The 288358-nt window shown below is 39.3% G+C and overlaps 3 protein-coding genes and 1 long non-coding RNA gene across 10 annotated transcripts in view; 3 read left to right on the top strand and 1 right to left on the bottom strand.

Moving 5' to 3' along the window:
• Nucleotides 1-50431, top strand: part of PDE4D (phosphodiesterase 4D) — a 582076-nt gene extending 531645 nt beyond the window's left edge. For 3 of the 7 annotated variants that reach the window (XR_007373936.1, XR_007373934.1, XR_007373935.1), the window contains exons 7-16: nucleotides 32926-33019; nucleotides 36451-36623; nucleotides 37579-37677; nucleotides 37767-37931; nucleotides 39551-39650; nucleotides 43277-43431; nucleotides 43885-44007; nucleotides 44491-44673; nucleotides 45331-46397; nucleotides 48141-50423. Coding sequence is in view for 1 of the 7 variants with exons in the window: in XM_048931459.1 (XP_048787416.1) it covers nucleotides 32926-33019; nucleotides 36451-36623; nucleotides 37579-37677; nucleotides 37767-37931; nucleotides 39551-39650; nucleotides 43277-43431; nucleotides 43885-44007; nucleotides 44491-44673; nucleotides 45331-45741 (1503 nt within the window). In the remaining 6 variants the exon portion in view is untranslated. Of the gene's footprint in view, nucleotides 1-25405; nucleotides 26385-32925; nucleotides 33020-36450; nucleotides 36624-37578; nucleotides 37678-37766; nucleotides 37932-39550; nucleotides 39651-43276; nucleotides 43432-43884; nucleotides 44008-44490; nucleotides 44674-45330 lie in introns of those variants that run through there. The other 4 variants (XR_007373937.1, XR_007373932.1, XR_007373933.1 and 1 more) reach the window with 4 other exon arrangements.
• Nucleotides 50432-90225: 39794 nt separating this feature from the next.
• On the bottom strand, nucleotides 90226-218529 carry RAB3C (RAB3C, member RAS oncogene family). Its single transcript, XM_048931471.1, has 5 exons — nucleotides 218374-218529; nucleotides 210158-210385; nucleotides 156827-156945; nucleotides 105070-105194; nucleotides 90226-91855 (listed from the first exon to the last, which is right to left on the bottom strand). Exons 1-5 carry the CDS (start codon nucleotides 218395-218397, stop codon nucleotides 91668-91670), a joined length of 684 nt encoding a protein of 227 aa, XP_048787428.1. The 5' UTR covers nucleotides 218398-218529; the 3' UTR covers nucleotides 90226-91667.
• An 11601-nt stretch (nucleotides 218530-230130) lies between these two features.
• LOC125686909 (uncharacterized) lies at nucleotides 230131-235959 on the top strand. The gene is made up of 3 exons (XR_007373938.1): nucleotides 230131-230196; nucleotides 235221-235364; nucleotides 235509-235959. It is a non-coding gene; the product is annotated as an uncharacterized LOC125686909 (long non-coding RNA).
• Nucleotides 235960-272004: 36045 nt separating this feature from the next.
• PLK2 (polo like kinase 2) lies at nucleotides 272005-280218 on the top strand. Its single transcript, XM_048931461.1, has 14 exons — nucleotides 272005-272291; nucleotides 272582-272689; nucleotides 272859-272975; nucleotides 273164-273293; nucleotides 273567-273654; nucleotides 274068-274163; nucleotides 274368-274566; nucleotides 274660-274807; nucleotides 275219-275316; nucleotides 275947-276070; nucleotides 276315-276555; nucleotides 276660-276789; nucleotides 276883-276993; nucleotides 277108-280218. Exons 1-14 carry the CDS (start codon nucleotides 272055-272057, stop codon nucleotides 277297-277299), a joined length of 2019 nt encoding a protein of 672 aa, XP_048787418.1. The 5' UTR covers nucleotides 272005-272054; the 3' UTR covers nucleotides 277300-280218.
• Nucleotides 280219-288358: the final 8140 nt, after the last annotated feature.

Raw genomic sequence — 288358 nt, 5'->3', positions numbered from 1 at the left:
TTTGTTGTGTCTTCTGCTTCTCCTGTCTTGAGACACACTTAGTAGCAATTAAATATCCGTTTTAAGAGTTGCCCTGTTCTGTTTTCAGATTTAATTGTCAGTTGAAAGATTCTGGGTATGTGCCGTAAATGTGTCAAGTGAGGAATCTTGGAATTGTTTCAGAACTTCATGAATCCAGTGATACAATTATCATTGCTCCAAAGGGAATTTGGCTACGGCTGGTCTTGGGACCTGTCCTGACTTACTGACAAGTTTGAACACCTGTTGGTGTCCTTTCTATGTCTGTATCACCACTATTTCACCAAGTCCTCACCTGTTTGTTACCTCCTTAAGGCAGACGTGTTGTATCTTATGAACAACAATGGCAAGGTAGTTTTGGAGTAAGATAAAACTGACTACAAGTCAATTCTAGAGTTCTCTCAGTTCTCCGATGAGCAAATACAAAGATGCTACATCTATTGCTGTTTTTCTTCTATTTCTTTGAACTAGTTAAAAGTGTTATTTGCCACAGATTACAGGACAAGCAGTCTTTGCACATGCTTATTCAAATGAAAAGGAAAATGTGATTTAGAAAAAGTTTATTGTCCTGTTTCAAAAATAGTATCGTGCAGATGAGGGATTGATACATGTTGAGCTTTGTTGTGGTTAATCTGAGAGTCAGTAAGACTGATGCTGAGCTTTGTAGCAAAACTGGGATTTTGTATTGCAGAAATGTATTGCCCCAGTCTGCTTGGTCTATCAAATATGGATGTACATGTCTAAAGCACTTTCCTACATACTATTTTGCACTGCAGCATGTAGGAAGAGGCTGGTATGTAATATAATTTACTGGCAAGGAATAGCCACCCTCTGGTTTTGGGGGCTAAAGTCAATTCTTAAGGTAATTTTTTTCTTTTCCTTTTTTCAGAAGATCTTTCTCCCCTGTATAAAAATCTCTTCAACATCTTTGAGTTGTTTTCTATCATGCTGGTATACTAACACATATTAACCATAATATGAATTTTTCTTTAATAAGTGAGCCTGTGTAACAGTATAAGAAAACTCAGTGCAGGAGGATTTGAATTTTTGATTGTCTAAAGAATAATTTCCTTCTTGATTATTAAAATAAATCCAGCTTTTATACATTACCTCCTATTTTAATATAACTGCAAACTGCAACATCACTGTAAAACACTTAGGTAGATGATATTATTTTAGTTTATGAACAAAGCCAAGTGAATAAAACTCAGTTCAGCAGGAATATCCAAGGTTACCCTACTCTCCATATGAAGAGTAAATTGTTAAAATTTATGCAAGAAAATCAGGAAAAAGGTGACTGTGTGTGGGTATATAAGTGTGGTTTCTCATGATGTTTGCCTTTCCATTTATCTGCGTTTCTTTAAGAAATATCTTGCAACATTTATTTACTTGTTTATTTATTTAGCATGTAATGACATTTTCATCATTGTTAACTCAGCATATTTACATGAACAGGAGTGGCAGAGGAGCTGAGCTCTGTGCTAGGTAAGAATTTTGCATGTTTTGTCCAACGTGCAAAGGCTACCACAGCACTGGGGAAAAAAAACCAAACAAAAATAAAACAACAACAAACAGAGAAGAAACTCCTGACTAACATCTGTGAACTGTGTCTCTATCATGGTTTTAGTTTTGTTTTTTTTTTTTCCTGTGATATTTGTTTGAACAGAAATAAATTAATTTGAGGAAACGTCTTGCTAATTGGGGTCACTAAACATAGGACCCCAAGGCATAATCAGATGCCTCTGTGTAACTAACCTGCAACAGTTTCTGTTAACAGTGACTGACATCTCTGAAAACTGTAGTTTTTATAGGGCTATTAGCTTGCTGATTGTGATTCCTATCTTAAGATACAGGCACCTTTCATTATGCTTGCACAAGCGCGTAATCTTTTTAAAATAGTAAGGTTGCAAGGTGATGCTTATTTTATATTTCTTTTTCACCACTACTTTGTTTTCTTCATGATTAATTTCCTTTCTCTGCTAAACAAGATAAAAGCAAAATATCACAGGTGAAAATTTCTCCTATTTCATGAGAGAAGCACTGGGGAGGAATGAGAGAACTGTCTTCTTCCAGCATATGGTTCTTCAAACCTGAGATGAAGTCCATGATTTTGGGTTTGGACTTGCAGCTGCTACTGTGGCAGACAACAAGTTAATGTGACAGCCAATACAAAGATGCAGCAACAACTTTCTGTAGGACAGCACCAATTGTAAATCAGTCAAACATGAAAGTAGTACTTAGAATGAAACTGATATGCAAAAATATATTTTAACTTCTGTAATCACAACTTTTACAAGCACCACTAGTGTGTTGCTCTACATTACCTGAGCTTAGACATGGAAAAGTTTCAGTTTGTGTAAAGTCTTCTACTGGAATTTTAAGTTTGTTGTAGTTAACTGCTTTTTTTGCAGGATTTACTGGCAACTGTTCATGAACAGGAGCGTAAAAAAGGTCCATGGAAGTTAATACAAGGATTGTCTCAGAGGTTTCTTTCCAACTATATAAGCATACATAAAGTTCTTTCTTGAGGAATCTTTGTAGGTATTAATGCTGAGAAGAGTGAGTTTTCAGTTAGTTTGACCATGATGACTATGAAAATAGTTTTTAAAACAGGAGCTGTTTTGCATTGCTCAGTGTGTGCACCAGGATGTGAAAATGTTCCTGGATTAAAGCAGAAGTCTACTTACAGACAGTTCCCGGTGCTAGCTACTAGTCCAAATCCTCCTGAGGTTTTTGAGTGAAGATGCCCAGAGCATCAATGTTACCTACCATCTACCTTCGAAGGATCACAGTAAGTGTAATACTGACTGCAGGTATTAGTGGGTATATGTATGTTTATGGTCCTATGCTTGCCACTTGTTACTTATGCTCAGACAGAAATTGTATGGTTTTTTATTTTTTTAAAAAAACAACCCAGTTTCCAAGATGTAAACATTTAGTGCAAATGAAAGATATTCATGAAGGAAACAGGCAACTTGAGATCTACAAAGTTCCTGTTTATTTTTTTTTTCACATTCTCTCCTGATGTCCCCTACCGAGTAGAACTGTTTTATAATCACATTTTCCTGCTGCTAAAAAGAATTTTTCCTTTCCTCCTCTACAGCGTTGAAAGGTTCACACAGGCAACAGGGAGCCAGCTAACGTAATATCCAGGGGAAGAGGGAAGCTAAACTAATTACTTACTTGAAATAATGGGCTTTGTATAAATTCCCTAACATGGTTCTAACAGAAGTTTTGTTTTACCACTGATGGGTGTCCCAGTGGCAGGAAAGAGCTCCTGCTGCCTGCATCCCTGCTTTATTTTTGTTTTATTTTGTGGAAAAGCTTGGATGACACGGTGGTCAGTAAGTAACTCTACAGGAGCCTGAATGGGCTGAGTGTAGAACAGATGAAAGTGGCTGATATAGCTTGATCGTTTATTAACAGGTTAGTTGTCAGTATTGTCTTTGTTTTGAATTGTCAGCACCATCTTTGGTGACAGATTTTCCTCCCATTTATAAGCTTGTTTTCAGAAATTTCATTCATAAGAGCATTATTGTCTTGTGATTTTTCCAAACGTTAAAGCTCAGCCAAAGAAAAATTGTATCCTCTTCTGTCCTAGCCACACATTAGAATGACCTGTTTCCAATTAAGGGAAAGGATAATGCTGTCATATCCATTTGAAAGGATTTAAACACCAGTCATTCTCTTGTGTTTCAGCTATGGATCATGAAAAGTGCATGCTGGAAATGAATAGAAAAGAACTTTATTGTTATCACAACCAAATTGTTGCAAAGTAGACAGGACCTCTGCTTTGCTTTTCAGATATAAAGAGCACGGATAACCAGGTGAAAACTTGATGGAGCTTATCCTGTGACAGTCCTGTTATATAACGTCTGGCAGTGCCATCGCACTTGGCTTGTTGACGTGCTAGTTTAATTGGCTCTTGACGTTCCCAGATCTTTCTAGGAAAATCCAAGGACTTGGTTAGCACTTTAACTGCTGCTTCTGATGAAGATTACAATTAAGCTGGGGGCAGCTGTTTGTGAGTAAAAGCTTGTTTCAATGCAGCATCAGGAAAAATGTCATTCATCAAGGATTTTCATTTGCACAGTGAGAAGTAAAGGGATCCTGATGAAGTGGTGAGATGGGGAGATGGAGTTTGAATTGATGCATATTTATGTGCAACTTTTCTTATACTTCATAGTGAGAAAAAAGGAAAAGAGGACTGTGGAGGTGAGGAAGGACTTCCTTCTCAGCTGCACTCCTCTGTTTTCATGGTCTGAAGCCAGAACTCATGAATTCAAAGACTGGGCTGGACTGTTGATCCTTGTGCGCAGCCTTAGTTGCTGCCAAGTCAGACTGCTCATGCTTTTGGAGAACAGAAAACTTGCCCTTGGGTAACCACAGTGACGTGTGAGGTATATATTTATGTACTTATATATTTATATAATAGGGAGACAGCACTTTGTACTGTGCAAGGTTGTGCCACAGGGAGATAATGGCTGAAGCTTGCTCTCCACCAGACGGGTCACACCTCCTTATCGCTTACCAGCATGTCCATCCTCTTGGAAACAAGGGGACAGGGTAGTGAGGTCAATTTGGCTGTGGTCAAATTTCATCTGTACCAGCATGTGGTGTCTGTCAGGATGGTGTCAAATGAGGAGAAACCAAATGAGGAAAGACCAGATCATATGAAGCCAGAAGCAGGGTTTTTGGGGCTGTAGGTCTCTTGGAGACACCTGCCTCATTGGAGTTGTAGATCTCTTTGTGAAAAGGACAGAAAGGAGTGTGGTGGGCCAGGCTAAACATCTGGGTTTGGAGCAGCCCCTTCTCTTTGTGCAGGATTTGCACATGCTCAGTGCTGAGAAGCAGGTGGCTGTGATTCGGAAACCTAGGAGCCAAGATTTGACCTGTAATATTAAATAAAACATAGTGGCATTTTAAGACATTAAAACAAATTAGAAACCCATCACACAGATTCAGTCTTTACTTTAAATTTTAGAAAAAAATGTAATTGATTTCTGCATATCATATTCCCAGTTATGTAAGATGAACAGTGCATGTTTGAGACTTGCTGTGATGTAATACTTTTAAGCTTTTTAGCTTCTTCCAGGATAACTGCATAGCTTTTCATTCACCAATAACTGAATAATTTTTTCCATAAATATAAGCAAATGGCCCAAACTATCTCACAAACAGCCTATTTTTGTAGCCCCTTTAATAATAGGAAATGTCACAGCATGAGAGACTCTTTCCTTGTAGTGTAATGGCACAGAATAATGTAGACAAAATCATATGAATAGCTGGGACTACATCCGAGGGGAAAAAAAAAAAAACAAAAAAAAACCAACTTTGATTTCAACCACCATAATAGAGAATTTGGAATCTATGAAGTATTTGCCAGCCATTTAATTATCTGAAGTTAAATCATAGACATTAATGTGTCTTTTTATTGCATTTACGCAAAATGCTATATGTTTCAAAGGTGTTAGTTGGAGAAAACAACACAAACATGAGTACTTTGTAACTCCTTGCTTAACAATGGAGTTGGTGGCTACTGGCAGGCATAAATATTTAGCTGCTTGTGGCTCATGACTTGTGTTTAGAGCCAAGAATTCCTATTTGTGGAATGTGTTGCTGTAATCAAGGTTAGATGGTGAGATATGAAGCACTTCAGAGAGATGTGGGCATTCATTTTCTTAAATTTTGTGTTTTCAGTCATAAGCAGCTTCTGCTGTTGTCTGAAGTTATGGTACAATGAATGTGGTGAATCATAAAGAAACTGCCCTAAGAAACCATTCTGTTTCTCAGTTACGTTAGCAAGGGGCTTGGTTTGCATCATCTACCAAAACTTTCCACATTTAGGAGACCTACCATAAAATAAAGCATGTTACGGATGAGTATGTCCTTCAGTATGGTGAGCATTCCTACAACAGAAGTTGATCTCAGTTCTAGATGCTTGCAGCAAGTCCTTTGCATAGCTAAAAAACCAAACACAAGCAAGGAAAGGCATTGTGGAAAGCGATGTTAGTCATCCTACCTTGAGAAGTACCGCAGGCAGCAGCTGTCTGCTGAGCTGTGCATCTCCTCTGAGCTGCCCAGCTGCTGCAGCTGCACAGCTGCTTCTGGCTGCTGGCAGAGCCCAGCTGTGATGGCACATCTGACTCTCTAGCCCTAACACTGCTGCACAAGTATTGCCTGTTGCTGGCTTTGCTTTGCAGGTGCTGAAGTGGAGCTACGTTGTCAGTAGTATCTGCCATAAATCACAAAACAGAGCAGTGAGACAAACTGGTGCGCAGCGCCTGTTTACAAGATTATCTACAAATAAAACTTAAACAGCCTGCTTCTTCTATTAATTAAGTCGTAAGCCACTCACAACATGATCAGCTAATGAAATTGAGTTGACTGAATGCTTCTATCGGATTCCTCAGCATAGGAAGAATTTAACTAAAATGTGCTCTCATAATTACCTAGGGAAAGGCTATTAGCTTATTGGTGCATTTTTGTTATTGGCTTCAGCTGGGGAGGAAAATCAAAAGGACAGAAGGAGGTTAAACTGGAAGCAGACCTTCTGGTTAAATTTGTTTGATTTGTGTCTTATTACATTACATTATATAGCTAAGAAATACCAAACTTGCAATTAATATACAAATGTAGATTTGCATAGCAATAGCCCATCTCTCCCAGTTCAAGATAGTTTCCAACTTGTACAGAAAGCGTGGAAGTAGCTTATATATATGCTTAAAAAAAAGCCCAGAATATATGATACTGGGTGATTAAGATGTGTTTGTGGTTGCCAAAGTCAGTGTCTGAAAACATCTTTCAGAGCTGCTTGCTCCCACTTTTACGAGCTCATGTGTGCTGTCCAGATAGTGTCCATATGGCACAGCTCAGCAGCAGGACTTCACCGAACACACATCCACATGCGAGTTTGTTTTCCAGCTAAAAAAGATCACTCGTTCATGGGCTTTCAGAACATCAGAATGCAATCCACACTCATCAACACTTGATGTTGGCAAAATGTTAATGAGGCAGTAATTATTTTAATGCGTACTAGTCTAGGCTGGTTTTTAAGCTCCTCCATCCTCCTCCTGCACTAATTTAGTCAGCGTTAATGGTAGCTTTTGCCTGCTTGCATTCATGAACACCATACATTAACCAGAAACACTACTTTTCTTTATCACAAATTTGTCGTTTTGAAGAAATTTACAAATTTTTCAAATTCATATAAAGGTACCAAAACAAAACTGGAGTTCACTTGCTCTGGAATAGGTAGATTACAGGAAATATGTAACTGCAACTTTGTAGCCATTATTATGTATCAGTAATATTCCTCTGATCCATTAGGCCAAGTCTGTTTTTTGATGGATATAGAGATATATATTTTTCAATTGCATTAGTTCATATGATTTAAAGTACCTGTTCAAGTAAGGATTAATGTATTTAAACTAGGCTGTCTGATGATGTTGCTTCCAAAGTTGACTGTTCAGCTTTTAATGGAATAATATTAACCAGAATCAGAGACAACCTCATGCTGCCAACTGAAGTAGTAATGTTGTTTTCCTAAACTGATTTTGGCAATTTAGTGTGAACAGTTGTACAAGAGATGTCTTTTCTAGTAGCCAAGAGCAAAATGACTAGCTATTGATATTTTAATTACCAGAAATCAAATTTAAAGAGGACCACTAGCCTTCTCTTGAAGTGATAAGGTGGGATTTTATCATGAAATGCCCTTATCTTGTTGTATACTGGTACTACTCAATAGATTAAGGAAGACAGTGCTGCACTAATTTGTTCTGAAAAAGTTATTTTAATGGCAAGAGACAGAAATTAAGGTGCCAAATATTCTATTTTTTTTTCTCAAGGTATTAGTGTATAGAATGCTCTATAAAATGTAAACTTAAAGGTAGCTCACCCTGAACAATTTCTTTTACGTAGAAACAGTAGTTTTCACAATCCATCAGTCACCCACTGGAGCTTCAAAGGGTGATCTCAATAAAGAGTAATTTGCTAAGTGAGGTATGATTCAGGTGTACTTGGTGACCCAAGGAAGTAGTTGTTAGCTTTCAGAGCTGATTTCAACAAAGAATGGGCAAACACCTAAGTTGACATTTGGCTGTGCTCTTCAGTGGTGTTTCTGCAAAGTCATCAGTGAGACTACAGAAAAGTAGTGGAACTCCAATAGCAAAGAATGGCAGAGGAAAGCATAGGAGGGTTTAGCAAAGATCTAAAAAACTAGCAAGATAGTGGTGTTTCATCAGAAGAGTAAGAAAGAGCTTTAAGAACAGAAGCAACTAGGAAGTAGACTGCCAAAGAAGCATCACATATCTTTAGGACTTACATAACTTTAGGAATGTTTTATTGAAAAATAAGCATGAAAGACTAAAAAAAATAGACTTTTTTTTCATGCATAGAATCATAGAATCCTTAGAGTTGGAAACGATCTTTAAATGTCATCTAGTCCAACTCCCCTGCAATGATCAGGGACACGCACAGAAGATCAGGTTGCCAGGGCCTGATTCAGCCTCATCTTGAAAGTCTCCAGGTATGGGGGGGCATCCACTGTATCTCTGGGCAACCTCTCCCAGTGCCTCACCACCCTCACTGTATAAGACTTTTTCCTTATATCTAACTTAAATCTATCCTCTTTGAGCTTGAAACCATTTCCCCTTCTTCTTTCACAGCAGTCCCTGCTAAAGAGTCCATCCCCTTCTCCCCTCTAGATACTGAAAGGTCTCTACCAGCTCACCTCTGAGTCTTCTCTCCTCCAAGGTGAAAACCCTCAGCTCTTTCAGTCTGTAGTGGCAGGAGAGGTGTTCCATCTTTTGGATCATTTTTCTGGCCCTCCTCTGGACATGCTGTAATAGGTGTGTATCTTTCTTGTACTGAGGACATCTGGACACAGTGCTTCAAGTGAGGCTTCACAAGCACAGAGCAGAGGAGCAGGATCACCTCTCTTCAGCAGCTGACCATACTTCTTTTGATGCAGCCCCGGATATGGTTGGCTTTCTGGGCTGTGAGGGGACATGGCTGGCTCATGTCCTGCTTCCCATCCATCAGCAGTCCCAGGTCTTTTTGACAAGGCTGCGATCAATCCTTTCCTATCTCAGCTTGTACTGGTAATGGATGTTGCTTTGACCCAGGTGCAAACCTTGCACTTGGATTTGTTGAACCTTACAAGGTTCACCTGGGCCCACTGTTCAAGCCTGTCTAGGTCCCTCTGGATGGCATCCTGTCCCTCTAGTGTGTAAACCACACTCCACAGCTTGGAGTCATCAGCAAATTTGCTCAGGGTGCGCTTGACCCCACTGTTGATATCATTGATGAAGATATTGAAGATTTTAAACCATGCTTCCTAGTGCTATGTCTAGTTTTCCAATTCCTCAAAGGATGGGGACTCCACAACTTTCATCACTTAACCACTGTGTCTGTGAAGAAATTCTTCCGAATGTTCAATCTAATCTGTCTCTGATGCAACTGGAGGTTGTTTCCTTGTGTTTTGCCACTTCTCTCCTGAGAAAAGAGAGCAGCCCCCATCCTGGTACAACCTCCTTTCTGGCAGTTGTGGAGAGCAATGAGGTCTCTTTCAGCTTCCTCCTCTTCCGATGGAACAGGCCCAGTTCTCTGCACTGTTGTAGCTGAAATGATTGACAACAAGCTATAAAATGCTAGGTTTACACTTGAAAGGTAACAAGGAACATATTTTTTGCTCTGGCCTTGTTATGGGAATTAAATTGCTTGTCTCTTTGACACTAGTGAGCAGCATCTGGGAACTGTGAGAGACAGGCACATGGTTGAGATCGTTCAGAATGCCTTATTTGTTTTGCTTTCTGAACATGTGTTTCCCTCGGATTCTCCCTTCTCAGCCTTAGCTGAGCCACATTCAGTCTTTGCCGCTGCTGGCAACTGGAGCCAAAGGGACTCCAGCCCAGCCCAGCTCGTTATGCTTCAGGCTGATTAACGTTCCTTGAGGCAGCCTGCATGGCAACGAGCATACTCGGATGCCTCAGCACCTCTGTCCCCTGCTGCATGCTGCTGGCAGCTGCCCTGGGCACCATAATAGGAAGCTCTTAGGCCTGTCATAAGCAAAAAGGGCTGGGGGGGAAAAAGAAATGCAAGTCTGATGCATGTTGTGGCCATGGCAACAGGCAGTGATGAGGCTGCCATTTTGGAGTGCATGCAGGCTGGTGTGGCTCAACAGAAAGTGTCTTGCTGGATTTACAGAGCTGTTCTGTGTGTGCATGTCAGAGATTTTATGAAACACTACTGGCAGAAACACAGCTTGCAAAAAAAAATCTGAAATTAAGTATGTAAGCATGTCTTTAAATTATTTTTCACTCTAACTGAAAACCTCAGCTGGAAATTTTTTGTGCATATTTACTTCTAAGAAATGACAATGCGATGAATTGTTTGACAAATCATAGTGTATCTTTGAGGATGCACAAACATTAAACCCCAGAGCTCATATTTCTCAGTAAAAATGACTATGTTTTTCTTGTGCTGTGAAGCATGACCAAAGTTTTGTATGTTTGAATGCTGGACACAGGTAAGACTGCACTTGATAATTTGGTAATTAATTCCTTTTTCTATCTTCCTAATGTTATTAAAGCAAATGTGTACATTTGCTAAATGGGGGTGATTTACTGCAGGGTTGGTGTTTTTTGCTTGTTTTTGTTTTTGTTTTTTTTCCCCTCTCTCTAGGCTTTAGAGGCTTTATTTTTTATTTTAGATGAGTTCTTAAAAAGAGCCTATTGCTATGAAGGTGATGAAGGTGGCTGATGCCTACATAGTGTTTAGGATTTCTTGGATAACCTTCAGTACATCCCTGTGTATAGAGCTTAATGCATGATTGTTTGTTTGTTTAATAGAATGGTTAAATTCTGCTGGTGGATAATGGCTAAGTTCTGCTAAAAGATAAAGCACACTGGAGAACTTCTGTAGCAACAAATCATCTGGATTTAAAAACTTAAGTGTTGCTTTTTCTTTTGTTGTCAGAAATGTACATCTGTAGTCTGATCTTTCTTTCACAGTTTTAGCCATGTGAAAAATAGGTTGGTTACAGCCATGTTAAAAAAATAAAACTGTGCTGTTAGGATAAAGTAGAACTGCAAAAAAGAAAAAATCATCCTGTCCCTGTGTTGTTGGGGTTCTTCTTTCCTTTCCAGATAGCTATTATTCCTGTACTGATGTATCTCTTAGATGGTTTAGAAGTGGCATAAATAAAACAAAGCTGATGTACATCGGGTTTTTGCTTTTGTTTTGTTCTTTCAATTATTATCAGAGCTTGAACAATTTCCTGGTGATAGGAAACTAAAGCTGGCTGACAGACGTAAGTAGGGGATCAGAGGATAAATTTGGGTCTTAAATCTTTCTTCCTCTCCGTCATTTAGTGAGTGTCTAAGAATGAAACTATACCTTAATTGCTGTTAGAAGGAGGGGTGATGGGGTTTTCTCTCTGTGCTCTTTTCTTGTTCCTTTCTCAGAGCCTTGACTGCTGTGCATTAACACTGTACAAACCTATCTGCTCCCCAGTCTGCCTTGCTGCCCGCATTCTGCTCAGTGATGTGCTCACCCTTGGAGATGCACATAGTGTGACTGGGAGCACTGCAGTGTGTCACGAAGTGCAGGCACTGGTGTAGTGGTGTGAGATCTATTGTGACCCATCCCTTCTTGTGAGTGGAGGACTTTGAGCTGTTTTGATGGCTCACAAAGCTGAGAGATGTGCATCCTTTTGTTCTTGGAAAACTTTCCAAGCAAGAATAGGCGTTTGTGTTTAGACTGTTACTTTACATGAGTGAAGATGAAGACAACAGTAAGCTGAACAGCAAGCAAGGCAAATATTTGTTTCTAGTCAGCAGAAGCATGTATTATGCTTATGGTAAACTGTACAATACTGGGAGTAAGCATTACCTAATGTGTGCTAAGAAAACAGTCATAAAAACCAGAAACATTTTTTGTTCTTTAAAGCTAAGAACATGTTTTTTACAGTTATTATATAGAGTTAAGCAGTAATTAATAGAAGAACTATGTCAATCTTGTGAAGTGAGTTTAAAAATTAATTTTTGTATCAGCTAAAGTTATCAAATGCTGCATCCTAACTCATTTTTGTAGAATTTCCATCAGATGAGAAACCAGCTCTCTAGTTGACTATGTAATTGTATAGAGAGGAACTTTCCTGGCTTTGCTTTCTGGTTTAGTGCCTGAGTGAAAGCATGGGGGGCTGGAAGGTGGCACCAGTGATGCCTTCAAGGCCCTGGGGCATCTGAACTAGTCATTTGGATTCAGCTAGAACTTGATCTAATGTCTGCTGGAGCTAGTGAGCGTCTCCACATCAGCTCTGCCAGGCTTTGGGTTCTGCCCATAGCCAGTTTTATTAAGCATTGTTATCTCTTTATCAAGAGCTGGTAGAATCAACTGTTGAGCAGGAGCTCTGAAGAACTGGAAACAATTTCATTTGTTTCATAGTTTTGTCATTTCTGTGCTTTATACTGCAAAACTGCGTGAGTGCACAAGTGTGAGCCTCTTCTCTAAACACATAAATCAGGTATCCCTAGTGTTTCATGCATACTAACTGAGGCTTCTCCAAACACTATACTTTAAAAAGCCACATTTTCACAGCTTATTCTTATTGAAAAAAATAAAAATTCAAGTAAAAAAATGAAGAAGATGCCAGATTTGTTTAAAGCATATTAGTTTTCTGTGATATTAACATGTTTTTTTTTCAAGCAAGGAGTTCACAAGTGACCTAAATTATAAAAGGAAAGCAAATTAAGTAATTAACAATATGATACCTGCTTTTATATATATATATATATATATATATATATATATATATAAAATGTTTATATATATATGTTTATAATATATATATATATGTTTAAGCCATGAATAAAAGCAGTGTTAACAGAAGATTATTACAGTTTGGCCACATAGTGTATACTGGAAATTGTTAGATAATAGCTGCCTTTGAGTGTTCTCAAAGGAAATATTGATTTAGCTATAAAATTATTTCCTTGTAAATACTGATTTATTGGCACTCTGTTGAGCCAGGACTGCTTGGGAACAACCTACTGTAATTTTACAGGGGGTTGAATACATTGATGAGGGTGAAGTAAACCTTGTTTTCTGTTTATATACTGCATACTACTTAGGTAGCTTTGAAAGTAATGCCTCCTATTTATTTCCACAGGAACTACAATATTTACAAAGAGCATAATAATACTATTAGATAGAGCAAATTCTCAGCTGCAGATAATTAGTTGTGCAACTACAGGAAAGCCAGAGAAGGAGTTTCTATAAGGGCATGTAGTGATAGGATAGGGGAGATGGCTTTAAACTGGAAGAGGGTAGATTTAGACTAGATATTAGGAAGAAATTCTTTGCTGTGATGGTGGTGAGATACTGAAACAGGTTGCCCAGCAAAGTTGTCCCCTCCCTGGATTTGTTCAAGGCCAGGCTGGAGGGGGCTTTGAGCAACGTGGTCTAGAGGGAGGTGTCCCTGCCTGTAGCAGGGGTTGGAATTACATGATCTTGATGGTCCATTCCAGACCAAACCATTCTATGATTCCATGATTTTTGACCCTGCCATGCGCTTAAAAATCTGTACTGGCAGAGGTCAGCCACTTTTGCCACTGTTGAAATGCACCACCCTCTGCCTCACTGTGCTACATGTAGCACTCACTGACATTCACTGATGCTTGCTGAACACTTACGGAGACCAAACAATGGATGTGAGCACAGCCAGGTGGCAGGTGGTGCATATCAGCAGTGGCAACAGTGACCTGAAAAACAAGCTACATTCCAGACAGCCGTGCAGATTTTTACAAGTGTGCTCTTTGTTGTAGTTTCAGAGGGAATAAGCAGGAGGCTTTACTTTTGGAGTAGCCTATTTATTTATCTCCTTATATACTACTTGACTCCATGGGGCAATTTTGATGTTTTTATTTCTTTGATCCATTTCATAATAAACATCAAAATTCTCTCAGATGAGAAAGCTTGTACTAAATTCTTTAAACAGGAGCACTACTTTGACTGGATTGTATTGAAGGGCATAAGGTGTGGGGATTGGTAATTACTTTTTTTTCTTTTTAATGGCTCCCTGTAGCCACCTTAACTGCACAAAAATAAGCACAAAAATTGGCCATGTATGGGGCAGCACCTGTTTGTACCTGTGGGCTGTGAGCTGGTGAGCTGACAGCTGGCTCTGGTCTGCAAGATACGTTGTCTAGGAAGCACCAGAGTGAGCCTGAGCTGCTCTACTGTACTATCTTGGGTGGCAGATAGTGTAGCATACAGTTGTAATGCCACTGAGATCGGCAAGCACAAAGCAATACATTTATGCCCCAAAACTGGATCCTGTGTGGAAGATGAGAGATAAATTATGGGCTTCAGTACAATTCCATGAATACACCGCAAGTTTCCTCATGCAAATACTGACACATTTTGTAAGAGAGATTTAAAACACAGAGGTAGCAGGTAAGCAATTTGGGAAATTGCTGAGCTGCCTTTGCCCTGGTTTTATCTTGTCTTCATCTCTCTTTCATGTAGACCGGGAAACCCAATCTCACATTGTACCTGACTGTGGAACTGGAAACCACTTTGTGTTTGCTTCATTTGTCCTGGGGATAGGTGCAGTGCTCAACTCTGACAAAAACAGACCTGCTGGATTTTTGTATGTTTCCATGTATGCATATGACAGAATTGTGGATGAAATTATTATCTGTGCTGTTCTGGACAGAAAGATCTTCATTTTTTTCAATCTAAATCTATTTACAGCTTGTAGTCTAAATACTTAATGAAACAAAAGAAAGATATAGAGGACACAATAGAATGAGTGTTTGTTGATTAATAACCCTCTCTGTTGTGTTTTTTTTTTTCCTTGAAAGAACAATTACACCATCAAATGCACTTTTGTTAGTGGTACATAAGTGATGCTTTAATGAGAACTGGAATCTGAACCAAAAAACTGCATGAAGCAACTTGTAGCCTCTTTCAGAATGTTGATATCTGCTGTGCATGATTTGTAGAAGCTTGCTAAGGCGCGTATCTATCAGAGCCATATTGAGCTTGTGTCAGTATGAGTAGTGTTACTTCTGTCCAGAGTTCTCTGCTTTTGTCTGCAGTGTCTTTGATTTTTTTATTTCATAGGATGGCTATTACCTTCTGTCAGATTTTATAAGCTAATCAGAAGCAATTCTAAGCATAGAAAATATATTTTTTTCATGCCTAGTTTTAATGTAAAACTAGAAAAAAAATGCCATATTTGTTTTAATTTTTGCTTTTTTCGCAAGAATAGCATGTGTGTTAAGTATGACTGCAGCTTTAAGAAGTTCTTAAAAGCCTCATTTGTTTTAGTATGAAATGGCTACCATTCAACAAGGTCTCTGATGAACTGTTAAAACATGTGCTTGGCCAGGTCTACAGCAGGAACACCTCATTAAAGTAAGAATGTTACGTTACGGGCAGAAGGGAGATGAATGCAGGCATACCATCGAGGCTGAATTTTGTTTCTACATAGCAACCCAGTTTCTGCATCAAATAGGCTGTATCTCTAAAGCTAATTTTTTGCTGGTGTAGTTGTATCAGTCTGAACAAACACACCATCACAGTTTTGAATTAGGAGTCATTGTTCCTTGCGGATTTGTCAGGCATACCTCTCTGCAAACATGCACAGTGTTGTCTACAAGCCTCTCTTGTAGCTATCACACAGTAGGTATCTGTGGGTAGCTACACTCATGTACACATACATGTATGTACACACAGATATACATACATACACAGACACACATACCCATAACATGTAAAGTGTGTATAATATGTTTAAGTTATTCAGATAATTTTGTATTTTATATTCATTTATTACAGAACTGTTTTATTAGCATGAATTGACACGATGGAAAAAAAAGCAAAAACAAGAAAGGACAAAATGGGAAAATGCAAAATCGCATGAAGACTGTGGCATGCTCAAGGAATATGTACCATGCTTTTGTTTACTGGTGGCAAGCTTTTGCTTTTTTTTTTCACCAAGCGTGTTTGTTAGATGAGGCTGCTAATTAGGCAAGTGTTAGCTAGATATGAGGTAGGAAGAGAAGAAAAACCTGGTCTGATACTGTTTAAAGCCAAATCCTTTCAATTCAGAAAGGAGCTGTTAGAATTTCCTAAAAATTTCTAGGAGGAAAAAAAAAGTTTATCTTTTCACAGTACTTAAATGACAGAATGCTTGTTTTCAGAGTGCTTTGGTATTAGAAAAACTGAGGTTACAAATTTTTTTAGTCTGAATGCCTTTATGGATTTAGCTCAAATTGTTTTAGGAAAGGCTTTTAACTACACTGTAAGGAAACTGTTCCTATCCCTTAACACAACTGTCCTTGTGCTGTGTTATATAGATGCAACTTGTAAACCTAACATATGCAGTAAGCTGTAATAGAAGGCTCCTGCCCTTACTGTAGTTTGGGCGACATGTTATAAGTTCTAGGAACTAGTGTGCTGCAGGACAGGCAGTTACCTGAGGCTAATATCTTGCACATGCACATCTCCATGGTACAGTAATTGTTGTTAACAGTAGCGTTCTTCCAGCAGCAGTACTGTTAGCTTTAGGGGTGTTATTGAAGCCTTATATCTTTACAGTACCTCTGATATTTTTACTCTTTGTTTTCATTATGTCTTTGGACAGATATTCTCTGCCCAGATGCACTGAAGTAATCATAGGCATTCAAAGGAGGCACATACGCTAGGTCACACCAGTCTCTTTACTTTTTTTGTTTTTTGGCTTTCCTTTTTGTGATGGTGGTACTGTAGCCTAGTACAAGCCCTCAGACTCCGCTTACAGCAAAATGTGCCATTTTTATCTACTTGTTGACCTGATGAAGTATCCTTGTCTGGGGCTGCACTTTGGTAATGAAGCAGTGCTTATTGATATGTTCGGAAAATGATGTGATTGAAAGCATGACAAAGAAAGGCAACCCAGTGAAATGCCCATGTTTCTCAAGGTGAGGCTGCATGAGGCCCTGGACAACCTGATCAAAATGTAGTGTCCCTCTTCTCTGCAGGTGAGTTGGACTAGATGGCCTTCAGAGGCTCTTTCCAACTCTAAGGATTCTATGATTCTATGAAAATGCAGTATAAGCTAAATCATGAGGCTTTATGCAAGGCTGATTTTTACCTGGTTCTGTTCCTACATTTTGTAAAGAGCCAGTGGAGAGGCAGGATTCTTCTCTAGCTGCAAATGAAAGGGGTGAGAGTGATAGCAGTGTTGTAGTTGTCTGTCCACTGTTGCTCCAAAGATATGAGTGGATGCATGCAATTAAAAGAATTGAGATGAAATGCCCCAAAAAGTAGTAGTATCACCTCCTCAAGGCAGCATCTAAGAAGAGGTGGACAAAAAGATGTAACTAAAAATGACCTGCTGTGCCATCCATAGATGCAATTTTAAGGAGCAAGGCTTATCTTTTGTCCTGTGTCTGACTTTTTTTTTTTTTTTTTTTTAACTTGTTTTTGTTTGTTATTTTTGAGGGGAATTGCATAGCTGTTACTGTTGTGTATTATGCATCATCCTGTGCAAGATACCGTATCTGCAGTGAATGTAATGCAAGTGCTAAGGAAAGAGGAGTAAATACTGTTTTTGTTCCATAAATGACAGTTCTTGAATCTGTCCAAGAAAGAGCACCTCCTTACAGGAGTGTATACTCTGTCCAAAATTTTAACTTTCACTTGAATAGTGTTCATGGTTTCCTATCCTGCTATGATTAGAGGGCCAAAGAGTGACTCTTCTATGAAGTGTGAAACTGTTTAGTACTGTAGCTGTAAATATACACTGTTTTTTTAAAGGTTTGTTTGAGATTGTTCACTGCAAAATTGGTTGTCATGGAGGTGAAAGAGATAGAGACAAACATCATTAAAATAATATACATTTCTACATGCCAGGTAGAGACTTTAAAAAAAAAAAAAAAAAAAAGTAGTCTACTCCAAGGTCCCTGAGCTCATGTCCACTTTAAGCTGATTTTTTGTTTGTGTGCCAGCATCTTTCATAAATATAAGAAGAACCTTTGAGCAAAACGTGCAGATATCTATTAAGAAACATGCAGATGTGCTGGATTAACTGTATTTCGACTAACAATGCAGTAATTTAATGTATGTATTTTTTTAATCTTGCTTTAACCTAGGGTATTTTTTGAAGCATATCCAGAGCTGAAGCATAGCTAACTGCCTGTTGGTTCACAGCTTTGCCTGTTATGATGCAGAAGTATTTTATATTTATAAAAATAAATTTGGATGCATGAAAGCATATAGTTTTATTCTGGTTATGATGTGATATGTACATGCAAGTAAACGTAAAGTATTTCATTTTAGCATTGTTTTTTAACAGCAAAACTTCAAAGGCTCTCTTTTCACATCAGATGCTGTTTGCAGTAGTAATTTTGTGGACAAAAATACTTCCTTGTGGTTACGCATTTGGTTCAGTCAATTGCAGAGTGGGATAGAGAGATAACTACCTGAGCTATTTGTCACTGCATCTGCCAGCGGCTGTGCAGTCATAACTGCAGCTGTAATCATGCCCCAATCCACTTTTCTGTGATCTAAATTAGCTTTTAACAGTTGCTTTTATCTAAGTTGCATTATTTTCATAGTGTTGTATTTGAGGGGAAAGGTAAGTATATCAGAGAATATTGTAAACTGGAACATATTAGTGGAAATTAAACTCCATTTTCTGGAGAATATTTGTTGCTGTTTTAGTTGTTATTTTTTAAATGTGTTTCTGTTTCCCTATCATTCTGTAGAGCAATCCCTGCAAGAAGGCTTTAGATGGATCTCATGTCTTAAAGATTGACATTGGTCCCCAAAGCATGAGTTGAAATAGGATGTAATTTTTGTTGTTTGTGCAATTATTTTGGAGTGCCTATTGAAAATAAGTTAATTGTAGAGAATATGTATGAAGATCCTGGTTCAGCACAGTTGGAAATGAGTGGGTTGCATTGTCAAATTTGTTATCAAATAAGATCGAATGCGTTCCTATATACCTGTAGCTAATGCATCCATCATCAGTAGAGGGCAGTAAATACAAACACTGAATTACGTATTCTACCGGAAAGAAAGCTGATTTTTAAAAATTAATTTTTATATTTAAATGAGTAAAAGAGCTCAACTCTTTATTAAACAATTCAGTTGCTGGATTTTACTACTTTTTCCTACTAAAATAATTCAGGCAAACATTGTCATCTCTCTTTTCAGCAACACAAAATAATCATAGTTGATGCATGAGAATTATGCATCGTTTCCCAAATAAAATGATCCATGAAACTTAAAATTCTCCATTGTGTTTAGTGAATGTAATTGTGACAAACAGAAGGCAGCCAAGAAAATTATGCTATTGAAAAGCTGCATAATTATGCTACAGTTCTGGTCCTTAAAGATGAGGCTCCTTCAGAAGAGTGACAGTTTTGTTTCAGTTACAGCTGTCAGTTCTTAGCCACTGGTGGAGTTCATCTCTTGATAGCAGCATGAAACCCAACTTCATCTCCACCCCTGCTTCTCTTGGTGCGTGGCAGCTGATTGCTGCAGCCAGAACATCTCCCCAAACTCCAAATTCCTTCTTTTTTTTTTTTTCTTTTTTTCTTTTTTCCTTTTAAATTACATTCTAGAGACACTCCTTCCAGTAAGGGAGTCTTAGGTGGAACTCAGAGAAGATTGGTGAAGCTGGTTGATGTGGTGTTTCCCTTTCTGCTCTGCTACTTCTAGTTCCAAACCAGTTCTGATTTTGGTTCACTTGAATCCATCCACACGCCCTTGCTTGTGGGATGAAATGACCACTTTTTGCTGCTAGTGGTTTCTTAGCTGTGAGTGGACTTCCAGCCTGTGGGAAGTCTTTTCTGCAAGGACACATGCCAGCCTGAATGTCAGATGAAGTTGGCTAGTCCTATGGAAAAAGTTGTTTTTATGATCAGTAAGACTCAGATATAACATGGGTAACTGCTTCCACTGTCTACTGTGTAGAGGTCAATCTATAAAATGTTTTTTATTATTTTTCAGGTGGCATTCTCATTTTGTTCATGAAAAATATTCAGATAGTCTGTTCCTGTTTTACAGACTTAAAAGCTAAAATCTGGGGTGCATTTAGCTAGCTGTCTTCCTCTTAGTTTTTCTTTTTGTCACATATGCACTACATCCAGAGTACTTGCACTCACAATTGATGCCTAGACATCTGTTGGGAGGCTCCTGATGCAGCTTTATAGATGATCTGGGGCATTGTGTTTGTGTTAAAAAGTACTGTTCTCAGTCTTCAAAGCTGAGCACATTTATATGAGATCTCTCATATGTCTGGTTACTGCCCTGCAGAAGGAAGACCAAGACTGTAAACCTCCCCTGGGACAGATGAAAAGTAGTGCTTTCTTTCTGTCCTTCTCCTGAAACCTAAAGCATTGCCTTCTTTCTTTTGTAGTTGACTGCACCTTCAGGAATCTTTATGTACAACCAAGGGAGGGGAAGTAATGTGGTTACTTTATTTTGGAAGATCAGACTTTCTGCCATGCTTCTGAAGATATAATTCTTTTTTTTTTTTTCCTTGTTATTTATGAATTTTTGTATATCAGAAGCCCTGCATCAGATCTCAAGGATAAGTGAGCATTCCTTGACAGTATTCTGTTCCACAGGATCTTTTGGTCCAGTCTGTGTACCCTAGAGTGAATCACACACAACTCTAGGTCCTTTTGGCAAATCATGACTGTTAATATGACAGATGGAAAAAAGAATGGAATTCCTCACAAGTACAGGTAAAATCCTGTATTTATAGAAAAAAGCAACACAATTAAACTTTTCATGTTCTTTTGGAAGGAAAATGGAATAAATAGTTTAAATAGTATGAGTGCTGACAACTCTAGAACTTTGAACTTTGTATAGAAGTAAAGATTATTGCTTAGATTGTAATATAAATGTTTATGGTAACTCGCTGCAAACTTTTACTTCATCACAAATGCACAACTTTTAAATTGTTAAAGTTGCTTTCTAGGAGGGCGCTTTTGTAGGAAATGTATAATCATCCTCCATGATACAAGCTATTTAGAAGGTAGCATTTCATCTGAAGAAGGTTAATTTTCTGGGCTCATTAGCCTTTCATTAACAGTCAGCCCGGGCTCATTAGCCTTTCATTAACAGTCAGCCCTTGAATGAATGTGGTTTAGCCCATTCTTAGCTTCTTTCTCCCTTCAGTCTATAAACTCTTCAGAGTTGTTGATTTCTTCAGTAGTACACCATGAACTATGTTGCCTTGTTGCCTTGAGTTTATTTGCAGGTAAATTCTGTGAATTGTAGTTTACATGAACAGTATAATATTAAATGAGTGTTTCCTGTATCTCTGTATCCTCACGGTTCACTGTATTTTTTTTTTCCTTTCAATTTTTCTGTTATGTGGAAGTTTCCATAGCAGTGACTTTAATTCCAGGACATGAATGAGAAAAAAGAATACTGCAAGATAGTTTCAGGTCTTGCAGAATGTGATTTAAAGTTGCTTGATTAGATGAAGACATCTTGTGGATGACTGTTTGAAATCCATCAACAGTGCTTCCTACCCCATTTATTGTGCTCTTTCTCAAGATCAAGGTTGCTATTGCAGAACAGTGTATAGCACTAAATCAAATGCCTTGCAACAATTCAAAAATATAACATGTTTAAAGGCTTAAAACAGTATTTACTGGCAGTAGTTACATTCCTTCTTCATAGTTCCTTACAAAGCAAATGCATATAATACACGTACTTCAGATTTTTCTTTGTTTTACCCAGGTCTTAAATTTTACAAAGGTGCCTGAAGTTACCCTGCCATACTGCTTACAAATTTTAATTGGCACAAAATTAACATTTTGCAGTCTTTCAAAATTCACTAAAGCTGAACATTACAGCTCCTGGGATCTCTGCCACCTCTTTCATGACTCTTGTGGAGAAAGTTACCCAGACTTGTTGATTAAATAATGGCCAACATTTCCTAAGGGTGTTAAGAGACTTTGTCACCTTTCTGCCTCTCAGGGTTCTGTACGTAGGTTGCTCTGATAGTAAAGCCTCCTATTTATTTCTATGGAAAGTATAACAGATACAAAGAGCATAACAATGCTTCTTGATAGAGCAGATGACAGTGTTATTGCTAGGAAAGCATTGCCTGCATAGTCCATCCTTCCTTGGCCCAAACAGTTATAAGTCAGAAGATGCCAAATTTAGACTATGTGGTGGATGTGTTAGGACAGTCCAGTCGAGATTAGCAGTGTGCCCCATGGTATTCAGACTGATATGGGGCTTGGTTTTATCGTGTTGCAAGAGAAAGGTTATCTTCTTCCCTGGCCCGACTCTGGAAGTTTGAGCCTTCAGCTCAGTTAACATTGTGATGTAGTTATCAGACTTGGTGGTTTGTCTGAGTTTCATGAAATACAGAAGGATCACCCTTTTCCTATCCTAAAAATAAGTGTGTATGACTTTACACACTGAAGGCTGCATCTTGAACTTTTCTATAATGGGGAATTCACATGTCGTCACTGCATGGACTGTTGCTTTGACTCCGACTCATAATGATGACACCATGTCTTGCCACCATTAATGACACAATCCAGGAAACTGTCATCTTCAGCACTGTATTAGTTCAGAACATCCTGACAAACTTCCCTGCAATTTTCTTCCTGTTCCTGCGTGATCATTTATGAAGCCCATCTGGCACAAACTTTGCATTATTCCAACATTTCCACCATTGTTCCCAGCACATTGAAGCTGACATTCAGTTTTGTACACAGTTCCCTGGTTGCAGTTTTCCAATATGCATGGATGAACTGATTGAAACATTCTTTATTTTGTGGTTGGCAGCTGTAATGGCTGTCCATAACATGGCACATCTTTCATGGCACATCACCACAGCAGAAACGTGCCACCCACCAGCTCACTGTGCTGACATCCACTGTTTGGGCCCCATAAACATTCAGCAAAGATTACTGAATGTCAATGGTTGCCATTAATTCCACATGGAGGAGTAATATGACACACGTTTGCTCCATGTGCACTTCCATGTCAGAAACATTTTGCCTGAGTGCCCCTCTGCTGCCATCTGTTACATGGCAACAACATGGAATGAGACATTGGTGGAAAGGTCAGTCTCTACTGCCGTATCACCAGCCTTTATCTGCCTTTGACATCATGGACCAACAGGCATTACTTCTAGAGCAGCCCTAGTGCAGCATTGCTTGTGGAAAACGTACTTGTTTTCTAAATTATTTTTTTACTCAGTTAATGTATTTTCAAATTACACTTTTCTCACTTCTGTATTCTCTGTTTGATTGAAACTAATATAGAAAAATGCCATTATTCCACATTATTCCTTCTCCCTGTTGTGTCTTCATAGGTATGTCATATTTCTCGATTTCCACCTATCTCTAACTTCTATTTTTCTTCTCTGTGTTAGTTACACAGCAGATATTTTAAATATTCCTCATCTGAAAGTGTTTTGTTCTTTCAAGGACAGAGAGAAATGACATGAGCTTTGTTTTCCAGTGTCCATTTTTACCCCCTGTTGCCTTCCTTCCGTAGTCCCTACTTGCTTATGAATCTTCAAGCAGCAATTTGTACCTTTTTAGCTGTATTCAGAGGCAGCTCTTGCAATCATCAGTGTTGTGATTTTTGAGATGAGGTGGAAGTCAATGATGCAGTCTATTTAATTAAAGAAATCAACAAAACTATTTTCAGCTCTCATTGTTAGTATTGGGTAAGAGCAGTGCTCTCTTGTGGGTGAATGGAAAACAATGCAATGCAGGCGTAGAAAAGGTTTATATTTAATGTTACAAAGCTGAGATGAAACGAAAAACAGGAGAAGTATTTTTCAGATATGCTTCTTAGGCTGTTTTAATTTCTTTCTGAGTCTCCATAATAATCCATCTGTTTTCAAAAATTAATTGCTTTGTATTCATCTGCTCTAGATCTAGGACAGGTGTATCTGTGCTTTTTATACACATTTTATATTACCTTTCCTTATGAAAACAGATACATGCTGGATGGTCCTTTGACTGTAGCCATTTGTCACACTGTTACGCATTTCTCTGCTGTAAGGAAGAAATTTGTTAATCCTGTGTTTTGCCATATTGATTTCTACAGGCTTAATTCTTCCAAATGCATTCACTGTTGCTGACATTGCTGGGTGGCATCATCCACAGATCTGGAAACCACTTCAGCCTAAAGGTCCCTTATGACTGTTGCCAATCAGCATCTCCCAGTGAATCAGCACTGTGGCTCAGGCTGGATGCTACACCTCATTCAGCCTGTCCTTAGGCATTTCTTCATTGTCATGTCAGGATGCTCTCCCATTTTCTGATACAGCAGAGTCTCGGAAATTTGCCGCATTAATGCATATGCCTTGCACAAAGTGGTGCACGATAATGTATTCCTCCATTTAAGTTTTAGTCACTGAATGGCAGATGGCGGGGTATTTTATTTAATACTGTGCGTCAGCTTACCGACATGTGCCGTTTTCAGTTAATCTTTTTTTTTTTTTTTTGGCTTTGGATATATAGCTTTAATTGATTGTATTAATCTGCCAAGGCAGAATGAGCAAAAGTTGAGTAAATAAATACAGTGAGAATATGAGAGTGCTAATATCTTTCTTTTGAATTCTCCATGGAAACTTAGTATTTTCTGGGAATTATAAGACACGTGACCACCTGACCAGCCTTATTTCAAGAATAGCGGTTTTTTTTCTATTAAAATAGGAGAAGAAAAAAACCCACATGCATATGCACATGAAAAGAAAAGAAAGGAAGAGAGAAGAGAAGAAGAAGAAGAAGAAAAAGAGAGGAGAGGAGAGGAGAGGAGAGGAGAGGAGAGGAGAGGAGAGGAGAGGAGAGGAGAGGAGAGGAGAGGAGAGGAGAGGAGAGGAGAGGAGAGGAGAGGAGAGGAGAGGAGAGGAGAGACAAAGAAAAGAAAAAAGGAAAGGAAAGGAAAGGAAAGGGAAAGGAAAGGAAAGGAAAGGAAAGGAAAGGAAAGGAAAGGAAAGGAAAGGAAAGGAAAGGAAAGGAAAGGAAAGGAAAGGAAAGGAAAGGAAAGGAAAGGAAAGGAAAGGAAAGGAAAGGAAAGGAAAGGAAAGGAAAGGAAAGGAAAGGAAAGGAAAGGAAAGGAAAGGAAAGGAAAGGAAAGAAAAGAAAAGAAAAGAAAAGAAAAGAAAAGAAAAGAAAAGAAAAGAAAAAAAAAGAAAAAAGAAAAGAAAGAAAAGAAAAAAAAAGAAAAGAAAAGAAAAGAAAAGAAAAAAAAAGAAAAGAAAAGAAAAGAAAAGAAGAAAAGAAAGGAAAAGAAAGGAAAGAAAAGAAAAGAAAAGAAAAGAAAAGAAAAGAAAAGAAAAGAAAAGAAAAGAAAAGAAAAGAAAAGAAAAGAAAAGAAAAGAAAAGAAAAGAAAAGAAAAAGAAACTGACTTTCAATGGGCTAAGAAAATCATTTTTTAATTTAGATTTCATAAAAATGAACCCCCTTTTCAGTGTTACAGTACGTAAAGATTGCTCAAGAATCCTTGTAACTCTGTGTTGTTTTTTTTTCTCCTTCATTAAGAAATCTCAAAGTATTTATTTCCCTTCCATATGAAAAATTGAAGAGGCTAAGAAGGACACACGACCATACAGAATACTCATTTTAACTGCTTGGATGACAAGTCCATTGAAATGAACTGGCAAATGCTGCCAAGGGTACAAGAACTCAAACTAACTATTTCTGAATGGAGTGTGAATGCTGCAGGGGGGGAAGCCATTATTAAATGGCATTTTCTGTTTCAAAAAAAGAAAGGAAAAATGAAAGAAATATCCCATTCCCAGGAGACTCCCTGGTGCTGGCCAATCAGAAATTATCCTACCTCATGTCACCAGCCCCTTGCATTTATATCTTTTAGGGTGACATACTATTGGTTGCTAGTTAGGCTCTATGGGAGGGATTAGTGGCACTCTTTGTGGCTTCCCCTTTAGGTCCTTATTTGGTAGCTGTTGATAGAGCAAGTCTTTCCAGCAGCTGAGCATCTTGACATACATTATTCATTAAGTCCTGGTGTTCAGGAAATATGCATATCCCTAGCTCTTCTGATATTTCTTCAACTCATTCAATATGTCTCTTCAACATTGCCTGTGAGTGCTTGGAATTTTACAAATGGCATTTTTACAATCAGAAGACTACACAGTTGGATTTCATTTCAGAGTGCCTCCTGTGCACACAGTTGCTGAGAACCTGAAGATCAGCAAAAAGAATTAGGAGAGAAGGCATCTTTCTTCTTGAAAGTCTTTTGCGGTATCAGATAGCAAAGAACTGAACAGCTTAGATTTGGTAGTATAGAAAAAAAAAAATCAAAAATGCCTGAGGCAAACTATTTACTCTCAGTTTCTTGGGGCTACATAAAGGTAGGATTTTGTTTTACCTTTTAAGAACATTGATTTGCGGTGTGTGATTGCATGATTACTGGATATCACGAGTATTTGCGGATAACAGGGCTATGGGTAATATGCATATAAAGTCAAAAATCAGAAAAGCACGCCTTTGTTCAGCAGTGAGGATGAACTGCACTGTATACAGTCTTTCTTATGTGCTGGAACCTGTAAAATAATGTTGCAGTAGTGGATAATTAGACAATACACAGTGCCATAGAAATTCAGAAGAGTTTTGTGTTCTTTTATGAAAGATTGCTACAAAAATGTATTTATAGATCTTAAAGGATTAAAAACAAAACAAAACAAAAAAAATCACTAAAAACTGAGGCAGCATACAATAGGTTACAGCGTGATTAAAGAGGCTGAGGATAATGGATGAATGCATGACTCACACTGATTTTAACAGCTGAAGAAATGTGAAATTATCAACAGTATGTTTCAGCAGCATTTTCTGTTAGCCTGTGCATGTGTGACAGTTTATTGACTAAAACACAGGGAGACTGAAAATTGTGTTCTTCTAATATTGATCTACATTATTATGTAGAGCAGCTTTGAACTAGCTTCAAGCTGCAGTTGTGCTAAAAAATAGTATTAAATCAGCTTTTATCTCTTTTATGGGAAAGTTTGCACCAATAAATTAAATCAGTGTGCCAGTCAATGAAATTCACTTAATACCAAGCTAGGCTTGGGCACTGTTTTATCTCTGTTTGTTTATTTGTGCTTAAAAACAAACAGTGATATTTCCATATGGTTAATGAAGCATCATCCTTTGATTGACATGCAGTAATTCTTCCAAATAATCCCGTTTCTCTTTTTTACTGAATTAAGTGATGCAAGTATTTAATTAAATCACTAAATATTACAAACAAAATACTCACTGATTGAATCTCTTGTGCTTTTTTGTATTACTACCTGCCTTTATAATTTATTTGTTTTGAAAGTGGAAGTGTAAAACCCTCTTTAGGTCATTGTGTCCGATCAGGTCATTGTGACCATTCTCTGCTACTGCAGAATTGTTACGGTGTATTCTCAGGGATTTTGTTCAGTCATCTGTGAAGAGACTGGGTTCTGTTATGCTGACTAGGTGGATTCCTTTCTCGTTTATAAAAAAATAAGATGCAATTATTTTCCATTCAGCTAATAGAAAAGTATTTATTGTAATTTGCTTGGAAATATTTTCTGGATTGCCAGACAGATACTGTGGTGTTCTTTCTTGCTCAATAACAAAAATTAAATCACCAAACTTAAAAAAAAAAAAAAGAAAAAAAAGAAATCACTGTTACTTACCTTTAAAATGGTTACAGTTATTAATTAAAGCTGAGTAGGCAGCTCAGCAGTGTAGCTGCAGCTGATTACACATGGAAAATATGTCCTCTATTGTATAGACAGTGTCCTATACTTTGTATAGGTAATGATTTCAATATAGAAGTAAAGTAGTACTTAAATACAGTTACAGCATAGTGCTTCCTAAGTTCACAGCATGCATATCTTAGGAAAAATGTGAAGATGTAGAGGAAGATCTACACTTACTGGCAAACAAAATTCAATAATTTAGAATATTTTTGAAATGACAAGAAAGACTGAGGTGTGTTAGGTCATGACATACATTTGCATTCCTTACTATTTATATATTTTACTTACTTGTCTGTGCTTCAGGCTATACTTTATTGTCTTCTTTTAAATTATATTGGAGAGAATGATGGCCTGATGGATGTAAGAGATTGGCTTTCACTGAGTATTGCTTCAATAAACATTAAAAACAGAAACCTGATGAATCTATAAGGCTGGCATATTTTCAGTTATGTATAATAGTTTAGTGTATATATATATATATATATAATTTACATATATATATACACATATATATGGTTAATATATATAGTATGTATAAATAGTACTGTTTGTTTTATTTTGAGTTATGAATGCCTTTCTAAAAAGTAGCTGTTTTGAGGAGCAGGTAGCCTGAGTGAGAGAGGTCCTCTTAGGGTATCTCCACCTAAGGCAGTTCTGCATGCTTCTCCCTATGCAAGTTAACTGCAGACTGTGCATTTATTGAAGCTTTTTGTTACTGAATCAAGGAATGACATTATGCAAAAGATGTAATCAGTAAACTGCATTTATATTAAGTGTGCAGATCAAACTTCATAGCCATGAACTGATTTTCTGGGTAGATCTTTGTGTCTTCGGAGTTGAACATGAAGTTTCCTCTGGCTTACAGATGCTAAGTCTCCCCAAATTATATCAATCTGGTCACCATTTGGGAATAGAGTTACTGTGAAAGACAGTCCAAATTTTTTTACATAACTTTGCTGACATCATCAGAAATCATATCTTTTCCTCCACAGAATTGTTTATTTATACCATCAGTTGGCTGTAATATATTTATACAGTGACATGGACACACAGAGCACAATTGTAGAAGGACTTTAACTACCCAGCTCATTCCTCAGTCTGTAATGTGTTCTTTGAAGATGACTGCTATTTAGAAACCTGTTCTTAAACACATTTATTCTTATGCATTACAGCTCTCTTGGTATTCTCAGATTTTGTTTCTTTTTTTTACTAAACTCTGCTTGTGTGACAGCAGTATTCAGCAGTGAAGAACTGCATAATTGACTTAATGGACATTTTATAGCCTGTTCATTTCCTGAGGGAATTTCCTAGGTGATAGTCAAGGGCAGTTATATTCTAGGGAGGTACAGAAATGTCATTTTTCTAATCTTACAGAGCCTAGCATGTAAAATGTGAAAACCTTTCTGAAGAAGGATGCAATATATGCATAACCTTTCCAAAAGCCTCCACTTTCTGCCTATATTGAGCTGACAGTATCGTAATTTAGTTGTATGATGTAAATGTAAATTTCTAACAGCAGGTTGGATCCATTGTGACTGATTCCCTTCAACTAGGAGTGTATGTGCTATTCAGTTTTTAAAAACTCTTAGTTAAAATGTGTTTTACATTTACTATTAATAGCAAGAATTTCTTCATGGTTAGTTTGACTTATTGTCAAAAAGTGCTAAATGTTACTTCTGAGATGACAAATGATGAGAGTATAGGTAGTCTAGCCAAGTTCCAAGCACTTACAAGAGATGTTTCCTGGATGACTGAAGCAGTGTTGACTCACGGATAAAACAGAAACTCCTCTGATTTGCAGTGAGATCTTGCGGGAGCCACATGAGACTTAGGCAGAGATTTATTCTCAAATAACAGTGCAGGGATACATAAATGTGTGGAAAGCTGGTGTTCCTTGAACAAGCAACTGCATAGGGTTTTGCTTAGGCCTGTATAAAGTTTCTGAAGACTTGGTAAAATTAGAGGCTTAGATTTGGTGTATTTTTTCTTCTCCAAAGGAGATTTTAAACATGAAAGGATTAAGTAACATGCAGATATACTGAAACCAGATCGTTTTTTGATTATTTTGCAATATCTCTGTCACTCTTCATTTCTTTTATTTCTCTCATACTTTATTGTTCTTCATCAGAAACAGCTGTCTGCTTACGGTATACAACTTCATATGATTCAGTGTGGATGACAGTCATAAGGTTTAGTCATGTATAATTAGGAAATCAAAGCAGTTTTCTGAACTCCATCTCAGTCCAGATGTTTTCAAATAGTTGTCAGTTAAAACCCATTCAGCAGCAGCACAACCTTTTCCAGGTTTTATGCTGATGGTCTAGCTTATGTGTTCAGGTGGCTTGTGGGTTGATTGGAGGAGGAGAGGCAGGTCTCTGCATCAGACAGAAATGTAGAAGTAGAAGGGACTAGTGTGCCCCATCAAGACTAGTCCTCTGTCGCTGTGAGCAATAAATATTTATTTCAAAATTCCTAGACAATGTACTACAAGCTCTTCAAGATGATGCCCAGTGCACAGTAAAAAACCCGAAAGCTCAAAAGCCAGAATTTTTCTCAGCACTGGAGAACAACAACACACAGGATATACTAACCTCTGTGTTTATATGATATTATTCTGTGTAATGTAGAAATAGTCCAAATGCTAAGCTCCAGCTGAGGGCAAAAAGGACTCCCAGTGTTTATTACACTGAACATGCTGGAAAACTTCTAGCTGCCAGTCATTATACAGAGTGTTTAGCACTGAGTGTGAGCATTACTTGAGAAATGTAATTCTGCAGCATTGCAAGGTACTCCATCCACTTGCTGTAAGTGGAACTAGCCTCCAGTGTTAGGAAGAAAGATATTTTTCTCCCTTTCTGCCCAAAATTAAATATAAGAATCAGAGAAAAAAAAAAATCACTTTTTTTTTTTTTTTTTTTTTTTAATCAGGTAGCTGCAGAGGAGGCTTTTATAGATGAGTTCCCAAGCCATACTTATGAGCAGTGGCTAGATGAACCTTTTTTAAAGAGCAGCAGTTGTTTTTCTCTGCAGCTGCAAAAACTGAACATCAGAGTCACCTATGCGGGCATATCAGGAATCAGCTAGATAGACACAGACTTGTGGAGAGGGATCCAGAGACATTAGCAGCATTAAAATTAAGAATGAGAGAAAATTGGGGCAGTAGTAAATATACTGATGACATATCTGGAAGTTAATGCCATTTTGTCAACTTCTGGCATTTGATTATTCCTATACATTTCATGTAAAGTTTCAGGTTCTGAATGTAGTGTGGAGAAAAGTAAGTCTGTGAGATTGTCATTGTGAATTATTTCTCACCTTGGATGTGTGAAAAAAGCTGTGGACTTAAAGGCATGTTAACAGATTAAAGAAGGGCTTTAAAATGTATTTTCAGGACTTTTAGCACTGTTATGTTATTTTTTTGCAAGGATTGACTCATTTTTAAATATTTATAACATTGGTCACAAACATGTAATGTCACTGTAGAGGACAGTGCTGGTTTCATGCAGAATATGTAGCCATAAAGCTCATAGCTTACAAAGTGTTTGCAGTATGGTTCAGATTTTCGTAAATCTGTTGAACTCTTTCTGGCACATGGGTGTGTTTAAGATAAAAATTGTGCCTTTGGTATGTGAGAGAAGTAGCATTTGTTGTAGGAGTCTTTGTAGGAGGAAATTCCTGGGCTGATGGCATGTCAAGGTGGCAGGAAAATGCAGTGGCTAATGGTTAGAGTGTTACACTAAAGGCAATTTTTATATGGTGCACTGTGAGCAATACAGTAATTCGTGACTTCCAAAGGCATTGTAAAGAAAATAATATCTTTAGCTGTGCAAAGCCCCTTTGAAGCAAAGGCTTTGATTTCAGTGGGATGAAATGGAAAAAAAATGGATAATGTTTTGTCTAGTGCTTTGTTTAATATATAAAAGAAGAATTTACCAATTTTCTACATAAAAAGAACTTCTACAGGGTTGTATACTAAGGACAGAGATTGCTTAATGTAACAAATTATCATGACTGGGTGAACAAAGTGGACGATGAGTCTGAAAATAACATAAATTGCTTGACTTTGTTAGGAGAAGACAGGAAACTAATAAAAAATGAGAAGATGGTGAAATAGTAGACTAAGTTCCATTATGACAGATATTGATTTAAACTGGAAGGATTTTTTTTTACTGGATTATGGGTATTGCTGAGTTCTATTTATTGGTAATATCAAGACAGGAGTCAGAGCACTGGCACAGGTGTCAGAGCACAGAGGTTGTGGAGTCCCCTTCAGAAATTGCCTGAGTGTGGGCTGGGGCACCCTGCTTTGGCAGCCAGATGAACCTGAGGGATCCCTGCCAACCCCAGCCCTTCTGAGATTCTGCAAGGATGTCTTTTAATCCTGTATTTCTGAATGAATTAAGAAAGAACTATAATGATGCAATTAGCTGTAAGTGATTGGAATGCTAATATCCTCTTGCATAAAACAGATTACCTGTGGGACTTGCTATCTCACAGGGAAAACAAGTTTTCATAGATAGCTGTTTTCTATATCATATGGGTACTGGAAATTTTCTGAGGCATCAGACAGGGCAAGTCATTGAATTGACAAAAATAATTTTAAGAAAAACATAAGCTTAGTTCTGTTTGTACTGGCGTGTAGGAACTCAGTAAGTTTGATACATTTAAGGAGTGCCATCAAATATATTGTGTAGATCAGTGATGAGGCATGCAACTTGAACAGTTGTAAAATGTATCACCAAAAATGCACAGTAAGTTAATTTATTAGTATGATAAGACATCCTAATAGACAAGGTCTTGTATAAACATGCTTGCATTTTATCTTCAAATTAAAATGAAAACCTGAACAAAAGATGCACTGTTTGTATTTTTATGCATATGCCTTATAGCTTTCACTTGAAAGTAAGATCCTGTGCCTAAGTAATTGAATCACTGTTCAGTATTTCTGGGAGTAAAGAATTATATTGTTCAAACCAGGAATAAGGTAGAAGGGAAGAACAAAATTATATGTCATTTTTCCTTTCACTGTTACCTTAATTTAGTATGTACTCTGACTGTTGTGTCCTTTGTCCTATTACAAGTCAACTGCATTTTCTCATCCTATCTGGAATATGTCTTGATCACTTATTTACAATTTATTGTTGTTGTTGTTCCTTTCCAGTTTAAACGTATGCTCAACCGGGAGCTTACTCACCTGTCTGAAATGAGCAGATCAGGCAACCAGGTCTCGGAATACATATCGAACACATTTTTAGGTAAGATAGTGATGGGAGCTTTTACCTTTTTGTTTGTTTGTTTTTAAGGCTTTTAAAATTGCGTTGCTTTCCATATTGCTTTCTGTCTTCAGAAGGTGTACATTCAGTATTTCATTGGCCAGTATTTGAGCAGAGTACGGTTGATCCATTCCATCACAGTTCATTTAGTTTGTGTGTGTAGTCCCCTGTAAATGTAGTGACAAATAAATATTCATCTACATATTGTCATGTAACGTTACAGTGATTGCTACCAAATTAAACAGTGAATATATAATGAGAAGTATGTGATATATTAAAAATAGTTCTTCCATTCTGTTTCCCTTATGGCCAGAAGGAAAGTTAGAGCCAAGCGGTTTCAGTGTGCAGAAAGCAGACAATCACAAGTAACCTCATTAAATCTCACAGTTCAGATGCTTTGGTATTCCCTGCCTACCCGTGAGAAGGCTGATGAATATGACTAAGTCAACATCTGAGCAGGCAGCTGCCAGGAGAGTTTGTGCAGCTAAAGAGCTTACTCTGTGGGATGCACGCATCAAAAAAGCCTTATTGCAGTATTACAAAGGCTGTGGTTTCTCCTCTATAGTTGCGCAGATCGCAGTGTGTGTATCTTGATAAAACTGGTGAAAAGGAATAAGACTTGGTTCCATACAGCTGATTTTGAACACAAAATAAAGTAAACAAATCTGCAGTGGTTCATTAAGACTGTGCATGTGAGGGGAGAGACAGCTAGTTATATCTAAATCAGGATAACAAATGTGTTAAGAAGTACTGATCACTCATAGGATCTTTTATTTCTGCCATAGTTGGGACATTTTTTGTGCTGCTTGTCACCATAATCTGAATGGATTGCTTAATGGGCTGGTTCAGATTATCCATGATTGCAGTAGCATGCCTGAGCACTGCACTGCAGCACAGCAGGATTTCTTACATGAAGGAAGTGATGAGCCTGTATTGTAGTGAATTGCTGTCCCTCAGCTTCAGGAGTCCTGGAAATGACAGTGTAATGTTGCCTGAGAAGATGACCTACTAAGGCTAACTGAAAAGACTGAGATACCAGTATCTGCATGTCTTTACTTGAAAACTTAAGGCTCATTTTGACAGGATAAGGAAATGTATTTGTCAGCCTTATAGGATACCTCAGTCTGGAGCAGAAAGAGTGCTGGAGAAGCCATCACTTACAAATTACTGAGCCATGGATATTGTTTTGCAGCTGCATGTAAATGAAAACCCATGCTTAAAAATGTAGATGAAGAGGAATACCATGGGGAAAATAACTCCACTAAATCTTATGCTTAAATAAGATGCTCAAATCTAATATTATCAAAATGCACAGCCTAAATGTGTAGATTCTGAGCAACAATTAAAAGAAGGAAAGCATTCTCTCCATGTATAATTCATATAATGTATTAAATTATCTACTAAGACAGTAACTTATCCCTGAACATCTACAGACTCACATTTGAGATTTAGGAAGGTGTAATGAGAGATTTTCACCAATCTTCAGAATGGATGAACTGCAAATAGAACTATATGACATGTATAAGATTATTTTAATGATAACAAATACATTCCTTTTTAAAGAATTAAAGCTCCTATCTTGAGACTGCTAATATCCAAGCTTTATATTTTTCAGTGTAACTAGCATGTTTTCCTGTGAATAGAAAGTGTAAGAGAACCTGTCAATGAGTATAATATAACCAGGGTCAAAATGGCAAGTTGACTTTTGTGGATATTGGTATGGTCCTGAGACACTTTATCTCATTGTTAGCAAAATACACAGGCAATCCTGTGGAATTCCTTAGCAGATCAAAAGTTGTTCAGACAGACCCTTCCTTTCACTTGAATTGTTCTGACAGCTCAGCTTATGAATCTCCCTTTGATGAGTCTAAGCATTGTGAATATGACCAAAACCATAAACATCAAAGCATGAACACGAGTCACTGTTCCTCATCTGTTGTCAGTTTGTACCTGTTGACAGCTCCAGTGCTTATCCTACCCCGTTTTTCCTGATTGTCCGCATGTGGAGAGCCAAGTGTGGTGGGGCAACCAGGGAACTTGGTGCCACAGGCTAAATCTTGGTGACATTTCTGCAGTCTCTTCTTTTGCTCTGATTTGTTTGGAATTTGAGGAGTCCAGTAAATGAAGGCTGGTAAAGGGTAATTAAAAAGAGAACTGAAAAGGGGAAAAGTAACAAGCTAGAAATTAAGAATGGGCCAGCTACTTTCATCTGGTTTCAAAACCTTTATTGTAGATGACCATTGCCAGAAGAATAAAACAGACATATATTTTTTAAGAGCCCTGACTTTTTTTTATTGTTTTTGTTTCTTCTAAGAAATGAAATCTCAGTTTTCCTTCTGGAGTCTCACATTAGAAGTATGTCCCTGATATTCCTGGTTTTGCTATGAGGTTTCTTAAGGGGTAGAAAACGTGCAGATATATTTTATCAGATAAGAGATGATTTAGAGGAAGTATTAAAGCACCACATTTAAACACAACATGAATGAAATGAACAAAAATTTGTGCAAAATACTAGCAGTTTTGGCAGGAAATCTCTCTGTTGCCCTAACTTGGGTTTCATTGGAGACGACAAAGTCTGCAGTGCTCTATACCCCCATGGTGTTTCTGCAATGATCATCTGGCAATGGCCTACAAATACTTTACTCTGCCTTTAATCTTTGACAGCATGGTAGAAAGTTCTACTGGCACATACGTTGATGAGGTATATGAAGTTATGCCACTGATTCTGCTGCTAAAGCAAAAACTCAGTAGAAAATGCTGTGGTTTTTTTTTAGCAGAATAGACTTTTTTGTCAGAAATACTGTATTTATAGGTGCTATAAATTGTAAGAGAAAAAAGCTGCACTGCTGATGTGAGCTGCTTTCCCATGCAAACCATTTGTTGATATGGTTCCACCAGCAAAAGCCTTTCTATGTTGTACAAGGTCTTAGCACAAACAGCTGTCAGGTCCTTGGAGTCCTAAGATGTTTTAGAAAAATTATAAAATATGGTCTTAATTTTTTGGTGCTTTTTTTTATTTTCCAGAAAAGAAGGAATTTTAAATTTTCTTGGCAAATGAAAATACAGTCTTCTGCTAATCTGTAGTAACCCGTTTTAAATTAAACAACTAACCCTGTTCTGTGGTAGTGCTGAGGATGCAGGGGAAGTGGAAATAAGACAGTCACAAGTCATATTTGAAGCCAGTTCAGAGATGATGCAGTTTATGATGCATAGTTCTGCTTTACTGATGTCCAGATCTATGTTTATCTTGTTTCTTGTTTTTACTGCTCTCAGTGTGAAGTATCTGCTGCAAAATCTACCGTGGCAATTATAAGTTCTGTTAAATTTAATGAATGTTTAATGAAACTTAACAGTGAAGTGGACAAGAATATTTTTAATTCATTTCAAAAATATTTTTCTTCATTCTTTTGAAGATAAACAACATGAAGTTGAAATCCCTTCTCCGACACAAAAAGAGAAAGAGAAAAAGAAGAGACCAATGTCTCAGATCAGCGGAGTCAAAAAACTGATGCACAGCTCCAGTTTAACCAATTCCAGTATTCCCAGGTTTGGAGTTAAAACAGACCAAGAAGATGTTCTTGCCAAGGTAGGGAATATTTAAATATTTGAATTTAAACCACTGAACTAAAAATAGAGAACTTATTCCATCCTCTGCTTACAACCGTGATTTCAAGCTATAGCAGTAAAGGATGATCTCACTTAAATATAAATCCAGTGAAGCGGAAAAGTAACAAGTGAAATCAGAATCAGGCCTTGAGGGTTGATTTCCACATGAACAGGATTTCAGCAGGAATACTAGCTGCCTGGAAATGGGATGTAAATTAGCAGTTGTGGATACAGTAATAGTGCTGCATATTCGTAAACAATAGCTGAGGAATGAAGAGTGAACTGGTATACAGTCAGAGGAATGAAAACATGTAGCAGCCATATGTTCTTCAAAAATGCGCAACTGTATGTAGCATTAGAGCTATTGCTGCAAGTCCTGTCATTTGCTCTGTCATTTCATGCACATCTGTTTTTAGGGACACTTCCTGTGATTTTTCATCGGTAACTATATGGCAATGATGTAAAACTAGTATAAAGTGATTATTCAATCAATTTTAGATGTTTGCTTTTGGAAATATGCCTCTCTGTATGTTCCCAGGAAGCCCCCCACTTCATATGAACCATCAATCCATTGCTGAGATGTGGGGAGATGGCAGCAATTCACCCCCTCCTTGAACCTACCAGGCGTGAGATGGAAAGTGTGTCAGTTTTTTCAAGATATTGTACCATTTCTCCTTCTGTAGCATTCCATTTAAAAGTGGCACTCCTTGCCTAGTAGGTTAGAATCAGGAAAGGTGGTAGCTGCAAATGCAACTATTTCAAGGTTACTAGCAACAACATTCCCCCTTGCAAAGTTTAGCATACAATATTTACAGGGCCTCTACAGCAGCCTTTGCATTATCATGGATCTGCTGTTTGTGAGTGTTTCAACTGAAAAATGCTGGAGTCCTGTATGTTAAGATTTCAGCATTGGTTCTTGCTCAATTCTGTTCTAGGAACTAGAAGATGTGAACAAATGGGGCCTTCAGGTTTTCAGGGTAGCAGAGCTATCTGGAAACAGACCTTTGACAGTCATCATGCACACCGTTTTTCAGGCAAGTAGGAGCAGTCTTGCAGTTTTGTGCTTATTTCAGAAATTTTGTTGGAGTTGGTAATCTGAATTGTTTCTCTTTTCCCTTTCTAGGAACGAGATCTGTTAAAAACATTTAAAATTCCAGTGGATACTTTAATAACTTACCTGATGACCCTAGAAGACCACTACCATGCAGATGTAGCATATCACAATAACATACATGCTGCAGATGTTGTTCAGTCAACCCATGTTCTGCTGTCAACCCCAGCATTGGAGGTAAATTATGCTTCAGTGGGAAAGAGACAAACGAGAGAAAAGGACATACTAATACTCTAATGAGCAACTAAATGAGAAAGACTTTAGCTTCTGCAATGTTTTTTCAAAAGAAATCTTGATGTTTCTTTCATGAATTACACTCTTTAAAAGATACTTTCTGAGGATCAAGATTTATTTACCAATGAATATTATGCAGAACGTGTCATATTTTTCTTAAAATCATGATCTAATACTTGCAGATTTGTGCTGCCATAACTTTATAACTTTTTCTACTGTCTCATTATTAACTGCCTCCTCTTCCATCATTATTTCACTTCTGGGACTCCCACTCACTACAGTGAAATTGCTTAGAAAAGATGAGGGTATAGTGGGCTTTACTCAGTAGAGCCATTTGCTTTTTGTTTTGAATTTGTGCATGCTTGTACTGGCTATGGAAGGCTGTTTAGCTATTTCTGTATTTATTGTCAAGCAGATTGGAGCACATGCTAAATTTTCTCTGGATTATCTAATTTTTTTCATAAAAAAATTGATAGGGGTGCAGCCCTCATTACATCAAGCACTGACATATCCCAGTGAGGTGCTGGAAAAAGGAATGTAAAGCAAGCAGGTGAACGAAGGCTTTGTCCTCATTTTCAAAGATGGGCTGCATTTTAATTCCTTTTCATTGCAACCAATCTTTCAAATTACTGAATTCCTCTGCTCTACTTTCCTCTTAATGGGAGAGCCATCATTGGATCTTAACACAGTTGGCAAAGATCCTTAAAGTCTCAGGAGTTCTCTTGAGAAAGATTTTAATCATCTCCAAAGGAACATGAGACTATGTTCTTAAATCACTCTGACTTTACTAAACAGCTGAGCTGATTGTAAGGTCCTTTTTTTTTCTTTCTGTTAATTAATCATCTGTTTCTTATGGCCTTGTTCTCTGAAGCTTTGTGAAGTAAAATCTGCCCAATGCCATTGCTGACCTATGTATTTCAGTGTTGTTGATCAGTTATGAAAGCCATTATATAACTTGAAAGCTTGTGACAGAAGGAGCATGGGCTCAGTAACATAATGGATCCCTTGCACTTCTTGCTTCCTACCTTTCTGATAATCTCATATGGAATAAAAATCAATAAATGTTAAGTAAGATATCTTAGTAGTTTATCACCATTTCTTCTCACATCACTGAGGAGATGTTCTTTCTTCAAGTGCAGGAGTATGTGTTGTTTGTGTAATGTAGGCTGGAATTTTTAGCTTGAGTTTCTACTATAAATCAGAAATCTAAATCTGTAATTAATGATCTAATAGAAATGGACTTATTTGCAGACTGAAACTGAAAAATACTTCAGTTATCGAATTTAGTGAAGCTGTCAATGTGAAATAAGGATAGTTTTACTTTGGGCAACCTTGAAAATTTTATGAAATTCTACATGACTGATGATTTACAAAAGGTTTTAGTAACCTATATGTAAAATATATTGAGGTTCCTGATGCATTTCAAATGTGTTTTGCTTGTTCAGTCAGATCTAGATTCAAAGTTGAGTTTTTTTGGTTTTTGTTTTGTTTTGTTTTGGTTTTTTACTGAAAACAGTTTTTCATTTATTAGTGATTGTCATTTCTGTTTCATGGTTTTCTAGGCTGTATTCACTGATTTGGAGATTCTTGCAGCAATTTTTGCCAGTGCAATACATGATGTAGATCATCCTGGGGTTTCAAACCAGTTTCTTATCAACACAAGTAAGTTTCATGTTCAGTGGTTTTCTCGAGAGTTTGCTGCAAAATCTGCACTTAGCACCTGAAAAATATGCAGTTAACTCCTTGTTTGTTTGCATCTGTACCTTCCTTCATTAAATAGGTAGATGTTTATATATAAAACTGAATACTATTTTATATTATCTGTTACTTCAGACATAAAATACGTGTAGTATCCACCAGCAGAATTAAGATATGAAGTATAATTCTGGCACTGTTTCAGTGTATTGGATATTGTCTCTTTCCTAGAAGTTAGTTTGTTTAAATTAATTAGATGAAGTTGTGGAAGATAAAGGAAGATTAGAAGAAAGAGCGGTTATGTTGGAATCATACATTATGACCAAGGATAGCCATACTTTTTGAAAAAAATATAGAAAATAAGTTTCTTTTTAGAAAACAGATCACCAAAACCATCTCTGCCTCTCCCCAGCTGTTGTGCTTATTTTCTCATCTTGACACAGTCATGCTTCTCAGACTGAATTTTCTCAGCCTACCCCTGCAAACTGTAGCAAATCTCTTTTTTGTCAGTCTAGATTGTGCTCTGTGTATGGAGGAAAATAAACTAACGAAGTGAGATCCTAATGCCATCTCCAGATTTGTTGTTTTTCTGCATTTTTCATGGCTGTTCTGTGCAGCATCGCATGGATTACTTCCTCTCTTTTATCTTCTGCTCAAAAAGCACTGCGAGTCTCATTGAGTACAGCAGTGGCATATTTACTGAATGGCTTCTTGCCACCTGTAATTTGCTTTGATTACAGTGTGGGTACCATGCTGCCAGTCAGTGCAAGTTCTATCTTAAAATATTATTTATTTTGACATCCTTTGTCTTCTCCTTTTACTAACCCAGAAGTACAGAATTGAAAATAATGCGAAATATCCAAGCACATAAGAAGAAAAAGCTACATAAATGAGAACACATGTAGGGCTTTGTGTTTGACCCATGCGGTTTGCACATTCATAGGCACTGTCATTTAGGCACATGCGTGAATCTGTTCCTCTGGTTCTAAAATAGTATGACCTCATATCAACAGGATAGTCTGAAGAAGGGAGATCCTGTTCTGACTCATTGCTGCTGTACATTCAGATAACACTTCCAGTCTAGCCTGCATCTAATTTTATTTGCCTGAATGGCCTGAGGGCTACCCTGTAGTGAAATTCAATTTGGTGACTAATCTACAAGGTAGAGGAGATCCCTGTGTTGGTAACAAGTGCAGTTCAGCAGCGTGGTGCAGAAATGTAGTAAACCAGGCATCGTGCATGAAACTGTGTGGTGTCCAAATTCTTTCATTTTTAATAGAAATTGGATATCAGGAGATATCTGTGGCTCTGAGGTGCTATGTGGAAAGTTTTTTTTTGAATGTTGTTTAAGTTAGCAGTAAGAATGGCTAGATGGGGGGACCAGAATTGCTATGTGAAACTCACCTTTAGGCAGATGGTTGAAATTCAGCTGAATTAGCAGTAATTTTGGTTTAGCAGCTTAGAAGAAATGTCCTGTCCCTCTCTGTTCAGCTTTAGATAGAGAAGGCTTTTTATGTAAATCAAGTAGTGTCACCAGCTGGAACTACTGTTGCCAAGCTCAAAGGAAATGGGATTTTTGTCGCTTGAGTTGTTACATGTATGAACCATACGAACAGAGACAGACAAAGACCATTTAATTTAGGTTTGTTTAGGTATCTACTAACTGACGTTTTCAATGAGAGCTTGAGAATCAGTGATGACATGGATTATACACATACAAAATTTCTCAAATCTGAGATTTTTCTAACCTCCACAAGACCATTTTCTTCCACTCAGGTTTAAGTTTTCCAATGAAACTTAGAAAGTATTAGCTAAGCACTTATTAGCACTAAGAATTGTGCAAATACTTAAGCTTAATTGATCTCCAGTTACCTTAATTATGTACTTATTTCCATATTTCACATTATTCTTTATAATTATTTATATGTGATATTTATAAGTATTGCTTCCCTTTTTCAAAGTTTAAGGTCTATTTACAAAGCTGTCCAAAAATGTGATCCCTCAGAAATACTATGAAAATATAAACAGATATGGATTGTATTAGTGACATGGTAGATAACTATTCAATCATTTTAAGCTTGCCCTTTCAGACAAATAGTCTTGAAGGTTACAGCGTGCTACAAAGTTTACCGACAAGATGAACTTTCTTCCATTTCCACCTCCATTACGTAGTTAAACACGTTTTAGCTCAGTCTGTAATTCCAGCCCTTCTGAAGCAGTTCAGCAATGATAAATGCTTTGCAGATGGAGTAGCTTTCAGGATGCTATTTGGAAGGAAGATAAACTGCTACCTGTCCTCTTTGTAAGAAAAATGATAAGTAGGCAAGCTCTATAGGTATTCTGTGAAAGAGATACAATTTGACAAATTTGCTTTCTTTTTCCTTTTACTATTACATTTTTGCTGCCATCAAGATAAGGGAAGGTAGAGGAAGATTTTCTCAGTTTACAAGATCAATAGGTTCAGGACAAGTGAGGAAGACAGCAGGAGAATACGTAATGAAACTAATGAAATCTGAAGAGCAGGGCTTTTATAGGCACCCCACTGAGCCAGAGGAATTTTGAAACAAAGCTGTGATAAAGGAAGATAAAGCAACAGGGTTTAGAACAGACTTGCATATGGTTAGATTTCAGATAGAACAACTCAGAAATAGAAATTAATGTCAGCACTTCACAAGCGTAATTGTATAAAAAGTATGTCTTTTTGATAATAGATTCATTTTCAAGCCAAGCTGGCTGTGTGGTGTCCCTGTGTGAAACCTAAATCTGTGTAGAAAATTGTCTTAACTGCCTTTATTTGTCAAAGCTGACTGTTCAAACTGTTTGTATATGCCTCAGTACAGGCATTGCTAAGAAGGGATATGAGTTCCACTTGCTGCTGCAACTACCTGAATGACTGACTGAAGAACACTTTTGTTAGAGATAGCAGCATTTTGGCATCAGGAGTTAAACATACTCAAATATGAGGCTGTAGACAAGGCCACTGCTTGCATTTTCAAACCACACAGAAATGTATTACTGTCATATGAGTCTTCTCTACAGACGTCCTGTTCTCATAGACTAATGACCCCTAGGCCTACTTATGTGATAACTGCAGAAGTACATTGGAAACCAAGATACATGCTCTTTGCTTGATCTGCAGCAAAGCTTCAGCTGTGTATTCCCAGATCTGAGTAGCTGATAGATACAACTTCACTTAAATAATTGAATTTTTGCACACATGGTGGCAACAAAGACAGGACTAGAAGAAAAAAACAGAATGTGTTTAAGTTTGTGCATTTTTGTATAATATTTTCCATATTGTTTCGTGTGTAGATGAAAAGGTATTCTGAAAAATATCTTCCTTGTGTTGTTTTCTAACTCACCATTCCAGCACACTGCACTGCAAGGCTGGCTTTTTTCCAGCATACTTTTCCTTGATTTCTTAAGATATTCAGTTAATTCTGTAAGTTTTGGTTCTGTGGGAACTACAGGAAGTCTGTTACTGAAAGCTCATCTGTAAATCTTGTTAGGAATGTAATGAGTTTGAAAAATCATAAGGGATTTAGTGGAAATAAAGATTTTAGTAACGTTCTACCCTATGACTATTATTGCAGATTCTGAACTTGCTTTGATGTACAATGACTCATCAGTACTGGAGAATCATCACTTAGCTGTGGGTTTCAAGCTGCTCCAGGAAGAAAATTGTGACATTTTCCAGAATTTGACCAAAAAACAGAGGCAGTCATTAAGGAAAATGGTCATTGACATTGTGAGTTCTGTTTTAGAGTCTTTTTTCCTCAGAGCCAGTGAAATAAATGGTAAAACACAGTCTCATTTTACATGATGTTAGATCTATAATCAATGGAATCAAAATTTGAAGTTTTATTCTGTGTTGTCCAAACATAAGTAGTGAGTTCTTTTCAATTTGAATTACTGACTCTACCTTTTCAGAAGGTACATAGTCCTGGTTCAAGCTGTTTCATAATTGATGTGTAAGTCTGCTGTTACACGACCATAGTTACAAATTTTCTACTGAATTGATGATGGACACTAGTGGCACGTGGGACTCAGACTTCTGTAGTATATTCAAATTCAGGCACAGAAGTTACATTTTTTCCCTGAGAATAGTTTGTTGCTGCATTCAAAGGCTTTTTTAAAGTCAGTAGAATAATTTACGTAATACTCATTTATCCATTCTTTCTCTTTTATTGTTTATTTCAAGGTCCTTGCTACAGACATGTCTAAGCATATGAATCTTTTGGCTGATTTAAAAACTATGGTTGAAACCAAAAAAGTGACAAGTTCTGGTGTCCTACTTCTTGATAACTATTCAGATAGGATTCAGGTAAGAAAACTCATCTTCAAAGAGTCATTTGTATTAATTTCTGTTAATAACTTTTGCCTACAAACCCCCAGTGTGGATTAGGTCAGCTGTCCATTTTCACACATTTTATGACTCGTTCTTTTCCCTCTTTCGACTTACATGTTTCTTACATGTGACGTATTCCAATACATACTGAGTGATACGGTGGAAAAGTACTTGTGGACTGGTTTTGGTTTTGCCCTATTGTTCAAATTACCAACATCTCATTGGTCTTTCTCTGAAATATTTTCTGTCTCTTACATAGGCAGAAGCAGCAGAAGTGAGGTAATTCATAGCTATTACTGCAAGTGTGAAAAACATCCAAATACTGAGTTTTGCTGTTCAGAATAGATCTTGCACTACATGTATTTTCATGATTCTGCTTCACAGCCACCAAATGTGTAAATGGAAAAGGAACTGTTTTTCTTTAGTGTAATAACACAGCAGGTGTTCAATCTATTTTAGGTTCTTCAGAATATGGTGCACTGTGCAGATCTCAGCAATCCAACTAAGCCACTCCATCTCTACCGCCAATGGACAGACAGAATAATGGAGGAATTCTTCCGCCAAGGAGATCGGGAAAGAGAGAGAGGAATGGAGATAAGTCCCATGTGTGATAAGCACAATGCATCTGTAGAAAAATCACAGGTAATTGATTTGGTATGCCTTTCTTGGGAAAAGAATGTCCAGAGCCATTCTTTATATTTCGGTATGTTTCTGAAAGTGGTATTTCTTCCCCTCTCTCCCCCTACTTCTCCCCACAGTTAATTAATTCAGCTCCTGTGTAGCAAGTGAGGGGAGCTGAGGTTCTTACTGTGGAAACAGTGCATAGCACTCTGCTTGTTGAAGGAATTCCATCGTTATCGTGATCTGCAATGAAGCACTGGCTTCAGTAAAGAATATTTTATAGCTGCTCATTTAGGATTTCTTCCAAAAGCAGAATTAAATATGAAACAGCTGTTTGGCTTGCTAGATGCAGTGGAATCATTTGCAAAGAACAATTACTGTGAAAACAAATCCTTTCCAAGTCTATATCCAGAATTCTGAATGAGGCATCTGAAATGCTAAAAGACCCTGTTCTCTGCATAGGACAGCAAGGGTTACTTTCAGACACCTTAAGAGCAGTGTGTCTAGTGTCTCTTACTAGAGTTATCTTTCTCAGACATTATGTTCTGTTTATTTTTGACTGCATAAATACCCAAAGCTTCTATGCAGTAAATAGATTAAATGACTGTGACTTATCTGCATGGTTTATTATTTCTTTGTGAATAAGATCTCACCCTGATTTTGTACTACTTGAAATAGGTGGGCTTTATTGACTACATTGTTCATCCTCTGTGGGAGACATGGGCAGATCTTGTTCACCCGGATGCCCAGGATATCTTAGATACACTGGAGGACAATCGAGAATGGTACCAGAGCACAATTCCTCAGAGTCCCTCTCCTGCACCTGAAGACCAGGAGGAGGGTAGGAGACAGGGCCAGACTGAAAAATTCCAGTTTGAACTAACACTGGAGGAAGATGGTGAGTCAGACACTGAAAAGGACAGTGGAAGTCAAGTAGAAGAAGACACCAGCTGCAGTGATTCAAAGACCCTTTGCACCCAGGATTCAGAATCTACTGAAATTCCTCTTGATGAGCAAGTAGGGGAAGAAGTAGAAGAGGAGGAGAATCAGACAGAAGCTTGTGTAGTAGACCATTCTTCTGACACGTAACGATGAGGACATAGCTTGTTTCTTTCTTGCCCTCTCCCTTTTTCTTTCTCTTTCTCTCTCTCTTTTTTGTGGTTTTTTGTTTGTTTGTTGTTGCTGTTGTTGTTGTTGTTATTGTTGGTGGTGGTGTTGTTGTTGTTGTTGTTGTTTTAATTAGGTAATGGTTTAAAGTGTATGTCGTATGCTATCACCATGATCACAACTCACTGTCATCAGCCAGGATGTTTGTTGATCAAAACTGACCTTGGTGACTCAGTTTGGCACTCAGGAATATTGTAACCAGAATCTTCACCTTCATTGCATCAGAAAGCAGGGGAGAGAACATTGATAAACTACGTTTTAATAAGCTCTCCATTTCGCAAATTTGATTAAATAAAGCAAATGTTTTCACAGGAGCGCCACCTGAATGCTGGTATACTTTGGTAGTTTTTGATTTTATTTTACTTCACAAGCTAAGCATTGGATAATGTTCATCATCAGAGGAAACAGAAAGAAAATAAACTGAGGTTCCTGCTGGAAAACGAATGCACACAAACGATGGGATACAACATGAATCTGTATAAGACGAATCTGTCACCAATAGGAAGATGAGCTGTGGAAATTACATGATTTTCTAACTTCAAGTCTTCCTGATGAGTGACTGAAAAAAGTGTGACACGGTGGGTTGCACTAAACTCTGCATTTTGTATAATATGTAAAAGTGATCTTTTGTAGAGCTAACTTTTATTATTAAATATACTGAGGTATTATGTTTAAACAAGAACATTTTCAGATTTCATCACATTTTTTTTCCAAAGAGTAACTTGCAAGTTTTCAGTACAAATCTGTGCTACACTGGATAATACTTCTAGGGTTTTTGTTTTTTTTTTTTCCTTATTATTTTGCACCTTAGAATTTCATGATAATATTAAGTTGTAAGAGTTTATTGTTTTATATATTAACGAGTTCCATGAATATCCTTTATGCTACCTAAAACTCATTCAGTATGATGGCATTTTTTTGTTGTTGTTTTCATCATAATGTTCCCAAACATATTAGAGGAAGTTTTGCTGTTGTTCTTATAGTGGCTTGATCCTGGCAATTCTGTCTTACTACCAAAATGGTCCTGTTGATACCAGCTGGACCACTAAGATTAACATTTGCAGGAGCAGAGCCAGTAAGAAAGATAATGAATTGTCTTTTTGATATGAAGACTGCTTTTTTGTCTCTCTGAAACACAATTTTCAGATATTGTTTTGCCTGGGAACTATAGACTGCTAAGTCAGCACAGGCTAATACAGTGTTTGGGATATTTATTTTGGCAAGGGAAGCATTACTGTAATGTTTCCAATTCTGACTCTTTATATTTTTTTTTTTTGTCTGTTAGCTATCTAGTCAGACCATTTGCTAATCTCTGACATACATACAACATAGAAATCATGATTAGCATTACTGTTTCTGCTGCCAGAAGAGCCAGATCCCTCTTTTGTGTTAATACTTCTAAGTAAATGAGCAATGCATTATGAGAAGAGGTGTAGTGTACTGTACATTATTATTATCTCAGATCTTTTCATTCTGTGTAGAGCTTGCGCTGAGGGAATCCTACTTTCAAGTCTGATTGGTACTGAAAGCTTTAGTTATTTGGAAAACTCAGTGAAGTTAGGAGCTCATATTTGTTATTTTCCTGACCTTTTGGGTCACGTGAAACAAAATAATGTCATCTGCACTGCTTTGCACTTCATTAAAATTTTATAAAATTTTACATAAAATTGTAGTTTTGACTAGGGAAAGAGTTGCCTGGAGAAGGAGTAGACTCCCACAGTATCAAGATAGAAGGCTTCAGAGAGACCTCATTTTGGCTTTCCAGGACTTGAAGGGAGTGTATAAACAGGAGGGGGTACAGTTATTTAAAAGGGTGGATAGTGATAGGACAAGGAAGAATGGTTTTGAACTGAGACAAGGGTGGTTTAGGTTAGATATTAGGAGGAAGTTTTTCACACAGAGGGTGGTGAAGCACTGGAACAGGTTGCCCAAGGAGGCTGTGGATGCCCCATCCCTGGAGGCATTCAAGGCCAGGCTGGATGTGGCTCTGGGCAGCCTGGTCTGCTGGTTGGTGACCCTGCCCACAGCAGGGGGGTTGAAACTAGATAATCATTGTGGTCCCTTTCAACCCAGGCCATTCTATGATTCTCTGATACTATGATTCAAGATTATTTCTTAACAAAAGAAAATATTATCAACAATCATATCCAATTTGGATTCATTTCTTAGGAAAATTGCAAGATATAAAAACAAGTGGTTTGTTTGTTTGTTTGTTTGTTTGTTTGCTTTTTAAGTGTCTGAGGTCTAGAATAAGAACTTGTTTAAAAAGTATTGGCTCACAGTTCAGCTTTTAAATGTATTTTGCCTTCTCCTTTATCCAGGTCAAAGTTTTCTCTACTTCAGCCCTCACAGGGCTTTAGCGCAGATGATGCTGAAGGAGGAAAGAGAAAGAAGAGAACTCATGTTTTTTCATGTTTTGATTTTTTTGTTCTTCATCATTTCTTCCCGATCCACCTAAAAATCTTCTCAATCCCCAAGAGTGCCTGGAACTTTAATAACGGAAAAGCAATATAAATTCCAAAATAACCAGTGAAACCTGAAAAAGTTTTATATCTGCACAAATTGAAAGTAAATGAAGAAAATAACACCATATTGTGAAATATATACCCATACATACGGACAATCACATAACAGAAAATGATATCATTTCTTAGAGATGGGGATATAATGCACTGTACAATCTTTTTTTTTTTCCTCTTTTGCCAAAGTGTGTTTTAGCATTGTGCACTGCTTTAAAACAGTACAACTTACAAGTGGCTTTATGTGTTCTGAGTATTTTTGCCATAAGAAAATGCAATGAGTTGGGTACTGAGTGCAGCAACGGGGAGGGGGGTAAGAAAATTCACACTGCTTATAACAGTACGCTTTAGCTTGCAAGTTACTGTACTCAATAATGCTGTGTTTGAATTTTTAACTGTTTTGTGTCATTGTTAAAAATTATAATGAGAGGATATAGATAGAACAAACAGCATTCAGAAGTTTAAAAAACTTGAATGAAATGGATTTTACAGAAAGCTTTGACAGTTCTTTTAAAATGCATTATTTATTTTATTTGTGCCATGCATTTTTCTCACCAAATGACCTTACCTGTAATACAGTCTTATTTGTCTCTGTTTACAACTGTGTATTTATTGTAATGTACATACTGTAATGTTAATTGTAAATTATCTGTTCTTATGATAACATCATCCTTGTCTGGGTGGTGTTGCTATATTTGGAAACTCTTGGTGAGAGAATGATTATTGTGTATACATATTCCTTGTACATTTTTTTCTCCTGTAATATATTCTGTGTCACCTTAGAGCTTGTTTATGGAAGATTCAAGAAAAGTATAAAATACATAAAGATATATCAATAAAATTAAAAAAAAAAAAAAGAAAAAAAAAAAAGCTGCAGGTCTTTGGTCCCAGGGCTGTGCCTTAACTTCAAACAATATTTTCTTCTGTTTTGCTGCATTTGAGGTAGCTTTGGGGATAGGGCTGGGCATATTTATAATATTTTCAGTTGCTAGCTGATGTGGTTACTTGTGCAAGCTAGTTTGCATGATACTACAGAGAGCTTTCATTCATAAACATGCTGGAAGTAGAAGCTTTTCCAGACTTCTGGCAATATAATTGTATTGCCTCTCTGATTATCTTTTTACAGGCTATCATCAGGGATTATTGCAGCCATTACTTGCTACTAAAAAAACATTGATGTTGTATTTCAGTACTGAATTGTGCTGAACAAGCTTTGGAAAGCATCTCTAATAAGCATTTGGTTTTAATGCATATTTGCAAATGAAACAAATGGAACTAAATGGGGATAGCTCATATACTTGTTTTTTAAAGATCATCTAATACTCTTTATTTAGTAGCACAAATTACCACTATATAAGCAGAATCAATAAAGTAGGACAAAAGACTGCTTCAATCTTGGAAATGCTTTCCAACACTAATATTAGTGTTATAAGCAGCCAAAGCTTTTATTTTGTATAGATGTATGTAAGGCTTTGTACAGGTGTGTATAGCATAATGCACTAGATCTATAGGAGAATGATAGGCCTCTAGATCTTTTAATAACACTAGTATTAGGTTTGCAGGTTGGACTCTGAGCATCTCTTGCTGTTTGAGTATCATGTTGCTCCAAACTGCGTAGGACTGATAGCAATGGATTTGCCAGAGTAAGGTAAATACCTCTCCTCATTCCAGTGATGCCCAGCCCCTGTAGCATGCGACCTTTTGTTAAAAGGAGTGATTCTTTTTCAAGAGAAAACAGAGCCTCCTTTTTGACACAAACTGTAGATTTTAGCAGCCCTGGCCCAAAGAAAATGGATTGCTTTTGTTTTAACAGTATAAAAGGGACACTATAACGACAAAAATCCTGAACAACTTTTTGTTATTAATTTGGGGATGTCTTGAGAGTGGCAACTTGTGTGAACATTGCACATGACAATTCTTTCACTGGTTTCTTAGCCTCTCTTACGGCCTGTGGGATAGTACTGTACATCAATACCTTCATATGAAAGTTTTATATGCAATGGAAATAAAGCATGTGTTGATTCTGCCTAGTTACCGTATTTGATTTCCTTTTGCAAGTTTTTTGGTTTTTTTCCACTTACGTATCATAGCTGTGACATCTCAAGTAAAAGCATTTGCCAGAATAATTATATTGCAGTATTTTTCTTCATCATACTATAGTATGGGTAGATAATAAAAAATAAATGTGGGGGTTTATCACATGAGATGAGTCACTCAAATGTGATAGTTCATGAAGTCTAGTCAAGAGAAGAGCTATGCAGTTGTCTAGAAAAGCATTCAATCTCAATTTTATGAAATTTTACTATTTACTTTAGTTGCAGAAGAAGCATATCCCAAGAAAATTAAGTAAGTGTCAGCTTTAAAGGAGCTAGGAAGGTAGGGATTGCCTAGAGAAGCAATACACTGAAATAGCAGTAAGGGGGCCAGAGAGAAAGGAGCGTATTGTAATTATATATTGACCAGACAATCTCTGCTCTACATGAATAAAAAGATTTTTAAATTAGCTTCTTAAATGGCAGCTCTTGTCCGGAAGAAGAAATTCTGCAGAACCATCATTCTTAATGCTCTTGAAGTGGTTTTCATAAGCCTTCCCTTGATCAGAGTGATTTTTGGGAGTGGAGATTCTTTGCATAATTGAAAATACAACGGCTGCTCTGAAAGTAATGCATATATTTTATGATGTTGGCCCATGATGTCAGAGGCAGATGTTGGTGGTGATGTACCTTTCAACCAGTATTCCATTAACATGTTGTTGCTGTGTGATAGAAGGTTGCAAAGGGACAGTCTGACAAAATGATGTCTGACGTGGAAGCGCATGGAGCAAATGTTTGCCATTTAATTCCACCATGTGGAATAAAGGCACCCACTGACATTCATTGATGCTTGCTGAATATTTGTGGGGCCCAAACAGTGGAGGCGAGCACAGTAAGGTGGGTAGGTGGTGCATTTCAGTGGTGACAACAGTTACAGAAGGTCACCTCTGCTGGTGCAGATTTTGATATGTTTGGCATGCAGGCTCACCTTCATGGCTGGTGAAAATGCATAGCTCAAGGTGGTGGCTGTGTTGGAAAATAGTGTTTTATAGCTGAGAAGTTTCCCTATCAAATAGTGTTACCGTACTCTTTATTGTAGTTTCCATGGAAATAATGAGACATTACTTTCAGAGCAACCTATGTACTTTTGAATTAATAATTTAAAAAACTCTTATCCCCATTCTTGAGACTCTTAGATCCTCCCTTGGATTTGGAGTTAGTCTGCAAGGAGTGCAGCTGTTAGAACTCCTTTTGAACCACACTTGTTTGGCAGAGGAGGCTGTTGGTCTGGACTGAGAAGAGGAAGGAACTTCATAGAGTGCGGCAGGGCAGATAAAGCAGGCTGTGCTCCTCACCCATGCCTTGCCTGTCCTCACACTTCCCAGCATCCCCTATAGGAAAATACATACAGCATGGCCAACATATGGAGGGGAAGAAAGAACCCCACATTCCTGCTATTGAAACCTCTTCAGTCAGGAACTTGGATAGCACACATTGTGCAGGTGATAGTCTGAAGCTGGCAGGGCAACACCACTGCTTCCCTCACCACACTGCCTCTGACCTTGTTTGTGACAATATTAATGCTTCAGATGGACAGTCAAGAGCATAATGAAAATGGATCCCTTGCTTCCTTGCAGTCAGCTGTGGCTATGGGAGCTGAATGTATTTTTGAACTTGTGACTTCTCTGTTTTCTAGGGAGAGAAACGGGCTGAATAACTGCAGCATTGTTTGCTCATTTTCTGCTGCACTGAAAGCAAAAGTCACAGATGTTATCAAATCTTCATTATAGTTTAGCCTACAAGGTGAAGAAAATGTCCATTCTGGTTGAGACACCTGCAAAAGTAATAAAGAATAGGATGTTCAAAGAGCAGAGATCAGAGTGACAAATTTGGAGAAAAACTTAGGAAGAGAGAAATATGTTTAAACTAAAATAATCTCATTCCATCAAAAGTGATCCTGAAGCTTGGACATGGACATGTTAGAACTGAATTTGACTTTGTTTTATCTCAGTTCTCCAGGCACAAAGCTGTTTTTTTTTTCTTCTTACAAAGGAAGTATGTTGAGGTCATTGGAGCTATTGTGGTAATAAGAACTATGTGAGTGTTTCACAGACATTCAGAAAGTCAAAAATTATTCTGATGCAATACAATTTAGCAGAGGTTTAAAGACTAAAAATGTGAAATTTTTAGTGCAAATGTACAGATGAGCTCTTAGCACTGAGAGGAGGAGAGTGACGACATAATTGGGTACACAGCCCACAGTGAGAGCAACAGATGCTAAGTGCAGCTCTGTCCTGCTCTAACAGCATAGTGCTGACAAGTTGTATGGATGGCAAATGAAGATCAGAAGGTTCCATATTGGAAGGTTGCCCCCAGGCATTAAAACTCTAGCCTCCACTGGTCTTACCTAGTGCCCTCCATTGGGGCTATGGAGTCAGATGACTATGATGGCAGCATCCCTACCTTGCAGCTGAGTTTATTTCTTATCTGAAGAAGCCTGGAAAAGAAAATGCAGGTTATGTAGCACATAGCGTATGTGCTATGTGGATAAGTGTTGTATATGCAGGGGACATGGCATGCAGCAAGTTCTTGTGGGCCATTGCTACATAAGTTAAGACAAAGACAGGTAAAGATGGTTTAAAAGCATCAGTACCTTTTGATAGTTGAAACTCTTCAGAAACAGTACACTAAATCTCTTACAGACTTATTTGGACTGACCAAACCAAGGGCTGTGTGTTACCGTGTTCTCAGACCAACTCAGTTGGTGCTTCATGCTTCATGCCAGGGGCAGACTCTTGAGCCATGGTGCTGGCTGAAGCCCTATCCTATAACTATATCCACTTTGATGCAAGGTACACTTGAATACAGAGACATTGGGTCATGCCCCTCCTCTGATGATGGAAAGTACCGCAGCAGCTGATGTAGAGCTGCACACACAGCTGGCTGTGCACCTACAGCCAGGCACTTCTCTTCCGGCACCTGTGTTACGAGAAGATCCTACACAAAGCAGTCCTTGGGCTTAGAAAGTTTGCCACTGAAGAGAAGGAATGAGAGGGACAAATTGTACAAGGTAGTGCTGGCTGACAGCAGCTGCAGAGCAGTGCCACTTGCAAAGCTGCATGCGAAATGTTTGAGAAGGAATGAATGGGAGGCTATTTGGTAGTGTTGAGGATGTTATTGGGATAAATGCATTTTGAAGAAAAAAAAAATGGCAAAGAAAAAGTAAGTTATTAAAAATCTGGAATCTTGCAAGATTCAAAGAACACAACATTTATTTTACCCAAGAGAAAGTTAGGATTTGGTTTAACCATGTGGGGGCAGAAACACGATGGCCGCTGATCTGTTCACCTGGTGGGCAGGGCAGCCATTGCAGCACATAGCTGCCCCACTGGGGAACAGGAGCTAGGCAATCTCAGCCTTACAGTAGAGCACTGCACTGCACATGCTGTACAATGCCACAGGACTTGCTTTTGTAAGTGTTTATAATGATAAATGCAATTCACTTTGTTTTAGGTTTGGCTGACAATGGGCTTGTTCTTTGTCCAAATAGTGGATGTAACAGGGAGGGGAGAAGGTGGAAGGGCTTCTTCTATTACAACACTTTTCAAATGATAAAGCAGCAGGGCCTTTTATTGCAAACTAGCAAAGCATTTTCTTCACAGACAAATAGCTTTCTCTTTCTGTTTCTAATAGCCTCCAATCTGAGCTGATTTTCTCATTTAATCTTCATTGTTCTGCTCCTTCCTGTGTGTTTGCAGGAGAGAAAGAGCACTGGATTTCACACTGGATTAAGCAGCACAGGCAGCCATAGCTCCTAGTGCCCATGTGGGTATTTCCCCTGCAGAAAGAGCTCACGTGGAGGGGGAGGACATCAGGCTGCAGCACTTGCACCATTGCCACGTGCTGTTGACTGCAGTGACTGTGTGTCACTCTGCATTAGCATCACAGCAGTGGCCCTTTTTTCCTCAGCTGGAATAAAAAGCAGGGCATGTGCATGTGTACTTGTAATGAGCAGAGCCCCAGGCAGCCAGGCTGCGGGTGCAGTGAGGGTTGGCAGTGTCCTGACCTGCTCACGAGGCTCCCCCAGATGAAATTCTTAGAGGAGCTCCCAGGTTTAGGGTCTGCCACCCACACCCTGCAGCATCCCATGCCTCAAGAGCATCCCCGGGAACAAGGAATTGGTAGGTGGGTTTCTATTCTTGTGCTTCTCTCTCCTGCCATGGGTTGGCTTTCCTCTTCCTCCCATCATCAGGTAATTGAGTTTAATGGGGTTGGTCAACACAGATGCATTCAGACAAGGGAAAAGCTGCCTCTGCCAGTAAAAAGGATGTGTGCAGCTCATGGAGGCAGGCTCCTGCTCTCTGCTCTTGCCATATGACTGTGCTGTGTGCACCAACATGTGCATGTCTTTTTCTTACATGTACATCAAATCACTGCAAGTGGATAGCCTCAGCAGCTCCCAGAGCCTGTGTTTCTTGTAATACTCTTCCTCCATCCCAAAGGAATGCTGTTAAATAATTTATGAATGAGCTGTGCAGTCTCTCACACTGAGGGCTCAGGCATTCCCTTCAGTCAATAACCCAAGGATGGCCTGGGCAGTTCCCTGGGTTTCTCATTCTCCTGGTGATACGGTGATGATAGCACTCTGGATAATCTCCTTGCTCAGCAGAAGGTGATAATTTTGCCTTTTGTCCTGAAATGGGTCACAGCATTAATCTGGGCTGTGTTATTGTTCACCCACATCCTGCATAGCATGCTTTCACAGGCTCTTTTTCATGAAGTGATCACTGATCTTAAAAAAAAAGCCACATATTACTTCCTCTCATAGATCCTACAGAGCCAGTTCTCTTGTGTCTTCTCTCCAGCTCACAGGCTCTGGTGGTTGTCCTGACATCACAAGCTCCTGGCTGAGCCTATACCAACATGGGTAGATAAACTGGTGGTTTTTATTCTACTTTTTTTTTTCCTTTTTTCCCCTCATGAAAATTAGGAAATAAGGACCTTACATATGGCAAAATTCAGAAATCCAGCTGATGTGTTCAGACATTAAGAACAGCCATAAAAACAGCCGGTGTTAGTGCCTCAGCTGTGTATCCTGGGAAAGGGGTGTGGGGATTCAATTGCTCACTGTTAGCAGCTGTCTCTGCACAGCAGAGAAAAGAATTACTTTACTACAGGCACCCTTCCCCTGGTGAACACTATCCCTTTAAAACTTGTAATGTTTCCTCGTGTCTCGCAGATGGATGAAGTCCCTAACTAAGCAGCCAGGGGCTAGCTGCCCACTGGTATGGGGACAGGCGTGGAGCAGGGGGTACCACCATCTGAACTGGTCGACCACAGCTCGCTTTTATTCAATTACACAAATGGGTGTCTGAGTGTAGAAGCATGCTTAGGATACAGCAGATGTCATCTGGGTTTATTTTATTCCATTTATTTCGTTTCATTTCATTTTTTGCTGGTGTGGCTTTTCAGAAGAGTATTTCTGTATCATCTCAAGTTTTGCTAAAGGCTAGGCATATAAACCCTCTTTATACGCAATCAACTGATAACAATTGATAAGATAACATTGAATCATATGGAAAATGGCCTGTTCAAGATTGCCTTGAAATTCAGTATGAAATACACAAACAAGGAAAGGAGAAGTGGAAATATTTCAAGGAGATTTAGACAAAAAACAAAGGGGAAAAAAAAAGGAGAAAGAAAACAAGTTAATTACAATCAACTCCAGGTTTCTGACACTTTGCAGAAGTGCAATGTCTTGATGAGCCCTCTGCTTTCTTCATAGAACTGTAGAATCTACATTTTTCTGTAGAAAATGTAGAAAGAGACATTCCAAGGTCACCTAGTTCAACTACCTTGAAATAAGCAGAAATGCCTACAGCTAGATCTGGTTACTCAGAGCTCCATCCAGCCTGACCTTGGATGTCCCCAGAGATGGAGATACCACTTGTCATAAAAATTTCTTCCTTATATCCAATCTGAATCACCTCTCCTGTTTGAAAGCGTTTCCTCTTGTCCTATCCCAACAGATGCTCCAACAGGTCCACGTCTCTCTTGTATTGAAGACTCCATATTGGGACACAGTAATCCAGGTGAAGTCCCATCAGTGCAAATAGAAGGGCAGGATGATCTCCCTCGAACTGCAGGCCACATTTCTTTTGATGCAGTCCAAGGTGTGGTTGGCCTTCTGGGCTGCGAGGGCACATAGCTGGCTCATGTCCAGCTTGCCATCCACCACTAACTCCAAGTTCTGTTTGGCAGGACTGTGCTTCACCTTTCTGCCCCCCAGCTTTACTTACAGTGGTGGCTGACATGACCCGAGTGCAAGACTTTGCATTTGGATTTATTGTACCTCATGTGGTTCACCCGAGCCTATTGCTTGAGTCTGTCGAGGTCCCTCTGGATGGCATAATGTCCCTCAGGTATATTGATCACACTCTACAGCTTGGTGTCATCTGCAAACTTGCCGAGGGCACATTTAATCCCACTATCAATGTCATTGATGAAGACGTTGAAGATCACTGGTCCCAGTACTAACACCTGAGGGACATCACTTGTCATCAATCTGCATCCAGACACTGATCCATTGACCATCACTCTCTAGGTGTGTTCTCACAACCAGTTCTTTGTCCATTGTAACAGCATTGCCATCAAATTTGTATCTTTCCAGTTTGGAGAGAAGGATGTTTTGTGGGCCTCACTGAAGTCCAGATGGATGACATAAGTGGCTCTGCTGACAAAGTTACATTATCAAAAAAAGTGACAAGTTTGGTCAGGCAGAGCCTACCCTTATTCCACATCACCTCCCTTTCTCTTCCATGTGCTTTAGCACAGCTTCCAGAATGATCTGCTCCATGATCTTCCCTGGCACAGAGGTGAGGCTGAGAAGTCTGACTTCCCTAGGTCATCCTTTCTAACCTCCTTAAAAATGAGCACTCCATTGCCTTTTTCATCTCATTGGAATCCACAGACTTAAGGATGTTCAGGTTCCTCAGGCAGTCGTGAATCTGATCTTCTCTTGCAGCAGGACAAGCATTGCTTTCCCAATTTCCACCTTCCAAACTGTCCACTCAAGTGCTAAGCATAGAACATTCGCTAATGAACAGAGGCAAAAATTTGTTGAATACCTCAGTCTTCTCCTTGTCTGTTGTTAAAAGCCTGCCTGTGTTGCTCACTAGGGAGTGCATATGCTCCTGGACTTCTCTTTTCCAGTTATGTATGTGTAGAAGCCTTTCTTATCCTTCTTTATGCCCCTTGCCAAGTCCAGTTCCTGTTGAGCCCTGACTTTCCTCACCCCATACTTCCACAGCCTTGCAGCACTCCTATGCCCCTCCCAGTATCCCTGTTCCTGCTTCCACTGCCTGTGCATTTTCTTCTTCCTCATCAGTTTGATCAGCAGGTCCTGGTTCAGCTATGTCTTTTTTTCTCGCTTTCCTTTCCTGACTTCCTACACCTTGGGATGGAGAGCTCTTGTGCGCTAGAGAAAGCTTCTTTAAAGATCTGCCAGCTCTGCTCTGCTCCCTTGTACCTGAGGGCAGTTTCCCAGGAGGTTTTGTTGACTGACTCCTTGAAGAGCTGTAATTTGGCTTTCCTAAAATTTAGCATCCTGATTTTACTCTTTGTCCCATATCCCTCAGGACTGTAAAACTCCACCATAGTCACTGCAGCCCAGGCAGCCTCCAATCCTGATGTCACCAGTCAGTTTACTCATACTGGTGAGCAGCGGGCCCAGTATTTCATCCCTTCTGTTGAGGTCATCTGTAACATGGCTCAGAAATTTATCCTCAGTACATTCCTGGAGCCTCTTGGATTACCTACAGCTTGCCTTCAACCCCTGGTGCTGTAGGCTTTGGGTGTTTTTGTGTGTAAAATCTGAAGAGACTGAGAGTCAGAGAGGGAGAATTGGGAAGACACTAAAAATTAAAGCTTCTCAACCCCAGTGCCTCAATCCCAAGACAAAGCTCAATGCCCAGAGGAGCCATCTGTGGGACATAAGAACAGTCTGCATTCCAGTGCTCTCCTCACAGTCAGTAATTAATATTAATGAACTCCATCAGTAATCAAACAAGTTATCCATCAGAATTTATAACCTGCAAAAGGAGCACAATTTGTAACTGACTAGTTCTGCTTTCCTATGTTTTCCCTTGCATCTGAGCTCTTGAACATTCCTCATCAGAAATATTTCATGCGATTGCCTTTTTTTCCCCCTCACCAAAATTATCAGATCTATAAATGTCTAAGGTGTGGGGGGCAGAATGGCGAGGCCGGACTCTTTTCAGTGGTGAGTGGAGACAGGACAAGGGGAAACGGCCGGAAACTGCAGCATAGGAAGTTCCGCACAAATGTGCGCAAGAACTTCTTTACAGTGAGGGTGACGGAGCACTGGAACAGGCTGCCCAGGGAGGTGGTGGAGTCTCCTTCTCTGGAGATGTTCAAGACCTGCCTGGATGCCTACCTGTGCTACCTGCTGTAGGGAACCTGCTTTGGCAGGGGGGTTGGACTCGATGATCTTTGGTGGTCCCTTCCAACCCCTACAATTCTGTGATTCTGTGATTCCTAGCCAGAAGGTCACACTGCATTTCAGGCATTGCTGCTGGGTGGCTGTCTACGGCCTGATGGAAGATCTTACAGACCACACTGGTGCTGATAAACTGAAATCTCCCCTGACAGGACAGCATTTTGTGCATGATTTAAACAAAGAAAAAATAGATGGGAAAGGATAGGGGACATAATTGGTGTCACTGGAAATCCAGTGAATGACTCTTAAGGCAGGAATGGCTTCACAAGAGTGCGTATGAATCACTCTTTTCTCCTCTGTGCTGCATCAGCTCAACTGCTCCAACATACAGCTTCATTAATAATTAATACAGCATGGAAGCGACCCAGCACCATCATCTCTTGTCACAGCGGAAGGGGACAGTGTGGGCTCTGATCTGCACTGCTGCTCCTGTGTTACAGCTCCAGGAAGGACAGCCGGTTTTGAGAAAACAACCAACAAGGTCTCTGTGTCTCACTAAGGGAATAGCAGTTGGCTGGGGAAGCTGAGTGTTCTGCCCAAGGTGAAATGAAGGCTCCCGATGAGGAGGGAACAAACACACAATAGAGAAGATAACCTTGACATTTGCAGCACAGCTCAAACAGCAAAATCACCAGGAGCTCGTTAGAGGAGAGAAAAGCATTCCCACTTTCTGTGTTGCCTCAGTGATAGTCTCTGAAGAATCTTTAATGAACCGCTAAAAAAAGCTTATGTCTGCTCAGGTCGTGGCTTATTGCAAGACAAAGCACTCCTCAGCCCTCAGTGCCCTGTGCCCTGCGAACTGGCCTAGCTGGGGCTCTCTGGGTGTGGGACAGTAGATGAGGGATGTGGGAAGACATGATTCTGCCTGAGGAATTTGTTCCCTGGCCACATTTCCAGCAGTCAATGAGAGGTGGGCTGCAGCTTTCTCACTGGGTGAGGCAGCAACATCCTGGGCATGGAGGCCAAGAGGGTCTTGGAACAAAATCCTATAGGACAGCTCATGTGGAGTAAATCAGGCCTCAGTGAACAGCTTAACCGTGGGCATGGCAGATGGAATCTATTTTGGATCAACTGCAACTTATTTTTGTCATCTGTTCTAACCAGAGATAAAGTAGCAACTTCCCCTGACACAGAGGGTTGTTAAAACCTACTTACTCCAATAAATTGTCTGTGTCAAGGTGGTGGGATGGTGTTTGACATAACCTACCAAGTTTTAATGCAGAGTTGTTATACATAGATATGAGTTAAGACTTTTAAAAGTGCTTTCATGATTTAAATATCACTACGTAGTGAACTTTATAGATTAATAATCTAGGGATATTTATATACGTATTTTCTTGTTGGGAAGGAGAAATTTTATGTGGATGTGTGTGATTGAGCCATTTCTCCTCTGCAATAGTTGCACTAAGCAGAAGATAACTGCCCTGCCCAGCTCATTAGTGCCAGAACCAATGATTCTACCTGGATTAATTCAAGCAGTTATTTCAAGACTGTCATTGTCAGACTGTCATTGAGAAAAGACCTTTCCCACAGCAGAGTCAATAAGAAGGAACATATAAACATTTTTTGATTTGCCAACTTTTACTGAAATCACTTGTGCCAGCAATGCTAGATGAGGTATGACATCAAGCACTGATGAGGCTGCTCTCTCCTACAGCTCTGCTGGGTTCATCACTGCAGCAGAGGGGTGATGAGCTGAGCAGTGGGACACTTCAAAATGGAGTGGAAAGGAAAGTCTCATGAATCAAGTGGGTCACATCATTTTAGTGACTAAACTGACTTTAACAGTGGATATGAATGAAGCAAGTTCACATCCTTGTTGCATGCTCCCTTGTTGCAGAAGTAGTGAGCAGACTAGAAAGTCACAGAATCTGTCCGTCTGGTATGAAGTGAGTAGTAAAATGCTGCCTTTGCTTTGATTTTTTTTTTTTAATTTCTTATTAAACTTTCAATTCAAATGAAGGAAAACGGAACTGAGCAGGCTATCTGATAAAAGCAGAACAAAACTGCAGAAGTCTCAGTTTTTGATTTTTTTGGTTTTGTTTTGCTTTATTGCAAATGCCAAAGCCATTGGCAATAAGTTTTGACAGGGCAATCTAAGTATATGAGTCAAAAGATCAAAGTTGGTTAATCCGTTGCTCATCTGCAGCAGCTGTTAACGTTCTTAGATGTCAGTGGGTGCACTGTGCAAGCCTGGTACTTGCTGCAGCAGATCTGATGGAAGAACAGCCACCTCCACTCACTGTCCCTCTCCTGGGACTTAGTGCCAGTGCATCATTGTCTGGAGTCTTGTTTACTCCAGACTCGTTCAGTTGAAATAATGAAGTTAGATGAAGCATATTTAAAAGCTAAGTGCTTTTTCAAATGGAAGCAGGTCAGACTGCCCCTCTGCCTGGGCAAGGTTGAAATGAGATTTATTCTGTGGCAAGGGAAAGGAATGGAGAGCCAATAACAATGTGAGGGAGGCGCAGATGCCTGCAGACTCTGCCTGTGCAAATATACGCTTCAAGCAGTGAGTTATCATGACATTTGTGGTTCATTATCTCTTGGAGAGTCCAATGTTTATGACTTATATCAGCAAGACTATCCTACAGGACACAGTGCAAAGGGCTTTTGTTTGGCTGTGTTAGCAGTAAATTCATTTTTCTATCTTCTGCAAACATGTACTTCCAGTTTTCACTCCTTTTTTTTTTGTCAGGACCTCAGAAAGGGTTTAATTTCTTCACTCAGCAGGTGATCTGTAACAACTCCCTTGTTACCAGGAGGAGAGAAGGATCTAGGAGAGGTGGCAGAGCTGGAGGAGGCTGCTACCTCAATCTGCACCTTCTCCAATTTTCTCACAGCACTGAAGAACTGAATCATTTATCAACTATATTTGAATGGCAGTTTGACATATTTATCACATCCATCACTTATTCCACTTTTACTCTGAGTAACTACCTGCAATCTTGTGTTACTTGCTGCATGCAGGGGTCCTTTTATTTAGGCTGGGGCGTTCCATTGCTTTCTTTATCCATGCTCCCATGAGGTTTCCTTCTTTGTACTAGATATATCATCAACTTGATACCCTTGCACCTTCCACTTCATTAGGCATGCTCTACAAAGGATGTATTTCTGTCCATAGAGCAGGGCAATTCATGTCTATCATGTTCTGTTACTTCAGAAGAATACTTATAAATAGTCATATAGGTAAATAACCGTCAAACTCATTTTCCTCTTGGCACTGAATGTTCCAGAAACATCCTGGCTCGCCTGTTCTTTCACAGTTAATATCATCCAGAAACAAGTGCTTGTCTCCATGGTCCTGCACAACCTAGTCTGAGCATTCCTGCTTTAGAAGGGTCCAAAACTGCTCTGGGAATCTGAATTTTCAGCCTTTATCAGTGGGTCAGGATCAACTATTTTTTATCATAAAAGTTAATTATTATGCTATGTTAGAAACAAATCCCTGCACTACATGAGAAGTATTTTGGACCCATTCTCTCCTCAGAGCATGAGTTGGCTCATTCCAGCTACCAGGAGGTGTAAGGTTCTCTTTGGTGTCTCTGGATGGGGAAGATCTGGAGCATCTGGGACTACTGACCTGCCTGCCATGCCACTGGGTGAAGCATCTCCTCCACAGTGCAGTCACCCACAAGGAACATTGCTCATGATTCAGTTGTGTCAAAGCAAAGCCCAATACCACAGATTACAATGCCACTGAAGATAGAATTGTGCAAAGACATGAGGATATGCACTGAAACAATACTTGACTGGGTACCTTTTCTCCTATCTTGACGGATGAAATGGGACAGACAACACCTCAAACTGCTGAAATATTGCTCATTAGAGAATATAAAACCCAGCCCACCATAAAAAGACATGTCATCACAGTGCCCAGTTTGGTGTCACTGTGTTCATATGGACATTATCCACATCTCTGTACAGCACAAAGTGCAATAGTTCATTACACAAACGCACAGGCTCTCTGCCACTCACTGACTCATTGTCCATCAGTACAGGGATGGCAACTTTCATTTATAGTTTCAGCACCCAGCAGCTTTCACTACTGCCTGCGGAAATGCAATCAGAACAGAAAAAGAAGGCAGAGAAAACCTGAGCTTGACATGTCAGATTGAGACATATCAGCACAAGAGAAAGTAAAAAAATCAAGAAAATACAACTCAGATCTAACTAGCAGAGTGGCTTGAAGTGGCCTGGCAGTGTCAAAACTTGTCAAGGCTGGTTCTAAGTGCGGAAAAAGATGGCGGTCCACTTAGAAAGATATGAAACCTGGGTTCAGACCCATATCATCAGATGGATTGGTGGATGTAAAAGCATACTCTCACTGAATTAGGTCAATTTGCATTTGGTTGGAAAAGGGATAGGGCATAACAGTGCCCATGCCAGGCAGATTTTACCACTAAGAGCAAGGACACTTGTTAAATCTAAGGTTATCTGATTTTTGATCATGGAAGAATCCCTGATGCTGATACCTTGCTTGATCCTACCACTCCTCGCATAGACTTTGAAGAGAAATTAACAATTCAGAATGTGTTTGAGTCAGAAACATTTGTACACTTTTTTTTCTGTAAAGGTGGCTGGTTCTTAAGGTCTGTACAATTAATTTCACATGAGCACAAATGTAAAATGGGATTACCTAAGTAATTGCAGTGATAACAGGAGCTTGCAACAAGAAGGAGGTGGCCTGGAATGCTAGCTGGCCTGTAAGATGGGCAGCAGGCTCTGGCAGGAGTCTGTTACCACTGCAAGAGAAAATGTCTAAAAGGCACTGGAGAAGTGAAAGAGGCAGAAGAGTGCTGATTCTCAAACTGTCTGCTTCCATCCCCTGGAAAGGCTGACAATTTTGCCTTATCTCATGGAGGGCTCTTCCCAACAAATGGGATTTCCTCTGTTCCCCTAGAGCATAGGAAACCATGTGCTACTATCCAAATTACAGCTGGGCACCTCAGTGCTAGTGCTGGACATCCTCCCAGAATTTAATTAGATGCAGTAATGAAAATAGCATGCTGTTCTCCACTGCTGAAGTGAGCAGGGAACTGCCAAGATGACAGAGCACGCTACCAGGTCTCAAGGACACTCATGATTCACACTGCAGGAAAACACCTGACACAAAGCAAGGCACTCCTTGGGAAATTCCATCTGTGTTTGAAAGAATTTCTTCTCCTGCACTGGAGGAAAAAGGAAGAGTGGGGAAAAAAAAAAAATGAGACCTACTTTCCTTTCAGAATGTAGAAAAGCAGTGAATGTAAGGCAGCTCACCCCATAGTCTTTCTGCCAGCTATATCCCTAATAAGCAAGCCTGCTGACCTAGATCAGAATCCATGTACTGAGATGCAAACTGTGCAACATGAACCATTGAACAGGCATTCTGAGTGCATGTGCAGTGAGCTGCAGATAGGCTGGCACAGGTGCCGTTCCAGGGGCAATGGATGCTGCGACATCTGTACGCCTTGCTGTATAAACTAGCAAGCAGGAAGCATGTCTTAGGGCCACACTTTTTCAAGAAACCATCCCATGCTCAGCGTCTGCTCTGTACCCAGCCCAAGCAGCAAGTGAACCTCTCTTTGGGTCAAAATGCCTTGAAGAATACATCTCAGTAAGTGAGGGAAGCAAACGGTAGGGATGCCAAACTGACAGTCAGCCTCCGGTAGATACAGCCTTGACAAATCCCCTCCCTCCCTTGTGTGACACATAACATTTGAAGAGTGAATATGCAACCTGCAGCGGGGAAGTGCAACAGCACAGGATGTCTGTGCGTCACATGCTATTCCTGCTACCTGAGTCCCCTAGTACATCAGGGACATGTGAAGAATCTGCTGTCACCTCCCACTTTCATTCCTTACATCTATCTTTTGAGCAGGTGCGTGTAACTTGACACACCAAGGGAGGCTTATGAAATGACGTTATTATAAGGATGAAAAATAAGTTTGTGTTCGCTTTTCTGCTTTCTGTCAGTGACGTATGATTATATAAATATCAGTACTAGTAGGTCAAGACAAGCACAGATAGCATCATTAGCTTGTCCCACAGTCTTGCGTGCTCTCAAGAGTGCATATGCAATGGCCACCAAAGCAGTGGGTGTTCTGCTTATGCAGAATTACAGTACCCTTGCCTCATTCCTCTCCAGTCTAAGATCATGAGTCTGACCTAAGCAGAGCTCATACCTGGGTCACTCATGTCCAGGCCACTTGGTACTCCTGAGCAGACCCTGCTTTCTTCTGCCATGAGGATAAGTTTATTCCCAAGGTTTTACCATTGGCCTTCTAGACCAGTGCCTGTTGCCCAAACTCAGAAACTCTTTTTCCACAATAACCTCTGACTTTATTCTTGTAAAAGTGTTGCACCTCAACCCTAGGATTTTCATTCTGTCACATGGAGAACATATGTGTATGAAAGCAAAAATGGAGCAAGTGACCATTTTATCTGCAACTTGAAATTCTGAGGAAGAGAAGAGGGAGAAGTGGAAAAAAAAATCAAAGCTAGTGCTTAGTCCTAGTTTCCATGCTTCTGCATGATTAAATGCAGTAAAATAATAAACAAGCAGGTCTTTTGGCTTGGCATGTTCATTTTACTCTATGTTCAGCAAAAGCTTGAGATCTCTGGCTTAGTCTGCATCCTGTAGAATGCCAGGAACAGATAAAGGAGCTGCAGCTGATGGCTTAACCACATTCCCCTAAGGCCGCAGTTACGATTGAATCAGTGCTATGTCAAGGACTCTGTAACGCACTATGTGCACTGTGTCTTTATTTCTGATTAATATAAAAAATGGCTGAGATTCTTCCCCTAAATCAATACAGACTACCAAGCTGTTCAAAGCACAGCTTAAGTGGGATGTAAGCAGAGTGCTGGTCTTCCTGGAGTCCCTATGCAGATTTAATCTATCTGTCTTATAACTCAAATCATAAAAGTGCCTTGGAAATTTGGTCTCCTAATGAAAACAGCAGGAACTGAAGAGTCAGTATTATAACGTATTTACTCTTTGCCTCTAATGAATCATCTCCAGCACAACCAGCATCACATTGTATTAAGGCATGGCAGTGCCACCTGATCCTAGCCTAATCTCATCAATTCAAAGCACAATCTGGCTATGCAAACTCAAGGGGTATGTGCGGAAAGAGCTAAAAAAGTGGGTGTGTTTTTTTGTTTTGTTTTTTTTTTTAATTACTCTTCCATTTGAAACTATGCAAGCCTCATTAAAAGCATGGAGAGTTTTAAATGCCTGCTGTGGAAAACTGATTAAAGCATGGGCTGTCATTAGCGTGTCAAACACAAAATAGATAAAGTGTGAATCCACTGGCAAAAGCCAGTCATATGATCCCATGGGAAAGAACCCTTCAGCCCTGATGACTGAAATGTTTTAGATACAAAAAGTGGAGCCAGGAATCCTTTCCTGTTACAAACTCAGTCATTCAGCTGTGAAGATCCCAAATCCCCATCTCCCTCCTCATTTACTTACATGCAGACTTTGAGGACTGCAGAATCATTAGATATGTAATATGACCTCTATTTCTTGGAACTGCATGCAGCTATTCAAAGCTCTGATTGACTAAAAAAAAAGAAAAACCCATCAGTATGATATCCGTGTAGATGAAAAACTTTTATTTTACCCTTTTATTTCAAAGTGCTTTATTTTTCTTGTAGAGATTTCTTTTTCCTAGAGATTAATTTTTGTAAACACCAACTGACAAGCCTCCCAGCTGCAATATGATTCATTCTCTTACCATTCATAGAGTTAAAAACTAAATTTTGCCTATAAACAGAAGTCCTGTCTGAGTTGGCAAGACAAGAAAACTTTGCCCAAAGGGAAGTCCCTGGTTGTCTAGCAGGAACACAAACATGCTAATGAGGAGCAGGAAATCCCACCTGAGTTTTCCAAATCACACAGGTACCCTTGTTTCCATGTGGACTGAAGAATGAGGCAGAACTGTCATGGTGCTGCCCAATGGTGTCTGATAAGACCAGCTTTATTTTTTCAGTGGATGTTTGAATGTGCTCAGCATCCTCACAACTGAGAGATCATGCAAACAAAACACTTCTGTTGGGAAAAAGAATAATCTTTGAGGACCCTGAAGTAAATTTCCTTTGAGCTCAAGAAGGACAGAGAGGTTTCTGCAAGTGGTCCAGGCAGAAAATTTATTCTATGTTGTATGACAGAGGCAAGTTGATACACCAAGATGACCACTGAGAAGAAATACTGATGTGGTTGCTTTTGGTTGATCAGAGATGCAATATCAGACCATCAATACCTTCCATTCTTTTATGTGGTTACAGCACCTTGTCTGAATAGCTGCAAACCTGATATCGAATATCACCATCAGGGTAGAAGTAGCGAAAGACTGAATAGATATAGGAGCAAGAACAACATGGATTCCTTCTTCACTTCCCCCTCTCAAACCTAGCTCAACTAACTTTGATCACTTAAAACCCATCTAGATTGATCTTCCTCTGTCCCCATCTGTTTTTTTTTACAGGCTCTGATGATGCTTCTTCCTCAGAACTGAGCTTTTAATCCTTTCTCTTCTCCTATATACACCTGTTTTCCTAAATTTTAAATAAAGATACAGCGGAGACACAACAGTGTTTACAATGCATGTAAATAAAAGGCAAGATCTTCAGCCTTTGAATGAAGAAGGATTTTTGGTTAACTCGTAAGCTACTACCATATTATGAGCAAGTAACACACGCACTGGCTTACATGCTTTAGTCTTCTTTCCGCACGCAACTACATTCTCTTTTTTGAAACAAAACACTGTGAACTGGTGGTGATTTGACCTTGGCTGGCCATCAGGTGCCCACCACAGTGCCCTCTCACACTCTATACTCAGCAAGACAGGGGAAGAAGAGACAAATGGAAAAACAATTGACAGTGCAACTCTCAGAAGCAATGAACAGATGCTGCAGTTAGCACGTCAATCTTTGCTCTGAGAAAATTCAGGGCCTTCTGTGGACATGGTCCAGGAGCACTGAGAGAATGCCTGGCAACCCTTATTGGAAATGTGAAGATGCCCACTGCTTTTAGGCAAGAACAGAATGCAGGGTACCACAGATACGTGGACATGGGGAAGCTCTAACATCTTATGTGTAATTATCTGCCCTTGTACATGGAGCCTTTGCTGTAGCAACCCATTGATTAGAGAGAGTCAAGCATTCCTTCAGATGCTGTCTGGGAAAGGCATTTAAGGGTCTGGTCTGGCACACAGATAATAACAGAAGCAGACAATAGATGCAGCAGTTTATGCAGAAGGGAGTGAGGAAAGGGTCAAAGAAGGGACGCCAGGATTGAGTTTGGCTCGTTTACCACAGTTATGGAAATGATAGTGACATTCCCTTATTCTTTTTGGTGTTCTTTTTACCAGACTTCTGTAAGGCTTTTGACACTGTGCCACGTAGTGTCCTCATAAACAAGATAATGAACTATGGGCTTGAGGGGTGCACAGTGACACGGGTTAAAAGCTGACTTAGCAGCCAAGCTCAGAGGGTAGTGGCTCAACACCATCACTGCAGCCCTTACATCCCAGACATCCACCAGCAGCAGGACTGCCAGAACACCTATGTTGCAGGAGGGCAGGAAGGCAGCCCCAGAGCCACCTCCAGACCCAGCCCCGTCTCTGTATTACTGACAAAGCAGTTGGGGTTGCTTTCCCTATTCATTCTGGTTTCTTCCTCTTCTGGCCCTGGCTGAGGCCACAGAATTATCACTATTATCATGTCAGAATTATCATCCCTGGAGACTTCAAGGCCAGGCTAGATGTGGCTCTAGGCAGCCTGGTCTACTGGTTGGTGACCCTGTGCATAGCAGGGGGGGGTTGAAACTCAATGATATTGTTGTTCTGTTTTAACCCAGGCCATTCTATGAATTGTACATTTATTTCCACAATCAGAAAACAGCTAGTCATGACAGTGCTAGTAAAACAAGCGTGGGTCCTAACAAGCTGAACTTTTAAAATCTCACTTCAAACAAAAGTTTCCCAGTTTCAATTATTTTGATGATTATTCTATGATTCCAGATTTTCATACATATATATATACAGATCACTATGAACACACTCTACAATTGTTACTTTGGAAGCACTGAGTAGTTCAGTATATTTTAATATGTGAAGACTTCCATAGTCTTTGGCAGGTTTGATAAAGAATCTCCTGTAGCTTAAAACACAAATTATTGGGCCTCGGTGTTCTCAGATCTAAGAAGGCTCTCCATGGGCTGTGCCTCCTCCAGGCTTCAGCCACTGCTGCACCATGGACTCCTCTGTGGCTGCATGGGAGATCTGCTCTGAGTGGTCCCAGAGGGCTGTAGGGGACAGCCTGCTCTTTCGTGGGCCTCTCCTGAGCTGCAAGGAGCCGCTGCTCTATATCCGGAGCAGCTCCTGTCCTGCACTACCTTGGGGCTTCTCTCACACTTCTCACTCCTCTTTCCCTGCTGCTATAGTGCAGCAGTTTTTCCCTGCCAGTGGTGCACCTATACTTTCTCATGGCTCAGCTTTCCCAGCAGGAGTTCCCTTTTGAAGCAGCTGGAGCTCACACTAGTCTGCTATCAGGCACTGCAGGGTTTGGCTTGCAGAGGCCACAACTGCAGCCTTCCTGATACCAAAACCCTGACATGTAAGCCCAATACATTGGTTACATCACTGTAAATAATTCTGCAATTTTATTGAGAAGTTCTTTTTTAACATGGACAGGAAAGGTGAATCAGACTTTACACATTTAATATATGATCATCAATGATCTGTGCTCATTGAAAATAACTGCTGTTGTCTTGTGTCGAACACCTCTTTTTATACACATCACTGTTTTTCTAGTGTATGTTCTGACCTTTTTGCAGTGGGAAGACAGCTTTTTTAGCACACAGTAATAGTAGAATTTAACTTCTATTTCTCTGTTGACTCAAGACCATTTAAGAAAAACACAGCTGAACAGAATCATCATGCAGCAATGCAATGCAATGCAATGCAATGCAAAGAAAAAAAAAAGTGTTCGGTATTTAACAAATGCTTCACTGAATTATATTAAAAGCCTTTTTTTTTGGGGGGGGATGAGGGGTGGGGGAACATTGTTTTCCATTCTGAGCATATGAAAAGCAATGAACCTGGTGGAGAGGAGTCTTGATCCCTTGAGAGGATCCCCTGTTCTTTTGCTTTGCTGAAAGATGAAAACATTGTATATTTTGAATTCTTTCCAGAGACAGTTATCGCTGTAAGTAGTAGAGAAAACCATTCTTTCCACTGCAGAGCTTATCCCATTTTAAATATAAAAATAATGGAATTTATTGATGATCACTAAGTGGTTACAATAAGGGTAAAACCCTGAGCACCAAAAACCATAAAATAATAACTAAAGAGTCTTTAGCCAGGTGCTGGAGAATTAAAAGGACTGCAAAACATTTGTGAGATTGTAAGCAGATACTTGAAATTATTTTTATTTGGAGAGTTATAGCATAGTTGTCATGAGAGAATCTTTATTGCAGCTCTGTGAAAAGCCTCTATCTACTGCACACGGTGCATTAGAGTGTAACCTATCCGGGCATCAGGAACTGGAAAACCTCAGCACAGCAACCAGAATTACCTCATGGCAATTTCTTGACCGTTTTTTTCATTTTTTTACACACTTCAGTGTGCGAACCAGATTTTAAAAAAGAACTTAGGAGATCTAGCAGACGTGCACCAAAGGTAGAGATTTTCCACTGAAATGATAGCAAATATCTCTTTCATCCCAGAAGGCCCTTCTCCATCAATGCACTCAGGGTTTTCCTGGAATTGACTGCTGTCTGCACACTTTACATGACTTTATCCAAGGCCTCCAGCCTTTAATGGAGGCATTCAGGCAGAAGCAGGCTAAGCTCCCGTTGCAGAGGCAGTTGCCATCTGCATCAGCCTTTCCTTGAGATGACCCCATCCTGCAGCAGAACTGTTTGCAAAGTCATTCCTGGACTGTTGCAGTTCATGGACACATATAACGGAGGCATTCACGTGGCCTTGGGGCAGGCAGCAGGGGAGCTGACAACTGGCCTTATGAGCATTGCTGTTATCCCTATCAAGTTAATCCACATGTTTGCAAGGACCCTCGTTAAATGCAAGTGCATGACATGGTGGTGGATTAGTGAAGGTTGCCCACTGTGCAGGCTCTGTCACCCTGCACCTCTCTAGTCTGTGAAGCTCCGCTTCCCTTTGAGGATAGGCAGCTTCTTCTCTCACTCAAGAAGCAGCAAGTACAGAGGTGCTGGTATGAAAAAGAAGATGCTTTCATAGTCTCAGGCAGCTCCCATATTCTCCATTTCATTTTTCCTTAGAGTTTCCACTTTTCCCTCAATATGTGCAAACTTCCACACCTGCTCTATACCTGAGACTTCCTAATTCTCACATGACACTTTCTTTGCTGAGATGCTTTGTAAATAGCTCTGTTCACTGCCACATCTTTCAAAAAGCCCTAAGTTTGCCAGGATTGCCAAACAGCCCCTTATGCCTGCAAGCATCTTTCCTCATCTGACACCTTGCACCTGCTCTGGTCCTGCTCTGAAGAAATGGGGGCTTTTCTGAGCCTCACTAGCACAGATGGGCCTTTCTTTTGGTCCTGGGGGACAAGTGTAGCTTGCATACCTGAAGTCAGTGGCAGTTTATGCATCAGTTTAGCACAATTCATAAACTCAGGGAGCATAAATTCATGTTGGTGCTGTTCCGCTCTGCCCAGCTCACAGTCAAATGTGTTGCACACATTTTAGGCAGGTGCACAGACTGAAGGCAGACAAGCACGGTTTGTCACTGGGTGAGCTGAATCCATCTTCCCTGCTGGCACTGACCCCAAACATTATTGCACAGAGATCTCCAAGTGCTAGCTGGAAATGCTGTGTGTGGCAGTCATTTGTATGGGACTGTACTCTCTACACATTCCATTAGAGATGTATTTCAGGCCAAGCAAGAGGCTTTCTGACCTATTTACTGGTCAAATCTTTCATACCCAAAGCCCTACAATGGCTTGGGTTTCTGCTGCCTGTGCCTGAGGAGGAGGATGGTCATAAGCATGGTCTGTGCTTCTCTGAGCTCAGGCTGAGATGAAAACCTTCCCTACAGCCTTGGACTCTGCTGCTTTCCTGCTGCAGCTGGGTGGGAGTGATGCTCCCTTTGCCAAAGGAGCTCCTCCAGCACACTGGTAGCTTGCTTGCTGCTATGTGTCTTTCTGTTGTCCAAAAACCCCATGTGGCCTCAGGCTGTGTGAAACATGTAATAGGAATATGAAACATTTTTCACTCGGTTATTTAATGGCCATGAAATCAATTATAAAATCAAATTTAAAAATAAAAGCCTAATGCAGTGTGCTGTGAGTTCACTTCGTGACCCTGTCTGTGACCTGGTGGGTTTCACAGCTGCTAGTCCAGCTGGGAACATACCCCTTCTTGCTACTGTCAGTCAATTCCAGTTTAAGCTCAGAAATTCAGAGCTAGTGGAGTCAGAAGAGGGGGCATCACCAGGATGGCACTGGAAGCAGAAGTGAAGTCCTCCATGTTGCCCTTGCCTCAGCAGCATTTGACAAGGGAAGTGAACAGTAATCAGGAGGTAGCTGGCTTTTTTTATTGAATAGGTCTTGACAAGTTATCTTTGTCTTCCATGGACATCCTTCAGAAAGAAAGCCTTGACTGGTACAGAAAAGAAGTGATGGCTTAAAGTTGGGGCATATAAAGTTGAAAACAGAGATGGTAAGGGATGCTTTACAATGGATAGCTGCAGCAGTCCTCCTGGGAAAAAGCTCGCTGTACTGGAGATTTGTGCCTGAAGTGAGATAAAAGCCTTGCAATCATTTCTATAGTTCATTTTTTTGTATTTTTAGTGCTGCCCATTCTTTCAGGCAATGATTGCTGCTGTGACTGTATAAATCAGAGCTGGATTACTTTTCCTAATTGTTTGCTGCGGGCAAATTTAGGCAGGTTGCTGAGATAAAGAGTCTCAGTCCTGGCAGAACTAGACATTGGCAGAGCTGTTGGGGACAGGTTGTGATAACTTAGATGCAGGGAGCATGATGAGAGAAGCTGTTTTCTCTACTATTCAGGGAAGATGTTTTAGGAGGAGGTCACCCAGACATTTGCAGCCCGTTCTGCGCTCTCCCCCAGTGTTTAAATTAATGTTAGTACAAAGGCTCCAGCCATGGGGTAGCTATGTAAGAGACGTTTGCAGACTTTGCCTGACTCAGCGGGGCCAATCTGTCCCTGACAGACAAGCAGACAGGCATATGCTGAACTGCCAATGGGGAGCGAGAACAGGTCCAGGGGTGAGCACATTTCTCTTAAGCAAGGAGATAAACAGAAATATATTTGGAGTTCCTGCTATTTCCCTAATGGGTCCTTCAAAGTCAGGTTTATAAGCTTTAACTATGCAGTAAATATTTTGGAAAATGTATTTTTTATTATTTTTTTTTTTAAGCATGATGATGAGTCATTCTTACGGTCAGGCTTTTAAGAGAATCCCTTTTTGCAGAATTTGCAGTGGGATGCAGCATTTTTGTAGACTGCGGCCTTATGCACCAAACACCTGCCATTTGATGCAAAATGGGAAAAGAAGGCAAAAGAAATGTAGCAAAGGATTCTTAGCAGCATGCTAGAGAGTGTTTCCTATGTTCTTTATTATGTTTCCTTGCTTTGACATCTTGCATAAACTCCTTCTTTTTACATTTCTCGATGATTTCTCCCCTGTCTGAGAGGAAAGAGAGTGAGAACAGAATGCACAGGTGAACGATGAAAGACAGGCCCTACAGTAAAAGATGATAAAAGGACTTCACAGGAACTGGGGATAGAGACTGAGATAGTTTACAGAAGCAAATATGTAGAGGTTGTTAGAAGAATGGGGATTGCAGACTCTTGGACTGAGACAATGAGGGGGACAGAAAACGTAAAGATAAGAGGTTGAGAACAGCAGGAGGACGTCTGGCAGGGAGGTGATAAGATGTCCTCAGGGCAGGCTAGGACTGGGTTGGGGGCTGCCCCTCCTGCAGGGTCAGAAGTTTACCGTGAGGAAGACTATGAGCCTTTGTGAGGAAGATGATGAGCCTTCATCCCACAACCACTAGGAGACCCCCACAACTCACTATGCACACACAAGGGGGAATGTCTGTATGCTAATGGGTTCTCAGAAGTCTAATGAGTATGTATCTGAGTTCCTGAAAACGATTGTGTACAGTTCAGCCTATGTCTGTAGCACATTTATTTCCTCATGATCTGCAAGTTGAGTGGATCTATCTCCCTTGCACCCAGTGTATGCACACTGCTGAAATAAATATATCTGCTCTATATCCTTAATATGGCTGTAGAGTTTGATTTCTGCATGTCACTGGATACAAGGAACGTGGGAAAGATGTTTCTCACTCACCTGCTGGAAGTCCTATATCCTTACTCCCATGGCCAAGAGGGACAAGGATTGGGGTGGGAGACCCACACTGATACCGCAGCACACCCTGCAGATCCCTGAAGTCACGTATTTTCCCTCCCATGGTGTCTCTGCCTGCCAGCCCCCAGCCTCCTGCTGTGCTGCAGCACTCCCTGCTTCTGGCCGGGTGACAAGACCAGGGCAAAACAAACTTTCTGCATGACTCTGTGAGCCCACCTGGAAGCACTGGTGGATGCATCAGCCCTGGTGTATGAATAAATGCAGAAATTCAAGTAAGCCCCCAGGCTTTTCAGTGCATAGTATCCTGTCTTAAAGCTAGTAGGTCTTTCAGCAATAAAGAGTAATTGCATCAGAGGCAAGTGGAACATTGTGATGCTGAGCTTGGACATGGAAACAGACAACGGAATCTGCAAGGAGCAGTGGGAGAGCATCACTGCCCAAGTCTCTTTACAAAGATGGGAGAACTGGCAGCACAAAGCATCTTTTTTCGCTTGCTCTTTCTGCCCTCACCTAAGCAGCATCTCTCAACACATCCCAGGCACACTTGGAGCACTGACAAAAAGCCCTATGCACCAGACAATAGAGCAGATGAAGCCAATATATTGTACGTCTTTTAGGCGCCTATCTCACAGCCTTCCTGGAGTCAGACCCATGGTTTGGGAAATTAGCGGAATGAGAATATTGAAAGCCATAATTAAAGACAGACTTAGAAAACGTCAGCAGCTGCCGTCAAATGTGCGTGCTGTGGGTGAAACAGAATGGGGCCCGCGTGGGATAAGGGGGAACAGGGCCTGAAGGGAACGTACATTTTTCCCACGCTTGGAGAGATGGAGGTAAAGGTAGAAGATCAGGAAATGTGCAAGTGGCTCAGCAGATGGCACAGAGCTTAAATTTTAAAAAGTCATGTTGCCACATGGTGGCCAAAAGAAAACAGCTCTTCAATTGGAAAATGAATAAGTAAATAATAATATATATAGAATTTTGGGGGAGGTAGGGGGTGAAAAAAAAAAAAAAAAAAAAAAAAAAAAGCGGGGTTGAGGTGGGACTGTGAGCGAACGTAAAAGCGACCTGAGGGGAAAGGTACACGGAAGGCGCACGCAGCACGGCAGGGCTCGGCACTCCGCTCCGTCCCTCCGGGGAGAGGCGCGTCCCGCCTCTGCCTCTGCCGCCCCCTGCTGCCGGACCGAGCATAGAGCAGCGAGGGTGGGAAAGGTGAGGTCAAAATGCACGTCTTTAGGATCCAATTGCTTTCAGAATGAGGGCTTCTCCTGAGATATAATAGCTCTCAGCTCTTCAAGGTGTTCTCCTTTTCTCACGCTGAATGTGGCCAAAATGACCGTATGCACTGCAGGCACTCTGAGCCCACGCTTCAGCTCTTATTCTGATCTGGAGAGCAGCTCTCAGGCATCCCCCCATCTTGATGGGGTGATGCTGGAAAGCAGCCTGGCTTTGTGCTCGTCTGCAGAGATCACAGTGGATGTGATCTCTGTGATGGATAAGTGGATTTTGCACAGTAGGACAGCTTGAACTATTGACCAGGCTGAACAGCAGCCTTCTGCTAAGCAAGGCCGTTACAAGTGGAAAATTCTTCCTGTGGAAGATGAAATGACAGAATGCTCCCAAGGCAAAATACTCAGAAAAAGAAAAAAAAAAAAAAAGAAGAAGAAATTGGGGGATTTCTTCACTGAACAGCAACAGCAAGAGCAAACAAATGAACAGATTATTTTCCAGAACTGGCTTTTGTGAAGAATTAAAGTATTTGACCTTGTTTTGTCCTCAGCAGCCGGGCAGTAAGACTTCACTCTTGCTTTCCATCAGCAGGGTGCTTTGCCAGTTCTCTGGATTCCTTTGTCCTCCTGATATTCCCCCAGATTACCTAATTTTGCCTCTTTGTATATCATAGAATGATAGAATGGCTTAGGTCGGAAGGAATCTCAAAGTTCATCTAGTTCCAAACCCCTGCTGTGGGCAGGGTTGCCTCCCACCAGCTCATCCTATCTAGGGCCCCATCCAACCTGGCTCTGACCAACCCCAGGGATGGGGCACCTACAGCTTCTCTGGGCTGCAGTGCCAGCACCTCATCACCCTCTCAGGAATTTTTTCCCCAGATATCTAACCTAATTTTCCCTTATTTTAGTTTAAAGACATTCCCTTTTGTCCTATCACTATCAAACTGCGTAGAGTACTGAAAGGCCACTATGAATCTCCCTGGAACCTTCCTTTCCCCACGAGAAATAAGCCTAGCTTTCTTAGTCTTTCTTTGCAGGAGAGGTGCTGCAGCCTTTTGATCATCTTTGTGGCCTCCTCTGGACCCAATCCAACACCTTCACATTTTTCTTGTGCAGACAGCCCCAGGCCTGAACACAGAACTGGGGCCTCATGAGGACAGAGTAGAAGGGTACAACCCCTTCCCTCTCCCTGCTGTCCACCACTTTGCTGATGTGGATACTTAAGGCCGCAGGCACACACTGCTGGCTCATGTCCAGCTCTTCATCCACCAGAACCCTCAAGTCATTCTCAGCAGGGCTGCTCTCAGTGTGTCTTCTCTCAGTCTGTACACATATCTGGAATTTCCCCAACTCAGGTGAAATACCTTACACATGATCTTGTTGAACCTCATTAGAGTCTCGTGAACTCACTTTTCAAATTTGTCCAGACCCCTCTGGATGGTGTTCCTTCCTTCTTGAGAGCAGCCCTGTGAAGAAGGACCTGAGGATCCTGAAGGATGAAAAACTGAATATGAGCCAGCAGTGTGCTCTTGCAGCTCTGAAGGCCAATGTATCCTGGGTTCCACCAGAAAAGGAGGGACGAGCAGGGACAAGGAGGTGATTGTCCCTCTCTACTCTGCCCTCTTAAGGCTCCACCTGGAGTACTGTGTCCAGGCCTTGGGCACCCAGTACAGGAAGGACGTGGAGCTGTTGGAGAAGATCCAGAGGAAGGCTACTAAGACGATCAGAGGGCTGGAGCACCTCTCCTAAGAAGACAGGCTGAGAGAGCTGGGCTTATTTAGCTCGGAAAGCAGAAGACTGTGAGGAGACCTTATTGCACTTCATGACCCTACTCCGCTGTGCTTTCTGTGTAGCCTAAAGCACCCTGGTGGTCCACCCTGCCTGTGCATGTCTCAGCCTCCCCTCTGATTTCTCATGGTGTGGGTCTGGCTGCTGCCAGAGCCTTCTCAAACATCTGTCTTTGCTGGCAGGCATAGCTGCTGACCGATCATCTTCTGAGCCAGCCCCTTTTTAGATGGCTTCCAATGCAGCAGGCAGCAATGTGGGAGGATGCTCTTGTGACCACAGCGTGCCTGTAACATACAAAAGCAATACGTAATGTTCAATCGTTTGAAGACCATATTTCCCCCTACGTCAGCAGGCACAGTCAGGAAAGTCTCTTCAGACTCCGAATGTTCTCAGGCAGTGTAAACCAAGAAGGCGGACTTGCCCCTCATGGACACCCTCGCAGTCGGCAGCACGGGCCGGGCCGGGCACGCGGCTGTGAGCGGTGCGTTTGCGGCACGCGCACGTTAGGAGGCCATCTAACGCAGTGCACTCCGCACGGACACCTCACCCGCAGCACCTGCGCGGAGCCGTGCCCTGCTGAGACCAGAAACCAAAATTCTGATGTTTTTATTTCCGTGCGAAGTACAGCGGCAGAAAGCCAGATTTTAGCCGAGCCCCTCATTGCTGGGCCGTGGGTTGTAGCGGCTGAAGTAACCTGCTCAGTGCTGTGTCCGTTCCCTTCGGCACCGCGAGGCGAAGCGCTCGCTGTGCTGGAGCAGCACCTTCCGTTCAGCAGCAGCAGTGCAGCCAGCGCGCTGCCTCGGGAGCGGGGTTTCCTCTGCCCGTACTTGGGAGCAGCTCTGCTGAGCTCCGTGTGGTCATCGAAACCGGCGGGCACAGCAGCCTTCCTCTGCCGCGGTTTGTCTCTCTTCCTTGCCCCTACATGTGGCTTGTTATCCAGATGCAGAATTTGTCCTTGCCTTTCCTGGCACAGCGAGTGGTTCTTCTGATTACTGAAGTGTTTTCAGGAAACAGGACTCACTTCCCAGAATTTCAGCACCAAAAGGTCACCGTTATCTTTGAAGTGTAAGCAGTGAACAGGGGGAAGGCATCTGTTTGCCTAGCACTTAAGCACCTGGCTCTGACAGACAATGGAAACATGCTCACAAGGTCGGGGCCACCAGTGAGCTCATTGCAGAGAGAAAGCCTGTTGTCGATGAGTCCCCAAAATGCAGTTCTGTGGTTTCTCTGCTTTGCTTTGGCAGCAGTTGCCAGGTGCATTCCACACCAAGTCAGGGATTTCATAGAATCATAGAATGGCTTCATTCGGAAGGGACCTTGAAGCTCACACTGTTCCAACCCCAAGCTGTGGACTGGCTGTCACCACCAGCTCTGGCTACCCAGGATCCCTGGATCCTGGCCTTGAGTACCTCCATGTATGGGGCACTCACAGCTTCTCTGGGCAGTGATCTCTGAGAAAATAATCTCCTCCTAACATCTAACCTTAATCTCCTCTCTTTTACTTTAAAGCCATCGCCCCTTGTCCTATTGCTATTAAGCTATGGAAAAAGTTGGTCTCCACCCTGCTTGTAAGATCCCTTCAAGTACTGGAAGGCTGCAGTACGGTTTCCCCCTGGAGTCTTCTCCAGGTTAAGCAAGCCCAGCTCCCTCAGCCTTTCTTCATAGGAGAGGTGTGCCTGCCTTCTGCTCATCTTTGTGACTCTCCTCTGCATCTGCTCCAGCAGCTCCACATCCTTCTTATGTTACAGGGCTGTGTGGAGCAGTTTACTGTCAGCCAGGACTGATAATGCAGTAGAGAAGTTTTATCAGGTTAATGAGCGGTCTTTCTGTCTTCCTCTGAAATGCAATAGGGAATACATTATCTGCTTATGCAGTAGGAAAACCTCTACTATTATATTTCAGGAAAGTAATTATTGGAAAGTCATGTGCTGAAAGGGAATTAAGTTGAAATTCTCATCCCAGGGTCCAGTGCCCCTGATACCAAGTTATGGGAATTACCCATGAAATAAAAGTGGGCAGCTGAACAAAAGCACAGGATTCATATAAGAAAGGAAAGGAGACATGCACTTGCCCTGTGAGAACTGTACTGCTCTTGCTCAGGCATGGCCACCACGCACCGGGTCCTGACAGAGAGTCCCGAAAGGCAGAGGGAGGATGTTATCCCCATCAACAATGTTAGAGAAGATGTTTTTACCCTGTGTAGATAACAATCTGTGCTCGTTGCATGTTGCTTTAGTGATACAGGAAAACCAGAGTGTTTTTCTGCTCCGCCAGGTGTTGTGTGGATAGACATGTGTCCTCACACAAAGAACGCGTCAGAAAATTCATCTTTCTATTGTTAATTACTGAAGAGAGAAAAGAAACTGCGGTTTGACATGGGCTTTATTTTATGTCTGATTTCTGATGTTGTTCCAAAATGGAAATAAAAGACAGGGCCTGAAGGCAAGTTCCAGCTGCAACACCCACCAGCTGCTACCTTGCTCTGTGGCAGGACTGGTGGACAGAGTGCAGAGCTGAACACGTGGCACACCTTGTGCTGCTGGCCCGTGGTAGTGCCTGCCATCCTATAGGCCAGGGCCAGACATCAGGTATTTTTTCTTCCTTGCAGAGCAGTAAAAATAGCATTAACAGTGAAGACGTGCTCTAGCCAACTTTGAATACATGTTCGTGAAACAGAAGTTGGGCAGGGCTGTAAAAAATAGCTGCTTTGATGCTATGTTCCTAAATTTTATTTTAATCTGAAAAGCTCAAGAGGCTGATGAGGGGCAGGCATCCTGGGTTGCACCCTAAGATGTTCTACAGCTATTCACAGACTTAGATTCTTACCACAAGCAATTGTTTGAAACAAGAGCATACACATTTCCTGGGTCCTTGGAAAGCCCAGCAGGCTTACCAGCAAGTCTGTCTGCTGTGTGCCTGAATGTGTGCACACCAAATAAGATTCTATAATTTTATTATGTCCATGTGGCTTTTTTTCTTCCAGTGATGTGGTGTTTGGGTGAGTATTTGCCCTTCCACACCTTTTTTCTTCTGTCGGAGTGGTCTCTGGTCTCATCTTCCTTCCCCTTCTCTGGGAAAGCAAGTCATGCATCAATTTGGGATGTCTCCTCCTGATGCTGCTCCTTCAGCACCTCGAGGCCTGACAGAGCCCAAGCACACTGGAATCAGGCCCTAGGCAGACTCTCTGTCTACCAAATCAGGGGGGACAGGTCCTCACACCATGTTCCCATTGCCTGTGCCTACCACTGACAACATGAGCTCGCCATGACCTAGCTTTTCTATACTATCCAGCTAAGTTTCAAATCCTCTGCCTTATGATTTAACTTGTCAGGATATTGCATGTGTGCAGACAGACACGTAGGTAAATTAAGGCACTTGATAAAATTTCTGAAGGGACCTTTGTTCTTCATTTCACAGCACAATATTTGCACAGTACATAATTTTGTTCAAATTTTGGCTCTTAATGGCCTCAGCTTTCTGATTAAGCCGTGGAGTCCATTTGGTTGGGTGTAAGCCTGCAGTTTGTCTTTCCCAGTTTTGATACATACTATTGCCAAATCATCCACCCTCACCTTCGCAGGGAAATTTTGCCCATTTCTTTGCCCTTAATCAAATTAGGCATATTTTCTGCATCACTTTGTATCTTCCCTTTACATCATCTTTTCTGAAGTTTTTTTCATTGGCAGTTGGGAACTTTCTATATCCTACTCTAGTTCTGCTTCTGACAGAATGATACAAATGGGTTTTCATGAGTAAGAAACACCTGTTGTTGAAACAGGTTTTATCCTTTTGGATCACCATTCTCATCTATCCGTCTGAGATTTACTCTCTGCATGATTAAAGTCCTAATCTTTTCCAAATAGAAATAATGAAAAAATACCCTGGTTCCAAGATGTCAGTCAGAAGTAGAATCATAGAATCATAGAATCACAAGGTTGGAAACAACCTATAGGATCATCCAGTCCAACCGTCTCCTCATCACCATTGCCACCACTAGCACTAAACCATATCATGCAGCACGTTGTTCAGACGCCTCTTGAACACTGCCAGGGACAGCGACTCCACCACCTCCCTGGGCAGCCATTCCAGTGCCTGACCACTCTCTGAGAGAAAAAGTTCTTTATGTCCAACCTAAACCTCCTCTGATACAATTTGTGGCCATTGCCACCTGTCCTGCTCTTTGCCAGAGAGAAGAGGCCAAATCCCTCTTCGCTACAACCTCCCTTCAGGAAGTTATAGAGAGCAATGAGGTCTCCCCTGAGCCTCCTCTTCTCCAGACTGAACAATCCCAGCTCTCTCAGCCGCTCCTCATAAGACTTGTGCTCCAGACCCCTCACCAGTTTTGTTGCCCTTCTCTGGACACGCTCCAGGACCTCAACATCTTTCCTGTAGTGAGGGGCCCAAAACTGAACACAGTACTCGAGGTGCGGCCTCACCAGCGCTGAGTACAGGGGGATGATCACCTCCCTGCTCCTGCTGGCCACACCATTTCTAATGCAGGCCAGGATGCTGTTGGCCCTCTTGGCCACCTGGGCACACTGTCGGCTCACGTTCAGCCAAGCACCAACCAGATCCCTCTCTTCTTCACAGTCATCCAGCCACTCATCCCCAAGCCTATAACGCTGCATCGGGTTGTTGTGCCCAAAATGCAGGATGCAGCACTTGGCCTTGTTGAACCTCATCCCATTCACCTCAGCCCAGTGATCCAGCTTGTCTAAATCCCTCTGAAGGGCTGCCCTATCCTCAGGCAGATCAACACCACCTCCCAACTTGGTGTCATCTGCAAACTTACTGAGGGTACACTCAATCCCCTCATCTAGGTCATCAATAAAAATATTAAACAAGATGGGTCCCAGTACCGACCCCTGGGGGACACCACTTGAAACAGGTCGCCAGCTGGACTTCACTCCATTCACCACGACCCAATGGGCACGGCCCTCCAGCCAGTTCCTTACCCAAAGAAGTGTATATCTGTCCAGGCCACGGGCAGCCAGTTTCCCCAGAAGAAGCCTTTGAGGGACCGTGTCAAAGGCTTTGCTGAAGTCTAGATAGACTACATCAACAGCCCTTCCCTCATCTATCAGACTGGTCACCCAGTCATAGAAAGAGATGAGGTTGGTCAAGCACGACCTGCCTTTCACGAACCTGTGCTGGCTGGGCCTGATCCTCTGGACACCACGCACATGCCGTGCAATCTCATCCAAGATGATTTGCTCCATAACCTTCCCTGGTACCGAGGTCAGGCTGACAGGCCTATAGTTCCCCAGATCCTCCTTATGGCCCTTCTTGAAGATGGGAGTCATATCAGCAAGCCTCCAATCTCCTGGGACCTCACCAGTTAACCAGGAGTGCTGATAGATGGCTGAGAGGGGCTCAGCAATCACCCCCACCAGCTCCCTCAGCACCCAAGGGTGCAGCCCATCTGGTCCCATGGATTTGTGACAATCCAGACAGAGGAGGAGCTCTCTGACTGTCTCCACTGGAATCACTGGGTGCATATTCTGTGCAGTGTCCCAGACTTCCAGATCAGGGCATAAAAAGCCCAGGGGACAACTGGCCTGGCTGTTGAAGGCAGATGTAAAGAAGGCATTGAGGATCTCTGCCCTCTCCTTGTCCTCAGTGACCACCTTCCCTGCTGCATCAAGTATAGGATGATAATTATCTTTGGTTCTTCTTTTGCTGTTGATATATTTATAAAAGGATTTTTTATTGTCTTTTACTGCAGAGGTCAACCTGAGCTCAAGTTGGGCTTTCGCCTTCCTAACTTCCTCCCTGCATACCTTAGCTACTTCTTTGTAATCTCCCCAAGCAGCCTGTCCCTTCTTCCAGAGGACGCAGACTCTCTTTTTCTCCCTGAATCTCAACATTAACGGCTCATCCACACCAGTTGTCTTCCCCTATGGCTCGCCTTACAGCACTCAGGGACAAATATGTCTGTGTCTTCTCCCTTATCCTTCACCTCTTACCCCTCATTCCCAATTGTTTTCCACTTGCCCCAATAGGCAGAGCAAGTACACTGGGGGCAATCTCAGAGATCAGTGGCAAGCCAAGGTTATGGGAAGTTACTACGTTTGCTGGTAGCTGGGATGACTTCCATTCTCAGAGGCCATTCAGTAACAAGAGCCATTGCCATAAAGACAAGCTCTGTGAATCAGGGCTTTGAGTTGCTCAGCAAAACCTCCTTAGAGATGAGGGATCCTCAGTAATATGCTGGGAAGCTCCTTGTGTTGGGTGAGAATTGGGAATTAATCTGACAATATTTGCTCTGCAGATGAGATGTTAACGTAATAGAAAAACTGGGAGACTTGACTGAAGCACAGTGCAACAATGACAAGGAACAGGAGCTACTGAATTGCAAGTGCACTCCAGTGAGCAGGTGCTTTAGCAATTTGTAGAATGATAAATGAAAACTAAAAAGCTTTACCTCATGCTTAAAGGCCAATATGTAGGATGCCACAACATTGTGCTTTTAGTAGGAAAATCTCTGATCTTTCTTCTACAAAGTCCTAAGGCAAAAGGTCCAGTGAACCATGGGATGGAGATGGATCTAAGACTCAGCAATGCTGCTGAGGGAATATTCAGTAATGAATTATTGCAGATGGCTATAATTATCAAAAAGGAAGTCATTTTTTTCACAGTTGTAGAAGGTAAAAAGAGAGGGAGAATGAGGGTAAGACTATGTCACCACAACTAGGATATTCATGAATATAGTCTCTTGAATATTTATTGTAATTGAAAAGAGAAAAAAAAAGTCTCTCAACAAAAAGAAAGCTTAACAAACAAAATCCACTTGGTATACAGAAGTCACATACGAACAGAATATTTAATGGAATACACACAGTCTCTACGTCCACATATATTTAAAACTCTGCACATGGACAAAACTTGTACTTCACGTTCAGACAGGAACTCCTGTGGATGAATGCAGAAGATTCACAACATTTGTCACCCAGCAGCATTTTAAACTAACATATTTTTCAGAACGACAGTCACTATATTGCAGAAGTAGCTGGTGGAGGAGGGACAGATTGAGTCTCATCCCCTCACAAATGTATCCTTAGCAAGAACTTGAACAACTTATCATCATGAACAATTCAGCAAGTTAGCTTGAAGGAGCCAGAACAGCTACATATCATAGGTGAATAAGGAATAATAAAAATAGTAGGTAAAATTATCTGCCAGCCCTTGAATACTCAGGTCACTTAGCAAAATAAAAAATTAGGTAATATATCCCCGTCCTGTAGCAGCCTGTATATATGCACTTAAATTGTACTTCCTATTAGGACTGTTATTTTATCTGCTGCTTAGCTATAAAGATGTCCAGAATTTTCTTCTTTTCCTAAGAAATCTCAAATTCTCTCAAAATTAATTTTCATTTTACCCCGAACTGTATAATTTTGAAAGCGGTTTCATAGCAGCAGGTATAAAAGCAGGAAGAATTTTAAGGGCTGCTCAGGTCATTGCAAGTGCTGTCCTGTGCTACTTAATGCAATTTGGCTATTTGCTTTCTCAGAGAAACTATGTGCAGACAGGAAAGCCAATGGTTTCCAGCAGGCCTCAAACTTCGATTCTTTTCTTTGTAAGTCTAAATTAAAACAAAACAAAACAAAACTCAAGCAACCAACCAACCATATGAGTTAACTTAGTATATTGTCTACAAAAATGTAAAACTAAAAATATACTTAGACACCTTTTAATGAAAATGGGTTTTCTGAAAAATTTCAGTACAAGCAGTTACTCTCCTTGTCCCAGTCTCAGTGGCCTAACTTTACTTAGCAGATTTCCAGGGATCATGACACACTCTCTTTGAAACCAGAGGTATAGCAAGAATTAACAGAATAAGCTTCTCCTTTGTGGAGTCCATAGGCACAACTGGGAACCACTGGTGGATAGGTGTTTCAGGATTAGAAGTCCCACAGGTGCCCTAAAGATTTGAGAGTTTTGCTGAATAGTGATGGCCTTGCTCATGTGCTTAGAGAATTATCAGAAATATGCAAGGGTAAGAGGAGAGGAAATATGAATGATTGGATCTCTCATTTTTATGTCTTGGTTAGATTCTAGACTGCACTTTTTCCAACTATACTAAGGACCATGTAGCTGTTGAGTGAGTGAAAAGTCTGGGTGAATATATTTAATGTTGTATTTATTTTCCTTCTTTAGGATATAGAAAAGTTAAGGAAATGAACTGACATACATAACTAATTAAAGTCACTGTCCACTGTGCTAGACTACTTTGACTATGACCTTCTGGCTGTTCCCAAAAAATGTTAAATCAGGGCACCTACTGAAGTTTGCAAAGTTATCTGCAAGAGTATTGGATACTCCTATTAAATTTTTCAGATATCACAAGTTAACTATATCATATTAAAACACACTTATATGATATTATGCAATATAGGCAAACAGATAACATAGCTGATAACGCTCTAGGAGGTTATTCTAATGTATCTAGGGAACATGCTTTAAAAATATATGCAGATAGTTCAGACAAGTTTACAAGCATCTTCTGACTAAATGTGTTGTCCCACTAGTGTCGATGTAATGTGACCATTTCCAAAGAGGACACACTCAGTTCTAAAAGTAAAATTGACATGCACTTGCAATAAACATACAGACATCTTTTACCATGTCATATTTGAATATATGAAAAATAGTTTAAATGACTTAAGAATAGAGTATTTTTACACTACACTGATAAAGCATTTACTATATAAATTTTACTACAAGACACACATAGCTACTGGAAATCTTAAGCCACACAGGCATCATCAACACCTTACCACACATACAGGACACTTTTCCCTTTCACACAGGTTTATATACACTGAGTAAGTCATTAAATATTGCACTTATTGGCCCATGATTCCTCAGTTTTGAGGTATTCAAAAAATAGAAAACATCTATTTTTATAACATATTTTCATGCAACATTTAAGACACTTCAGTTTTACAAACACAAGTATATAGGTTACACGTTCTGACAGTTCAACTGAGCCACGACACTTCTGACATTACTCACAAAATATTAAACAGGAGTTACACACAAACAGTTCATTTAACACTAGTTGCAGGTACATGTCAGAGTTACTCAAGTAAAGTTATCGCCAGAAGTGGTACGCAATCCCCAGCTTTCATTAATGCATGTTATGCGTGAGCCTGAAGTTACTGCTCTTCTGCTTCTCCTTCATTGAATCAAATACCAGGTACCTTATTCTATAAATGACTAGCCACCTGCATGTGCTGGAGCCATGGAAAATAAACATATGGTCTACAGATGTAATCCCATGGATTTCTGGTGTTAATGAGTTCTGGGTAAGTTTACTGTGGCATTTATGGAAAGCTGCACTTAATGAGATAAGTAGCAGTAGGAACTGAGTGAGTGTCAAAGACATACTGCTGCATATGCATACTAAATGTGTGTAGTTACAATTCTGACTCAGTGAATATCCATGGATAAACAAAGTAAAATAAAAGGAAGGAAAAATAAAACGAAAACAAAAAACAAATTTGTAAGGTGAACTGCATTCACCTCTTCTTAACAAAGAAACTGGTAAAAGTTGTTCAAATAATTGAACTGAGTTGCCTCTTTAAATGACACTAAACATATGATGAATCTTGGAGAATCTGAAGTCAGACTGTACTGAAAAGCCTATGTGTATGGATTAAACAGTGTAAATTAACAGAACTCACTTCTCTGTTGGCAGAAGTGAGATACTGCTTTACACTCCCTAAGTGCTGATCTATAAGTATTTACTACTCAGGGTCTCAAACTGCTATATCCGTCCTCCTAAGGCTCACCTACTCACTGTCTAAGAAACAGGCCAAGGAGGAAACTGTCTTAACAGTCGTTCAGCAGGACAGTAATTTAGTTGATGCCCTTAAAAATACATGTAATAAAACTTGCCTCTCCTAAAGAAATATAGAAAAGAGTAGTTTGTGGGAGAGATTATTTTTTTAGAATGCAAATGCAGCATCTTTCATCTGCTGTTACAGAACAGAGGAATCATCACCAGATGTAGAATTTGTACCACCTTTTTTTCCCCTAAAATTGAAAATTCAACTCAAAGCATTCTCAAATATTGGGATCAAATTCCAGCAGAATTTGTGTATCATGACATACTTTGTTCCTGAAATAAAGAAGGAGCATGTGGTACAGCTGAATGTACAAAGCTGAGCAGACTGGGAAGAAAGTTTAATCTTTCAGACTGACGCTCTGGAAAGGCCACAGACATGTAGTTGCTCAGGTAGTTTCTCTAAGCATTGCATTAAGTATAAGCACAGAGGAACAAACAGTTCCAGGTAACGGTCACGTACACAACTGTTCAGAGAGAATATTTTTTGACAGAAAATCCAGCTAGCTTATATGTATTTCAAACACCAAACAAACAGATCTAAATAAACAAACTACTGCAACAACAACAAAAATATACTAGTAAATTAGCTATGCTATAAAGACTAGAATGCTTGTGAACATGAACTCTTATCAAAATCAGAAAAGTGTCTGAAGGTTAACTCAGCAAGGCTTGCTAGCTCTCTAGCTGGTTGGTGCCAGGAGGCACTGCAGAAGCCAACTGTGTCTTGTGCTCCTATGTGATCCCAAGACATTTTCTGAGCACTAGTTTTTCATACAGCAATCAGTACAATATCAGAGTATGATAAGGCTTCTGTACTATCCATGCACAGAATTAGCTTGCTGCTAAAAGCATCAGTATAGATCATAACTTGGAAAATAGTTTGTGAAGTGACGGTTCAGCTGGCACTATGGAGCTCAGGAGTCTCTGACCAGAGGCATCTAAACTCTCAAAAATGTAATGTGCTCTCTATGACAACTGTTGTATCTCATCAATTGGCCTAAATTTTTGTGAAAGAGGCCATTTGTGACTGGAATCCATGACAGTCAATCTTATTTCTGTGCAGAGAGAGACAGCAAATTAGTGAAAAGTCTGTGAGTACTTCAACAACTGTGAGGCTGTAAATAATTTTGGATATCTTGTCCCTAGGTTTTCAATTTAATGAACCAGACTTCTTGTATCACTAATATATTACTGATCCTTTCTCTTAGCAGAACTGTGTCAAATACTGCTTCTCCTCCAGTGACTAACTCATAATCAGTGACTACTGGATAGGGATGAAGAATGATCCATTGGTTGTTTGAATTTTGATCCTTGATTAGGCTAGGATGGAATTTCCAAAATATTAAATAATAACATATCTCTTCTTGCATTTAAGAAAATTGCAGTTCTGTCTCAGAATCAGTTGTAATTGAATTACATTGACACATGCTTCAGTTGGAGACTCTGTGCTATGTAACAGTGCAAAGCATAATTTCAAGTAAAATGAAAATTCTACTCCTGTTGGCTTCCACGGAACTCAAGCTAAATTTTCATCATGCTTGAGGAAGGAATAGTAAGTTACTTCCAAGAAGCCCTTCTGTCTTTCATATTCCTCTGCAACAGCCAGGTTTCACCCTAAGAAGGTGAAGTATCGAGAGCTCATGATGCTTGTCATCTGAATCTGACCAAAATTTATAGCAGAAAACTCAATATTGCTGAAACATGGCTTCAAAAGCCAACCTATTCCACTGGTTGGAAAATCAAAACTTGTTTTTCCAACAGTAGGTAAACCTGACTGTTGAGAAAAATTCTCCTTGAACATCCAGAAATGTCAAATTTCAGAGGAAGGGATGGTAAGATAAATCTGGTTGGATGGGACATAAGCAGGTCCCAGCCCAGCCTCCTCAAAGCAGTGTCAGCTGAGAGGTCAAAGCAGATGGCTCAGGATTTTATCTAGTTTTGTCTTGAAAGCCTCCAAGGATTTGATGTGAACACATTAAAAGTTAATCTGAATAATTCTGAATTCTATGGCAACATCAATACAAAGAACCTAGGTGTTCTTACGTAGTCGTTAGGCCCTGCATTTCTGCTTCAGGTGAGCCCTTTCTCGTAACATGTGGCAGTCAGTCAGTGTTACTCTGGCAGCTGCTTCCCCCAACCTCCCCATCCCATACAGAAGATCAAGTATGTCAGAGGCTAGAGGTTTTACTTGTCACTGAGCAAAGGTGAATATTTGCACTTGTAGCAGTGCTGCATGATCCAGAACATGCCCAAGCTCTTTTGTGTTGATATTCTCCACTCACTTTACCTCGCCTGAGGATGTAATGTCTCAGGCATATAATACAACTTAAAGCTTTTCTAAATAAATGAGGGCTGCTGTTGATTGCTGTCTCAAGGATGTTCTGCTCACTTTTCTCCAGTATATATAAATGAACATAACAAGCACGAGGAAGGAAACTGGCCACCACCTCATGTAAAGCACCCTTGGTGTCCTATCACTTCTTTTATCTAAGCAGCCAGTACCCAGTGGGTGAAAAGGTGTCACTGAAAGTTCCCCAGCACAGTTGCCAACATGCTGCCTTAGACACGGGAGAGAAAAGTACTGCTCTGTAGGAGGCTGGTTTATGGTATGTGTAACACGTGCCTCTTCTGCCTGACTGCTCATCAGCTCCACAGAGGAAATGAAATTCAGCAAGTAAAAGTTCAGCCTCCATGTCTACTAGGAAAATAGGTGTTTAAAGAAGCTTGTTAAGAGGACGTAAGTTCTAAAATCCTAAAATGAAGACAGATCATTTAAGTTAGGCAGCCAATGTTGCCCCCTGGTGGCCATTCCGTTTTGCGTGTGTCTCTATATGCCTTGCTTGAAAGTCGTTTTCACCATGTAGAAGTTAATATCAGTTATTTAACCAGTTAAAAAAACAAAACAAAACAAAACAACAACAACAAAAAAAAAAACCACAACACAAAACAAACAAAAAGAAAGAGAAAAAACAACCAAGTGTCCATTTTCCTCAGTGTCTTTCAGGAGTTTATATGAATAACTTTTGAAAACAGGAGTGTGTACAGAGGGATTTCCAGTACCTTCTGTTACTTTCATTTTCTAATTTGTCTTCCTATTTTTTTATTTTTATTTTTATTTTTTTTATTGCAGACAGTTAGGGAAACGTCAGTCTTGTCTTAAAGCCCGTCTGCTAGGAACAATAAAACAGTTAATTCCACAATAATGCAGTTTAGCTTAAAAATGTCACTGTGACAGAAATAAAGGTGTTGCATGAAGCACTACGTACTGGACATAGATGTACCACCAATTACCATTTTAAAACTTTAGAATATGACTATTTTTATTAAATTGATTGAAACAGAATTTGTTTGTTGTACTTTATTATGCCTTTTTGTGTGTGTGTCTGTGTACTTCACAGCTTTTCCTGATTTTAGAGATACATTCATTTTAACTTAGGAAATGATAACTATTTCTTATTATTCCTAAAGTTATTTTCAAAATATTGCCAATCTGTGATAGTCCTGATGAAAAATATTTCCTCATCAAAGAAAAAATGAGGTCAAACTAAAGCTCATTGACATCAGCAACACATCTACATTAGGTCTGAGTGAAATTAGTAACCAGTATGGTGATGGCTGTCCCAGTGACTGAATGGGACATACAGCTCCTGAAAGCTTAAGCATGCAGGTTTGACAGCAATGGGACAAGACAGTTTTTGGCTATGAACAACTGATTGTGATGGATTTGGCTTTCTTAGGGATAATATCTGAACAGTGTTCAATATCTAACACCGGTGGAAAGAAAAAAGAGCTGGTCAGACCTCTTCTGCTAGGGCAGAAACTACCAGGGTATCTGCATGTTGGAATGAGAAAATGAGTAAAGTTTCAAAAGGAGCTTAACAAACAAAAATGTAAGCATAGTAGCTACTTAGCCAGGATGAAGTATCTAATATCTCTGAGAATCTGCACTGAACACCCATACCCATATCCAGTTGGAATCTCAAAGGAATGGCAGGTAGCTTGAGGTCCAGGAAGGCTGGAGGTCTGCTCCTTCTAACTTCTACAGTTTCCAAGCACATGATGTGTAACATACTGAGCCCAGACTTACTCAGGCAGTATGCTCAAGGAAGTGTTCCTTATAAATGATCTAGACAGAATGACTGATTGGCTCTTTAAAGTAATATTTCTAAATACATTTTTGGTCAGGAGAAAATATAAAATACCTTGGCTGCTGCCCTAAGTATTCAACTACAAAATTTGAAACCGATGATGCAAGTCACATGGCACTAGCTGAAGTAAGTATAATGAGAAACAGTAAAAAGAAAAGAGAAACTAATAGCCATCCTGCATGCAAGAGCCAGAAGCTAAAAAACAGATTACTCTTTCAAACTATTAATATCCCCATCTTCGTACGTATACTCAACTAGATGCTAATGTAGAATAAAAGATTTTTCTCCCAAATAAATTACTAAGACAGTATAAATAAAGGCATATAGACCATTCATAAATACTCTGTTGGCAACAGAATGCGCTGGAGCTGCCTTTGCTGGTAGCCGCATTAACAGCCACAGTTGGGTTGCTGTGGTGGAGGGCTGTCCTTTAGTCGTGTGTTCTGCTTGCCAGCAGTGATGTTGGGATCTGTCTCCAGACTTTCGGACATTTTGTCACAGATGATATCCACAAGTCGCTCAAATGTCTGCTTGACATTAATGTTGTCCTTGGCACTTGTTTCAAAAAATTCAAAACCTAAGAAAATAAACAACACGTGTATGTTTGATACATATTTGAGAATCTCCAAGCAGTGTACAGACTTCTCAGCACAGATGTGTGTGCGATAAACAGAAAGTAAATATGTGAGAGCACACACATAAATGAGTGATATTGCAAAAGCAGTTAAAATTATAACACAATCAGGGCAACTACATTAGTGTCATTTGCTTCATAACAAGTCAGATAAAATACAGACTAGACCAAATACATTCCCTTAAACAGATTATACTTTGAAACAGTTTCATATAAAAACTGACACCAATTTGAGAATCCTATTAAACTAGAAATGCCCTATATATTCAGCCATTGTGAAGGTATAATCTACTGCTGTATCTCTAGCTATTATGCTTCTCTGAGCATTATTCAGCTGGAAAAAGCCATTTGCATCATTTCATTAACCTCATGCCAAAATAGACAATTATATTTGGAAACAAGCAGGTAAAAAAGCAAACAAGGCAAGGAAAGCTTTCTGCAGTTTGTCTCCTTGTAGGTAAATCTGTGGGGAAAAATCTGTGTCCATGTCTGGAGCCCCCAGTACAAGAAAGATAGAGATATGTTGGAGAGGGTCCAGAGGAGAGCCACAAAGATGATCAGGGGATCAGGGGACTGGAACACCTACACTGCAAAGACAGGCTGAGGGAGCTGGGCTTGTTCAGCCTGGAGAAGAGAAGGCTGTGGGGTGACCTATTGCAGCCTTTCAGTACCTAAAGGCAGCCTATAAACAGGAGGGGAGTCAACTCTTTGAAAGGGTTGATAACTGCAGGACAAGGGGAAGTGGTTTTAAGTTGAGGGAGAGAAGATTTAGGTTGGATGTCAGGGGGAGGTTGCCTGCAGAGAGAGTGGTGAGGTGCTGGAACAGGCTGCCCAGAGATGATGTGGATGGCCTGTCCCTGGTGGTGTTTAAGGCCAGATTGGATGGGGCCCTGGACAGGCTGGTCTGGTATTAAATGGGGAGGCTGGTGGCCCTGCATGTGGCAAGGGGCTTGGAGATTCACGATCCTGGAGTTTCCTTCCAACCCTGGTCATTCTGTGATTCTGTGAAAAACTGGACCACCACATATAACCAATAAACAAACACTGTTTTTTCTTTTAATTCATTTATGGAGAAAGACTTTTTATCAGTCCATTCCCAATGATTACCTCGAAGGCAATGAGAACTACTGTTAATACAGGAGCCTATATGGAGCAGAACTAGCTTTCCTAAGCTCCCTTTTCTGCCCTGGTTTGTCCCATGTCTTATTTCCCATGTCTGTTCCCTGCCAGGTTTGCAATTTGCTGTTCTGCCTGCAATACAGGAAGTTTCTGATAGAAATGTCAGGTCTTCTCTATTCTTTCTCTCCAATTCCTTTTTTCTGTTTGTTTGTTTGCTTGCTTATTAGTTTACTATGCCTCTTTCTTCCCACTTGCGGACTATGTTACATATTTTTCTCATATTTGTCTCATTGCTGACTTGAGGGTTTCTTAGAAATTTAATAGTTTCTACTTCTGTCTTTCCATTGCTCAAGGTTTCAGTAATAAGAGAGTTTACAAAACATCTATTCCACTAGTAATCTTACAGAAGTTACTTCACTTTTGTACATCTATTTTGATTCTTTTTAATCAATGCTGAAAAGCAGTGTGCCCCTACTGCTTAATGTTTAATCAGGAAATATCAGTCACTTCAACTCCTGAGAGAAATGCAAGAAACAGATTTATTATTTTTGTTGTGTCAAGCTAATCTTCTATTTCCAAAGGCTATTTGAAACTAAAATTGAACTGCTCAGATAGTATCTGAACAGGATATAGTGCATATGTGCACAGTCCTATAACCGCTTGGCATGTAGTTTTCGCATACCTAGAGATAAAGCAGGTAGTTATATCCAGCTTGGCATGATAACCCAGTATGTGCAAATAGCCAATACAAAAAGTTAACTCTGTGTTCTGAGCATTCTTCATATTTTTAATTTATGTTAAGTGCCTTGTGCTAAGAAGTCAGAAAGTTAAATTACTTAGATGTATAGGAGCTAAATGCAGGCCAATGTTGGTGCTCATAGGTAGTTTAAATAACAAACTCTTGCACATACAAACATCATAAAAGGATTTAGTCATGTAATGGTAATATCAGCAAGAAATATAATCTCACAAACATGAGCTTTTTTCCAAGCACATTAGCTTGAAAAATTTTCTTTCCCACATTTCTCTTGAATGCAGGAAAATTGTGATAAAAGACCAGTTATGGAAATCATATACTGGGAGGTGATTTTAATCTAAGTCTCAAATCAATTGTTTGGTTGCTATAGATTAGCAACCTTCTTCTAATGTAGAAGAAAAATGTGGAAAGCCAGTGTAGCCTTATTTGCTGATGGCTTCAGTGCTTCTATGGCGTTCCATGCAGGAGAAAACTGTTCAGATTTATTGGGAGCTGCTTGGTGAAAAGGAGGTCTTCCACATTTCCACTGCTCTGTGTCAAAACATGGCTGTGGCTCTGTGATGGAACAGTGCAGTCAGATCTTCCCACAGCTGCTGCCATCTGCTGCACAGGAAGCAGGAGGAGAGTAGCTGTTCTTATGAGGTTTGATTTGATTTCAAAGATATATATGTGCTACAATCCCAGAGGATGACTGCAGGCCATTATTTCACTCAGACTGTGAGAGCAACCTGACCTGTCTTGGTCAGGGAAGGTGCTTGCTGTGCTTGTGCAAGCTGAATCTGGACCATGGGCATAACTTCAATAAAATGGCATGAAATCTGGGGTCTTGAACCTTGGCTTCTGGGACCATCACATTATATTTACAGTACAAATAAGCCACAGCTGTGACAGAATATCATTATTACTGCCAAGATAACAGCTCTCTCTCCTGATCATCAACCAGCTCCATCACATCCCATGGTCTCATGGGTAATGTGTCAGAATTTGTGCCCATTGCATGTTTCTCCTCTTTTCAAATAAATAGAAAGAGATGAAACTGAGTATGAAATGAAAAGAGGGGAAAAATGCCTTGTAATCTGTGTAACCCCCAGCAAGGGTGTTGCTTTGATATTTATTACATTCCCTGCCAGCTCCAACACCTTTCAAGCAGAAAAAAAACCTACACTTTACTGTATGAGTAACAGTGATCTGACGTGTGGAAAAGAGATAGCATAAGCAGTATGCCCTCACTATTTGATGCAATGTAAACTGAAAGAGGAGAGAGAAGTATACAGGCAGGACAATAGGGCAGAAAGGCTGACGGACAATTAGAGGATGCCTGAGAACTGCAACACCAAGGCCTCTGAAATGACAGAAAGAATGAATCTTTAAGCTGAGCGGTTTTTAAAGGTAGTAACACAGAATAGCTGGCACAAGAGATGATCATAAAATGGCAGGTGATGCAGCTAGACAAGTGATCTGGGCATTGGAAACAGAAATTGGAAGGAAAAGAGTCACAAAGATCACACAGGAGATTGATGTCAGAAAATACTGTAACAGAGAGATGATGAAGACAACAGGTCCACTACCACAGTGAGGGTGCTCTGCATTACACTGAAGAGTGGAAACCCTCTTTTTCAGAGTAATATAGGGACTTATGGCATGTTCAAGCACAAATATATTTAATATTTATTCAAAGAAAAACACATCAGCTGTGGAGAAATCTGTGGAATTGAGTTATGGTTTTGTTACAAGAAGAAAATTATAGTTACAGTAGCGGTACGGTTGGGTATGAGGCAATGCCTGTGTATACATAGCCTCTGTCTACTTTTTCATTTCCTTTGTGATTCAGAACCTTCCCAACTTGACCATGCAAAGATGAGATGATGCACAGACTTGAGACAATGTTCTGACTTATGAAAAGGTGACTGAATTCCCACCTGTATCCACAACAAAGTACTGAACTTATTCTGTATCTGATGTGTATGGATACAAATTTCAGTCACTCAGGAGCTGGTTCCTTCAAGCAACCCTGCATACAGACCAGTTGATAGCCACTATTTCTATGTTTATATATGTTGATAACTACTCTGAATGGTGAAAATGGACAATCCAGTAGGCCCCTCATAAATATTTCCTGCTGTAGAATGGATTCAGTCGCACACAGGTAAGGTAATTGTAGATGTTCTGTGAAAACTGTGCTTGCAGATGCAGAAAGGGTCACACAGAACAGTCTTTTGTAGTCAGTTAAAAGATGTTTAGTGTACATTTTAAAATAATCACTTTCAACTTATTGGCATGTATTGGAGAGCAGCCTTAGGACCAGCTGAATTACAAGAACTCATCAGAACAACAGTTCAGAGAGACTCATCTAACACCGCTGCAGAAATTCCTGTATGGCTCAGGACTGGGGCCAGTTTTCTTTAATATCTTTATCAGTGATCTGGATGAATCAGTCCCCACTCACTAAGTTTGCAGATAACACCAACTTAGGGAAGAACACTGATCTGCTTGAGGTTAGGAAGGATCTGCAGAGGAATCTGACTAGGCTGTATGGATGGGATGCATCCAGCTCTCTAAGCGAAAGCTAAATGCTGAGTGCAGCACTTGCATAGTGGTGGTGTAGGCTTAGGGAAGTTTGGCTGGAATGTTGCCCAGCAGAAAATGACCTGGTAGTGCTAGTTGACAGCTGGCTGAACAGGAGCCAGCTGTGCAGCCAGCTGCCCAAGAAGGCCAGTGGTCTCCTGACCTGTATCAGAAATCGTGTGGTCAGCAGGCCTTGAAAAGTGATTGTTCTTCTGTCCTCAGCCGTGTGATACAGAATGTATCTCAAGTAGTGTGTCCTGCTCTGGGCTTCACACTACAAGTAGTATGTAGAGGTGCAGGAACCCATTCAGAGAAGAGCAACAGAACTATCAAAGGGACTGGAAAGCAACTATGAGCGGCAGCTGAGGGAACTGTAGTTGTCTGGTCTGGTGAAAAGGAGGGGAGACCTCACCGCTCTCCACAGCTACCAGAAGGGAGGCTATAGCAAGGTGGGTGTTGGTCTTTCTCTCAAGTGAGAAGTGACAGAACATGAAATGGCCTCAAATAGATCTAAGGAAGATTTAGGTTGAATATCAAGAAGAATTTATTCACAAAAAGGCTTCTAAGACATTACAATAGTCTGCGCAGGGATGCAGTGGACTTGCCATCCATGGAGGCATTCAAGACCTCTGGAAGTGAAACTCTGGAAAATATTTTAGTGGTGGACTTGATAGTATTAGGAGGATGGTTGGACTAGCTGATCTAAAGGGTCTTTTCCAACCTACGTTATTCTAGGATTCTTGCAACAGTTTCCTGACCATACTGTGCAAGCAATTAAATTCCCCATGCGTGTATTACCTTATGCAAGAGACTTTATTTATTTCTTTTTAACAGAAGTTCTATCCATGAATGTCTGTGGAACAGTTTCAGCAAGATAGGGGGTATTTTTCTAGCAGAGAGTGTGAAAAAATACATCATGTAAGAACTCCTTACTTGCGATTGTTTTCCATTTTGTTCTGGAATAGTTTGCAGAGTTTTTTCCTGGTGATCTCTGCTCTCTTCCTGACTCATTTTGCAAATGCTTTACTGTTTCTAAGCAAATGCTTAGAGACTGTGAGTTCCTATAATGCTGGTGCATGATGCCCTCGGATCTATATGCCTTTTAGTACTGTCTTCAGGATTTTTTTTACTGCTTATTATTAACTGAGAAGAAAAGCTTTTTGTGTGATCGTGAAACTGAAGTGAGGCAACTCCATGGCAATGCTGAGGGCAGCAGAGCTCAAAGAACGCTGTGGTCCTACCACCCATGACGATCTGTACTGTAGAACTGGATGAGATCAGGCAAAGCATGTTACAGGGAAGATTGAAAAAGCCCAAGTCGTACATAGGTACGCTAGGCAGAATGGAAATGAAAATGAGAAAATACAAAATATCAAAGCACCTTCTGAGCATATGAACATTACGTGTGGAAGATGAATGAGGGTACATCTTTTAAATCCCTTTTCTGTTGTTTCACTCACTCTGCTGTCCTTCCACGACTCTGTCTCTTCCCTTTATACTCTTTACCCCCTAGCACTGACTCAGAGGCAGCTGGCATGCTGCAGAAATAGTGGCTGACCAGCACACTGGTATGCTGCTGTTGCAATCCTGGTGATCTGTAGTACACATAGAATAGTTTCATTAGCACGTCTGAAGCACATGAACAGTCTAATTTATTTTGTTCTCTCTTTGCCTTGTATGTGTACTGGCTCTGCAGAGGCTCCTTCATCATCTCTCATTAGCACTTGTTTATGCCTGCTTTCAAAAAATGAGGAAGAAAAAGAAGATCTTCATGCAAAAGAAAGAACATTGTGCATACTCTCATATTCCTGAAAAAATGTGACATCAAGAGGAGAGGCTAACTAGCAAACTTTAGCCACAACACAGATAAGAGTTATGGTAATGTTTTACCAGTTGATCAGAAAGACCTTCTGGTTTCAGAGTGTCTGTCCATAACGAAGACAGTTTTATTTATCCTCCCTGATGTTGTGCTATGTTTAACAGATATCTTCAAGGCTGCATTTCCCTTATAGCTATCCTTCCTTCTAAGCAAGGTTGAACTGTGCTCTTTAGTACTGCTCTTTCCAGTTCAACCTAGTACTCTGAGGAGCAGTGTGACAGTGCAATGTCTGAGCAAGAACTGCCTGCAGGAAGCTGCTTCCTTTGTAACACAGTGGTGTACAATTGGCAAAGCCCAGGAAACTGTGGGAATTAGTCATTTAATGAAGTCATAGTGCATAAAGTACAGGAGCCAATGCCTAGTTTTCCTGGATCTGCATCCTGTGGTCAGTTCTAAGGGGCACTGGCAGGCACATCTTCAATCCTGCTGAGAATAGTACCTAATAAGTTTTGCATTCATAGTGTAGGCTGTGAGTCAAGCCAACTGCTCAGCTGTCTGCTTGCTCAGAACCACACAGGTCTTAGAAACTTCTAGCCCTCTCTCAAATAGCAACACAAAGAGACAGGTGTATGTGGCATCATTGTAAATGTCATCTCTTCTGGGGAACCAAACTGAAAGAAAATGATCACCACTTTTCTTCAAAACATTGCCTGCAACTGCAAGTTATCTAAAAGACCTGCCTACATTGTGCTCTGCTTTGCAGGCCTAGTGGATGGGACCTGTGCTCTCCAAACAAGACTGTGGGCTAGACTATGTTAAGAAAAGTATTAAAACAGTATTAAGCCCCAAACTGGACTTTGTTATTTCCATTTCAGCAATTATCAGTGCTTTAGCATAATTCTGATTAGAACCACTATAAGCATTGTTAACAGAAATGCTGTGGCATTTGCTCATCCTTTAAGGTGGCCAAACAAAAAAATTAAATAAATAAATAAGCTAAAGGATGACTAAAGTAAATTTGTAGCAAATATTTTTTTTTGTTTGATTGTTGACTTGATTGACTTTTGGTGAGCAAACATAATATCTTGCTTCTCTTTGTCATTAACTCTCCTGAAATACATCATGGAGTCTCGTAAAGGAAAATGAGGTTGGCATTTTCTCTCTGTAGAAAAACATCCTGGGACAGGTGCTTTTGAGCTTTTAATTGCTCTGCTAGTGCTCCTTGTGTACTGTAACTTAACAGAAGACTGGAGGTTTTCAGTGCTGTCAGTCTGTCTCCTTCTGGCACTAACATTTGCCTTTTACAAAGAGCTAAAAAACAGTGAAGGGGGGAAATATGAAAGAGGCATATTCCTGCATAACCCAATTATTTTCATTTTTAATACAAAGTTGGGCAAGACCGTATGTCCACTGAGGTCCTTGAAGCTGTCAGTGACCCTGCCTTCTGTAACCAGCTTCCAGCCAGCCACAGAGGCAAAAGAGAACTTGTCAGTATACTAAGCCACGTGATGAGGTTTCAAGTCCTACTTGACTCCCAATTTACATTCCAAAATTATAGTCCTAAAAATGCCTTTTCAGTTGCATTTCCTTCATAGCTATCCTTCCTTCTGCCTAAATCACATCTGCCTAATAGTGCTGATACTCAGTGGTCACAGCAAGTAGAGGTCCACCCCAGTCCTAACACAAGACCCAGTGGCTTGTGCTCTTGCTGTGAGGATTCAAAATAGATCATGTCCCTGCCACCTCTCAGCAGTGGACTTGGTCTTGCAGGCTTGGTAGGATCACACAGAAAGGCTGGATGCTGAGTTACAGACCATGTAAGAATAAAGCACTGACAAGTGCTCTGCTTTTGTTTTTTCTGGGATTCTAAATGAATTTAAATAGAAGAAATCCAATTACATTCAAATCAGGTCTCTTGCACTCCTCATGCCCACGCCAAGATCAATATGAAAATAAAAAGAGGTAAGGTGGGCTGAGTTTGGCTTGAAATGAGAAATTCTCTGTTTTTTTTTTTTTTTTTTTTTTTTTTGTAGGGTTTATTTTTAAACTAGTGGGAATCAAGAAGAGCAAAGAAAGAAAAGGATGAAAATATGAAAATAAAGACAAGAAGGAATAAATAGGTCAGATGACATGACAGAAGAATGAATGAAAAAAGGAGGAAAAAAAATTTGCAAGACAGTGTGTTTAGAAGTCAACATTTTTGACTTTAGTTAAATCTAAGGGATTAAATTTTTGTAAGTGACAAGCACAGTCTGTGGAGGCACACTGAATTCAATGAGGAATGGCTTCAGCCTGCCCTTTCAGAAGGAAATGCAAGATCTCACCTAGAAAGGACCGATTTCATTTTGTTTTCTTACAATGTTTGGTGGCTTCTGGGGGAGACTGTGCCAGGATACATTTACAAAGCGGGCAAGTGCACTCCAGGGCATGGTCAGAAGTACTGGCTGCCCAAGCCATGAGGGCCCTGGGTGTCAGCAATAAAGAAACACGGAGGCACAAAAAAATTGCTTGAAATAATGCTTTCTCGAAAGCTGTTCAATAGAGCTCACAGCCTGAACTGTATTTTAGCAGGATATCACACCAGGTAATTAACAGGGGTCCCTTGTAGACAATGTTTCTAGCATACAATATTTTTATTTCCCAAATACTTAACCAGCCTAAACCAAAAAGCTGGGATAGGACCAAGAGGATCAAGATGGACAGACATTTGGGGCAGGCTGTGAAATATTTCCCTACTGTCTTGTGCTTCATGAGCACAACATGGCTTGGGCAGGTTGGTCTGCACTTCTGCATCAATCTTAGGAGCTGTGGCCTTGAGGATATAATGTGCATTCTAATGGCAGGACTTCTAATTAAAAGCTAATGAATGTTTAAAATGCTAATGAATGTTTAAATAATTTGTAACATACATATAGCAAGTATGAATTGTATAGAAGCAAACACATAACCACAGGCAAGAACACATACATACAAAATTATCTACCCACTCTGCAGGCATAGCAATGAGGCATAAGTAAATGGAGAAACTGTATGTTGAACTACATATGCAATCATTCATTTGTATGTGCAGCTACTCAGTGTCTATTCAAAGCTCTGCACACAACTCTGCTTGCTAAACCTTTGCCAGAATGTAGATCACAATATATCTTACTGATTACAAATAAAAAGAACCAAGAAAATCGTGCCACCTGTGAGTCATTCTTTTCATTTCTGTTCTCACAAGTGTCAATAAACTTTTATGAACCTTTTATGAAGGTATGAAGCTTTGAACTCAGCTGAGATGCATGAGATCAATTTTCAGAAAAGCTGTGTGAATACTGCAGCTGGTAAATGTGCGTACATTCACAAGGTTTTCAAGAAAATTTCAAACTTTTCTCACTAAAATACTTCAAGCACATAGGTGTTGACTGCTTGCCCTTTTATAAAAGCCCCTTCCCAGTGCACCTACGTCTGGCCATTACCATAGATGATGTTGTCAGCAGCTTGAAGCTATGACCTTTGGTGACAGAGTCCAGTATGTTGTCAGCAGCTTGAAGCTATGACCTTTGGTGACAGAGTCCAGTAATGACTATATTTCATTAACAAAAAGCAGTAAAATATGTAAATGAAAATAAGACAAATTTTTTTTGTCACCAACATTCTGTTCATTTTCCTTCAAGGGCAGATTTGATTAGAAAATTTATCTTCAATTCTTAGACAATTCTTAGAAATTCAGTTTTGTTAATTCCCTGTATCTCTTCTGAACTCCCATTACTGCAAGGGAGCTGTCTGGATAGAGATATGAGGCTAGTTTTGCCAGGCAGTAGCAGGTTACTGAGACCTAGCATCAGTTTGAGAGTTACACTTAAGAAATAAGCCAGTACTGACTGATAGTTAAAGAAATGATTGATTATACCTCTTTAATACAATTGAAGGTCACACTTTTCATGGAGCTCAGCAACCACAAAGAGGTCCAATTTTCTAACAGAAATTGAGGTCATTAACTGTGTTTTCCAGGGCATTAAACACCCACTTTTTCTTTTCTTGTGTTGACCTTCTAAAAACCTGGCCCAAAATGCACATGTCGATTCTTGAGGTGACTTCAATAAACCAGGGTTCAAAATAAAACCTCACTTGAGAACAGTTTCCTAGCCTGTTCTTTGTATAGGACTTACATATATTATGCTTGCTTGTAATTGTGGTTGTTGTTAATAGTATGGACCACGCCATACAAAGGGCTCAGAGTCTTAAAAAGTCTTGCTAGATAACAATATATATATATATATATATATATAGGTTTTTGTTTGTTTGTTTGTTTTTATTTTTTAAACTTGCCTTCAGGAATGGTTATCAGGTCACAGATAGAGGAAGAAAAGAAAGTCCCAAATATGTGGGACAACTCAGAGCCCTTCAGACTGGTGAGAATGCTTCTGTGTAATTCAGTGAAACTCATTCTGTTTTCCCTGACCTCATCTCCCTCAGTCATTGGGCAGATTTAAGAAGTGATAACAGCTGTACAGAAAAAATATAAACATTTTTGTGTGCAGTCTGAGTACAGAACGTGACATACTGGATCAAAGATACAGTTTATCAAGCATGCCCTTGAGATAGCCCCAGGACATGAATCCAAGAAAGGAAAACCCTAGAGTAGATAAAGGCGGGACTACAGTATAATCTGCTTCAATGAAGAGTGAATTCTAAATCTCAGGAGTCAGCATATCCTTTAAAACCTGAAACATGAGTTTTGATATCTATCTCTTTGTTCTTTTTCTCTTTTTTTTTTTTTTTTTTTTTTGTGTGTGTGTGTGTGTGTGTGTGTAATGTTTTCTCCATTGAAGACATTTACCTTGTTCCTACTGGAATGAACAAACATTATAAATGTTCACAAAGTGAAGAACAGGTTTATATATATATACAGTGCAATAGGGATTTCTGTAAAGAAAGGTATCACTGTTACGGTAGCATGCTATGGCAACCATTTTGTTTTTATTGCACACAGTATTAAAATCTCAGTTCTTCAAAAATGTTGACATTTTTTCTGGATATAACGTGTTGCTAAATTGTTTCTGTCACTTTTCAAGGACTATTTAATGCCTGGTAATTTTTTTTATTGACATCTATGAGGCGTACACACATGTAATGCTTAATGAATTAGAAATGATATGAAGACTAGCCATCCTGATGAAGTTATTTGGTGGGATAAACAATTCTAGGATTTATAGTACACAATAGTGAATAGGAGATCAGTTACATGCACTGCCCAGAAGAAGCCAGACTGTTCATTTCCCACAGTCAGATCTAAATATATTAACAATCTCATGCCTGGTACAGCGCAGAAATTAATCTCCAGTACTGGCAAGGTCTGATTTGCAAAACTGCTGTGCATGCTCTCCAGAGAGACTCAGACTGGGAGAAAAAGCAGGCTGGATAGTATGCTTTAGGGACCTTTCCGTCACAGTGTGGCCAGTCTCAGCCTCAAAACACTTGCCATTATGAAAAAGTGTCACTGCTGAGCAGGACCAGACAGAACAGAGATCACAGAATCACAGAATCACAGAATCACCCGGGTTGGAAGGGACCCCAAGGATCATGTAGTTCCAACCCCCCTGCCTAGCAGGGCCACCAAACATCCACATTCAGATCAGGTTGCCCAGGACCCCGTCCAACCTGGCCTTAAACACATCCAAGGACGGGGCATCCACAACCTCCCTGGGCAGCCCGTTCCAGGGCCTAACCACTCTCCTAGTAAAGAACTTCCCCCTAACATCCAACCTAAATCTTCCCTCCTTCAACTTGGATCCATTTCCCCTAGTCCTGCTATTGTCAGCCCTTTTGAAGAGTTTACTCCCCTCCTGGGTGTAGGTTCCCTTCAGGTATTGATAGGCTGCAATGAGGTCACCCCGCAGCCTTCTCTTCTCCAGGCTGAACAAGCCCAACTCCCTCAGCCTGTCCTCATAGGGGAGGTGCTCCAGCCCCCTGATCATCTTAGTCGCCCTCCTCTGGACCCTTTCCAAAATCTCTATGTCTTTCTTGTACTGAGGGCTCCACACCTGGACACAGTACTCCAGATGGGGCCTCACAAGAGCCGAGTAGAGAGGGACAATCACCTCCCTGTCCCTGCTGGCCACCCCTCTCCTGATGGAGCCCAGGATCCCATTTGCCTTTCGAGCTGCCAGAGCGCACTGCTGGCTCATGTTCAGTCTCTTGTCCATAATGTTCTGCAATGATGTTCTGCAATTTTTTGTGGGGACATCCTCCTAGAAAGAGACTTTGTGAAACAGAGGGTCATCTTATTTACCTGTATGAACTACCTGTTCTGCACTGGGAGTTGGTGATTAAAGTCTTTCTGTTTGGGACTATTGGCTGTGAAAACCACAATCCACATGTTTAGCTTCTCAGGAGGTCTATTTGATATTTAGAGTAAAATATTTCCATAGCCTATCCTCCCCATTTTTTTTTTTTTTACATCTCCCTTCACTAAAATATATCTGCCTATGGCTATAACTACCCGGACATATTATATTATATTATATAATACAGACACATACATAATTTTATCACAAAATTGATAATTTTAGTCCTATCTAAGGAGCAGCATAGTAATGTTTTATCAGATGTCTTAAATCTAAGTCAGCCTCTGAGCCAGCACTGATCTTATGGCTGCTTTTAGATGACACGTCACAGTTCTGCATAAGGTCATGCCCAGACACATATATTCTAATGTTATTAATGTTTTAGTGATATCACAGATAACCTAGACCTCAGCCTGCAGAAACAAAAAGGAGGTGCTGTATAGCAGTATTTCTGTACAGTGATTGTTTTGTAAACACTTCATTACAAGCACAATAGCAATTAATGAGATTACTCCAAACATTCTTACAAGCAGTCATAAAGCTTTTGTCATTTTTTTTTCCTTACCAAGTTGCTCTGCTAAATGTTTTCCTCTCTCAGTGAAGATTACCCGCTCATCCTCCATGTCACATTTGTTACCCACCAAAATAACCTGGGCATTATCCCAAGAGTATGTTTTGATTTGAGTGGACCTGAAAAGAAAGACAAGAGAGAAAAAGATAAGTCAAAGCAAAGCAAATTACCCTTAAATCAATTTCATAGAGAACTGTAACCAGGAAAACAAACAAAATACTGATTTTGACATGTAAGGTAACATGATTCTGTTTAATTCTGAATCTCAAATAAACGAAGGATTATCTTTCAGGAATTATAGCTTTGACTTTTGATGTTAAAACAAGTCAGTCTTTCAGTATTTTTTCCTGTCATCAACATTCTTCTTATATTTTTAGAAAGAAGCTGTGTCACTTCATCCCACGCAATTAAAAGAAGTATTTTCGCATTTTGATGCAAACCTTATCATCTAAAAGCAGAGCCTTGAAACAAAATCAGCAGCTTATTCATATCTTATCTTTCAGTTTTTAAAATTAAGATCTAAATTTATCAGCAAAACTTCAAGGACCTTATGTCTTCCTTCTGCTGTTTCTCTCCAGCATGTCCCACAGCAGCTCTTTGATTTTCCAGCAGGACAGCAGCATTTCTGTTGTACATTAATCCATAGTCAGGGGCTGAGATTGAAGTTTAACTTACCTTCCATTAAATTATCCAAGATCCAATCTTGACTACAGCTGAACAGAGGTATCCCAGGCATTGAAACCCTATGATGACCTTAAGTGCTGAACGTGAAACAGCACACCCTATGAAGCTCTCTTCTACAATATGAATGGGATGCAGCTAAAGGGCAGCATAGGAGCATGCTTGTAGCACGTCTCAGCTGCTCTGCTGATACTCAGACCTGCTCTGTAGGAAGGAAAGATTCATTCCAAGTCTCCAGGGTCAGTTGGGAGTGATGCTGCTGGCATCACATAATACTTGCCCCTGAACACAGCACAGGGAGCAATAAGATTGCTCTAAGTGCTTACACTTTGTCTTGGAGTTGGCTACACCTGGCTTTACATTCTGCCTCGAGTTCTTGGTGGGGTGTTAATATTCTTCTCCCCCTGTAGGATCAAAGGAGAAAGAAATGAAGAGCATCTCTATCTCCTTGGACAATACAATGTGATTAGGAAAACTGCATAAAAAATCTGCCATCTAAACATTTTGGAAGATGGAATTTGTACATGCTGGTTTGCTAGAGTCCCCTTCTCATAATGCAACTTTTTCCTCTGTAAAGTGAGACCCTGTCATGGCAGAATGATTCATACACAAGAAAGGACCACAATTTGGTCCAACACTCACTTACAGTTAAAGAGAGATATAGATCATATCTTCCCATCTGTCTGTGCTTATCACGAGTCAAAAGGCATGGACGTAGGCAAAAGTTGCCTCAGGCTGTCTTTGTACTGATGCCCAACATCGATGGCCTGCTGGCATGAATTGAAGCAGCCTGCTGCAACTGCCTCCAGCCATGTGCGATGGGCCTGTTGTGCAGGGAAGAGCAGCTTGAAATGGAAGGGTCACACTGACTTCAGTGTTGTTCTACTTCACCAGAATGACCAGAAAAGGATGAAGCAAACCCTGCTCCATTTCTTTTTGCTGCACATTGTTCCCTTGGGTCTGCCCAGAGCTTTCATTAAAAAAAATGCACAACATGATATTTTAACTCTGTTAAAAAATTGTAATAATTTGAGTAAGACATCTTAAGCTTCTGTGACAAAACAGAGGTCAGACTTCCATTTACACTTTTGCTATGGATAGAATTGCTCAGAAGAAAGGGCACCATGCACTCATTTTGATAAAAATGCACTTATGAAACCATGCTGAGCTCTTCAGAAATTTGTGGTTAAGGAAAAGAGGATTTTTATTATATTTTAACTAGAATTACATTTGTCACCATAGCAACTTTGCACGAAATTGAAGTTGTTTCAAAAGCAAAATATACTGTAAAAGTATTAAATTTCACAGTAAGAATCAATTGCATATTATGTAATATTTTCATATTTTCTCTCTCTCTTCTTCTGAGAAGGGAGAGTGAGAGAGCAGCTTAGTGGCCATCACAGAGAAAACCACCACATCTGCAAATGTGAAATATCATAAACTGATGAATGAAGAATTATGTCCTGGAGAATATTTTCACATGAATGCAAAGAGAATTCATTTAACCTTGTTTTGCAGACTTCCATTCTACTTAACCTTCTCCAGAATATAAAACACCTCATTTTACTAAAGCCAGCTGTGATTTTTCATTCTGTGAATTATGGACCTGTGCATTCAAATGCTTCTCATTACCAAGGCCATTTATTTTATTCTCAGACATATCTATCTGGTTTTCTAACATCTCATCTAGTTGCGGGGTTTTTTTTTAAGCAACAGGAAAAGAGATCTTGTCTTTGATAATGATTCCAAGGGCTCATGTTGTGCAAAGGACTCCGTAGTGCAAAGATACATCTGACTGCGAAAATTAGACAAATATATCCCCACTCAATCCCACATCAGCAGGAGCATGGATTCAAAGAGTATAATAGGCTTATCACTGTTACGTTTTCTTTTCGACATACATTCCCACTAATGGCTTCTGTGGATTTTTTTGCCCACAATTCTCCACAAAAGCCAACACAGAGGTCATTTACAAAAGAGGCTCTGCTGTTCCTTACGTATATATCCTTTCAAATGACTGAGGCTTCTGATTAATCCAAAACACAAAACATTGTCCTTGTAAAGAACTCTAGCCTCAGGAAGATTTAAGATATGAAAAGGCAAAGCTGATGTTTGCAGCTAGCTGAATACAAAAATTCTTGCTCAGTCTCACTGCCCTGGTGCATGTCAACAGTAATTTACCCTGTAAATCTTTCACATTCTAGTTGTATGGTATGCAGACAATCTGCAACATACCTGAATTTTTATAAAGTATAGACACCAGAGGGACAGATTAATGCAAGAATTCAATGATCCATTACTTTCAGTGATCAACATAAGACTTTTCCTCCTTGTACTATTCTGCCATAATGCTTATCAAAATAAGTACTTGCTGAATGCTAAGTAAAGCGAAGCTTTGTTTTCATCCTAAAACAGCACTGTATTTTGCTTTAATTGTTCAAAATAATGTAAAGTTACATCAATAAATCTCAAAAGGCATCTTGGACTACCATGACAGAAGATTACCAAAGATAAGATGGACGCTTTTTGCTTTGTTTGATGGACTGAAATCCTGTCTGAAGAAAATGCTCAAAAGACTGTTTTTCAATCACACTTTGTTTAAAACAAGGCCTGAAGAAAAGGAAGTGTTAAACAGTGCTCACTGCTTATATGAAAATCCTATTTCTGCTCCTAGGAAATGCCTTGTAATTCTCACTAGTTCAGAAAGAAAAAAAGATATTTTTCTTCCAGAAATATTCTCAATATTGCTTATTCGATGAATAGTGTTCAACAGGATTTTGTATTGCTGCCACTTCTGTCATTTACTGGAGAGAATAAAAGCAGTGTTGCCTAGGCAAAGCCATTTATCTACTGTTACCTCATTTTTAATGAGCATACAGGTTTCAAAGTGAGTATTACAATTCTTAAAATGGTGACACAATTATGAAGACTCAAGACACTATTGTCATGCACAACCTCCTCCGAGTCTGGCAAAAAAGCCCATCCTGACTGTCATTTATAGCTATTACCAAGCATAGTGAAACAGTCTGTAAAAGATCTAAATTGCAGCACGCTGTATGACAGGTATGAGCTCAAAGGCACATGCCTATTCTCAGGTTAGACTCTGCTTGAGCTCTGCAAAATAATCAGTTCAATGAAGAACTCGGTCCTAGTAGGGATACTGAAAACAACAACAAAAGAACTAACGTTTCAGAAAAATAAAGGAGGAGACTAACCTTTGGGAATATTGGACCTCTGAAAATGCAAGAACTTCAAATGATTGTCCGGGCACCTGTGGTGTGTGTGTGTGTGTGTGTGCAGGGAGCATGCTGAGTGTATTTGCACAGCGTGATGGAGTGTGGTTCACAAACACCCCAGTCAGATGTGTGGCTGCAGTGCTGCAAGGCAAGGTCACTAGCACAGAGCATCACCACTGTGAAGTTACTGTTGTACAGGCTCATTTGTTAGTGTTAAGTTATGTGATAAAAACTCATCTACATATTCACGAAGTAGCACAAGGAAGCAATGGAAGACTGAAGAGCCCAAAGAATATCCTGGCCCTGGCTACTCACAGGCCTATCCCAGGAGCCATTGGCCCGTCAGACATGTACCTACACAAGCACAGAGGAGCACAGACAGGCAGGAACCCAAACTAAGGACTCAGAAGAAGAGAAACTAGCTCCTGGCCTCTCTCAGAAGTACCTCAGCCCTACTATCCTGGTCTGAAACTAATCCCTATGGGCCGATGCTTTTGGACTCAGTAGGAATGCTGGACATGTGATAGGATGTGGAGGAAGAGGTGCAGAGAATGCACTGGTGAAGTTCGAGCAAGGCCAACTGGCAAATAGGTTAGGTAGTCTGGGAGCAAGGAGTATCTCTAAGGGGAATTTCACTGTGGATAGCCAGAAAAGTCCTGGCCATCTATGTGCCTGTCTCTGTAGAAATGGTTTGTACCTGCTAAAATGGGGCTGGGGCATCACAGGTTCCTCCAGGTGCCAGCAGCTGGGAAGAGCATGCCCAGGAGTAGCTGTCAGGCAGTTTGTGACTGTTCTGAGCTGACAGGGATCCACATCACGCACATGCATATATATATGTATACATTTACATATACATATACATATCTTTGCTAGTGAACCTCCATCCTGCTCTGCCATGGGAGTGCTCTGTGTGTTGTCTATGATCTGCGTTACCAGCCATGTATGAAGGCTGCTCTGAAATTTGATGAAGATGGCCCTTGACATCAGACACAGTTGGTGATACAGCAATAGCAGGTGAACCTTCCTGCTAATATTCCAGTACATTTTGTTGCTGTGTGACAGATGGCAGCAGATGGACAGTCTGATGGAACGGTGTTGAACATGGAGGTGTTCATGAAGCAAAGGTGTGTCACTGAATTCCTCCATGCAGAAAAAACAGCACCCACTGACATTTCAATGCTTGCTTAATGTTTCTGGAGACCAAACAGTGGATGTGAGCACAATGAGGTGGTGGGCGGTGCGTTTCAGCAGTGGTGACAGTGGGTCACCTCCATCAGTGCAGATTTTAATGAACGCAGCATGCAGGTTCTTGTTCACACTGGTAAAAAAATGTAGCTAACAGTGGTGACTATGTTGAAAAACTGTTTTGTGCTGAGAATTTGTTCTATTAAATAGTGTTATTGTTCTCACTGTATCTGTTGTGCTTTCCAAAGAAATAAGTAGGAAGCATTACTTTTGAAGCAACTTACACACATATACGTATGTATGTTTATGTAAATACAAAGTTATACATGTTATATATATGTTAAATATTTATTTTTATATGCTGTTATATGTATTAGGTTAGGAAAGCTAAAACCCAGATAGAATTTAGTCTAGCCAGAGACATAAAAAAGAACAAGAAGAAATTCTACAAGTAGATCATTGTTAAAAGGAAAGCCAGGGAAGGTATCAGCTCTTTCTGGAAAAAAACTAGAGACCTGCTCATGAGGGATACAGAAAAAACTGAGGTGCTCAACGACTTCTTTGCTTCAGTCTTCTCTGGCAAGGGCTCTAGCCACACTGTCCAAGTTGTAGAAAGAAAATGTAAGAACTGGGAGATGGAAAATGTACCTGGTATAAGTGAAGATAAGGTTTGAGACCATCTAAAGAACCTGAAGGTGAACAAGCCTACGGGACCCAATGAGATCTATCCATGGGTTCTGAGGGAACTGGCAAAGTTACCATGCTGCTATCCATCATATTTCATGAAGTTCAACAAGGCCAACTGCAAGGCCCTGCATTTGGGTTGGGACAATCCCAAGCACAGATACAGGCTGGGTGGAGAAGGGCTTGAGAACAGCCCTGAGAAGAAGAATTTGGAGGTTATGAAAGACTCAACATGAGTCAACAATGACTCAATGACTCAACAATGTGTGCTTGCAGTCCAGAAGGCCAACTGTACCCTGGGTTGCACCAAGAGAATCATGACAAGAATGCTGAGGGAGTCGATTCTGCGTATCTAGTATGCTCTCATGAGACCCCACATGGAGTACTGTATTCAGTTCTGAGGTCCCCAACACAAGAAGGACGTTGATCTGTTACAGTGGGTCCAGAGGAGGGCCATGAAGATGATCGGAGGGCTGGAGTACCAGCCTATGGGGAGAGGCTGAAACAGCTAGGGCTCTTCAGTCTGGAGAAGGCACTGGAGGAACCTTATAGCAGCCTTCCACTACTAGAAGGGGGCCTACAGGAAAGATGGGGAAGGACTTTTTATAAGGGCATGTAGCAACAGGACGAGGGAAAACAGCTTTAAACTGGGAGAGGGTAGATTTAAATTAGATACTAGGAAGAAATTCTTCACTGTGAGAGTGGTAAGACACTGGAACAGGTTCCCCATGTGAGGTTGTGAATGCCCTCTCCCTGGAGCTGTTCAAGGCCAGGCTGGATGGGGCTTTGAGCAACCTCGTCTATAGCAGGGGGGTTGGAATTGGATGACATTAAATGTCCCTTCCAACCCAAACCATTCTATGATTCTGCGATCCTATATGGGATGCACACGTGCTGTGTGAACATGTGCATGCTGGAAATGTTCCTTCAGCCTCACTAATGGTTGGAGCTGGAGCACAGAGAAGCAGCAGCTTCTCTTCCCTAGGGCTGTCACATCCAGCGTGATTCATGTTCCCCTAACAGACCAGACTCAGCTCAGCTGGGTAACACTTCACTGTACCATGCAGAAGCTGCTACAGAAATTAAACCTGCATCTTACTGCACATGATATATTTCAGGTTCTTTCCACTGATTGGCATACTGATTGACATCATATGATTCACTCTTATGTATCTCCAGATGATCACTTTTTATTAACTATCATATGAACAGAACAAACTTTAACTCAGAATAGTTTCTAATACATTCTTACCCACAGACAGCAAGGATGGCAAACAAACTAGTAGATAAAAGTATGTGCATATAGCAAATATTTCTCTCAGTAAAATGAATTTTTAAAGCCAACTTTAATATGCAGAATACTGTTTGAATCCAGAGCCCTCCAAGGACTCCTGCATTCTCTACATGAGCTAATTTCTATGGGCTTTTTAGATGAACTGTGTAGTAAGCCATGTGCAATGACAGCAGAGAATCACCCTAATGAAAAGGCTCCAGGAGGACCATGTATAATGTTTATTCCAGCAAGTTCAGGGAACATGTTGTACTCCTGATGTTATGGTTTCAGAAAGTGTGTACAATTAAATGAAGTGCATTATCCTGTTTAGGTGAAAAGAAAAGAAAAAAAAGGGGGGGGGGGGGGGGGGGGGGAATAAAAGAAAAAAGCCACCCTACATCCAAATAAACAAAACTCCTACCAAAACGCTTTTAATTTTTGAAGTGTCTGTTAGGTTGATTTAACTGGCTGATTCTAAGTTCTTTCATCCCAGTCTCCAGCGTGATGTTTCCAAAGTCCATTAGCAGAACTATCAGGGGCTGCAGGGTAGCGATGGGCCCTGGGGTGTAGTCCAGGCTGTCTGTTCTAAAACTTTCTCAGTTTCTTTCAGTGTTTGGAGAGGTGGAGTGTCAGAAAATCTGCTGTAAGTTTGGAGCTGTGTAGAAAAACACATAGCTTTATATAATGCCGCAAATAAAAGAGAGTTCCCTCTTTATTTGCAGGAAGTTAAGTTGAATGCCCGGCCATCTCTGAGCAGGAAAGCTGGCTCATCTGCATTTTCTGCTGTCACTGGGGCAATGCTGGCATCTTCCCTCTCTTCTCCCAGTCCCCTTTCTGTCCTGTGGGAAACACTGATGCTAACAGGAAGCTCTGCCACTCCCAGCTTTCCAGGGGATGGAGTCACCTCAGGAGCCCTGTCCTGCTCCTGCTGTCTGGCACTCTCTCAGTTCAGTCAGGCTTTCCTATGAGGTGGGTCTGAGGTCTTCTTCATGCTAGCAAGTGTCTATAATTCAGTAGGCATCATACGTTCTATGTTCTTGTATCATATGTTCTTACTTGCGCCTTCCTTTTTGTCTCCTAAACCCACTTAGAAAACTGGAAAGGTTATGTCCCTTAAAATACCCTTTTGTCATGAACCTGTCCCATCTGCTCTCTATTGCACTCACCTTTAGGATATGAAGGAGATGGGAATTGTATAGAATGATTCTGCACAGTGCATTAAAGGGCTGTGTGGTCCTGGTGGCCGTTTGGAAGCTGGCTCTGTACCAGCTGCTCTGCACTTGGCACTCAGACCCTGCTGCAGGGAAGGCAGAGAGAGAGGCAGCCTCAGGCCTTCCATCTGTTCCCCAGAATAACCCACTGTTAGCAGGAGATGAGCTATCCAAAATTTATAAAACTCCCAGCCAAAAACCCCAGCTCAATTTTCTGATTGCCATTTTGGAAAAAAAAAAAAGAAGACAGAAAAGTTTTGAAGTAGCCTCAGGCTTTGGAGTGCTTACTTGAATAACAGACTCAATGCGGTCATTATTGTAATATTAGTAATGTAATAATAAAAAAAACAAAACAAAAAGGAGATCCTAATGTCAGATCTTAGAATAACTATGAGTATCTGGGAGAACACACAGTCCCAGGAACCAGAACTACTTTGAGAAACAGCACGGGCTCTTTCCTCCTTCAGGTACTCACAGAGAAATTTTGGGTGTTTGCAGCTTTTAAACTACTGCTATTCATGTCATCATTCTGTCATAATACAGCTGAAGGCCATAAAAGCTCAATGATTATGAGTAATGAAAATTCTATTACCTCTTGCCTTTATGAACTGCTTAATAATTACTGAAGCAACTAATGAAAACAACAAAAAAAGCAATCAATAAAAGAAATAATTATCAATATAGACAACCGAGGTGAACCTGTGATTGTATAAAGCAATTGTGGAGAAGTATGCCCTTTGAACAGATGATTTAGAACTAGTAGGTTTCCTATCATCTCCACTTTTAATTAGAGTACATGACATGCATTCTCAATTTGAGATGTTTAATTTCATTGATAGTACCAGCACCTGCTAACTGCAAGTGCTTATTAACTTACAATAGTGGCAAAGATGTCTCAGCAACACAGAAGTATTAAACGTGGATGAAGGGACAAAAAAAGGGGGAAAAAAATGGGATAAAATCCTTCCATTCTCAGTGCAGCAAAGCAGAGAAGGGAAAAGATCTGAGGAGATGTGGATGTAATAACAAAAATGGAATATACCAACTCCTTTACTCTTGCCAAAGACCTAGGTATGTGAATATTTGCCAGTGCTGATTGTGTTTGGTGTGTTTGTTACTTTTTACATAATATTATATCTTTTTTCTGGATTGAAATGAATCAAAAAAATGCATGGTGATTCTGAAATAAGCTGACATTTAAAGAAATCAGAAGACTACCAGCAAGTCGTCACTTCCTTCTGAGCGGTTTTATCTTCCTTTTGCAGTGCACATCTTGCACAGAAAGGCTACACGTTTAACCTTCCCTTGGAGGAAGATAAATTGATGATGCAGAAGCTGTGTGACAGGTGTGACACTAACAAATATCTGGTTAATTTTCAGACAGCAGACTAATCAAAATGAGCAGAGCATCACAGGTCTGCAGTATTCCAGTAGGAACTAGGTCTGCTTTAAGCAAAATAAACTCAGCTTTCACAGTGAACAAAAGACGAAAGTTAACAGAAAACTCCACTACAGGTTTCTAAGGCCATAACGTCAATTAGAAAACTATGTACATATTTTCAGTTCTGAGAGGTTTTAATGAGAATCAAAATAAATCCAATTATTCTGGAGGGTAAAAGCAAGCTAATCTCTAACTTATTATTTTATATAATACAATGAAAGTAAGTGTGACAGAAGAGAATATCTAAAGATATAAAAGCTGATATTCTCAGTGTGTTTACTGTATTTTTTCTTATGCAGTTATCTTAGTGAGAGTCTACTACCACTCTGTGGAAGAAATGTATACTAACTCAATTACATTCACTCTTGGGAATGCCCTGGGTCTGTGTTTAACACAATGCAATACGAATTGACATGTTATTCATAACTATATGATTCTGTATGGTGCCTAAGATGGGAGATAGGTGTCACTCGGGCTCATCAATCAAAATTTTCTTTCTTTCTAATCAACCATTACTATCTGCGTACTATCTTTCCTATGGAAGTACCTTCCCATCCAGAATCCTTTGGTGAATACTTTATCAAATTACATTTCATTTTTATTGTAATATACAAAAAATACTCTTAACAATACATGAATTAGTTTGCTTGTGTTTGTATGTACAGCGCTGTTACAAATAACAGCACTTAGTGTCTGTGGTAAGAAAAAGATTCATTTCTGACACTAAAATGCAAATCCACAAGATAACAGTAAATGATATCAAGTGAATATATTAAGGGTAAAAGATGTTCAGGTTCAAATTGTAATTTTTTTGTATTTCCATTAAAAGGACTAGAAACCCTCAGGGAATACTTAATTTGTATGAACCAGGTTGCAGATGTCCTTTGTTTTTTGCATCCTTGGCACGATCTCTGCATCCTGCTTTGTTCTCAGCTGTCAAACACACCTTGAAAGTACTTTCCAACACCAGAAGCACAACAGTACTTATTACATTAAAAAAAAAAAAAGCAAAAAAAAAAAAGCTATATGTTAGTACTATTCTATATCCTTCATCCCCAGTAACTGATTGCCATTTCTTTAGAAGAAAAGCCCACCAGCTCAAATGTTTTCCTGTACATACAGTGCCAGTGTTAGATGGTGTATTTCACTGTATATATTACATCAGGCAGACACTGCAAACCCTGGAGACCTCTTTTTCTTGGAGACAGATGACAGACAGATGCCCAGCTGCTCCTGGGCAATATGGACTTTGTCTGAAGGTGTGCAGATTTAATAAAAATATTTAATTCTCTATGAAAGCCAAGTGTAATTTCTTCATTTTTTTGATGTGTAGTAGCACGCTGTTTGTTTTGAAAAGTTAAGCAGATGTTTACACAGAGTGGAGACTGTGTTAATGCATTAATGGCAGAGAAATCTTCCAACCCACTTCTTATGTTTTGTTTTATGTTTTTTATGTTTTGTTCTTATGTTTCTTATGTTTTGTTCTTATGTTTTATTTTATGACAAAATAATATAGATTTCAATATTTAGTTCTTATTTACAGGACTACAAAATCATCTCCTACAACAAAGCTTACTTATGAGTAGACTAACTAATATGACACATTTTTCTCAGTGGGACTCAGTAACGGTACATGTTAATGAAGAGTATTTATGTCGTGTATAATGCTGCAAGCTGTGTCATACTGTGGGAGGTGATTTAGTAACTCACCACAGACAAAAGGCTGTACTTTTTAATTTTCTCCCCACTGAGAAACCCACCGTTAAGCTGTCATCCTTCAAAGCTACTATTTCTCATGCACAGTGCACACGATCAAAGATTAGGGTTTGAAAGGGGATGGAACAAAGTATTTATAGGGAAAATAATATCCATGGAAACAATAAAAGGCAACACACAGTCTGCACTCACGTATCTGTCCCCATGGTTTCATGTTCCAGATGCTTCGAAGCAAGCGATCCTGTTAATCACCACTTTATGCTGATTGCACAAACTGCCGCTGGAACTCTGATTAATGACCCTAATCAATACATCTGATCCAAACTTTTATATTTGAAAAACATGGCTGTGAAAATATGGGAATACTGAAGGCATTACTAAACCAACTACACTGTCTGTTGGAGTACATTACACTACATATGTAAATGAGTGATTTGTTGTCACTCTAAAATATATTTATTTCTTTTGCCATTTTGTGTCCCTACATATATATGTAAAGAAGCAGATAGAAGCCCTGGTGTGTATGGGAACTGCTGAATGACAGCCTGAACCTCTGACTGATCACCTGAGGCAAGCCATGAGTCCGCCACGAGAGCAGAGCTGAAGGCAATTCACCTGTGCTGCTGGAAGGGGTGGAGCCTGGCTTCAGCTCTCCTAGACCCATTTAAGAGCTGGCTACCAGCTGGCTGCCAGTGGGGAAGGATCTCTTCTGGAGACCCCTCCTCTGTAGTTTTGCAGCAAGCCCAGGATATGGGTAAACTTTCTATCTATTCTCTCTTTCTCTCTATTCTCTTTTTATTATTATAATCTGTTTCGCTAAACTCTCTTGTATATTTCATAATTATAACATCTTTATATTCATTGACTATACCTGGTGCAATGCAATTAGCTCTAATACTTCTCTCCTCACTGCATCACCAACAGTCTGTACAACCTTGGGTAGCCCTAATCCAGCAGTACCTACAATCTCTTGCTCTTTTGGGCTTATCTGTTATCATTCTTCCACCAGTCCCACAAAACAGGACCATGGTGATGGTATTCTGGAGCTGGCAGATTTTTTTTTTTCAGGTACAGTGAAGTTCTTTTGGTTTGTACACCATTGACAATCCTGTAACTGTAATTTAGGGCCTTAGAAAGTGATTTATTTTTCCTTTGTACTTTTTATCTTTTAAATAGAAAATCTAGATTTATATTGTCAATATATGGGAAATATTTAACAAGACTCCCTATTTTAGGAAATTTCCCATTAATCAAGTCTTTGAAAACCTGGATTGACTCATGCTTTGTACTCTTCATGAAATTTGGTGCATATCTGTGGCCCTTAATCTCTTTCTGCCTATGTTGACAGGAATGCCTTCCAAGTTTCTTTCGCTTCTGAAGTTCATTCCTTTTGATTTTATTTCCTTTATTATTTTTGCTTTCTTTTTCTTAAGTTTATAGGAATTCTTCTATTTTTTCTCCTATATCTGATGTTATTAGATCTTTGGGTGCTATTTTTCTCATTCAGTGTTTGGCATAATCTTTTTCATAAGAACTAAGTCTTAATGTACATAAACAGTGTTCTGAAATTTCTTATCTTTTTTTTTTTTTTTTTTAATTAAAAGGATAAAAGAAAAACCAAGCTGGCCTAATTTTAATCACTGAAAAAGCTCAAAGGGTGACAGGAGTTGCTGTTGACAGATCATGGACTATCCTTAGCAAGGATTCATCCAGCATGCAAGCCATGTATCAGGGCTGTGTTAAATGTGCTAAATTCATTAGACTTCTTGGTGATGAAATAGGTGGGATTATTCTACCAAAATATAAGGAATACACAACTTTCAAAATGCTGCATTTTACACCAAAGTATAGTAGTATAAACTCTACATATATTTTATCTCTAAAGTTACTTATCTTGTTCTGAAGGTAGAGCGAAACTCTATCTTTGTGAGTGAACCCTGAAGGCGCAAAACTGAGATTCCTTGCACAATGTCTGGAAGCAGTTTCCCCTTGTTGCTCTATGCTTGCTAGCACAAAGGGTTGAGCTCTGAATTCTGAGTCAGACTAGGCATGGCCTTTCATACAGATACTTGAAATAGGATTGGCAAAATGGCAGCTGCCTTAATCCAGCTCCTACTTGATACAGGTTAATCGATATTTTTATTTTGAGGCTTTGTAGGTATGTTTTTAACTACTATGGCCATGCTTTGCTTTTGGTACACTGCTTTTCAATTTGTATGGATTCCGGGAGTAAAAGCAACCATTTGTCTGTATCTTGCCAGGCACAGGGTGGCAGGATTGTCCTGTTGACTCATCCTACCAGCAAGGTTTGTATGTCAGGTTTATTTCTGCTGACTCACACAGCCAGATGGGAAGCATTAGGCTTTAGTTTTTGTTTCTAATATAAGAAATAAAACAAACAAGAGGCTTGTGTATTCAATCAGAAGGTCAGTAGTGCTACTGCCTGTGTAGATGTATACGCTTGACTTTCAGTCCTTAGCTTTTGTATATTTGAATTTTTGTTATCAGTCACAGTCCTTATACAAAAGCATAGTGCTTGTGCCTAATCTCAGAAGCCAGATATAAAAGAAATCCTGAATATGGTGGAAGCTACTGGCAATATATTCAAGCACGAATACTTAGCCAAGCACTGGAGATAAAATCTAAAGCTTTTCAGAAGTTTTGAAAACTGAACACAGTGGGTATTTCAATACAATACAGTCTAAATTACCTAGGGATCCTAGGGATCATGTAGAATGGTCATAAATTAAAGCTTATCTCACACTGCCTCCACTTTGAAACACACTGCTTAAACCATTTCAGACATTTTTAAGGTTATATCTTCTCTCCAGTGACAAAAACTAACTGTTGAATATTGTCTTATGGACACATTGTCATTGACTTCCATGTGTAGAGACCACTTTCCAAGGACATCACTACGTGCAACAAACAGGTACTTTAGTAAGCAGAAATCTTAGGACAGAATGTTTAGAAAGGCTGGTGTGACAAAATGGGAAGCTCAGCAGTGAAACTGTTCTATATCCTCAGTGCAGTACAGGTCTACAAGAAGAAAGATTTCTGAAATAATGTACAAGAGAAAACAGAAGAATAAATTATTTCTTGTGCACTGTTCTGGAAGTGAAACTCTACTACTGAAAATCATTAAGGGTGAATGAACAAGTTGGACAGTAGGACATTACAAGGCATGGAGTACTGGCAATAACAGCAGCTGGACAGAAAGTATTTCCAGACTTAACTATGTCAACAAAACTGTATTTAATCTCAGGACTGTAACAAACTATCTTGCACTGCCAACTCTGGTCCGATAGGAAAACAAAATAAAGAAGTAAAACTTTTTCTCAATATAACTGCATCTCGATTACAGATTTCTCTTGGCAGAGCTAGACAGTTAGTCACAACTCTTCACAGCTCTGACAAAGATAGGCTGGCAGAGATCTTTTTGGGTGCAATTCATCTGGTCTATTCTAGACAACTATTTTAGAATGAGATGATTAATGAGCTAAAAGTGTCTGTTTCTTGCCATTGACTAAAAGGCACACATTTAATTTGGATATGGGTTTCTGCAATATATCAGCTAAATTTATTCCGAAGCTTTGGATGTTGTCAAGGTCTCCAAGGTTACAGAACTCACTAATAGACTGTAAGATTTGTCTATGGTATCAGGTGAAGGTTCCCCATAGACTTTTACTTCACAGATATAAACTAGCAAGCATCTCCAAATAGATTTATCTCATAACAGTGAAAGATTTCTGCAGAGCTGTAACACTCAGGAGACAGTTTTGTAAGCTTTATTGGTATGAAACATTTCTTAAGAAGCTGATTCTGAAAGGCATGTTTTCTACCTGAACCTCATGAAGAAAAAGCACAAGACCTGAATTGTGGCAGAGCATAGGAACTGCTGGATACATCTGTCGATGCATTGCAGAATAGCAAAAGGGTTACAGACAGGGGTAAAATAGCTCCAAATCCTGCTGTCCAGGATGTTTACTTCATTGTTTTTGGTTGTACCGAGTCAATGACCGAGACCACTTCTCAAGATAGAGGGACTCCATCCACTGTTTTGGAATCTTTAATGTGCTATGCAGAATCTCAGCATCTATTATTTCAGCATCCATTATTTTCTCAAAAAGATAAAACTTCAGCCACTTTGGCATTTAAAACTACTGAAAATACAAATCCAGAAGTTATTAACAGAAAAGAAGATATGTCAAGCAAGTGGTAGAGACTCATTGTGGTTACACATGCAAATAATGACACTCAGATAAGTGGGCCATAAGAAGGAACATATGTAATGCAAGGTAAAGTGATGTATAGATATGGAAGATTTCAGGGGGAAGAGCAGAAGAAATTACAGTGCATTTTTGTTTTTTTTTATGAGAGAGCCACAGAGCTCCGGGAGAGTGTGAAGAATGTTTCTAGAAAAGTGGGTCTTCCCATAGCAATCCCATGACTTCCAAGCATGCATTTATATCTTCAGTCTTCCACAGAGCTGCACTGAGGAAAATATGAACAAGATTTGAATCTATACTGCTTTTTCTGATTCTTCACAGCAGTGCTGAATGGATCGATCATTTGGTAAACTAACTTCTGTCCTCTGGACATTTGCCGGGGTAGGAACTTAGAATGGGAAAGAGGATGTGGCTGAGAAGGAAATAATGAATTATCTGAAACATGTCCAGTAAAGGAAAGTGGGGTATGCATGAACAGATGCTAAGTAATAATCAAATACATCTTCTGACATTTATGGCAGGTAATCTCAGAAGGTTCAAGTGCAACAATTTAACATAAGAAGGTAAATCAGATTAAAAAAAGAGAAACCATAGAAAACAACACAAAAGGTACCATTAATATGTTGTCAACTGCATGTTACCTATTTATATATAATGCAGGGGCAAGTGAGCAAGTCTGAGTAAAAAAAAAAACCAACAAACGTCTCTAACTTCACTAAAACATAGAACAAAAATGCTATGTTTTTGTTAGTGGTAGCTAAATTTGAAATTCTTTCCTCCCTCTATTCAGTTTCGCCTTGAAGGTTTTCCTAAATGTGTTTGAACAGCACTCACTGATTCTAAACAATGGCTGCCTAAAGAGAAATCTGATGAATACCCAATACCAAACAAAAAGAAGTATCTAAACGCGAAAGACACTTATCAGTGATATAAATCCTTAATGTAACCAAAACACAGTTTGTTGATTCACTGCCCACGTATGCAGAACAAAAACAAATGCTAAAAAGCAGAATAAATTAAGAACATGCTCTCAATCAGCGTGAAAAGAACTTTAATATAAACAACTCACCTGAGGAGAAGAGATATGAGAGGTAGGTAGCTGCTACATTACACATCAAAAAGCAGTTGGGCCTATAGCATACATAAGCAATATGCACAAAGCCATCTTTGGCTGCATTCAGAAGAAAGGCAGGAGTGTTGCAGGAAGATACCACAGAATCCTTATATGGAAAGAAGACAGCGTGGAGCAGCATGCAAAGCAGGATGAATTAAATGTGCTGATTAAATGAACAGCTTGCATTTTGTACTTCAGTGAAGTTCAAAGCTTTCTGGCCAACCACTTTAAGCGCACACTGCAATCAAACAAATGACTTATGCTGTAAAACCGCCATGCAGAGAAACAGTAGGTGATGCAAAATTGATACCTTTCTGTGCTTCTATCTCTCACCTTTGTTCAGCACTTTAAAAATAATACATAATACTTTCTAATGTGGGTGCAAATGCTGAAGGTTGGAGAAAGGAAGTGACTATATGTCTGAGAAAGAAGCTGAGGATATCCTCTCTATCCTGATACTTGTAAGGGGAGGCAGACAGGAGTCCCTGAAATTATAGCTGAGGCATGCTGCAATCTCAGTCCTCGTGTTCAAATCTTTATCTAAAGAACTGGTGGTAAAACAGTCAAGTGTTGCCTGCCCAGTTAAGTGTATGCTTCTAAGCAGCAGGACAACTGGGCTTTAATCCCAATTACAGGAGTATTTTATAGCTGACTGCAAATCCACAGAGGCAGCACAGGTGGCCCTGAGGACCCACTGTCAAGAGCAGGAGATATAACACCTTCAATTTCAAGGCAGAAAGGAAAAGCAAAGATTTTCAGAACTTGAATTTTAACTCCTCTGACTGAAGACTAGGGGAAGATACGCATTTTTACTTGTACTCTGAAGTACTGACAACAAATCACTGACAGATAAGTGCAGCATTCTATCGGGTTGTTGTTACGGCTTTTCCTTTTTCCTTTTTTCTTTTTTTTTTTTTTTTTTTTTTATTTAGCAGTATATTTTGTTCTGTAACACTTTAAATCTGTGAGAATAATTTTCAGGGAAATTACATTTAAAATTGGAAGTTATGCTGTCCTGAGAGTTGAATTCAAATGTTGAGTTCTCCTAACCAGGCTTTTTGTTCAAGTATGTCAACATGGATCTGTAAGCTTCTTTGCAGACTGCCATTTAAAAGAGTCACCAAATGGTTAGAGCAATGCTCTGCTGACAATTCGCAGATTAGCTGAATGATGTGAGCTCTATGCTGCTCTTCTTTCTGAGCTGTCCTAAAAGCAGTGAGAGAAAGCTTGAAAGACTCTCATTTTGAGTGCCTCCCAAACATATCTAGGATAGTGCATGGGATTTGGACATCAGATAGCCACACATTTGATCTTGAGCTGAACTGGATCATTCTTTGACTACCAAATAAAACAAATGGGAGAAAGTTGCTATTTGTTCTCTGAAGTCTCAGATTACTACTTCTGGTTAGAATGTTTCTGTACAAAGCACCTCATCTTTCCAGTATTTCATTGCGCAACCAAACTCCATATCTGCTGTACTGGTAGCTCCAATTGCATGGCCAACCTGTCACAATTTTTTCTACCAGCAACCTCCACACATTCTCCGAAGCTGATCTTTGAAAAAAGCTGCATGCTATTATCCTCCTTTGTATCTTTTCTGAAAAAGCAACCTGCGTTGTGATGTCTATTTAATGAGGAACTGGCTGGGTTGCTGTGAGTGAAGTTATTACACTAATTCTCACTGTCATACTGGTGCACTGTGTATTTTTGTTTGTTTGTATCTTTATTCTTTACACTTTTGTTCATGCTTACTTTTGCTTTCTTTTTATTTTTTATTTTTATATTCATGCACATTAACATGCACGATTAACATTACTGAGTGTTGCCTACTCCTCCAGACTCAACAATAAAGTTGCAAACACTAAAAGAAAACCCCCAAAACTAAAGCCAGAGTGCAGGTTAGAATGAAGCATGTGGATTTACTGTATCGCTCCAAAAAACAGAACTAGATGAAGGAGGAAGACATGAAAATTTTATGGACTGATACATATGAGGACTTCTGCTCCTGCTTGTTTTTACTGAGTTCGGGTTAACACTAAACATGCATTTGTACATTAGTCACATTGTATTATATCTGAACAATAGAATCAATTTTTCCATTACAGAGAAATAGCAGTGCTAAAGGCTGACAGTCAGCTAACTGCATGGGACAAGAGGATACCAAGAATGATATTAGAAGAGCAATGCATTTATATGTAAAGCTACTCGTAATTATTGGTCCAGTGACAGTATGATGCAGGATGGTTTATAGGCATTGTGGAAGAACACTTTTCTCCTCACCTCTCTTGCACACAGACTTCGTAGCATTCTGATGCTTTGGTAACAGAATAAAAATATAATCTCTTGATGTTTACTGTACTTCCAAGGATATTACATGTAATTCTACAAGGTCAAACAAAATAGCATTTATTTTGTCCAAGATATTAAGGACACATTTTACTCAGTTCAAGTGCTCTGAAGTTTTCCATAAAACTTAGAAGTTGTTCTACTCACAGTTGAGAACTGTTTTGTTTGCTGGCCTGTTAAGAAGCCCATACAGAAGAGAATTTTGTCACGTGAACTCCCAATGTCCTTTCTACTTTTACTGCCAGAATTTTAGTCCAGCAGATATTCACATCACCATAATCTGTACACTCATCTGCTGATGAACTGCTCCAAGCTGCGAGCTGGTTGATAGGCAGCTACATGTTTTGTTCTGCAGAGTTTTGTATAGGAGCAGTGAAATAGAGGAAAGCAGTCACAGATAGGCAAGGAAGGAAACTACCGCTTAAGGCTCCCAGCTATTTTTCTAGTAAGCACAAGCAGAAAACTATTGTTCAAGACAAGCATTATAATGTCATTTTAGAAAAGGATCTAGCTAAGGGACTCAAACGGGAAAAAATCAACATTTCATTCAATGGTAAAAGTAGCAATGCCCACAGTTTTTATGAAATGGTAGAAATAATAGCATTCTGAGAAACAAGGTAAAATAGCACAGAGCCATGCCGGGATAGTAAGAAGTAAAAGCATCTAAATGCTAAAATGAAAAGACAGTCATGACTGGTTAAGATTCATGCTGATAAATTTAAAATGTGCAAATTGGAAGGGATAATCTGAACTACTCACCTTCTCTAATGAAGTCTAAACCACAGTCGCTTAGGAAAAACCTCAAGTGTCAGTGCAAGCTACTTAATGAAAACTAGTGTTCTATGTGCCACACAGTTAAATAATCAAGCAAAATGTTGTCTGGTATAACATGATAGAGTACTAAAAATCTTCCTCCTGCCCAGTGTGGTTAGACAAAGTAAGGTTGTTCTAGACAGCGTTCTTCTTGTCCTTTTTCAATTTGTTTGTGTTTTTTTTGTTGGAGAAACACTCCTATCTTTGATGCTCCTAAAATCCCCAAAACACACTATAGGCTGAGGTCACAATGGAAATTAGTTAGGAGATAGTCATCTTTCTTATAGTTCCCAAACTTCATAAAACCAGCCTATTCCCCAAAGAAATCTTTGCAGAAAGAACTCCTTGCATCCTCTCTGAGAAACAGCTTTCACTATTTCTTCTCTTTTACCATTTGTCTTTAGGTACGTGGAATAGACTCCACAATATCTAACCTGAGATAGCTGCAGTATAAGTGCAATCTCTGATGACTTCAGAGAGCATTGTATTTCAGATGCCTGCTTTAGGATGAGGCAAATCATCAATAGAACTGCCCAGTACTTTCACTGCCTGTAAAGTAAGCCTAGAGTAACTAGCACAGGGCTGAAACTGGCATGAGATCAGAACACCAAACTTGCAGACTGTCAGCTGTCATGATCTCACCAGCTCTAACAGAACTTGCAGCGATTTTCTTTTTTTTTTTTTCTTCTTTTTCTTCTTTTTTATTTTCCCCATAACACTGTGAGAAACATGTATTTTGGGTAGAAATGATGAATTTCTCAACAAGCTTGTTCCTTAAGAGTTGTACTGTTTTTCCATTGTTCTTAAAGACATAATGCCATCAAATCTGTAGCAGACTCTCACCTGACCCTCACCACAACAAACATATAACTCCAACATATAAATTGTTTGCAGGAGCCTGCTTGGAAGAAAATACTGAGTTCTAATTACTTGCACACAGAAATTCATGATATAAATAGGACATGAGAAAAAACGTGCTTTATAATACAAAAACCAAAATTTTTGTTCTCTGAATATTCAGTGCCCTGTGAACCTAACACAAACAATGGATTCATTTACATTTATTTTCAGTTCAGATAAGTGAATTAATTAGTTTCAGTGACAGAAGCATGTCTAATTCATTCTGCAAAACTATTCAGTTATTTTTGAAATTTTCAAAAAAAAGTACTAAAAATTATTCAGTCCATGTCTGTGGACTGAATAAATAATACAGTATAGCAACCTAGCTCTTGGGTGAAAGCTCATCCTGGGATCTCAGGTGTCATAGATGAAAGCTAGAATTATGATGAGTCTGGGGTATATGAATGCAAGAAACTAGAATTCTTCATTCAGTTTATTGTTACTCATGGACAGAAATAATAAAAAACCTTTATTTAATATGTAGCAGATGGAAGCCAAAACATAATAACTTTATTCCAGAAAAGAATATAAGACAAATCAAAAGCTTCTGAAAAAAAAAAAAAAAAATCATAAGAAGAGTACTTAAAAATCTTTACAGGCCTCAGCCTATTACATAAAATTAACTCCATTCTTCATGCTCAACATCTAATTTTTTACCATTAAATCCAATAATGATTGCCATACACAAATGGGTGATGTCTGCTTGGATACGGAACTGAGTCAATCAGGGTCTGCTGGTAAGTGCAGTTAACAGGGATGCTTTTAACTGTCCCTTAGCCAAGACAGAAGTTATAAAATAAAACAGCAACCACAACAAGCAAACAAAAGCACTGAAGGAAAAAGTCTGCAAAGAATTGTGGGTTAGTTTCTAAAAAATCTTTGAATTCACATTTAGCACAGATATCTGATGATGTCAGAAGATGTTACAAAGAACTTGAACAGTTTTCTGTGTCAGAAAATCTAGAGAGATGTAGTTAGTCAGTGCCTCATGCAGATGACACACATGTTGGTATGATAGGGAGTTATGGGAGTCAGGAAGACAGAATAAATCAGCCTTGCAGAGACTTTTGAGGGTCAGCTTATTTTTATGAAATTTTTACTCAAGTAAGTGGCATAGTGGGAAACGGTTTTTCTGATGTATTGTCTGTGTAAATAGATGAAGTATGATTTTTCTTTTTCCAGTTTTCCTTCCTTTTATATTTGTAATGAAGTTGTAAATTTTAAATATACCCATACCCTATTTTACAGTATTCTGATTTGAAACTGATTCAAAGCAGTCCAAAGCCATCATAAAAATTAATATAGTGGTGTCTCTCTACTTTACAGCTACACTTGCACTATTCCATATGAATTTTGGAAAATTTCATTTGTGTTCTGTATATAAAAGCAGAGGATTTTACTCATTCCACCCTATTTTCCAGTTTTGACACAAGTGATTCACTGATTATATAAGGAACCAGGGAACAGACAAATGCATAAATAAAACAGATCTTCTGTGGGAAGACTGAGATATTTTGAAATCAGTATTTTGATGTAACATATGCAGTCTCTTTCCAAAATTATTTTGTTTAGGTTATAGCATTCCTACACTGAGAAACTGGAGGAGGTAGAATTGTGAAGCAGGATAAAGAGAGGTATGGCATCAACTTCAGATCTGTCATAATGGATATGTAAACAACTTCTGTCATACTGGCTGGCTTAAAACAGAAATGGATGAAAAGATAAGCAGAGCAACAGAGGACTCAGAAGCATGAGCAAAGCGGGAGCAAAGTGTGAGTGAAACAGACAAGACAAGGCATTGCTGTCCTATCCATCTCAAACGTATATTCTTGTGCCAAGAATCTGAGTTCAAAGCATGGCCATTGTGAGTAGTCTTATTCAAAAATCAGTATTGTTACAAGCTTTTAACCCATTCATATTTTTTACGTTGAGAATATCTAATAATATAAGTAACAATATCAGTAGATACGGTCATCTTATAATTAAAAAATGCATACTGATACACAAAATAGCAGAGGAGGTTACTCTCTGCTTACTGGTTCAAGTGATGACCTAGATAAAGAAATAGAATGCATCCTCAGAATGTATCCTGTTGATACAAAACAGGGAGGAGTGGCTAATACACCAAAGGGCTGTGCTGCAATTCAATTGAGAGGAACCTTGAGATGTTCAAAAGGGTAAGAGTAGAGTACTACACATGGAGAAGAATAACTATTTTGAAGTTCCATACAAAGCATGTTTACAAAAGCTAGTATTTTCCATCAGAAATACTACTGTGCCCTTGGGGAATAAATTCTATGATAAAGAACATTCAAAGTGGGAATTCCTTGCCAGGTGTATCAGAAAAGCATCTACAGAATATTAGTTGCACACAAGGCGACTACCCGAAGAGATTATATCTTTTACTGGGCCAAGCGATAAACCTGGGAGAATAAAAAAGCTTTCAGACACATGTATCTGTCTTAAAGTACTCAGAAAAAAAAGCAAAACAATCTTCCCTCTTTAGTCCATCTGTATTACATGTCATTAAGCGATAAACAGAAAGGTAATTTGCTTAATTTGAAACAAATTTGAAACAACGTAATTTGAAACAAAGCTCTGAGTACCAACCTGAATCCTGGTTTGGCATAAATTTTATTTTTGTAGTTATGACTCATATATCTCTCATAGTTATGGGAGATATACCGAAACTGCAGTACTTAAAAATTTGTATGTATGTTAGAAGGAACAGGGGAAATATAGACCTGCTGACTAGTGAAAAGAATCATGATGGCTTGAAAAAGCCCAAGTGTTCAATATCCTGTACTTGATTCCTTACTCAGTGTTTAGAATTTTCACTTGTAACAGAAGTTTAATAGCAGGAGAAAAGCGCATGCCAAAATAGAAAGAAAGATGTTAATGAATGTTCAGAAAATTTAGACATACTAAAAGTCAGCGTAGACTGATAAAATGTGCCATAAGTAACTCGGGAAATAATCACTAAGCTGTTAGTGACAGGTAGGTCCAAAGAAGCTAAAGACAAGAATTGTTTAAAAACAAAGTGACACAAATGAAACCAAACAAAAGGCATATCAAGCAGGGGCTAGGAAATTATAAAATAGTGACTGCAAATCTTTTAAACCAGGTCAGCTTCCTGGCTTCTAAAGTGTAACAAGTTCTTAAGACATAGACACAGTAGATGTCTCTCTGGCAAAGAAAAGAATGTAAAACCAATCTAGTTGACTTCACTAATAGGCCAACTATTCTGGTAGGTACATTTGAGAAAGTGAATGTAAGGATAAAATGCAAGAAAAATTTTCTATACAGCAGCAAAGGAAATATGTGGAAGAGAAAAAGAGCCAAATTAAAATCTGTACTGAGATAAGTTATGATCGATTGATTGATGAGCTAAGTTATGAATGATGACAATGAATACAGTCTGCCAGTGCATTTCTTTCTGATGCCATGTTAATGACTTGGATGACCGAATAAGGAAGACTCTGAGCAAATATGAAGACACCAACTGGAGGGAACGACTTGCAAGCACTCCACAGAGTAGCACCAGAATTCTAAATAATCTTGATAGACTAATAAAGCAATCTGGAATCTCTGCATGAGATTGAATTTAATATAGACAAGTGCAAACTGCTACCTTCTGGAAGAAGAGAGCAAATATACAAATATAAGCTTTGGAAAAATAGACTAGTTGAGTCTGAGGTATAATGATCCCTCAGTGGGGTAATGCACTGATAAGACAACTCTGACTTGTGCTAAGCATTAAAAAGAATTGGCATTATTCATTCTACTCAGCATTTGGGGGATTTATGCTTTGTTCTGTTCGAGAAATGGAAAGACAAATCAGGAATCAGAGAATCACAGAATTCTAAGCTGAAAGGGACCCATGGGGATCATCAAGTCCCACTCCTTTCTCTACACAGAACTACCCAAATTCCAACCCTATGTCTGAGTGTTGTCCAAGTGCTCCTTGAACTTTGGCAGCTTGGGGCCATGACCACTGCCCGGGGAGTCTGTTCCAGTGCCAACCATTCCCTGATAAAGAACCCTTTCCTAACACTCCTCTGACTTTCCCCTGACCCAGCTCCATGCCATTCCTTTGGGTCCCACTGCTGATAATCAGAGAGAAGATTTTAGGGAAAGAAATGACACTTATCCGAGGTTTAGGAAATATGATTTGTGAACAAATACCGAAGGATTAAAATTTTAATTCAGAAAGATGAATGGTGGCAGAAGAAAAAGCATGGTAACAGCACTCTGCTGCTTAAAAAACAAGGAGGAAGGAAAAAAAAAATGATTGTCCCCAACTAGAGACAGATCAGGAATGCCCTTTCTTGTAAATCTGCCTAATTTTCAATGAAGTAAGCTTTTTGCTAATAGTATAAACTTCCAAACTGAGAGATTTACAATAAATGAAATAACAATTCATGTAAATTATGGGACCTTTTCTCTAGTGATTTGTAGATTAAGATAAATAGGCTGTATTTTTTAAGGAGAAAGCTAGTGATTCCTTACCTCTAGTTTGAGACTACAGCAACAAATTAAGCACTGTAATTATGGCAAATTGTTCACTGCTGGCTTATGAAAATCAATTACTTCACTGTGCTCTAAAGTTGAGTGATAAAAGTTGCAGAGCCCGTGAGTAATTGTGAACATCTCATGGGGAATGTCGAAGGTTTCCCACAGGCCCCACTGCAAAGAGCTTTGATTTCATGCTCTTCTTAGTGTTGTGACTGAGGAGCTTGGCTTACTTACATTTATCAATAACAATTTTGATGTTAAGTCAGTTTTCCGCACTTCTTATTAGAGCCATCCAGGCATGCATCAGCTTATCTCATAAACTTCGCAGATGTGCACTCTGTTTCAGAGAAAATTCCTTTGCATGCACCATCAGGTTGCCTAGAGAAGCTGTGGGTGCCCCATCGATGAAGGTGTTCAAGACCAGGTTGGATGGGATCCTGAGCAGCATGAGCTAGTCAGTGGCAACCCTGCCCACAGTAGAAGATTGGGACTGGATGGTCTTTCCTACGCAAGCCATCAGATGTTACTTTGATCTTTGAAAATATAAAGAGTCTCAGAATCCCCAAAACAAAGTACCCCTGTAATGTAATTCTAACACAAGATGAAACCAAGATATTTGAGTTAAGGATCTGTGCTTCACGCATAGAATGATGCCATGAAGTAGATGAAACAGCCATGTGCCTTTAATCCACCACCACTGTCTTTATCTGTGAACAGTATACAAAGGAAAACATTTCCTAGCTGGTTAAACACTGTGTCTTGACATTTTGTTCCTGAATATCCACAACATTACTTCACAACTTCCTCATGAAAGTGTAAGCAATTGAAATTCCATAACAAAATACAACAAGGTTAAGATGTGGCAATTTTAACTGTCTAGTCAGTTGCTTTGACTCATTCTATAGTTAATACAAAGACCTAAGACCTTGCAGAAAGCAGTTCATTCCACTTTGCAATGACTGCAAAAATTTTGTAGATGAATATTCTCTTACAGGTTCCTATTTCTATTCTTTCATTATAAATAGACCCACGATGACTGACTTAGATTGATAGCTAATTTAAAGTTAGGATAAATTGATACTATTTTAACTAAGCATACTGTTTAACCATCTGTATTTACATAGATCTGAAGGGCAAGACAAAATTGATTAATATGCAATATATACAGAAAATAAACAGCCTTTTCTCAATATGAAGGTTCTAGATACAGAGAGAAAGAAGAGTAAGTTTGGACTGAAAATCACAGAATCACAGAATCACAGAATTGTAGGGGTTGGAAGGGACCTCCAGAGATCATCGAGTCCAACCCCCTGCCAAAGCAGGTTCCCTACAGCAGGTCACACAGGTAGGCATCCAGGCAGGTCTTGAACATCTCCAGAGAAGGAGACTCCACCACCTCCCTGGGCAGCCTGTTCCAGTGCTCCGTCACCTCACTGTAAAGAAGTTCTTGCGCACATTTGTGAGGAACTTCCCATGCTGCAGTTTCCAGCCGTTTCCCCTTGTCCTGTCTCCACTCACCACTGAAAAGAGTCCGGCCTCGCCATTCTGCCCCCCACACCTCAGGTATTCATAGACCTGGATCAGGTTCCCTCTCAGCCTTCTTTTCTCAAGGCTGAACAGACCCAGTTCACTCAGCCTTTCCTCATAGCAGAGATGCTCCAGGCCCTTCACCATCTTTGTGGCCCTCCGCTGGACTCTTTCCAAGAGATCCCTGTCTTTTTTGTCATTGGTCATTGATGAAGATGTTGAACAAGACCGGACCCAGCACTGACCCCTGAGGAACACCGCTGGTTACAGGCCTCCAACCAGACTCTGCACTGCCAACGACGACCCTCTGCGCTCTGCCAGTCAGCCAGTTCTCAACCCACCTCACTGTCCACTCATCTATCCCACACTTTCTCAGCTTTGCTATAAGGATGTCGTGGGGGGACAGTATCAAAAGCCTTGCTGAAATCAAGGTAGACTACATCCACTGCTCTCCCCCCATCCACCCAGCCAGAGACAACATCATAGAAGGCTACCAGATTGGTCAAGCACAACCTCCCCCTGGTGAACCCATGCTGACTACTCTTGATAACCTCCTTTTCTTCCAGTTGTCTGGAGATGACATCCAGCACCAGCTGTTCCATCACCTTTCCAGGGGCTTTCCAGGTGAGGCTGACTGGTCTATAATTGCCTGGATCTTCCTTCTTGCCCTTTTTGAAGACCGTAGTGACATTGGCTATCCTCCAGTCTTCAGGAACCTCCCCCGTCCTCCAAGACCTCTCAAAGATGACTGAAAGCAGTTCAGCAATCACCTCTGCCAGCTCCCTCAGCTCCTGTGGATGCATCCCATCGGGTCCCATGGATTTAAGAACATTGGTGTTGCCTAGGCGCTCCTGGACCACCTCTTCCCTGACTGAAGGGAGGTTTTCCATTCCCCAGATCCTCTCACTAACCTCCAGGGTCTCGGATTCCCGAGGGGGAGCTTTTTCACTGAAGACAGAAGCAAAGAAGGCATTCAGTATCTCTGCCTTCTCAGCATCCCTTGTTATCAGAACACCCCCGTCACTTAGCAGGGGAGCCACATTCTCCCTAGTCTTCCTTTTACTGTTAACGTACTTAAAAAAACCTTTTGTATTATCATTTGTCACCTTTGCCAGATTTAATTCCAGGCGGGCTTTAGCCATCCTCGTCGCATCCCTGCAGGCCCTGACAACATTCCTGTATTCCTCCCAAGTGGTCAGACCTTTTTTCCACATTTCATGGGCCTTCTTCTTTCCTTTGAGTTTGCACACAAGCTCCTTGCTCATCCACACAGGTCTCCTGCCACGCTTTCCTGATTTCTTCCTCACAGGGACGCACCGATCCTGAGCTTGGAAGAAGAGCTGCTTAAATGCCGACCAGCTCTCACAGGCCCCCTTCCCTTCTACCACCCTAGCCCACGGGATAGCTCTAAGTAGGTCCCAGAAGAGATCAAAGTTGGCTCTCTTAAAAGTCCAGGGTAGCAATCCCACTTTTTGCTTTACTTCTTCCACTCAGGATCTTGAACTCCACCATCTCGTGGTCACTACAACCCAAGCTGCCCCCGACCTTTACTTCCCTGACAAGCCCTTCTCTATTAGTGAGAATAAGGTCCAGCAGTACCCCTCTCCTCATCGATTCCTCAACCACCTGCATCAGGAAGTTGTCTTCAACACATTGCAGGAACCGTCTGGACCGCGCATGCCTGGCCACATTGCTTTTCCAGCAAATACCTGGATAATTGAAGTCCCCCATAAGCACCAGCACCTGGGATCGTGACGCTGCTTCCAATTGCTTGTGGAAGGCCTCATCAACCATCTCCTCCTGACTGGGGGGCCTGTAGCACACTCCCACAACAGTGTCAGCCATACCAGCCCGCCCCTTGATTCTTACCCACAAGCTCTCCACTGCTACACCACTCTCCCCCAGGTGGAGTTCAATACATTCAAGCTGCTCTCTTACATAAAGAGCAACTCCACCACCCCACCTTGCCGGCCGATCTTTCCTAAAAAGCACATAGCCCTCCATTACAACATTCCAGTCATGCGAGCAGTCCTGCCACGTCTCCGTGATTGCAATGAGATCGTAGCCGTGCGACCGCACGCAGATCTCCGACTCTTCCTGTTTATTTCCCATACTGTGCGCATTAGTGTATAGACACTAATAATAGAGATATAGACATATATCTCTAATAGAGATATAGATATATATATCATAATAGAGATATAGACATATATAGAGATATAGAATATAGACACTAAAAATAGAGATCAAAGGCAGAGAAATCCAGCAATGCACAGGGCAATTAACAAGATAAATGTTTACTGACAAGTTCCTGAAGTCCTCTACAGTAAGAATTTACTGAAATTGAAATAAATATTCAACAACTTCTCTATAATCTAGGTAAATAGAACTTTTAAAATAACTCAATTGATAGGGCTTTTTTTTTGAAAAGACCTAAACAGGATACTGTTGTATCAAATCCTTTAATTAAGAAACACTATAATACAAATGCTTCAAAACTAAATATAACCATGGGTAAAGAATGCCTTCAGATTTCCTGATATCTTCAATGGAAATGATCTCTGACATGTTTTATGCCTATTATTATATGACATTTTCCAGAAAAGATAGGAAGAAAAACTCTAACTCATGACTTTCATAAAAGAAACATGATTTCCTTTCACTGCTTCTCTGTGAGCTGTGCCAAGGCTCTGCAGATCTTCTGCTACAGATGGAAATGCTGCTGAAAGCTGCCATTGCTAGAGCTATCCAAAGCAATCATTACTTTTAGAGAGACCTACCTAAATCTAGAGCATTTTTACTGAAGTATCATATATTGTGTCCTATGTCACTATTAAGTCTTCTGCCAGGGTGACCTATACATTTGGTGTATCACCTATTGCAATAGATGCAGCAATTCCTTTATTTGGCTCTGAGAGCTATTAAGGAAATTCTAAATTATGTTTCTAGTCAATATTTGAATAAATAAAAGACTAAATTAGTTGGACATGCTGGTCTATAAAATATTGCCAACATTCAGAGTATTCTTAATGAGGCATCATATCCAAGCTTATTTCAGATAAAAGAATATATTTATTTCAAGGCTTTCTTCATTGCCTCTCTCCACTGTGTGATTTTCTGCGCTGTCCTGCCATACATTTTGTAATCAATCCTTCTAAAGACTCACTGTCTCTTTAGAAAAAATCTTTTCAAGAAAAAAAAAAGGTATTTTGAACAATTTGCAATAAATATTTTAATGTGTGTGGGTGTGTGGAACTCACAAAGATAACTTTTTAAAATATTTATTCTACCTTTACCTTCAGACTTGCAGAGCAACCATCTAACGTAACAGAGAAGATGGCAATTAAATAGTAGTATTGACTATCATTTCCCTCTACTCACACATCCTTATTACCTTCCATAAAACACAGTACCCTTCTCAGCCAGTGCAGAGAGCAGAGAACAAAGGAAACTATGGTGGCCTGAAGTCCAGATACCTAGGAATCCATCCAAAATTAATCTGTCTTTCCTGTAAGAGCAATTTGTTCAAGTGCTGCTCAGCACCACTTAGAATACTCCTAAAAAGGCACTACTGAGACACCTGCATTAACAGTTTAAATATTAACCACCTTTTATTTACTTTTTTTGTCTCCTTTGTTACAGGCGAGAGAAAGCAGCATGTGGTGTGTGTGTGTTTACATGTGTGTGTTAGAGTTCAAACTGTACCTCAGGAAATGAAAAAAGCATTCAGCTTCGCAAAACAGGTGGAAGCATGGCAGAGATTTATAAAGAATGGCACTGGTTACCCTGGAAACAGGTTTGAATGTTTTCTTCAAACAAGATGCTCACTGTTGACCTCTTTCTAACTGCTTTGTATGGATGTAAGGTGCAACTTTTTGCAAAGTTTATTTTAAAAGGTTTATGTACCACTTAAAGGCATTACTTTGTTTCCTCCTCACTTACAAGCTTATAAAGTGAGACAAATACTTGAGAACAATAATGCAGAAATACCAATCATCTGCAAATATTTGATTGAAAAAAACCTTAACAAGAATTTGTATTGAATGCATTTAAAGTACTTGTGAACACAAAAATATTTTGCCTACATGCTATTTTCTTCACAATAACTACTTTAAAAACATCAATAAGCTGCTGTTTATGGAAATAAGCCACCCCACGTCCTGTTACAGAATGTACAAACCTGAGATAAATTTCCACTAGATATGTAACATTATTTTCTCTTCCTCACGGCCAAAGATTTGCTTGTTTTTGTAAGAACTGACACTTTACATAACATTTTTGGATGAAGCCTATTACAATTGCCACTCAGTTCTGATAAGACCTTTAATGCAGTGTATTAGCAACAGAGAGAAAACTGTGTCTAAATCAATCTACCTTTCTCATCATGTACTATTAAACTTCAGGGTACAGGAAAATGAAAACAGAAAGAATTGTTATTGCAGGGATAATGCATGAAGCAGGTATAGAGCAACATGCATTGCTAATTTAGGGATAATCCCAGGCAATCTGGATGTCTAAGTGGTACAGTACATTCTAGTATCATACCCCAGAAGCAATCAGTGTTGCCTGGTTCAGTTGTCTAGCATTGTCTGATCTAACACATTCTGGGGACATTTGGTCTCTGTTCTTTGACATCACAGAAAGACAATGTTGGGGAATGGGCAAAAAGAAAGGAAAGCCAAAAAAAACATAATCTGAAACTCAACTGAATCTAGTGAAAGAAGAAAATAATTGAGGATTGTAAAAAACTATACTGTGCAAATAAAATTGGGTTATATTTGTAATGTACCAGTAGTTCACATCATCATGCCTAATTGGTAGCATGATTTTTAGACTCACTTTTAAGGTCACAATATAAAGCCTTCTTTCTGAAGCCTACCATTTTTTATTAATTTCTGGAGAGAGCAGATGGATTTGCTTGCACTAGGGAATCTTTCTTATGAGAAAATATATTAAAAGTTTCTATGTTCGCAGCACTCCAAGTGAAAAGATTTCACTTAAAATTTCTCATAAATATTCAGCATTTTCTTTGAAATATTATCTCTTGAGATTTCGATGTTACATTTGTTTTTTAAAAATAGAAAAGGAAGATTGTCCCTCATGGTCCTGGATCAAGGCCTGTAAACATTCCAAACATCAAAAGAGGTTTAATTAAATGAACTCAAGTTTCATATTTCTTAGAATCCTAGACCAAGTTCACATACCATTCCTTAAACTACATAATGCTCTTCAAAGGTTATTTTCTATTTTCCTGTTTTACATTACGTCAGGTAGCAATGCCTGACATATTTCATAGACTCCTGTCTTTATGGAGCCTTTTAAAACTGACAGCTTTAGCAAGACGGACCATCTTCAGCAGTGTAAATACTTCTGAGCATCAACTTACTAAAGATTATGTTGACTGTGACAAGAGACTTAACTTCACATTCAATACTTATTTGTGAAATGAACCTGACTTGTGAGACTGCTTAGGTTTTAGATTCTGGCTGGAAAACAACTTAGCTTTTCAGGGACTAGTGGTAAAAATTTGGAATGAGATTCCCTTCCCTCTCAGTAGGTAAATCTCCAGCACTACCACTATTCTGGAGTTAACAGACACTGAATGCACTTCAGAGAAAATGACTAACCACAGTCTTATTTGTGGCATTTAAAGTAATGTGGCAAATATCTTTGCATATCCTCCCTATGATGACAGGCAGTGTAAGTCAGACATGCCTAAAATAAGCCTGAAATATTTATTGGCATGGCAGGTTGCTTAACAACTTTCATTATAAATGCCTTTTTCCATTCTGAATTCATAACAACAAAGAAGACTCACAGAGACACCAGGGTACACGTTCCATTCATTCATTCTCCTAACACAAAATTATATATGGAATGCATCTTATTAAGAATCACATCAAATTTTCCAAAGAGTATGCAAATGTCCTGTGGAATATGCCTCAATATGACAGAACACACCACTGCGAAGCAGTGACATAGTAAGCTACACAGACTCAATGACTCTCAAGTAGAAAGGGGATGTAAAGCCAGCTGCTACATGTTGCATGGGCTCTACACACTACCCACTGTATATAAGAAAAAGGATCCCCACCACTGAAATCGTGAGTTTAGGAAGATTGCCTAATTCCTTCTCTCTATTTCCATTATGAAAGTGCAGTTAGTAACAAAACAATCTGAATTCTTTAGCAAGCCACACAGACTCTTTCACTAAAAAGTCAATTCAGCTCTTCTCTCACCAGTTTCAAGAAAAAACAAGGTATTTTTTTTACACCGATTTTTCTCCCCAACTCTTATTTGGGTAAAATTATTCTTTAAACAAAGAGACAACTCTTGGATTGATTGAAATATTTTTTTTCAGTTTGGCCACAGAAATAGGACTTGCCCATCCCAGTGATGTCACCGACTGCAGGTCAGATAGGATATAATGCCTAGTTACAGACAGGAACCTATTGCTTGTCTTTAAATGTTGGACATGGCAGATCAGATAAGGCTGAAAATGATTATTAGAGCATTTATTTCTAGATCCTTCTTCAGTGTATGCTGTGTTCAGACTAGATAATTATAGGTATTCTTACAATAAGGTGTACAATCCATCACAAAAATCATTCATATTGACCAACTGTCAACAATCAGGCTATTCTCTCCTTGCAGTTCATAATGCTCCTAGAATTTCATTGTCTGCTTTTCCTGTTAATATCTTATAATGGCATACAGGTATCAGTAATATAATTTACAGACATCATTCTCATATCTTTCCATTATTCCAATTAACTTTGTCTAGTTGAAGATTAACACCTTCCTTCTTAGGACACAGACAGCAATTTTACTTGCTATAAATGTTTTGTAAGTTAGCACATTTCATGCCTGTGACTGCATTCTTCCATAGCAGTTTTTTTCTTTTTAGTCGCAGCTCAGTAAAGATCAACAACAATAAAAGGTTGAAATGTATGCAGAAAAACATATATTGGACAGGCTGTTCATTCATTGTCACTGCAGTTTAAAAGCTGAAACTCTTTATTCATTTCTTGACTCTTTGAAAAACAGCATTCTACTTTGTATGTCTTTCAAAAACTGCTTTAACAGTCATTCACACTTGAAGAAAACAATAACACATTCTAATATATTGCTGTGTGAGGTGCAGGCAAAATACTTGCACATAGTTAATGCTGATCTAAAAATTACCTAGTTTTGAGTCTTAATGTATTCAAAGAACAAAGCAGTAATGGCCTTTCAATTACCAAGAAAAGCAACACATTCTCTGATTTTCTTTTTAGTTACTTTAATACAAAAACACTCTTTTTTAATGTACCTAAGGCAACATGTGCTGGACATGCTTTGCTTAACATTTTTCGATGGTTATGTTTCTGGTTTATACTGTATTTGCCACCTATTCACCAAGTTACAGATACACGATTCCATAAGACTGTGTTTTAAAAAAAAAACCACTACGAATTAGCAACTGCAATGAATTCAGAAAGCAATAAAAAAGCTCACATATTTTATTTTCATTTTTCATCTGCTCTGTTTTGTACATGTAAGAAGGCATACATTCTGACATATTTTTACTGTGAATAGGACACTTGAGCTTAGAATATGTCTAGATTTTTTTTTAAGCTTGATAAGGTTATATTCTTGAACCCTGTTCTGCAGAGATCTAAAGTTCTACTGACAACATCAAGGACACAGATGCTCCAGAAAGCCTGCTCAGACCTGGCTTGTGGTTGGCTGCACACAGGGGATCCTGTGGTTTATAAAGACAGTAGTTTGCTCTGGCTTTCAACTGGTCCTGGACTGGAGGCTGAGCAAACCTGCTTTTCTGAGTCATGGTGAGCTAGCACAAAATGTGCACTGTTTGTCAGCCATCAGCGCAGAGAATTTCTCCCAATGGAAAAAGGCTGAAATGGGTATATGGGCATACGTAATGGTTGCCCAATAAAATCTCTGTTCTCCTTCCTCAAAAAAAAAAAAAAAAAAAAAAAAAAAAAAAAAAAGGAAAAGAAATAATTCTTACCAGTCTTACCTATCCTCCTTGAGCATGAAATCTCATTATTCAGTCTTTTCTCTCATTTAATTTGGACCTTTGTTTACAGTTATATTATCTACCTCATTATATCTTCATCTCCCAAAAATTCAAAGCTCAAAGAAATAATCTATAACTCCAAATGTCCTGACTTAAATACCAAGAAAAATAGAACAAAATAGTTAGCTAACTGATTTAAGAAAAAAGATTCCACTTCATTTTCTTTCTTTTGCTTTTTTCCCCCATGTCAAAAAACTAAGCAAAACTGAAAGACATTCCCAGCTTCATTGGTATGGTTCAAAAGTAAACCACATACTCCACAAAATAAGGTACGTATATATTCTTTTCAGATGCTCTCTTCCTTCTCCCTTAGCTTCCTCAGTTTTTGTTGTTGCTTTTTAATGAATGGAGAATTAAAAATGCTAATCAAAAGGAATGCTGTACATGCTAATTAATTCCTGAATATTAAACAAGCAATATTTCAAGCATTTTTACTTCTCAGGTACCTAATCAGGAAAGACTTGGTGATTTCTTTATGATGGATCTTAGCTATATCTGCTAATGAGAAAGCAAAAAACATTTTAAACTTGATTTTTAATACCATGATTTTTAATACCATGTTCAGCTCTGTGGCAAGTTCTTGTACATGTAAAATGTTAGACATGGCTTAAAAATAGAGGAGAAAAACATCAAAAAGAAGAGCAACCGATGAAACAAAATGATAGTTTTCAATTAAATATACCTAAGAAAGTACCACAGTTTTTTCAGGATAAAAAAAAAAAAATACATTCAAAAAGCAATACAGTAAAAATGAAGTTAATAAAAACTGTTGTGAATGATTGCCTTAGAAATGCTTAAGAGGAAATCCAAACACTTGTAATTATGAGAATATTCCACTCCAAGAGTCTCATGTGAAATATATCATTGGTTTTCTTTTTGTTTGCTTGTTTCTTTCTTTTGTGTGTGTGTGTGTGTTTACAGATCTCAACATGTAAAAAAAGAAGTGCTATGTTTCCTTGAGTTACAATTAATCATATTAAAGATCTCTAATAAAAATGAAGATATTTAAATACTGGAATAGTTGCTTCACGATGCCATTCATTTCCTGATGCTTCTACTACCAGGAGAAGATCCTTTTTTTCAAGGTCTAAATGAAGATCTTGTTTTCAGGTCAGTTCAAGTCTAGGAGAATGCTGACTGCAGTACAAGACAATCCCTCTAATACAGTGAAAAAGCATAGAAAATACAGGAATTGGATGTGAACATACATCACAGAACTAATGATTCAAGTATTCTGCTAAATAAGAATAAGCCTATATCATAATTTCCCTCCACAGGTTTTGCAGTCTGAAAAATTTCATTTTTATTGTCATTGTTAATGTCAATGTCGATGTCTTTTTTAAAGAAAATGAAATCTGGAAAGCATTTTCCTTTTTTTCTTTTTTTCAACATTGTTTCATATCCTAGTTAGCACAGTTAAAGAGACATGGAAAGTGAAAAGTTGGTTTTCCTGAAGTCAGAAAAGTTTTCAACTTCGCTTTGCATTCAACACAAAATTTGCATGGGCTAGGATCAAGCTAATCTGCTTAAAAAATCTGCAATTTTTTAAAATCTGAAAATAAACATGGAATATACAACAGGAGACAATAAAGCAGAAAAGGACTGGGTGTCCTAAATGATCTCAACTATGCTGGCTATATTCCACTATGAAAACAGCAAGGCAAACAGCATCAAATTCAGAAGATTTATTAGAATTTTAGAATTTTAGAATACTAGATTTGCATTTAATAAGCTGTAACTAGCAGCAGTGCAATATTCAGAATTCTACAGTAATATTTAAATTCGACATGCACATGCAGTACAGCTTTACACTTCAAAATGCTCCCCTAGATCCTCCTCAGCCTGATTGTCTTGGTGTGGGCATAGGTAGCAAGGTCTGTCCACATCTGTGGAATAATATGGCTGCATGTGAGGCTGCTATAACCTAGAAGGTATAAAAGCAAACTCAAATGCTTTCTCTGTATATGAAAATAAGATGTAGAAGAATGGGAGAAAGTGTCTGGCTGCCTTCTATCATACACCTCATGGGAATATGAATTGTCTTAAGCTACCCAGTAATTTAACACAAAACTTTATTCTCATCACTTTTCTATAACTCATGGTATTAACTCTATTATTTGGACTTATTCCTTCAGGAAAGAACACAGGTTACCACCCAAATTCAGGTAGAAGGGATGCCTGTGTTTTTATGACAAGCAGGGATACCTGCACATTTCCAAGTCATTTCAGTGCTCTTTCCTGGGTAGCACAGTTTTTTGCTGTTGTAAGCCGACTGTGCTTCGAAAATGTACTCTTCCTTTAATGCTCAGGAAATGATTTTGTGGAGAAAGGGCTGTCATTAGCTTCAGTTTTATATTATGAATATGCCAGAACAATATTGAAACCTTCGTTTTGTCTTTTGTGTCTTTTGCTGTACAGTTCTCAAGATAACTTCTGCTGTCAGAAAAGTCAACTTCAGCAGCTGAGTATATAAAAACAGACTGAAATGGAAGATAAATGTATCATAGACTTTTGATCAATATGCGTCCAAGAGTGAATTCTCCTTTGTGAAAACAGAACCTCTCCAAGAATTGTTGAATTTTATTTTTCAAACATCCTTAAGCTTTATGTAGCATACTGAGACTACAGCAGCCTTTCTCTTCCCAGTGAAAGCCTTTGCTCCCTTCCAGTTTCATCACCTTCCTTGAAACCTTCCACCACATAACTGAAATTTTTGAAAGAGCAGTCTCAAGATGCTCAAGAAGACCACAGTGAAAATGGCATGGAATAGGGTATGGAAGATAGCTCAGCCACAGAGTAGTGAGAAATGATTTTAAAGAGCTTCACTAGAAACAAAGGAGATAAATCAGTATGAAGGGATGTATGAGTCAGGATCAATAGCAATAATAACAGATAAAGACAAGCTTCCAGCAGCAGTTTCCAGGTAGTTTTGGTCTGTCAGCCCTCCTGCTCTGTTCCACTTGCAGTCTAAGAACTGGTGCTCAGGCTGCAGATACTCACTCACCGCCTCCAGTGTGGGAATTTTCTGGCTTCTTCAGGTCCTTCTGATATCACCTACAGCCCTGCAAATCCCTCTGTGAGGACTTTGCCTCTCAGCAAGACCTGATGCCCTGCACCTACTGTAGATTCTAACCTAGGGAAAGCACCAAAGGACATCTGATCACCTTCCAGTCTTTTTCTCCTAGAAGCATATCTACTATCCAACGTAGCTATAACTCTTGAGAAATGCCTTTGCTTCTCCTTGGCTGAATTTAACTTGGAGGACACATTGTTTTATTTGTTCCCTCTTTTAAAAGCTTCCTTTCTGTCTATTCAGGATTTTGCCATCCTGTCCAGAAAGGAGATGGGATCTCACATCATTTGCTATGTACATATGCCCTCCCTGCTTGCTGTGTGGGACAGTTCTTTCAGTAAGTTTAAGAGAGCTTCATTATTGTAACCCTCTCACGGTTTCCTTCTGTCTCCTAGGACATTTCATATTCTGCTGTCAGGACATCTCTTCTTAGCACAGTCAGTTCTGACTGGGTTTTCCTAGTATGACTTTACTGAGAAAGAGAGAAATAGTTAAGTGTAGAACTGGAAGGAAAATAAATTAATGTTTAGCTCAAGGCTTGCAGTTTTGATGTACCTATATAGAGCCTGCAACACGAGTCCTCTCCTGTGGGATGGCAAAAAATGAAGACATCTAAAAACTATTCAGATTTGAAAACCTTTGTTTAAATGTAAAGAAAAGATTAGCTTTTGTTTTTTAAGAAATACTTGTATCTAAAAGACTGTTTCATTGTGATTGATAGTACAGAAAGCACTTGAAAGCCCCAGATAAATGCAGACTTCCCCTGAAACTGTAGTACCTATGTTTTTATTTATATATCTAAGCTTTAGTGCAGTAACTTACGCAGTGATGTCTCCATGGAGACTGAAAAGACATTTTAAATATCCATGATTTTTCCAGCATATAAATCTTTCTTAATAGCTGTCGTATGAATTTTTAGCTGGTGGCAACATTTGATGATCATTCTTGGTTGTTTGTGCGTTTTATGTAATCTATTCACATAAATACACATATTGATAACAAAACCTTGTGATGACTATAAGAAATGAAAAAGCACTTGTATTTAAGACCAGCTACCAATATTGATTTTATTTTTTTTTAATCTATGAAGGAATTGTCTTTAAATCTGCTCAGAAAAATAAATTCAATTGCTATGAGTTTTCCATTGAGCAAATGGAAAAAAAAGTACATTACAAAGACTGTAGTAAATAAGGAGAGACTCTAAGAGATGGCCAATTTCAATTTGTGCCTCTAAAAATACAACTCGAAAGAGGTATTTATTATTTCTCTCAACTTTCCCACAGCTTACACACATGCAATTTTAATTTATGCTTCATTTTGTTTTTTAATTGCAGGTGCAAGTTGTTTATTGGTAACTTTTCACTGGGGCTTAATGAAGTGTTTACTGGTTCTCAGCCAGCAGCCAAAAGCGAAAGGTCTGATACTAAATATTGCATCAAAGGAAGGTTTGCATCACCATCCTTTCAGACTGGCTTATATTTTGTTCTCTTCTTTTCTCCCAGAGGCCATAATGCTCAATTGTATTGTCTCACTGTTTTTAATAAAGGAGCTGTAATACGCAGTCTCCTCTCACTGACTGGCAATAGAAACTGCTAGGGAGTCCCATTCTTTCTTCAGACTAGATCTGGAATCAAATTTATTTGTTTCTTTTTTCTTTTTTTTCCTTTTTTTCCCCCTTTCTTTAGTTCGGTTTGCCTTTGCTAATATCTATCAATCAGAGTGCAAATTTCAGTTCAATTAATATGGGTTTCCTAAAGAGTTTTGCCTTCCAGGTACAAGAGGAAAAAAAAAAACCTCACAAGGCAGATACTGGTTGTACTATTTAGTACATCTGAAAGGCATAGTTTAAAATTTAGGTATGGAAAAACTGGTGATATCATGCAGATTTGTCTCTGTCAATAGGGTAGGCCTGAAAAAAGAAAAAAAATGGCTTTCCAAGGCAGACATTCCATATAAATTGTCTTTTAATTGATGGAACACCTTTTTGCTTGCTGTGAACAAAGCACTTTAAGTAGAGACTTATAGTGCATGTGACAGGAGATAATTCAAGATAAAATACACTGATTCATTCTTCCACTTGTAGTATCCTGCTCTTATGTGAACTCATGGCAGAGGATGGCTGCTGCAAGTAAAGGGGAGTGGAGGCTATGAAAGGCTTCCCTGCTGTGAACACCAGGCAGTTACTGCTCTTCTCTTGATTTTATGTGTGAACTAAGTCTTAGTTCCAACGGCAGCAAAAAAATAGGAAAGGATGGAGGGAGGTTCCTGTTCTTCCAAGTAGCTAGACCTGTCCTGACATACCTTTGTACATTTTCCTTGGTGCTCCCAGGATTTCTGTGCATGCCTTCTGATTGCCTCTCCAGAACTCCATAGGAACCATAGTTCATAGTCTCCTGCTAAGGCAGTAATGTGCAAATGAAATACCTTTCACATGGTGACCAAGCTGCTGACCCCTTCTGCCCAGAGCTTACAAGGAACACCCCTGAAGTGCTTAGGCAATGTTTGCTGGGCTTTGCCCCTCTATCCTAGGGAGAACTACAATTATTTTGCAGGAATAACTGTTGTTTAAAGTCTACACTGCATAAGCTAAGCACTGCACAACGATATCTTAGTTCAGCAGGAGAAAATTAGCAAAGAATTGGAAATGGTGATATTCAAGTCCTGATGGAGTGTCTCAGTCAGCTTGAAACTTTGTGCATCACTGCACTATAAAGCAAAGGCATCCACAACATATTCAGCCACTCAGATGGTCCTCCCTTCTTCATCAGCCAGCACAGAGGAGGATTTCTGTGCTTGTACGCTGACAGCAGCCTCTGCTTTCTCTCTGCTTTCTCTCTGCTGGTTCCCCTGGGGACTTCTCTAAGCAGGTTGTGACCTCCTAGGCTCACTGTTTTCACTGCTAGTTCTACATGGGTACTATACAATGCCTGGAGAAATTACATTCTGTAGAAGTATATTTTCCTGTAAAGCTTACTAAAACACAAAGCCTACTAAAGACACAGAACCTTTCTCCAGTACAAGATAGGCTTTTCTGTCTTGCTTATCCTCCAGAAAGAGAAATACTAACGTCTCTCACACTGTGAGAAAGAAGAGTGAGCATTGGGTAGAAGTAGAATTCATATTAAGACAATGTTTTCTTTCTTTCTTTTCCTTATTTTGCTATAAATTTGCATTCATAAACCTAGAAACATGCATATGAAAAAAAAAAAACACAGATTTTCTAATGGAAACTCTGCTTTGAGACTCTGGCTTTGAATTTATTTTATTTTACAATCATCAAACAGAGCTAGGTTGTGAAGCTTTTATAGGTCTACTAGATTTGCAACAGACATCCAGCCTATCCAGAATATATCTGTGTTCTAAGCTTCCATAGAAGTTGAAATATACAGTTCTTCAAGTATCCTGTAATTTGCTCTGGCTGCCAGCTGGAATCTATCACCATAATAGCTTTATGGCCTGTTTTAAGTCACCATTCATGTCTTCCTTGAAGCTGAAATTTCCAAAAGTTATATTTCATATTGTTCATGTTCTTTATATTCTCTGTGTGAACTTGGCAGCGGCTCAAACAAAGAACAAGACTGATGAAACTACACTTTTTTTTTTTTTTTTTTAAATTGAAAACATTTATTATTAAGCATTCATTATGAATGCCTTTGTTTAATTTGCAGAGTCTTGCAATATTCTGACGATGGATACTCTAAAGATTGTTTTCTTTGCAGACCAGACCTAAATAGCATGAAGTTATAATTAAAAAAAAAAACAAAAAAAACAAAAAAAACCCCTTGCTATTGGATTAGAACTGCTATTCCTTTGCAGTTTGAATCTTGACATAACAACACTGATGGCAATTCACTTTCTTTATTCATGGCCTGAACTCTAGTGAAACTTCTTATACCAGCATTTGGTGCTATTGCCATTATCCCAATCCATAGCAGCTAACTGCAAATCTGAAATCTGTAACAGGAGAGGCTTCTTCAGTGTATCACAAGGTTTGAGTTTGGTGCAGCGCCCCAATATTTCTCCAGTGCTACAAATAACCAATTTAGACTACTTGGGTACAGAGACAAGTAAATGTTCTGCAACTTGAGCTGAGAGTGGGAACAGTTTTAGGATATCACTGAGTCAGTGATACGACTCATACGTTGTTTGACAGCAAAGCTTTCATTTGGGAGTGCTGAGCAGCATTGTAACATTGTCAACCTGCTAGACTTGAGGAAGATAAAAAGAATGTATTAGTTACTGTTCAGCCAATAAAAGCTAACACTGCCACAAAATTATATGACATTTACTACTAGCAATATAAAATATTGAATGTTGATGATAACATACCAGTTTTTGTTTAATTTGCTGCTGGCTGTGACTCTCTGTAAATTAAAGAATATTCTGATCACTGGAATCAGCACTTCATACGCTCCCTTCAGCATATAGTTGTATTATCACACCAAAGTTTGTTTATTTTCCTAGAAAATTCTGGCAGTTCAATACTGGCATTTTCCACTTTTTGAAAAATTGAAGTGCATCATCTAGTCCAGGAAAACAACTGACCAAATGGTATTTTTCATTAAGAGTATTATAGCATGGTTTAAATAATGAATATTGGTTAAGCACCGCAGCATTTAGATGTTAATCTGATCTGATTTGCTTCCACCTACGCCAGTGTAACCCCTAGTGCCATATCTGAAGAGAAGAAGGATCTGGAACAGAAGACAATTCCTCTGTTTAATATCTGAATAGCTGAGCATCTGTATTATCTCATCAATCACACAGTGAAAGTCCACTGTGACATTTCTGGTCCAACAAAGCAAGTTTATTTTCAGACTGCCACATCTGCACTATTGTTATTAATTATTGATGCTCAGTTCACTTACCAACTGGGAAATAGCCAGCTACAAAGCAGGTATGTTCTGCTTCTTGCTGTGCATTCATAAAGAACAATGGGCAGGAACCCAAAAACTACAGGGTAATTCTGGCACATTCTATGTGCTTTTGAAAATGAAAACTGAAGTATGTTAAGGCAGACTCTCTTCTCACCAAATGTGGATAGTAACCATGCATGATCTGTCACGTTTTCTCAACTAAAAATTCTAGTGTTTCAAACTCATTGGGACTTCCATGGTCAAAGTCAAAGTCAAAGGTGACTTCATTCTGCTGGTGAATTCCTGAAGCGTACCAGTAAGATTAGCTCCAAAGAGGAGCTCTACTCAGCCATCAGTAAACTAGCAGGATTGGGGTGAATGACTGCTACCACACATTCATGAAGGAGAAGAAAGACATGGAGCAATCTGAGTAAATTCTGTCCAGACAATATTTGCTCCCTTTTCTGATTAGATGCCGTGCTTTCTGCATTAATACAGCTTGATACAGTTCAGCGGAGATAAGCACAAACACTGATTCTTGCTAGCAGATTTATAACAAGAAGATGGCACATACATACTGAAGTAGGTTCATGTGGGTGCAGGAACTTCTGCAGAAGCTCTTTGTCCCTTGGCAAAATGAGTGAAAGGAGAGGCCCATAGGACCGAGAAGCAAATATGGATAATATCAGTCCCATAAGTATTTTTTCTCTTTGGTTCAAGAACACAAAAATAGAAAATAATGAAAAATGTCATAAAACTTAATAGCAGTCTTTTCCGATTAATTGCTACAATGCATGAGACAACTTCTTTTTCTTTCTTTCTTTCTTTTTTTTTTTGACAGTACATCTATTGAAAACACTTTCTGATGAGGTTTGAACTTTCAAATCAAAGGTTTACTATTTTCAAAACGAAAACAGTTAGACACAGATTTTGCATACATTTCCATACATAATATGCATATTTTAGTTCAGGATTTAGCGGAAAGAAAATGAAAGAAAGTTATCTTCATCAAAGCAATGTCATCCAGGCTACCATAATGCTTAAGCCTACTATCATATATGTTATCAGAAAGAAGCACTTTTTCATCACCGAGAGCCGTTTTCCAGGCAAACCTAAAATCTTGCATTTGGAAATACCAAAGACAGGAGAGAATAACATATTCCTTTTTTCAACTTAACAGATAAAGATTTTTTATATTACACACTGTTTGTTGGCCCACTGTAAATGTTAAGGATGATTTGCTGAAAACTGTAGAAAACTGAAATTAAAAATGGGAAACAATCAATTTGCAACATTCTCATCATGGATTCCTTTCACTTTTGGAAGAAGCAGTCTCTGTATATGCTGTTACTCAAATCCTTTAATGCAGTGTAGCTCTTTTTTCTCATGTACTGGAAGATACATGACGGCAGACTTTGGAGTGGGTCTGACAAACTGGAAAGCGTGTAGGTGGTTTAAGCTATCACTAACTTAGCATATGTGATCCAAATTATGTTTAATGACAAGCTCTTGAAGAAAAAATGACATCTTTTCACAGAACTAAGTTTTCCATATGCAATGTATGACATCAGGAATTCAGTACCAAACAATGTATGGAAAACTGTTGAGCAAACTGACCTGGAATACAGAATATTGTTTAAACATTTTAATGTACATTTAATCCACCAGCAATTACATTTTTTTAATAAATTTTTAGATACTACTATTAGTGGGAAGAAGAGCCTATTTAAGTAGCTAATTTTCCACTCGTCTTAATTCTTCTTTCAGAAATAAAAAGTTAGGAGCAAAAAAAGTACGATATTTAGTTTATTAAGAACAAAGAATTTTAGTGTTGTCTTGTGCGTAATAGAGTCCACTCCCAAGAGTGATCATCAAAAGTCGAAATTCCATGTATTTCTGTTTCCTGTATTTACATATGTAAAGAATATGACTCTTCTTAATGCCCATTCATTGTGCAGAAAGAAGACAAGTGAAAAAATACACTAAATTGATTATTCTGAAATATTCATCCTTAAATTTCATCCTGTTCTTTTCACATGATATTATTTATGCAACATTAGTGTCTCATTCTTTTATTTTAAATGGGAGTGACTATGCATTTGGCTGAAGACAACTTCAAATAAGCAGGCAATCTACTAATATCTCTTCACCCAAACCCAAGTTAATATATGCGCTACCAGAGAGTAGTGCTCAGAATACTTCTCCAGCTGGCTCCTGTAAGGAGGAGGCTGGTAGCTGCACGGAAGACTCAGTGCTGCACACAGATCACTGTGGACATGCTGCAGCTCATGCTGGATGTAGCCCCGTGGGACAGAGCTCCAGGGACACACAAGGGAAGTGGCACATGCAGCTCATGTCAGTGCTCTGCACAACAGGACCACACAAATGGTGCTGTTGGGTAAGAGCTTTGGCAGACAAGGAAGGACTTTAACACTGCATGGAAGTACTTTCAAGGTTTCCTCCTCAGTACACAGAATAATGGATTTTTCTTAACTCATAGAACTAAATTCAATATTGAGAGGTAGAAGAAAAATAGCTTGCCTGTAGATCAAGCATGCCCTGCGCATGATTATTAGGCTGAAAGTTGAGAGGTGACAGCAAAAAGAACATATGCCCTTCAGAAGTGCACATAGCAGACATTAATTTAATGGGCCTAATTTGCTTTGAGGCTTTTTACATTTGTCCATTAACATGCTAATGTATTTTCCAATTTTATTTTTTCTCCTAAAGACAATTCAAAAAATGCCTTCATATCTCTTATTACAAGAGGGACATGTGATAGAACACAGAAAAAATAATAATTCTAGTGCACTGTAGCTATACCTGGTAGCTTGTAGTTCATTCAGGATGATGAAAGTAAAAGCACTATTTGAATGAACTGGGCTTTTTTTCCACAGTGCTGTCCAGAACAACCATTAGTGGCATATCCAGTACATTCAGTTGCCTAATGAGATGGTGAAATTGAATGTTCATATTTTTAAGCCATAATTCTGAATATCAGACTGTGTTGATAGCAGCACAGTTGTTCTTTAAAGCTCTGCTCTGAAGATATCTCAGATGGTACCATGAGCAATCAATCCTAAACCAGGTATCCTTCAGGAAAAAAAACATCACAATTTCTGGTAATGGCTTAACTCTAACATTTCACAGCTCAGGATCTACTCTGATCTTACCTAATTCTTCTATTCTTACCTAATTTCTATTCTATTGTCTTTGCCCAGACCCCACTCCCAATAACATCTTCATGTGTTATGGGCACAGATGAATAACACATGATTAGTATTTTATTCTGTTGGCTTTTACTTGAAATTCACTACATTTTCATGTTACTTCAGGCAAGTTGGTTAGCACTAAGTTCAGCTACAAGTTCCTATGGAAATATGTAATAAACACAGCAGAACAGAATTCTTAAATCTTAAAAATTCTTAGAAATTTCATGCTGTATGCTAAGCCTTTGTCTCCTTCATAAAGTAAGCACAATATACACAGTCTGCCAGCTGATACATTCCTGAAGATGCTGAACTTGAGCATACTGAAGACAGTAAGCTATTTAAGTTGCACCAGAGGGAGGTGGAAAAAAAAGCCAACAAAAAAAAAACACAAGAGAAAAAGAGGAAGGGGAATCATCTTTCATGGAAGACTCCCTGAACTTCTAGAGAGATGTAATTGTACATCTTTCCAAAGGAGACAAAAAAATCATCCATACAAAGCTTTTAGTCTCCTTCAGCCACGTGGGTCACCTAAGAATGCATTCCTTGATGTGAGACTTTAGCAGTGCAGTGTTCTCAAATTTTGAATTCACCCACAAGGGAGCCCTCTATGGCAATGCTTTCAGCAGTCACCAGACAATGGCAGATACTGACAGACAAACACTTTGAGTTGGGACAACCTTTTCATTGCCAGAGTAATGACCCAAAGTGAGTGTACTATGCAAAAACACCCCCATCTAGCCTTTGAACTTTGCAAAGTGTGAAGTCATTCAGCTAGGTTTCAAACTATGACATAAAGGCCTAGGTTTTTATATTCTGTTTCTAACCTAGCCAGAGACACTTCATTAGAAATATTCTGGGTATAAATAACACCTCAACCTCAAAACTGTCAGTAAGAGGATAGCAAGGTTGTATTTAAAAAGTGGTTTATCTCAGAAAGATTTATTTTTGTTGCACGTCTATGGAACTCAACATACTGAGTTGATGGCATTTTAAAAAGCATACATAGCCTTCACATTCTCCTTTCCACCGAAAGGAACCAGATTCATAAATCTATGTCGACTGAGTCACTAAGAGAAAAGGGAGCATAAAAGCCCCCACAGAAATGTAATGATGATAAAGGCTGAGAGCTGTAAATTCTGCAACTGGCAGTAGAAAAGAGTAACTGAAGCAAATACTGTGGCATTATAACCAACTACAAGACACATGACTTGAAGTGGCATAGACTCATTCTTAACACTCACTTTTTTCATATTAAGATTTAACAGGAAAAAGAAGGGAACATAAAAGAAAATGAGACTAATTACTTGAAATGTGGGTGCTATCTAAGAGATTTACCTAAAGAGCATGGTTTGGTTTTTCCCTGTTTCTGACATAGGCTCTAGACCAAGCAGAGAAATGATGCCCTCCAAGTGGTTCCTATTTGTTGGAAAAAGAAATATATATTCCCCAAATCTTTGAATCATTTTAGGGTGGCATCACTAACATGCACAAAAGCAAGTACACACCTTGATATTGCAGTGCCAGCTGCAAAAAGGCCTCCTCCTTAAAGGCAGATCCAAAATCTGGGCAGAGCTCCACAGGAGATCTGCTGAGTCAAAGCATGTTTGCTCTGCTGTTCCTGCTAGCAGACAGATTTTCAGCACAGATTCTCTCTCACTGATTAAACAGAAGCTGTCTGTCCTTGGGAACTCCTGAAAGTCTATATCTACAAAGGAGAATATTCAGGGCTGTGTCTACTACCAACAAATTCAGAGATTGACCTAGTATTGTTTCTTTACCACCAGTACTGGTTTGTTTGAACTCTCCTGTGAAAAGGTGCACAAAAAGGTTTATGTACTCAAGTTGTGCACCCAACTGCTACCAGGGGCACAAGTGGGAGAATCCAACTTCCTCTGAGTCATGCCAACACATCTAATAATGATCCTTCATGTCTGAGGAAGGCATATTCTCTATCCCCGTTTTACCTGGACCTACAATGTTAGTTTGGAATTTCAATATTATAGTTCAATATTGCTTTTCTCCATGATGCAAAAGTTTATGCAAGGACAAAGTATTCCTTTAGTCTTGATACATGAACCACTCCAAATATTTCACAAAAAAGAAAGTAGAAAAAAACTTTTTAGTAACAAAATTCAAATCCAAATTCCTTCTGAAGTCTAGAATAGAAAAGTACTTTTGCCTCTGTTATATTATTACTCCCATTTCGTTTTAGCTCTGTCTAAATATTTCAAAATTTAAAATTAAAAATATAGTCATTTTAGAGAAGAATGCACTGCAGAGATGAAAGCAGGCGACTGATTCTTTTTCAGGAGAACTAGCTGGAAGACTAGCAATACTCTCTAAAATAAATTATAGAAACATTTTAGTCCTTCACATGGATTAAACCTGAATTAGCTCTTGCCAGAGAAAAGGAAAAGGGTTATAAGCAATAAATCAATGGGTCCACATGCAGAAAACCTACTCAAGATTTCTCAAGCCAAATGTTTTTGTGTATATATTAAAAAATATTTATTTATGTTACAGTTTTTGTTGTTACTATTATTTGCAATCTTTAAGTTTTTAAATTTTACCTATGAATGTAGAATATGAATGTTTCCTGAAGTATCAAATGTTTGAAGTTTATCAGACTTTCAAATCCTTTAGCCAGGCTTTAAGACAGAATGATTTCTCAGTCCCACAGAATGGTAGACAAATGCTTGCCTGTGGTGCTGCTGTGTTGCATATCTTGGTGCTAATAGGTTTAGACAAAAATACAGACACTGACTTTTTTGTATGTAAAATGTTAATGGTCAAATTAGGTATAGCATATGTCACAGCTGGGCAAAGTCAAGCTGACCTAAGCATGGCATACTTGGAAATATGACAATCCATCCACTGTTATAAATGGGAGATGTCAGCCAGAAGTCAGACTTAAAAAAAATGCTTTTCAGTACATTACAACAGCTTTGCATGAAATGCTTTTAGAGAATGATCTCTGCACACATTTTAAACTGACATTCTTTATCCAGACGTAAAAGGTACTTTTAGATTTATTGTACTGATTGTAATGTAGTTTCTAGATGAAGCCTTGAAGCTGATGGTCCTTGAGCTTGAATTTGACCCATTGTGCACATACATGAAATGCCACCACTGCCATCAGAGGCAGTTCTATGATGGGGAAAAGCATTTTAAGTTCCAGAGGGGCTTAAAATCTGCTGCTATTTTTTTGCCTCTGTATCTTTCACAAATGCACAGACACACACACACACACATATCTGGTCTCCTGGAGCACTGGTAATTGTGACATTTTTTAAAATTCTTTCCTATTCAGAAGCAAGCTACAGTTTTAGAGCATGGGCTAATGAAAATCAATTATCAACCCTGAGATGTGGAGAAAAAACAAAGAGGAAGAGCAGCAAGGCAGCAACTGGGCTTATGAAATTAAAAACGAAAATAAAAGCAAATCTGTTTCTCATCCTGACAAATGAGGCAGGACTGCCTGTCTGTCATCCCATTCATCATGCAGATGACTGCTCAGCAGCTCTAGGCATGTAATCATGCAATCCCCTTCCCCAAATTTCTACAGTTGTTGCCAACTGTTTGTAAATATTCTAGATAGAAAGTGTGGGAAATTGAACTTTACAAACCTAAAAGATCCATAGCATTTAAAAATATATTTTTTTCTTGTTTCATTTTAACAGAGATTTTTTTGCTTTAACTGTTACGGAGCTGAGCTGTTTTTCACCAGGAGAGAGAAAATGGCAATGATATTAGATCTAGGAGGTTGGAAAACAAACAGGTGGTGAAAAATTAATAATAAGTACTCATCTTTACTGTTGCTAAAAAGAAATCTTTGTATCACAGGAGATTCAATAATACATGGCATGCCATCTGGTTTGCCCACAGACGGCGGCAATGAGATTTGCAGATTACAGCTGGCTCCTCACAGCCACTGTCACCCAGTTAACCCAGAACTTGAATGAAAGCAGCCTATGAACAAAGGGCAGCAGAGCCTTCCTTTCTGAAGGAAAATCTTCAGCTAGCTGCCCCAGCAAGCTAGCTGCCACAATTCTAGGCTCAGTGGTTGAGGGTGGTGTAATCCTTTATCTTGTTTTTGCTGAACTTTCAGAGCAGCACCTTCAAATAAAGCTTTCGGTTGCTTCTGAATAGGTAGGAAATTCTGTCCCAAGCTGTTGAACAGAGCAGTACTTGCAACTGTGAGCAGCAAGCCTTTAGCACGATACTACCAGCTGATACAAAAGACTCAGAACATCCCCTTGTCTTAACAAGTTGCAGTGTGAAAATCCATCTTCCAATTTGAGCATCATGTAAAGACTCCACTCAAATTAGCTCTCTTGTCCAAAAGCTCGTCATCTGGTCTGCACTAACCATGAGAGCTTATTCATTCTCTAGAAAATAGAGATGGATCTTTCATAAGAGCAGTTCAGTGTGGAGCTCAACAGCAGCAATAAGAGGGACACACTCTGGAGCTGTCCTTTTCTTTGGATGACTGAGTACATCACTGGTGTTCAGATTACTTGAGCAACACAAGATCTATTTCTTGTAGAGCAGAATCAAGCTAAGTCCTCTAGTTCTTATCTTCTGAGTGCTGAATGTCCAGACTCAGCATACATGGATCGAGAAAATCTCTATGTGTGGAGATGAAATGTGCTCCATGGGTTTAGTGGCTTTTTCTGCCACAACAGGTTAAAAAGCTTGACAGAGAGAAAAGAATTTATTAGGCAGCTTGTGGCTGGGTAGCAATACTCACTACAAACAGCCATCACAACATCACTGACTTTTACTTCAAGTGTAAAACATGTTTGTGACCTTGTCTGTGTGAAAAAAGTACACAGTAGTGCATATCTTAACCAAAGATGCTAAAAAGAAATGTACTGAACAAATCACACATTTTGTTCACACTCTGAACAAAAGCTTCAAACACAATTCTCCCACGAGGATAGAATGCAAGAGAGCACAGAGAGCACACAAGACAAATGCTAAATATATCATCCAGAATAATGCTAGAAGGCTCTTAGGTATGAAAATAAATCTTGAAAGATAAGATGACACAGCTGAGAGTAATTCTAGCTTTCCTTTTGGATCAGCTGTTCTTTAAAAACATTACATTTTTTTGGATCCTCATTTCTCCTTGTCTGGTTAAAATGACACATTTTTATGGAAACATCTTGATACTCACAAAATATATGGTAATATAACCATCCATTTTAAGTTCTATAACTCTGATGAAAGTTTTCTTCGTATTTTTTTACACTTGAGCCAGATGGATGAGAAATCTAACCCATTAAGGTTAAAAGCAACATAAAAATATTAAAAGACAACCCCACTCATAGCATCCCATTTCTTTCATTGAGCTACAGTAATGCTTTCAGGCAAGTTAGAAACTACTCATCAAATTGCTCATTTCTGTGGAATAATCCACATTCACTGACATCACAGAAAATACAATGGTTGCTATAATTCCTATGGAAAGCATTTTAAAGTATTCACTGTCTTTCCACAAAATCAAAAAATCCTGCCTTTGGGCATAGGCAATGTATCCGGAAATAAATTTTTCAAGATAATGTACGCTATCACAACAGTTTAGTGATATCAAACATTACCTCTGATAGCTAATATAAATCTCAATAGCAAATATGAATTTCGATTTACTTACCAATCCTGCACAGCATTGAAGGATTCTTCATTTGTGATGTCATACATTAAAATGAAACCCATTGCACCCCGATAGTAAGCTGTGGTAATTGTTCTGTATCTCTCCTGACCTGCTGTGTCCTGAAACAGTAACAAAAAAAACCTTTTACATACTGTAGATAAACAGACAATTTTTTTTTCCTTTCTTTTATAATTAGAAAGAGAACTAGCAAACTAGCAATGGTCACTGCAAAACTGTGCAATCCTATTCATAAAATTAATTGAAAGGTGAGAAAAATGAGAATAACAACAGAAAGGAGTATTCTGCTTTGGATCATAATAAGAGGAACATGTCCATTCTGCAACATAGTGAGTGGTAAAAAGCAGAAAGAATGTTTTATATCAGAAGCCATTCACTGCTTCATATTGTGCAATGTATTTTGGATGAGAACCTTGTTTCCTGCTCCTGTCTGAGAGCTTCCCATTTTGATAGAGGGGAAAGGTAAGGTCTTATGTTCTGAAGAAACAGTTGGGGCAAATCAGCATCCCTAAGACTTTTACCATAAGATCAGTATGGTTCTTGAAGTCTGTGGATGTACTGGCTAAAAATCAATGTTTAACTGCTCTGTTCGTATGATTTTAAACCACTGAAGTTCATGTCAACTTTAGCGAAAACAGAAAATTGTGCCAACAAAATATAGGGCTGAGATATTGTCCTTCTAAAATAAGAATGATCTCTGGCAAACAAAAGATGGCTACTACAGACCAGTTTTCTTCCTCATTCTCTGTATTTCTGTAAAGTAAGGAATGAAAGTTTTCTTTTTTCTTACTCCTTGCTTTACTTATTTCCATTTAAAAAAATCTTCCCATCAGGGAGCATTTTTTACTACATTTACATGCAGTGTCTACCATAACTACCTGTACCGAGTCTGTACTGAGACTATGAGATAAAAGCAATAGTGAAGTTACAGGAAGAGCGTAACTATATCCCATTCCAACAAACCTATTTAATATTTTTATCTGTGAACCTTGGAAGCTTTAGATGAACCATACATAACATTTCTGTGTAGTCCTCTAAATCTCTAATAGACAAGCTGTATATCTTTTTTTTTTTCAACAGACTTTGAGTCATAATTCCATTATTTCAGATATTTTGGGTAGATGAGAACCAGTTTATAATACGATCAAATTTATTTGTCTTCCTGCTGAAAAAGAGAAATAGTTTGAGGTAAACAATGTTTTATTTGGATTGTTTTCTGAAAGGGTTTCCTGTGTTAGTTGCACTGCCTTATGAAAAGGAGAAAAATAATCAGGCATTCTTTATGCATATGTCATGCATTCTATAATCCAACAAAGTAAAAAAAGGAGATTCTACATGTATCAGAAACTACTTATTGAATAACAAATATAATAAGACAGTTGCTGAGACCAAACAAGGATATGTCTAAAATACATGTATTCAGTACATCCTGGTTTATGGCTGCTATTGCCTTGATGTAGTTTCAGTGCTCCAAGGCTAAAAGAGAAGTTAGACACTAAGAGGCCATGTGGCTCTGCCTGTGTGAGGAACATCAGACAGGCTTAAACTTCTCCTGTTTGCATTCTGAGCTGGCTGACACTTTTCCACATGTAGTCCAGAGGCAGGATAGCTGTTCTAGCTGCTACAAATTTTCTGGGGGTACTCCTGAAATTAAGGTATTAAGACTCTTCCACTAAGCCTGTGTACATTCTAACACAAAGATGTCAGTTCTCTCTCAGTAGATTGTGCTCTGTAAATAAGAGGAAAATTACCATTGAAATTTCAAGGAAAAACATTATTAGCAGGAAAAATGCAACCTTTCATTGTAAAAAAAAAAACCACATGCCTTCGTATTTCTTGTACAGAGTAAGTTTCACTCTCATGTTTCATTGGCTTCATTTATTTGATTTGATACTTAGAAAAAGAGCTGGGAGGGATATGCTACAGTCTTACTGTACAGAACAGATGCAATTTCCAAACAAGTTTTGTCAGTGTCTGCTTGCGTGCTTGTCTGTCAGTGGCGTGTTTGGTTGGAAATATGACGCTGTGACAAGCAGAAGGCTACTGTTACTGAAGCAAGTCTTATTTTGCTGTGGGTAATATCTACTGAAACCTGTCTGCAGATAAGAGTGAACAGTCCTCACAATCGAACCAGAAGGCACTGAGGCTTCCTAGCTTAAGACACTAACCACTTTGCAGACAGTCTTAAAGGGAGTCAGTATGGACCTAGGCATTCTAATTACAGAGAATGAGTGTAAAATAAGACAAACAAAGATAAAAGTTCTTAAATACTTTACACAAATGGAAGGATCTGCAGATGAGGATCCAAACACAGACAGAGTGGACCAAGGCATTGGGTTTGACTTGGTCAAAGGAAGGAAGCAGATATTTGGGTTTTGTTCTCTATACAGCAAGCATATAATATATGCCTGCAGCTAATGTGACAACAACAAAAAAATTCGTAAATGGTCTGTCAGCATATGGCATAGATGGATGACCATTAACAAGGCGGAGTTTAATCGGTTCATATGTTGATAATCACATTCATGTTGGTGTTATTACCAGTGCACTTGCTATAAAAAACCACACTTTTCATTGCTCTAATGTACAGATTATGTGCAGGAGTGTTTATGGTTCTGTGAGAAATGAAATTAATACCAGAAATCAGTTTTGTCAATGTTTTTGTGTTTTATATGTTCATAGGCATTTCCTCTGTATTCTGACTACAATATATTAAAAAACACCCCAAAGATAGCTCCTTATATAGTATTGCCAATTAACAGCAATAGCATGTTGGAGGAAGTAGTACGCTGAAAATATGAAATTCTTTAATATTAAGCAACACATTTTATTATACTGGTTTAATGTATCTGCATTAGATAGTGCAATAGTGTAAGTGGATTTTTCTGTTTATTAACTTTTATTCTTACAGAAAAACTGAGCAGAAAAAAACTAATTTTCATATTTCACCATCTTTATATCTGTAAATCACTGTGATTTTTATCCTGGGGTATTAGTTTGTACTCAAAGAAAAGCTCCAATTTAGGTATGGCTGCTGACTGCTGTTATTTCACTTCAATCTTTTTAGCAAGACCATGGAATTGAACTGGTGACCATCTTTTTAGGTTTATATTCTGAAATATAATGTTGATATATTGCACTGATGTTTAGTTTAGCAAACTAAACAAAATAAGCCTGAGGAAGAATAAAATTTGACCTACTAATGAATGGCATTTTAACCAAGGCAGTTCATTTTCATCTTTGATGGGAAGAAAACAAGACACATGGATCATCCTGGGGGCTCTTTCATTCATGGGAATAAAGTATGATAAGGACAATTGACTGCTCATTAAAGAAGTAGAGTAGAAAAACCAAAGAGGATGAATGACAGTGAGGGAATGCTCTAGGACAGCAATGGTTGCAGAGGACTGGGAGAGCTATAATGTAATAGCCATCTGCGTAAGCAGAAATATGTAGAGACAGCAGTCCAGCTGGCATAGAAGAAATAACCTGTTCTGCACATAAAGATAAGCATTTATGGAGCTAGAAAGTATCAAAACACAAAACACAGAAACCCTGGTTTTTATAAATATTTTGAAAATAATGACATTTAGGCTTCCAATATAGAGTTAGCTGAACTCATTTAGCAGAAGTAAATCCCCTTTACCATCAAGGCCTGCTAAGGCAGATGTCATCCAGAATGTCTGCCACATTAGAACATATACTTCAATTATTCCAATGATTTTGAGCAATGCATTAAATCTGTGCCTTTCTGAAATAATTTGCTGTGTGTGCAGTCCCTATCCCTTGTCTACCACTTCACCACTGACATGAAGAATACTTTATGTAAATAACTTCTAAGTGGAGTAACTTCTTATTAATGCAGACAGTTTATAAGGTGAAAGCAAACAGCATTTGGCAGCAAAAACTTTTAATGAGTTTGTCATTATGGAATTCAGTCTGGAAAACACAAACTGATTTTACAGCACACTCGAGTGACTCTATGCCTCTGTATTTCTACACTGTATGCAAAACACACAAATGTCAGTTTACATTACTTTCCCCACATTTTAAGTTTTACATATATTGGGCAATCCCAGGTATTGGGGGGTCCTGGTGCTCAAGCAGCTGGACATGAGCCAGAGTGCGCGCTTGCAGCCCAGAAGCCAACTGTGTTCTGGGCTGCACTAAAAAAGGGGTGGCCAGCAGGGAGAGGGAGGTGATCGTCCCCCTCTACTCAGCTCTTGTGAGGCCCCATCTGCAGAACTGCATCCAGGCCTGGGGCAGTTCAGGAAGGATGTGGAGCTCTTGGAGTGGGTCCAGAGCAGGGCCACTAAGATGATCAGAGGGCTGGAGCACCTCTACTATGGAGAAAGCTTGAGGGAACTGGACCTGTTTAGCTTGGAGAAGAGAAGCCTCCGGGGAGGCCTTATTGTGGCCTTCCAGTACTTAAGGGACCATATAAACAGGAGGGAGTACGGCTGTTTGAAAGGGTGGACAGTGATAGGACAAGGGCGAATGGTTTTAAACCGAGACAGGGGAGGTTTAGGTTAGATATTAGGAGGAAGTTTTTCATGCAGAGGGTGGTGAAGCACTGGAACAGGTTGCCCAAGGAGGCTGTGGATGCCCCATCCTGGAGGCATTCAAGGCCAGGCTGGATGTGGCTCTGGGCAGCCTGGTCTGGCAGTTGGTGACCCTGCACATAGCAGGGGGGTTGAAACTAAATGATCTTTGTGATCCTTTTCAACCCAGACCATTCTATGATTCTACGATTGTGCCAGAAAATTGGCAATACTGGAAGATTTCTTTGACAGCATCTATATCTCTGGTGAACATCATTTGAAAAGAGGCAAACAGAAAGATAAAATTAGAAATGTGAATTGGGTGAATTCTCACTTTACAGGTCAATATTTTCTGTGAACTTAAACAAAATTGGCAGAGTGATCAAGAATGGCAGCTGCTTTATGAGTTTCATGTTTCTTTCCTGCTGTTGCTTCCCAATGGTTATTTATACATTCCATCAAAGAGACTGTATGTTTCCTTCTTTTCCTATGTTTTTACATGAAAGGACTTGAGGCAGTAAGTGAATGAAAATCTAAACTGGCTCTTTCCTGAGCAGCTTAAAAGACATATCTCTGATCTTTCCTCAGGGATCTCTGTGATCTCAATGAATAAAGTATAAAAAGGGAAATATGACAAACACAAAATCAGTATGTACACTTTTCAGAGAGGGAGAGCCTCTGCAAAAATCATCTTCCTCCGGGTATGGACAGATGCAAACCCATCCAAAACCTACTGCCAGCCACCCAGGAAGAGTAGCTGCAGGTCTACAGCAGAAGTAACTGAGCAGGGCACAAAAAATGAGAAAAGAGAGGAGAAGCATTGCAGCAAAATGAGAGACTGCTCTGGGTGTATCACTTCTCTGGAAGCAGCACTTCCAACAGAAATCACTGGGCCCAGAGAAGGAAACATATGAACACTTACTGATATGAATGGAAAACATTTCAAACCTGTTTCTTCAGCTAAGGTATGCAAAGAAAATACAGCACTGTGTACGGCCAATTCAGATCTTGATTGTGGACCTATCTCCTCCCAGCAGTTCCTTCAGAATTCTAATGGCTTTGGCTTCCCTGGAATTCTGTTCTTTTATATAAATACGTGTGTGTGTTTGTATCTACCTAAGTACATATATATTTAAAAAAAAAACAAAAAACGAAACACATTTGGAAGTTAAAAAGCCAGCTACTCGGCCTGCCTGTACATGTAATCTAGTGTATGCTAACTAGTATGTATGTTGTATGATGACTGTATGCTAGTCCCTATAACTCACCGTGAAATCAGAGTTGGTAGGTCATTCATCATATTAGAAGGCTGTAAGTATGGCAGGGCCAGCTGGAAATAGCTGGGTACAGAGCTGAGGAGAGAGGCAATATTCCAAATGTACACAGCAAAATGGCTCCAGGAGGTTTGTTTGGGTGGTGGAAGGTGGGGCAGAGCTTCTTCTAGAGGAACAGTTTAGTTCCCGGAAAACCCAAGCCACAGTTGTAAGAACTTTGTTAGATTTGCTTTCTCTCACCACATCCCTGCAGCTGGTAACTGTGCCTGAAGTTGCTATCTGTTCAGATTTCCTATTTTCCTTCTCTCCTGTTCTTTTTTCCTTTTTTTTTTTTTTTTTCCCTGTACTTTTTTCCTTTATTTTTAAGACCTACAGAAAACTTTCATTCTCTGCAGTCCAGATACCACCCCTCCTAAAATACACAGCTTACAAAAGTCATTGAACCACTGCCTCCTTCCTAGCTCAGCACAGCTGCTATTTGTTCTGGAGCCATGTTTTGAGCCTCCCTGCCGTATCAATATCATGTCTCCGTCTTTCCTTACCACGGTGAAATCAGTGAGTCCCGGCATTTTCTTCAAAAATAAAAGAGGTGAATTTGATTCAAGTACCACTTTGTTCTTTAAACAAGCTTCATGTTATGGCCTAGAAAGTATTTTTCTTTCTAGAAATGCCCAGGTTTTAATTTTAGAATATATTTTCTTCTATTCTAAGGAGAGAGTTGCAGCACCAAACTTTAAATTCAGCTCCAAAAACATGGTGGAAATCAAGAATTTACAAAATACTCTAATTTGCAATTCATGTAGTAATGCAAGTATTTTTTTCTGATTAAAATTAAAGGGCAATTAATATTATTAGTCTAGCCTGTAACTGTATCTAGGGAAAGATCGGCTGAATATTTTCATATTTCTAGCATTACATTTAATTACTTGTAAATCAGGCTGTAGATATTTCTTCATAGTTAAAAAAAAAAAAAGAAAACAGAGAATCATGCTGAAAAAATTGTTACATACAAACAAGATCAGCAAAGCTTTGATAAGAATCTTTGTTCTAATAGGCAGCTATTATCGCTATGGAAGGAAAACAATATGATATTCCTAGTCTTGTTGTATTTTCTTTTTAAAGCCCCTGCTCCTGGAATTCTGTGACTGTGCAAAACAACAGCTGAATTAACAAACCAATCCAGTAATACTAAAACCTAGCACTGATTTCTGGTGAAGCTTGAAGGGGTCAGAGCAATCTGCTTTTGAGTAAAAGGAACACACAAAAAATTGCTGTATCAACAATATTGTTTTAAGAAACAGTTATCTTAGAAATCTGATACTTGAGTACATTATTTGCAATTTCCAGACTTGCCAGTAAGTCTCCTTCCAGGACTGTACTCGGCAACTGTGAAGCTAAGCAGTGTCCATCGTACATACAGTACCACAAGGACAGACTTTGCAGCGGACTCAGTCCTAATAATATACGACTTATGCCTAATTGCTATCTGAGAAGCAGAGTTGTTTCATGCACTGATGAAGGAGACAATAAATAGTCCTAATCTCTGCTTTGGTGACTGCTATTTTGTATTTACAATTTGACTGTTTCAAAACCGGCTTTTCAAAAAAAAAACAACCCACAAAGCAATTAGTCTCCTAAAAATGGTTGTGTGCCTGCCCTGTGACAAATTTGTTGTTATTTCTTTATTTATTTTACAGTGGTGCCAAAGCTTTTACATCTTGCCTGATTTCTCATCATTTTTGAAAGGCATTTGCCTTTCATTTAGCAGTGAAGGTAAAAAGCAATGGGCTAAGTTATACATTCAGAAACTAAGCTGGCTGTTAAGACACAAACAGGCAGCATCACCTACATATATTGGAATGACACTACCTTCTGCCTCTTCCCACTTTTATACTTTGATTAGATACTTATACATCTTTGGATTAATTACTTCTCTCTAGAACTTGTTATTCACAAAATACGTGCATGAAGCTTTCAGATTACTCTCTCCTTTATCATTATGTCCTATTCTGCACCTTGAAGACAGTATTCTACTAATAGTACTAATACTAATACAAATAGAATCATAGAATCATAGAATCATAGAATCGCAAGGTTGGAAACGACCTTCAAGATCATCTAGTCCAACCACCCTCCCATTCCTATTAGTACCACAAGCTACTAAACCGTATCTTGCAGCTCCTCATCCAGGTGCCTCTTGAACACTGCCAGGGCCAGCGACTCCACCACCTCCCTGGGCAGCCATTCCAGTGCCTGACCACCCTCTGAGAGAAAAAGTTTCTCCTAATGTCCAACCTAAACCTCCTCTGGTACAACTTCTGGCCATTTCCTCAGGTCCTACTATTTGCCTGGGAGAAGAGGCCAGACCCTTTTACATAACAATCTCCCTTCAGGAAGTTGTAAAGTGTAATGAGGTCTCCCCTGGAAATACTACTATTAGTATTCATTACTCAGAGTTAATCAACTTGCCCTTCTTAATCGGGATGAGGGTGAACTCCACGGATACAGAGAAGTTTGGGCAGCCATTTTGATCATAGCTCTATGTCAGCAGCTCATTGCACTGCACAAATTTGCACAACACCATCATCATGTTACAAGATTATGCAAATCCTTGTCCACTGATTAGCTAATGGTGCATCAGCTCTTAAGAGCTATGAACATAATTCTATCCTTATGGCAACATGAAGCTTAGCAGATTTTTGTTCTGGCAGGTTATTTTAGGAGCAGAGTTTTGTAACTCTTTCAGATAAAAGTCTGAATTAGTAGTTCAAAGGACATTCTTAAGCCACAAACCACACTTGCCAGAAACTGTCTCTTCACTCTGCTTTTCCCTGTGAAAAACCCACATGTTTAAGTTGTGCAAGAATGTTCTTATTAAATATTAATGACCTTTTAAACTTTCCCAAGAGTAGAAGAATGATTTTCTGTGCAGAATATTAAGTTCACAAAATACATTGAAATGGTCAGCAGAATTACTATCAAGTCAAGCTTTTCACACAAATTTCAAAATATCAGTTCAATTTCAGTTAACTAAAAAAAATAAAAAGAATTGTTTTATCACAAAACAAGTCATATTCTACCCATTTCAGGCAAAAGACTGCAAATGTGCTATTTCTGGAGAAGTTTAGGCATGGTTAAAATTCAATCCCATTGAGATATTTTTTTGAAGTTTCTTTGTGTAGTGAACTCTCTAGGTGACTTCTATATCATCTCTTTCTATGGTGTATCAGGATACTGAGATATAAAAGGAACATCAGTGACTTTCAGAGAATCATTTTCTTTTAGGACAGACATCAAAGTTACCTGAAGAAATTCTGGTAAGTCTTCATATGTAATATACTAGGAAGATACTTTGAGATTTTAAGGCTTAGATAAAAAAAAGAGCTGTTTTTACAAGACAGCCTTCATCCAGCTCTCCTTTCTTCCCTTCAATGTTAACTGCTTTGCACTCCAAAAATCTGTAAGCACCGAACTTGCTTAATGTGGTTTGGGGTTAGATTGTTGAGTTTCCCACCAACAGAGCATTTCCTGCTTTAACTTTTTTTTTTTTTTTTTTTTTTTTTTTTTTTTCCTTCTTGGTTCAGATATTTTTGATTAGTAATTTACTTCTGCAGTGTTGAGTATTACACAGCATGGTCAGCTAGCCAGAATCATTAATGTGCCAGGTGAGTTCTTCTGGTGTCATTCAGCTGAGGGTGTACAAAGTAGTTCTATGTTAAAGGGAAGGACAGATAAAGGACAGGTGGCACAGGACAGAAGATGTCAGCCATCAGGAACTGAAAGGGTTTTTTATAGCGTGGGAGTCCACCACTCTGTCCAGACAGCTATTGAAACAAAGGTGATACATGGAAGACCAAGAAACTGTCCCTAAACCTATTATATACTCAGTATCTTCTTTAGCTCTTTCAAAGTGTATCTTCAATTATCAACTGGTACAGGACTCGAGGAAATCTGCTATTGCCTGCCTTGAAATTAATCACATTAGTTGTGAGAAAATTAACACAAAGATATCAATCACTAATATGCTGCTTGTACTATCAATCCCTAGGTAGGATTTGTCTTTTAATTTTAGGAATCTTTAAATTGTTTTGAAATCACAAAGAAAGATAAGTGTCATCAAAGCAGGATGTACTTCTTAGATAAACCAGAAGGACTGTGAGAATCTCTTCAAGGAAAAAAGAAGGTTAAAGATGCTAAATGGAAATAAGAATGTAATCCACAATGTGATTTGGTATGGTGGATTTTTGTTTGTCCTCGTATATGAGGAAAGAAATATAATTCAGAACAGCACAGGTCACTCTGACAAAGAAACGCTTATTTACCCTAAAAACATCTTAGGAGCTGACATAATGTAAAACACGTCAGCCAACCATGAACTTTATGTTGTTCCCATATAAAGCAGTAAATTACTAAAGAGAGAGCTGTAAGTAGATGTTAAAAATGTCATGGGGAGTTCTGACATAAAGTGGAATAATTACAGTAGATTTCAGCTAAATTGCCTTGTAATTTGGCCCCTAATCTCTTTTCTTTTTTAGCTCAAACCGGTTGAGAGTTATGTGTTTAGCATATGTATAATCATATTTAGCAATTCTAATGAACTCTGTAATTTTATGCTCAAACTTTTAAGAGGAACAGTCTCACCAGAAAGCATAATTACCACATTACCTGATGACCTATTAATATTTTGTATTTTTTCTAACTAGAAATTTAATCTTTTTACATACCACATCTATTTCAGAGTCCTGATGACAATAGACAAAGATACTATAGCTGTATCCATCTCAGCATTATGGCTATTGCAGTTTGTATAGAAAGGGAGTTCAGAACACTATATTTCTGTTTCTCTCTCAGACATGGTCAAAATCAGTCCCATTCTGAAACAATTAGGACATTTTCTACAGATTAGAAGTTGTTTCCCTGATCAGTGCAAAGCTATTTTTTGGGTTTGAACAGTTATTCTGCCTTTTTAAAATGTTTTTGAGTCCTATCACACTTATCAAAAAAGCTATGTAAGTTTTGTTAGTAAAGATTTGGCCCTGTGTGGAAACACCTCTGACAAAAGTCTCCTCTGACAAGAGTGGTCAACAAGATGGATTCCAATTTTACCAAAATATAAACATGTAAAGATACTAAAGACATTTATGGGGAGATATTCGATGCACCGTATTTTTAAATGCCTAAACAATTATTCTACTTGCCTTAAACATATGGGAATTTACTTTCTAAGTACTTGAAGACAACACAACTTGTCCCTTGAGAAATAAATTGCAGTAAATTTTTCTGTGCAAAGTCTAAAATTTATGAGAAAAAAAGAATTGACGTGTAAGTAGGTACGAGTGTGCAAATTCACATGCCTTAGCAAGCTAAAAGACAGGAAGTGCTTACAGTATATTTATGTGGAAATACACTTAACTGTTTTTTAGCCATTTCTCTAAGCATCTATTACTGGCAACCAGCCCAGAAAAACTGGTGGACTAGCTAAACCACTAGTCTGATGCTATACAGTCATCCTTACAATCTTGCAAAACATTCAAGATGGCTCAAAACTAGAATTTAGTATCAACTTTTGTCAAAATATTTCCAGAAAAATATTTCTAGAAAATCTGACATACTTTTTTTTTCAAAGTACAGTAAACAACGTTGGTATTAACAACACTTTAAAGAAAAAAAGGATATGTTCATTCAAAGTTTCTTAGAAAAGAAAAAAAAAAAAAAAAAAGCAATATATGAAGAAAAGAAACAGTTTCACAAGAAGGATATTACCTACCTCCCATGTATATATTCAAAAAAGGTCAGGCATGCAAAGCAGTAGCAACAACTCAACACGCAGAGAGAGTTCAAAGCTTTATGAGTACCTGCTTGTCAAGAGAGTTTACAAACAACTCTTCAATAAGCACAAAGCAAACATTATAAGTGCATGGGTAGGTCAGTGCACTTTGGGAAAAAAAAAGTCCTCATTCAGGAAAATAACTTCCAATGGAAATTCAGACTTTAAGGTACTTTGCTGGATGAGAACTGGAATGATGCCACATTCCAGAATAAATTCCAAGTGAACAACCTTTATTTCTTGGACTTCAAAGGAAATTTGAATTTTTTAGACTTATGCAGAGAAAGAGAGGTGAAGGTTAACATAATTTCTAAAACTAATACTTTGTGTTTATATGCTGGGAAAAAGCATGTGAAACTGTTGATGCTCTACCATTTCTAGGTGATGATCATTTTTAGCTGTCTTGCATGAAGTTTTCTGGCTACAGACATGTAGTAAACGGGGGAAAAAAAAAAAAAAAAAAAAAAAAAAGAAGTAAAATTTGTGTGTATTAAGAATAGTAATTGAATCAAACTCATCAAGGAACTTCTGGCCAAAACCATAAAACAATTGCCACTAGAAGCAGGTACTAAATCATAGGCTGTAGAAATGCACGGAGAAACAGAATCATAGAAACGTTGTGTAAAAGAGACTGGGACTTGGTGGACTTGACTCTGAGGCCATTTCAATTTCACATTTACAGAGTGTAACACACAGAGGCACAATAATTGCCATATCCCTTATATCCAAGAATTTATGTGACTATTTTTGAAGCTTTTCTTGATCCTTTCAGAACACAAACAGTTCCGAAGTTTTCTGAGGAACTCACAGCAATTCTAATTTTACAAGGTGATTTAATTTGGGCATATTTTTTTAAAATCAGCATGTGAACCAGTTGTTTAGGCATTCCAACCACATGAAATTTTCAAGCAGAATAATATAAGAAAAAAAGAGTTCTTCAGTCTGTAACTCTAGTTCACAGAACCACAGAATCACAGAATCACAAAATCATGAAGGTTGGAAAAGACCTTCAAGATCCACCTATCACCAACAGTACTCACTAAACCATGTCCTTCAACACAAAATTCAAGTTACTTTAAATCTATGCTGCTCTTTCTCTTAAATAATAAAATCCATATTAACTAAGGAGAAATCCTACTCATATAATTAGTAAATTAATTAACTTTCCAGAAAGATCCAAGCACATTTTTCTCGATCATAACATAGACAATTCTGTCAGTTCTGAAATCATTTACCAAACAAAAACATACGAAAAGATCTTGATGTGTTAAGGTAAAAAGCTTGATTTAAATTCTTATATTTATTGCCAGGTGAATTGACTGCTACTGGTTATTTGAAAAGACCTCAATGCAAATATTTTAATGAAATACAACATAAGTTATAAATAATTTCTAACAGTAAGATTTAGACCACATATGTTGTACGGTGCTTCAGCTGTGATTTTCAAACTACAGGTATTTTTCCAGTAATTAGAGTTATTCTTTTGTAATGCATCATAAAGAAGTAGGAAATTACAGTCTAACGGAAGCAGAAAAATAACCAGCTGTGAAAACTGTAGCAAGCATTACAATCAGAGCTAAATTAAAGCAGTAACTATTACAAAACCAGACACTGGGATTATAGGTAGTCCAAGAACAGTCTAATAATTTTCAAAGGGCATTCCTGCCTGCAGTGAACCACTGACACCATAGAAGATGGTTCTTTGATGACAAGAACTGTACTGTAGTTCACACATGGCTCTACTTCACCTTTAATTTTAAAAAGTCATTAAAACAAAGGTGCAGCTTCCTGGAAACCATGATATTCCACTACAGCTCTATTCCATTTTTTGCCTGTCTTCTATCACACAACAGTGGTTTTAAATCTGTAGAAGTTTTCATTAATTTTTAAGCAATATATTCACACAGCTGCATATTTCTATTTTTATACACAAAAGTACATATATAAATACATATGTACACAATATGACAATAATTATATATAATATTCATATTACAATGCAAAGATGTATTTGGTAAATCTTTTCAAAGTACTGTGTCTTTATATCAAGGATAATGATAGCAAAACTGTAACATTGTGAAATCTTGCCTATGCTTCCAGAATTCTGACTCCCCTCATAAGGTCATGATGAGAAGAAAATAAATCTAATCATAATTGCTCCCATACATATTTACATTTCACCAAGCACAAAGAGGAAAATCATTTTCAGAGGAGTTAAGCTGTGATTCATTCCATGGTTTTTAGGAGTAGGAATGAAAAAGCAAACATAATAGTCTATAGTTATTTCAGATTCATGTATTATCTCCTGAAAAAAAATTAATATAAAATTAAATGCAAAAGATATCCAATCAAAGGAATCTGTTCTAATAGCAAATTAGGCTTATCTAATGCCAAAATCCAACTTAGTGCCTCAAAAAGGAAACCAAGCAGTCTTAACATCATTAAGGTTCCCTAACCATGCCTCTCCAGGCCTCTCCAGCCCTCTTTCATAGAGAGGACATCAGTTGGGGTGGTTGAGTATTTTCTCTGCATGCAATCTCTGCCTTTGGCTGCTGGAACCTGAAAAGAAACCCCAGAAATCTTTTCACTGAATATAACACTGATCAGCATGTTAACTGGAAATTACATTATCAGACTCCCAATCAAGTATAGTCTGAATCTTAGATAAAAGATGATAATTATTTCTACCCTGATTTGATTAAGCTGTGGGACATGTTCTCTTTTTGTGCAAACATAATTGAATGATCATCCATCAGCTGACAGAATGCCTCTGAGACAGACATGAAAGTCTGATGGCAAAAGAGGCGACTTGAACAAAAAGAGATGAAAATGAGGATTTTGTCCCAGAAAGGACTTCTTTCCTGGCATATCCTCAAATGTACTGGGGAAAAAATAAGTCTGAATTCAGACGATTTAATATCATAGAATCACCAAGGTTGGAAAAGGCCTCCAAGATCATCCAGTCCAACCATTCACCTACCACCACCATTTTCCCACTAAACTATGTTTCTTAGTACAGTCTCCCTGGACAGCCTGTTCCAATTCCTGACTCTTTCAGAGTAGAATTTTTTCCTAATATCCAATCTGAACCTCCCCTTGTGCAACTTGAGGCCATTCCGTCTAGTCCTATTGCTAGTTTCATGGGAGAAGAGTCTGATTCTGACTTCGCCATAATGACCTCCTTTCAGGTCATTGTAGAGAGCAATAAATTCTCCGAGCCTCAGCTCCCCCATTCTTTCAGGCTAGTGCTCCAGTCCCCTCACCAGCTTCCTTGCCTTTCTCTGGACACACTCCAGTACCTCAATGTCTTTCCTGTATTGAGAGGCCCAAAACCAAGCGCAGTACTTGAGGAGTCAACAGTGCTAAGTACAGAAGGATGACCACTTCACTGCTCCTGCTGGCAACACTGTTGACAACACTGATACAAACCAGGATGCCCTTGGCCTTCTTGGCAGCCTGGGCACACTGCTGGTAAATGTTCAGCCAAGCGTCAACCAACTCCCTCAGGTCCCTTTCTTCCAGGCACTCTACCCCAAGCTTGTAGCGTTGCTTGGAGTTGCTGGCTTATATACAGGACCATGCACTTGTTATTGTTGAACTTCATCCCACTGGCCTCAGTCCAGCTATCCAGCCTGTCCAGAACCCTCTGTAGGGCCTTCCTACTCCTTGAAAGATTGACATTTTCTCCCAGCATGGCGTCCTCTGCAGATTTACTGAGATTACACCCAACCCCCTCATTCAGGTCAACAATAAAAACACTGAACAGGATTGGCTTCAATATCAACCCCTGCAGAACAGCAATTGTCAGCTGGATTTAACTCCATTCATTACCTCTCTCTGGGCCTGACTTTCCAGCCAGTTCTTTACCCAGCAAATAATGTACCTCTCCAGGCACACATGGCCTGACAGCTCCTCTAGGAGAATAATGTGAGAGACAGTATTAAAGGCCTTGATGAAGTCTAGGTAGGCTACACTGACAGCCTTTCCCTTATCCACCAGGCAGGTCACTTGATCATAGAAGGAGATCAGGCTGGTTGAGCAGGACTTGTCCTTCATGAACCTGTGCTGGCTGAGCCTGATCCACTGGTTGCCCTTGCATGCTGTGTGATCTCACTCAAGATTATCTGTTCCATAACCTTCCATGGCACCGAGGTTAAGCTGACAGGTCTGTAGTTCCCTGTATCCTCCACATGGCTCTTCTTGTGGATGGGAGTCACACTGGCAAGCCTCCAATCCTCTAGGACCTCTCCAGTTGACCAAGAACACTGATAGACGGTGGAAAGCAGATCATTAATCACCTCCATTATCTACCTCAGCACTCTCATGTGGAAACCATCTGGTTGCATGGACCTGTGACAATTCTGATAGACTAGTAGGTCTCTAACTGTTTCCACTTGAATCATATGTGGTTTATTTTGCTCTCCACTCCTACTTTCAGGTCAGGTAGTAGATAACTGGTTTGATAATAAAAGACAGATGCAAAGAAGGCATTGAGAACCTCAGCCTTATCCTCATATTCCGTGATGGAACATCCAGTAAAGGACGGAGGTTCTCCTTAGACCTCCTCTTAATGTTAATATATTTTAAAAAAAAAGTCTTTTGTTCCCTTTTACTACTGTGATCAGTTGAACTCAAGCTTGGCTTTTGCCTTTCAAATTTTCTCCTTGCATATCCAAACAACTTATTTCTACTCTTCCTGAGCTGCATGCCCCTTCTTCCACAGGAAGTAGACAGTTCTTCTGGAGCCTCAGAAGAAGTTCCCTGTTCATCCATCCACGCCAGTCTTTTTCTCGTCCAGCTAATCTTAAGACACATGGGGACATTCTGCTACTGTGCCTCTAATAAATTCTTAGGAGCATCCATCCTTTGGATCCATTTACCTTTCAGGACTGAATTCCAAACCACCCTCCTTACCAATATCCTGAATAGTTTAAAGTCCACCCTTCAGAAGTCCAAGGTAGCAATTTTGGTGACACCCCTCCTAAATCACTAAGAACTCAGAACTCAGTGTTTACAGAATCACAGAACTGCAGGATTGGAAGAGACCTCAAGAAATCATAGAGTCCCACCCTCCTTCTAAAGCACGTACCCTCTACCATTTCACGGTTGTTCTCCCAAGACAGCTCCCAACCTCTGCATCTCCCACCAGTCCTGTGAACAGCAGGTCTAGCAGGGCACCTCCCCCGTAGGATCTCTTACCAGCTGCATCAAGAATTTATCTTCCACTCACTCTAGAAACCTTCTAGACTGTTATTTCTGCACTGTATTTTATTTCCGGTATATATTAGGGAAGTTGAAGTCTACTTCTGACAGATGCTTATAAAACACCTTGTCTGTCTCTTCATTCCAGCTAGGCAGGCTACAAAAGAGCTTTGCTGGGATATCAGCCTAGTTTGCCTTTTCCCTGACCATTACCCATAGAGACAGCCTTCTAATTCCCAGCCCTGAGCTCAGCATTGGAACTCTAACACACAGAGCCATACTACTGACCCTCCTTCCTTGCTTGCCAATTCTGAAGAGTGTATAGTCATCCACTGCAGCATTCCAGGCATGGGAGCAATCCCACCATGTTTCAGTGATGACTAAGTCACAGTTTGCCTACTGCATGATAGCTTCCAGCTCCTCCTGTTTGTTGCCTGTGCTGCATGCAATGGTGTTGATGCTCTCACCCTCATACCAGTCAACATTTCACCAGACTCACCTTTAGCAAGCCTCATTTTAACCCTTTCCCTTTTCATACCTAGTTTAGAGACCTCTCAATTATCCCGGCTAGCTTCTGGTCTAGGATCCATTTTCCCCTTTGAGACTGGTGAGACCCACATGCAGCCATCAGGCCAGATGCCAAGTAAACCACAAACACGTAGGACTGCTCAAAGACTTCTGCTTCAGAAAAGTAGGAGGAGGATAATTTGCCAGAATTGATTATTAGTCAGCTCCAAATAAGCTCCAGCAGGTTCCTGATTCAGTCCACAGCACATAGCTCAAAGAGAAGTTGATTTGGCTAAATCTACCTGATGCTGACTTGGAGGGGAAATAGCCCTTTCCAAACATCTGTTATCAAAGAGAGCAATTTCACAAGATGACAGAGCTCAGCATTTAAACCTGGGTATTATACCCATTCTTAGAAACACTGAAATGTACTTCGGGTTTCAAAATGACTTTTATTTGAGAGATTACAAAATGAATGTGTGAAACACATGATTTTTCTTCCCACTTTTTTTCTTTCCCTTTTAATCTTCAGCATTATGAAAGTATGATTTGTAATGACACGCTATTTTAGTAAGAGGGCTGAAGTAAAATGGTTTGTTTTGTACATTTTCTTTTATGCCAGTAAAAGCATCTGTAACTCTGAAGGAAGTTACAGGTTCTTCAAATTTATGAAAATCAAGCTTCTTTCCTGTACCTGGAGTTCCAGGTACCCGATGTTGTAATGTAGTGTTACATTTATGTTTCTCTATGTTTTAAACATATTTATCTCATATTTCATTCCAAAGAAAACATGTACCTTTTTTAATTGGCTATTTCAGTTCTACGTTTTTCCCAAAGCTCACCTACCAGGAAGAAAAACAATTCAGATATTTATAGAAAGATTGCACAAACTCATCACCAGAAACTATAAAGTCCAAAAGTGGTTCCAGTGTAGACATTTCCTAATAAGCTATCACACATATTTGACAATGTAGTGTTGAGAAATAGTAGTCAATCAGTGATTAATTAATATTTTTATATCACAAATTTATGGTAACTAAAATACACCTAATTTAGTCACTCCACATACCTTAGCAATGTTTTAATCTTACAGCAGAATTTAATTGAACTTGAAGCACAATCACTTACCAAAAAAATGACTCTCTCCTCTCAAATGTTTTAATTGATATAGCATATGCTTATTTAAAACAGAAAGTCAGAATAACTTGGTATTTTCTAGAACATGCTGTGAATTAACAAGCTGTTGGAAAAATTCCTGTACCCATTACAATAACAATTAGCAGAAAAGTCTATGTAAACAAATCTATATTTTCAACATATTTTCATTTTTTTCAGAAGTCTAAAATAAATCCCTTCCTTAAAATGAAGGCATACGGATTCAAACATAAAATCATATCTTTATATATGACAATTTAGGCTAATCTCTCTCAGAAAAGTGTATAGTAGAGGAACATAATGTCTAATGGTATACTTTCAACTAGTAAGGCCTAAAAAATCATCTGCCTTCTCCTTCAGAGATGGCTCCAGAATCCCTGTACCATGATTAGTGTTAGTGAAGATTCAACTGGCTGAAACTTCGTGAGGCACTGGTGGTAAATGATTAAACATGTCCTGACTGGTGGCTTAGGATCATTAGTATGCTATAATCTTGGTGCAGCTAAACTCACTTAGAATGTTCAGTTATGTTTGTTTGCTTGGTTGTTAGTCTGTTTTTTTTTTGTTTCTTGGTGTTTTAATTGTGCAAATAAAATAGAAGTTACAATGATGAAGACTAGAGCAAATTTTTTTTCTTTTGTTCTTTATTTCTTTCTGTCTCCCTCTCTCTTTCTCAGTCCTCAGTACAACAGCTATGCTTTGCAGTTTAAACATGATGCATTGTCCTCTCTGTCTTCTTTCTGATTCTTAGAGGTCCTTTGAACATGTTAAATCCAATGCCTGTTTACCAGATCAGCTTCCCTTTTCCCTTGCTACTCTTTCTCTTCCTGAGAAGGCTGACTGACAGATTATTTTCTCCTAAAAAAGTAAAAATTTCTTCATATATGGTCATGACAGATCTTTCCTCCACTACAAAAAATGCAATTGTAACATAATAACTAATTGCACAACAATGATGTCTACCACTATTGTATTACCTACGAAATACTCTGAGATATGTAATGGATAATTCATGGGATTGTATAGCAGAATTTGATAGTGTTTATAAAAACTAATTAACATAAAGAAGGAAAATGTTAGTTAAAAATGCTTATTTATGCAAAACCATTGATAAGTTTTTTTCTAGTAAGTATCCTCCATTTCTGCATTTTAATTTTTACTAACTACATGGAATACTTTTAAGTTAGATCCACGTCACTGGGAAACAACAACACAGATAATATCCTCTGTTATTTATTGTTTAAATGCATAATCCAAATTTAACCTATACAAAACCAGACTAGATAGCTGTTTATTTTCAATGAATTTTTGAGAATAAATTATTCTGCCTTTATTTTTCTCGTGAAAGACGTCACATTGATTTGCATTTTTTTTCGAGTGCCAGCAGGAGTTAGATCTGCAGATTTTTGTGTGGATTCAGTACTATGAATTTAAATGAAAATCCAAAGGAACATTTACGCGAGTTGCTGAACATTGGAAAACTCAAAATGATAAACTTTACTTTCAGAATATAATTAGTAGCTGCAGTAAAGAAGAGGTGTTGCAGTGTGAATTCTACTGCTATCCTCAAGAGGAAGTTATACTTCTGGCTGCTGAGGCTTCCTTTTTTAGTTCCAGTGTATTATCCCAGACTCCCAGCTATGGAGGAACTTCTTCATTAAATTTCAGTTTCTGCTGTTGGTGCTGACAGCAATTGCTCATGTACGACAACTCAGAATTTCTCAGTTTGGGTAATGTCACTTGGATACTGTAGATCGGATTGTACACCAAATGTCACTGAACTAAGGAAGAAAAGCTATTCACCTCACAACACCAGACTGTGATCAGCTTGTTTACTATTATGACAGTTTGTCCATTTGTTCATCCACAGAATCACAGAATACAATCACAGAATATCCTGAGTTGGAAGGAACCCAGAAGAATAATCAAGACTAACTCCTGGCTCTACACAGGATCATCCAAAATCCAACCCCATGTTTGAGAGTAGTGTCAAAGTGCTCCTTGAACTCCAGCAGTTTGGTGCCATGACCATTGTCCTGTGAAGCCTGTTCCATGACCTGACCACCCTCTGGCGCAGAACCTGTCCCTAATCCCCACCTGCCCCTCCCCAAGCACGCCTCTATGCCATTCACCAGACAGCAGAGCCCAGCGCTGTCTTCTGCACCCTGTGAGAAGCAGAGGGGACAGCCCCTCCCCTCGCCCACTGGCAGTACTGGGTCTGGGGCACACCAGGGCTGCCAAGGCACACTGCTGGCTTGTATTCCATTTGATGTCACCAGAATCTCCAGACTCCTTTCCATAGGCCTGCTCTCTCTCCAGCCTCTGATCACTCATCTGTACATATATCTATGATTTTGCTGTCATAGGTGCAGAATAAACTTCATGTGGTTGGTGATTTTCCAGCCCTCTAATTCATCAAGATTTCTCTGCCTTCAAGGGAGATGAAATCTCCTCCCAATTTAGTATTGTGCTGGAATATTTTCAACAGATCCTCTCATGTCTTCTTCCACTACAAACAAGCCACAGGCTCAGACAGAATCACAGAATCACAGAATCATAGAACCACATAATCGTAGGGGCTTCAAGCAGACATAACAGGAGAAAACTTATCTCCAGCTTGTGGCTTGGAACTTCTCCATGAAGATAAGAGCATTGGCTCTGACTCTGGCAGCAGTGAGCAGTGAATTCTCCCATTTTGGTTAAATTCTTTAGCAACGATCACCTCAAAAATATACTGGTTTTTCTGCATAGATAGATAACACAAGAATACCCTAGTCCAGCAGATGATTTAATGTGGTGAATTTCAGGCCCATCTCCATTTCCCGTGTTTCCTATTGCTGTTTTACAAGTACCAGGCCTTCAGGCCAGGTATCATTTGGCTATTGTGAATTCTGGTCCCATGTGTTCAGCTCCCTGAATGTTGCCTAATACAGGTGTGGGATTTCCACTCTGGGAATTAAGCCTTTACAGTGGGTAGAGTGTATATATAGAGTATATATATAAAGGCAAGTATAACTGCCTTTATAGATTTGTACCTTAGTGAACAGGAAAAGGACAGGCAGTAGAATCCCTAATCCTAATAGACTGTCAATCTCTATTAAAAAATGTATATATATCAATAAAGAAAATGGAGTGCATAATGAATTCATATGAACACAAACAATAAACAAAGTAATAATAAGCCTCTCTGTTGTAAAATTCAACAGCATTTGATGCAACCTATACACTGGAGGACAGCCACTGAGCTGCAGACAGACTGTTCACAATAACTGTGTAAAATTGGCAATATTTTCCCCACATCTGAGATGCGCTTCTGCATCCTGGTTATTTAAATTTGGAATAAAAGCAAAATGAGCCAATCTGCAATTTAAATCTGTAATCAGGAAAAAAAAAAAAAAAAGACTAGATCTTGAATTTTTAACAGTGATGTGCTGACTTAGAGAGAAGCAAAACAGTATATAAAATAGACCAAGATTTTAACTGTTTGCTGGGACATGAATTACCGTGCCTGAAACTTCTCTTTTTTAAATGGACATTTGGGCCCAGTCCTGGACTAGCACTGAAATTCACAGTTCTGTAAGCAGACTAACTACATAAGGCTGGACCTCATTGCAAGTTAGGGAAATACAGATAGCTCATCAAATATCTATCTGATCTGCACTTCCAGTAGAAGCCTTTTTTCTCTCCTTTTCCAGAAGCTGCCCAAAAAATACATCTACTAGAGGACAGATATTGTTTCTGAGAAGCATAGCAAACACAAAGAAGCAGTGGAAAAAAACTGATCAATAATGACTGCAGCTGGTTCCAAGCATTCCTGCTGTTAAAACCTTGCCACAAGGAAGCAGTGACAAAAAACTAATCAATAATGACTGCAGCTGGTTCCAAGCATTCCTGCTGTTAAAATTTTGCCTGAAATTATGCAATCACTTGCTTAAAGAAAAAAAAAAAGAACAAAAAAGAAAAAGAAATAAAAGAAACAGAAAAAAGAAAATGCTTTTCACAAAAAAAAAAAAAAAAGCATTTAAAAAAGCACTTTAAAGAAACAAAGAAGAAAACGAAGGAGAGATTTAATGACAACACAGGTCAAAACACACAGATTATTTCCACATGAAAAGCATAGCCCCAGTTACATGAAATGCAGCTACTGTTACCATCTCTGGATTTGCAGAGAATTTCAATACCCATTAGAATCCCTCATTCCTTTTCAAATGCCTCTTGCCGATCTGCAAGTTACACTGCTCCTGCTGGTCAGGAGATCCTGGCACTCAGGGCGATTAGTTGCTAAATCATCCCTTCTAGCCTCATTTGAGCATTAGCTTTTGTATTACAGTGTGCAAACAAGTTAAATACCATGCTGGAGAAACAGCATTTCTCAGATTGAGGGATAGTCACAGAATATGCCTCTTTTGTTACTGGAAAATGAGCTAAGTCTACATTGCTAGCAGTTTCTTCTCCTAAGCATAATTCACCATCTTAACTGGATTTGTTGTCTAACCAACAGGAGCAACTGAATTCAGTTCAAAGACGGGGAGTTTGAACATGTAATTACTACTTAAAACCCTCAAAAATTTCCATCAGCAATTTGATTTTTAACTGAATTGCAGCTTTTAACAACAAAAATGGACTCCGAACTTAAATGACAAAGTTAAAAATACTTTTAAAAGTAAGTTAACAGACAGAACAGGCTTTATCTATACCAACCTGTGTTAAAATAAATATGGATCTGTTACATGAATGGTTTAACTCATATTTTTCAGTCTTTCTTCAGACCTTTCTATTCTGCATTGTACTTCTAGTTGATTTTGTAAACAGAGTGCCTTTCTCAATGTTGATAGCATACAAACAGTGCATATATGCACAATGAGGCAGTGGCTGGTGCATTTCAGCAGTGGTGACAGTGGGTTACCTCTGCTGGTGCAGACTTTAATGAACATGGCATGCAGGCTTTTGCTCATTACTAGCAAAAACACAGCTAACAGTGGTGACTGTTGAAAAATGGTATTTTGTAGTTGGGGATTTGCTCTATCAAATGGTGTTATTGTGCTCTATCAGTCGTAGTTTGTATGGAAGTGGGAGGCACTATGTTTGGAGCAACTAAAGTACTATAACTTGTTTGACTGAAAACTTCCATTCTACACTATTACGAACAGCTACTTTTCCAGATCATGCTTGAAGAAAAAAAACTATATGAAAAGCAAATATAATGGCTTATTTAATTCATCCTGTATGTACTCTTCTCTGAAAGTTTTTATAGGAAATAATTACATTTCAAACCCACAGAATGACTATTTCCAAACTGAAGTAAGCACCAAACTGACATCTTGCTTTTGTTTGCAACTCTCCAATTCAGTTTTCCATGTTTTAAATGTGAAGGCTTTAATCATTCACATTCAGGTATTTTATTATTGTTCTGCAGAATTATAAAAGAGGAAACTGCGTAAATAATCCTAATTTTAAAAGGCTGTTCCTAAACAACAGGTGCTCAAGTCAAATGATCCTGCTGCTGATGTAACGTTATTCTGACCTGAGCTCAATATAGCACAAAGCTATAAAAAAAAACCCACACCAACCCTCTGCAAAAATTTATCCAAGGGATTTATTTCCCATCTAGTCAAAAATAAAAATGTCATCAATTTAACCATACACCTAAATTTTCCTAAGAATGACTAACCAGGTCTGCTATGATTGGAAGCATTAAAAAAGAATACTTCTATTTTCAGAGTTTGCTTTTTTCTCTTTGTGGAGGCCTTAACCATTCTGAACTATTTATTTTTATTGTTTACATTTGGAAACATGGCATAGCTAATCTCTCTCAAAGCCCACGTCTCTCATTTAACATTTTGCCCTCTGTAAGTATTCTATTTTCTTGTTCGGATGAAATATTGCAAGGTTTTATATGCGGACTGTTTTTTTTAGCAAGACTTTCCTCTATTACACTAAAATAGATACGTACATTTGTAAGGGCTGTGGAATTGGGTTTATATGTTTATAGCACCTTCAAAATCATGTCCTTTGCATTATTTTATTTTATTTTTCTTTCAGCAGTTAGTCTTTTGTTTTCTCAGAGAAGAGATCATATGAATGAGAACTCTAGTATAAAGCACTAGTATTTTACTTGATTTACTTTCCTATTGGCAATTTTGAAGTGGAAGCTACATGGCAACAACTGCATTACTAAGGTTCAAATACCTATTTTAACTTGACAAGAACATCCTCTATTTACTGCATGTTGTGTAAATCATTATGAAAATCATCTCGACATCAGACACTTAAAGAAACAGCTTTCCGTGTCCTTTACACTAACTGTAATAGGCTAGTTATCACTTATCAAGATACGGTTATCTTGATAATTATATATGACAAGAAAAAAAGAAGAAAGCATCTTCATGGGAAGAGATTCACTTCTCTCTATTCTGAACTCATGCAGCAACAGTTCAATTTCTGTTGCGGGGTTTTCTTAATTTGAGGCACTTTATGTTCAAGGACTTTTTTTTTTAATTTATTTTTTAAAATAAAAGGAATTCCTGGGTTTGTTCCAGTATTTTTTTCAGGTTGAACAGGATTGATTTATTCATTTTGCAATACATCTATCCATCTAAAGCAAGCTTTGAAGTGGACAGGTGATGGCTGAGATCTCATTCAAATTAAAAGGTTCTCTTGTACAGGTCGTGCTGGGCCTGAAAAAAACTGTACGAAAAATAATAAGAATGCATATGGATTTGTTCCTGTGAATGCAGAAAACACCTAAAGAAGATCTGGAGAATACCCAGATAATTAATACATACATGCATATAAACAGTTCTTCACCACTCAAATTTGTTCAACTTCCTAACTTGTATTTACAGCAGAGAGGAGAAGCAGAAGTAAACTGTGGCCAGATCAGAAAAGGGGAAAAAAAAAGACAAAAAGTCAAGCAGGAGAGTGAAAGAAGTGATGAGAGGTCTGGCTAACGTGGAAAAGCATAGATATTCATGCAATCATGTACAGAAAGTTTGAAGGCAAGCAAAACCTTTTGTTTCAGGAACAGAAATGACAGAGAAATGCAGAGTCCACAGCTGGAGGCAGGTGTGACAAGAAAGCTATTAAGAAAGGGGAATCAGGATCAGCATGACTAAAACCAAGATCAAGAACAAAGGTGAAGATAAGAACTAAGCTAGTTTGTAGAATATGATGGAGCAGTTTATAATACTGATCAGGTCTAGAAAAGATAGGGGGCGAAGACAGGAGTAGTAAAATAAATGCTGAAGATAAGACATTTCAGGAACTGGGATTCCCTTATATAAAAGCAGGGAGGTCCTGTATAGGCCAGTCCTGAGCTTACTGGCGTTTGTGATGCTCACAGTTACCAAGGATGCTAACTGAAAGATGCTCAATTGACAGCTGATTTAGAGTCTGATGAAGACAGTCTTTAAATAGAGGAAAAAATATAGCATACAGCTTTCATGTTCCACAAAGTGTTGTAGAATTATTCTTCTGAGAGCATCTTTTTATTACTGTAATAAAACAAGGATGCTTTAAAAACAGAACGTCATATCCCATTATTAAAGTCACTTCAAAGAGCGATGCTGTTTCATCTTCAGCCCTGCATATTGGCTGCATTGTGGGAAATGAATGCCTTGCATTAACTAGTCATTCAAAAGCAGCAATGAAGTGCCATATGTGCAAGGTTAAAGGAGAGGAAGCTCCTGCTTCCTTGGAACAGCTGGCAGAAGAAATTCTGCAGAGAAATTCTGGTGCCTCTGAAATAAGGACAAAGTTTTAACTGACTTCAGAGGGTAAGCATATGCCTTTTTGACAAATTCAGCTATCTGAGAAGAGTTGTATGTGCCCTGATATTGTAAAATATGTGGAGAGAAAATGTTCACATAGTATTGGCTTCTACTCTTGGATAACTCTTGAGCTTGTTTGGGTTGGAAAAGTGAAGTGAGGAGAGCCTCACTGTGGCCTTCCAGTACTTAAGGGACCATATAAACAGGAGGGGGGAATGACTGTTTACGTGGGTTGATAGCGATAGAACAAGTGAGAATGATCTTAAACCGAGACAGGGAAGATTTAGGTTAGATATTAGGAGGAAGTTTTTCACACAGAGAGTGATGACACACTGGAACAGGTTGCCCAAGGAGGCTGTGGATGCCCCATCCCTGGAGGTATTCAAGGCCAGGCTGGATGTGGCTCTGGGCAGCCTGGTCTGGTGGTTGGAGACCCTGCACAGAGCAGAGGAGTTGAAACTACATGATCTTTCAGGTCTTTTTCAACCCAATCATTCCATGATTCTATGATAAAATAATTATTGCATGCATCTCTCTTTCTCATGTTACATATATAAAATTGGCTTGGCCCTAAACCATTGCAAGAACATGACTTATTTTTCTGTATATATTTGAAAACAAATAAGTATTAAACATAATTATGAGTATTTAACTATTTATCTTTGCTCCAGGGAGCTATGCTAGACCTTCCTGAAACTCCAGCAGTAGTAGAATGGGTGCACAAAGGACTAAAATACACGATAAACAGGCATTAGCAATTGCAAGCAATAATTTAGTCCATAAAGTGGAAAGTGACCAAGTTACTAAACAAAGGAAGGAAGAACTGCCAGGGCTAATAAGCAACTCCTCACAGTTAGAAGCTTGTTACCTTCACTCAAGCATCAGCTATTAAACAGAGCTGATTGTGAGAATTAAGCACTTGTGATTTATGGTCCTATTGTTTTGTGTGCTACTCAAGAGTTAGAACAATAAAATTATGAAATGATAGAAGAATAGGGATGGAAAACTTTTTGTAAGAGCTGTGTATTCTCATTGTTCCTGTTCTATAGGACTGTAAGAAGCTCAAAATTAGGGTGAATACAACTAAAGATTAGGTGTTGCAGCCATACCATCAGTGTAGTTTACAGTCTGTCTGTCCTATTGACTAGGTTTCCACAAGACCTATGGTATATTCTCATATACAATTTAAAAATAATTATTTGGAAAAAATGTGCTTACTAAACACGGTGAAGAAATAAGGCAGCAACTCCTACAAAAATGGATAGTGAATTCTAAATATATTTCCTCTAATTAATACCACATTGCTAAGATTTAATCTGTCCCTCTTTTCTTCTTTCTTCTTTCTTTTTTTCTTTTTTTTTTTTTTTAACTGGCTTAAGTCATACCCCTTTATGTGCTCTACAGAAAAGAAACTTAAAGTCAATGTTGACATAGGATAAAAGAATCTCTACTGGAGATTTCCTTTGTAAGACAAAGAATACAACTTCACATTCTTTGCAAAGCACAGCTTTCCTGTCACATGGCAAAGGAGAGTGGTATGCTGAGACTATTCATCAAGAAAGATCAGAATGACATGTCTACCAGGGTGCACACCTAGACAGTGTTAGGAAATCTAAACCTCAGCTCACATCAGTTTTGCAAGTTTGCAAACTAAAGTTAAGTAAAAAGTCAATTGACCTCTGAGACCTTCCTTCTCAGATATCAGAAACAGTTTCAGGATCTGCTGCTTCCCATTCATCTCAGCCGCTCACAGGACATGAATAATTAGTTTTATACCCCTCTCTGCCAGAAGAGGCAACTATTTCCTGTAAGCTCATTTTCCACAGAGACATTTAAATTCCAGTAGAGTTTTTCAGTGTTTTTCCACTGAAAGGAAATAATAGCAGTTCACAGTGGAGATGGCCATATGTACATGCAGAGGCAGCACTTAACTTCGCAATATACACATATATTAATTAAAAGATTAGGACCTTTCTTAGTTGTTAATTACTTAGAAGCAGATTTGGAACAATTGTGAGAACAATTAATCAAATTAAATTAGATCGGAATGCTATTGTTTCTTTCCTTCCACCGCATGATTCACTAATGTCCCCAAACTTCTTTTTCTTGGAAAAGAAACATGAAAATATTGCAGTGTCATATATGTACAGGTTAGGAAACTATACTCAAATATGAGCTATGACAGTGCTCACTCAGCTAGCTTTGTTTATTCAGGACTGCCTTCATAACAAAGTAACCATTTGGGAAAAGCAGCTCTTTACCACCACCTCAAAAGTAAATAAGTAAATAGATACGTAAATAAACAAAACGAAAGGAAACAGGATAACTTCAGAGAGAAGCTATATAGGTACAATTATTTTAGGCATGAGCCAGAATGACACAGAATCTTAAGAATTCAAATCCATTTTGCTGTTGTCGATCTACAACAGTTGATTTTTAAGCAGTGATGCCTCATGGGATGATGTTTGCCAGCCAGAGAGTAGAGGTCACTAAGAGTATACTTGGGGTATTTGAAAACAGACAGCATTGTTCAAGAAATGAGATTTAGTGTAGCCTACAGCGTGTTTCCGTTCTAAGTGAATTAAGAACATCAATTTCATTGTGGATTTAGGGTACTTCCCAATTATTTATGAATGGGGCTTGTGAAGAATCTATTTCTGGGTCAGAAAACCAGATGCAAGTATACTTTTAGAAAGATACGTTATTCTGAGTTGTACACAAAAACACGAGGATTGGTTTTCTGCACCCCAAATAACTTCTCTGCAATAATTATCAGCAAGATCAAGACAGTCATAGATGAACTAACATGAACAATGCTGGCTTTATTAAAGCTTAAGTTTCATAAATGTGAAAAATACTAGATACCCAACAGAAATATTGATAACTTAAAAAGAAAAAAAAATCTATTGGGGAAAAAAAAATAATAAACTGTGTATTTTTAATTCAAAGAGTCCCTTGTAACAGCAGATAAAAGTGAAGAGAAAATCCATTGTCAAATGTTTTTTATTTTACCAGGTAACATTAATACAAAATAGTGTATTAATGTTTATTTTTTTAAGAATTAAAATTCCCTTCATTTCTGGGGCACAAATGCAGTCAGCGATTTAGAGTATAATTTTATCTGATTGCACTGATAGCTGCTTGCTCTGTGTGAATACTGCCTCAGAACAGCTTTCTGACATACTGGGATTAGCTTGGCAAACATTTTAAATGCAAAAACATTTTTAGTTGTAAAGCTTAAACAATTACACTTTTATACAGTGTAATACAGTACAGCACATGACCTAAACGTACTCAGATGTATAAAAAATTGAAGTAAGTCACAAGTCTTCAGAAAATGCATGAAAATGAGGAAATTAAAAAGAAAAGGAAGCAGACTTACCAAAAAAGTAGGTTTTTAACAGACAGAGATATTAAGCAGACAGTTTAATCTTTCCTTGTTATTGCCTGCACACTCATAAAGAAATTCTGGAGTGTTTGGGTCTTATTTTCTTGCTTTCCCTTTTTTTTTTTCCCTTTATCTTTTAACACTCAACCAAAGTATGCATCTTAAACAGGGACTTGGTTTTAGTATAAAACTCACAGTTGTTCTGGCTGCACAAACTCTTTCCACAAAAAAAGAAAATGTTTCTGAAATGTGTGAAATTCATATAACAGGAATGTGCAAGGTTCCCATATAAATGAGGAGGAGAAGATAAAATTTATTCCAAGTCATATGCTCATGTCAGGTGATGCAAAGAACATCAGCGTCATGCCTGAAGGGGTAAGGGAGAAAGGGCAAAGGGTTACCATAGATTCTGTGTAACAGCCATTGCACAGACCACAGATTCTATGCAATAGCCAGTGCACAGTACAGCCATAATTCTACATCTGTCATATGTACGCAGTTGTACGTCCAGCATTAGTAAAATGTTTTCCCTCACATTCTGAAACTTAATTCAGGAAACAGTCTACGACTCATAAAACTTCTGTTTCAAATTTTGACCAGATGAACCAAAATATCCCCGTCTGAATTAAATATCAGGAGATAAAATATTTAATCCATCAAGAAAATCATAAGGTACCATCAATATTTCACTTTGTCTACAGAATGAACCCAAATTCAAATATGATAAAAATACAAAAAACGCACAAAAAAGCCCTTCTGCAGAACTCCTTTCCATACACACAGCTCCCCAAAGGGCTTACCTGTTGGCATACTGACACTTTCTTCAAAGGAATAGTTTTCAACACAGAACAGCTATATCTAGGATAGGAGCACTGCTGTGATATTGATGTTAGCTGAGAGTGTGGTAATAAATAATTACTTAAATTCTCAGCCAATAGAACTACATCATGAAAATTTTATAATACACAGTCAAGGAAAACAGAGTTAGTGAGGCACTGCACTTCCAGCTTTACACAAATTTGCCAAAAGTCTAAGCTTTGCAGGAATTTAAATCCAATTGCAGCAACTATTTAGCAGTAAATCACTTCTACAGACTGATGATTATGTGATAGTCCATTGTAGCAAATTCTACTGTAATAGAATATTTAAGATCAGAAGGATCTTTGGGAAGTCATCTAGCCTTGCCTCTAGTTCAAGGAAAAGTCAGCCATAAGATCAGAAGAGATTGCTCAGAGTCTATTCAATTGGATCTTGAAAACGTTAAAAATGAAATTATAAAAGCTCTCTGGCAACCTGTTTTGCTGTTTGACTGTCCTCATGGTGAAAAATACTTTTCTTTATGTTGAACCTAAACATCTCTTCACAAGTATGGAAAGAAAGCTCTGAGATCCTTCTGAAGTCTTTTCTACTTCAAGACTGAGCAAGCCTAGATGCCCCAGTCTCTCCTCACAAAGAGCTCCAACTCCCTGAGCATTCTAGTAACCTCTGCTAAACTTGTTCCAATTCTATTACTTACTCATTCTCATGTGTTGGGGGATATGGGGAGGGCAGGGGCAAGCTCAACACAGTATTTTAGATGCAGCTTAATGAGCTTAGTAGTTAGGATATATAACAACTTCAAGCAGTTAAGATGCATAATAACGTTAAGATATTAATTAACGAGCCCACTTTCAACTGAACCCTCTAGAACTTTCCTGATCATTAAAAACATACTGGCTGGGATTCAGCATGCTTGGCTACATTATTCCTCCTTGATTTTTCTTTCTTTACTCTGTGAGATAGATAGGAATAATCTCAGCAGTTCCTGTCTTTACATCAGTTTGATTTTAAGCACTTTTTTTTTTTTGGGGGGGGGGGGGGGGGGGGGGAGGGGGTATTTCAGTCAACAGCATGATATCACTGCCATTTTTTATGCACATTCCTGTTTATCATTTCACATTCTGAAATGTCTGAAATGAAAGCCGTGTAAAATCACAACTCCAGACTGGAGTAATGTTGGTAATGACTGATTTTGATCTTTTTGTTTTAGGTATAACCACAATGGAAGATGCATAAAGTGCAGTGATTATGGAATAGTGCTTAGTTTTTCCTTAATGGTGAATTCTGCCAGGAAAGCCAGGCTTCCTGTTGTTAAGATGAGCAACTTTGTGGCAAAATAGCACTGACTTGTCTTCTAGTACATTCATATTATTCAAAAGAATCTTAAAAAAAAAAAAAGATATTTTTGCTCCACTAATTGCATTTAAGAAAGATCCAAACCATACCAGTAATTCATGTTGATAAGCTCTAATTTTACAGTGCAATACATGAAAATGTATGCAAATAATATGTATGCTTTAAAAGTCTTACTGAAGCTCAGCAGATCCAGTCTTATTAACCAACACAGCCACCCACAAGTTAAAACAGGTAGATGAGACCAATTTGCAAGGCAAGTCAAATTGGCAGTTTGACTAACATTTTACTCCTTCGAACTATCAGCTAAATTTTACCAGGAAACTAGAAAATATGAGGGAAATTTACAATTTTTCTCCATCACAAACAATGAATTACTTAAAAAGATTTCTTAGCACATCTTAATAAAACCAAAAACCTTAAGAAAAATTTCTGGTGAAAACCTACCAAACAAAAAACACAAAACCAAACAATAACAGGAGAGAGGAAAAAGAACAGTTGCTTTTAATGCAACAATCTAAGCTATTTACAGAATGCTTTGGGATTTACTAATTCTTAATTATGGACAGCAATTTTATGCAGAAACTCAGAAGCCTTCAACAAAAGTATAATCAGAAAACTAGAACAAAGCAACACAGAATTCCTGCCACTTGCTCTTCTATGGATACTTCCTGTCTTGAATGTCATCTACTGTACAGCTCTTATGCCTGTTCATCCTCAGATTTTGACGAAGAAATTCATAAGATTTCAGAATCTAAGTGTGTTTCTAAGTAGAAGAGATAAAGAACAGGGATAGGTGTCACAATTACTAAAGTTGAAATGAAGTTCTCTTACTCTGTTGAGATCAGATATAGATTTAATGACAAATTGGGGAAGTATGTTGTTTTCCTCATTTAAAAGAAGGATTATATAATGTTTTCTTATGTGGTTATAAGAGAAAACAAGACACTGGGGAATAATGTCAAGAAATAAATGAAGAAAAACTAAAAAAAAAAGCTTTATTTGTGGAAATAGACAAGGAGTAAAACCTGAAACCTGAACATGCGGAAGAGCATCTTTATGGTAAGGGTGACAGAGCAGTGGAACAGCTTGCCCAGAGTGCCTGTGGAGTTCCCTTCTACAGAGACATTCTAGACTCGTCTGGACACCTACCTGTGTGACCTATTGAAGGGAACCTCTGTAGCAGGCGGTTGGATGCCATTATCTCTTGAGGTCCCTTCTAACTTTGGCAATTTTGTATCCGTGAATTCTTAGTGATTTGCTAATACTAAGGATGCTTGCCATTACTAAGAATTGCTTCACACAGCTACACCTCTCATTTTTTAAAGGAGTCATATCCCTCTATCAGTGAGCAAAACTGAAGACCAAATGTTTTCCAAAATGGAAACAAAATACACATACATACATATAAATCAGGCTCTACAAACAATTTCAGGACACGGACAAGACATACTATGCTTTTAGTGTTAATCTGTTCCTGAGGCAGAACCTGTGTTATAGTCCAAAATAACTTGTCCATGGAGGTACGTGCCAAATTGCCTCAATGATCACATCAGTGACCCTGCTTATGATCTGAATCTTAATGGTTTTTAGGTTGCAAGCACACACCAAATCTGACACTGCAGGGTTTTTCAGTTGCACTTAACCTATCCTGTGAAGGCAGAAAAAATGGCTCAGCTGCCCTACTGTGCAACGATTAAACGTTTGGAAGAAGAGAGATCTTGTAGTTTTATGTTAACATGATAAATCTACTCTGTCTTTATTAATTATCTTTATTATTTTGTTAACATAATTTGCACTGGTGAGAAATTTGTTCTTTTAATGACAATTGAATGCCTTCTTCTTAGATGTAACAATTATGTCTAAAATAAATTGCCTGTTTAGAAAGTTTGCTACCTGCATAAATAATACACACCGCTCCACTACATGAGAAGTATCAACTTTACCATCCATAGTTTTTGGACTAACACTAAGGAAGAAGGCAGAACTTGTTCAAGAATATTAGCTGATTTGTTAACTGTTATTGGATTAGAACTTATGATCATGTAGGTCAGTGTATTTCCATGGAAGCTGAAGGAAAAACAGATTTACCTCAACTGGTTATCTAGCATATTACTGTACAACTGTGTGCCGCATAAAATAACAAAGCAGTCCAAATCTGCCCCACATTTGGACAGCTGATGAAAGGATCTGAAAAAAACTGAGAAAAAGAAATTATATAATAAAGTCACCTCTAAAACGTTTTGAAAGAATTTAAAAAGAACAAGGCTGGAGAAATTTTATAATAATTGAATTGTAGCCCCAAACCACTTATAGCACTGTGTGGATAATGAATGGATAATGAATCCACTTGTCCAGGCTGATTTGTTTTGGCAGTAAGATAATTCTTTTTATAAGGAACTTATGAGCTTAAATTCTTTTGACAGAATAAGCATTGATACTCTTGCTGCACTGATGTCCTGAAAGTTGATAAGGGATCTGTGATCCCATAGGGAAGTCCATGTATGTCTCTTATCTACTCCATACAGAAGGGATATTTGTTTATGTCAGATGATAAAAATAATTATTTCCTGGCTGTCAGTTGCTTCACACTCATCTTTGCACATCACTGTCCGTCCCAAGCTCACGAGTTTTATAAAGATGTCCTCAGGCAGAACTGAAGTGTCTGCATGCTAGGCTTGTTCCAGTTGCTGACTCACAGAAAGCAATTCAGAAAATACCTGTAATTCACAGTTCACACAGACCATCACTCCATATCTCACTGACAGAAGCTTTAAAATAAAACCAAAGAAAGCTGTGTTTTAAAAGATGTGAATTTAGAATGAACAGTTGTGATCTTTTATCTTTAATAGGTTATCTATCTAAAATCTTATCACTGCAAGCACAGAGACCTGGTGAAGATCAGAACAACGACAGGAGGAGGAATCTAATAGGCTAATTAGTGCTAATAAGCACTAATAAGCAGACTGAATCGACTACTCCCAGAATCCATCCAAGAGGAATGATCAGTGCTGCTGTTTCCATTTAATTCCTACCACTGCAGAGTTCAACCCTTAAGAATAAAAATGAGAGGAAAAAAACATTATATTTAGATTATAATGAACAAAACAAACTAAACTAATTCACTCACTATTAAAGTCTTGGAAGGCATAAGGGAAAGAAATGTATGAAATGAAATCAGAACACCTACACACTGCATTTTTCTTTCCTTATGTAAAAGTAATGTTTTCCTGTTTCCTTATTGCCCTTTTTCATAAGTGTTGAAAGACATGGAAATTTATGATTTTTATTTTGTTTTAAATTTAGTGTGAAAATAGTGTACTTAGCATGAAAATTTATGTAACTTTCGTCACTCTATGGAAAATCTTTAGAAATTAAGAAATTCTAGAATTTTAGGACTCTAAAAATTCTTTACTGATCTTAAATTCTTCTGATATGAACCCACCATTTTAGGACTAAGACTGACATCTAACCCTGTACAAGGAGCACAAGATCTACAACAAATCACTGCTTTTTATATCAAAAGGATAGCTAGCATGTTCTCTACAGCAGCAGCCTGGGGAGAAATGCTGCTTTAAGTTAAAATTTAAAAACGTCTCTGCCAAACTTAGTATCACTTGCTCATTTAATTCTTTATTTTCAAATGCCATGAAGTTTTTTCTCAATGCGAAGTTATTAAGTTAAAAATTTCATAAAGTGTTTGTAGGTGATTAAAAGCTGAATGTAAAGTAAAGCAAAGTCACATCCAATCGTAATTTTGTGCTTCAGTGTTTAATAAGCTCATTAGGAATCACAGACGAAAGCTGTATGCAGATTACTGCACAGATGTTCTGAGAAATTAATCGAGATAGGAGGCAACAATGTCAAAGAGCAAAAGGAAAGTTCTGGAATGACAGTTCTGCTCTGTAACCCTGGGCTAATTCTGAAAAGTTGTATGTTTCAGTTATCTTGTCAAAATAGCAGGGTAGATACAACTGTTTATTACATCACTAAACTCCCAGCAACTATAAGGATATTTCTAGAGGTCCAGTGATACATGCTGTAAACGTAGAAGAGCCATTCTGACACAATTTTGTACATCTGCTTAGTGCTGAAAAGAAAATATCTCCTGATGCAATGTAATACGAAATACTTGTAGAAAGAAACAGAAAGAGGAAACACTTTAAAAAAAAAGCCATAGCTGCCTTCTGCTCCTGAATATGGCTTCTCTTTCAATTACTACACCCACTATCTACCATTCTGATTTTCTCTGCCTCTTTTTCTAGTGTTAATAATTCTCTAGAATGAAGGTCCCAACTTAATCCTCTTTATATGAACCAGTGATGAGACAGCAAACAATTTTAACATGTCATGGAGACATGATAGCCTGCTATGAAAAGCAGTAGGTTCCCCAGCTGCATCGGTTAACACTATTCTTCCTTTCTCCTTTCTCAAAAAGGGAACCCAAGAAGCATTAACATACCTCACAAAACACACAAAAATAGTATTTTTTTACGATGAATAACATAAATGAATACACACAGTCATTCAGTGTAAAATTTCGATTTTAGACATTCCACCAGTAGACAGGACTTACATATTAGATACTCAAGAAATAAAACCTCAATGCATTTTTTTCCCATTTCCCCAATGTGAGTTGAGAACAGGCACCTACAACCAGGAATTAATTGTTACTTGGTAGAAATACTGTGATTTAAAGGAGATAAGCTGATGGTCAGCTTTGAAGCTGAATGATTGTAGATTCAGACTTCTAAGAGGGATATAATATGGATGTGGTCTTCTAGTCTTTCTCTGCCTAAGCAGCGTCTTCATGTGATCAGAAATCACTCACATAAGGGCTGCAGAACTGAGATCTAAGAGTGAAAATAAGGATTTTCAACTACAAATGATTTCAGTTCTGGAAGTTCTTTACAACAGGAGGAAGAACAAAGACAAAGAGAATAATTTCATGGTAGAGGCAAATGTTATTTTCATGTAAGTGAGCAGCTTACTGGTATGGAGGCCAAATCACAAAAATGAGTTACAACTCTGCTTTTTGAAGAGCCCCAGAAATCACTTTGAAAAGACACATGAAAGTACAGATTTGTGCCAAGGCATATTACAAACCGAAAAAGAGAAATCCTAAATGATCAATATCACATGCGGCTCATTTACTTAAGACATATGCTACAAAATCCTGGCTTGCCTACAAAGAAATTGCCTGTCTTTAAAAAAAAAATAAAAAATAATAAAAAAAAATCAACCCTACTATTTAATATTTATAATGCCGAAGAATATAAGAGAGATTTGAATTACAGTTCAGGTAATTAACCGTAAAAATAATGGCAGCATTCATTATTCTCTGATAAATACACGGACAGAAAATGGATTGGTGAGTAAAAACAGACCAATGTAAAAATAATTTTTTTTATATACATACATATTTGTATGTATATATAAAGAGTATATAACAGAATTGCTGAAGAAACCTTACAACCTCCTCAGCAAGTTCTTTACAAAGCACTGTGGCATGGACTGTAATAAAATCAGTTTCTTCTTAGGAAAAATCATACCCAGAATTGCCTGATGAAAAAGCACATTTAAGGAAGCACAACCTCTTTCTCCATGGTAAGTATCCACCATAAAGAACTCCAGAGATGAGGAGAAGTACACAGAGGACCTTAAAACTATCAGACTGCAACAAGTGTTAAGATCTGCCCTTTCAGGACTGCAGAAAACATCACCCCAATTTTAAACAAACAATGTGAGTTCTGTTCTCAGTTCTCTTCCTCCTTGTAAAAATATGCCAACAGTAACATTTTCTAGACAAAAATATAGACTTTCTAGAGTATTCTGGATCCTGACACAAAGCCTAGATGCATAACTACAAGATTCTGACAAGCATTTTGTCTCCATAGAGACATCAGACAGAGGTAACTCTTTTGCATAAAGTATCTATACATGCAGAGAAAGATTTACTGTTGTGTTTTAGAGTACCATAAGCTTTCTCAACAAGTTAACAAATCTGGCACAGTAATGTCTTTGTCTTACTAACTTACAAGTATTAGTACTCATCTTCTATTTCCTTCTGCAAAATCATTTTCTTCACCAGAGAGTGAAATCCAGAATGAGAACATAGGCAACTGGTTCTAATAAATAAAAAATACTTCAGTTTTTTAACCACTGGCATCATTTCAGCAACGGTGTCCAAGATCAAAAAGCTGCTGCACGAATAATACTGATTCATTGGCTAGTCTGCTTTCTTAATATAATTTGTGCTATTCACATCTTGTTCAAGTTTTTTTGGGAAAAAAAAAAAAAAAGAAAAAAGAATGATATTGACTGTTCTTGCAGTCAAAGGTACCCCTTACTTCCTAGTTGCTACAGGTGTGATTTATACCACCTAAAATCACATAATCACATTCTGTAATCATTTAAGTTGGAAAAGGCCTCTAAGATCAGTCCATCACGACCACATCCACTGGAGCATGTCCGTAAGTGACACATCTAGCAAACACATCACTTGCAATTTGCAATTTAGGCCTATTACTGTCTCAGTTCAGTAAAGCTGTCGTTTCCAAAAGGGAAATTTTTAGTGGGATATTTTATTTTAGCAAGGTATTTTAGCACAGAATTAATCACCTTCTGGAAGATACCTGATTCTATGCTAGTTTATAGCAGATACCTAAATCTTAGCTAAGACCGCACATTTCTGATTCCACTTTTCTGTTACATCTCCCTCCCTCATTTTCCAATTTAAAACCTCATTCTCCAGTTTACCATGCTTGGTAACTCGACACTTTTCACTGCAGCAGAATATCATCAATTTAGATCAACTGAGAAACAGTTAAAATTCTAGATGGGAGAAAACAAGAGATTGCTGGTGTATACTTTGCTGAAGGTTTTCTTTTTTGAGCTACTCAGAAGCAAACATCAGCAAGCCTGCAATTTCTTTCCATAAACCTACTGGATTCAGAAATTAGAGAGGAAATCTCATCAAAAAGCTTCATAAAACCTTACTCCATTACATAGGAGAGAAGATAATATCTTCTGTTACAATACTCAAGAGCTTAACTTTCCTACAAAATAATGCTGCTGACAGTCACAGCACCAGGTGAAACTGAAATGTACTGAACTTATACATATATACTATTGACAATACATATTATATTTATACATAAATTATGTAATTATAAAATTATATAATAAATGATATTATATAATATTGTTCAGAAGACAAGTTTCATTGCTGTAACAAATCTCAAATCTTGTCTAGCTCCTTACTTAGTTTTAGTGAATCTGGCTATGTTTCTGTAAAAAAGATGAAAATAATAGTTCAATTGCAAACTTTCATTCACAGAGTGATCCAATTCTGGAATTCTATTCAGTTATTCTGCTGTCTGGTAACCCTGCCACAGCAGGGGATTGAAACTAGTTGATCTTTAAGGTCCCTTCTCAGGACCCAAGACATTCTGTAGTTCTCCAAAACTATTGCAACACTGGAATTAAAATTTGGGTTACCAAGAGAATGATTCACAGTAATTCAGCATTGTTTCTATCAAACTTGGAAGTGGTTTGCCATAGAGAAGAGTTTTTTTTCTATTATTAGAAGTGATTTATAAATCAGTCAGCAATATTAGAAACTCTTGTTTAGATAAAACTCACAAAATCCATACGCAATCAGATACAAGCAAGCAGAGAAACAACAGAAACCGCAAAACAACCAAATAGCAGCAAAACAAGCAACAAACAAACAAACAAACAAACCCACCTAAAACAGAACTGTGTTACTTTGGTGTGGAATTAAGTTTAAGCAGACAAATCAAAGAAAGTTATATATAAGGAAATTTTATGGAGGTCGCATTTATAAACACTAAACAAGATACATTTTGTCTGTAACTGCACCTGTGGATTTAACCACATGCTTCCAAGAGAAACTACCATGCTAAAAGATGGGTGCTAATCTTGAAAATTCAAGCTTCCAAAAGAGGCAGGTGCATATTTCGGTCTGCTGAGAATTTATATTTGGGTAAAACATTAACAGACTCCCTTCTGCATAATCAGAAAGAAGAAACTTTTGGAAGTTGAATCCTTTTGCTCTGGAGAATGATTCTACTCCCATTCGAAAGAACATCTGCTTAAAGAGGTAAAAAACATTTACCTTTGCATAAAACAGATTTTATTTGGAGTTTGTATGTAAATTACACAAGCCCACAGAGTACTTTTTATGTTCTTGTGGAATTAGGCTAAAAAAAGAAAAGAAAAAACCCCCCAAACTTTAAAAGGTTTAGAAAAACAGTGCCTGTTTCTACTGTGCCACTGTTCTGTGCTCCTGCCATTTCCCTGTGTCTGAAACCCCGGTTGCTGGAAATTCTGTTTTGCAGCATAACTGTATTGAGGCAAAAGCTGTATCAATACAAACTGGTATCCATCACTGTTAGTAGTCTCTAGCATATTTCCAGAAAATGTTCAAAATACAACCATCTCCTAATCCAGTATTAAACCAAGCTTCTTAGAAAATCATCTCATACTTTTATCAAGAAGTCATGGAATCATTTAATACCCAGAGTTGGAAGGCACTCACAAGGATCACTGATTTCAAATCCTGGCTCCACAAAGGAACCAGGGAAAATTCCTATTTCCCTGGATCCTGTTATTTTTAAGTATTCATACACACCTGTACATGACACAAGCCTAAAAGCAAATTACTAAAATGAGAGGGACAAATTTACTTGCAGATTTCTGGTCAGGAATACAAAATCATAAAATCATGGAATGGTCTGGGTTGAAAAGGATCACAATGATCATCCAGTTTCAACCCCCTGCTATGTGCAGGGTCACCAACTGCCAGACCAGGCTGCCCAGAGCCACATCCAGCCTGGCCTTGAATGCCTCCAGGATGGGGCATCCACAGACTCCTTGGTCAACCTGTTCCAGTGCTTCACCACCCTCTGCATGAAAAACTTCCTCCTAATATCTAACCTAAACCTCCCCTGTCTCGGTTTAAAACCATTCGCCCTTGTCCTATCATTATCCACCCTTTCAAACAGCTACTCCCTCCTGTTTATATGGTCCCTTAAGTACTGGAAGGCCACAATAAGTCCTCCCCGGAGGCTTCTCTTCTCCAAGCTAAACAGGTCCAGTTCCCTCAAGCTTTCTCCATAGTAGAGGTGCTCCAGCCCTCTGATCATCTTAGTGGCCCTTCCCTGGACCCACTCCAAGAGCTCCACATCCTTCTTGTACTGTGGGCCCCTGGCCTGGATGCAGTTCTGCAGATGGGGCCTCACAAGAGCTGAGTAGAGGGGGACGATCACCTCCCTCTCCCTGCTGGCCACCCCTTTTTTAGTGCAGCCCAGAACACAGTTGGCTTCTGGGCTGCAAGCGCGCACTCTGGCTCATGTCCAGCTGCTTGAGCACCAGGATCCCCAAGTCCTTCTCTGTAGGGCTGTTCTCAAGGAGAGCTTCCTCCAGTTTTTATAAATCATAGAGAATCATAGAGTCCTGAGAGTTGGAATGGACCTTTAAAGGCCATCTAGTCTAACTCCTGTGCAATTTAGACATCCACAGCTAGGTCAGCTTGCTCTGAGCCTGGTCCAGCCTGGCCTTTAAGGTCTTCAGGGTCAGGGCATCTAACATACCCCTGGGAAACCTGTTGCAGTGCCTCACCACCCTTCTACCATTGTAAAAGACTTTTTCCTTGTATCCAATCTAAATCTACCCTCTTTAAGTTTGAAAAGACTTCATAAAAGTAGCTAAGCTTTTCCTTGAAGAAAACACAGAACATATTTGACTTACAGGCAAATAATTATTCAAGACCATTTAATTCTGGGTGTGACCAAATTATTTACTTGCTATGCTCTGTGACAGTACTGATGAGAATATGCTAATAGAAAACTGTAGCAGCAAGATGAACATACATGATACTTCTTTTTAACTCCTACCAACTTCTACAAAAATCTATATCCAAGATTTTCTGAGCTAGATGTAGTTTCTATAAGTACTCAGTGAATATCCCTTCCATGAAGTTGCTTGACTTAGCAGTTGCAAACTTCCATCAGTGCAATGTCATTTAGCAAGGGCTTCTACTGCTTATCTATATGTATGGGACTGACGGAACGAATGAAGGGATTCCTGCTTTTCTTTTGTTCCTTTGAAGTCACAGGTTCAATCTTCCCTCCAGACCAGCCCTTAAAATGGCAAGTTTACAAAATGACGGTTCTGTAATTGGAATTAGTCTTTCAAACAAAGGAAGAAGTGCTATAATCTCAGCTCTAAATAAACACGGGTTTAATCCTCACCTACTGTCCAATTAAGGGTGTTACATACAATTTTTCATTTTCTATCTTTTTTTCATCCATTTAGCTTTTAGGATTCCTGTTCCTGTGTAATCGTAATGGCATTCATTATTTTCAGAACTGAAGCATTTCTTCTGGACTATCTGAATTTTCCATAAGGTCTTTTTATCCTAGGCTGCTAATTATTTTTTTGCTTAAAGTCTGGCATTCATTTCCACAGGAATTCTTATATATTCTCCAATAACATCACTTTTTTCTTTCTTTCCCATTAATTAGCACAATGCTGGCTTTCTTAAACTTTGCTCTTCATAAACAGAGCTACTCTAACACCCCTTGCCATTGTATGATCCTTTTAATATCTTTTTGCCTTGCTAGACAGTTTACTCCCAGCAAAACTACAAACAGGCATAATTACATTCAGAACTCACCTGTTGCCAGATTCATCATTGTCCAATGATTAAATTGATTTCCCATTGATTGCCCTTGACTCATGTTTCTCTTATGACTTCCACCTCCCAGCAGCACTATTTTATTGCAGGTAGCTAGCTAATGACACTTTTCTGATCCTTCATTTCATTAAACTGCCTGGAGTGCTGAGAATACAGTATTCCTAGCACTTGCATGAATGGAATTGCCAAAAGAAATTTAGTCTAAAAACAGAGAATAAAGCTTTCTTTACAAATCAAGGCACTGCTCTTTCCTTTGTTTCCTAGAGTAATAATGTCAGACTTTCTGTTTCCTTCTATTTCCTTTTGTTCCTATACTCACTACAATACTGTTTTTCTGCACGTGTTACTTATGAAGGACCTCCAGAGCAACTGGTAATGGCATGGTTCTGTTTCCTTCACCAGACATTCAAGCCCCAAATTAACTCCTTTTCATTGTATATAACAGGGATGGTTGGCAGGAATTCCTTCCCTTTCCAGTGTACCCAGATTGTGCTTTTCTTCACTGATTGCTAGCTGAATAGTTTTTAGTTTGTAAATTAATTTCTTATTGTTCCTAAGGTGAACAATCTGCCTCTACTAAAATAAATCACATTTCTACTACTCAAACTTGAAAATCATTACCTTAACTGTATATTTCATTCCTCTGTAGCACTTCCCAACTTCTTATCATTAACAAGTTTTATTATCATATATCTACTGAGTATTAAAATTACTAACTAAATCTATTACTAACTAAACCTAACACCTTTCCACAACATATGTCTAAATCTGATGACCTCTTCTTGCAACACAATTTGTTGTCTATTCCTTACTCATCTTTTTTTTTTTTTTTTTATTACTAAGCTCTCATCTTCAGGGTACTCCCTTGATTTCTTCTTTTTATACAGTTAAAAAGTCTTGAATTTTGCTATGCGGGAACTTTCACATTTCCCTCTCTGGCACTTCAAGTTCACAGCACAGGTGAAGCAGTCACACATGTGATCAAAACTACTAAAATCTAGGAAATGTCGTCTTATATCACAAGTCCATCTCACTAGTCATTGTGCATGGAAGACCAAAAGACTGTTCCAAATAAATTACATTTGAAGGAAATTGCACTTACTGTTGTTACAGTATCTCCTGTGATGGCTAGAATTAGAATCCTTTGGAAAAAAAACGCCAGAAATATAATGTTCCTGAAGAGATAAAATATGAGTCCTAATTATAGACAAGTATAAAATTATAACACATTGATCTTCTAGGCTTATTTTTTTTTTTTAGCTCAGCTCATCCTAGAAGGATTATTTATGCTGATTAAATATACACTTTGCTGTCACAGTGACAGACCCTTACAAGAGGTTACTTCATATTGGTTCCTGCAGAGTTGGCTTAATTTCTATATAAAAGTGAATGACATTCAATCTACATGGGCCAAGCATCTAACAAATGCCATACTCTCAGAAACAAAAAACTAACTTCATATGGCAGACTTTATTTTTTTTTTCTTCTCATTATAAGTACATCTAAATAACCTATTAGAAAGGAAAATAAGCACTATTTACATCTAGGCACCATCCAAATTTTAGAGAAATTGGCCTCATTAAGGTGCACTACTGACATCTTCCACCAGAATTGATGACTAAGGTAGTGCTGAGTTCTTTGTGCTTTTCAAACTGTACTTAATAAATAAAGTTGTAACAAATATAAATAGCGGATTTTTTTTTTTTTTTGGCAGGATGGGGGGGGGGAGGGCAAGGGAAGGAGAAAGGGGGCTGGATTAAACCAGAAAGTCATTATCTGATTATAGAAAACAATAAATTTATTCAGAAAAGATTGAAGGAGATTATCACTGTACTGCGCTGAATAGAAACAGAAGTAGAAAAAGCAGCTTCTCCTCCAAAAACAAATGAAAGCAATATCCTAACTGGTTTGGGGTTTTTTTGGCTCATCATTTCCCAAGTAGAATCGACATTGTTCCTACTAACATGTTAGTTACTACAAACATTATCCTGAAGTGGCACAGAGTCCTGTATGGCTCTGATTTCTTATCATGTGCACTTAAGGTTACTTCCAAAATATAATGCAAATTCGCAGTGTTAAAAATAAAAATAAATGAAAGAGTTGCTTTCATGTCACCTCAAACTCCCTCACTCACTTCTGCCCCTCTCAATCCAGAATAATTTCAGAAGGATTTCAATCTATTGTAACAGAGCACAGGGAAGCAGCTTGCACTGAGCAGCAGAATGCAAAAGTGAGCTTTAAATACTGTTTCTACACTCCCTTTTCCATAGCATTTACATTATGGCTCCCATCCAAGTCTCCAGTTCTCTGATTTCAAACAGACAATTGCATAGCAAGAATACAACACTCCTATAATCAACAACACAAATCTTATTAAAATGCAGTGAGGCACAAATATAGGCTTGCCTTTTCCTTTTAGATTCACCACAGCTCTTCAGATGTCTTAAATGTGCCATTAAAATGCCTCAGAGAAGCTGTCAGCGCAGCTGATTTCACTTTAAGAAATGCTGTCAACATTAATTCCATTTTAGAAACACTCTCTCTTGATTGGTAAAATGATAGTCTTAATAACTTTCATTTCACATTTTAAAATATACTGTCAGATTTCTCTGGATTTTACAGACCTTCAACACTTTAAATAGCTTCCCTTCCCCTCCCCCCATTAGTCTTGGATTATTTTTCTGGCTTCAGTTGCCTACTACAGTAAAATCTTCCCGTCATCCTATTCTGAATTCTCAATTTGAGGGAGTGACAAATCTTACTTTTCAGAGACACAGTAATTACTCCACTGATATGAAGTTGCTTGCATGGGAAAGCTGGGGACGCACATCACAATGTGGAAAGCAAAGACAGCTGAAAGAAATGTTATACCAGAACTGCTTGATCACAGGTTAGAAAGAGTTACAATTACACTAGGTCTGTCAGGATGATGATTTGTTGGTGTAAATGGATGCATTTCCCTATGAAAAAATTTGCCTAAGAGGCACTAGAGCAAAATGTTCTAGAAATTGTCTTAAACTACCTCAGTTTCTCCAAAAGGATCTCCATGGAAATTTCCATTTAAACAGTCAGATGAGCATTTTTTAAATTTTATGTATGTTAAACACCACTTTCTTTTTCCAATCAATCTTTGCCTTTAAACAGGGATGTATCATTTTAGTGATACTGTGCCTTTCTCATAAAATCTTTGAAGTCCACCTATGATGTGCATATATATATATATATATATATATATACATAGTATAGATAGATACTATAGATATCTAGATATATAGATATCTAGATATATAGATAGATAGATATCTATAGATAGATAGATAGATAGATAGATAGATAGATAGATATAGATACATAGTACTGAGCTGTTGCAGGGACCTGATCTCTGCTACAAGCAGAGCTATAAGTCATGTTTGTTGAAGCAGGCAATAAGGGTTTTTTCCTATAGCAAAGACCTCTGTAGAAAAGTAAGTTATTTTCACTAATGTTATAGACAGTACTTCCAAAACCACTGGAATATTGAGAAAAATACTGAAAATTAATGCTGTTTGCAAGACTGTTTTTTTCCCATTTCCTCTCCAAAAACACCTGTGGCCATGAATTTACAATCACTTTGGAATGTTGGAGTATAGAAGCAAGCTAGCTAGATCAGGCCACAGGGCTCTCTAGCTTAGTATCCTGCAAGTGGCCAAAAGCAGCTGGTTAGGAAATAACACAGAGCAAACCCACATGATTTTTCTCTAAGAATTTGTGGTATATTTTGACATATGTAGCATTAAATGTAAGGCTAACAAGCAACTTTGAATCCAAAAGAACTAGGGGGATAAAGCATGTTAAGAATGTACAAAAATATTCATAATAGCAAAATTTCAGTTAGTTTTAGTAGTTAAGAGAAGCAAAGTGGACATAAATTAATTAGAAACTAATCTAAGACCAGTGAACACTTCTCATACAGATCAATGAAACATCCGTCCTACTAAAACAGCTGTTGATCAGTTTTGATGTTGATCTAAATCAAAGGCCTGGGGCTGAAGGGCTCTGTACATGGTTAGCATTGCCTGAACCACACAATGTAGAGGCATAACTTTATTTGGAAATAAGAAAAACAGATGGCCTGACTCAAAGACAATCAGAAGTTCCAGTATGCATTCAACTGAGTAGTGGGATTTACAGACTAGAAGAAAAAGAAGAGAGGGAAGGAGCTGAAAATAAATGAAAAATAACCACATTGTTTCTAGCTAAGCAGTAATAAAATCATTATGACTTATTGTACAGTTTAAGCAACTGAGGAGCTTTACAGGCACTGACATGACATACGTTATTGAATTTCTTTTGAAAAAGATAACAGCATGTCTTTCAATCCATCAGTAGAAACTGCTGTTGCAACAACAAAAATATTTAATAGATTTTTAAATCCCTGTAAAGTAACAGTTTCAGCAGTGAACGGCAGGGATATTGGAGTGCTAGGATAACCTTCTTTTCTAATCTGGGTTTAGAGTTTGAAACTCTCACAATGTGATTTTTATAGAAATAAAGAGAAGTAAATGTAATGTAAAAAATGGCATCTGAACAGTCAGTGTGATACTTTCCAAGTGAAAACACATCATTTTAAAAAATCTGCCATCTAGTATGCAGTCTCACATACTGCAGTCCTTCACTAAAGTCCTAAGTATGCCTTGATCTGTACCTAGGTCTTTGGAACCTAGGACCAAGTCCTGGCTCTATACAATAGATACTTCAAGTAGTGGTAAAAGAAGCAGATATTTTATAAGGGATACATCCATACTTCACATCCAGAGTAGGCTCCAGGACAGCATTTCTTGCACAGTTTCACAGAGTTTTGTCCTGACTTTTCCAGTAAAGGATTGCAATGTCACATCTGTTTCTGCTTTTGCAGAATCATTTGCAAAGAACAAATAAAAGAAATCACCTTTAGTATCTTTAACTGTTTCTGAACTTTTACCACACTTATGGTGCCCTCTACAATGGGCTCTTGGCCCCATTCTCGCTGAAATTCTTTGATTTCTCTCCCATCATATCTTATTGTATGAGCACTGTATGTAGTCAAACTCCAAATAGTCATACCATCTTTTCAATCTCTTACTATACTTTCTTTTGCTGTGAAGATCTTATAATTATGTATTATGTAGATTATATAAACTACTAGCATCTGCTAATATTTAGAGATAAGTCTAGCTGTCTTGCTGCAGGCAAGCAGCTTTCTTTTTCTGTCAAATATCTCCACTAGAAAATCTTTCCCATGTGCTCATTCTTACTCTACTGCCTATCTCCAAACACTTTGTCATTTTTTTTCTTGGCTTTTTATCTAAAACAGTGAGAATCTAAGCTGACTCAGATCCTTCGGTACAACTTTAATATAAGGAGAACAGGTGCAATAAGAATACAGAATAAATATTAATAACACTGAGCATCCTTGAATAAATGAAAACTTAGAAGTTCTGGAAGTAACTGAGGTGCTCAAGCTGTATAAGGATGAACTCCTGGAAGTTATCTGACTGAGATCTGAACACAGTAGTTGTCTGTACAGCTACGATCTTATAATGGGCTTTCCTTGGCTGTGTGAATCCTTAAACACCAGGTGTTTAAAAATTACTGCAACAACGAAAGAAAAATAATGATTAATGAATTGCAATTTTTCTGAGAAATAAAGTATACCAAATATGACTTGCAGAGAAATTGAAAGGTTCTTGATAAAATTGTAGTAAGCACTGCATGAAAAAATACAGCAGCACGAAAAAGGATCCTCTTGTGAAACTTTTAGAAAAACACTTTTTATGTGTTTTCAAAAATATGCACAGTGTAGGAAAGAGAGAAATAAACAAAGGAGAGGAAGGGGAATATTTCAGCATATCATTCACCTGTTGGACTCCAGCTTAAACCATGACAAAAGTTGTACAACATTCCAGCTTGTTTCAGTTAACAGGGGAGGTTCAGAAAGTGTTTTCCTTCCAGCCATCACAATCATGCTCCTAACAAACTACTTTTGCCTAGGAATGGCTCCCTGTGAGCCTCCTTACAGACAAGCATTTGTGAATGATTTGCATTACTTACCATAACTGCTGGCCAGCCTAACCCAATGTTAGCCAGAGCTTCTGCCCTTTTCAGGTATGCCTTGAGCAGTAAATTGATTTGTGCCAGGGAGCATTTCTAGGCCATGGAATTGGTCTATACTATGAAACGGTCAGCATGCTTTATGGCATGGCTTTAGCCCAACCTTGCTAGCACTCTGTCAAACAGATCCTGGGCAAGGTTCAGAAGTTAGCAGAGGCCAGAGACCATACCATACAAAGTCTGGATGTAGCCATTCTCTTTCAGAAACTAAAAGAAGTACAACATGTGGACAAAAACTGTTCCATGCCAGCTAAACTCAGTGCCAAAAGGTAATCTCTGTATGTTTAATTTACTGCTACACACAGATCCTGAGAAATCGCAAAGCCCAGCAATACTCAGCTTTCCATATTGATTTATTCAAATCATTTACTGCTTGACTAGATACACATTCGATTTTCATTCTGAAAGGGCAAAATCTTATTTTCAACATTACATTTCCTATTCTCATTTAAAAGAGCTGTATTCTAAGCAGCAGAAATGCTGTCACCAGCACCAAAGAAAGGAGCTAGGAAGTCATAGAATCATAAAATGGCTTGGGTTGGAAAGGACCTCAGGGATCATCAAGTTCCTATCCCCATTCCATAGGCAGGATTGCCAACTGCTAAATCAAGTACTAGGTCAGATTGCCCAGGGTCCCATCCAATCTGGCCTTAAACACCTACAGGAACAGTATGTAAAATAAACTTTGATATAAAATAAACTTTGATACATTTTTCAAATAAACTTTGATGGGGGCTATCATATGAAGTCAAATGTGTCAAAATCAGGCTGAAATTCCTGTGATGAAACACTTGCTATATTCACTCTTATCTATCTCTACACTCTAGTCTCAATTCTGAAACATTTTCGTAGGTTCATTTTTCACCACGTTTCTTCTAAACCAATCTATCCAGTGACTACTGAATTGGCACTATAGCCTGTGTCACTTTTATTTCTGGAATAGTGAACTGCATCCACACTTCCAAGGTACTGTAGTAGTCTCCTTTAGGACTCTAACATCAAGGTAACTTTCATTCATGGTCCTATTTCCAGAGATTACCTTGACACAAAAAAGAAATTATTCTCTTTTTAACTGAACATCTTTTTATTGCTAGAGAACTGTTAGGGAGCTTTTCAAGCAAAAAAAATTACGTGCCTAATGTTTATTGACTTTTTTGCAAGTACTATTAATTAACTACTGAATGATGTTTTGCTTTCCTCATTCATCTTATAGTGCTCGCTTAGTCCTTATGCCCTATGACTGCAGAATTGTGTGACAGTTGAAGACAGCAAGATTTTGGTTATCAAATGAAACATCACACAAAATTCTAGAAAGGGTATGCTGACACAAGCAGCTCTCACACCATTTTCTCTGAGAGGGTATCTTTTATTTGTGTATGATCACTGCATATAGTCCATAAACTCTAACTTGTCCCAGGTGAAAGACATCTAATCAGCAAAAGAAAATGTAGGGTTCTTGTTTGATGTTTTCACTGAGATGCTGCAACTTGAGCAAAACTGTGCAAATATTGCTGTAAGAATGTAGTTAGAAAAATTTCATAATATGCAGATCTGAGAGGGGAAGCTTGATACCAGATTCCTCAAACAAAATTGGTACTGAAATCAGTTTGAAATTAATTATTTCTGCCTAAATACATTTTAAAAAGTAGTTAAAGTTGTGGTATAGACATCACGGAATCACACAATCACACAGTCAAGAGACCATTGAGTCTAAACCCCCTGCTAAAGCAGGTACCCTACTGTAGGTCATGCAGGTAGGCATCCAGCCGAGTCTTGAATATCTTCATATAAGGATACTCTACTCCACAACCTTTCTGGGCAACCTGTTCCAATGATCTGTCACCCTTACCATAAAGAAGTTCTTGGACATGTTAGTATGTAACTTCCTCTGATCAAGTTTTAGGCCACTACTGCTTATCCTATTGCAGCACACCACTGAGAAGAGCCTGGTCTTACCTGTTTGCCTCCCAGATCTATTTAAATATTTATGAACGTTTATTAGATCCACTCTGATCTGATCAGTTTTGATCTCATCATTTCCAGTTTCTTCTATGTAAATCTGTGAGATTTTTCAGAATGGTCTATTTCATACTTAAAATTGTTAATCGCGTGATGTTCCCAAATACATTGTCACTGATTTTGAAAGAAGTATGACAAATTCATGCATGTTTCTATCCAGAATTAAATCACATTCACATTACTTTATCGGTTTTATATGTTATGTAATATAAATGGTCTTTCATAATTGCAGTTTGAAATGCAATAGATATTGCAGAACTACTCATTTTGGAAATGCATTTGCATAAACAAAAAGTAATAAATATTAAAATAGAAAGGTGTTACTCATGCAAATACTGCATGTAAATAATAATGCAACTGTTGATACAGCTTAAGAGATGGGGTGATACTGCTCTATTTCACATTTTGTGTACTGCAACAGCTTTCTGAGATACTTAGTTGATTTTGTCAAAGGTTTACACTGGCAAGCCTAACTGCAACACAATATTCTAATACTTCATCTAAAAAGTTCAAACAGTAATAGGGTGCTGCTACAGTTTCAGTTCATTTGGCAACAATGGTTTTTAAGAACCAGCGTTAAAATCTTAATGGGAAACAAACAAACAAACAAACAAACAAGCAAGCAAATAAAACTCATGAGGCAGGGCTGGCTGGGGAAACAAAGCTTTTGCTTTAAAGCATGATACAGAGTCTTGTTCCTAGCCCTGCATCCTGATAAGCGCCTTCAGGAAGGTCCTTTTCATTATCTCTGTCTCTGCTCCCTCTTCTCTGTGGGATACAAAAAACTTGTGTTCACTCAGACATTTCACTTGCAAGTGTTTTTAGACAAGGATTCTCCTGTACTGTTTTGTCACTGCAGAACAAAGGGGGTCATTCTCAAAGCAGTCCTTGTGGCGTTGCTGCCATACAAAGACCAACAAAATGTTCATTTGGCTAGAACTGGAAGTTTATTCCAGCTGGCAAAAATACAGCTGCTATATCCTTTCTATGCCATGGATGGCCCTGAATACATTTAATTAATAGACTGCTTTGAGCCAAGCACGTAATTGGAATCTGGCATGGAGAGACATTATGAGAAATGTACTGATGTCAAACTAATCATATTAATACAAAATTATAAACGGATGTTGCTGATTTAGCTAGGAGATACATGAACAATAAAATCAATCGTAAAGGCTACTTGGTGATTAAAACAAGGGCTGTGTAAAGACAATAATGTAAACACAATTTTATTGCTCTCTTATCAAAAAATAAGGTAATGACAGTGAGAATTACCTAGTGATCATCAACACTGAAGTTGAAGGAAAGAACACACGATGCATAGTAACCTAGTGTGCTGCAAAATCTCTTTTGTTCTTGATAACAGTAAGTATTAAGCTTAGAAAGATAGAGAAGTTGAGAAGAAAAGAGCCTGTGTTCCTGTAACCAGAGGGCATAGACCAACAAATGATTTGAGATTAGAATGGCTGTAGCCTTGTTAAGGTGACATGAATGAGATGAAGCCTAGGAAAGGAGCAAATTCACCTTTGGCTTTACCTTGATGATCATAGTCTTCACATAAAAAAAGAAAACGCTGGGGAACTATTACACATTAAAAACAAACTCACCTTGTCTGTCATTTAAAACATGTTAGATGGCACAGTCATGTTTGATCCAAACCTTCCCCAGATTAATGACTTTTACCATTAAATATATTTTTAAATTACTTGTATTCATGCACAGAAAAAGGATATTTTGGTTAATCAGGATATTACAAATATCTTACAAAGAAAATGCTGAAAATCCTCAGGCACCCAAGGAAGATGGCACAAACCTGAAGCTTTAACTGCAGCTCCCACATTGTTAAAAGTTCTGCTAACATCTCTCTAGTTGAGTATCACCTTGCCACTCAAAAATTAGGATATATAAGCATCACTAGCTGCTGCATTAGTAAATTTTTTTTCTCTTTTCCTGTTCAAGAGAATAGTTTGCAGAAAAAAAACGCCTATTATAAAAATTGAGAATTTTTATAGCATCTTTGAAATGTAGGAAAAAGACAAGGGGTTTCCTTCATCAGTAGAAGATGGAAAAGGGTTCAGCTGATTTAATTGACAAGCTTAGCTGACATAGCAAAAAATTATACTTTCTGTTATGCATCTACTACCGTTTCTCCTATATTATTATTATCATTATTTATAATAATAATTATAAATTATTATTTATATAATAAAAATATAAACTTTATATAAATATATAGGGGAGCAAGAAAACAAGAAAGGTATCTAAGTGGCACTTTGAAATTCTCTGTAATAATATATGTAACTTTCAATGGACTACATATTGCTCCCGGCTGCACAGATTATAAGTATATGTCAGCCTGTGCTATTTCTTAAAAGAATTTAATTCAGAATATATACTATGCTGAATTTTAATGCCTTAAAAATATTGGTTATGTTCTAGGGTTGAAGACAGCAAAATGATGTAGGAAAGCATTTCTTTTTCATTACTCTGCCATATATACAGATAATATATAGATTATAACGGTCAGTGGAAACCCACAGTAGTTTAAATGCTATCTATCAAACTTCTACAACTTGCTTAGTTAACAGAATTATTATCTTGGCTTACCCAGATCTGTAGCTTAATTCTTTTTTCATTTTTGAAAACTGTTTTTACTTTGAAATCGATCCCAACTGTGCTCACAAATGCAGAAGTGAAGGAATCATCAGCATATCGGAATAGAAAGGAGGTTTTCCCAACACTGCTGTTGCCAATGATGAGCAGTTTGAACATGTAATCAAAGTTCTGGTCAGATGTATCTTTCTGGCCATATCTGGAATCTTGAGCAGACGCCATCTGTAATTCAAAATAAAAAGAAATAACTTATTGTCTTTTGAGTCATATGAAACAAGAAAATTCTAGATTTTATTGGAATTTTTAGAAACAGGCATAGAGAGCTAAGAAGGTCACAGAAGTTCAAGACACTTCTATAACTCTTGTATTCATTATAATAGTTGAAAAAGAGGACTTATCAAAGCTAAACATCACTATAATGAAAAAAAAAGATCCTTCTAGAAGTCCAGCTCTTGAATAATGGTTAAGACCTACTTTCAGAAAATGTAAGGAATGAAATAAATTGTGAAAATACAGACAAAGATGCTTCTCTTCACATTCACAAGGAATAAATAAGAGATGATGGGTAACTTATTGCAGAGGAGGTACAATTCCAAACGAAAACTTAGAATCATTCATATGTGATATAATTCTTGAATAATTTATCTTACTATAAATATTCTACCATCATTTCTAATGCCTACCACCTTTTTAATACATTTGCCATTAGTAGCTTTCCATGAAAAAGTGAGTTCAGTATATACCTCTCAAATAAGGTCTTGATATTTTTCAGTTCTCATATCTTGTACAGTTTTGGAATGGGAATAAATGACAGTTGATAATGTCTTCATATTTGCATCCTTAAAATTAGACTTCTAACTCATCTAAAACACGAGATTACAAAAACTGAATAAACTGAATACTACTGAATATCAAATTCATTTTGCTTAGAGGCTTCAAAGATAATAGGTTTCATTATACATTTTATGCTTTACTTTCAGAAGGGTCACAGAGGTTAACTTGAAAACTCAGCCGCAATCTTACCTGTAAGATTAAAACGCAGTTGGCAAAAACAATAACTTAAAACTGTTTTTCACTCATGCTAAGAAAAGTCTCAAGAATTTTTGGAACCTGGCAGTATTTTTAATTCTTGCATTTGGGCAATAAGGGTAATACATTTGCAGACCAATTTCAGACAGCAAGAGCAACAGCCTATTCTAACATAAAGGTACTCAAAAAGCAGCCTGTGTCAAAGCTTTCTAAATTAGACATCTCAGACTGCATTCAGGCAGTCTAAGAGGACAGCTGGAACTGAGACATTGCAGAAGGATGAAGGATGTACACTAACTCAGTGAAATTCTCTCAGAATTTCAATTACTGCATAAATCTTCTGAGATAATTTTTTGTCTTCTAATACAAGTAACATTATGCTAGCTTCTCTGGGCATATGGGGAGTCATATAGAAGTGGGGACAAAATGTTATGAAGGAGACAATGGAAGTATCAAGCTTTCAATGGAAAATGCAGTGTAAGATTTATATTTCATAAATAATGCATTAGTGACTGATTTCAGACTTATCCTTTTTATTTGGTAATGATTAAATTTCTTGACTAAATCTGGTCTCAGTTACCACATCTTTGCATCCTGAGTGTTTGCATTAGCTTTAATATTTATTCACTTCTTTCTGAAATGTGCAACATTTTAGAATGAAAAAGTACAAATGAATATCACTAATATTTCACCTTTCATATTTCTACAGTGAAGTACAGAAGCAAATCTTCTCCACCCTCACCACTCTCCCCTATTCTAAAACTATGTGGGGTATTTTGCTTGGAACATGTGCAAAAGAAAATTATATTGTGTTTATGCTAGTCTAATCTTAGCAGGCTATCACATACTAAAGTGCTAATGTATTGCACAACTTACAACAAGAGGAAGTCAGTAAAATCCTCCAAACCAAAGGCTGTGCAGTGGCTGGGCATGTCTGTGAGCAGCCCTTATGCTTTTGCAAACAGCCTGTTCTGCTGTTCTTCGGTCTCTCTTCCATAATCTAGCAGCTGACACCATAAATTACCACTTCTAGAAAGAAGAAGCATTTTCTTTCTTGATTTTTTCTCTTAAGAAGACTTTCATGTAGCTTCTTCAGCTTGCCTCTTGACAAAGCCTGCTGGTCCCCGCCAGCCTTATATTCAGCTGGCTGGATCCCACGTGCACTACATTTAATCCTTAAGAATTTCAGTGCCTCACACTTCTTTAGAAAGTTATGATTCAGTGAGCAGAGTAATCTAGAGGCCTAGTTTCTAATAATAGTGCTTATAATAGTTTCACTAAAGCTTGCACTTCATGTTGCTTTCTTAGGTAAGAACATTTCCTATTGACACTTTTAAACAATGCTCCTCTAAATTAATATTTATGTGGATTACCCATGCAGCAGTTTTTTTAAATGTTCTCAACAATAATTAAAAAATAAAGCTCAGCAACTTCACTATGCCTTGAACTTATGGATTCATTACTTGCAGTGCTGTATGCAGAACTAAGGGCAAGTTGAACAAAGAACCTCAGCAAACTTTTATTTCAGTATTTCTGCCTATTATGTGTAGCAGAAAGTATAAGAGGAAGGCAAGGAAAAGGACTTATTTCTCCACTTTCCATCTAGGGAATCATGAGGAGGTTAGTGAGTTACTGATAATAGTTCAGATTGTTTGGAGAGATTAACTTCAGCAAAGAGAAATAGTCTTCTGAGAGTATCACAAGTGAATGATCCCTTCCTATTTCCAAAACTCAGATGAGTTTTAGAATAGTACTGTTGCCTGCACCAGCCTGAAGAAACATCAAACTCAGCACTGCTGTCATTACTTCCCAAAGCTCATTCATTTCATAATAAGCTTCAAAGTGTGCATCAGGCTCCCACTCTAAATGATACTGTGGAGGAGTCTCTATTTTTCTGCTAACTGGAAGAGAAACCTAGATGCTTGATCTTGCAGGGATTTTTGCGTGCTCTTGCAGTGTTCTTGTCTCTTAAGTGCAGACTGCTTGTTTCAAGCATGGACTGCACTGCTGTAGAGAAAATAATACCGCACTTCACTTTTAACACGATTTGTCTCAACAATGGAGGCATTTAACAGAGAAATGTGAAAAATCTGATGCGGATTCCTCCTTTGGAAAAAATGCTGGAAATAAGTAGGAGAACAGCCATACTCAAGCAAATTAATTAAATACTACACATATTGACAGGAACCAGATAAACATGCCAAATTTGCTAGCTCTGTAATCTTCTGCTTCCAAGAAAACCAAAACTTTACCTTTATTTTGACAAAGCTCTCTTCTCAAATGATTGAATGGCTACATTAAACATGCAGCACATTCATCAAAACACGCCGAATTTTCTCTCCAATTAAAATTTGTCTGTATTTAGTAACATTAAAAAGAAGATGCACAAAGCTGTTTCCATTAGCTCATTTCGTGCACCATTTTTTAACAGCATGAGTGCCTCTTTAGATCCTCACAGTCACCAGGATTTCAGCAAAAAAAAGCAGCCTTGGGCTACCTCCTGAAGGACTCAAGACAGATCTGAGAGCCCAGACCTGGCCCACAGGGCCAAGAAAATAAATCTGAAAAGGTCTTAATGATAACACTAAAACACTTTTCTGTGTTTCTCTCTATGGCCTTAGAGGACCTTTTTCTTTGATAGAATTAACTTGAACAGCTTTCTCACTTAAGCAGGGCAACGTGCTTCCTGGCCTGTATATCACTTCAGTTTGAGCATATACATCAACCATACTCTGGATGTCTATGCAGATTGAATTGCTCTTGGAAGAGAGAATGCAAAAAGAAAAGCTGTGATTGAAAATACTAAGGTTCACTCTTTTGTGTATGCCAGAACTACTTTCTATACTATTAAAAATAATATCAACAGGTATATTTTAAAGGAAAAGATTAAGCCTGGAGAAAATATTCTCTCTCTATCTACACTAAGAATAGATGGACACTGATTGAATAAATTATAGTTATTTCAAAGAGTAGGATTTATTTCTATATATTGTGTAGAAATACATACATTTATATTGCTTTCAAAAAAGACTAGCTATTTTAGCAAAAAGACAACTCTCTGCACTGGCAGCTTTTTGTGAGATGGATCCCCCTTTCTGTCAAATATTACTAATCAAGATACCCACGTGAAATGGAAACAATGAAATACGAGTGGAAAATTCAGTATTTGTAACTTCTGGGACGGAATGTAGGATGCACCACAAGTGAGCATCTTGAATCTGCAAATCAAAGGTCATCATCAGTGCAGTTAGGATATTATCAAGATCCCTATATGGAAGAACATTTCATTTATTCTATGACTGTATGACCTACTCATGAAGAAAAGAATGGTTTCATACATAAACTGCCAGATGAATAATCTGGGGATTGAGTTTTGTTTCAGACTTTTTCACCACTTCTGACTCTCATTTTCCTTTTTTTCCTCATGTCTTCAGCAAGATGCTTAACCTCTCTTACTTTAATGCTCTCTAAATAGTTCCATGACTATCCACAGATGCAGGCCACAGCCAATCCTCAAAAAGCTTTGCAGATCATTCTTGTGATCTCATTTTTAACAGAGCTAAGTGGACAATCATTTATTTGGAATTATGGATCACTGGCCATCTGCAGCATACAGCTTGTCTAAGTTAATTTGCAGCATCAGGAGAAGCATATCTACTTCAAGGTATTATGAAGTTGTATTTATGAATATTTGCAAGCATATCATTCAATCTGAAAAGTATTGTTAGAGATGTTTTATTATAGTAATAATAATGAAATGTTGGGGAATTTGAGGAGATACAGAGAGGAGAGAATCTAAAACAAGCTCAATTTTGTATCAGCAGAAGTAGCATGAATATGTCCACAGTGCTGGCTACTATCCAGGACAGCAGCATGAAAGGCACAATAAAGAACAGTTCTGGAAAAGCTTTAGCACATGATTTCTGATGATCTGCTTATGGTGAACTAAGCGTGACTTCTCAGCCATTTTTCATTAACCTAATTTTCTCCTGTGAGTGAAATCTAAGAGTAAAACATGCACAGATAGTAACCTTGAGTAATCATTAGGGAATGAAAACTACTCAGGCAGACATACAGTGGAACAGTCATTGGGAATTGAGAAGAATTGAGCGTACCAGTAGACCTGTGTACCTTTGAGCTGCCTTAGAAAATATGGAACCGACAAATAAGTGACTTCCAAATAGAAGTTGTGACAGAAAATGATTCCAAATGATTAACAAAAAGGTAATATGACTTGTTCTGTGGACTGAGAGGTTTGGCAGGCTCTTCTCCAGTGCTTCTAATCTTAACCAAGAATGACACATCTAATACTTTTACTCATCAACAGAAGATGTGTTGCCATACCAAATTCTGTGTCTAAAAGATCTGATTTGGCTTTTTTTTTTTTTTAATCATAATTGTACAACTCTTAAATATCTGCAAAGATTCTTTTTACTTGCTCTTGCAGTTTTACATTGTGTTTGCACGTGTCTGTTATAAACCATTATGTCTGAGCACAACCACTGTCAGTGACAACAGGATGTGAAGTGCTCTGAAAAAAAAAGTTCTCATTTTTTCTTTGACAAAGCGTCAGAAATGCTTAAATTGTCTTTATAGATTGTTTCCCTTTCCATACTTATATCTCACCTCTATGGCATTAGTGATCTTTGAATTATTTGCCCATGAGAGTGACAAAAGTAGCCACAAACTGATCCAGATCCAACTATCTGTTGGATGGCAGATGACAATAGCTAATTTTTATGTTGGTTAACTCTTTCTCTGGAAGGACTGTTTGAGCTAACTTTCTGGTAAGTTTTGGCTCTTCTTGTCTAAAGAGAAATGTCATAAGCTTGAGTTTCAAACAAGGAATTCATAAATATAGAAAAGACAGTCTTAATGCACAGGCCCTTTCTCTTATCCTCCTACAACATTTTAACTTCTTAGTTATCTTTTTAATTAATGTTTGATGGAAATGGAAAAAAAAAAACCAAAAAAAAAAACACCAACAAAACCAGTGCTTACACATTCCTCTAACTTCTTTTTATCCTGATCAAAAGACATGTACTTAATCACTTTTTCTGTTGCACTATGGTTCATAGAGAAGTTAGCTCTAGAACGGACTGTTCCACAAAGCTATTGTGTACAAAGAAGCAACAGTATTTGTTTCATGGAAATCAGGCAATTAGTCCAGCTAGTTCTAAGCCACATTTGAACAAGAAAGCTGGAAAAATAAAAGATTATTAGGGTGTTGTCAGCAACTGCAAGACCCCCCCACGGGGGTCCTGGCCTGGTTTTAGGTCAGTACCGTAGAAGGCAATGCAACATTAGGGAGAAAAGTCCACAATAGAATATTGTTTTACTTGAATCTTTAATAAGAATAGTAGGTAACTACACATGGAATGGTGTAAGTAGAAGAAAAAAATGTACAGAAACTACAAGGCAAAATCAAACTTTATCTGCCAGACTACATATTCACACAATTATCATTTTGGAATATATCTGTTTAAAAACAGACATTGTTTGACCATCTCTCTAGCTTTGAAAAACTGGAACTTAAAGTGGTTTGTGGTTTTTTTTTTTTTTAAATATCTGTTCACTGTCTCTGTTTATGCTGAGACTATGCTATCTGTTAAACAATAATTCAATTTATACTGATTACTAGATATAAAAAATAAGCAGCAGTTCTCTGATATATGACAGTTAAATATGTATTCAAATATGGAGTTTATTTTCCTCAAATTTTATTTAAAATTGAACAACAATTTTGTTTTTTCAAATATTTATCAGTGCCAGTGACCCATCAAATGCCAAATGCAAGAATGACCAATCTGTTTTTTTCATCAGAAAAATCTGCTTTTAATGAAATGCTCTTCAAAGTCAATACATACTAAATATGACTTTGATATTTCAAAAGACACATGTAAATAGATCTCAAATTCCACATAAATATTCCTAAAGCATGCACATAGCATGCAGAACTAAGCAGTTTAAACAGCAGAATAATTGTTGCTGTTCTCCAATCAGAAAACCAAAAAACATTCTAAATGAAGACTGGTTTATTTGTAGTGCACCTATTTGACTGAAATGTTTCAGCATATGACATCCAAGCAATTGCTCTGCAAAATGTTTATGAAATTATCGTCCTCTGTCGAAAGTCAAAGAAACCCAATGCCACTTCAGCATAACTTAAGACTTCAGATTGCTTTTTGAGCATGCATATTAAAGCAAGTGCAGTTCAAGCTGGCACTACAGACAGCAGATATACAGTGTGAAAAATATTTGCTAACAGAGCTGCAGTTCATAACTTAAATCACCACTGACTGCAGAAGTGTTCTTTGCATTGTACAGAATCAGCAAGATTGATTGCTACCAGTTCACCAGAAATGTGACCAATCTTCTATTAGAAAGCAGTCATGTGTTTGAGTATACAGTCTAGGGGCCCACAGCTCCCACAAGAGATCATAAAAGGGGCTGTGAGAAATAATTAATATACAGCTAACTGCACAGCACAAACTGTTTTTAAGCAACTACCAAGAAACTGCTTTAAACTGTGCAGCGTTACTTGTGTCTGCATGCACATCATTTGTTTCTGACATACTAAGGGGTGCGATATCCTTTCATATGTGAAATGGTTGAAAAGAGGCCACCTCCTCACTGCTCCCAGCTCTAATGAGCTGACTATCCCCGCTGGAGATGGACGGCAGCTCCTGGTGCAAACAAACAGGTGGAGACAACTCGTCAACTTCCTGCACGCCCAGACATCAATTCCTCACACCATCCCCTGAAAACTTACCCTCGCGTACTCCCAGGGGCCTGCGATCAGAGCTCAAAGGGCATTAACGGTACCTGCAGGGCACCGCTTTGTTCACCCTAGATCCGAACCCCACAAGTGGGATCGCAGCCTGGGGCACCGAGCTGTGCACAAGACGGGGCACACCGAGCCCCACATCCGGGGCTGCCCACCTGCCGGGCAGAGTCCCGACATGCCCGGGACCCTCGTCCATCGGGCCCCGCACTCGCCACGCCCGCCGAATCAGTGAGCCGCCGCCGCTTCTGCCGAGCGCCGTGCCGGGCAGCCGACTGCGAGCCCAGCCCGGCGTCTCCACAGTTCCTCGTTAGGTCTCCTCCCGCCCCGTCCTGCCACCTCCCGCCTCCCAGCCTCGCCGCACCCGCCGCTTCCTCGCCCCCGGCCCGGCACCGACCTGCATGGGCGCTTCGTGCCTCATTGTCGGACGCGGCCGCCGCTCGTCCCGCTGTCGCTCGCCGCCCGCTGCCCACCCGGACTCTGCCGGCAAACCCGCCCCGCGATCAGCACCGGAGCTGTCCGCGCTCCGCCCACGGCACCGCCCCTCTCTCCCGTGCGCCCTAGGGACATGTAGTCCCCGCCGCCCGCCGCTCCTCTCCCTGGTGACGGCTGGGGACTACAGCTCCCGGCATGCTCCGCGCCCGACGTCCTGCCGCGGAGGCCGGCGAGAGGGGTGGCGGTGCAACCCGCGCGGTTCTTTGCGAATTAATAGCGGTGGGGGAGACCCCTCGGGCTGGGCCGGGAGCCCGAGGGGAGCCGGGCCCAGAGGAGAGGGCGAAGGGCGCCGGGCCGGGAGGCGGCGGCGTCCTGCAGGGGTCGCCCCACTTCCGTGCAGCGGGGGGCTTCCCGCCGCCGCCCCGGCCCCTCCGTCTGCCGGGGCCCCGCTGCCCGCCCGGCCCGGCCGCGGTGCTCCAGCAGCGCGGGGTCCTGACCCGCCGATCACGCCGCGGCGCCGCGCTGTGGCCGCTCGCTCGCAGTGGTGCTGCACTGCTTTCCTGGCGGCGCGGTGCTGTGTGTACAGCAGCCCCTGGGCTCCCTCCCTGTAGCTCTCGGTCACATTCTGCTCTCCGTGTCCCTTCTCTGTGTCCTTGCTTTGCTCTTTGCTGGGCTTTGGAAAATGGTGGTGCTGCTGCACGGTAGAAGCAGCCCGGCTCTGAAATGGCGGCCCAGCGTTGGGTGGTGGCTTGTGCTACTGGCAGCAGTAATGGGGCTGTCAGATAGGAGTACCACGCCTTCAGATATAAAGCAGCCGTCAAATATAAAGCAGCTCACCTTCCACACGTGTTCTTAGGCTTTGTTTTCCAAGAAATTGCTTTAAGCATATTTGTCAGCAATTTTCCCATAACTGCTTCTACTGAGTCATTAGTTATGATGGGCCCAGATTATACAGCTTCCAAGCAGGTAGAAAAATGTGTGATTGGTTTTGGAACCAGATTTAAGATTTGACATCTTCCTTACTAAAGCGCAGAAAACAAAGCATTGCTGTGTTCAGAAAAAAAATGAGCAGCTCTGGGGATGTTTGCCAGAGCTTGCACATTACCAGGAAGAGCAGAAGGGAAGTGGTTTGTGGAAAAGAGTCTGTGCTCTGGAGTACCCCTTTCTGTATACATGGTTCATGTTCCATAAACCACAACACCTATTGGAGCTATGACCTAGGCAAACTGTATGAAAGAGACATGAATATGTATTTAAGTGTCTACCAGAAGTAATTTCAAATTTGCTGTTTTTTACTGTCACTGAAAGGTATTTAAAACTATATCAGTGTAACATGAAAACTGGTGTTGATTTTTATTCGAAAACATGATGTGTGCTTTCAGCTGTTTCTTCTTTCCTGAACAAAACTATCTTTGACATTACTCTTTCTGACATTATGGTCACACAGGCATCATGAATTTGCTCAATACTTACATTTAAAATCTTATCTCTGTGTTGTATGGTTGAATTTTTATGCCTGATATTCATTGTCCTTATCTAGTTGAAAAAGAAATAACTGAGTAACATTTCTCTCTGAAAACAGAACACACTATATACATTTGCAATTAGGGAAAAGGAGAAACATTCCCTAAAATGTGTTGGTCTAGAGTTTTGTTTTTAAAAATTACAATACACAATCTTGAATATAATAAACTTTACCTTTACATAAAACAGTTCTCATTTTGGAATGTTACTTTAAATATTAGCTGGATAGATTTTTGAAGCACTAGATTCAAGTACTCAGTGAAGCTTCAGACTATAAAATTTGGAAAACATACCCTGAATTTACTATTCTATTTTTATTATTCTGTATTTATTTATCTTCTACTTTGAAAGTAGAAAAATACTGCAGATATGTATTAGAAATTATAAGACTTAAATGGTACTGGGTTCCCAAATTTATCTCAAAACAATGATCTTCAAAATCTATTATTATATTGGCATTTATGTTAGCATTGAACTCCCTAAGGAATCTCACATCTATAATTTCCATGCAGGGAACTATCAATAGAACATAAAGCAGGATTCTCTTTCTGATTGTTGTATGTCTTTCTTTAAACTATTAAGTTACTATTTTTTGATGAAAACTAATAACACTAAGGCAAACAGCATCTCTGCATAAAACATACTCTTCTTATTCCGTGTTTAATTTTTAAAGGCATAAAAATTTAAATAATGCTGAAATATTCCTTCAGGTGTTTGCAGGGATGTTACTGCCCTTCCCCCCGAGCCCCCATCCCCTCCTCCAATCCCCCCTGCTATATTCTAGCAGCACCTGTGTGCTTTTCATTTTGTCTTCTTTTTCAGAGACTTTTGAAGATGGCAAAAATGGGAAAGAAATGGACCAGAATTATATAATTTCATGCTAGACACAACTCACATTTCTCCTCTATCCCAGTCCAATTACGTTCTCTGACAGTACTTCACAAAACACTGTTTTTATGGGTCTAGAGTTTCTGCTGATTACGAAGCACAGAATTGTAGAATATCCCCAGTTGGAAGGGACCCACAGGTACCCCTGGGCCCAAATCCAGGCTCCACACAGCTCTAGCCAAAATCCAAACGCCACGTACGAGAGCGCCGTCCAAATGCTCCTTGAACTCCGGCAGCTCAGGGTCCGACCACCCTCTGGTGCAGACCCTGTCCCCACCCCCCAGCTGCCCTCCCCTGGCACAGCTCCATGCCGTGCCCTGGGCCCTGTCGCTGTCACACACAGCAGAGCTCAGCGCTGCCCTCCGCTCCCTCTCAGGAGCTGCAGCTGCCATCAGGCCTCCTCGCAGCTCCTCTGCTCTGGGCTGAACAAACCCAGGCGACTCAGCCACTCCTCACACGCCTTGTCCTCTAGATCCTTCACCAGCTTTGTAGCTCTCCTTTGGACACTCTGTCACTGCTTTATGTACTCCTTATATTGTGGCACCCAAACCTGCCTGCTGGGCCTGGGGCACCCCAGGGTACGGTTGGCCCTTTGGGCTGCCATGGCACACTGCTGCCTCGTGTTCAATTTGCCACCAACCAGTGCCCCTAGATCCCTTTCTATCAGGCTGCTCTCCAGCCTCTCATTCCCAAGAACACACAGGTATCTAGAGTTACTCTGTCAACACTGTAGAATTCAGCACTTGCTCTTGTTCAGTCACAACATGTGAATTAAGTTTGGAACAGTTAAAGCTTAAAGCTCTGCTTTGTACATAATTACTATAAAGCAGCTGTTTTCACAAAATGCCAACATATGACAGGCTCATTTTAGGTAAATATCTAATTATTTTAACCAGGAGTAGTACTAATCTAAGAAAATACTATAGTAACAGCCATGAACATCAATCAGGTAAGGTTTTCAATTACCACTTTGATTGTGCTACCTCTTTTTCATTTGCTAACACAAGCATGAATGTTGTGGCTTTTTTTCCATACCAAATACTATGTTGCAAAATATACAGAAAAAGCTATTATTTAGTGATTTGGAATACAGGAAATAGGAGAAAAATTCATATTCTTTTAGTGATGGCAAACAGCTGTACAAGTAACATAACTCACTGCCAAAGCTAACCCAGAATTTGCCTTCTGTCTATGAGTTAGCTAATAAAATGTCTGTCCTGTCTTGATGTAGAAGAGTGTGGCTTCAGTATATGTTTTTGTAGCACAAATTTTATTTTGCCTAAACCATAAATTTTATAGCATATAAAAAATAATCAGTAAATTTCAGGACTGCATAAATACCAGACATCTTGAGTTAGCAATGGCATCAAGAGACATCTGGTTTGTATCCAACTGAGTGATTCTGGATGAGTGAATTTTGGAATGACAGACATGTTGTTAAAAAAGCTGTTTCCATTTTTTGCTAGAGGTGTATGTAATTAGAAGAAAATACAAATGCAATTCAACTTTTACATCACAAGTTCAATGCATGTATTGGGAGCAAATATCTTCTGTGATTTGAAACTTGAAGTGTAGACTATGCCATAAAATTAATAAGTATGATTCAAATGTTGAGGAAATCTGTGCTAAGCAAGAAAGAAATAAGGCATGAAAAGTTCATTAGTGATTGTTGTTCCTTTCTGATAATTTTTAGATTGAAATACAAATTCTTTAATTTGTAATTAAATTAAACAGATATTCCTGCTAGGTCTTAGGTACAAGATGTTAGGTACCAGATGCCAGAAATTTTCAAATATCTATAGATTTTGACAATGTTTTTCTCTATTCTCTTCCTTAATGTCAAATATCTTTCTTTTTTTCTCTGACCTTTTAGAGCACAGTATTTCTTCTACTCCTGCATGCCGTTTGGCTTATTCTGGGACTGGAATTTGGATGCAGAGAAAAGAAATATAAAAAGAGAGACATGGGTCTTTCACAAAGCAATAAATGTCATTCACTCTGGCTCTGTCTGTCAGGTTTGCAGATTTGGCTTACACTTGCAAAATGTAAATGTTAAGGCATGCCTTCCTTTGAATTTTTTTTTCTTTTTTTTTCTTTTTTTGATGTATGGGATCTTTATATACATTTGACTTAGTTAACAAGAAAATGGTAGCTAAATATCTCAGGAATCTTCTTTCGAATTACAGTTTCTGACACTATTTAATCAAGAAGACAAGTGCAAATTAACAAAATAGGGCTCTGAAATGAAAACAGAAATTCTAATGAGAGCAGGCATGGCAGTGAAACAACAAAATCTGCCGGAAGTGTAGCTCTCAGATTGAAAATCTCTGTAGGGACATCTACTCAGAATACAAGGCAGATAAACTAAACAGAATCTTGTCAGGCAGTAAAGGATGGAGCTTGTTATATTTGCAGCAGATGAAGAAGTTTCACCACTGCATCGATGCTTGATTTTGTAATCTCGCCAGATTCTGGAAGTCTCTGTAATCCCAGCAGGCAAGACTCTCATGTCAGGCCACATGACATTACACTGCTGATGCATGAACTAGAGTGCCTCAGTGGGGAATGAAAAAGCAGTGGCTAAAAGAGCAAGTCTGGTACTCAGCGCGTGAGACTTGACAAGTCCACATTACTATGAAAGACAAATGGTTCCTGTCACTGAAATGTTTTTCTTCTGTTTCTCACTGTAGAATGTACAGTCACAGTCTCTTCCCAGCAAAACTTTGCAGCCACTAAAACTGTAATGCAGAACTGAAATGCAGCTTTTCATTCTTTGGCTAAGGGACCAGCATAAGTAAGTGCACTTCTGCTGTTGATGGAATTGAGCACCAGGATAATCTGTTTTTGCACTGTAGTTGCCATGGCTACTGGGTCACAGAAGCATATACACTGTCACATTGCCTGCTCCATTGGATAGAAAAGGTAACACTGATTTTCAATTGCATAGCAACTTCTTTGTGTCCAGTAAGTTCATCTGGTACACAGAGATCAAATGATTGTTTCATAAAAGTTAAAGTATCTGCCTTTGATAAGTACTCTGGGGCTGCCTCTTAGCCCTTGACTCCAGTCACCCCCAAATCTGAGCACACTCAGAGCTATGCATCTGCAAACCTAGTGATACCAGTAGGAACAAGATGCCACCAGGAGGTGAGGGTGGAAGCACTTTAAGTCTTTCTGCAGAGTCACTGGTTCAGAGTGTAACTTCAAAAATCTTAAAAGCATCTGCTCAGCTGTTTCTCAGACAAGGACTTTATGCTTAAGTTTTTACACCATTCAAGAAGAAAACCAGTGTATACAGTCATCATGATAGGTAGGCTTTAAAGGTTATAAAATTTCTTGAACTAAGAGCTGTGCTTGGAATTGTGTGTATGATTGTAGTGATTTCTGGTAGCAGCACATGCATCATTAAATTAAACAATGCACTTAAATACAGGGATGCCGTCTGGACTTGCAGACGTGGGATCAGGAAAGCCAGGGCGCAGGCAGAACTGAACTTGGCGAGGGATGTGAAAAACAATAGGAATACTTTCTACAGGTACATTGTCCAGAAGAGACTTGCCAATACAAATGTACCTCCTTTGGTAAATGTAAAAGGAGAACTGACTTCAACGGACGAAGAGAAGGCTGAGGTACTGAATGAGTTCCTTGCCTCGGTCTTCACTGGAGGCCAGGATTCCAGTACTTCTCACATCCCTGAGCCCTGCATCCCTAAACCTCTAGGTGGGAACCAGGTCAGTAAATTCCCTCCCCCCCCACTGTGAGGACAGAGCAGGTCCAAGACTGAATGTGTACAAGTCTATGGGGCGGGGTGGCGTGTATCCCGGGGTTCTGAAGGAGCTGGCTGAGGTGGTTGCTGAGCTGCTCTCTATCATATTTGAAAAGTCGTGGCTGTCAGGTGAGGCCCTGATGACTGGAGGAAGGATCATGTCATTCACATTTACAAGTAAGGGAGCAAGGAGGACCCTGGGAACTACATGCTGGTGAGTCTCACCTCTGTGCCTGGGAAGATCATGGAAGAGATCATCCTGGATAACATGCTTGATTACATGAGGAATGAGCGTGTGATCTGAAACAGCCAGCACAGCTTCACCAGGGAAAGGTCATGCTTGACCAATCTGGTGGCCTTCTATGATGGAGTGACAGCATTGGTGAACAAAAGGAAAGGCGACCATTGTCATTTCCCTGGACCTGAGCAAGGCCTTTGACATGATCCCCCACCACATCCTTATCTCCAAATTGGAGGGATGTGGATTTGATGGGTGGACCACTCGATAGACAAGAAACTGGTTAAAAAGCTGCACACAGAAGGTAGTGATTAATGGTTCTATGTTCAGGTGGAGGCCAGTAATGAGCGGTGTCCCCCAGGAGTCTGTCTTGGGACCACTGGTCTTTAACATCTTTATCAATGACATCAATGATGGAATCCAGTGCATCCTCAGCAAGTTTGCTGATGACCAAGCTGAGTGGTGCGGTTGACATGGTGGAAGGAAGGGATGCCGTTCAGAGGGACGTCGAGAGGCTTGAAACGTGGGCCCAGGTGAACCTAATGAGGTTCAACACAGCAAGGCGCAAGGTTTTACACTTGGGCCAGAGGAATCCCAGGCATCCATACAGACTGGAAGGAGCAGTACTTGAGATCAGCCCTGCGGAGACAGACCTGGGGGTCTTGATGGATGAAAAACTTTGCATGAGCCAGCAGTGTGCTCTTGCGGCTCAGAATGTAAATGGTATCCTGGGCTCCATCAGAAGAGGGGTGGCCAGCAGGGACAGGGCGGTGATTGTCCCTCTCTCCTCTGCTCTTGTGAGGCCCCATCTGGAGTACTGTGTCCAAGTATGGAGCACCCAGTACAAAAAAGACAGGGAGCTGCTGGAAAGGGTCCAGAGAAGATCCACAAAGATGATCAGGGGACTGGAGCACCTCCCCTATGAAGACAGGCTGAGGGAGCTGGGCTTGTTCAGCCTGGAGAAAAGAAGGCTGCGGGGTGTTCTATTGCAGCCTTTCAGTATCTAAAGGGAGCCTACAAAGAGGAGGGGAATCAACTCTTTGAAAGGGTTGATAACAGCAGGACAAGGGGAAATGGTTTTAAGTTGAAGGAGGGAAGATTTAGGTTGGATGTCAGGGGAAAGTTCTTTACAGAGAGAGTGGTGAGGTGCTGGAACAGGCTGCCCAGAGAGGTTGTGGATGCCCCGTCCCTGGAGGTGTTCAAGGCCAGATTGGATGGGGCCTTGGGCAGCCTGGTCTAGTATTAAATGTGGAGGTTGGTGGCCCTGCATGTGGCAGGGGGTTGGAGATTCATGATCCTTGAGATCCCTTCCATCCCTAGCCACTCTGTGATTCTGTGATTCTGTGATACAGTTTAAATATATTGTATTTGTAATGCTTTTGCAACAAGCTTTCTATCTGTGGCAAAATATCATTTAAAGCTTTCTGTATTTTCAGAGGAAAGGCTCTATCTTGCATTCTCACAGTATTCATCACAAGATGAGTCCTAGATGAGATGAAGCACTTATGAAAGAACGTGCATTAGTGCATTGTCAGGCATGGAAATTCTTAAACATAGCAAGCAAAATACAGTTTTGTAAGATCAATAATATATCACGTCAGAATTCTGGATAGTCATTAGATGACATTGATGATTCACTAATCAGATGACCTAGAGAGAGAGGTTCTGAGGCTACTGCTCTGGTGTGAAATTTTATGCAGTTCCTGCTGCCAAATTATGTGTGCGCTGCCAAAAAAGTTGTTAAAACAGCACAGCATAGACAGCACCATGTAATAAATTCAGCTATATTAAGTTCTGCAGGACAGCCAAGGGAAGCAGCAGCTGCAGACAGTGGGTTGTAGGCTGTTAGACCAAATGGGCTCTCTGCTCTTGGTGAAAGGTCAGTTGAACTAATGTTAGCAATTTTATCAGATATGCACACGATCAGTGAAGCTTCTATGGATGTTGTGTTCATTCATTAATTTTGCCTCTGACTTGTCTGCTATTCTTCAGTATGATGTTAGCACAAAGGTTCCAGTAATCAATGGAAATGACAGTGAGTGATTTTGATGAGTTGCCTAGTCTCTGTGCAACACTAGATTTTCTTTTGAAAATTTCTGATACAGTAACTGTAAAAAAACTGAAAAAAAAAAGGGGGGGAGAGGGAAAGAGAAGAAATATCTAGTTAAAAGAAGTGCAACTGGTCAGATTGTACATTTTTCAGTCTAAAATGTAAAAATGCATAAGAAAGTAAATATATCCACATCTAGCTCTAATATGATTTAGTTTTGCTTGTTTTTCTCATCTAATAAACATTTCAAGATAAGAACAGAGTTGTTACTAATGATGTCACGGTGACTTTTTCAAGTACTTCCCGCGAATGCTGTGCAGCTGTGTTAGAAGAGGCTATTGTGGCAGGAAACAACCTAATAGCTATTTTGGGGTCCCTTAGCTATGAATGACTCAGGAAGAAAAGAATCATTACTTGATTTGCTATTCTGTCTGAGTGCTTACAATTCTAATCATCAGACCTACTCAAACATCAGTCCTGTTTCATCAGGCAGATGAATAATAAGCTCTGGAGCTCAAATATAGATCTCATTATGTTTCAGTTAGAGGCATCCATCTTCTTTCAGGTCTGAGATCTTAGGTTGAAATTCATACCTAAAGAAGGAGCCCCAGTTTGTCCGTAAGTATCATGTTAACTTCATAAGCATAATTTGGAATCTCTGAAAGAATTTTTCCACTGGAGTAGAGCTGTTGAATAGTTGGCTGTTTCCTGAAACAGGCTGCTCAGTGATATGGTTGATGCCCCATCTGTGGAGAATTTCAAGTTGAGGCTGGATAAACCCCTGGGCAACATGATCTTGTTGTGGTGTCCCTGTTCATTGCAGTGGAGTTGGATTAGATGGCCTTCAGAAATCCCTTCCAACTCTAAGGATTCTATGATTCTATGATTCTATGATTAATGACATATTGTCTGCCTCCATTTTACTCCATATTCACTAACTTCAATGTCTTTTTCATTGTATACATAGTATACTGTCATGCCTGAGAGCTGGGAGATGACTCCTAGCTTTAGATCCTCATTATTGTTAATAAAGGAGAGCTTTCTACCTCTTTCAGAGAAATCTACCCCGTGTTTTGCTGCAGTTTAATTTGTTTGAAGATTAAATTTGTTTGAAAAAGCATTTGGGGGTTGTGTGCCCTGTGAGTGTGTCACAGAATCACAGAATCACAGAATCACAGAATTGTAGGGGTTGGAAGGGACCTCCTGAGATCATCGAGTCCAACCCCCCTGACAAAGCAGGTTCCCTACAGCAGGTCACACAGGTAGGCATCCAGGCAGGTCTTGAACATCTCCAGAGAAGGAGACTCCACCACCTCCCTGGGCAGCCTGTTCCAGTGCTCCGTCACCTCACTGTAAAGAAGTTCTTGCGCACATTTGTGCAGAACTTCCTATGCTGCAGTTTCTGGCCATTTCCCCTTGTCCTGTCTCCACTCACCACTGAAAAGAGTCCGGCCTCGCCATTCTGCCCCCCACACCTTAGATATTTATAGACCTGGATCAGGTCCCCTCTCAGTCTCCTTTTCCCAAGGCTGAACAGACCCAGTTCACTCAGCCTTTCTTCATAGCAGAGATGCTCCAGGCCCTTCACCATCTTTGTGGCCCTCCGCTGGACTCTTTCCAAGAGATCCCTGTCTTTTTTGTACTGGGGAGCCCAGAACTGGACGCAGTACTCCAGATGAGGTCTTAGCAGGGCAGAGGGGGAGGATCACCTCCTTTGACCTGCTGGCCATACTCTTTTTAATGCACCCCAGGATGCCATTGGCCTTTTTGGCCACAAGGGCACACTGCTGGCTCATGGCCAACCTGTCGTCCACCAGGACACCCAGGTCCCTTTCCGCAGAGCTCCCCTCCAGCAGGTCATCCCCCAACCTGTACTGGTGCATGGAAAATACATGGAAAATAAGTGTCCATACTTTGAATGTTTCTTTCCATTGCCAGTGCTCATTGTGAAATAGTACACCATGCTAAATTAACAACTGAACATGAACATCTCAACCTAAGGATAGGTTCAGCCACAGTAGCATGATTTAGTGCATTTTGCCAGGGCATCCCAGGTGTGCATCATTTGACACACAGAAATGAAGGTGCAGAGGAGTTGGTCAGGAAGTGAGTCAGGCTATTTGTGTATCTGCCCCAAGCTCACAAGAACCTAGAAAATTTGTAGAATATGAGACCATAAAGCAGAAAGATAAATATGGGATACAGAAGATGACCGTCTTGCAAGAGAAGCCATTACTACCACTGTGAGTTCTGCATGTGGTCCCAAACAAAAGATTGGCAGCTGGCCAGTGTCCATAGTTAGTTCATAGCCCATTTACTAAAGGAACAATTGCCTAATTTTAACATTCTGTAGAGTTGGCCAGTTTCTGATCGAAGCTGGCAATGTGCACTCATGCACGTTGTTCCATTGTCTCACCCAGCAGCTAAAACCTCCATCAGGGAGGAATAACAGGAAGTTCATAGGGAAGGACCTCATACACTGCTTCAGCCATTTCTGCAGTTAAGCTCACAGCACAGAAAACATATGTGTTCCTAATTTTTAGGGTACCTAAATAGTGTTTTACTGCCATATATGTCTAGTTCTCACAAGCACAATCAAAATGCCAAGTTGTATGTTCTGGAAAAGAAGACTGAGAAGGGATACGAATAATGTTAATAAACATATAAAGGGGGGGGAAGCAAATGGATAAGGCCAGGCTCTTCTTGATAGTGTGTATGGATAGGACAAAGAGTAATGGCCTAAAACTGGAACACAGGAAGTTCCATATTAACACATGGAAAAACTTCTTTACTGTAAGGGTAAAAGAGCACTGGAACAAGTTGTCCAGAGAGGCTGTGGAGTCTCCTTCTATGGAGATATTCAAGAGCCGTATGAATGCCTACATGTGTAATCCATTGTGGGGAATCTGCTTTACCAAGGGGTTTGGACTCGATGAACTGTTGGGGGCCCTTCCGAGGCCTGCAATTCTGAGATTGTGTGATTCTGTGAAATATGGTCTGGAAATATGTTTGAAAGTAGGTTTTAGTTCTGTTTGTACTACAGATTCATTAGGTGGTTTCAAGGAAGTCTATTTGTCTCCATTTCCTTATCTGTTATATGGGAACTGCTGAATCATGGCCTGAACCTCTGATTGATCACCTGAGGCGAGCCATGAGTCTGGCACAAGAGCAGAGCTGAAGGCAATTCACCTGCGCTGCCAGAAGGGGTGGAGCCTGGCTCCAGCTCTCCTAGACCCATTTAAGAGCTGGCTACCACCAGGGAAGGATCTCTTCTGGAGATTCGCTCTGCTGGAGTTTCATAAGCAAGCCTAGGATATGGGTAAGCATCCTCTCCTCTTTTTGTTATTATAACCTGCTTTGCCTAGCTCTCTTGTTTATTTCATAATTATAACATCTTAATATTCATTGCTTATACATCTGTAAAATGCAATAATATTTTAATCTCATATCGTAAGTGATAGCAGTTTGGGAAATATTAGGGAGGAAAAAAAAGACCAAAACAGTTGGGAGGAGGAAAAAAAAAATGAGCAAAAGAGATTTTGTTTGAAAATGGTGATTAATGTGTTCCCACAAAAGAGATACTCTTAAAAGATATAAAGTCAAAAATAAAAACCAGTCAATTGATTCCTGAAGCAGTATCTATCTATGTCTTTTCCAAACCAAGAGAAATTAATTCCACAATTGTAATTCTATACTATCAAGAGCTTGTTTCTGTATTTCTAGTTACTCTATTAAAATGCCTTTAAATGAGAATTTTATTGCACTGGCAACAAACTGCAATCTTCTTTTGTATTTGCTAATATTCTCTGCAGTCTTTTTGCAGGTGATATGCACAGACAGTATTCTTTCTGTCAGTTCACATAACTTCAGTCAAAATATTCTTTCAGGAAGATGCAGCAGTCTAGAAAATGTTCTATGTTGTTGTGGTTTAACCCCCATGCACCTAACTATCACACACTTTAAATTACTTTTCCTCCCTTCAGTAGGATGGAAGAGAGAATTAAAAAAAAAAAAAAAAAAAAAAAAAAAAAAAAGTAGACTTCTGTATGGGAACTGTTGATCATGGCCTGAACCTCTGATTAACTACTTGAGGCAAGCAATGAGTCAGCCGCAGGAGCACAGTGAAGTAATTCACTTGTGCTTCCAGGAGGGATGGAGCCTGGCTGCACCTCTCCTAATTCCCACTTAAATGCTGACTGCCACTGAGGAAGGATCTCTTTCTGGAGATCACTCCTCGTGGAGTTTATTGTGAGCCTACAGCATTGGTGAGCATTCTTTGTTTTGTTATCTTTCCACTGCAATAATCCTACTTAGCTTAACCTCTGTACACTTACTGATTGTACACCTCTGTATACCTCTTGATTGTATAAACTCATAGGTTGAGATTGAAACTTTTTAGTAAGACAGGAAATGAAGAGAGAAATAGCAGTAATAATAGTCATAGAATCATTAAGATCAGAAAAGACCTCTAATATCATCTAATCCAACTGTCATCGCCATCACCACCATGCCCACTAAACTATGTCCATAACTGCCACATCTATACATTTCTTGAACACTTCCAGGAAAGTGACTCCACCACCTTCCTGATCAGTCTGTCCCAGGGTGCTAATATTCTTCCTGAAATTATTCAAAATATCCAGCTTCCCCTAGTGTAACTTAAGGCCATTTCCTCTCATTCCATTACTAGTTACCTGCAGGAAGATGCCAACCCACCTTGCTACAACTTCATTTCAGATAGTTGTTGAGGGCAATAAGGACTCCTCTGAGCCTCCTCTTTTTCAGTCAAAACAATTCCAGTTTCCTCACCCATTCTTCATACGACTTGTGATCCAATCCCCTTACCAGGTTCATTGCTATTCTCTGAATGTGCTCCAGGACCTCTATGTCTTTCTTGTAGTAAGGGCCCCAAAACTGAATGCAGTGCTAAAAGCACTAAGGCTTTTTCAGCTGAGGTGGAGTAGCAGATCTACAACTGTTTTCTCCTGAAATGTAGGGGGTTTACTCTGATCTTCGTACTTGACTTTGAGCACAGGAGGCTGATTACGCTGACAATACTGGTCTGGCCATTAAAGACAGAGGGCACTGAGAACTTCAGCCTTTTCCTCATCCTTGGTGGGAATATTCCCCACCACATCCAATAAAGGATGGAGATTCTCCTTGGTCCTCCTCTTGCTGTAGGTGTATTTGTGAAAACATTTTTTATTATCTCTTGCACTGGTGGCCAGATTAAAGTCTTGCTGGGCTTTTGCCATTTTTTTTCTCTGCATATCCTAGCAACATCCTTGTACTCCTCCCGAGAGAGAGAGAGAGGCATATATATGTATGTATATATACATGTATACATTTACAGAACAATTAATGCTCACCACCTGCTGACTAATGCTAGGCAGTTCACAAGCAGTGACTGTCCCCCTGTCCCTACAGGCAACTCCCCTTGCTTTTATAGTTTTTTTTCCACATTATTTCATATGGTATGGAATGTCTCTTTAGCCAGTTTAGGTCAACTGCCCAGCAACTTGTCCACTTCCAGCACCGTTGCTGGCAGAATGGTACAAAAAGCTGAAAAAATAGAAATGTCCTTAGCTTTGTACAGCACTGCGCAGCAGCAACTTGGATATTGGTGTGTTATCAACACAGTTTTTCTCTTGAAACTAAAACATAGCATAATACCAGATACTATGAAGAATGTCAACACTGTCTCAGATGAAACCAGGACAGTTAAGTTCTTTGATATTTCACAATGTTTCTCTACCAGTCTTGCACAACAGAAGTAAAATAAAAATCTCCTTGGCTTATGATATTCCAATTTGATTCAGCAGGGCCTGATGGTTTGTGTTTAAATTTTTTTCTAGTTTATGAATCATTCTTTATGTTCTTGGAATAAGCGCTCTCATTAAAAAAAAGGTTTATTTTATTTATTTTTCCTTCTTCAGAGCAGTACATTATTCTCATCCAGTTAGAAATCCAGTGGAACTGAATACTTCAGTTAAGAACATGCAGGTATAGGGTTATGTCAAGAACTCTACCATTTAGACTTATTTAACATTTTTAAAATCATATTTAACATATATTATTTCTTTTAAGATTAACAAGAGTAATAACTGAATTCTGCACCTGGGACAGGACAATCTGGATTATATGTACAGATTGTGGGATGAGAGGCTGGAGAGCAGCCTGATAGAAAGGGATCTAGGGGCACTGGTTGGTGGCAAATTGAACATGAGGCAGCAGTGTGCCATGGCAGCCCAAAGGGCCAACCGTACCCTGGGGTGCCCCAGGCCCAGCAGGCAGGTTTGGGTGCCACAATATAAGGAGTACATAAAGCAGTGACCAAAGAGTGTCCAAAGGAGAGCTACAAAGCTGGTGAAGGATCTAGAGGACAAGGCGTGTGAGGAGTGGCTGAGTCTCCTGGGTTTGTTCAGCGCAGAGCAGAGGAGCTGCGAGGAGGCCTGATGGCAGCTGCAGCTCCTGAGAGGGAGCGGAGGGCAGCGCTGAGCTCTGCTGTGTGTGACAGCGACAGGGCCCAGGGCACGGCATGGAGCTGTGCCAGGGGAGGGCAGCTGGGGGGTGGGGACAGGGTCTGCACCAGAGGGTGGTCGGACCCTGAGCTGCCGGAGTTCAAGGAGCATTTGGACGGCGCTCTCGTACGTGGCGTTTGGATTTTGGCTGGAGATGTGTGGAGCCTGGATTTGGGCCCAGGGGTACCTGTGGGTCCCTTCCAACTGTTTTGCAGCATGTCCCTCTTGGATTTCACAGCGCAAACAGCCAACTTTAGAGATAGCAAACACAATGTTGGTTTCTAGCACCAATGTATCAGGAAACAAAGATGAAAGTCAGCAGGAGCCTTAATTATACATAGGAAAAGCAGATATATTGATCCACATACTGTGCCTATGCAGCAGCTCTTCAGTCAACCCACTCCAATGGCATTCAGGAGGCTGACTTCTCTGGGTTCAGAATCAAAGCATATCAAAAAGATGTCACCTGCACCTCTTCTATAATAGAAACTTGTTGCATATTCTATTTTACTTGTAAGAACATTATTTACCCTTATTACGACATTGTTGTCACAGAGAAGAATTTCAAACCTACCATAGTTGCTTCCACAGTTGAGACAAACATATTAGTGCTACGCTGAGGCTCAAATGCTGACATTAATGCCATCTCCTTCAGAACAGTAGAAGGAATCTGGTTACTAACTATGCACTTTTTGTTGTTGTTGTTCCTGAAGTTTTTAGCTGTGTGAAGTCTGGTTTTTACGAACTATTGGCTCTATTCAGAAGTTAGAATATTTTTCTGTAGCAATATTACAGGCACGGATTATTGTAGATAAACTTGTTCTGCGTATCTAGTAAGAAAGAACATTTCCTAAAGCAGCATAGTAGGCAAAGGGAAGGAGAAATGACTGCTGTCCTTAATACTACAATAGTAGCTTTACTTTAGATGGTGTTTAATTCCAGCCATTGTCTCTTAAGTTTTCCTCATGAAAACTCCTAGGTCTTCTTTCTCTAGGTCTTCTTTTCATAACCACCTTCAGCTGTCAATAAAAGCTCTGAGAGCAGCTGAAAATATTTTCTTTTCTCTGTGAGAACCAGAATTGCATGTAGATCACACATACTTTTTTTTTTTTAAAACAGATTAATTGGAGGTTTTCATTTACATCTATGTTGTATTTAAGATGTCAGTTTAAATAATAGATCAAAGTTAGCAGCAATCTGTAATAAAATATTAGTAGCTGTGCTGTATCATCAGTCCTGAAATTGGAAGTAGAGGCAATTTGTAATATTTAACTACTCACAGCTACTTTTCATAGTAATAATAATGCTTGAAAAGAAGATTACATTATGTAGAGTAATAGAAACCATACTGCACACAGAAGGGAAGCTCTATGTTTGACACTAGTTTAACAAAACACCAATAAATTTTAGCATCAAGTTCTCAATATCTTTCAAAATAAATAAGTAGGTGTCATAAGATATATCCTATTCATTTGTTGACATTTTGGATAAATTGAACAAAGACATTATCATTAAATATGTATAATTTAAACTGATTTGACTTTAAGGCAATCGGATGTTTAATTACAACATGAGTGAATAAACTATGTATTTCCTTTCCAGAATTATTTTTGATAAGATTATAATTATAGATGTTTAATTAAAAGGGCATTTTTAGGGCAACTTCTAGGCAAGATCATGACTGTATTCACTAATAATTCAGAAGTGAGCAATCAGAATTGACTTCTTACATGTAATTGCACCCAGGGTATATATTTAAGTTACCTGTAATGTGCCTTCTGTGGCTGCAATTCCACCTCACATGCTGTATCTCTTTCTGCAGACCCTCTACTAACTGATGGAAGGAGGTTGGTTGGAACAATGACAAAGAAAAGAATAAGCAGCTGAACTAAACTGGACCTTTAAAAATAATTTCCACTTTCCTCACAGCATTTGTTTGCTCTTTGGCCAGAGGAGGTTTGTTCAGGTAAGCAGACTAGAAACAGTATGGCCTTAAATTTGTTAGAATGTTAATCATAAATGTCTGTGGTTGTGAAACATGTTTGCTATAATTGGTGCCTTGGTTTTTTTCATATGCTTCAGTTCTCTTGCTGTGCTTTTTCAATTACAGAGACCTGGCCCTTAAAAAGGTGAATTCAAATCTGTTTGGAATTCTGCAATATTCAAGCTACTGCTTTTGAACTAGTGAGAGAACAGCTTCAGATATGAATCCTGAGTGTTGGAGACCTGCAGTGAACTTCAGATCCATGAAAGTCTTTTTTTTTTTTTTTCCCCCACCAATTTCCATGAGATCAGCATTTCTTTGCTATTCAAGAGCATCTTTAGAAATGTGCTTAGGACTTGTTTTCTTTTACTTCTGAACAGCACTGCAAAGGGGTTTTGTAGGGTTAACCACACTCTGCTTCTATGTTGTTTACCCCTCTGAAGCTACAGGGATCTGTTTCTCAAGGGATTTGCTCTCACATCAACACCTTTTGTGGCTTCACAAGAATTGATTACTGTATACAAATCCCTGAATGCATAGAAAGGAGAATAAACTCTCCCCATAGCCTCAGATTATATTTGGCTCGATCTCATTATCCAGCTTGTTTACATTGTTTTAAATTAAGCATTTGGTAAGTCAAAGTCCAGTGTCTCCAAAACACTTTCAATGTATTTGCTACCACTGCAGTTTTATCTACTCCACAAATGTATCTTCTCATCAAAGTATATCACTGAATTCTAGTGACAGTTGGGTGAGATCATCAACAATTTTGTACCATTTTCTTGTCATGTATTACCTCTGAATGTTCATGTTACTTTCTGTTTCCAGTCTTTCCCTAATATTTACTTCAGTTTGTTTCCTAATATTTTGATTCATCATAGGGTAATAAAAGTTTATCATTAGCACTGTAGCATCGCATCATATTTTGAATATATATCGTGGCAACCTTTTACCTTACAGCAGCTGTTAACAAATTCAGTGATAAAAAGACCTAACCAGAAAGTCTCCCCTCCATCTCAGGCTGTAGATCCAGGTAAAAATCAGAGGTAAAGTTCATATTCATATTCACAGATGTTTCACATAGTTATTTTTCAATGGATCATTATATTCAGCCCTCAGAGCTTGTGTAATTTTAAAACTTCAGAGTTCTTAGCTTTCTGTGCATTTCCATCTTCTGTGGCCAAATTAGCATCATGTATCAGCTATAGCTAAAAGATACCAAGAAGAAAGGAATCCCAACAGGGAAATTTCATTTACATGGGGGGGGGGAAAAAAAATTAGAACAGAAACTGGGTGAATATTTTGGCACAATAGCTGAAGCTTTCTGACTGGGTTATCCTTTTCCTTAATTTGTTTTTAACCACTAAATTTTGCAGCAATGTGATTCCTAAGTAGCTTTCTGCTCTCTCTCCTCTTGCAGAATGTCTGCTGCCTAATTTCTGCAGTGTGAGTAATCTCTGATCTACTGGATCCTGAACTAGGAGATTGATTTTCACAAATCTATTAGCCAGTTGTTTTTTTTTTTGTGTGTGTGGGTTTATTTAATTCTCACAGGAAGCTGAATGTGCAGAGGGAGTATTGCCAGTGCATTACTTGCAAAGAACTTACTCCATCTTCTGGATCAATCGTTAATAAAGAACTGAACTTTGGTTTGGCATGACACAGCTTTTCACACACACACACACACACACCCTCAGTTCTGCTATCATGGTCAACTGTTTACAAATACGCAGATAGTTCTTCATTTATCACTGCTCTTTTCTGAGGTGTTTTAAATTACATCTTATTTAATTCAGTACCTTCTTAACATAACTATTCAAGTACAAATTGCACTGACCACAGTCACTCCTTGCTTTTCTCAGGGTTGACTACTTTCATCCAGTATCTCTTCTTCATACAATGGTAATTTTTTGTTTCTGTCTTACTTCTATGACAGGCCTAATTTTCTTGACATCCTGGGAACCTGACTTTCAGGAGAGATAATGGATTACTTTAGAATGAAACTTAAATGCAGGTTTTATTGAACTTTTCTTGCTTTTATCTTAGTTTCATCCTTACAGTACATATAATAACTTTGAAAATGCTTATCCTATCTTGTTTATCCCATGCTATTTTCGTCTTTCTTCAGACCTTATCTCTTATTTTCTTAATTAAAACAGATTCTTGTCTTTAGAGTATCTCTTCCTACATCATTAATCTCTTTACTTACTGCTTGCATCAACTCACCTCTGACAGTAGACCCTGACATAAATTTACTTCTCCCCTTCCTGAGCTTTCTTTTTGAAGGCTTTTTGTTCTGCCATCCTTGTACATTTTGTAGCCCTCTAGGACTGTGGCTGGATTAGCCTCAGCAACCAGAGAAATGAGACATAGAAGAAAAAGCTCTGCATAATTTCTGACAGAAAGAAAATCCAAGAAATCTGATAAAGGAAGAGGCAAAATGGATCAACATGTTTGTACAAATTTTTCATTCAGATCAAAGAGTTGTGTACACATATGGATGGGTCAGATACCCAGCATGTCCCACATTAGGTGTTGAATCTTCTGAAGAAAGATTTTCGTACAGGTCACCATACTGCTTGGAAATGCTATTCTTTCCCTTTTTCTTGAGCCATTTATTTACCTGATAACACACTTTCTTACTTGAAAGCAGACTTTCCCTGCAGACAACTCATTTGTGGGCTGCATTTGGATTTCGAAGCTTGCAATACATAGAAAAAGTGGCAGTCAGGACATACCTGCCTGTCATTAAAGCCCTCTTACTAACCCTTAGTCTCCCAGTTTTCTAAACTAGATAAGCAAGAAGTCCAAGCCAAGACACAAAAATACAAAACTGCTCTTACGCTTTATCATGAACACATTCAGTCTCGCAGTATTCAAGTTTTGAAAAGTATTTCTAGGCAACCCAAAGCCATGAATGTTCATCTTGATGATCACCAAGTACTTTTTTTTTGATGCAATCTCATTCAGTAGTAAAGGTAATGAACAGTTTGTACACATTTGCACCCACACTTACATGTGTAACCCACTACAGGTAGCTTTGCACAAGTGCACAAATTGTGCAGATGGTGAAGGAACAGAGAATCAGATTCAGCAACTTTGGCTGCCACTCCAAATGTCTCCCTTAATTTCTCTAATTGGGCTTGATTATATCAAGTTTATAAAGTAAATTAATTTTCTCAGAAGCACTTAGCAAAAATAGTTCAATACAACCAGCATTTGACAGTACATCTTGATATAGCTCAAAATTCACTTAGGAAAACATGTCTTCCATTTCAGCCTGAAGAGTGTCTGAGTTAATTCATGTATAAAAGAGTACCTTTAGAAAAGTAGCAGGGTCACGTCTTATTAAGATCTAGTTAAATGTGAGCCAGTCTGTCCATACTCTGAACAATACTGAGGTGGACAGCAAACAAAAAAATTGTCAGGTAAAGGTATGCATAATTCTGTCTTTCCCTACGCTCATCAGGAATTTTTTCTTTTAAGACCAGGGATTTACTCACAAAATGAAAACACAAATACTCCAGGATCCATATATTTAGATAGTCAAAAGACTTAGACATTTCACATATAGGCTTAACAAGACTCTGAAATTCCTCTCAGCTAAAAGAATTTTAAACCAACTACTTCCATGCAATTTTTCAAAGTACTGACAGAGTTGTTGTCATTGTTTGCTGTTGTTATTATTTACTAGCTTGCATCATGGCTACAACAAGCATTATTTCATTTAGTTAACAAGTGTTGTTGAACAGGAACTTGGTCCTACATTTTTCTTTATTGTTCATTAAATAAATTTCTTAAAAGACTGCTTGATTCAAATGGTAGTTTTATTGACTAAGATTAAACATAATTTTATTGTTACTGAATGCAAGAATACAGTTTTGTGCCAAGCCATTCTCAATAATTGTGCACATTTCAGACTGGGGAAAAGCTTATTAAAGTAATGAAAAGTATTCTTAAAACAAATGTCTTAAGACCAGATGTCCCCAGCTGAGAGGATGACATAAGTTACCCAAGTTTGATTTTAGCAGGTGTAGCAGTTTCAAGAAATAAAGCCTGAAATCTTGCATATAAAAGCCCTTCCGTTTATTCATTCCAGAATATCCCTGGAATTCACAAAAGGCATCAAGTCTGAAGCCTATGTTACAGAGAAAGGATCTGACAAGACTATGATAAAAGGCAAATCAGTTTTTTATCAGACTCTTGACATTATCCTCTCTCTCTCCACCTTTTTTTATCTTCAATGGGCAAAAAGTAATAAAAAAAATTGAAAGGACAGCGAGAGAAGAGAAGATGCTATGCTCACTCTGCTTCACTGGAAGTCCTTCATTTTTAATAAATGGGACCGGTAGCTTATCTTAGTACTGCTAGACATTGTACAACAGCTGTCAGAAGGTTCTAGGTTTTGTGGAAATGTCCTAAAGTTTTCTGTTTCTTGAGGCAGAAAAGAATTCAAAATAAGGTTGCACTTTTCTGTTGAAAATTGAATTAAAATGGAATTTAAAAATATGGTGTTCACTAGTGACATGAATGAAGGATCTGCTGAGTGTTAGCACTGAATCTGGAGGAAGCAGTCTCTGTTACAGAACTGGACTCTGAATAGTGCTACTTGTCTTTAACTTGTATCTGAGAGTCCTAAGACTGGGCATACAATATCAACAGGAAAAGTGAAGAAAGTGAATATTCTCTTATTTAAATCCTAAATATAAAATGGAAATGACTAAATTATATCAGTAGCTCTTTCTCTCCTTTTTTTTTTTTTTTTTTTAAGGAAAAAATAATGAGGAACACAAAATGTACTGATAAGAAATATTGAAAAACATGGAGAAAATTGATACTATTTTATTAACAATTGATACTAACAAACTGAGAACTGCATGTGGTATGCATTAAATGTAATTTCATTGACTGAGTCCTGCATATCCTATGCAAAGACAGTAGGAAAACCACAGTTAATCTAAAATAAAGCATCCACACAAGCTTGAATTCAGCTGCATAGGCAGCCTTAAATTTTGAATTTTAGGGTACTTGACAAATATTAAATACTGACAAATATTAAATAATAATTTCTGACAAAGTATTTTAATTTTTTTTACTAACTGATCTGGAAGAATCAAAAGGTCTATGAACACATCGGCTATCTACATTGTGGGAATAGATGAAAGACTGTTCAGAGCCGAAGCTGTGGAGCAAGATAAAAGGCATGAGAAAGGAATACTGAGAACCAACGACAACAAAAGCCAAGTGAGCTGCAGGATTGTAGAATCACAGAATAACAGAATGGCCAGGGTTGGAAGGGATCTCAAGGATCATGAATCTCCAACCCCCTGCCACATGCAGGGCCACCAACCTCCACATTTAATACTAGGTTGCTCAGGCCCCATCTAACCTGGCCTTGAACTCCTCCAAGGATGGGGCAACCACAACCTCTCTGGGCAGCCTGTTCCAGCACCTCACCACTCTCTCTGTAAAGAACTTTCCCCTGACATCCAACCTAAATCTTCCCTCCTTCAACTTAAAACCATTTCCCCTTGTCCTGCTGTTATCAACCCTTTCAAAGAGTTGATTCCCCTCCTCTTTGTAGGCTCCCTTTAGATACTGAAAGGCTGCAATAGAACACCCCGCAGCCTTCTTTTCTCCAGGCTGAACAAGCCCAGCTCCCTCAGCCTGTCTTCATAGGGGAGGTGCTCCAGTCCCCTGATCATCTTTGTGGATCTTCTCTGGACCCTTTCCAGCAGCTCCCTGTCTTTTTTGTACTGGGTGCTCCATACTTGGACACAGTACTCCAGATGGGGCCTCACAAGAGCAGAGGAGAGAGGGACAATCACCGCCCTGTCTCTGATGGCCACCCCTCTTCTGATGGAGCTCAGGATACCAATTGCTTTTCGAGCTGCAGGAGCACAGTGCTGGCTCATGTTAAGCTTTTCATCCATCAGGACTCCCAGGTCTGTCTCCGCAGGGCTGATCTCAAGTACTGCTCCTTCCAGTCTGTATGGATGCCTGGGATTCCTCCGGCCCAAGTGTAAAACCTTGTGCCTTGCTGTGTTGAACCTCATTAGGTTCACCTGGGCCCACGTTTCAAGCCTCTCGACGTCCCTCTGAACGGCATCCCTTCCTTCCACCATGTCAACCGCACCACTCAGCTTGGTTATCACAACCTTGCTGAGGATGCACTCGATTCCATCATTGATGTCATTGATAAAGATGTTAAAGACCAGTGGTCCCAAGACAGACTCCTGGGGGACACCGCTCATTACTGGCCTCCACCTGAACATAGAACCATTAATCACTACCTTCTGTGTGCAGCTTTTTAACCAGTTTCTTGTCTATCGAGTGGTCCACCCATCAAATCCACATCCCTCCAATTTGGAGATAAGGATGTGGTGGGGGATCATGTCAAAGGCCTTGCTCAGGTCCAGGGAAATGACATTGGTCGCCTTTCCTTTTGTTCACCAATGCTGTCACTCCATCATAGAAGGCCACCAGGTTGGTTAGGCATGAGCTTCCCTTGGTGAAGCTGTGCTGGCTGTTTCAGATCACACGCTCATTCCTCATGTGATCAAGCATGTTATCCAGGATGATCTGTACCATGATTATCACAGGATAACAACCCTTCTTGAGGAAGAGCATGTGGCTAGGAACTACTCATGACCCTGACTGAAGGAGCGCCTCCATGCGAGGTTAAGGAGTGTTTGTTGACATGTAAAGAAATGTGGGCAAGTTACAAGAGGAAACTTGGAAATGTATAAACTATTTGGATTGTTCACAGTTGAGTCCGTGCCTCAGATGCTGCACCACATGGGTTTATCTTTCCAGAAAATGAATTTTATCCCTCTCTTCTCATTCATAACAATAGCTCAACTAATTTGAGCTTAAATGTTGCCTGAGATACTGGTTACCTCTATTCTAGGAGATCTCATCAGAGGAAGATATGCAGTTTTACCGGTTATCCTGCCCAGAACTGCACTGCTTCTTTGGTGTTGGTTGTGGAAGATCAGATGATATTTCTGAGTCTGTTCCACCTGAACTATGGCTGGTTTTTACTCATCGTGGAAAAGGAGAGTCCAAAGGAAACTGAAGTTTGATCAAGACCTCAAGCTGCAATCATTCTTTCCTTTCCAGTATAGGGCCATAAAGATCTGTTATGGGAAAGACCTAGAACTTCTCCATCATGAGCTCAGGTTGATATCTGCTGTTTTAAACATGTAAAGAAGGAATGTAGACTACACTAAAATGGAACTGAGCACGTTGCAATCACAGAACTATCTGTTTGTTATGAACATCTAAAGCTACTTGTCTCTACCAAGCTCTCCATGTTAATAACGCTGCTTACAGCCACAATCCATTTATTTCAAACATGACTGTCCTTGTAAAGTTTTTTAGCGTTACTGAGAAATGTGTTTATTTTCCTGTTGAAGTTTGAAGTCCTTCCTTCACAGATCTGCTTTCTGTTGTGGACATCATCCTTGATGTGTTATGATATTCCCAATGATATAAAACTGTTTCACTTACTACGGTTGGTTTAATTTGCTCAAGGACTCTTTCCCGAATTTTAATCGTCTGTCAAAGATTTGTCAAACATTTCAAAGGGTAATCTTGATCCCGTGCAGGGCAGGAGTCATTTGAAAGAACTTATTTTTCATTTAACTAAAATCTTGAAAAGTCATTCAGTCTCCAGTTTGGATCCTATCTTAATTGCTGTGTTATTATAATAACAACACTAAAGACCACAAAGGTAGTAAATAATTTTCATAGAGACAATAACAGAAAAAAAAAAGGTGACAAATGAGAAATGCTGGTTTTCCCCATCATAATGTGTGTGTGTGTTCTGGAACAGAGCATGGGCTGTATATGCATAGATGGTCAGGCCTCATTTGCTATTCAGGAAGATTTGCAGAATATACTCACTTTTTTTACAAGGCAAAGGGATCATTTTTCTTCTAGCAACCACTGTTCTCCATGTACCAGTAAATTCGAGGCCCTGCCCTCTGGAGTTGAGAGGTGAGGCAGCATCGTACTCTAATTACATGTTATTATCTGAAAAACATCCAGTGCAACAAAATCCTAATTCATATTAAAACTCCTGCTTAGCAGTAACATAAATAATTGTAATTCAGTTTGAATTTCCTTTTCCCAAGAGAATATTAGCCTACTTTCTACTCTGGTAAATCATCAAATTACCCTTGAGCTATTCAATATTTGCAGGTCTGAGTGCCAGTTTTGTGGCATATCCAATTTCATGTACTTCAGCTGTATTTATGGGCTGCATTAAAAAAGGGGTGGCCAGCAGGGAGAGTGCACCTGGATCACCTTCTGCTTTCCAAATGAGATGTCTTGGGCACTAACATTAGGACAGTATAAAAGATCAGTGTCCTTGCTTTTGCTTCAACAGCTGAGGAAATCAGATGAAAAATCTGAGAAGGGGAGAAGGAAGAGTAAAAAATGTGTGTGAGAGAAGAGGCTGTACCCTTGTAGAAGGGTAGTTTTTGAGTGTTGTGGCAGCATGGCAGCTGAGAAGAGCTCAAATTCTGTCAGCTGTGCCTAACAGGCTCTCTGAATGTTGCTTCTCAGCACTGGTTATTCATTCTAATATTTCCTTTTTTATGCACTAAATCAAACCAGAGGGATGGATATTCTGCAGCTCAGCCAGTCTCCTAGACTTGGAGGGCCTCTAGTGGCTGATGGTTTCATTATATTAAAAGTAACTCCTAAATCCTCAGGCTTTCCAAGTATTATTATCAGGCCTTTTAAGGCCTGTCAGTTTCTCTCTGCATATTGTGCTCTGTATGGTCTTGAATAAAAAAGAAGAAGCCCTTGGCAGAAGTATGGTATTCTATGTATGTTATTCTATGGATGGTAGTGTGAAATAGAAGAGTCACACCATTTCAGATCCCTGAAATATGTTATACCTCTTTTATACAGTCTTTCTTTAACCTCAGCAAGCCTAATCTGTACTGGAATTAAAAGATGTTACTTTTATAAACCCTAAAAAATAAGGTTTCTTTTTGTTTTTATTTTTGTTTTTTAACAACTGACAGATACCTAATTGACATACCTTCTGAGAGAGTGTAAGACATTGAATTTCACCCTGAAGACATTGCTATCAGAGAGCTGATGATAGCATATTGTTTCAGTTTAGCAGAGATAGGCAAGATATAAGAATTTGGAAGCTAGTCAGCAAAGATAAAACTGGACATAATGCCGGATTAACAGAAAGAACAAATAAGCATTGAAAGAAATAACTGATCAAAAAAAAAAATCCAAGACAAGTGTCATAACCCGTCGACTCTAAAATAACCTTAATCCAGCGGCTCAAGCAAAAGGTAGTTAGGAGTAAAACAAATATCACTGGGCAAAATTCTCTGATGTCTGTCTTTTAGGTCAGGAGAGTAAACGATATTTTCTTTTGGAGGGAAAAAAATAAGTTTATTATCTGAGATCTGAAGGAGGGTTTGTCATAAAGAGGGAGGAAGAAAACACACAAAAAAAACTATAACAGACACAAACTACAAACTATTGGGGAACTAGCAAAATACAAGCAGGTAAACCATAGGTTTATGTATCCGAAGAAAAAAAATCACCAGGCAAATTATCATTGCTAGATAGTGTTAAATAAGGAACAACAACATTCACTTATCTTCTGGACAGTCAATAGGACACATCATCCCAGGCTATATATGTCAGTGTCAGATGTAAATGGGGTGTGAGTTAAAGAACAGAATTAAAGCTCATCTCTAGCCTTTATTATTGACATTACAGAACACAAACATGGACTTTCACATAGGATGATCCTTAACTAGCAGCTGCTATGAGGCAGTATTTGGACAAAAGACCCAAAAAGAGCACCCAGAGAAACCATAACCAGCAAGAAACCAGCAACCACTCTGAACCACTAGACTGTTTCAGGCTAACCTTGTTTTAAATGTTCACCAGCTGCAAAAAGTTTTTTGGTTAAAATGTCAAGCTATTTTAAACATTTCCTGTTTCTGATCAAATGCTTTGGTCAGGCCGGTTCTGTTGTTTTAATGAGAAAAAGATTGCTGTTGAATACAATAATTGTTAATAAAGCATACACTTTACAGATGAATAAGGTACTCTGATAGCCAAAATGTGAAGATTTCAGCACAATTGTCAAGAACAAATATTTTCCAAACACTGCAGTCTAAATATTTCTAAGTGTATTTGCTGAGGCTAAATGAATGAGTCCAGATATCTAGGGCTCATATTTCTACCTATGTTCACAGAATTCAGAGTACCAACGTAAAGGACATATATATGTATATAAATGTTGTTTTTTCTGTTATGGAAGCCCTGTCCATCCCAACACTCTTGTAATTTCAGCTCTTCTTTTCTGTGTCTGTTGAATGATCAGTGTTTGGAAATTAAGTAACAATCATGGATCTTACTGATCTTACTGGGAGTGACAGAGGATAGGCAATACAATAATCCTCTACCTATTTCTGGGATTTTAAATGGCTGATGGCTGCTAAGTGCACTGTTGCATCAAGTCACTGCTAGCTATTTTAATTACCTGCAAATGCAAGGAAAAGCATGTCTTGCGATCATCTGCTGTCATGGGAATTGACACCGAAGCTTTAAGTTGATTAAAGAACAATGCAGTGAGCAACCTGGTGCTATCACATTGTCACTGTCAGCCCAGATCAGCAGAGAGAAAGCTGACTGTATACGACAGCATAAAATAAATCTACCTATCAGAAGTTGTGGAGGAAGACTTAGTCATATCCTTCCAAAACCAGGATTCAGGTTACATCTGTTCAGCTTCTTAGTCATGATTAGCTTAGCCTGGAGTTTGAGCAGAATCCTGTAGCTCTTGATAAGATATCATCAGGTAAAGTAATGAACACCAGAGGGATCTGCGTATTACATTGTCTTGACTCAACAGGGCTTGTTCATGGGTTGGAGCATAGGAATGTTGTCCAAGCATCCCAAGTTCATAAGATTTGCATACATCTGTATATACTCTAAAAGCCTCTCCCCCCCCCCCCCCCCCCCCCCCTTTCCCTCCAGAATAAACAAACAAGCTAACTAATTGAACTGAATCTACTGGAAAAATATTCTAGAATGAGTGAAGGGAAAGTTGCAAATTCTATACATGGGAATAATAGCAATCAAGAGCATGTATGTTTGAAATCCAACTACTGATTGTGCTGCATTTCTGTGAAAGAGCATCCAGAGCATAAACATTGTGCGATTAGCATCACAGTATAAAAAGATCAATACTTTGAAAAACTGACTTTCACCAAGAGAAGAATGAGAGACAACATGATATTCTTCAAATATCTGAAAAGAAGGAAAGCAAGATATTCCATAATCATCACAGTCAGGAACAGTGGCTAGTACTGCATCAAAGAAAGTTAGCTTGAACCATGAGGAGAACTTGCCAACAGACAGGCTACTTTAGAATTAGCAGTATCTGAGGCCAAGGGTCTGTTAATAGGTTGGAGATTGGAATCTGAGGAACAGTTCCAGTACTGATTCAGTTAATATTGCATGGGGCTCCAGCTGAACATTATAAACAACTCTACCATAAAGCACAAATCTGAAATGGGTCCCTCAGGCAGTACCGTGCATGTGTATGCAGTAAGCATAGCACTTTTTGTTTTCTTTGACCTTAGTCTGAGCTTCAGAAACCATTCAAGTAGGCTGGTGCCTCACTGGAAAGGAAGAATAGCTAAGGCAAAATGGCAAATCATGATTTCTCTTGTCAGAGGAGAAGATGAGAAGTAATTGGCTTTTCTTTCAGTTCCTCATCTTCAGGCTAAAATGCTCATTTCAGTAATTTTCATGCTACATGTCTTTGCTGAAAACTGAAAATGAAGTTACAGATCTTTATTTGACTGGTGTTATGTTGGAATAAGAGGAGGAAAGAATATATTTTAGAGCTTGCTTTCAGTAGTCAGCCACTTTTGTTTTAAATGTCCCCTCTCTTTTCCTCTCTTCCTTTATTATTCAGCCCTATTATCTCTTGCTGGAAGAAAACCTTTTCTTCAGTATGGTTTACTTGAGGTATTACAGCTGAGCAGTTGGAAAACTCCATTTATAAAAGTGATGGTATTATCACTGTTAAGGTCTTTGAAGCTTGAAAAAGCTTACTTCCATTTTGCCTTACCCTGAAGGAATACAAACAAAAAAAAGGGGGCAACTGGATCAGCACAGTCAAAACGTGTTCCAAAATAAAGCAGTGTCAAATTATATATCACAATTGCTATAGAATACAAACAGATCTGTCCATGTCATACTTTATTTCAAATCAGAACAATGCTGTTACTTTATTAAAAACTGAGTAAAACAAAACATAACCAGCTCAGTCTTTATGTTCTCTATTTAAATTTCTGTCCAGGAAAAGCTAATAACACCCTTTTGTCCAGTATTTCTTTGCATCCGTACGAAAGGTGAGGAGATAACCTTATTTATGTATATCAGCAACACAACAAACATGCCATCTGTAGATGTAAATGTAGACAGCCTAGGGAATATGCAAACTTCAATTCAGGATGAATAATTTGGAAGCTCATTTTAATGTCACTGTCTCTTGTCTGTATACTGAGCAAAACAAACATCTTAACTGGCATGCTTTTCTTGCCCACAGAATGTTTTAGGTTGTAAAGGACCTCTGGAAGCCATGTGGTCCATTCTCGTTTCTCAGGGATCCAGAAGTTTCCAGAGCAGAACCAGAGACTACTATGCAAACTGCTGTCTGTCAGCTGCTCTGTTAGCTACACTCTGAAGGTGAAAGAGCAGAACAGATTTAAATAAAAAAGGTCAGAGACAAGAAAGTCATGGAAAACAATGTCAGATGGGAAAAAAAGAAGGTCATAGAAGATAAAACCAGAGAGGATAAAACTAATGAAGGATGAAGAAGAGAAATGATCAGAGAGGAGAAGTCAGAAAAATGCAGTTCCAAGAGCAATAAAAATATAAATTAGAGACAAGATGGAGGAAAAGAAGAGAAGGTCATAGAATGTCAGAGTGGTTCAGAAAAGTTCAGAATATCAGAGAAGGACAAGAAAGTTTGTTAAGTATTGCTCTGACAGCTCAGGGCTGGAAGGGGAGGGGAGGGGAGGTGAGGGGAGGGGAGGGGAGGGAAAGGGAAAGGGAAAGGGAAAGGGAAAGGGAAAGGGAAAGGGAAAGGGAAAGGGAAAGGGAAAGGGAAAGGGAAAGGGAAAGGGAAAGGGAAAGGGAAAGGGAAAGGGAAAGGGAAAGGGAAAGGGAAAGGGAAAGGGAAAGGGAAAGGGAAAGGGAAAGGGAAAGGGAAAGGGAAAGGGAAAGGGAAAGGGAAAGGGAACCCTTTGGACTGTTTATGCCCTTCTGTGAAATTGTTATTCCAGCTCCGAGGAAACAGAAGCAGTCCTAAATCTGATGAGGAATCTGGGTCATTGCTCAGCCCAGTAAAAAGAAATCCCCAAGGAAATAAAGAAACTGAACATTTCATATTCTCTAATTACATTTCATCATAGTTGCTAATAACTTCAAAGCAATCTGAGACTTAGAAGCTGCTTCTGAATAAACAGCTGAGCCACTACAAGTGACAGAGCTCTGCATCAGGAGTCCAGAAAACCCACCAATTCCTCCAGGCCCCAAGTTTTCCCTAGTTTGTCTTTGCAAATAAAGTTGGGACATGCATCCTTAAACAGTTAGCAGTGTTCTTTAAGAAAAAAAAAAGAAAAAAAAGAGAGAGAGAGAAAAGGGAAGGGAAGGGAAGGGAAGGGAAGGGAAGGGAAGGGAAGGGAAGGGAAGGGAAGGGAAGGGAAGGGAAGGGAAGGGAAGGGAAGGGAAGGGAAGGGAAGGGAAGGGAAGGGAAGGGAAGGGAAGGGAAGGGAAGGGAAGGGAAGGGAAGGGAAGGGAAGGGAAGGGAAGGGAAGGGAAGGGAAGGGAAGGGAAGGGAAGGGAAGGGAAGGGAAGGGAAGGGGGAAAGATGCTTTCTTCAAGCAATTAACTGTAGATCATCCCTTTAACTGTAAATCATCCCTTTAAGGCAGTGTAGTCAGGGGTTTGCCGGGTGCTTTAGCAAGAAGATTAGGAACCAATAAAGAACCAATTCCCAATATGAGAAAAGGGATGACTAGGGGAGACAGTCCTCATGATATAACTGGATGTGGGCAAGTAAGTGAATCACCAAACATTGCAAAAGAAGATTTAGCTTTTTATATAAGCTGATTGGCACTTGTGCAAGCTGATTGGTACTTGAAAAATGCCCACAAAAGGATGGTGTCTAAGCATTCGTAAATGTTAGAAGCAGAAGTGGGAAAGGGACCGGGCACAGGTAGAGTTACAAGCTCTCGAAAATCCTGTTGCTAGGCAAGGGCCTCAAAAGTGTCAAGTGTTGTCAGTCCAAAGCACGATGGAAAATCAGAGCATTTCAAGTGTTGCAGATTTTGTATTCTCCCCTTCAGTTTTCCAGTTAACCTGTTTTCAAAACCAACCAAAATCTTTTCCTAATGATTTTTTGTTACTTAGTACACAAAGTTTAAGTAGAGAGCACATACTAATTCTGCCAAATTAAACAGGAGTGACGAAAGTACACTGTTTTGAGGAGATAATTAATGAAGCTTTCATTACCTAGCCACAGTAAAAATTAAGACCACTCAGATAGGTCTTACTCATTCAGAGATCTTTCTATTTTGGGATGCCAGAGGTCGTTAAGAACATGACACTTTGATCTCTTGGTCTGGGATCTAAATCAGTGTACGGCAGAAGTCTGGCATAAAACTGAGCTACGTCTGACGGAACAGCATCATAGTTAAAACAGTTTCCCTTTTTTTGTTGTTGGTTCCTCCTCCTCTCCCCCATTTCTTTTATTGTATTCAGACATAACATTTTGCAATGTACCAATTTTGGTAAGAAAGCCCCTTTTTCTTCCCATCAAACTTAGTCTGCCCAGTTTTTTAAGTAAATGTTGGTTTGCCTGAGCCCATCTGACCCTAAAATCATGAAGTTATGTTCAAATAAAATTTAAAAGTTTATGCTTGAGCGTATTTCAACTGTACAGAGAGGGCCAAAACACCACCAAGTTCTGACATATGCATGAGTCTGATCTAAAGTTGAGGAATGTTTGTACCTGGAATATGAACTAGAAAATATCAGACAAATGCTGCTAGTCATGCAAGCTGCTACTCAAACCACTGCCACCCTGAAGAGAAAGTTACTATATGAAATAGCACTAAGACCTTCAGACCTGCAGGAAAACTGTAAAATGCAGATGTAGGAAGATGGCTTAGGCAGCAGCACCCAGCCTGACATGGCAGAGCACCAACTAAGCACTAGTGTGTGAGGACTGCTCTTTGCACCAACTCCTGTTACTGTGTCCTTGGATGGTCTTTGCATATGTCCAGTCTCTCCTGTTGGGGACACATCCATTAGAAATCTACAAAGTTCTGTCTCTCCTCTGTTGTCCTATCAAAGCAGACATGAGTGATAAAAGTGATGAAAACAGCAAAAATTAACACACATTGCTCCCCTGTAACACCAGTAAAAAGGAGGACACCTGTCCTCCTTTTGGACTCCTATATGGGGCATCAAATTTTCATGAGTTAAAATCCTACTTGGAGCAAGCATAACACCTGGTAAACCAGACTTCCACAAGACTGCTTTAAAGTAGTGCCTTTCTAGTTAGACAGTGGTATTTTTGTTTTTTTCCTTCCAACCTACCTACAGCTTCAAAATCATTTTCTTGTACTCTCCTGCTTACTTCTACCTCACATTTTTGCTACTTTCTGCAACTGAAGAGTCTGAAAGTTGAGTGTGCTTCTGTCTCTTCCATCTAGCAGCCTGTATACTAAAACCAGCATCCTTTTCCCACTCTCCAAAAGCAGTTACTGCTTCGTGCCCCTGCGCCGCACAGAACACAAATCTGCTAGCTGCACTCTGAAAGTGAAAGAGAAGAACAGATCAGAAAAAAGGAGTAGGCACTGTACCCTACCTGAATAGGGGATGTGGCCTAGCTCTGTAAAGAACTGGGCCAGTTCTGCAAGGGATTTCTGGCTAATGAGGATGCTGGAAGTCTGCATAGAATTGTTGCTATCCCAGTTTGTGATCAAAATGCTCAATGATCAAAATCACTTTAGGATTATTGAAGAAGAAAAATATAGCAATAGGTTATCTGTTGCTTTCTTAACTCTTATAAATACAGTACAAGCATCATAATATTAGGTAACAGCAGTGACTGTGAAATTTAACATTCCAGATAAGCTTGAATGCTATGTATTGTATGATATGACATACTAGTTGAAGTCATAGCTTGATTTGGTGACTGGTCTTAATTTTTATAATAACAGACAATTCCTGAAGTAGTCTTTTTATTAGAAAAGAAGAAAAAAATTGAACATTTCCTCTTCTCTCTTATGTAGCCTGAACTACACTGTGAATGAATGGAATAAATTATTCTGTTGAATTAGCAACTCAAAGTAAAAGATGGCTGATGCAGAGAAAGAGCAATATGAAGACAGAACATTACCCTGTTGCTTGGGAGATAAATATGAATGTGTTTGATTTGCTATACCCTTCCTTCCTACTGTTAGACAATTCACAAGCAGTATTGACTCTGCAGATGAAAAGAAAAAATAAACTTCACCATCTTTGGTGGGCTTTTTTGTTTGGTTGGTTTATTAATATAAAATACTCTACAGTGCCTCAATTCCTTAGGTCATAACTTCGTATGCAGTTTGAAACATTAATTGTGTTTGCAATCCATTAGTATCAACATTCATGCTTTAATTGATTCTCCATGCAAGTGAAGTATGACCTCCCTCTGAATCACTATGTGATGACAGCACTGCAAAATCACACCATAGCTAACATTTTAAAAATGTTTTTCTTAGCCAAATCCTCATCTGTTTCTGCACAGGGGATAGAGAGGTACATGTTCTTAAGCACTTGATGCTGTAATACCAGGAGACATGCTACCAGCCTACTATATTTGTATTTTTGGACAACTGCACTGAGGCTTGAACAGACAGTATTGAAAGGCATTTGGACATTGTAATAGAGGGTTATCAGCTTCCTAGTGTAAAATTCAAGTTTTTTCCTGGCTCCTAAACACATTCATCTTCCCTTGTGTACTTTCCCACTCAATTTCTGTTAGAACACTCAGTGGGTGTAAACATCTGGTTGCCAGCAAAGAAATATAAAATTAAGCAGTCTATATATCTGTCTGTCTCGTAGCGCAGATAAAATAAGCCAATATGAACCATTTCATTTATCCTCTACTGACTATCAAAAAGCTCAAAGCCTCAAGTCTTCACATTAAAAATCAAATCTTAATTCTGTAGTCATTCTATGTAGCACTGTTTCTTAGGAAGATTCCTTAATCTGAATCACCATATGCAGATAAGATAGGATATATACTTTAGTATAACATTATGTAGTTTTACAGTGAAGATCTTGAGGCTGAGATTTAGGTATTAAGGGGGAGAAAAGTCATTTTGAAGAAGTTTTGTGTGATCTCGTGTATTCAACTCTGATTTTTAGCTGAGTTGGATCAGATGTTTTTAATCCTAGCTGTTTGGAAGAGGAAGTCCAGACAAATGGATGCAAATCTCAGACTGGGAATCAATCTTCCCTTGTGAGCTTCTGTGAGGCATTACAGAAATAAGGTCTGCCCTGATCAATTATTTTAAATTCTATTTAGAATTGTAAAATACCTTTGTTTTCTGCTCTTTAAATTCTGATCTCATGATAATTAAAAAATCGTTAAAGAAACAAACTGGGACACCTGAATATTTACATCATTTGGCAGAATTTCCCCATGATCCCACCAGAGTTGCTTCCAAAAGCAAATGGTCTGTGGCAAGCAACTGCATTTTGAGAGTTTTTAACTTTAATTCTTAACACAAAATATTCCTATATACATCGAAAATTGCTTTAAGTTGTGGCATTTAAGGGGTTGTCCTCTGTATAAAAAAAACGAGGATTAGCTATACTGTACATACTGTAATTCTGTTCCTTCACCTAAACAACATTTTCCTGCTGTAAGTTGCATCCAAAGTGAGTTTTTTGTCCTTTGTTAACAATCCACCCTATAATATTAGTGATAGGGCACTGAGTCTGGTTTAGCTGGTTTTATTCCTTGTTTCTGTGAAGTAGGCAGCTGCTGAATGTCACAAGGAACCATGTAACGCGGAGCAACAGGAGAGTGGCTGTTTGCTGCAAAGTGTTCTTTGGGCTACTGGGCTTTTACCACTTCCAATTGTAGTTTATAACAGAGAAAATAGGGAAGGAAAGAGCTGAGTAAACAAGCTGGAAACTGTTTTTTTTTTTTTTTTTTTTTTTTAATGCAGCTATTAAACAATGTGAAGCCTGGTAAGAACCATCTTTACCATTCATATTGCTGTATATATTGCAAGAACAAGTTCTTATGTCAGTGTCCAAATGATTGCCAGTTAAAAATAATCTCTCTTCTGTCTGAGCGTTCTGTCAGTATATGGATGTTTCCTTTACTTTTCCTCTTCCATCACTGATGCAGCAGAAAGTATTTTACTCACAAGTGTGGAACTGAGAAGGGTCTTGTACCAACCACATTAAGGGACCATCTGTTAATATTTTTCCACATTCTGTGGGACACAGCTGGAAATACCTCTTGGAATTGCTGCCTCTTTCAGTTTCACTTGGAGAGAAAGGAAATGGACTCCCTAAATTCAGTGCCCACATCCAGATTAATTTCCAGAAGGCTGCTTTTGCAGTTTTCCCCACTTTTTCTAGCCCATGGAGAGCCCCAACTAACACACTTGGCCCCTCTACTGAGCAGGGGCTGTATAGCTGCGAATGAACTTTATTTTCTCCTCTTGCTTAAAATCACCTATGTTTTTCATGGCACTACCCTCCTACTAGTCTGGTTTAGTACTGCTGAGCGTTCCCAAGAAATTTAAACCTTATGCTGCTGCAGCCCAGTGGATTTCAGGGATGTCTGAAGACAGTGGACAAATCTTAGTGCTCTACTTAGAGTTGTAGGTGACGAAAGAGAACAGGTATATGATAACAGCAGGCAGGCTGTCTTTCTACGTCAGTGGATAGAAATGTTGCTTCCTGCTTGTGTAGCAAAAGAAAGTGATGACAATGCCTTCTAGTAGGATACAAACAATACAGAGCAGTAGCTGGTAAGAAGAAGGAAAACTGGCTCACCCCTTCCAGTGACAGCCCAAGAGGGACACAGTCTCTGCTATAGAAGTGCTACTCCCTCAGCTGCCATCTCTTAAATGTAGGTGAGCAGGGATGGATCCAGTCTCCACCCTTTCTGGTCACTCAGGTGCATTGCTGTGTTGGCCTTGCCTTTTCACCTGCTGCTCAGCCTTTGGTTCAGGCTGTAACCTGGCAATTCTGCTGCGCTGCTCTTAATGAGTATATTTTTTTTTGTTAAAAATAATGCACCTTAAAAAGATGTAGATAGTATCATTATGATTTGGAAATACTTAGAAGAGGAAAATAATTTTTTTCATATTTGAAGAAGTTTCATACTTTTAAAGCCAATGCATGCTTAAAACTATACAGTCCATTGCTTAATAGGGTTGTTTAACTTTCTGTCTCACTTCTGGAATCTAAGTATATGGCTAGAGTGTAAATATTTATTTTTTACTAAATTCCTCTTTCATACATATGAGAAACTCAGACACTTTTTCCACAAACAATGGTGGAATGTAAGATTAACAGAGGTGTTACTATGAAAAATAAGCTTGCACTGATACATAGTGATTTAATGGTTTCTTATCCGAGTGGAAAGGAATAATCAATTAGTTGACATTAAATTGCTATTCTTATTTTCTTTGTCTTTAGAAGATACTAAGATGATATAATAATGCTTTATCAAAAATCAATTTTATTGGTAGTAATATTTAACTTATTAAAACTCATGCAAGACACACTGTTACTTGTAGCTATAAAATACTTTCTGAGTGATGTATATGAATGTGTGGAAGACCATGCACTAAGAAGATGAGGACAGTAGGAAGAAAAACACTTTTCGAATTCTCATAGTAGTTGCTTTTCTTTGTATTTTCTTCCAAATATGAGAAAGGTTTGAGCTTGGGGGAGGAGAGGGTGAGGACTGACTTTTCTTGGAGGCTGCTGCCAAAAATGTCTTCACTTTCGAAAATTGCATCCATTAAAGAGATCACTACAAAGGAAGCTAAGAACTGCTTGGGAATTACTTCATCTTCAAGGAATCATCTAAACCAACCATCCACCTACCAGCAGTATTTCCGCACTTAACTGCGTCCCTCAGTACAACATCTAAACGTTTCTTGAACATCTCCAGGGGTGGTGATTCAACCACCTCCATGGGCAGCCTGTTCCAGTGCCTGACCACTCTTTTGAAGAAGAATTTTTCCCTAATATCCAACTTGAAGGCTTTCTCATTTAAAGATTCTCTGTAATAGATCATTTCTAAATTAATCTGAGTGCCCTTAAAACCTCCTGTACCTCCAAAATATGTCTTTTTGTAAGAACTGGAAGTGCCCTTTGTACCAGAACTGGTTAACTGCAGCAGTAGCCTTAATTCATTTCTAAGGCTGCCTGTAAATGGTCATCAACCTTGGGCTGTACACTCTGACACAAAATCATTATTCCTAATGTGGCATTATTGCTGAGATGTCCCTCATCAAATATGGGCTTATTTTGGATTTTGTGTGCTATTTCCAGTGCTAACCTAGTGAATTTAACAGTGGGTGAATCCTTCGCCTTTGGCCATTCTTGTTAAACACTGCCTGAGTATGTCACAGTATTAATGAGTTTTTCCACAAGTAGGTGGAAAGGATAGCCTGCAGATGGTTTAAAACTGAGCTGCAGGTTGCTTTGTGTATAATAAATTATGAGCACTTCTTGTCATTCAAACTTACAGCTTCATTTTCCAGTTAATTTTTCATAAACACTATACATGAACTAAATCCTTTAATAAAAGTAGTTCATAACCTCCCATAAAGATTACTCTCTAATGTATGTGCAAGACGAAAGGCGGAAGCATTATTTGTATGTTTCATTGCCTTGTTTTCAGCACTTTTTCTATCTTCTTTTCCCCTTCATGAGCTCCATATACTTCCATCTGTCTTCCTGCTGCCAGTATAGTACTAAATGCAAATATTGTATCAGGTCTGCTAAATCTTGAATGTTTTGTATCCTGATTTTCAAACATATTTCATATTTCAAACAATTTGAGATCTTTGAGCAGCCAATGTGTTCAGCCAGACAGATTTTCAAAACAAAGGAAGGGCTTAGTGCTGCAACTAACTTCTTTGTGTACTGGAAAGTGTTCTGGTACGGAAAATTAAAGCTAAACTAAAGCTAAAGCTGCACCTGTGACACCAACCCACAATTCTTAATTGCTAATTGCAAAATTTACCTTTAACCTTTCATCAGGATCCCCATAAACATTACTGAATGAAAAAAAGAGTGCAGATCATTACACTGCTTGGATTTATGTCAATCACAGTTCACATAAGTAACGTTAAGAGATGAATAACAGCAGCTGAGCTGTTTGGAGATACTGAAGTTAAAAGACTATCTGACCTGTGTGCACTGGGACTATTATGAGTATGGACCATGTGTTGAGGGCAGAAGAATGTCCCCTTCTCATAGACTTCCAGCCAAGCAGCAGGACAAACACCATGCTCTGCTTACCCTTATGCAGCACTACACATATGCAGAGAGGCACAGTCAAAAAAAAGTCAAGAGTCAATGCATTAATTCATGTCCTGTAGTGGATTTGAATTCAGGTGGCTGAAGATGGTTAATTTACTGTTGGGGCCAGAAGTTCCTCATTTCAGGAAGCCTGAAGGCCTTGCTCTGCTCCTGGATTGATGAATTCACTTGTGATTCACAAAAGTATTAGGTCCAATTTCAGAAACAGAAGCTGGAAATACATAGCCTTGTCTTATGCTTCCTTCCTTCTTCATCATATGCAGCTACTGAAAAGTAGAATGGGTTCTTTGGCTTTGTTTCTTTTTCTCTTCCTTATCTTGCCAGGCACAGTCGAGGTGACGAATGGCCATAAGGTGCTAAGCTGCTGCTGGGTTAAACCGTATTGGGCCAATGCACATATGCTCATCCTCTGTTTGAAATAACATAAGGTGAGGAAACTCATAGAAGAACTACTACTGATTCTGTCCTGTTCTGCTTGTCAAAGAAATATACTCTTCCCTTAGGTGATCTTGAGCAGAACTGTTTGTAGTATGTTTGTGGTTATGGTATTCAAGAAAAGATGTCAACTTTCAGAACTGAGCAAAACTGAATTTCTTGTGTCTGGGCATATTTATACAAATGTGGGATGGGGAGGGAAGGGGAAGGTTGTTCCAATGTCTGTAATGATCTCTGGTTGGCTGCTGAGAGTTGGTAAAGGGAATGTTAATAGTTAATCTTGAAATAGTAGCTCGATGCATTTATTGGGCTTGTTCAGAAGCAGTATTGCTCAGCATGCCATAGCTAGAGATGAGCTATCGTGTTCTTTTCTAGAAGTGCTAAAGTAGTGCTGAAGTTCAGCTCCATTTCAAGCCATTTTTTCTTCCAGAGGGGATTGCTATCATAAAATCTGTAGACAAATCAGGGGGAATTGGTCTAATTTTCATACTAAAAAGGTGGAGGTGGAAGGTGTAAATTTCACTTATTTGTCTTTAAAAATCTGCTTTAATCTATTCTTCTTTGCTTTCCCTCCTGCATTATGGTGTTTCTTTTTATAAAGTATTTTCAGTATGCTCTTGTAAGCTGCTGAATGCAGCATAGGGGTCAGGAACCAACCAAACAGCAGTGATGCCTGATGGCTTGGACCAGTAGGCATGCATGCAACAATATAGATACAACTATAGATGAACACCTTATAACTTTAATTCCAAAATGTGTGCCTTATTTTCACTCCCAGAGGAAGAATTTCTCATATTTTCTCTGTAGATGACAAAGTAGGTGTTTGATTTTATTATCCTCTCTCCCCTGTAACTAATTTGAATATTAATGAATCAGACCTGTTGAGAGAATGTGTTGGTTGATATTTATCTTCATAATTATTGTTTGGAGTGTATCTCACCTCCCCTCATAGGCACTGTTTTGTTTCCTTGATGACATGGCTGTTTCATAAAGTGCAGGATGATGCTCTTATAATGAGCAACTGTATAATTAATGTTCATGAAACAAGGTGTTCATCAGCTCCTGAGCCTTTGCTGTTCACAGAGGTATGATCTCTATCTCTGTAATGCTCTTCTTTCTAACCTCCTATTAATTCATTTAATGCTGCTTGATACAGGATCTCAAGAGGACTGCTGAAAACATTTTTTCTTCCTTCTCAGGCAGCAGTATGCAAGAAAACACCTACCAGTTTACTTCAGGAAAGATTACTCACCTCTGTGAAGTATTTGGCCCCAAGCATTGCTAACCTAAAAATACATCTAGCTTAGTGTATGGGCATCGACTTCTTTTGAAACATCATCTTCTAAAACTGTCTATCCTCTGGACTTGCTACATTCTTCTGTTATTTCCTTTGGTCATATAATTTATTTATTTTCCTTTTCTTCACCATATTTTTCCCTAAGATTACAGCCATGACTTTCCTTGGAGAATCCTCTAATCCTCTCCTCTGCTTTGTACTAGGGCAAAGCAGGATGAATTAAGAAAGGTGAGAAGGAAGGTCCATGGAAGGGTCTGGGCTGTTCAGAAGGCTTTGAGAGCTGCCCCAGAAATGATTGTGAAGTGCTGCTCCTTTGCTTTGTGGAAGTCCACCTTAGCTTCAGGCATGAGTGAATCTGAGGCTGTTACCAAGCTAAAAATCATAAAAAGGACAGAGTGACTCAGAGAACACAAGGAGGTCTTGGGGGGGGGGGGGGGGGGGGAGAGAGAGAGAATGAAAACAAAACAAAAAAACTCAAGAACTCAAGTGGAGGGAGCAGGAGAAGATTAGAGGAATACATTTATTAGGGATATAATGATCAGGGGATAGTTATTATCACTAGTGAAAGTGGTGAGGTGCTGGAATAGATATATGGATGCCCCATTCCTGGTTCTGTTTAAGGCCAGGTTGGATGGGGCCCTGGGCAATCTTGTTCGCTACTCACTGTAGTGACTGGCAATCATGTCAGGGTAGGGAGATTGGAACTTAGTGATCCTTGAGGTCCTTTCCAACCCAAGCCAGTCTATGATTATTCCCAAAAATTTCTATTGTCTTTTCTAGTGAAGTAGTCCTAATATCCAAGTTGTTTCTTGACCAAAAATGTACTTATGTCATTCTAATGCAAATCCAGATGCTCTTTCCACAGTTTATTCAGAAAGGAGTATAGCACAGTCTATTTTGTTCTTCCTTTTGGTCAGTTCTTTGTTCTCATCTATGATGAGGGTGTATCACTGAGAAGTCTGTTATCAAAGGAACATTTTATTGGGAATGGAGATATAAGAAAACAATTTATTGGTCTAAATTAGATGTGTGCTTGTGAATGTGAAGCAAGTCCTCTGATATGTTCAGTAAATACTGCTGGGCATAGAATCATAGAAACATAGAATTGCTCAGGTTGGAAAAGACCATAAAGGTCACTGAGTCCAACCATGACCTAACCATACTACCCTAACTCTAACAACCCTCCACTAAATCATGTCCCTGAGCACCACATCCAAACAGTTTTTAAACATATCCAGAGATGGTGACTCAGCCACCTGTCTGGGGAGCCTATGCCACTGCTTAACAACCTTTCTGTACGGAAGTGTTTCCTGATATCCAATCCAAACCTCCCCTGGTGCAACTTGAGGCCATTTCCCCTCGTCCTGTCACCAGTGAGAAGAGACCAACTCCACACTCTCTGCAATCACCTTTCAGATACTGGAAGAGAGCAATAAGATCTCCCTCGACCTCTTTTTCCCCAGACTAAACAGTTCCTTCAGCCTCTCCATGTAGGCCATGCTCTCCAAGCCTTTCACAAGCCTTGTCACCCTTCTTTGGACCTGCTCCAGCACCTCAGTGTCCTTTCTGTACTGAGGTGCCCAAAACTGAACACAGTACTTGAGGTGAGGCCTCACCAGTGCTGAGTACAGGGGCAGGATTACTTCCCTAGTCCTGCTCACCTCACCATTCCTGATACAAGCCAGGATGCCATGGGCAGTCACACTCTGGCTCATATTCAGCCATCTGTCCATCAATACACCAAGGTCTCTTTCCATCAGGCAGCTTTCCAACCACTCCTCCCCAAGTCTGTAGGGTTACCTGGGGTTGTTGTGACCAAATGAAGGACCCAACACTCAGCCCTATTGAAATTCATGCAGTTAACCTTAGCCCATCGATCCAGTCTATCCAGGTCCCTCTGTAGTGCCTTTTTCCCTCAGGCAAATCAACACTCCCTTCCAAGTTGGTGCATGGTCAAGCCTATGCAGCATAAGGAATTCTTAGCAGACTCATGACAAATATTTCCATTCATCGAATGATTGGGGAAAAAATTATGTTGAAATCAAGCAAAGTCCACAGAATTCTGTAGCTCTTTAATGCTTACAGACTGAGCAACTGCACCTCTTGGGCAGAGCTGTTGTTATAGTTCATGTAGTTTCTTCCTGCAAAGGCACACTTGGGGACCCGTCTGACTGAACCCAGGACAGCTCTAAGTGAGTTTTTGATACAGTTCTCTGCAGGGGACTAAAGTGTGTTTGAAAATGTTTGTTTCATTTTCAATGGCTATGTATATTTAATGTCTTGATACATCTTTTTAAAGCACTCTAAGGTAGCTACAAAACAACTCACCACATTGTTTTCCACTTAGCTGACCTTTCCCTGCTTTTAGCAAAGCGCACAGAAGTGTAAACAGTCATTCTGAGTGCTGAAAGGGCAGGAAACCACTAGACTTCGTAAAGTTGTCCATTCTTTCCGCTCATTTCAGCCATTATTGCTCTTCTAGGAGCAGATGTATTTATATGTACTTATATGCTTATATGACAGGAAACCAAAAATATATTTTTTGAAATAGGCTTGCTTGTGAAAGTATTAGAGGATTTCCTCAGAATCACTGAATCATCGAGTTTGGAAAAGACCTCCAAGATCATTCACTCTAACTGTCCACCTATCACCAATAATTCTCAGTAAACCAAGTCACTCATGTCACAACCTCTAAGCGTTTATTGGGCACCTCCAACTTGAAGAAACTTGAACACCTCAGTTATGTTCCATTTCTCAGGTGGCTATTGAAATCATGAGATCATGAGATTCTGTCACCATTTAACAGATGACAGTAAGATATCCATGCCTCCATGGATATCTTATATATCCATATATTTCGTATATATGGATATGCATCCATATATACGAAAGTTTGACTCCACTTCTTTTCAGAACTGTCACTTAAGGCTCACAGTGATGAGCCGCTTAAAAACAAAACGAAACAAAACAAAAACAAACACAAAACCTCAGCAAGCTTGTGGTGGCAGCATTGATGCTGTGAGAATCTAAAAATATAAACCAGTGAAGGTTTCCAGTGATAGGTAATATTTTTGATTCACTCGAAGTGATGTGTCTAAAAAAAGGAACAGATATTTCAGCACACCAGCCCTCCTGGAAGACTAAAATAGAAGAAGGAACTTGTAAAGCTATATGCAGACATCGATAGGAGAAACATTACTGTTGACTGTGAAGGTCACTGCTGCTCTTTCACTGGAAGAAATGTTCTGCTCTGCTTGAAACAAGGACTAAAATTAGTCCAGACCCCTCTCAAAAGTCCAGTAATCCATGTTGTATATCGCAGTATCACATCCTGGTAATAAACTTGTGTTGGTGATACTTTCCGAGAGCTTGGTCTTTGCCAGATATCACAGCTTCTCTTGGCTTTGCAGAGCCACAGTAACTATTTTGTTCATGTTTTTATGTTTCTTTAAGTGACACAGCTTCTCTTGGCTTTGCAGAGCCACAGTAACTATTTTGTTCATGTTTTTATGTTTCTTTAAGTTCAGTTGAGCTTATACCTCTGTGTTATCTTGCACTTGTGGGCTAATACTATGTAGGAGCTTAGATGTAAATGTGATATACTTGTTAAGCAATATTTTTGCTGTGGTTTGAGCCAACAGTAACAGCACTCAAAGCTTAGAACTACTTGACCTTAAGAAACACAGGACATTAAAAGCACACTGAACACTCACAGCCCAAACATGCTAAAAGTTGCGCTGAATATAGAACCAAAGGTTATATAGAACTAAAGCTTGTCAAAACATTATCTGTGCTAGACAAAATGTCTTAGTATGCGTGTAGCTGTGGAACTTGACTTTCATTTTCACTTTGGTACTCCTGACTTTCTCTTCTTAATGCAGGTATGCATAAAAGCATCTGTTATAATGATGGGAAGCATGTGCACTGCTTCATTCCTGGTGTATGGCCAGTCTGAGAGGTCATTAACTATTGTCAGATAAATAGTTGGAAGGCAGTATTTACTTTTCTGATTAGATTTAGTCGTTTTGCCAGCAAGTTTTTCATCACAGCTCTGGCTTTATAGCTTGCCTTGGCATTTTCTTCATGCCGGGGAGGAGCTTTTCTTTGTGCAAGGTACCAGCTTACCTAGTTAGACAAGCAGATATCCTATTACTCCTGAAGCCTGTGGCCATTGGTGGAACGTTCAGGAGGAGGAAAATACCATACTGGCTTACCTTACTTCACTGGGTGGTTGATGCCAATAACAGCTTCAATCAGAAAAGGGGGCTAGAATGAATAGATCAAAATGAGTTACTGGAAAAGCACAGGATTTTCACTTTTACACCTAGCAATTTAGAGCATGCTTTTTATTATTTTTCTTTTATCCATCCTGTCTTAACCACTACCTACTGTTGTTGCTGTTCTTAAAGAGGCTGGAAGACTTACTTCTGTGTTTCTGTTTCCTAGGTACTATGGCTTTCATTACAGACCTGTTAATTTTATTTTTTTTTTTTCTGTGACTTCTTATACAGAGTTCTCTAATGACATGATTTAATACTTAGGATTAGTAGTCACAGCATGTTACTCCAGTGAGCTAAATGTAGTGCCAGTTGCATAAATATGTCCGTAAATATTATATATAAAAAAAAAAAAAAAAATCAGACCTGGGAAAGCTGTAGTGAAACATTAGCTGGGTTTAATCTCAGTGGAGAAAGGAGCACAGGATATTGTCTCTCACAGGTGACATAGTTGCTTTATTTGGCTCTAACAGCAGCTGCTTTTAGACCACTTTTCCCTTCTGAGCGTCTTTTTATTTGCTCTGCTCAGGATAGCTTCTGCTGTGTCTCACTTGTGGAGCAAAGTGCCTCTGGAGTACCTTTAGTGCAGAAAGAGTTGGCTTGTATAGTAACCCAATTTTCTGTAGGCCCTTGACCTCTTTTACATTCAACTGTAGCTTTCTGAAGTTGGTCTGGTTTTATGCATGCGTGACACAGACATCACTGGCTTGCTGAATTTGAACATTACGGTTCAAATGTAACAGTTATGGAGACAGTTAAGGATTGTAAGTAGTGATCTGTATTCCTGTTTGCCAGAGCATTTAGTTATATGTTGCTGTATTGTTTCATTAGCATACTTCAGTGTAGAAAACAAGAAACAAATCCCTTCAGTCTCCTATATACTTGATTTCCTTTTTTGAGCATCATGCTTATAGTATATAGGAAATAGTCTGTGTACAAGTCTGGTTACTGGTAATATGTACATGGAAAAACAGACACAGTTGATCTGGAATATTGTGAAGACAGATAACTGGGAGCTTATAAGCAGGAGGAGGACTAACTTTTTACGTGGTCTGACAGTGATAGGTTGGTAAGGCACTGGCACAGGCTGCCTGGAGAAGCTGTGGATGCTTTGTCCCTGGAGGTGTTCAAGGCCAGGTTGGGTGGAGCCCTAGGCAGCTGGTGGGGGGCAGCCCTGCCTTAGGAGTGGAGTTTGAAACTATAAGATCTTCAAGGTACCATTCAATGTAATCTGTGCTACAATAACCTGGCCATATATATATATATATGTATATATATGTGGGCTCTTTGCCCCATTTATCTCATAGCTCTGGTTTTGTGTTGTCTGTGCAACCTGAGCATCAGTAACACTGACTTCTTTTCTGTGGATTCAGGAAATACTTTCCTACCCATAAAAAGAAAATAAACATCAAGATTAATTGCTAAGAAACATTCCTATCCTGTGTCCCGCAGCCACTGAAGACGGATAATTGGAAAGGAGAACAGGAAGGGAAATTAACTGACTGAAGTACTGAAATCTTTGTTCTGTTTAGAGGATTTTGACTACTCTTTGGCATTATTTTCTTTAACAAGGAGGCTTTATGCTTAAGGTATTTGGGCTTTGAGAAGGGCTACAAAAAGCAAAAGAATCTAGACTGTTCCTTTAAGGCACAAAACCCTACTGTGATTGTTCCCCAGGTTTGAAGCCAAGTAAGCTTCAAGTAAGTAAGTAAGTAAGCCAAGAAAAAGAGAAAAAGAGAGTCTACATCCTCTGGAAGAAGGGACAGGCTGCTCAGGGAGATTACAAAGAAGTAGCTAAGGTATGCAGGGAGGAAGTTAGGAAGGCGAAAGCCCAACTTGAGCTCAGGTTGGCCTCTGCAGTAAAAGACAATAAAAAATCCTTTTATAAATATATCAATGGGAAAAGAAGAATCAAAGATAATTCTCATCCTATACTTGACGCAGCAGGGAAGGTGGTCACTGAGGACAAGGAGAGGGCTGAAATCCTCAATGCCTTCTTTACATCTGCCTTCAACATCCAGATCAGTTATCCTCTGGGCTTTTTATGCCCTGATCTGGAAGTCTGGGACACTGCACAGAATATGCCCCCAGCAATTCCAGTGGAGACAGTCAGAGAGCTCCTCCTCCATCTGGACTGTCACAAGTCCATGGGACCGGATGGGCTGCACCCTCAGGTGCTGAGGGAGCTGGTGGGGGTGATTGCTGAGCCCCTCTCAGCCATCTATCAACACTACTGGTTAAATGGTGAGGTCCCAGAGGATTGGAGGCTTGCTGATGTGACTCCCATCTTCAAGAAAGGCCGTAAGGAGGATCTGGGGAACTATAGGCCTGTCAGCCTGACTTCAGTACCAGGGAAGGTTATGGAGCAAATTATCTTGGATGAGATTGCACAGCATGTATGCAGTGTCCAGGGGATCAGGCCCAACCAGGATGGGTTCGTGAAAGGCAGGTCGTGCTTGATCAACCTCATCTCTTTCTATGACTGGGTGACCAGTCTGATAGATGAGGGAAGGGCTGCTGATGCAGTCTTCCTAGACTTCAGCAAAGCCTTTGACACGGTCCCTCAAAGGCTTCTTCTGAGGAAACTGGCTGCCCGTGGTCTGAACAGATATACACTTCTTTGGGTAAGGAACTGGCTGGAGCGCCGTGCCCATTGGGTCGTGGTGAATGGAGTGAAGTCCAGCTGGTGACCCGTTTCAAGTGGTGTCCCCCAGGGGTCGGTACTGGGGCCCATCTTGTTTAATATCTTTATTGATGACCTAGATGAGGGGATTGAGTGCACCCTCAGCAAGTTTGCAGATGACACCAAGCTGGGAGGTGGTGTGGACCTGCCTGAGGGTAGGGAGGCCCTTCAGAGGGATTTAGACAAGCTGGATCACTGGGCTGAGGTGAATGGGATGAGGTTCAACAAGGCCCAGTGCCGGGTCCTGCACTTTGGCCACAACAACCCCATGCAGCGTTATAGGCTTGGGGATGAGTGGCTGGATGACTGTGAAGAAGACAGGGGTCTGGGGGTGTCGGCTGAACATGAGCCCACAGTGTGCCCAGGTGGCCAAGAGGGCCAACAGCATCCTGGCCTGCATTAGAAATGGTGTGGCCAGCAGGAGCAGGGAGGTGATCATCCCCCTGTGCTCAGCATTGATGAGGCTGCACCTCGAGTACTGTGTTCAGTTTTGGGCCCCTCACTACAGGAAAGATGTTGAGGTCCTGGAGCGTGTTCAGAGAAGGGCAACAAAACTGGTGAGGGGTCTGGAGCACAAGTCTTATGAGGAGCGGCTGAGGGAGCTGGGATTGTTCAGTCTGGAGAAGAGGAGGCTCAGGGGAGAACTCATTGCACTCCACAACTTCCTGAAGGGAGGTTGTGGTGAAGAGGGATTTGGCCTCTTCTCCCAGGCAATGAGCAGGACACAGGGCAATGGCTGCAAGTTGTATCAGAGGAGGTTTAGGTTGGACATAAGGAAGAACTATTTCTCTCAGAGAGTGGTCAGGCACTGCAATGGCTGCCCAGGGAGGTGGTGGAGTCGCCGTCCCTGGCAGTGTTCAAGAGGCGTCTGGATGACATGCTGCATGATATGGTTTAGTGCTAGTGGTGGCAATGGTGATGAGGAGACGGTTGGACTGGATGATCCTATAGGTTGTTTCCAACCTTGTGACTCTATGATTCTGTGATTCTATCTCTAATACTGGGCATGATGCTTTACCATCACACAGATCTTTGTTCCTTCTGCTGAAGCAATGCAGTTGTATAACGGATCTAGCAGTCTTTTATATTGGAGACGGTCAAATTCTGGGTATAACCACTATATTGTTAACATGCAGAATCTTAAATCTTGGTTGCATGAAGTCCCTAACACCTTCTCTAGCATGCTGAAAATCACCAGTGTCAGCAAAAGCCATAGCTGAAATAAACTGCTGCAAGCAGAAGTGGTGACTATGGTGTCAGAGTATCTCACTAAATGGCTTGTGATCTTTTCTGGTATTTTTTGGCCAAGTGTGTACATAGGAGCCCTCATATTGTAGGTAGAGGGGGCATAATTCTACAGGACACTGCATGAATATTCTGAAGTATTTGTGTCATAAGATTAAACTGTTTTTTATGGATGGGGTAATACAGTCGGCACCCTTGAATATCTACGTTGCAATGCATGGGGAAGACTGGAGGTTGTACTTCAGTGAATGAAACTGTATCTGGCAGTATTGTTTTTGCAAACATATCCTCAGATATTAACTTTGAAAAGCTTAAAAAAAAAATACATTGATTAACTTGTAGGGGTAGAAGCAAAGGCCTTCAACTTTCAGTCCTAATAGCTTTGAGGTTAGTGTAATCTACTCTTTATTATTACGTACAAGAAAAACAAGTCAAACTCAAAAAGCAAAATGAGAAAAATACCACAATGTGCAAACATGTGGTCTGACCTCACTCATAAAAGTAGGGCATATGAAGGCATTACTGCACTTTTCTGAGGGTCTGGTCTAATGCTTGAAATCAAGCTGTGAGATGTTACTCACCCCAAGTAGCACGGGGAAGAGTGTGAGAGTGGTGAGGAGTTAGAGAAAGCAAGGTCTTTCCCCCAGCACATTCTGACACTTGACTGGACTCTACATTGCTGCCACTTATCTGCCTGTACTCAATCTCTGCACCTTTCAGAAACAGCAATTTATCCTGAGCGCATACAGCCAAAAAAGCCCTGTCTTTGGGGACCTAATTGAGAAGCTTATCAATACCTCAGCTACAGCTCTGTTTTCCTGCTGGCCCTGGGAACCCATGCAGAACTGGCACAGTCAGAACAGAGTTAGACACCTCTCCAAATACTAGCACAGTCTGTGACCTACTGGGCTAAGTACTCACTTTTTTGGAGATTTTCTGGGAAAACTTATGACTGTCTTAAGCTTTTGGTGGCCTGCCTGCTTTTTAATTGGTTGATCACTTCAAAAGGAACTGTAAAAGAATTCAGGTCTTTGGAAGCTTTGCCAAGCTTCTAACAAAGAAGATGAAAATACATGAATTACAGCTGAAGTAAGTTCTTTGCTCTACCTCTGTGGTAAGTTAGGGAGGACAAATGAGTCATATCTGTGTGGAAGGATGATCTGTGACACTGAAACTCTGCAAGGGTTTCAAGGGACTGAGAAACCACATGGCAGTGTCAGATCAAAGGTTTTGTTCCATACTGTGCTCAACTCCCAAGCTTTCTACAGGCTGTGAGTACCTTATTATAAGCACAACAGATGGTGCCCTGGAGAAGGAGAGAGGAGTGGAACAAATAAGCAGAATACAAAGCCCTCTCTGGAGTGGGGTGGAGGAAAACTGGTGTGGAGCTGCTGGGGTAGATGAGGTTGAACTAGAGAATGAAATGAAGGGGATGGGGAAGAGGAGAAGGCAGGAGAGGTGAGACTCAGCAGGATTCACACATTGAGATTTGCAACAGTTGCTTCAGACATAACTACTGCCTCTTCTGGCAAGTCACAGAGGACCCTGGGGCCTGTAAAAGCCACCGTTTAAATCAATATTTCCACAGGCTGATTTTCTAAAAATAAGGTATGCTTTATCGTTCATATGATATATATTCAAGTGAACAATCTGTCTGTGGGCCTCACTACTTTTGCATCTCTAAGCAGAGCGCCTTTTTGAACAGACTGTCATATCTCGGCTTGCCCAGAGGAGGGCACTCCATGACCGGCTGCCGATCGGCCCGGCGGGGTGACAGAAGCGGCGCGGGCGGCTGTGCGGGGCCGGGCTGCTGGCGGGTGCGATGGCGCGGCTGTGGAAACACGAACAGCCCGATCCTAAGTCCCAACAAGAAAACAAACTCGAGAAAACTTTTTGAAAGCTTAGATGGAAATTTTATTTTTCACCTTTTATTTTCAAAGGCATTCATTTTCCTTAGCTCCGTTTTGGCACTCAAACCCAGCAGTGATTTACTTGCCTATGGGCTGTGACATCTGAAGGAGAAGCCTATTTGGCAGTGGAGGAAGGAAGTTCAGGTTTTAGACAACGTGGAGGCCGGGTGGCTGATGCAGATACTGACTTCAAATAAGAACTTTGCTATCTCATCACATTCATGGTACTGAACACAGCTGCCGTGGTTCTGTAATATGCAGGAATTTGACGTGCTGCTTTATGGAAGTAGAAGCCCTGAAACATCTATTTTCCAAAAATCTAGGTAAAAACAAATGGTTCCTGCCAGGACCTTCCCAGAGCAGCTATAGCAGCTAGCTACAAGCCTGTAATTAGGCCAGCTGCAACTCAGTTAAATTCCCATTCCTCACCTGACCCAGAGATTTATGTCTGCCCAGGCTTCCAAGTCCTGTGATTATCAGGCTTTATGGAAAGGCTGTGCATGTCTGTGAGAGTGAAGCTGTTGGTATGAGGGATTATTTTTTTTTTCTGGAACTAGAGACAGAATGCTAAGCCTGGGTTTGGTTGTTATGTTGCCTTGTTTCTTGGCAGAGAAAATGCAGTTTGCGTACTGATAGGGTTGGAAAGCTTCTGCCGATCCTGCAGATGAGCTTCTCGTGTGTGCAGGTTGCAGGTATGCTTGAGGACAATGTTGATGTAACTTGGAGAAAAATAAATCACAAAATTCTAGCAAAGATGGATTCCTCTTGTAAAATTCACAGGTTATTTTGAAGTCCCTGTGTTAGCACTGTCTATTTTATCCAAACAGTTTTAAAAGGAAAGGTGAAACATATTGCTTTCAAAATACTCTGTAGCTCTTCACAGAAGCTAGAAATATAATTGTAAGTGCTTTTAGAGATGTAGATGTAGAGTTGTATGGGCTTTTAGAGATCTCCTCAGTACTTAAGTACTGAGCTTAGTGAGTACAGCTCCCTGAGGAGCTATGAAGGCAGGGCAGAACTTGAGAGGCAGTGGGAAGACTGGACAGAAGGAAAGATGAAGTAGGAGGCTCAGAGGCAGGAAGGGCAGAAACACAATTAATCTGTGGGTTTAAGAACGCTCTCAAAAATCCTAATTTTTGCAACATCTTTATATTTATGAAAACTCACAATGATTAGTATAGTAACTGGACACCTTGAGGGAAATGTTAGAGGAAACAGTGTTTAAAGACTTTGCTTCAGCAAAGTATAAGGGAGCAAATAGTCCTAACCTGGTTCAGCAGAACACTCTTTGTGTTCAGCTCTAAGCACACGTTCGTGTCCTCTTAAAACCTATCTTTAACAATCTCTCCTTTTCCCGACAAAGTCAGTTTTCCTTAAACTTGCTTTTATTTTATTTTATTTTATTTTATTTTATTTTATTCTATTTTATTTTATTCTATTTTATTTTATTCTATTTTAATTTAATTTAATTTTTGCTATATGTAGTACCACTCCTTTCCAGTGGAGGGAAAACGTGCACTTCTATTCTGGCTTGCTTCCTCTTCCCCCGTATGCCTCTCAGTACAGCAGATCAAAGCAACTTGGTGACAGAAAACAAAGCACCGTGAAATTATTTTTACATTAAGCAACTTATTTTTCAATTACTTAGACTAATCTGGAAAAATGTAAGTTGTGTGATGGCAAAACTGTTGGCCTGGGAAGCCATCTGGTGAGAGGCTAAGGGAAGAGTTGGCACAGGACTGAGGAGTGAAACCTGGATATCTCAAATTTTTCATTCTTCCTCTTTCTGTCCCCCATCCCTTTGTCTACATTCTAACATTACTGTCATGACTTGGAAGAGAGAGGGAGGAAGAAAGAGACTTCTGTGCAGGATGTGCACACGGCTGGAGCTTAATTGCAGATGGGTAGACTGTGTGGAGTCCACACCATCAAGTGTATGTGCACTCAAGCGCAATATCTTCATAAAGCAGTACTTACCTAGAAAAACTTAAATTTATCTTTTCATTTTTTTTTTTTTCTTTCTGGGGTTTCTAATAAAACATACATGCTGCTGTTGACACTGTAAAATGAGCGTATATTACTGTTATTTTAAGGTCTGAAAGAAGAAATGCCCAAGGAAGGATATCACACTGTTTTATATGGTCATGTGCTCAGATATTAATTTGTACCGATTTTTCTGGACTTCTGTTTTTTGTAAATGAGCAGAAGTACTCCCAGTGTGTACAAACAAGCAAACGCATTTTCAGAAATGAACAGCAACTTTCACACTTTAAAACTTTCCTCTCTTGCGCAACCTTCACTATTTAAGGACCGTTTCTTCTCAAGCATCTGTATCAAATATCAGTTTCTGATCAGCAGGGAGAAGTTTTAATGTCAGCTGCAAAGCAGTATCCTGGAAGGGGGGAGAGTGCAGTGCTGCAGGAGCGGCTGCCCTCCTGCCCTCCATCTGCAGCCTTTCCATGCCATGCACTGCAGCAACGCAAGCAACTGCTGGTGAGGAAAGCTCCGGGTTGCTGGGAGGAGGTGTCTGGAGGAAGGAGAGAATGGGATGTGAGGTATCTTTGGAAAAACAAACAAACAAAAAAACCCACAAACAAACAAAAAACTGTAAACGGGATGAGACCCTCTGGCCAGGGCAGCCTGAACGTTCAGTACAAAATGAATGCAGCCGTTCTGCAATCTGACTAACAGACGAGGCCTGCCTTATACAGCAAAAGTACCTTAGAGGTATTTGGGATGTCTGAAGAAACGTCTTTGTCCGTGAAAACAAAACGTCAGTTCTGCCCGCCCCTGTCCTGCTGTCAGACAGCTCCTAGAGCCCAGGCTTGTGGCTGGGGAGGGAAGACTCCTCGTGTGAGCAAAGGCCAGGGTAGCAAGGCGCGCCCAGCGCCGACCTTCCTCTCGCCGCGTTCCAGCCGGGGGTGGCTGCAGGCTGCAGGCTGCAGTCGCGATGCTCTGAGCGCTGCCCCCGCGGCTGCACAGGGGTTTTACCCAGAGCCGGACCGGACCGTTCTGAGCAGCAGGAGGCGGGGCCGGGCCGCAAGGCGGGGTCGGCCCACTCGGCGGGGCGGGGCTTTCCGCGAGATATAAGGGCGAGCCGGGCACCGCTCTGTGTTGGGAGTACGTCGGGAGCGGGGACTGGAGCGTCTGGTGGGAGACGGGCGGGACGGCGGCGTGGAGATGGAGCTGCTACGAACCATCGCCTACCCGCCGGGCGGCGGTGGCGGAGCCTCCAGCGCTAACGCCGCTGCCAGGGGCTGCGAAGCTGCCGTGGGGAGGGCCGGCAGTGCCGAGCCGCGTAGAAAAAAAGCGGAGGAGCAGCCCCACCAGCACGCGCACCCTGCCGCCGAGGTGTCCCGGATTATAACCGACCCTACGACGGGGAAGCGCTACTGCCGCGGAAAGGTGCTCGGAAAGGTAATGGCCGGGCCCGCGCCTGCAGCCCTGCTCGGGGTCTCCCTGCGTCTGTCGCGGCCCCTCCCTCTCGCCCGTACGGCGAAGTCGTGCCTCCTGCGCCGGTGGGGACCGTGCGGCGTGTGCGGGGCTCAGCCCTTCGGGAGGGGAGCTCCGCACATCTCCGTGTCTTAGCCGGCTGACCTGGCCGAAGGAAGTTACGCTCGTTGACTAACGTGCGAGCTGGTGAATGACTCAGTGCGGGGCTTCTTTCCTACCTTCTCTAATCGCCTTTTTTTCCTGTGTTTCTTCAGGGTGGATTCGCCAAATGCTATGAGATGACAGATTTGACAACAAATAAAGTTTATGCTGCAAAAATCATTCCTCACAGCAGAGTAGCGAAACCTCATCAAAGGGAAAAGGTGTGTGTGTGCATTAATGACTTTTTTTTTGTCCCTCAAACTCTCTTTGTGTGCAGGGTTGCCCAACCCTTTTCCTGGAACAACTCCAGCAGAGCTGTCTGCTCTGCGCTTCCCAGGCTTGTGGTCACACGGCTAACAATGCTTTTTTCCTCCTCTCTTATCTCTCCAGATTGATAAAGAGATTGAGTTGCACAGAATGCTTAATCATAGGCATGTTGTGCAGTTCTACCACTACTTTGAAGACAGAGAAAATATTTACATTCTTCTGGAGTACTGCAGTAGAAGGGTGAGCATCAACTGGGAGAAATCTAGCGCTTACTTGGCTGTGATCTCTAATTAATTTAACACTGTAGTGTGTAAAAAGTATTTTTAATGGCTTCTTTAGCTCATACACGCATTAATTTTCATTTACTTAATGTGAATTGTGTGTGTGAATACTCAGTGACACGTCTGCCTTTGTTTTTTTCTCTGCAGTCAATGGCTCATATCTTGAAAGCACGGAAGGTATTGACAGAACCAGAAGTACGATACTACCTCAGGCAGATTGTGTCAGGGCTGAAGTATCTTCATGAACAGGAAATCTTGCATAGGGATCTTAAACTAGGTAAGTTCTGTTCCTCGATGACTTCTAAAAATACATACTTTTTCAGCCCTGTCAGCCTTGTATCACTTTAAACTCGTGTGCTGCTAGCTTAATTAATAGAATGAGCTTAGTCTATGTAGTGGGAAACTAGAGTGAGGAATGGTATTAAGTATCGATACTTAAAAAAAAAAAAAGTCCTGGCTGGCTTCTGGCTTTGAATAAAGTATGACTCAGCACCTGTGGCAAATGCATTCCTGCTTTGCAAGAAGACTAACCAGAATTTCTTTCTGCTAGGTAACTTCTTCATTAATGAGAACATGGAACTGAAACTGGGAGACTTTGGCTTGGCAGCTAGGCTGGAACCACTGGAACACAGGAGGAGGTAGGAGCATTTAAAAAAAAAAAAAAAAAAAGCCTTGTAGTGTATGAAACCAAATTCACATAGAAATGAGGGAGAGAGATTCTGTTGCAAAGGAAGAGATAATTGTGTTGAGATTTTCCCCTTCTAGAAAAGCTTGCTGTGTTTTGACGTTTGCATTCCTCCTTTGAGCATTTGAATAATACCAAATGCCTGAGGCAGGATACCTGACTAATGGTGCAGATATGAGTCTGCTTTTCCTGTATCATGAAGACACTGTGAAACACGTCTACACTATTAGCATTCATGAAAGTTCTCTTCAGAGTCTCTGAGCTCTTGCCTGAACTTGAGAGTAAAACCTACCTTATGAAAAATAGCTTCTTTCCTCTTTCTGAGCTCCTAACCTAACCTGCCTCTGTGGCCTCTTTGATTTACAGAACAATATGTGGCACACCAAATTACCTCTCTCCAGAAGTCCTCAATAAACAAGGGCATGGCTGTGAATCTGACATCTGGGCCTTAGGCTGTGTAATGTAAGTACTTTGCTGCCTTTGAAATAGAATATATCTGTCATTGGCTTAGGCTTTTAAAAGTTCAAAGGAAATGGATGCAGTACTATGTTGGTTTGCAACCCTTTTTAGATGCTTAACCTAAGTGCAGATAAAATGTTTGCAGTAGTTGCTGGCTTGTGTTGTGGGGGCACAAAATGAAGTTGGCTTTCTTTTATTTTAAAATAGGTACACAATGCTGTTGGGAAGACCCCCATTTGAGACCACAAATCTTAAAGAAACATACAGATGTATAAGGGAAGCAAGATACAGTCTGCCTTCATCTCTCTTGGCACCTGCAAAACACTTAATAGCTAGCATGCTGTCGAAGAATCCTGAAGACCGGCCCAGTTTAGATGAAATAATTCGACATGATTTTTTCGTACAGGTTTGTCTTATCTAGTGTTCTGGCTTAAACCTTATCTACCCTTACAAATGCACCGTGTGGTTTGAAAATTGCTTTTTCATCTCGTTTCCACAGGGCTTTACACCTGACAGACTTTCTGCTAGCTGTTGTCACACTGTTCCTGACTTTCATTTGTCAAGTCCTGCTAAAAATTTCTTCAAAAAAGCAGCTGCTGCTCTTTTTGGTGGTAAAAAGGATAAAGCCAGATACTTTGAAAATCATAGTAAGTGAACTATATTTTTGCTTGGAACTTATCTCTAGGCCATCAGTGCTATGCTAGTAACATACAGCTATGAGATAGCAATGAAGCACCTGTATCTATATCTTTGGTTCTTCAGATTAGGTTTGACCTCTTTATCAATAAGCGTAGATGGCAGGCTGCAACCTACACCAACATACATAAGTAAATGCTTCTTCTGGCGTACTGACAATCTATATGGGCCATCTGTTAGCCAGTTTACTCTCACAGATCTGTGTATAATGGCACTGCTGTTGTCGGAGACTGTGGCTGGCTTAAAAGTACGTCTGGAAGGAGACAAACTGCAACTAACATGTTAGGGTCTGTAATGCAGGATATTGAGCAGCAATTCTAGATACATCATCATGACTTTTGTTTTATTTTCCTGTGCTGCAGATAGACTAGCTAAAGAAGATGAAGAAATTTACAAGCTCAGGCATGACTTGAAGAAGGCATCGATAACCCAGCAGCCCCACAAACACAGAACAGAGGAGGTAAATACAAACGAAGTTCAAATCAAATCCAGTAATAGTTGGGTGGAATAGCTATAATTAAGTTATATTTGACTTGGATTTCAAAGCTGAGGCTGTACACAGCATAATCAAGCTTAAATGATTAGCAGAGTTGCTTTAAGAGAGCTTAACCAAGCTTCAATAAAGTATGGTAACCTTTGTAGAGCGACTATCTATTTTGTCTTTTGAGTAATTACAGTATCTGCCTAGCATCCATTGTCCTTGTGTGGAAACTAGTCTGCCAGGTACTCTTTCCCAATATTCCAAATGCAAGGCTTCAGTTCATGATTAAGTAGGCCTTCTTAAAGAATAAGCTGCTGAGTTCTAATTCCTGCAATGTGGTGTTCATGCGGCTGTTCAGTCTTCTGCTTTACTGCCCTGGCAAAATATTAACAGTGTTCAAGGTGTGAACTGAACATTAGAACAATGGAAAGACCTGACATGATTCTTTGAGCTCAGTCTAGTAGGAGTTCTTTGTACTCTGCAGGAAGATTAACACCAGTTTTCTTGGAACTTACTTCTTGTTGATAGATAGGAGAACTATGCAAAACCTTGAGTATAAGACTTGGCTAATGTGAACAACAAATGTAACATGTTTGACATCTCTTCTAGGAGATCCAGCCGCTAATCACAACAGTAGCCAAGCCAGGAGCAGTACCAGAAACAAAGCAGATTGGAGACTCTATTCGGATGATTGTCAGAGGAACTTTAGGAAGCTGTAGCAGTAGCAGTGAATGTAAGTGCAGCAAAATGCTGTCTCTAATTCTAAATCACACACCTACTTTCTTCATATCTCAGGTGTGGAAGCCTGAGAAAACAGCTATTTCCCTCCCCGCCCCATTACCAACATACTGGCAGTAAAATGTGAATGAAAAGCCAGAAAGGCTAACTGTATTAAAATTACAATCTAGGTAAATTAGGATTTAGAATTAAAGCCTGCTCTGTGTGGTCATGTCAGTCTAATAATCCCTCTCTTTCAGGCCTGGAAGACAGTACAATGGGAAGTGTTGCAGATACAGTTGCACGGGTATTGCGTGGATGTCTGGAGAACATGCCAGAAGCAGACAGTATTCCCAAAGAGCAGCTGACAACGTCTTTCCAATGGGTTACAAAATGGGTGGACTACTCTAACAAGTATGGCTTTGGGTACCAGTTGTCAGATCATACTGTTGGTGTCCTTTTCAACAATGGAGCACATATGAGCCTTCTGCCAGATAAAAAGTAAGAATGATTACGAAATAGATGACTAACTTGATAAAACAATTTTAAGTTTGAATTGCCCCATCTCTGACCTCCCTATTTTTTTTTTTTTCCTGCTCTTACAGGACAGTCCACTACTATGCTGAGCTAGGCCAGTGCTCTGTCTTCACAGCTGCAGAGGCTCCTGAACAGTTCATTAGTCAAGTGACTATACTCAAGTATTTCTCTCATTACATGGAAGAGAACCTCATGGATGTAAGTTCAGCATGTTCTCAATTTTGAGCTGCAGAAGTGAACCTTAAGCTAAGTGAACTGAGCGCTTAATATGGTGTATATTTCTTTTCCTAGGGGGGAGACTTGCCTAGCCTAACAGATGTACGCAGGCCCAGGCTTTACCTCCTACAGTGGCTTAAATCTGATAAAGCACTGATGATGCTCTTTAATGATGGCACATTTCAAGTAAGTTTGGTAGCATCACTTGACAAAATGCTTCTACAGTATTTTATTGCAAAACTAAGCAGCAGACACTGAGATGAGAAAGTATACAAGCAAGAGCTCTCTTCTCTTTTGCAGGTGAACTTCTATCATGATCACACAAAAATCATCATTTGCAATCAGAGCGAGGAGTATCTCCTTACTTACATCAATGAAGACAGGATATCGACAACTTTTCGTCTGACAACTCTTCTGGTTTCAGGATGCTCACTGGAACTAAAGCATAGAATGGAATATGCTCTGAACATGCTACTGCAGCGATGTAACTGAAGGGACTGACTCTGTTAAACCATACGGACCCTCTTGTTCACTGTGAAATCTACAGTGGGGATATTGAAGCAACTAGTATGTTGATAATGGGGATATGTGGTGGTACGAAAACCTGCCTGTCATAGTGTGCTGGGCACACTTCTGTTACAGACGCCTGAACCTACTGTTGGACTAAAATGGTGTGACAAGGAGTTCTTCGGACCATAGTTTTCCTTGCTTCGTGTGTGTGTTAAAGATATTTTTGACTTGAATTCTAATCAGAGTGTGACATCTTGCTCCCCTGTAAGAGAGCATTTTTGATGGAGTTAAACTGTGAATATGCATCTGGAAAGGGAGGGAAGGGTGAGATCCATGGTTATGGAATAGCTGTAATAAGCAGTTCTGGCTGCTTAACTGAACTATGGCCATATTTTTGTTTTTTTTCCAGAAACTACCCACACTTGTGGCTGGCAAAGTGCATTCCTTGTTAATAACTTTTTTATTTATTACAGCCCAAAGTGAAGTATTTATTACACTAATTTTTTTTTTTTTTTTTTTTTGGACCTTGACATTTTGAATATAATTCTGTTGGAAATAAAGTGAATGGAAAACCTGAAGCATTGATGTCCACTGTTACTGTTCTGAGAGAATAATTCAGTACTGGGACCAGTACAAGGAGGACCTAACCTGTAGGGCAATCCCATTGCTCCAAAGAGTACAAACATAAAAGCATTTGCCTTCCTAAATGGAAGGGAATGCAATATGTCTATCAATATAGTAGATTGGATTAATGAGGGCTCATGACTCAGTGTGAGAGAAGAATGTCTTCTTATGGCCTGGGTTTATTTTTCTCTATGAGTAGTACAGTACTTAGACCTAAATGCATGCCAATCTTCAAGCAGCTGATACAGCAGAAAGCAGTAGTTCATGTGCAGGGAAGACAAAGATGGCAATCCAAAATAGAGAACAGAGGCTATAGCATTGATTTTCTTCATCTTGCAACAAGTGTATGTGAAGTGAGTGTTTCACCTATGTTGAATACTATGTATTAGGTGGTGTTTATGTGCTTCTGAAGTCTAGACAGGAAGACCTAATGCTGCTCTTCAGGTGGGCTCATTAGTGCAACAGGAGGCAATGATTGGTTTTATTCCTGAGAAGCAACGTCTTAATTGGTGCACACTATTGAGCCTTTTCCTCTTACAAAGGAAGATCTCACTTTATGACACCAGCAAACAATTTAGAACACAAAAATTACTTATTTTGTAGTGCTCAATTTATTGAAATAGAAAAAAACAGTTCTTTTTTGACTCTGTGTGTGTGTGTGTGTTGGAGAAACTATGAACTTTTACTGCAATTACTTTAATTTCTTTGAATATTATTGGTAAAAGTATTTTCCTGTGGCTGAAATTCAGGCTGCTGTAAGCAAGTAAACAGGCTTCATATGCAGGATAATTAAAAGTGGGTATAAAAGACCCAAGTGCTATTGTCAAATACCAATTGGTTGTGGACAGCTGTAAAGCACTTCATTCAATACAGCTAAGTCAGTGAGTTGTCTGTGTGTCAGACATATATGTAGTACCAGAATTCTTGGTGTTTTCTAAACCCTTCTGTCTTTCTGATTGACAAATAAGAGAGGCTTTTAGATCAGGATAAGGAAAAACATCCATTTCAAGGTACACTGCCCTTTCCCTAGTGCTTGCTTTAGAACTTGTAACATAAGAACTAGTATCTAGAACAAAAGTTCTGAAATTCTCTCCCAGGGTGGATCAAGTCTTAAATTACTTCACTGTAGTGAAGTAATTGACCTCCTTTACTCAATCACACAATCCCTGTTGTAATTCTGCATTTGAGAAAATGAATGTTAGAAACATACTTGTACACTCCTCCTTATAACACATCCTATATTCTCCTGAAAGTAAGTCCTATGCTGTGGATTTTCTGCCTGTCTGACAGTGACTCTATTTTTTCTATTGAAAACAAGAGCAAACAAGCAAAACAGGAACATTTACTTTGGGAGCATGTGTATTTGAAAGAAAATACAGCAATTAAGGGTGAAATCTGACACATAGGTTTCCCTAGGCTGTGTGGTGTACCCAGGAAATAACATTGTCACAGAAAAGCAAATACTTTCTTGTACTCGTATGAAAACATACTTATCGAATCTTAAAATACCTTTTTGCAAATGTATCCCAGTACTTGCATAGCCCAGAGTGGTAATCTGCCCAGCAAACAAATCAAGGAAACAATTCAAATAGTTTATTCTTTAATATCAAAATAATAATGCATTACCCAGCAATGCTACTAGTGTCTCAAGTGTTCTGGGCCATTCTGTAATTCAATTAAGGTGTTCTAAAATTAATCTATTTCATGAATTCACTTCAACAACATAGTATATAAGAAAAAAGAAGACATCTTGCATTGTATGTTATTCTGCAATATAGAACAAACTTCCATACATTGCCCAGGCTAGTTATGAATCAAGAAAAAAAAATTCAGTTTCTTTCATTACTTCTGAAAACAATCAGATTGGAAAGTAATCCTTCAACTGTATATTCATAACAATTTCTTGACTGACCAGACGGATTTAAATTCAAGAGTGAATTTTGAAAAAACAATATGTAGATTCTTAAAGATAACTATTAAATCCGTTGTTCTTATTTGTTTGGTGTTGGGATTTTTTTGTCTGTTTTTAAACTCCTTATGCCATACTAGCATAAATAGTCTTTAACTGAATTGCCACAATGTTCGAGCAAAGCGTTTGAAGGAAGAAATTAAATTGCATATACACATAACGTGTTGGAAATGAATACTGTGGTTCATCAGTTTGGAAACTGGCAATATAATTAGCCTCTGAGCTTTATCTGTGTAAATTAACTTCAGCATGGAAGCAAAATTTATTTGAAAGATTCTGCTATATAATATAGAATTAGGCTAAATTTAAACTGTTGCTTGTTTTTTTTTCATCTGCCATGTAATCAGCAGAATGAAAACGTTTTATGTTGTCTGTGTTATGCATGTGTGTTTTGAACAGGAGTAAAGTATTATCCAGATTAACTATTTACTGTCCTTTCCTGTTTATTATTTAAAGAGACACCCAAAACTGGCATGATGGCAATGGTTGTCTGAGGATGGTAAAAGTTCCCCGTAACTGGAGGCATTCAAGGCCAGATTGGATGGGGCCCTGGGCAGTCTGATCTAATACATGGTGTCTCTGCCCATGACAGTAAGGTTGGAACTTGGCGAGCTTTAAGGTCCCTTCCAATCCAAAACATTCTATTGTATGATGGATGATTCTATGATTCAGTGATTGGATGATTCTATGATTCTGTGCTAAAAATGTTAACGTAATCAACAGTACCTTGAACACGTGTTATTGATACAAAACTGGTCCAGGTAATGAGTTACTAAACACTTTTTCTTTGGAACTTAAATGGCAGTAAGATTCTTTATAGTCACCTCCACAAAGGACTTTGGCTGAGTGAACTTCCCTGCACTTCGTCTTCTCTTGAGGCAAGAAATGAAGATTACCCCATGGTCTGCCTCCCTTGCTTATCTTGAATGGTTCATGAAAGTCACTGCTTACTTTCCACGGTAATCTCAAAGGCAGCTAAAGGAGAAGGTGGAACAATTGTGTTCTGTAGGTGAATGTGTGGGTGTCTTTTCATCTATGGAGACCTGTAGGCACAGGTGAACAGAGAATAGAGGCAGCTGGTATGCAGTCCAAGCTGCTCAGATGCGAAGCCTCTGCAGACAAGGTACTCCCTTTCTCCTCGCTAACCCTTCCCAATGATCTCAGCACAACCTCTAGCCTTCTCTCCAGAGAAAACCCCGTCTTTCTCCTTACCAATTACATTTTGTCCAGAGGAATATTTGTAATCTGACTGTGGCACTGAGTGAGTAGATAGCTCAGACTAAAATTCCTTTTTATACAACCATTTCCATTTAAGGATAAAGTTGAAACTCGGCCCAAAGCCTATTTAGAGAATTACTACTGCTATTACTAGAGATCTCAGTTAATACTTTCTCCTTTCTTGGACACCTCTACTCACCATATCTCTTTTTTTATTCTGTTCTTTTTTTTGGAGTTCTACTCCGAAGAATAAACATCGAACAATTTATTCATCTGTATTTAAGATCTTTAGGGCTGATCACACAGCTATACACATCTCAAACAAAGATGCCTCCAAATTTCCACAGTAATTCAAGTAACACATTTAGAACCCAGTCATTTTGGATGTCTTTTCTGTGGACCATTCTTCTGACAGACTCAATTTGCAGTATTTCACATTAAATGACCACCATATCAATACTGTTAACAAGATAAATAAAATGAGATTTGAAGTCAACTTTTCAATCTTAACACAGACTCAGGAAGACGTTAGCTTCTTCCACTCATGGTTCAAATGCTAATTTCACAGATACAAGCATTAGCATCAAGTTAATGGCTGAAATTACAATTCAAGAAAATTCAACACACAGGGAATTTTCTCATCTTCTTTTTTTTTTTTTTTTTTAATGTAGTATAAATAAATTGAAAACAAAATAAACATTGAAAAGCTGTACGGAGATCTATGTGTTTGAATTCACTGGAGGGAAAAAGTGATGGGGGTTATGTAGAGGGATTGGCAACTTTCATTTTCCTCTCTCCTGAAGACAAGATTATGTGATTATAACATTTAGTGGGAGCTGAGTACTTCAGAGAGGAAAGGATTTGCAAAAGTCTATTTAAAATGGTTATTTGTTTATTTACTCCTCTTAACACCTTTGCAGTGCTAACTATTAACAGATTTTTGGGAAGAAATGCAATTCCTGGAGACGGATCCCAACACAGACACAGATACAGGAATAGCTGCTTGTATCTGAGAACTAAGAAAGCCATAGTCCTTGTCTCTCAAGACCATCAGAACCAGGACTGCTGAGATTTGATGTTGCTATCATTTAGAAGACAAAATATGAAGAAGCAAATAAATCTTTCAAGATTCCAATTCTCTCAAGGCCTTCTGTTCTAATATATCATAAAGAATTTAAACAGGAAAGAGATATGTGTATGCATGTTCCACACTCCTCCCTCCCCCACTTCGCTCTTTTGTAAGTCACCTTTGACTGCAGTATATCTAATATATTGTTAGAGTTGTAGAATAAATAAAAATAAGATGTGAATTTGGATATATGCTTTTCTGGCTCTAATGAATGAAAACTACTGCTTCTGTTAGAAGGTGGAAGGGGGGAAGTACATTAATTGATAAAGTAGGTTATGGTAGATGAGGGTAGTCAAGGAAAACAGAAGAAAGAGAGCAAGTTATTGCCATTTCATCTTCTAAGGCAAAAAAGAAATTTGCTTATCGTCTTCAAGGCCAGCTTCTCATGTCTGCCATCACATAAAACTGTGAATAGTTGCAGTGAAAAATGCATAAGAGGTACAATAAATGGATAGAACAGGAAAAGCTGGACTTTTTAGTACAAGGCAGTTGAGACAAACTCACGCTAATTTAAATTACTTTTATTATACATTAGCACAGGCTGGAAAAGTTTTGTATGAAGTTTCATTTCGCAAGTAAAGAAAGCTGGTCTGATTTTCAGACACACAAAGCTCTGTTAGTGCTGGGTATTTATGGAAATGAAGTGGATGGTCCCTACTTACAATAAAGGCTAAATATCTTACAATATGACACAGAACGAGGTGGTGTTAAAAAGAGGTTGTGGAAAGGTGAATGCATGCAGAGAGTTTACAGTGTAGCATATGATGCTTTTTATGACTCTCTAAGCGTTTATACTGAGCTTCTCATCTTCACATCTGTCTGTCTTTCCCATCATGCCAGTTCCTTCTTGTTACTGCTAATTACAAGTAATTACATAGTTGGCTCAAGAAGGTGAGTCATGACATGGCGGATATGTAGGAACATATAGGTTTTCAGAAGGGTTCTGGAAAAGGTGGAGGAGTTTGTAGCTTCCAGAGGAAGGGAAGTTGATAGAGGGCCATGTGTCAGTGGAGAGAGCCCTGGGAAGGAAACATGGGAGAGGGTTGGCTGAAAGAACATGTTTTGAGCCTCTCCTATCACAAATCGTTGTGGAAGAAATGGAGAGCTGAAGAGGCAGAGCACGAGGAGGCAGTGAAGGACAGGCCCAGAGAAGGCTGTGACATGCCTAGGGGAGAGGGGTCTCACAGCAGACCTGGGCAGTCTCTAAGTAGGCCTCACAGTTGACTCTGAGGGGGAAAGCCTGCTTTCAGCTTCCTCATCCCCACATAAGACTCATAGGACAATGGGAAAGGGGGAGAAAAAGTGGTTTCGTTTTGTGGAGGTGAAAATATTAAATTAAAAAAAAAGCTATAGAGGAAATTAAATTTATCCAGCAGTCAGTAAATGGGAGGAAGGAGCAAGTGGAACTCATATTTGGATCAAAGGAGTGAACTTGAATGTCACCTCATGAATTTCTGTTGAAGAAAGCTGTTAAAAGACAGCATTCTGAGGAAGATAGAAATGACAGAAAAGGTAGCTGGCATGCCATTCTGGTGATAAAAGCAGGCATGAACTAAGGGAAGAAAGTGATGTGACTAGGGAAAAGACAGAAAAAGAAATCGAGAAAATAGAAGAGTTGAGTGTAGAAGTTCAAAATAGAAGAAAAATCAGAGCCTTTCCCCATTAGGAGGAGCTGAAAGTAGAAGGAAAATATTTGAACTTATTAGTAGCTTTTGGGTGTCTGCTGCCAGGAGAGCTGGAAAGCAGACTAAAGTGGGTCAAGAGGAGTACCAGCAATGAGAGAATGAAGGCAGGAGATGCAAGCAAGGTGTCAGTGGGGCATGGAATAAAGAGACTGTATGAAGAAGGATGCAAACAGGGAGCGCAAATTCCCCTCTGCCCGAAGGAGAAGGTGCTATGTCAGGAGGCCTGAGGCAGCATGCTTAATACACACAGTATATGTGGCTAAGAACATTAAAGTAAGTGCTTAGAAAATGTTCACAATTTCAGTAAAACAAAGGATTAAGAATGATCTGGTTAGATTAGAGGTGGTAGCTTTGGGGACCAGTATTGCAAGACAATGCATTACTCCTCTGAGTCACCAGTTTCATTCTTGCATGGGGCCTTTATTAACTGCAAATCTTTACCTCCTGACAGCTGCCTATGGACCATGTGAAATGAGTTGGTGGCTTATGCCTGCTCATACTGAGCCGGTATCCACATTACAAAAAACATCACTGCTAATTACAAGCCATTTGCACTAATTGGTATCCTTGCTGGAAGTCTTCAGAGGGAAGACTAATGACTAAACAACAGGTAAGGCAACTAAAACACCCTGTTTCCATCAAGCCAGGTCAGGGACTATGTTGGGTTAGGTGGCCAAGCCAATTGTTGCCTTGAGATGTGACAGATTTGGGTGACATTTTTGGAACTAAACATTGACATTCTAAACCTTGGCTTTCAGCAGTGACGGAGATCTGTGAAATGGAAATATCAGTAACTCCATTGTTTAGACAGTGAGTTTTCATGGCTTCTAAACTCTTCCGCATGTCCTCGTATGTTGGTTTGTGAGAAACTTTCTTCTTCGTAATCAGGTAGTAAGTATACCAGTAGTAAATATACTTTCTTATGCAGCAGCTATCCTGTATTGCTGCTAACAATGCAAAAAATTTCCCGTCTCCTACAATTTTTTTCTATGCTTTGCTTTCTGACTTCCTAGTTGTTGCACTTTTCATTTAGTTGTGCATTATCTGTATAAATGACAAAGTATGTAACTTCTGTTTTCTGACTGATACATGACAGGTGAAAGTAATGTCTTGATAGAATATTCTGCCTCAGGTTTCCCCATTCAAGTAGTTTCAGATTCAGAAGCACAGTAGAAAATAGCTTTAACACTCCACTTCTATGAGAAAAGTAAGGTGAAAATGGAAGGCAACTGTAAACCTCTTGTCTCCTGGTTTGAATAGTTACTATCTCTCCTTCCATCATGCAACATTTGTGTTAATGGAGAAATATGGGGCGGGAGGGCTGGGGGAGAGAGAGGGTGGGGGCAGAAAACACATTAACTAATCTAAATATTAGCAACAGCTAATATAGCAAGCTGCAGGAGCCTTAATGTTTCCTCAGTATCTAAAGATCACAAGTTTGACTTAGAGAGCTCAAATAGTCTGAAACTTGTAAACACACAAACAGAGCACAGCGCATGGTGCAGGTAGATTTCAGGGAAGTGTGTGAAAGCTGGAAATATAGTTACCTAAAAAGTGAAACAAATCTGCAGCATGAAACAGGAGGAAAAACAACGGATGATACTGTAATTGCATTGACCAATTTACTGATAAGCTCCATTCTGACATTTCGTAAGGCTGAATATTTGACATTGGAGTTGTAATTATGTCCAATAGCAGAGATTTATAAATAGTGTTTTATTCAACCAGTCTGAACTCCTCTAAACAAGAAGATGGAACAAAATGTAATCAGTATGTCCTCTGCCATTTCAAGGACTTTCTGAAATTTCATTAAAGTAATTCTCCCTTTGATAGTGCAAAGAAAGAACATTTACATATTTGTAATTCTAAGAATGTTTATAAAAAGATTTCTAATTTCACTAGAGAGATCTGTTCTTCAGTGTTTTCTACTAATGTGTAGATATAAAATAACCATGAAGCTTTTAAATCACATCCTTTCAAGAATGTTCTCTAAGTAAGGCTATCTTAGGCACAAAGAACAAATAAGATGAATATACCTAATATTATCTAGGAGCAAATCCAGAATGTGGTTTTAAGTTGAATTTAGAATAAACCTTCAGCATTTCAGATACTGCACAGCAAATTTCAACATGGTTTTGGCTTCTTATTCTTTTCCAAATGGAGCTAAAAATAAATACCAAGTTGTTGTTTTGTTTGTTGTTGGATTGTTTGCTTAGTGTTTGTTTAGAGTTTATTTTTTGTTTCGATTTTGGATGAATTTGACTTATTGGCCACATTTTAGAAAGTAAACTCTTACTTTGCCCACAATTAATGCTTCCCCCAGAATGAAGGAATGTGAAAATCATTCTATTAATTTATATAGAATATACATTCCTTATTACCTTAGATGCTTATTATGGACAAGAAATGCTCAACTGGGACACCTTAGTAATTCCATCGAAACAAGATATTTTGCAGTGAGAAAGGGAAGCTGTAGTTGTTGCCAGAGCATTCATTACATGAAGACCAGAGATAACCAGTCTTTTGGACTGTGATTAGTGCTAATGATTTCTAGAAACGACTAAGTGTCTTTCTGAAGAGGAAGGACTCGAGATGCTTTCTCTCGAGGAGCTTGCCAAGCAGTTGCCACCAGTAACTGCTGTCCTCTGCGAAATCCTCCTGATTTCAGGAAGTGTTCAGACAAGCCCAAGGAGCTGAGTTAGTATCTTCTGTTGCAGCACTGTGTACTAATTATAGACATAGAATAATTGTTGAGTAATAAGGCAGTAAGGAATGACAGGACAAACAACAATAAGATTATGTGGTCACTGGGCAAGGGATGGTGCTCGGTATAATGCAGTTAAGGGGGGTTGTTTGTTTTGTTTGTTTTTTTTCTATTCTAATTAGCGTATATGTCCTATTTTGCTAATGTTATTAAGGTATTGTGAAAGGACATTGTCTGAGGGATGGACTTAAGAGAATTCAGGACAGTGAACTTGCAGAACAACTCAGGACAGGTACTCTGCGGAGGGTAAGATGTGGAGAAGGGCTGTTGTAACATGATAACAAAGACAGTTGGCCCGGTAAAAATTAGGGGTAGCAGGACATTGCAAAGTGGTGATATGACTTGATCTGTTATCACTTATATCAATGGGCCATTAACCTAAATAAGAAGCATAATTAAGTTAAGAGACATGACTTTTGAGAATATGTCTAAACAGGCAGAAGCAGACTGGCCAGAGCACTCTCTGCTAGTGCTCCAAGCTAGTCAGAAGCAAGAGTCTCAGGTCCTTGCAGCTGCTATACCAAATACACCCTGAGAAAAGACACCTTTAGTATGGTATTTATATGTGTCCTTCAGATGGAATCACACAATCACAGAATGGCTTGTGTTGCAAGAGACACAGTTCCAATTCTCTTGCCATGGGCAGGGCTGCCTCCCACCATCTCAGGCTTCCCAGGGCCCCATGGCCCATCCTGGCCCTGAAACCTCTAAGGATGGGGGACCCACAGCTTCTCTTGGCAATCTGTAGCAGTGCTTCACCACCCTCTTATTAAAAAATTCTTTCCTAATCTAATCTAAATCTCACTGCTTTTATTTTAAAACTGTTCCTCCTTGTCCTATCTGTCTGTGTAAAAAGTCAATCTTCTACCTTTTCATAAACTACCTTTAAGCACTGGATTGCTGCCGTGAGTTCTCTCTCTGAAGTCTTCTCCAAGCTGAACAAGTCCACCTCCGTCAGCCTGTCTTCTTAGGAGACGTGCTCTAGCCCTCTGATCATCTTCATGGCCTTCCTATGGACTTGCTCCAACAGCTCCATGGAGCTGGCTTACATTCAGGCTTACATAAAGGAATAGGCCTTGGTGGCCGCATCTATTATGCCCATCTGTATAAACTTACTGACCACCATTGATACTGAGATCTCCAATTGTAGATCTTGGGTGCTTTCAGATCCTCTTAGTACTTGCTATAAATCAGTGAACTCTAAATGTGTCTTGCGAAGTGTGAATTTCCCCTTGTGTTTTCTTCCTGGGAGCACATTTTGAAGAATATCCCCCTCCCCTCCATTTGCATGGCTTGAATATGCAGTGAGTGAGCTCTGGAGCAAGGATTTGCTATCTTATGAAAGACTGATTTCTGAGCACGATATTTGTGTTTGGAGCTGTGACCCTCAGGACTAGAAAATCTGTCACCTCCAGTAGAGCCCAATACTTGCCTGTTCTGGGCTCTGGAAAGTGGAGGTAGCTGTTTGTAATTGATGAATTTCATAAATGTTCAGAGCTTTACAGTCCTCCTAATTTTTATTTTTTCTTTCCAAGGATGAAGAGCTAATGTGGAGAGCTTCCAAAGTCACACAGAAAATAGTTGTCCAGAATTCCTGCAAGAAGTTTTGTGTGATAATGCAAATTCAGATTCAGATCCAAACTCCAGATATG

This window comes from Lagopus muta, chromosome Z (genome assembly GCF_023343835.1).
Source record: "Lagopus muta isolate bLagMut1 chromosome Z, bLagMut1 primary, whole genome shotgun sequence".
NCBI classification, from domain to species: domain Eukaryota; kingdom Metazoa; phylum Chordata; class Aves; order Galliformes; family Phasianidae; genus Lagopus; species Lagopus muta.
The sequence above is the reverse complement of the archived record's forward strand: the minus strand, read 5'-3'. Positions and strand labels throughout refer to the sequence as shown.

Excerpts from the sequence above, each read along its gene's own strand:
- PLK2 (XM_048931461.1), top strand. The coding sequence starts at position 272,055 with ATGGAGCTGCTACGAACCATCGCCTACCCGCCGGGCGGCGGTGGCGGA. Across the intron at positions 274,567-274,659 it reads GACATGATTTTTTCGTACAG|GGCTTTACACCTGACAGACT; the intron begins GTTTGTCTTATC and ends TCGTTTCCACAG. Across the intron at positions 276,994-277,107 it reads TTAATGATGGCACATTTCAA|GTGAACTTCTATCATGATCA; the intron begins GTAAGTTTGGTA and ends TCTCTTTTGCAG.
- RAB3C (XM_048931471.1), bottom strand. The coding sequence starts at position 218,397 with ATGAGGCACGAAGCGCCCATGCAG. Across the intron at positions 210,386-218,373 it reads GGCACGAAGCGCCCATGCAG|ATGGCGTCTGCTCAAGATTC; the intron begins GTCGGTGCCGGG and ends TTTGAATTACAG. Across the intron at positions 156,946-210,157 it reads GAATTAAGCTACAGATCTGG|GACACAGCAGGTCAGGAGAG; the intron begins GTAAGCCAAGAT and ends TTACTGTTTCAG.